Source organism: Apodemus sylvaticus, chromosome 1 (genome assembly GCF_947179515.1).
Source record: "Apodemus sylvaticus chromosome 1, mApoSyl1.1, whole genome shotgun sequence".
Lineage (NCBI taxonomy): Eukaryota > Metazoa > Chordata > Mammalia > Rodentia > Muridae > Apodemus > Apodemus sylvaticus.
Genome location: NC_067472.1, coordinates 61,894,808 through 62,181,343, shown reverse-complemented (window position 1 = coordinate 62,181,343; position 286,536 = coordinate 61,894,808). Strand labels below are relative to the sequence as shown.

General features: G+C 47.6%; 6 protein-coding genes, 1 long non-coding RNA gene and 2 pseudogenes across 14 annotated transcripts; 5 read left to right on the top strand and 4 right to left on the bottom strand.

The window, feature by feature from the left end:
* Positions 1–27,778: 27,778 nt before the first annotated feature.
* Positions 27,779–28,372, top strand: LOC127677221 (ras-related protein Rab-8A-like; annotated as a pseudogene).
* Positions 28,373–68,833: 40,461 nt separating this feature from the next.
* LOC127678572 (ATP synthase subunit O, mitochondrial-like) lies at positions 68,834–69,448 on the top strand (annotated as a pseudogene).
* Positions 69,449–85,204: 15,756 nt separating this feature from the next.
* Th (tyrosine hydroxylase) lies at positions 85,205–125,194 on the bottom strand. Its single transcript, XM_052173601.1, has 13 exons — positions 124,808–125,194; positions 90,354–90,578; positions 89,240–89,414; positions 88,878–88,966; positions 88,714–88,781; positions 88,342–88,392; positions 87,824–87,969; positions 87,617–87,752; positions 87,398–87,467; positions 86,958–87,014; positions 86,741–86,836; positions 86,385–86,518; positions 85,205–85,582 (listed from the first exon to the last, which is right to left on the bottom strand). The coding sequence occupies exons 1-13, from the start codon at positions 124,835–124,837 to the stop codon at positions 85,423–85,425; spliced, it is 1,437 nt and encodes a 478-aa protein (XP_052029561.1). The 5' UTR covers positions 124,838–125,194; the 3' UTR covers positions 85,205–85,422.
* Positions 125,195–162,059: 36,865 nt separating this feature from the next.
* On the bottom strand, positions 162,060–164,484 carry Ascl2 (achaete-scute family bHLH transcription factor 2). Its single transcript, XM_052173586.1, has 3 exons — positions 164,183–164,484; positions 163,121–163,913; positions 162,060–162,557 (listed from the first exon to the last, which is right to left on the bottom strand). The coding sequence occupies exons 1-2, from the start codon at positions 164,190–164,192 to the stop codon at positions 163,138–163,140; spliced, it is 786 nt and encodes a 261-aa protein (XP_052029546.1). The 5' UTR covers positions 164,193–164,484; the 3' UTR covers positions 162,060–162,557; positions 163,121–163,137.
* Positions 164,485–182,174: 17,690 nt separating this feature from the next.
* On the bottom strand, positions 182,175–241,439 carry LOC127693793 (uncharacterized). Its single transcript, XR_007979755.1, has 7 exons — positions 241,126–241,439; positions 236,089–236,250; positions 228,453–228,552; positions 226,231–226,361; positions 223,866–223,988; positions 188,453–188,537; positions 182,175–186,458 (listed from the first exon to the last, which is right to left on the bottom strand). It is a non-coding gene; the product is annotated as an uncharacterized LOC127693793 (long non-coding RNA).
* On the top strand, positions 199,561–218,075 carry Tspan32 (tetraspanin 32). Of its 7 annotated transcripts, none has more exons than XM_052194870.1 (10): positions 199,563–199,892; positions 200,484–200,598; positions 201,514–201,611; positions 205,652–205,726; positions 209,508–209,609; positions 210,103–210,189; positions 211,607–211,690; positions 211,973–212,064; positions 215,314–215,421; positions 216,936–218,006. In XM_052194870.1, the coding sequence occupies exons 1-10, from the start codon at positions 199,827–199,829 to the stop codon at positions 217,033–217,035; spliced, it is 927 nt and encodes a 308-aa protein (XP_052050830.1). In that variant the 5' UTR covers positions 199,563–199,826; the 3' UTR covers positions 217,036–218,006. The 7 variants fall into 7 exon arrangements, with proteins under 7 accessions (XP_052050839.1, XP_052050830.1, XP_052050855.1 ...); XM_052194895.1 differs by having other exon boundaries at positions 199,566–199,892; positions 216,107–217,009; XM_052194887.1 differs by having other exon boundaries at positions 199,830–199,925; positions 216,936–218,018.
* A 3,289-nt stretch (positions 241,440–244,728) lies between the features above and the next one.
* Positions 244,729–260,678, top strand: Cd81 (CD81 molecule). The gene is made up of 8 exons (XM_052194859.1): positions 244,729–245,019; positions 255,047–255,161; positions 257,958–258,055; positions 258,687–258,761; positions 258,994–259,098; positions 259,417–259,518; positions 259,913–259,999; positions 260,090–260,678. Exons 1-8 carry the CDS (start codon positions 244,954–244,956, stop codon positions 260,150–260,152), a joined length of 711 nt encoding a protein of 236 aa, XP_052050819.1. The 5' UTR covers positions 244,729–244,953; the 3' UTR covers positions 260,153–260,678.
* Positions 260,679–260,768: 90 nt separating this feature from the next.
* Tssc4 (tumor suppressing subtransferable candidate 4) lies at positions 260,769–263,847 on the top strand. 2 transcript variants are annotated; one of them, XM_052194847.1, is made up of 3 exons: positions 260,769–262,290; positions 262,517–262,581; positions 262,697–263,847. In XM_052194847.1, the coding sequence occupies exon 3, from the start codon at positions 262,718–262,720 to the stop codon at positions 263,669–263,671; it is 954 nt and encodes a 317-aa protein (XP_052050807.1). In that variant the 5' UTR covers positions 260,769–262,290; positions 262,517–262,581; positions 262,697–262,717; the 3' UTR covers positions 263,672–263,847. The 2 variants fall into 2 exon arrangements, with proteins under 2 accessions (XP_052050807.1, XP_052050799.1); XM_052194839.1 differs by having other exon boundaries at positions 260,769–262,611.
* A 339-nt stretch (positions 263,848–264,186) lies between these two features.
* Positions 264,187–286,006, bottom strand: Trpm5 (transient receptor potential cation channel subfamily M member 5). The gene is made up of 25 exons (XM_052194829.1): positions 285,926–286,006; positions 281,442–281,568; positions 280,857–281,037; positions 279,654–279,820; positions 278,818–279,004; positions 278,063–278,127; positions 277,734–277,925; positions 277,357–277,459; positions 276,022–276,140; positions 275,351–275,689; positions 275,145–275,285; positions 274,909–275,032; positions 274,383–274,528; positions 273,596–273,708; positions 273,351–273,443; positions 272,778–273,036; positions 271,931–272,049; positions 271,616–271,748; positions 270,774–270,948; positions 268,096–268,249; positions 267,017–267,198; positions 266,576–266,708; positions 265,850–265,922; positions 265,350–265,416; positions 264,187–265,094 (listed from the first exon to the last, which is right to left on the bottom strand). The coding sequence occupies exons 2-25, from the start codon at positions 281,556–281,558 to the stop codon at positions 265,006–265,008; spliced, it is 3,471 nt and encodes a 1,156-aa protein (XP_052050789.1). The 5' UTR covers positions 281,559–281,568; positions 285,926–286,006; the 3' UTR covers positions 264,187–265,005.
* Positions 286,007–286,536: the final 530 nt, after the last annotated feature.

Sequence of the window (286,536 nt, the reverse complement as noted above, 5' to 3'; positions counted from 1 at the left end):
TGGTGAAGGCTTTAGGTCTCAGTGAAAACCTGGCAAGGCGTTATGTCTCAGTGATGTACTTGGGAAAACATTGTGCTCATGGTGAATGTGAAAAGGCCCTAGATCACAGTAAAAATTTGAAATGTTTTTCTTGGTTTTCACTTGGGCTCAAGTCTTTCTCCAGTATTTCACTAGGACCTGTTGCCTTTCCATGATTCACTAGGGCCTGAAGCTTTTGTGAAGTATTTTCAGTGGCCTAGTAACTTCCCAGGTCTGCATTGAAATGTAAGGTTGTCTCCAGAAGTTAACTGAGACCTAATGACCTCTCAGTCTCACCGAAGACTAATGACTTCCCAGGTTTGAACTAGATTCTAAGGATTTCCCTGTGTCTCACTGGAGCCTCAGGCCATCCCAGGATCTCCCTGAGACCTAAGGCCTTCCCCTGTTATCCACTGGATATTGTGATTTAGAATGTAGTCATGCACGGTTGGTATAACAAAAGTTGTATGTTCTTATGCTGAGCGTCTTCACATAATTTTTATACCCCTAGTTTCTAACTAAGATCCTAACCCAAGTATTCACCTACATGAGGTGTCTTAGCCAAAGCTTGGGTTCATTCTTTCAGTTGTCTTTCTCTCCATCGGCTTCAGTTCAAGGATCAGGATCTCAGGGGAGACTCTCCAGCTACAGGCCAGATCAACAAGATGCCTACTTGAGTGTCTTCAGCAGTCCTGAAGGGGCAAAGTGATATGGATTGTTCTTGGTCTCTGCTTATTTACTGTCAAGTGGGCAGGGTGACATTGTCTGCTCATGCAGTCACATGTCTAGTTATCTTCAGTAAGTGATGTCATTGGGTTTTGGTTATCAGAAGCAGCCTTGGGCATAGTGGGGTTCCCAATTAAACTTTTCCCCCTCATGATTAGAAGGCATTTTTTTTGAAATTATGCTTGACATACTGAAGAAGTTCTTGGGCTTCAGTGAGAATCATTGGGTAGGTGTAGGCCCTAGGAAAACTTGTGACTATCCCAAAGCTGAAGAGGCAGGCCTATGATTGTGCTTTAGCAACTTAAGAGTGAACTTTCTGTGAAGAACCTCAGAATAGCAAAATATAACTTTTGTTACAAGTTTAAGTACCTACCTTCTTGGTCATAACATGTACTGAGGCTTATGGCTTTCCTAAGATTATAGCTTGAATCTAAGGTTTTTGTAAGATTCTCACAGGGATCTAAGCATTTCCCCAGGATTTCTTGTAGTCTATCATCTTGAAGATACTCTGGAGCCCAAGGTCTTTCCAAGATTCACACTGGGGCCTAAGGCCTTCTCCAGGTTCTTACTGTGCCATAATCCTTTACCCTCTTACTAGTCACTAAGACCATTTTAGAGTTTCACTTAGACCCAGGGCCTTCCCCCAGTGCTCAAGAGTTCTACAGATGCTTTCCTCAGGGTCTAATTGGGGCCTAAGGCCTTCTCGGGGTCTCCCTAAGACCTAAGACCTTCCCCTGTATCTCACTTAGGCCTAAGAACTTTCCCAAGTTCTAATTGGTACCCAAACCCTTGTCTAGTTTATTGCTGGGCATAAGGCCTTCCCATGATCTCAGGAAGGCTGTGTCTTAAGGTTCCCCCACTATCTCACTGGGGTCTAATGTTGTCCAAGGCACTTACTGACTCTAAAGCTTTCTTACTGCCTCACTGGGACCATGGCCTTCCACAGTGCTTACTAGAGCCTAAGGACTTTCCCAAGTTCTAGTATCTAAGGCTGTCCCTCGTGTTAAGATTACAGGTGATTCCACAAAGTCCTTCCAGAATCTAGCAAAGGCTTATCAACTGCCACCTCCACCAGTTATGTCATTTATGAGGTTCATATATGAAAGGACTTTTAGCTCTACAGTTCTTTCTCTCTGTCTCTCTCTGTCTCTCTGTCTCTCTGTCTCTCTCTCCCTCCCTCCCTCCCTCCCTCTTTCCATGTTTTCTCTCTCATTTTCTCTGTTCCCAGGAGGTCTCTTTCTCTTCCTTTCTGTCCTCATCTGTGCCTCCCTCTTTTCTGCCTCTCTACCAGTTAGGTCAGTTATAGGCTTTGTACATAAAAGGTCTACATACCACTACCATGTGCTCTCTTTCTCTCTGTTCCCAGGAGGTCTTCTCCTCCTTTCTGTCTTTCTCTGTGCCTCCCTCTTCTCTGCCCTCATGACTCCTCCCCATCTGTCTATCTACATGTCCACTCATCTGCCTCCACCCCTTCTCCATGTCCTCACTCCTATTTCTCACTGCCCTCATGGCCCCTCCCATGCCCCTACATATCCCCTCATCCTTACTCCTCTCCTCTCCCCTAATAAGTCCCCTTTATGCCAGATCTGTTGTGTGAGTACTCAGGGGCATACCTTGGCATGGGCCCACCAGGTATGCTTTACTGATTAAGGCCTTCTTCAAATGCACACTGTGATCTCAGTTCTTCCCCAATGTCTGTTGAGACCTAAGACTTTTCCCAAGTTCTCACTGGGCCTTAGGCTTTCCCAGGTCTTTACTGGTGTCTTAGGCTTTCTTTAGGTTCCTACTGGGATATAAGACCTCACAAGTTTGTCTCTCTTCTTACAGCCTGCCCAGCGTTTTCACTGTAGCCTAAGGCTAAAATGAAGAATTCACTGAAGCCTAAAAATATTCTCAAGTTCTCATAGCATGCATAAGGCAATTACCAGGTTTTCATGATATCAGAAGACATTTTCCTTCTTACAGTGGCCTAAACCTTTTGAGAGGTTCTCATTGGGCCCCGAGAAGTTCTCCAGTTTCACCTCGGGCTCTAAGGCCTCCTACAAAGTTTCCTTGAGCCCTCCTGTCTTTGTCCAATTCTTACTGTAGGCTAAAACACTCTACAGGTTCTCACTGAAGCTTAAGTTATTCTCCAGGTGCTAACTTGTTATAGGATAACTGTTGATTATATACATAGAAAAACCTAATTTTCAGCAAAATATAAAAGCTTAAATAGTTATTGCATTGTCAAATTTTGGGAGTGCCCCTAAAATTAAAAGCCAGTTGTAGATTAGAATACTAAAATGTAAAGTTCCTGCCTATTTTAAGGCAAGTTGCTTGGGAGAATTCTCTCTTTCTCTCTCTCTCTCTCTCTCTCTCTCTCTCTCTCTCTCTCTCTCTCTCTCTCTCTCTCTCTCTCCAGTGTCTTTTTATTTATTTTAAATTATGAGTATGTATCTATATCTCTGTTTAGAAATGTTCATTGTTTAAATGGCAATTCCTGAAGATTCCAGATAGAATTGGATGCCCTGAAATAATGGTGTATAATGTGTTAGTTTCCTGTAAAAGAGGGCTTGGAGACAAATTCTAGACCTCTGCGAAAGCAATTTAAGTTCTGAACTCCTGGGTTATAACACTTTTTCACACAACTTTATACTTTCCAAAAGAAAACTATACTTCTTTGAAACAGCACAATAGTTCAAAATTTCCCACTTGAAAAGAGGAACTTTTGTAGTTTGTTAGAGAGTGTGACAACAATTCAATACAGAAACTGTGGTTAGTGTAATTAAAGAAAGAATTGTGCTAATATGTTTCTGGTAGCCACAGACACACTGAGTTCCAGCTGCCTAGTTCCATCTGTTTCTTTTTTCACTTAATGAGTTTATTCCAGTCAGCATACAAATAACTTGCAGAATGGCTTTGTACAATCCTAAGCCTGAAGCTCATATTAGAGCAATGCTGGGATGCAAACTTGAGTTACACATTCACAAAATCTAACATTCTTAAGTGCCTTCATAATTAGAACCCTTTCTAAATATAGTTCTCTCAAAGAAACTTTTTCATGATTAATGTGGACAACTGAAGCTTTGATGCAGTGTGGAAGCTCCAGGAGGATACGGAGACATGATCCCAATGGGTTTAATATTTTTATCTTTATTTTTATTTATTTATTATTATTTTATTCAACATATATATTTTTCTATCAATCATAAAAATAATGTACCTGTTATTAAATGAACATAAAAAGATAAAGTCTTTTTGTTTGTTTTGTTTTTAGTAAAGTTTAAAATCTTGGCTCTTCTGTCGTACAAACCCAAGATAAGAACAATTTTTGGACATTGGAGTTCATTGTAATATGGCTGTACTTCAATGTCCCTCACATCACCAAAGGATTTTATCTCCATAGTAGCAAAGCTAAGAGTTGAAAGTTCTGTTGGGTCAAGGAATGAATTGTAGGCACAATTATTTGGACACAGATTTCCTGCTATGATCAAAGCTATTTGACTTGAGTGATTGTCATCATTCTCAGTCCACAGGGAACAGGTTACATTCATTTAAGAAATTGTGTGTGTATTAAGATAGTCTATCCATGAAGTCATTCATCAACTGTTTCAATGAACTACTTGGAGAGTGGCATAGACATTAGGAGAGGGTAAGATTCTGGCTCATTGGCTGTGATGATTTTGAAAAGCATTCATCTCAGAAAAAGAGCAACTTATAAGGTAACTTTCTTCACAGTTGATACAATAATTATAAATATCAAGCAAAACTTTTGGTCTCATTCTTTGTTGTTCTCTTATAAGCTACCTCCCAAATTAATTGTCTGTTTCTTTTAGCTGTATAATTTTGAAATATGTAAGCTTTTCTGAAAACCATAGTATAGTCTAAAAACACCAAATAAACAATCCTACCAATAGAGAAGCTGAGATAGAAGAAGCATGATTTCAAGACCATTATGTGGTACACAGCAAGACACTATCATGTACAAACAAGCAGAGAGTGTATATGCATTGTACAATATTGGACCTATTTCTCTATTTACCAAGTTAGAGAGACCACTGGGTGACAGCCAACAAATTTCTAATTCCTCATATTTTTGAATTTCAATCAATTAGGATATTTTCATATTTTCATATTAAGAGATATTAAGTGGAAGTGATTGTTACTTCCTGTTATTTTTGTTGTTAGAGGTGGAATAATGTTTGTATGGCTATCTTCTTTTGGGTTTATTGAAAGATTACTTTCTTACTTTTCCTAGGGTGTAGTTTCCCTCCTCATGTTGGTGTTTTCCACCTAATATCCTTTGAAGAGCTGGATTTGTGGAAAGATATTGTTTAAATTTGGTTTTATCATGGAATATTTTGTTTTCTCTATGGTAATTGAGAGTTTTGCTTGGTAAAGTAGCCTGGGCTGGCATTTGTGTTCTCTTAGTGTCTGTATGATAGTTCTTCTGATGAGAAGTCTGGTATGGTTCTGATAGGTCTGCCTTTATATATTACTTGACCTTTTTCCCTTACTGCTTTTAGTATTCTTTCTGTGTTTTGTGCATTTGGTGTTTTGACTGTTATGTGACAGGAGGAATTTCTATTCTGGTCTAGTCTATTTGGAGTTCTGTAGGCCTCTTCTATGTTCATGGGCATCTCTTTAGGTTAGGGAAATTTTCTTCTATAATTTTATTGAAGATATTTACTGGCCCTTCAACATGGGAATCTTCACTCTCTTCTATACCTATTATCCTTAGATTTGGTCTTCTTATTGTGTCCTATATTTCCTGGATGTTTGGGGTTAGGAGCTTTTTGTCTTTTGTATTTTCTTTGACTGTTGTGTCAATGTTTTCTATGGTATCTTCTGCACCTGAGATTCTCTCTTCTATCTCTTGTATTCTGATGGTGATGCTTGCATCTATGACTCCTAATCTCTTTTTTAGGTTTTCTAACTCCAGGGTTGTTTCCCTTTGTGATTTCTTTCTTGTTTCTATTTCCATTTTTAGATTCTGGATGGTTTTGTTCATTTCCTTTGCATGTTTTATTGTATTTTCCTGTAATTCTTTAAGGGATTTTTGTGTTTCCTCTTTAAGGGCTTCTACCTGTTTACCTGTGTTCTCCTTTAAGGGAGTTATTTATGACCTTCTTAAGGTCCTCTAGCATAATCATGAGAAGTGATTTTAGTTTTAAATCTTGCATTTCCGATATGATGGTGTATCCAGGACTTTCTATGGTGGGAGAATTGGGTTCTGATAATGCTAAGTAACCTTGGTTTCTGTTGCTTATGTTCTTACGCTTGTCTCTAGCTATCTGATACCTGCCCTTGATAGATCTGACTGGAGCCTGTCCTTCCTGTGATCCTGGTTGTGTCAGAACTCCTGAATCAAGCTGTCTCTGTGATCCTGTGATTCTAGGATCCCTGTGATCCTAAAATCCTGGATGTGTCTGAGCTTCTAGGAGTCAAGCCACCTCTGGGACCCTGAGATTCTGGTGTGACCAAGATCCTGGTGTGATCCTGGGATCCTGTGATTCTATGATCCTGTGATCCTGGGCATGTTAAATCACCTGGGAGTGGAGCTTCCTCTGCATGTTGTAGAACTGGCTTCAGAGTTTGTGCACAAGGTCTGCTCAGATCAAGGGCCCAGACCAGAAAGGACCCGTGCCACTGGTCAGGCAGAGTTCCTGTGTGCTTGGGTCCCATTGGTCCCAGGCAGGCATAGATGTATTTTGCATTGTGCTATGTTTAGGCGTGGCCCCCATAGACTCATGTTAAACAAGTTTATGGGGGCCAGGGAGTAGAATGTGATGGTTTATATATGCTCGTCCCAGAGAGTGGCACTATTAGAAGGTGTGGTCTTGTTGGAGGAAGTGTGTCACTGTGGAGATGGGCTTGGAGTTCTTCCTCCTAGATGCCTGAGCATGCTCAGTCTGTTCCTGGCTTCCTTTGCATAAAGACATAGAACCCTCAGCTCCTCATGCACCATGCCTGCTTGGATGCTGCCATGCTTCTGCCTTGATGACAATGGACTGAACCTCTGAACTTGTAGGCCAGTCCCAATTAAATGTTGTCTTTTATAAAACTTGCATTGGTCATGGTGTCTTCACATGAGTAAAACCCTAACTAAGACAGAAGTTGGTACCTGGAACTGGGGTATCACTATGATAAGCCTGACCATGCTTTTGTTTGGAAGAATGTGGATTTGGGGATTTTGGATTTAGAAAGCCATGGAATGCTTTAAGTGGGGCTTAATAGGCCAGCCTAGTAGGAATATGGAAGATAGTGGCGCTGAGGGTCATTTGAATTGTGTAGGCCTGATGGCCCAAGAGGTTTCAGTGGGGAAGAACTTTAATATGTGGCCAAGAGACTGTTTTTGTGATGTTTTGGTGAAGAACATGGCTGATTTTTGCCATTGTCTGAAGAGACTACCTAAAACTAATGTAAAGAGATTTATATCAATTGCATTGACAAAGGAAGTCTATAAAAAGAAAGCCCAACAGAGACTTTATTCTCTGGTTAAGTATGATAAAGAGCATTTTGAAAAAAAACATAGCATGCTGAGAGTTCTACATCTTTATCTAAAGGAAGCTAGGAACAGACTGAGCATGCTCAGACATCTAGGAGGAAGATCTCCAAGCCCATCCCTATAGTGACACACTTCCTCCAACAAGGCCACACCTTCTAATAGTGCCAATCCCTGGGATGGAGCATATACAAACCATCAGAGTTGCCTAAAATATATCCTGTTTTCATCAGATACATAAGGCCTTAAAGAGGCTTAAAGTGCATCTGCAGGCCATGTCTGTGTTCTCACTGTGGCATACAATGTTATAGCACTTCTGACTGGGACTTAAAGGCTTCTGCAAGTTCATACTTAGACATAAGGCCTTCAACTCAGTCTCATCAAGGACTTTCCTCAGCTTTTATCATTTGCCTAAAATCCTCTCTAGGATCTTGCTGAGGCTTAAAGCCTACTCCAGGTTCTAACTATGACCAAGTCAATTCTCTGAAGTATCATTGAGGCCTATGGAATTCTTCAGCTTCTCACTGGTACCTAAGGTCTTTCCCTGGTTTTCACTGGGGATGAAGACTTTCCCAAGTTGTCACTGGAGCCTAAGAGCTTTATGGAATCTCACTGTCTGCCTTCAGCAGACTCTTATAGGGACCAAAGGCCTAGAGACTAAGACCTTTCCCTTTTGGTAGTTTGAATATGCTTGACTCATAAGAAGTAGCACTATTAGAAGGTGTTTCATTATTTTATGAGGGGGTTTCCTTGTCAGAAAGTATATTACTATGGAAGTGGGGCTTTAATGTCATATATATAGGCCTAAGTCTGGCCCATGTGATCAAGAGTTTTCTGGTGACTTTAGGCTCCTCCCATAAGAGTTCTGCCTTGTCACTGCAATTCTTCCACATTGATAATCGACTGGACCTCTGAGGAACCTATAAGCCATCCCCAATTAAATGTTTTCCTTGCTAAGAGTTGCCTTTGTCATGTTGTCTCTTCAGAGCAACGGAAACCCAAACTAAAACACCCATGTTCTCAATAGGTCTTAAAGCTTTGCTCACATTTTAATTAAAGACTCAAGGAACTACTCCAAGTATAAGTGGAGCCTTAATGTTTTCCCTTTTTCAGACATGTTTTATTTGGTCATTGGTCATTGAAAAACCAATTGGTAAGTTTTTCAGTGGGGCTGAATCCCTTCCTAATGTTCTTATTGTGGCATAAATAATTCTGCAGGTTTTCGCTAGAGCCTAAGGCCTCCTCTAGGTTCTGACTGCAATCTAAGGCCTATGCCTTCTCCAGTTTCTCATTGAGTCCTATGGTATCTCCATATTCTCACTGAGGCCTAAAACCTTCTTCAGGTACTCAGTGGGTCCTAAGGTCTGACCAGGTTGTCATTGGTATCTAAACCCTTCCTGAGGTTCTCACTGGGGTCTGAGCCCACCCTAGAATACCACTGGGGCCTAAGGCCTTTCTTAGGTGTCTCTAGGACCTCATGTGTACTGGCTGGTTTTGTGTGTTAACTTGACACAGGCTGGAGTTATCATAGAGAAAGGAGCTTCAGTTGGGGAAGTGCCTCCATGAGATCCAACTGTGGGGCAATTTTTCAATTAGCGATCAAGGGGTGGGGGAGCCTTGTGGGTGATGCCATCCCTGGGCTGGTAGTCTTGGGTTCTATAAGAGAGCAGATTGAGCAAGTCAGGGGAAGCAAGCCAGTAAGAAACATCCCTCCATGGCCTCTGCATCAGCTCCTGCTTCCTGACCTGCTTGAGTTCCGGTCCTGACTTCCTTTGGTGATGAAAAGCAGTGTGGAAGTGTAAACTGAATAAACCCTTTCCTCACCAACTTGCTTCTTGGTCATGATGTTTGTGCAGGAATAGAAACCCCGACTAAGACATCAGGCCTTCCCAGGTTCTTACTGGGTATTAAGCCTACTCCAGTTTCTCAGGGGAGACTAAAGCTTCTGCACATTCTCACTGGGGTCTTAAGGCTTTCCCCTGTGTTCTTTTTGTATGTTATAGCCTAATTATCTAGAGACTTAGGGCTTCCCTAGGATCTCACTGTACCACAAGACTTTTGCAGGTTCTCACTGGGACCATATACCAGCTATTCGTACTCACAAGGCCCTAAGGTCTTCCAAGGTTTTTACTGTTATCTGAGGCCTTTCAGGTTCACTGGGGCACAAGGCCTTCCCCTGTATATTACTGGGACATAATGTCTTTTCACTGGGTTTTCACTGGGGCCTAAACCTTTCCCCAGTAGGGTCTAAGGGTCTCTGGTACTTAACTAGAACCTAAGGACTTCTCCTGGCTTCACTGGAACCCAAGGCTTTCCCCCAAAACTTACTAGGGTATCCCAGGTCTTTCCAGGTTCTCATGGCAGCCTAAAGCTTTTCCAAGATACTCAAGGAGCCTATGGCTTTGGCCAAATTCTCACTGGGGTGTACAGCCATCTCCAGAATACTACTGGCTCTTAAGGCCTTCTCAGGGTTCAATGGGCCCCAAGGCCTCCCTCTGGTTCTCACTATTCTCTTTCACTGAATCTCATTGGAACCTCAGATCTTTTTAGGTTTTCCCTAGGACCTGTGCCCTTCTCCATATCCTCAATGAGGTGTAGACCTTCCCCAGATTCTCAATGTTTTCTAACGTCATTCTCAGAATATCAATATGGTAAGGCCTTCCATATTATTACTGAAGCCTATATATAACTTTCTGCCTGGGTTTCCAAAGTTCTTAAGCAGGTTTATTTAGGGACTAAAGGCCTTCCAAGTAATCTGGAGCCTTCTCCAGGTTTATAATGGGGCCCCAGGCCTTCCCAACTCTCTCACTGGGACCTAAGTCTTTCTTCTGGGGCCTATGGCTTTCTATAGTATCTCAACAGCACTTAAGCTATTTTTCAGGATCTCATTAGGGTCCAAGGCTTTCTCCAGGTTCTCAATGATGCCTAATGGTTTACCTACATTCTGACTGGGTCATAAAGCCTTTACCACACATAATCTCAGGGGCCCAAGGCCTTCTCCAGCAAGTTATATCAGTTGTAGAGAAAGGTTCTCCAAGTACTCAAGTTTTCCCCTTGTTTCTCAGTCAGGTCTAAGGCTTTCCCCAGGATCACACAGCATCTTGATGCTATCTCCAGTACCTCACTGAGATCTAAGGACTTTCTGGCTTCCTACTGGAACTCAAGACTTTCAAAAGTTATTCACTCAGACCTAAGACCTTCCCCAAATTCTCATTGTGGCTTAAGGCGTTCCCCAGTTTTTCAGTGGCCCTAAGGCTGTCTCCAAATTCTCACTGGGGAATAAATCATTTCCCTTATTCTCATTCATGTCTATGGCTTTCCAGAGATTTCCCTTGGGATCTAAGAGCTATTGAAGTTTCTCACTGTCTTAAAAGTCTTCCTTAGAACCTCCTAAGGGTTTAATGTTTTCCTTGGTTCACTTTTGGGCTCAATCCTTTTCCAGTGTCTCACTGGGACCTGTTGCCTTTCCATGACTTTACTAGAGCCTAAGGCTTTCCTCAGGTATTTACATGGGCCTAGTACCTTCCCCAGGTTCTCACTGAAGTGTCAGGTTATCTCCAGAATGTAACTGGGACATCATGTTCTCTCACAGTCTCACTAGGCCTGATAACATCCCCAGATTTGAACTACTTTCTAAAACATTCCCTGTGTCTCCCTTAAGCCTCAGTTCATCACAGGATCTCACTGGGACCTAAGGCCTTCCCCCATTTTTTACTGGGGGCTAATGTGAGCTAGAAGGAAGGCATGCATAGTTGGTATTACAAACGTATGTTCTTATGCTGAGGGTCTTCACACAAGGATTATACCCCAAGTTCCTAACTAAAGTCCTAAACCTTATCTCCCGAAGCTGCTCACCTGCATGAGGTATCTTAGCCAAACTTCCATTCTCTCATGGTAGGCTTCAGTTCAAAGGTTAGAATTTCCAGGAGAAACTCTCCAGGCACAGGCCAGACCAACATGGTGTCAACTCCAATGTCTTCAGCAGTCCTGAAGGGGCAAAGTGATATGCATTACTCTTGGTCTCTGCTTACATACTGTCAAGTGGACAGGTGGCATTGTCTGCCCATGCAGTTACATGTCTCACATTATCCTTAGTAAGTGATGTCACTGATACTACCTTATCAGGAGCATACTTGAGTAGAGCAAGTTTCCTGACTAAGCTATTTTATTCTCATTTAAAAGGCTTTTAAAAAATGCTTGTCATACTGAGGAAGTTCTTTGGCTTTAATGAGAAACACTGGGTGGCTGTAGGCACTGGTGAAAACTTGGGACTGCCACAAAGCTAACCAGCATTGATGAGGTAGGCCTAGGATTGTGCTTAGCTTGGGTAAAGTACCTCAGCATAACAAAATATAACTTTTGTTAGAAGTACAAATACCTACCTTCTTGCCTATGACACTTACTTGGGCTTATGGCCTTTTTGAGATTCTAACCTGAATATAAGTGTCTTGAGATTCTCACTGGGGTCTAAGCCTTGCCCCAGCATTTCCTTGGGGACTAATGTCTTTTTGAGTACTCACTGGGTCCCAAGGATTTCTCATCTTCTCACCTTGTCATAAGGCTTTTACCCTCTCACTATTCACTAGGAACATTTTAGGGTTTCACTAGGATCCAGAGCCATCCCCAGTACTCAGAGCACTAGAGGCCTTCATACAATTCTAATTCAGTTCTAAGACTTTCTCAGGATCTCACTGGGACCTAAGACCTTCCCCTGTATTTCACTTGAAATACTTGAAAGCCTAAGGATGTTCTCAAGTTCTCGTTGGCCCCTAAAGCCTTTCCTAGTTTATTCCTGGGCATAAGGCCTTCTCAGGTTCTCAGGAAGACTGTGTCTTAAAGATTTCCCTATTATCTCACCGGGGTCTAATGTTGTCCCAGGTACTTACTGGCTCCAAAGCCTTTTTTCTGCCTCACTGGGACCAAGACCTTCCAGAGTACTTACTGGAGCCTAAGGACCTTCCCAGCTTCTAAGATCTAGGGCTGCCTCTGGTATTAATCTTACAGGTGATTGAACCATGTCATTACAGTGACCTAGCTACTGCTTACATCATAACCTGCTGCCACCAACAATTGTGCTAGTTATGGTATGGGCTTTGTATAAAATTACTGCCTACCACTACAGCTCTCTCTCTCTCTTTCTCTCTCTCTCTCTCTCTCTCTCTCTCTCTCCTCATGCCTTCTTTCTCTACTCCCTTCTTTCTCCCTCTTTCTCTCTCACTCTTCCTCTCTATATCTCTGTTTCTATGTTTTCTCTCATTCTCTCTGTTCCCAGTAGGTCTCCCTCTCCTCCTGTCCTCTGTGCCTCCCTCTTCTCTGCCCTCATGACTCCTCCCCTTCTGTCTATCTACATGTCCACTCATCTGCTTCTACCCCTTCTCCATGTCCTCACTCCTATTTCTCATGGCCCTCATGGCCCCTCCTATGCCTCTATCCATCCCCTGGTCTCTTTCTCTCTCTGGCTTAAAAGAGCCCGTACAGAAGGAGCTCCAGGTAAGTGATAGGGAGTTGGTTTATATCTTTCAAACTCTGCTTTAATAAGGGTTCTTAAATATGCTAACCTCCCTTCTAGCCAACCACCCACCAGAGGATTAGAAAAGAATGATTAAGGGGGAAGGACATGAGGGAAGAGGACCTGTTTAGAAATAGTTCTTTGGGGTGATTCCAATCTTTGTTGGTGGGATATCAGCAGTTCAGCCTACTAGCACACCATCAAATATGAATCATCAGCTTCAGTCCAGTCTACCCAGCAGACACCACTCATGAATCAGTAATGGGAGCTTGATACAGAATAAACCTAGTAGTCCTATCACTTACCTCCATCCTCTAGATCGGAGAGAAACCACATGAAGGTTCCAGAATATCACAAGAAGTTCTTTGGTGAGTTACTCTCTATGAAGTCACAACAAGCAAATATCAGTGACTCTATATAAGATGAACCAATACATTAGCATCATCAGTGAAGACTAGTGTGGAAGGCAAAGCAATGCCAGAGCATCCCCCAACTGTCTGTGGGTTCATATTTATACTCTTTCTAAACATCATACATCCTTTTACCTGTGTCTGTTCACCAATAACATTCACCTGTGTCTGCTTCAGCAAAACATTCTTTCACCTGTCTGTTTCAAGATTCTTTCACATGCCCTCTATCAGATGTAGGGTTGGTGAATATCCTTTCCCAATTTGATGGTTGCTGTTTTGTCCTTTTAACAGTGTCCTTTGCCTTACAGAAACTTTGTAATTTTATGAGGTCCCATTTGTCAATTCTTGATCTTAGAGCATAAGCTATTGATCTATTTAGGAACTTCCCCACACACCCCCACATGCCCATGTCCTCTAGGGTCTTCCCCAGTTTCTTTTCTATTAGTTTCAGTGTGTCTGGTTTTACATGGAGGTCCTTGATCCACTTGGAGTGAAGTTTAGTACTTGGAGATAAGAATGGATCAATTCGCATTCTTCTGCTTGCAGACCTCCAATTGAACCAGCACCATTTGTTGAAAAGGCTATCATTTTTCCACTGGATGTTTTTGGCTCCTTTGTCGAAGATCAAGTGACCATAGGTGTGTCGGTTCATTTCTGGATCTTCAATTCTATTCCATTGGTCCACTTGTCTGTCACTGTGCCAATGCCATGCAGTTTTTAATACTATTGCTCTGTAGTATTGCTTGAAGTCAGGGATACTGATTCCCCCAGAATTTCTTTTGTTGTTGAGAATAGTTTTAGCTATCCTGGGTTTTTTGTTATTCCAGATGAATTTGAGAATTGCTTTTTCTAACTCTGTGAAGAACTGAGTTGGGATTTTGATGGGGATTGCATTGAATCTGTAGATTGCTTTTGGCAAGATGGCCATTTTAACTATATTAATCCTGCCGATCCATGAGCATGGCAGATTTTTCCATTTTCTGAGGTCTTCTTCGATTTCCTTCTTCAGAGACCTGAAGTTCTTGTCATATAGATCCTTCACTTGTTTGGTTAGAGTCACACCAAGATACTTTATATTGTTTGTGGCTATTGTGAAGGGTGTCATTTCCCTAACTTCTTTCTCAGCCTGCTAGCCTTTGAGTATAGGAAGGCAACTGATTTGCTTGAGTTGATTTTATAACCAGCCACTTTGCTGAAGTTGTTTATCAGCTATAGGAGTTCTCTGGTGGAGGTTTTCGGGTCACTTAAGTAGACTATCATGTCACCTGCAAATAGTGATAATTTGACTTCTTCCTTTCCAATTTGTATCCCCTTGACCTCCTTATGTAGTCTAATTGCTCTAGCTAGAACTTCAAGTACTATATTGAAAAGATATGGAGAGAGAGGACAGCCTTGTCTAGATCCTGATTTTAGTGGGATTGCTTCAAGTTTCTCTCCATTTAGTTTGATGTTGGCTACCGGTTTGCTGTATATTGCTTTAATGATGTTTAGGTATGGGCCTTGAATCCCTGTTCTTTCCAAGACTTTTAGCATGAAAGGTTGCTGAATTTTGTCAAATGCTTTTTCTGCATCTAATGAGATGATCATATGGTTTTTTTTCTTTGAGTTTGTTTATGTAGTGGATAGCATTGACGGATTTCCTTATATTGAACCATCCCTGCATCCCTGGGATGAAGCCTACTTGATCATGGTGGATGATCATTTTGATGTGTTCTTGGATTCGGTTGGTGAGAATTTTATTAAGTATTTTTGCATCAATATTCATAAGAGAAATTGGCCTGAAGTTCTCTTCCTTTGTTGGATCTTTGTGTGGTTTTGGTATCAGCGTAATTGTGGCTTCAAACCAAAAAAAAAAAAAAGTTGTTTTATTTAGTGTATGTGTGTCTATGTCTGTGTATTCCTTGTGTGCATGCCAGAGCATAGCATGGGTGCAGAAAAGAGAATTCAACTTGCAAGAATCAGTTCTCTCCTCTCTTATGTGCTACCCTGGGGACTAACTCAAGTTCCCAGGCTTGGAGGCACACAGTCTTACCCTATGAGCCATCTCAGCAGTACTACCATACTGTGTGTGTGTGTGTGTGTGTGTGTGTGTGTGTGTGTGAAAAAGATTCTTTCACATGTCTGCTTAAGCAAAATATCCTTTCACCTGTGTCTGCTTCAGCAAAACATCGAGATGACCTAACATAGTCTCCAGAAATTTACACTTTGGTAGAGATTTTCTCTTTGGGCTTGCAGGAACCCCAGGAAGCATCTGACAGGCACAGGTAAAACAGGATCCTGGTAAAGAGAGCTAAGGAACCCTCTTGGGTTTGAAAGAGCTCAAGGGAAAGTTAGATTAGCTAGGTAGAGTTGCAAAGAGAGTTCTATAGAGCTAGTAGTTTAGTTGTAAAATCAGGCTTGTAAAATATTTTGTACATATTTCAGAAAATAAAGTTACATACTGAACCAGCAAGTTTTTATCTCAGTTTATGCCTCCATGTCTTATTGGTAAAAGTACTGGATAATTTAAATGGTTACACTAACTCTTGTTTAAGACCTTTCCCAAAGACATAATGAAGCCTAAGGCTTTCTGCCAGGTTCTCACTAGGGACTCATGTCTCATGTCATCACAGTGGCCAAAGCTTTACAAAGTTATTTCTGGGTCTTAATGCCTGCTGTTGGTTCTCACTAGAACCTATCCACATGGTTTCAATTGGTCCTAAATATTTTCTTAAGAGTTTATGGAATCTAGAAAGGTAAAACACCATATTTTCACTAAGTCTAAAATCATTGATCATGTTCTCATTGTGACCTATAACATTCCACATGTTGGAACATTCCACAATATGGCTAAAGGTCTTCTTCAAAGTCTTAAAGAGACATTTTGCCTTCCTGAGTTAGTTTTGGAATGTAAAGGCCTTTAGATCCTCACTGTACCTTAAAGCTTTTTGCAGGTTCCAGTTGTTATTTGAGGCCTACCTGAGAAAATAAGAAGGCCTAAAGCCTTTTTAGGGTTGTCTTTTGGTCCTAAGACTTTTCACAGGTTGACACTAGAGCATAATACCTTCCATGATTCTTATTGGTTTTTAAGAGCTTCCACAGGTTCTCAGTGGCACCTAAGGACTTTCAGGGGGTCAATGAGGTCTTAACCCTTCCAACTTTCCCCAAGTTCCTCCCAGGTAATAAAATCATGCCAAGGTTCTCATTGAAGCAAAATGTTTCACCAGTTACTCACTGGTGTGTAAAATCTAAGACTTCTCTCTGAATGTAAACCCTTATCCAGGTTCTCACTGGAGACTATGGCGTTATCCTGGGTTTTGCTGTTGCCTAAAAATTTCCTCTTATCTCAGGCTCTATATGTCTTTAGACAGGTTTAAACTGGCTCGGTGGGCCATGTATGTGTTCTCCCTGTGGCCTAAAATTTTATATAGAGTCATACTGGGCCTTAAAGGCCTATACAAGTTCACACTTAGATGTAAGGTCTTCTTCTGGTCTCATTGAAGCCTTAGGCTCTGCTCAGCTTTTAACTTTTGCCTAAAACCCTCTCCTGGTTCTTGCTGAGGCTTAAGGCCTGCTCCAAGTTCTAAAGGTTATTTAATCCTTTCTCCAAAGTATCATTGAGTCCTCAGATCTTCCCCAGGTTCTCACTGGTACCTAATTGTCTCTCCTCATTTTCAATGGGGACTAAGGTCTTCCCTAGTTATCACTGGAGCCTGAGATCTTTACAGAATCTCTCTGGTGTATGCCTTCAGCAGACTCTTACAGGGACCAAAGGCCATGAAACTAAGGCAATATGCCTTTGTGGTAGTTTGAATATGCTTGGCCCATGGAAAGTAGCACTATTAGTAAGTGTGGCCTTATTTCATGAGGGGTAACGTCATTAGAGAAAGTGTGTTACTGTGGAAGTGCGGGCTTTAAGATCTCATATATATGCTTAAATCTGGCTAATGTGACAGGAGCCAGGTATACCAGTCCCCTGAGAGGCTCTGCCAGAGCCTGACCAATATAGATATGGATGCTCTCAGTCAACCATCAGACTGAGCACAGGGACCCCAAAGAAGGAGAGGAAGGGTTGAAGGAGCAGGAAGGGATTAAACCCCATAGGAAGAACAACAATATCAGTTAGCCAGAGCCCCCCCCCCAGAGCTCCTAAGGACTAAACCACCACCTAAATATTACACATGGTGGGACCCCATGGCTCCAGCTGCAGATGTAGCAAAGGATGGCCTTATCTGTCTGGCATCAATGAGAGGGAGGCCCTTGGTCCTCTGAAGGCTCTATGCTCCAGCATAGGGGGATGCTAGAGTGGTGAGGTGGGGGTGGGTGAGTGAGTGGGTTGGGAAGCATCCTCATAGATGAATGGGAGATGGGGTATGGGATTTGCAGAATAGATGGGGTAGGGGAAGGGTAACAACATTTGAAATGTAAACAAATAACATAACAAAAAAAGAGAAAAAAAGACTCTTCTCCTGGTGGCCTTTGGATCTATGTGCACAACTCTCAGCTCTTCCGATTCCATGCCTTCCTGGACACTGCCGTTCTTCCTCATTGAAAATTGACTGAACCTGTAAGCCATCCAATTAAATGTTTCCTTGAAAAGAGTTGCCTTGGCCATGGTGTCTTTTCAAAGCAATGGAAACCCAAACTAAGATACCCATGTTCTTACTAGGTCTTAAAACTTTGCCCATATCATTATTATAGACTCCAGAAACTACTTAGAGTCTCAGTGGAGCCTAAAATTTTACATGTGTTTTCACAGATTTTATGTGGTCATTGATAGGTTGTTCACTGGGTCTGAAGTCTTTTTCCATATTCTTATTGTGGCCTAAAACATTCTTTAGATTCTCTCTGAGGCCTAAGGCCTCCTCTTGGTTCTGAAGGCTTAGGCCTTCTCTAATTGATCATTGGCATTCTCCATGTTCCCACTAAGGCCTAAAACCTTCTATAGAAACTCAATAGGTCCTAAGGACTTAACGAGTTGTCACTGGTATTCAAGTCCTTCCCCATGGTCTTACTGGGTCTTAAAGAAATGCTTAGGTTGTCACTGGGGCCTGAAAATTTAGCCAAGTTTCCACAGGTTTTAAAAGCTTTATACTGTGTCTAAGAACTTTCCCCATGTTCTTCTGTCTCCAACAACCTTCTACAATTATTAGTGTGGCTTAAGTTTTCCTCCTAGCTCACCCTGGCATCTATGATCTTCTCCAATTCTCACTGAGGCCTTTGGCCTTCTCCAGATTCTCACTGTATGATAAAACCTTCTAGTTCTCACATCAATCTAAGGCCTCCTCAAATTCTCATTGTTGGCCTAAGGCCTTCTGGCTCTTAAGTGTGGCCTATGACCTTTGCTATGCTCTCATTATATCTTATAGCTTTGCCCACATTCTCTGTAATGCCTAAGGTATTAGTCAGGATTTAACTAGTGCCCAAAATTTTCCCCCAAATTTCAATGGTTTATAAAGCCTTATATGAGCCAACTGAGGAGACAGAGATTCTAAGCTGAATGAGTTGGAATCGCTCGGCGGCGGCGGCGGCGGCGGCGGCAGCTGCAGCAGTAGCTGGACCAGCTGAAGGGCCATCAGCGGTGGATCCAAGGCGACACAGGGTCCAGTTAGGCCCTGCGCCCACGACCACTGACCTTCGCTGACCAGCCGGGCGGCAAGCAGCTGCGGTTCTGCGGAGCCTTTCGCTGCACGGAAGCCACTTCAGAACTCGGCTTCCCGCCAGTCAGGAGAGACTCACCTCCATCTTGATTCCGGGCTCCAGAGATCGGACAGACTAAGGTACACAAACATAATCCTAGGCCCAATACCGCAGGGGTCTGAGCCTGACAGGCGTTGGCCTGCACCCAGGCCCTGGACTGTTCGAGTGGCCATCGGGGCGCCAACCCAGCCAGGAGTTTTTTTTGCCCTGGCCGGCGCACAAGCCGCCATTTTGCCTACAGGACCCAGAGTGCTCAGGAGGGCAGAGACTGCTGACAGGCGTAGCCTGAGGCTAACAAAACGGGGGTCTGGGCCCCAAAAGGCACAGGACTGACCCCAAGACTGGGCGGCTTGGTGGGCCATCTGTGTGTCAACCCGCCCAGGAGGTTATTAGCACAACAGACTCTCCCGGTGCTTTCGGGGAGTGCGGACGCGCACGCCCGCCATCCGGGTCACCTGGCGGACCCAAATAACAGGCATAGCCCTAGGGGAACTTTGCTCGGACCTTGGCCTCCCAGGCTTTTGCCTGGACTCAGGGCCTGGGTGACAAGGCTAACCTAGTGTGCGCCAGCCCAGTTGGGGAAATCGGCTGCCCAGCGGAGTGAGCTGAACACAGGGGAGGTCACAGCAGCATACACCTTCAGAGCTCCCTGGGGGTGCACACGGGTTCCATCTGGTCCACAGACACAATCTGGGGCAAGGCCTCAGGCAGAAGCCCTCAGGTCAACTCTCTCCGCTTCAAATCAGCCTGGGTGGCCGCACCACATCTCCAGGTCCCTCGAGAGGCTAGTGGGGGCTTCCGGGCGGCCAGCTGGGAGAAGTCGGTGTGCTCCAATAAATCCTGCGGGCCCCAGCGGGAGCCTTCAGGTGCCTGCTTCGGGATCTGAACAGCCTGGACAACAGCACCCTGTCTACAGGCAGTGCAGGGTGTAAGCTGTGCACCAGAGGCCAACGGGGAAGGGGCAGCTTGCACTGGTGAGTCCAGCACTGACAAGACCAAGTAACACCAGTGAGAGCTAGATGGCAAAAGGCAAACGCAGGAACGTCACTAACAGAAATCAAGGCAATATGGCAACATCTGAACCCAATTCTCTTCTACCAGCAAGTCCTGGATACCCCATCACACCAGTAAAACAAGATTTGGATTTAAAATCACTGGTCATGATACTGGTACAGGAACACATGAAGGACATTCAGGAGAAAATGGATCAAAAGTTAGAAGCCCTTGCAAGGGAAACACAAAAATCATTGAAAGAAATCCAGGAGAATACAAAAGCCAACAAGGAGGAAATGCAAAAAACACTTAAAGAAATACAGGAGAACTTTGGCCAACAGGCTGAGGTCATGAAAGACGAAACACAAAAATCTCTTAAAGAAATACAGGAGAACTTTGGTCAACAGGCTGAGGTCATGAAAGAAAAAACACAAAAATCTCTTAAAGAATTACAGGAAAGCACAAACAAGCAAGTGAAGGAGCTAAGCAAAACCAGCCAGGATCTAAAATCAGAAATAGAAACAACTAAGAAAACTCAAAAGGAGACAACTTTGGAGATAGAAAGCCTTGGGAAGAAATCAGGGGACAGAGATGCAAATATCAACAACAGAATACAAGAAATAGAAGAAAGAATCTCAGATGCTGAAGATTCCATAGAAACCATGGACTCAACAGTTAAAGAAAATGCAAAATGCAAAAAGCTTGTAACCCAAAATATCCAGGAAATCCAGGACACAATGAGAAGACCAAACCTAAGGATTATAGGCATAGATGAGAGTGAAGATTTACAACTTAAAGGGCCAGCAAATATCTTCAATAAAATTATGGAAGAAAACTTCCCTAACCTAAAGAGAGAGATGCCCATGAATATACAAGAAGCCTACAGAACTCCAAACAGACTGGACCAGAACAGAAATACTTCCCGTCACATAATAATCAAAACACCAAATGTTCTAAACAAAGAAAGAATATTAAAGGCAGTAAGAGAAAAAGGCCAAGTAACATATAAAGGAAGACCTATCAGAATCACAGCAGACTTTTCACCTGAGACTATGAAGGCTAGAAGGTCCTGGGCAGATCTCATGCAGACTCTAAGAGAACACAAATGCCAACCAAAACTACTATATCCAGCAAAACTCTCAATCACCATAGATGGAGAAACTAAGATATTTCACGACAAAACCAAGTTTACCCAATATCTATCCACAAACCCAGCCCTAAAAAGGATAATAGGAGGACAACACCAATACAAGGAGGGAAACTTCACCCTGAAAAAAGCAAGATAGTAACCTTTCATCAAACCCAAAAGAAGTTAAGCAATCAAATTTAAAAATAACGTCAAAAATGATAGGAAGTAACAATCACTATTCCTTAATATCTCTTAACATCAATGGACTCAATGCCCCAATAAAAAGACACAGACACTGACTGGATACGTAAACAGGACCCTACATTTTGCTGCTTACAGGAAACACACCTCAGGGTCAAAGACAAACACTACCTTAGAGTAAAAGGCTGGAAGACAATTTTACAAGCAAATGGTCTCAGGAAACAAGCTGGAGTAGCCATTTTAATATCAGATAAAATTGACTTTCAACCCAAAGTCATCAAAAGAGACTCTGAGGGACACTTCTTGCTGGTCAAAGGAAAAATACAACAAGAAGAACTCTCAATCCTGAACATCTATGCTCCAAATGCAAGGGCACCCTCTTTCATAAAAGAAACTTTATTAAAACTCAAAGCACACATTGCACCTAACACAATAATTGTGGGTGACTTCAACACTGCACTTTCCTCAATGGACCGATCAGGAAATCAGAAACTAAACAAGGACACAATGAAACTAATTGAAGCTTTGGACCAATTAGATTTAACTGATATATATAGAACATTGTATCCTAAAACAAAAGAATATACCTTTTTTTCAGCACCTCATGGTACCTTCTCCAAAATCGACCATATAATTGGTCACAAGACAGACCTCAATAAATATAAGAAGATAGAACTAATCCCATGCCTCCTATCTGATCACTATGGAATAAAAGTGGTCTTCAATAGCAACAGAAACAACAGAAAACCCACATACACGTGGAAATTGAACAATACTCTACTCAATGATACCTTGGTCAAGGAAGAAATAAAGAAAGAAATTAAAGACTTTTTAGAACACAATGAAAATGAAAACACAACATACCCAAATCTATGGGACACAATGAAAGCAGTGCTAAGAGGAAAACTCATAGCCCTGAGTGCCTCCAAAAAGAAAATGGAGAGAGCATACATTACCAACTTAATGACACACCTGAAAGCCCTAGAACAAAAAGAAGCTATTTCGCCCAGGAGGAGTAGAAGGCAGGAAATCATCAAACTCAGGGCCAAAATCAATCAAGTAGAAACAAAGAGAACCATACAAAAAATCAACAAAACCAGGAGCTGGTTCTTTGAGAAAATCAACAAGATAGATAAACCCTTAGCCAGACTGACCAAAGGGCACAGAGAAAGTATCCAAATTAACAAACTTAGAAATGAAAAGGGAGACATAACAACGGAAACTGAGGAAATCCAAAAAATCATCAGATCCTACTACAAGAGCCTGTACTCAACACAACTGGAGAATCTGGAGGAAATGGACAATTTCCTTGACAGATACCAAATACCAAAATTAAATCAGGACCAACTAGACCATCTGAACAGTCCCATAATGCCTAAAGAAATAGAAGGAGTCATAGAAAGTCTTCCAACGAAAAAAAGCACAGGACCAGATGGTTTCAGTGCAGAATTCTACCAGACCTTCAAAGAAGAGTTAACACCAATACTCTTCAAACTATTCCACAAAATAGAAACAGAAGGAACACTACCCAATTCCTTCTACGAAGCCACAATTACGCTGATACCAAAGCCACACAAAGATCCAACAAAGAAAGAGAACTTCAGACCAATTTCCCTTATGAACATCGATGCAAAAATACTCAATAAAATTCTTGCCAACCGAATCCAAGAACACATCAAAACGATCATCCACCATGATCAAGTAGGCTTCATCCCGGGAATGCAGGGTTGGTTCAATATACGGAAATCCATCAATACAATCCACTACATAAACAAACTCAAAGAACAAAACCACATGGTCATTTCATTGGATGCTGAAAAAGCATTTGACAAAATTCAGCATCCTTTCATGCTTAAAGTCTTGGAGAGAACAGGAATTCAAGGCCCATACCTAAACATAGTAAAAGCAATATACAGCAAACCGGTAGCCAGCATCAAACTAAATGGAGAGAAACTTGAAGCAATCCCACTGAAATCAGGGACCAGACAAGGCTGCCCCCTTTCTCCTTATCTTTTCAATATTGTACTTGAGGTACTAGCTCGGGCAATTCGACAACATAAGGAGGTCAAAGGGATACAAATTGGAAAGGAGGAAGTCAAACTATCATTATTTGCAGACGACATGATAGTCTACCTATGTGACCCAAAAAACTCCACTAGAGAGCTCCTACAGCTGATAAACAACTTCAGCAAAGTGGCAGGTTATAAAATCAACTCAAGCAAATCAGTGGCCTTCCTATACTCAAAGGATAAGCAGGCTGAGAAAGAAATTAGGGAAATGACCCCCTTCACAATAGCCACAAACAGTATAAAGTATCTTGGGGTGACTCTTACCAAACATGTGAAAGATCTGTATGACAAGAACTTCAAGACTCTGAAGAAGGAAATGGAAGAAGACCTCAAAAAATGGGAAAACCTCCCATGCTCATGGATCGGTAGAATCAATATAGTTAAAATGGCCATTTTGCCTAAAGCACTATACAGATTCAATGCAATACCCATCAAAATCCCAACTCAATTCTTCACAGAGTTAGAAAGAGCAATTATCAAATTCATCTGGAACAACAAAAAATCCAGGATAGCTAAAACTATTCTCAGCAACAAAAGAAAATCTGGGGGAATCAGTATCCCTGACCTCAAGCAATACTACAGAGCAATAGTGTTAAAAACTGCATGGTATTGGTACAGTGACAGGCAGGAGGATCAATGGAACAGGATTGAAGATCCAGAAATGAACCCACACACCTATGGCCACTTGATCCTCGACAAAGAGGCTGAAAACATCCAATGGAAAAAAGATAGCCTTTTCAACAAATGGTGCTGGTTCAACTGGAGGTCAGCATGCAGAAGAATGCGAATTGATCCATCCTTGTCTCCTTGTACTAAGCTCAAATCCAAATGGATCAAGGACCTGCACATAAAGCCAGACACTCTGAAGCTAATAGAAAAGAAACTGGGGAAGACCCTTGAGGACATCGGTACAGGGAGAAAGTTTCTGAACAGAACACCAATAGTGTATGCTCTAAGAGCAAGAATTGACAAATGGGACCTCATAAGGTTACAGAGTTTCTGTAAGGCAAAGGACACCATCAAGAGGACAGATCGGCAACCAACAAATTGGGAAAAGATCTTCACCAATCCTACATCAGATAGAGGGCTAATATCCAATATATATAAAGAACTCAAGAAGTTAGACTCCAGAAAACCGAACAACCCTATTAAAAAATGGGGTACAGAGTTAAACAAAGAATTCTCACCTGAAGAACTTCGGATGGCGGAGAAGCATCTTAAAAAATGCTCAACTTCATTAGTCATTAGGGAAATGCAAATCAAAACAACCCTAAGATTTCATCTTACACCAGTCAGAATGGCTAAGATTAAAAATTCAGGAGACAGCAGGTGTTGGAGAGGGTGCAGAGAAAGAGGAACACTCCTCCACTGCTGGTGGGGTTGCAAATGGGTACAACCACTCTGGAAAGCAGTCTGGTGGTTCCTCCGAAAACTGGGCACCTCACTTCCAAAAGATCCTGCTATACCACTCCTGGGCATATATCCAGAGGATTCCCCACCATGTAATAAGGATACATGCTCTACTATGTTCATAGCAGCCCTATTTATAATTGCCAGATGCTGGAAAGAACCCAGGTATCCCTCAACAGAAGAGTGGATGCAAAAAATGTGGTATATCTACACAATGGAGTACTATTCAGCCATTAGAAACAATGAATTCATGAAATTCTTAGGCAAATGGATGGAGCTAGAGAACATCATACTAAGTGAGGTAACCCAGACTCAAAAGGTGAATCATGGTATGCACTCACTAATAAGTGGTTATTAACCTAGAAAACTGGAATACCCAAAACATAGTCCACACATCAAATGAGATACAAGAAGAAAGCTGGAGTGGTCCCTGGTTCTGGAAAGACTCAGTGAAACAGTATTTGGCAAAACCAGAACGGGGAACTGGGAAGGGGTGGGAGGGAGGACAGGGGAAGAGAAGGGGGCTTACGGGACTTTCGGGGAGGGGGGGGGCTAGAAAAGGGGAAATCATTTGAAATGTAAATAAATTATATCGAATAAAAAAAAAGAAAAAAAAATAAAGCCTTATATGGATATTCACTAGGTCTGAAGACATTTCTCATGTACCCACTATGGAAAATATGTACAAGTTCTCACTCATGCTAAAGGTTGTTACTAGGTTTTCACTACATTCTAAGGTTTCCTCCAAAGTCTTTTTGAGGCATTAAGCCTTCTCCAGCTTCTCAATAAAGCCTAAAGCCTTTTATAGGTTTCATTGGTCATAAGAACAGGTCAAGGTTATGACTACTGGACCTTTTTCCAAATTATTTGAGGCCTAAGGCCCTCTCCAATTTCTCATTATGGCCTAAAACCTATTCAGTGGATTAAAGGGCTTCCTACATCACTGTAGTCTAAATCTTCCCCATGTTTTCACTGTGTGTGAAATCTTTGCCCATGTTCTTATTGGTACCTCAAGCATTACTAAGAGTCTCATAGGACCTAAGTGTAGAGAAATGGCATGAGGAGACTGCTCCCAGCTTGCCAGGGTCTTTGTCATTCTTAGCAGAGACTGAGGAAGCATACTTTCTAAAGCAGAGAATTCCAGTGTTTGGCCAAGCAAAAGGGAAACATGAGGAAATGGCCCTCATGAACCTCTTCCCATGAAAAGTAACTTTCTTTACAGTTTAATTAGACATCACACCAAAGAGTTGGACTTCAGACAGATGTCTTAGTCTGCAGGATTTGGTCACCTGATCCAAGATAAGATATTGCTAGGTAAAAAAAAGCACCTGGTGGGAAGGAGAAACCATAGGCAATCTTTATTCTGCTTTCTGTATAAAAGATGCTGAAACTTTAAGTGTGCATTGTCTGACTATGGCTGTGTGCCATCTTTGTCCTAGTTAAGGTAGCTCTACCCTTGGGACCCCAACTAGCTAGGTGTTGACACCTAAGGTCTTCCCAGGTTTCTAATGGGTTCTCAGGCCTCATTGATATTTTCACTTGGACTTAAAATTTTTCCAGGTTTCTACAGGAGTCCAGTTCCTCTACCCAGTTTCACCAAGGCTTAAGCCCTGGCTTAAGCCCTTATATAAGCTCACTCTGGAACTAAAAGCCATATTGCTTTACTCCTGAGGAAGTAGGTCTTCTCTAGGGAGTTGGGGTCTTCAGCCTAACCTAGAATTTTCACAATGGCCTAAAACCTTCAGTAAGTTTTCAATGGAGCTAATGGAATTCCTCAGTGTCACTGTGGGGTGGGGGAAGGCTAGGGTTTTCCCATGTTCTCACAAGGACTTAAAAAAAAAGCTTTAAAAGCTTCACAGGATGTCACTGGGAGGTAAAATCATCCTTATGTTTTCATTGATGCAAAGTCTTGCCCATGTTCTCACCGGAGCCTAAGGCCTTCCTCAGGTTCTCATTGGGGTCTAATACATTCTAAAGCTTCTCCCTGGGGCTTAAGGCCTTTTCTCAGTTTAGACTGAGCCCATAGCCCTTCCTCACATTCTTAATGGCTAAAGCTAGAAAACCATCTCCAAAGTCACATTGAGCCCTAGGCCTTTCCCTGGTTCTCACTGTGCCCCAAAATCTTCTTACATGTTTGCTCTTAAGTCACTCCTCACAGTCTCAATGGAGTCTAAGGCCCTTCCCATGTTCTTACTAGGTCTTAAATTTTCCCAGTTTCTGTGTACTACCACAGATCTTTCTTGGGTTATAACTCAGGTGTGGTCTTCTTTTACTTTCCCTTGGACATATGGCCTTCCCAGATTCTTATTGTGTCTAAGACCTTCCCAGGTAATCACTAGGGTCTGTGGCTTTCCCTTACAGTCTCACTTGGTCTTCAAGAATTTTTTTGGGTTCTCACTGGATCCTAAAGCATTATGAAAGCCCCACAGTGCATCAAAAATTTCCCAAGTACTCATGAGTTCTATAAGGCTTACAGTAGGTTTTCACTAGATCTGAAAATCTTCCCCCTTGTCTTCACTGTGGCCTAAACTTTCTTCAGGTTGTTGGGGCATAAGGCCTTCTCCAGGTTATCACTGTGATTGAAGGCCTTCACTAAATTCTCCCTGAGTCCTAAGGCATTCCCCAGGTTTTCACTGGATACTAGAACATTCTTTAGCTCTCATTTGGGCTTCAGGCATTGTCCAGATTTTCACTGGGATCTCAAGCCTTCTCCAATGTCTCTTTGACGCTGAAGGCATTTCTCAGGGACTCACTATACCTTAGACCTTCCCAGTTTTTTATGACTGTCTAAAGTCTTCTGAAGGTACTCAATTCAGACCTCAGCCCTTGCCATTCTATAACTCAGTCTTGTCTAGGATCTCACTGTAGTCTATGATATTGCTCAAGAATTCACTGGGGCCTGAAAACAGTCCAAATTCACACAGGAACTATTAGGACAGCTCAAGGTCTTCACCGGGTCTGAAAACTTTCCCCGCGTTCTCACTGTGACCTTGAACTTTCAACAACTTCTGTTTGTGTTAATGACCTTTTGACATTCTCACTTGGAACTAAGGTCTCCAGCCACACTGAGGCTTTCCAGTTACCTACAACCATTTATAGGCTCTCACTTAAGATTAAGGCATTTCAAGGGGGCGGGATCTGAGATGATAGATGGGTCCATCAACCAGTGGCAAGCACTGGCTGTACTTCCCGTTGGGGAGAGAGTATAATAAGGCGAAGACCTACGTTTACCTGTTCAAGCTGCTGCTGATCGGGGACTCAGGGGATAGGGAAGACCTGTGTCCTGTTCTGTTTTTCCGAGGATGCCTTCAACTCCGCGTTCATCTCTACCCTAGGAAATGACTTTAAATATAGGACCATAGAGCTTGATGGAAAGATCATTAAACTGCAGACCTGGGACACAGCAAGCTAGGAGCGGTTTCCTACAATCACGACAGCCTATTCCAGGGGTCCCATGGGTATCATGCTAGTCTACAACATTACCAAAGAGAAGTCCTTCGACAACATCCGGAATTGGATTCGGGACATTGAGGAACTGGCACTCAACTATGTGATCAAGTTCATAGAGACCAGTGCGAAGGCCAACATCGACGTGGAGAATGCATTTTTCACTCTTGCCAGGGCTATCAAAGCAAAAATAGACAAAAATTGGAAGGGAACAGCCCGCAGGGGAGCAGCCATGGAGTCAAGATTACAGTGAAGCAGCAGAAGAGGACCAGTTTCTTCCGGTGCAGTCTCCTGTGAGAAGGTCTCTGCCCATCCTGAGCCTGCGCTCAGCCCAGCTGACTGTGCCTGCCCCGGGCGAGTCTCCACTTCCGATGCTTGGACATGGCTGCCCGGACTTGATTGAGAAACTGATTGTTTAAGTAACCATCTGATCTTTCCACCTTCAGAGATGGAACGAGTTAGAATTTTGCTCTTTTTTTCCTGTGTCTTCTGCCAGTCAGGCCTGTCCATCCCCTGCCGCATTGCCATAGACGGAGAGAGGTTGGGTTGGGGGCACAGCAGCCTCCATCTCCACCTTCTGTCCCTCCACCACAGAGGGAGGCAGTGGCAGTGTCCAGCCAGCCTGGTCCCCATACTCCAAGCACCACCACCAGGGCCACTGACAGCCAAGCCTGGCACCTGCCTTCACCTGTTCTCAGTTGTGGACAAGTAACAGCTGTGACACCAGGTGTCAAACCAAAGGGAAGCACAAACTAAGGAAAGCCCACTTAGAGGATTTAGGAAGAAGTGGATGGCTACCATGACCAGAACAGGATGGGAGTCTGCCATCCAGACTGAGGTGACATCACCACCCCTCTCCCATGACCCACTGGCATTGGGCCACCTGCTGCATTGACACCAAAACCGATCTCCTCTGACTGACTCCAATCAGATGTTCCTTTTTTTAAAGATGATTTTTTTCCAGATTCCTAACACCATGAAATAATCCTGTCTTTGATTTTCTAGCAGCATACCTGGGAGGCTGGGAACCAGCGTGACTCCCCTGTGCCCACAGGGCTCCTGGGCCCTGAGACTCAGACAGGCATTCCATGGCACAGTGTTCCCTTGCAGTCTTTATCCAGTTGGGTTGTGATAGCTCTGTCCTCCTGGAGAGACTGATTGGGACCAGATGTCCTGGTGGAAGGGTGTCATCTGGGAGTACCTTTCTTTTTACTCTAACCCTTCCCCCAAGCTGCTGTCAGTCCAAACTGTCAGCATCAAAATCTCTCCCTTTTTTGAAATTAAAACCAACATACCAAAAAAAAAAAAAAAAAGATTAAGGCATTTTTCAGGGTCTTAATGAGACCTAGGGTTTTGTCCATGTTCTCACTTATCCTTACATTGTATCCAGGATTTCACTGTGGCCTAAGGCCTTTCACTTGTTATCATTGGAACTATGGCCTTCCAATATGTCCATCTGACCTGAGGTCGCCCAGATTCTGCCTGCTATGTAAGGCCTCTACGGGTTATCATTGGGGCCTAAGTCCTCCTAGCAGACATTGTATCTCAGGCCTTCTGCATGTTCTCTCTGGGTCTTAAATTCTCACTGGAGCTTAAAGTATTCCCCAGGATCTCACTAGTGCCTAAATTTTTTATAAGTTCTCACAAGTTCTGTGAGGCCTTTAATAAGAGTCTACTGGGTCTGTAGACTTTCCCAATGTCCTCAGGGTAGCCTAAAATTTTCTGCAGGTTCTGACTTGGTCATAAAGCCTTCTCTAGATTCTGACTGCAATCTAAGGTCTTCTCCTATGTTTCATCCGAGGCCTTATGCCTTCCTCTGGTTCCCATTAAAGCCTAAAACTTTCTGTAGGTCTTCACTGATGCTAAAGGCAAAAGGTTCCCACTGCAATCTAAGGTTTTCTTCAAACTCTCATTGACACCTAAGGTTCTCATGTTCTCACTGGGTCCTAGGGTTTCCTAGATACTTCCTGGTGTCTAAGGTCTTCCACAGGTCCTCATTGGCCAAAAGCCCTCCTAGTTTGTCACTAGTAGGTCTTAAAGCCTTTTCTGGATTCTCATTGTAGCCACTATGGGGCCTTGAGTGTTTCCCATGTTGTCACTGGGTCTGAAAGCTTCATCAGGTTCTAACTGGGGTCTAAGGCTTCCCTCAGGTTATCGCTGGGGACTACTGTCTTCCCAGGCTGTCACTGGTGTCTGAGGTCCTCCCAGATTCACACTGGTGTTTAAGGGTTTCTGGAGGTTCTCAATAAGGCCTGTAGCATTCATAAGTTGTCACTGTGGTCTAATGCCTTCCTGATACTTTCACTGTGTCATAAAGACTGTGAGCTAAAATGTTCTACAGTTTCTGACTGGAGCTTAAGGAATTTCTCAGGGTCAATTGGGCCTATAAAATCAGGTATAGCAGGTATAGTAGGTATAGCAAATGGTTTAACTGGTGCCTAAAATATTTCCCAAGTTCTCACAGGTTTATAAGTCCTTCAAAAGGATTTTTATGGAGTGAAAATATGTCCCCAAACCCCATGTTCTTATTGTAGATTACAACTTTCAGAAATTTGTCTTCTGGCTTAAGGCCTTCTACAGGTCCCAGATTACTGGCATCTAAGGACTTCTCCAAAGTCTCACAGAAGCCTTCAGCCTTCCCCAGATGCACTGGCACCTAAAACTTTCATCAGGCTCTGACTTGGTTAAGATCTTTCATAGATTCTCTCTGTGATCTAAGACCTTTCCCAAAGTCTCATTGAAACCTAAGGCCTTCTTGAGATTGTCACTGTGATTCAAGGAGTTTTCTGATATTTCATTGTATCCTGAGGTCTTCAGTTTTTCTAACAGTTTTTTTAAACTTTCTACAGATTCTCACTGTGGCCCAAGACATTGCCCTGTTGCAAATGGAGTCTGTGGCCCTCCCTATGATCTCACAGGGTCTTACACCCTAACCCAGTGTGGTGGTTTGAATTAAAGTGTCTCTCATAGACTCACAGAGTGGAAATATTAGGAGGTATGGCCTTATTAGAAAAGGTGAGGCCTGTTGAAGGACATGTAGCACTGGTGATGGGCTTTGAGGTTTCAGAAACTCACTGTCCCAATGTCACTCTCTCTCTCTTGCTGTTGCCTGCCACTTTAGCTGTAGAACTCTCAGTTTTTTCTCTAGTACCATGTCTGACTTCTTGCCTCCTTGCTTCCTGCCATGATGAGGGACTAAACCTCTGAACCTATAAACCATCCCGACTAAATATTTTCTTGTGTAAGAGTAGTCATGGTTTTAACTGCAATCAAAGTCACTTCCCAATGTCTTAGGGGTGCTTGAGATTCTTACATGGGTTTTTGTGTGTCTTAGGTTGTCACTGGAACCTAAAGCCTTCCCAGGTAACCACTGGGGTCTAAGGACTTCCCATTTTCTCCAGTCTAAAGGCATCTCCAGGTTCTCACAGAAGCTTCTGGGGCATAAACCCTTTTAAGGTTCTCACTGTGCATAACAACAGATGTCCTTCAAGCAAAGAATGGATACAAAATGTGGTTTATTTATATAGTGGAATTCTATTCAGCTACTAAAAACAATGGACATCATGAATTTTGCAGGCAAATAGATGGAACTAGAAAATACTGTCCTGAGTGAGGTAACCCAGACCCAAAAGGACATACATGGTATGTACTAACTGATAAGTGGATATTAGCCGAAAATTACAGAATATCCATGATACAACCCATAGATCCAAAGAAGTTAAACAAGAAGGGAGGCCCAAGTGAGTATGCTTGAATCCCAATTAGAAGGGGGAACAAAGTCGTGATGGGAGACAGAAGGAAGGAAGGGACCTGAGTGGGAGAGGAGAGGAAGAAATATAGGGGAAGAATTGGGGATGGGAAAAGACTAGAGAGAGGCCCAGAAGGTCAGGATAATGGATGAAAATATGCTGATGGTCATGGTAGTAGGAGAGAGGAATTTCTAGAAAGTCCCAGAGACCTGTTATGGGGAGGCTCCCAGGAGTCAATGCTGGTGACATTAGCTGAAATGGCTAACAGTGGTGATATGGACTCTAAAAAGACTATCCACTAGCCAGGCAGGACCCCCCAACACCAACCCACCTACTGAGCTTTTCACCCAAAATTGGTCCTGTTGAAAAGAAATTCAGGAACAAAGATGGAGCAGAGATTAAAGGAATGGCTGACTAGTGACCAGCTCTACATGAGACCCATCCTATGGGAAACCTATCCCTGAAACTATTGCTGATGCTATGTTTGTAGATCGTAACTTAGTAGGGCTGTTTTCTTAGGGTTTTATTGATGTGAACAGACATGATGACCAAGGCAACTTGTAGACAACATTTAATTGAGGCTGGCTTACAGGTTCAGAGGTTCTGTTCATTATAATCAAGGTGGAATCATGGCAGCATCCAGGCAGGCATGGTGAAGACAGAGTGGGAGTTCTATATCTTTATTTGAAGACTTCTAGGAGAAGAATGACTACCATGTGGTTAGGAGGAGGGTATTAAAGCCCATGCCCACAGTGGCACACTTCCTCCAATAAGGCCACACCTCCCAATAGTGCCACTCAGTGGGATAAGCATATTCAAACTACCACAGCTGTCCTCTGAGAATTTATATATAGCAGCTGACTGAAACATATGTAGATACCTGAAGCAAAACATTGGACAGAGGTGGAGACCCCTATGGAAACGTTAGGAGAAGGACTGGGGGTTAAAGGGGATGGCAAACCCACAGGAACATCAACAGGTCAGCTAACTTGCATCTCTTGGAACTCTCAGACACTGAGCCACCAACCAAAGAGCATAACCAGCTTGTCTGAGGCCCCCAGCACATATGTAGTAGAGGGCTGTCTTGTCTGCCCTCAGTGGGAGAAGATGTACCTAATCCTGCAGATATTTGATGCACTGGGTGGGGAAGTATCCAGGGAGTTCATGTTCTCAGAGGCAAAGGTTAGGCAGGATGAGGGGAAGAACTCTGGGAGGGGGCACCTGCAGGGGTGGGCAGAATTTTCAATGTAAAAAGAAAAGCTAATAGCCTTCTCAAGATGCTTAATTAGATCTTAGTCCTTCTCTTCATTCTTACCATGCCTAATATCTTATACAGGTTCTGACTGGAGCTTAAGACATTTCTCAGTCTTAATTGGCCCTAAGGTCTTTCCCATATTCTCACTGCATCTTAAAACTTTTCCAGGTTCTCACTGGGGCCTAAAACCTTTCCAAATTCTTACTAGTGTCTAATACCTTCTACAGTTTCCAGCATCCTAAGACTTTTCTGTGTTGACATTAGAGTTTAAGTCTTCACAGTGTTCTCATTGATTCGTAAAGCCTTGCCTAGATTCTCCTTATAGACTATGGCATCACCAAATGACTCACTGTTGTCTAAAATCTTTCCCAAGTTATAATGGATCTATAAAGCCTCTAACAGGACTTCACTGGGTTTAAGACATTCTCTATGTTCTCACTGTGGTTTAAAAGCTTCTACTGAGTATTATTTGAGCTTAAGGCTCTTCTAGGCCTCGGCTGGGGTGGAAGTTTCCCCCTTGTTCTCACAGGGTTTTCTTTTTAAACCGATGTATTTATTTTATTTATATGAATACACTGATACTGTCTTCAGATACTCCAGAAGAGGGCATCAGATCCCATTACAGATGGTTGTGAGCCACCATGTAGTTCCTGGGAATTGAACTCAGGACCTCTAGAAGAGCAGTCAGTGCTCTTAATCTCTGAGCCATCTCTCCAGCCTCTCATTAGATCTTAATGCTTTCTTAAGTTCAGACTGGAATATAAGGCCTTCTGAAATTGAACCTTGGCCCTAAGATTTTCCAAGATTTTTTTTACTGTGTATGGCCTTCCTGAATTGTCACTTGGGTCTAAAGCCTTATCCATATTCTCATTGGGTCTTAAATCTGGGCCAAGGTTCTTTCTCACTGGAGCCTAAGGCATGTTAGGTCTCATTACTGCCAAAAGTTCTGTCACAGTCTCACAGACTCTGTAAGGCCTTTGGCAGATTTTCATTGATTGAGGAGGCCCACACAATGTTCTTGCCTGAGTTTAATATATTCTTCAGGTTCCCACTAGAAAATAAGGCCTTCCCAAGGTTATCACTGGGTCCTAAATGTTCTGCAGGTTCTCAGTTGGGATAGAGGCCTTCTCCAAATTCTCACTTGGATATAAGTCCTTCTCCAGCCACACTAACATCTTAAGCCTTCCTTAGATTTTGACTCTTACTATGCATTTCCTACAGATACTCACTGGAGCTTAAGACATTCCTCAGGGGCTCTGGCATTGAGGGGTGGTTAAGGTCTTTCCAGTGATCTCAGTAAGGCATAAAGCTTCCCCAGGTTTTCACTGGGGACTAAGGCCTTTCTTAGGTTATGACTGAGGCATAAGGCCTTCCTAGGTTTCACTTGAGCCAAAGGTCTTCTAAGATCCTTTCTGGTCTCTAAAGCCTTCTACAAGTTGTCATTGGAACACAAGACCATCCTAAGTCATTACTGGGCTGTAAGCCTTTCCCCTGTTCTCACTGTATCTGAAGTTCTTGTACAGGTTCTCACTGGAGCCTAAGGCAATATCAGGTATCACTATGTCTAAAATATTTCCTAGTTCTCAGGGATTCTTTAAGATTTGCAATAGTTCCCCCCCCCCCCACCTCCCGGGTGTGAAGGCCTTCTCCATGTTCTCCCCGTGGCCTAAAACTTTTATTAGTTCTCACTGGGTTTTATGGTCTTCTCTGGAGTCACACTTGGATCTTAGGATATCCCAAAATTCACACTGAAGTCTTAGGCCTTCCTCAGGTTCTGATTGGAGCCAAAATCTTCTAAAAGTCCTCATTTAGGGTATTAGATATCCCCCCAGGTTATCAGTGGGTTCAAAAGGGTTCCCTGTGTTCTCACTGGATCTGAAAGCCTTGCTTGGTTTTTCAGTGGAGTCTAAGGCCTAGGATCTCATGGGGCCTAAAACATTACTCTAAATTCTCACAAGGTATACATGGCTTTCACTAGGTGAGAAGGTATTCCCCATCTTCTCACTGTGGTCTTAATCTTTGAGCAAGTTCTCTTTCATGCTAGCAGACTTCTGCAGGTTGAGAATGGATTCTAGAGCCTTATTCCAAATCTTATCGAGACAATAGGCTTAGCAGGTTGTCCCTGGAGCTGAAATTTGCTATTTGTTCTAACTCAGGCTTAAAGCCTACTCTAGGTTCTACCTGTGATGAAAGGCCTCCTCCAAAGTCTCACTGAGGTATAAGCCCTTCCCAGACAGTCAGAGGATCTAACATCTTTTCCATATTCTCGCTGGGTCTTAAAGCCTTGCCCAGGTTCTCCTGGAGCCTCAAGTTTACTCAGGGTTTCACTGGGTTCTAAAATTTTTCCCTAATTATCACACATTCAATAAAGGCTTCAAAAGTTTCTCAGTTGTTCTGAAGGCCTTCCCCTCCTTCTCATGGTGGCTTATGACTTTCTGCATATTCTCCCTCAGGATCACAGCCTTCTATAGGTTTTTCACTATAAACTTCTCCAAGGTGTCATTGTGGCCTTCCTCCTCCAGTGGTTCTTCCTGGAGTCTAAATCATTCTCTAGATTCTCACTGAATCTTAAGACCTTTCCCAGTTTATAATTGGGGCCTAAGGCCTTCCCAGATTATTATTGGTATCCAAGTCCTTCAAAAGTCTCACTGATATCTTAAGGCCTCTGAAAGTTCTCAGTGGGGCCAAAAGCCTACCAGTGTGCCCACTGTGATCTAAAACCTTCTGAGAAGAATCATAGTGGCCTTCGGCTTTTACTGGAGCTCAAAACATTCTGTAGTTTCTGAGGCTTAAGGTCTGTACTAGGTTATCAGAGGAGTGTAAGGCCCTCCAAGGTTATCACTGAAAGCAGAAGACCTTCCAGATTCTCATTAATATCTAAGACTCTCCACAGGTTCTCACTGGGGATACGGCCTTCTTCCCAAAGTGTCACTAGGGTCTAAGAACTTCCCCATGTACTTACAGGCTCTTAAGGTTCTCATTGGAGCCTATGGTATTAATCCATTCTCACTGAGACCTAAATTTTTCACAAGTTTTCACAATACCCATATTAACTTTAACAGATTATTACTGGATCTAAAGCTTTTCCTATGTTCTTACTCTGGCCTAAAACTTTCTACAGGTTCTGACTCTTGCTAAACGTCTTCCTCTGGGTTCACTTGGTTTAAGACTTTTTCTAAAGTCTCATTGTGGCTCAAATTCTTCCACAAATTCTCTGCGAGGCCAAAAAGTTCTTACATGTTCTCATTGGGGTCCAAAGACTTCTCCAATTCTTCTAGGTCCTAAAAACCTTCCCTATGTTCTCACTGGACTTAAAGACTTGTTCATGACCTCACTGGAGTCTAAAGCTTTATCCAGGGTCTCATTGGGGCCTAAAAAAATTTCCCACAGGTTCTTTAAGTTCCTCACCACATTTTCCCTGGCTCTGAAGCTTTTCCCCTATGTTCTTACAGTGGCTTACCACATTCTACAAATTCCCCGTGTGGCTGGAGGCTTTCTCCAAGTTTTTACTTAGATCTAAGTAAAAGATCTAGAGACTTCTTCAGTGTCTCTTTGAGGTGTTGGACCTTTTCCAGGATCTCACTGATGCTTAAACCTTGTACAGGTTCTCACTGGGACTTAAGTGCTTTAGTTTCTCACTGTGTATAAAGATTTCCTCAAAGTTTCAATGAAGTGTAAAGGCTTCCCAAACTTCTCACCATGGCCTAAAACCTGCAAAAATCACAAGGAGCCTGAGGCATTCTTTAACTTCTCTCTGAGGTTAAGGTCTTTCCCATGTTCTCACTGAGACTTAAAGATTTGACAGGTTCTCACTTCAGTCTAAAGCCTTTCATGGATTGTAACTGATGCTTAAAGCCTTCTTCATGTTTCCAATGAGTATTAAAGCTTCTCCAGGTTTTCACTGGTGCTTAAGGTGAAACCCACAGTTTCACTCAGTCCTAAAAATTTTCACAAATTCCCACAGATTCTATGAGAACTTAGACCTGTGTCACTGGGTCTAATGTCTTTCCCACACTCTGTGTGTGGTCTACAATATTCTACAGGTTTCAGGGGCCTAACCGTTCCCCTCTCTGCTCCCATGTGCGCCCCTCCCACCCCTGTTCTCACTGGTTCTGTAAGGCATTCAATAGGTTTTTTGCTATTTCTAAGATCTTCTTTATGTTCTCACTATGGCCTAAAACGTTTTGCAGGTTGTCCCTGATGTACTCTGTCTAAAATCTTTCCCTTTCTCTCTGGGGCCTACATCATTATACAGGTGCTCACTTGGGGTTAAGGACTTCTTCAGGTTCTCACTATTTATACCTCCAAAGTCTCTTTGAAACCTTGGGCCTTTGTTAGCATCTCACTGGAGCCTAAAACCTTTTAAATATTCACACTGATGCTTGAGGCTTAGTTTCTCACTGTGATCCAAGGATTCCTATCAAGTCTCATTGAGGCCTAAGGCCTTCCTGAGAATCTCACCATGACTTAAAACTTGTTTAGGTTCTCACCAAGGACTTCTCCACATACCTCCTATGATCTAAGGCCTTTCTGAAAGTTTCATTTATGCCTGAAAGCCACGCTCAGGTTTTCAATGGTCTAACGTTTTCTACAGATTCTCACTGAGGCTTAAGAGATTCTCCAAGTCTCAGTAGAGTCTAAGGCCTTTCCTCTGTTCTTACTTGGTCTAAAAGCTTCTCCTGGTTCTTATGGGGATCAAGGACTTCCCCATGTGATCACTTGAATCTAAGTCCTTTCTAGATTGTTACAGCAGTCTAAAACCTTTCTCATGGTCTCACAGAATTTTATACTTTTATTTATGTATTCATAGGAGCTAAGATATTACCTTGGGTCTCACTGAGGCCTAAAATATTTACAAAGTTCTCACAACCTGGGAATAGGTATAGAAGTATTGAGCCATGGAGAGGTTTTGGATCATAGAAACCAAGTATAAGTTCTATACCGCCTTTAACAGGTTTTTACTGGGACTGAGGCTTTCTCCATGTTTTCACTGTGGATAAAAGCTATCTATGGGGTCTTGCTGCAGTCTAAGGCTTTCTCCAGTCTCATTGAGAAAGGTTTTAGATTTCCCCCCACATTCTCATAGGAGGCTAAAACTTCCTAGAGGTTTTCATGGTACCTAGGGCCTTCTCCCGGTTTTGATTGCTATCTGAGACCTTTCTTCCTCAAAGTCTCATTGAGGCTTAAGACCTTCCCCAGGTTTTTATTGGGACCTTAAGCCTTCTACAGGTTATCTGTGGAGTATAAGACCTTCTCAGAGTCTTAAAGAAGCTAAAAACCCTTCTAGAGGTTCTCAGTGAGGCTTAAGACCTCCTCTAAGTTCTCACTTGGACTTAAGGCCTTATCCAAAGTCTCAGTGAAGCCCAAGGCCTTTGTCTAAAGGTCTTCCTCAGGTTAATTTTTTTCCTTATTCACTTTACATCCTGCTCATAGCCCCCTCATGGTTACCCCCTCTCACAATCCTTTCCCCATCCCCTTCACCTCTGAATGGTGAGGCCCCCATAGGTATCACTCCACCCTTGCATTTCAAGTCTCTGAGACACTAGGTGCTTCCTCTTCCACTGAGGCCGTATAAGACAGTCCAAGAGACGAACATATCCCTCATACAAGCAACAGTTTGGGTCTTCATTTGGTAAGATCCAATGATAGTGATTTGGTTTTGAAAACAATATCCCTCCATGGTCTTTGGTTCAGCTCCTGCTTCCAAGTTCCTGCCCTGTTTTGAGTTCCTCTCCTGACTTCCTTTGATGATAAAGAGCAATATAGAAGTGTAAGTTTTAAAAAAAACACTTTAATCGACAACTTGCTTTTGATCAGGTTATTTCATTGCAACATAGAAACCCTGAATAAGATGCCAGGTAATCATGGAGCCCTAAAGACTTAGATTTTCTCTGGGGCCTGAGTCCTTCACAGGTTCTCATTAGTATCTAAGGAAGTCCTTCTGCAGCCTCCATTTTCTATTAACCTTTCTTTCCCCCTACCTCTTATGGGTGGTGGGCCAGAAGAGAGATTGAAGTGTTAACAAACCCTTATTAAAGTAAGTTTTCAAAAATCTAATCCTACACAGTATGGCCTAAAATGTTCTGCAGGTTCTCACTGAACCTTAAGGCCTTCTTCCAGTTCACAAAGGGACCTAATGCCTTCTACAAAGCCTCATTCACACCTTAAAGGTTCCCAGGTCTCACTGTTGTTTAAAACTTTCTACATGTTCTCCCTGAACTCGTGGTATTTCTCAGTGTCTCCCTGGGACAGATGCTTTTCTACTCTTCTCACTGGACCTTAAAGCTTCATTAGGGTGTCACTGAGACCCAAAGCCTTCCCAGGTTGTCATTGTGAACTAAAGACTACTTCATGTTCTTGTTGGGTCTAAAATATTTGCCGAGGTTCTCACTGGATCCAAAGGTATTATAAAGGGTCTCATTGGTGCCTAGATATTTCCAACGTTCTCGCCCATTCATAAGGCCAATGTCAGGCTTTCACTTGGTCTGAGATGTCCCCATGTTCTCACTGTGGCCTAAACCTTTCTACAGGTTCTCTCACTCATGCTAAAAAGCCATCTCCAGGTTTTTACTGAGATATAAGGCATTCTCCAAGTTTCACTGAAGCCCAAGAATTTAACTAGTTTTCACTGGGGCTCAGGGCCTTCTCAGATTGTCACTCAATCTTAAAGCCTTACCCGGGTTCTTTGTAAAGCCTATGGCATACCTAGGTTTTCATGAGTGCATTTAAGTACTACCAAATTTTTATGAAGCCTATGTTGCCTTTGCCAGATTTTCACTGGGTCTGAAAACTTTTCCCCAGGTTCTCACTGTAGCCTATAAAGTATCACAGGTCCTCATTGGGGTAAAGGCATCTCCACATTTTCACTGTGATGTAAGGTCTTCAAGTCTCATAAAGGCCGTCTCTCTTCCCCAGGTTCTCAGTGGAGACTAAGACCTTTTCCAGGTTCTCACAGCATGCTGAAGCTCTCCCCCAAAGGTCTCATTGAGTCCTAACACCTTTCCCTATGTTCTCCTTGTGGTAAGAACTTTCCACAGGTTCTTATTTGTATCTAAGGCCTTCTCTGCTGTTTTTATTAAAATCCCAAACATTTAATATTACTAATAAGGACTTGGAAGTCAGATGCTGGTGTGAAAGCCTGCTAGCTTAGAGAGTCAAAGAAACATCCAGCTGACCTTCCTTCCTGGCCAACATCCCAAAAGGAAAGGAAGTTCTTCTCCACACCACCTCAAAACCCCACAAAGTAAATATTATTTGCTTCTGCTTCCTCTGCATCTCTGTCCATCCTTCTTACTTCCCCTTTACTCTCTATAATTTTTTTTTATGTTTACTCCCTGTCAACTGGTTGCTTGCTCCTCCTTTTGACCTCTGATTGATTTTATTTAATCTTGTTTACAATAAACAGAAAGTTCTTGGGTGAACTGTATGTGCCAGAGCTGAGCCACACGAAAACTAGAAACTGGTTTTTCCAGGAAATAAGACAATCTTGGGGTTCACAATGTGAGCAAATATCCTGCAACAGATTCCTGTGACAAACTGTGGAACTCTTAAGGCCCAATAGAAAGACAGAAAAGGCCTTAGATTCAAATAAGGACCTGCAGGAGGTCTTAAGGCCCAGTGACAACATGCAGAAACAGTCAGGCCACATAGAAGTCCTTCTTACCCAGTGAAAACATACCACAAGTCTTACAACATCTGTGAGAAACTGGAAATTTTTTTTAGGCTCCAGTGAGTTCTTTTGTAATGCCTTAAGCTTTATTAAGAACCTAGGCAATAAGATAGCACAGAGAAACACTGTCTCAAAAACAAGCAAAACAAACAAAAAAAAAAAAAAACAAAAAAACAAATGAGCATGAGCAAGGGTTTAAGACCCAGTGAGAAAATGGCAACGCCTTAGACCCCAGTGATAACCCATGACTCCCTTAGACCCCAGTGAGAGCCCAAAGGACGATTTATACAGCTGTAGTATCTTTGGTTTGGTTTGAGGCCCCTGACTTCTACTATGCTATTAATACTGGATCCTTGCCAGGACTCTTCTCAAATATCCTCACATATCCTGTTGTTGCCCTGTGTCATGGAGATATTTGATCCTGCTGTTGCAGGATATTTGATCATGCTGTGAAACCTGAGATTGTGTTATTTTTTATTACATTTTTTTAATACTCCAGTCATTATTCCCCTCCTGATCTGCCCTCCCACAATTCCTCATCCCATTCCTCCTCTCCCCTGTCTCCAAGAAGATGTACCCACCCCCTCCCTATCCCACCACCAGGCCTCCCCACTCCCTGGGGGCCTCAAGCCTCTGGAGGGATAGACAAGTCTTCTCTCACTGAGGCAGACAGTCCTCTGCTGTATATGTGTCAGGGGACTCTAACCAGGTCTTGACTGCTGCCTCAGACTGGTTGGTGGCTCAGGGTCTGAGAGATATCAGAGGTCTGGGTTAATTGAGACTGCTGGTCTTCCTATGGGGTCACCCTCCTCCTCAGCTTCTTTCAGTCTTTCCCTAATTCAACCATAGGGGTCCCCAACATCAGTCCATTGGTTGGGTATAAGATCTGCTTCTGTCTTAATCATCTTCTTGTTGGACCTCTAAGAGGACAACCATGCTAGGCTCCTGTCTTTAAGTACATCAATCATAGCATCAGTAATAGTGTCAGGCCTTGGAGCCTCACCTTGAAGTGGATCTGTGGGATGGCAACCCCATCCCTCTTCTTAATGCCCTCCCTGTCTTTCTACTGGAAGTGGACTCTACAAGTTCCTTCTTCCCACTGTTGGTCATTTCACCTAAGGTCCCTCCCTTTGAGTCCTGAGAGTCTCTCACCTCCCAGGTCTCTGGTACATTCCAGGGGCACCCTCACCTCCCACCCTTCAAGGTTGCCTATTTCCATTCATTCTGCTGGTGCTCAGGGCTTCTCTCCTGCCCTCCTCATTACCTGCTCATGTTCCCCCTTTCCCCTACTCCTCCTCTTTTCCACTCCCTGTGCTTCCCATGATTGCTTTCTTCTTCCTCTCAAGTGGGATCAGGGCATCCTCACTTGGTCCCTTCAACTTGTTTAACCTTCTTCTTGAGTTCTGTGGATTGTACCCTGGGCATTCTGTTTTGTTGTTGTTGTTGTTGTTGTTGTTGTTTTCTAATATCCACTTATTAGTGAGTACATACCATGCCTGTCCTTTTGGGTCTGAGTTACCTCACTCAGGATGACATTTTCTAGTTCCATCATTTGCCTGCAAAACTCATGATGGCCTCATTCTTTATTGTGGAATAGTATTCCATTGTGTAAATGAACCACATTTTCTGTATCCACTCTTCTGTTGTGGACATCTGGGTTATTTCCAGCTCTGGCTATCACAAATAAGGCCACTATGAACATAGTGGAGCATGTACCTATGTGGTATGGTGGGGCATCTTTTGAGTGTGTGCCAAAGAGTGGTATTGCTGGGTCTTCAGGTAGATCTATTTACAGTTTTCTGCAAAACCTCCAGAGTGATTTCCAGAGTGGTTATACCAGTTTACAATCCCACCAGCAATGGAGGAGTGTTTCTCTTTCTCCACATCCTTGCCAGCATGTGCTGTCACCTGAGGTTTTGATCTTAGCCATTCTGATTAATGTAAGGTAAACTCAGGGTCATTTTGATTTGCATTTCCCTGATCACTAAGGACTTTGAATATTTCTTTAAGTGACATTTGAGATTCCTCTGTTGTGAATTCTCTGTTTAGCTCTATACTGTATTTTTTTAAATTTGGTTGTTTGGTTTTTTAGAGGTTGAGTTGTTTATATCTTTTGGGTATTAGCCCTCTATTGGATGTGAGGCTAGTGAAGATATTTTTTCCCAATCTGTAGGTTGCCAATTTGTCTTATTGACAGTGTCCTTTGCCTTAAAGAAGGTTTTCAGTTTCATGAGGTCCCATGTATCAATTCTTGATCTTAAAGCCTGAGCCACTGGAGTTCTGTTTAGGAAATAACACCCCTCCCCCCATGCCAATAAGTTTGAGGCTCTTTCCTACTTTCTCTTCTATTAGATTCTATTAGATTCTCTTTTATTAGATTTCATTTTATGTTGAGGTCCTTGACTCACTTGGATTTGTGCTTTGTGCAAGGTGACAAATATGAACCTATTTTCATTTTTCTACATACCAACTGCTAGTTAGACTAGCATCATTTATTAAAGATGCTTTTTTCTATTTACATTTTTGGCTTTTTTTTTCAAAGACCAATTGTCCATAAGTGTGTGGTTTTATTTCTGGGTCTTCAATTCTATTCCATTGATCAACCTGTCTGTCTCTGTACCAATACCATGCACTTTTTTTAAATCACTTTTGCTCTGTAGTACAGCTTGAGGTCAGGGATGGTGATTCACCCAGAGGTTCTTTTATTTTTAAAATTTTTTCATTATCCTGTTTTGTGTGTGTGTGTGTGTTTTCATGTGAAATTGAGAATTGCTCTTTCCATGTATTTGAAGAATTGTGTTGGAATTTTGATTGGGATTGCTTTGAATCTATATTTACTGGAAAAAAACAACTCTGCTTCTAGTTGTGATATGGCTTGGGTGGAATACAGACATACCTTCAGTATACATCATTAATTCCAAACAATGAGGATGGTTTGCAAAAGGAAACACCATGCTTAAAAATGTCTAATTGAGTTACAGATAAAATAGATGATTTGACAGAATAAGAACCACCCAAGTTTCAGGAGAAAAGAAAGGAACTGGAAGCTACTTAAGACAGAGTTGTGGTGCCAGCCTGGTCTACAGAGTGAGTTCCAGGACAGCCAAGGCTATACAAAGAAATCCTGTCTTGAAAAACAAACAAAAAAGAAAAAGAAAAAAGAAAGAAAGAGTTGTGGAGTGAAGTGGGGAGAAACAGAGAGACAGAGACAGAGAGACAGACATCATCAGTTTGCCCTGCAGTTTTACAGAGATAGTTTAAGGAGAGAACAAGGTAGACATGGTAAAGACAGAACAAGCCAGAGGATGAGGAGCCAGAAGATTAGAACAGATTGCCAAAGTTAGTATGAGGCCAAGCAGGGAAGTTCAGGAGAGGCAGAGAGAGAGAGAGAGAGAGAGAGAGAGAGAGAGAGAGAGAGAGAGAGACAGAGACAGAGACAGAGACAGAGACAGAGAGAGAAGCCAGTTTGAATCAGTCAAATTGGAAGAGTTTAAGCCAGAACAGCTGAGTTAAACCAGCCAGCCAGCCAGAGTTCAGAAAGAACTAGAAAGGACACGCTTATTCAGCAGTAAGTCTCAGAGGCTAAAAACATTCTAGGCCTAGATTAGATTTTATGGAGACTAGAAACTTTTAGGACTAGTCCTAGGTTAGCAGACTGAAGCAGTAAGCCAGACAACAATTACTTCAGGTGAATAAAAGTTACCTTCACATCCTGCAGCTTTGAATATGTGGTTTTGGCTCCTTCACAAGCTTCAGAGGCTCATAGATGGAACAGATGTTGGGGTGGGTCGAATCAGAGCCCTAGATCTAGGCCTTGGTGGAGGATGAGTTGGTCAACTGTACTGTGTCCATACCACCAGGACCTGCTCTTTCACTTTGCCCAGGCAAGGGATGAAGCCAGCTCTTTTGCTCTCACACCCTTGGGCCTGGCTCGCCCATGAGCCCGTGCCACCAGAGCCAGCTCTCTGTCTGCCCAGGTGAGGGGTGTGGGCCTGTTCTCCCAAGTGCGACAGCTGGTGAGGGGAGGGACCAGCTCTCAAGCGCTCATACCCTCTGGGCCAGCTCACCTACCTGCCTCAGGGGCTGAATGACATCCCTCCTGTGTCCACATTATGACACAGCAGCTCAGGGGCACAGTGAGGTCTCCTGCACTCCTGCCACTACAACCAGTTCTTTATGCTTTCCAAGCAAGGGGTAGGGCCAGCCCAGTACTGTGCTTGGACAACATGGCCCCAATGACAGCCCAGAATAAGGACATTACACAGTCTTTGGTGCTGACATAGGCCTCAGACATCAACACAGACCCTAGTTCTGATAGGACCATGGACCCAGACAGCACCCAGTGACAGCAAAAGCCTGGATGTCACCATAGCTTCAGGGGGCAACACAGGCAACTTGACCAGTTTGACACCGCCCTGTGTTAGCACAGCCTCTAGACATCAACATGGTTTCAGGCAGCAGCCCAGATCACTGACACCCAGACAGTCTTCAGTGGCAACACAGAACCCATCTGCAGTAGGGCTGTGGACCCAGACAGCAAGTCACCATGGCTTTAGGTGGTTTCACAGGTGGTTCTTTGCAACATGATTGTTCCTCACCATTCCTCTCTCCAGGGAATACTCTGTCTTTCCCATCTCTCCATCACATATTAGTTCATCATAGTGGCACCTGCCATGGGGTGGTTGCTTGGGTGTCTTGCTTCTGGCTGGACTCCTGAGGAACTTTTAAAACCCAGTGAGTACAAGTGTAATGGCTATTCCAAGTTGTCAACTTGACTATATCTGGAATGAACTACAATCCAGAATTAGAGGGCTCACCTGTGATCCAGATCTTGAAGGTGGAAGACACAAGTTTCTGACCTGGATCTTGGTGTGGAAATCTTGAGGCATAGTGGCATTGGCCTGAGGTAAGGAGATCTCTGAGTTCACGGTTAGCCTGTGACAAAGCAAGTCCCAGATTCAGGTAGGGGTGGGGGTACACACCTTAAATCTGGGCCACACCATCTGCTGGAGACCTACATAAGGACATTGGAAGAAGGAAGATACACTCTTCTTTGCCTGCTTGCACTTACTTGCCAGCACATCTTTTGGATCTACTTCTACAGAAAACCAGCTGAAACAACTAGCCTCTTGGGACTGATCAACTACTAGATTCTTGGACTTTCTATTTACAGCCGACCATTGTTGGGCTAGTTGGACTATAGACTATAAGTCATCCCAATAAATTCTCTCAATATAGAGAGACCTGGAATATCTCTGTGACTCTAGAGAATCCTGACTAATACAACAAGGGAAAATCATAAGGCCCCAGTGAGACACTGAGGAATGCCTTAAACTCCAATGAGAAAAATCTAAAGATTTTAAGCAACAGTGAGAACCTAGGGATGGCCTAATGCCTCACGAGAATTTGAAGAAGACCTCAGAACAGATTGTAAAACTGGAGATTCCCTAAAGCTCCAGTCAGAACCTATTCAAATGTTAGAATTTTTAATTTCCCAATGAGACTATGGATTAATGTTTTAGGCACTGATAAGAACCTAGGCAAAGTTGTATAACCTAGGGAGAACATGAGAAAGGCCTTAAACTCCATTTATGACCTGGGAAATCCTGAGGCCCCAGTGAGTACCTGTAGATGATTTTAGGCCCCAAGAGAACCTGGGAAAGGCTTTAAGGCTCGGTAACAATTTGAAGAAGGCCTTGGATTACAGTGTAAGCCTGGAGGAGGGCTTAAGTCCTAGTGAGAACCAGCAGAAAGTTTTAGACCCCAGTGAGTAGGAAAGACCTATAGTCTCAAAAAGGTCTTAGATCACAGAGAAAGCCTAGAGAAAGCTTTAAGCCTCAGTAAAAGCACTTTAAAATATTTTAAACCCTCGTGAAAACAAGAGGAAGGCTTTCAGATCCAGTGAAACATTTTCAAAGACCTTATAGAGACTGGGAGAACATGGGAAAATTTTTAGGACCCATTGCAACCCTGGGTAATGTCTTAGGCTTCATTGAGAAACAGTGAATACATTAATATCCAGTGAGAACACAGGGAAATCCAAAGACCCTAGTGACAATCCAGAAAAGCCTTAGGACTTAGTGAGAACCTATAGAAGGCCTTAAATAGCAGTGACAGTCTGTAAAGGTCTTAGGCTCCAACGACAAACTTGGGAGAGTTTAGGCTTCAGTGATGACCTGGGAAATGCCATAGTTCCCATTAGTAACCTATACAATGACTTAAAACTAAGTGAGAACCTAAGGAATGTTTTAAGATGAAGCCCTAAGACCACAATGACACTTTGAAGAAAGCCTTAGATCTCAGTAAGAGTCTGGAGAATGCATTTAGCCTTCATGAAAACCTTAGAAAATTTTAGGCCCAAGTAAGAAGCTAGGAAAGGATTAGGCTCTGGTAGGAACATGGGTGAGGATTTAAGACCCAGTTAGAACATAGAGAGGGACTTAGGCTGTAGTGAAAACCTGTGGAAGGCCTTAGAACCAGTGAGAATATCAGACAGTTTAAGGCATGGTGACAACATGGGAAGGCCTTAGGTATCAGTAAAGAGTCTGGGAAGGTCTTAGGACACAGTGGGAACCAGGGAAGCCCTTTAGCTATAATAGACCTTGGGAAAGGCCTTAGCAGTAAGAACTTCTTGAATGTTTTGGCTATAGTTAGAAGATGGGAGAAGGTCTACAGGCCCAATAAAATATATCAAAGGACTTATAAAACATGTGAGAACTTTGAAAATGTTTTAGGTGCCAGTGAGACCCTGGCTAATGTCATAGGCTCTAGTAAGCAATTGGGCAAGACTTTAAGAACCAGTGAGAACATCAGGGAGGCATTTTAACCCAGTGATATAACCTTGGATAGCATTAGGTACCAGTGAGTACCTATAGAAGGTTTTAGGCCACACTGTGAACCTGGGATGGCCATAGGCTTCTGTGATATCCTTGGAACAGCCTTATAAACCAGTGAGAAACTGAGGAATTCTTAAAACCCAATGAGAAAGAGAAAAGTCTTTAGACTCCATTGAGACACTAAGGAATGCCTTAACATCCAATGGGAACCTGAGGAAGGCTTAAGGCTTCAATAAGACTTTTGGAGAAGGCCTTATTTTGCAATGTGTACCTGGGGAAGCCAACAAGTCCAGTTGAAGCCTTTTAAATGTATAAAGCCCTGGGGAGAATATGGGGAAGGCCTTCAGACACAGTGGAAACCTGTTGCAGACCTTATAAAACTGGGAAAAAATTTAGGCACCAGTGAGACTCTTTGTAATGCCTTAGGTTCCAGTGACAACATGGGAAGACCTTATGGCCCAGTGGTAACCTAGGAAGGCTTTAAGTCCCAGTAAGAAACTGAGGAATCCTTAAGACCCAGAAAAGAATAAGGGAAACCCATAGGCTTCACTGAGACACTGAGGACTACCTAAGTTCCAGTGAGATCCTGTAGGAAGTTTTGGGCCACAATAAGAATGTGGGTAAGTTAGTTCTAAGGCTCCAAATGAGACATTGAAGAAGGCATTAGATCCAGTGTGAATGTGGAGGAGGCCCTCAGTCTGAGTAAACATCTCTAGAACAGTGGTTCTCAACCTTCCTAAAGTTGCTACCCTTTAATGCACTTCTTTATGGTGCAGTGACACCCAACCATAAAATTATTTCCATGGCTACTTCAAAACTATAATTTTGCTACTGTTATGAATCATAATATCGACATCTGTGTTTTCAGATGTCTTTTGTGAGTTGCTCCCCACAGGTTGAGAACCACTGCTGTAAAAGGTGTTAGACTCCCGTGATAACATGAAAAAGACTGTCAGACATGGTGAAAAGTTGCCAAAGACCTTACCAAATGTGTGAGAACTTGAGAAAATGTTTAGGCCCCAGTGAGACCTGGGATAATGTTGTAAGCTCCAGCGAGAATCTGATTAAGCCTTCAAAAACAGTGAGAGCTTGGGAGGTCTTAGATTCTACTGACAACCTGAAAAAGCTTCTGCCCCACTCACAACCTATGAAAGGCCTTAGGCCCCAGTGAGACCCTGGGTAATGCCTGAAAACCTGTAGAACATTTTCGGCCATGGTGACAACCTGGGGAAACCTAAGTCCTCAATGATACTTTTTAGAAGGTACTGTATCCCAGTGTGAACCTGGAAAAGACCTTAAAGCATAGTGAGAAGCTGCAGAAGGCATTAGGATCCAGTGGGAACAAGGGGAAGTCCTTCAAAAACAGCAAAAACTAGAGAAAGGCCTTATAGAACCTGTGAGAACTTGAAAATATAATGCCAGGGAAATGTTAGTGATCCCCAAGAAAACAGACAGGAGCTGATCTGATGCACCTCACCACAGGGCCTTTATTCTATTCAGGCTAGCTTGGGCCCTCCCACAACGCACCACCATCACACAGGATGGTTTTGGTGGTGATGGAGCACCAAATGTCTACCGGGACAAGGCTTTATAGTAAGCAACAAGCAGGAAGTATGCGCGCAAGCATTTAATTGGAAAACTGGTATGGCCTTTAACATAATTGGCTGGTGCTGAAAGTCATATCATAAGCTTAATTTCTGTTCCCCTCTGCATTGGTGGTTGTTAGGCAGGAGGCGGGTTTGTAACCTGGGGGTGCAGGTTTGTTGGGGGGAATAACCTGGAGACGCTGGTCTTGTTGAGGGTGTAACCTGGAGATGGTGGTCTTGTTGGAGATTAACCTAGAGATTGGAGCTTGACTCGGGTTTTGTTGGAGAATAGCTTGGAAACTAATGCTAAGATACCAACCTGTTAGTTTACCTGAGTTCAAACTCAGGTCAGGTTCTCTAAAATGGATTCTGAATGTAAAATATTTGGCATCTCAAAAAAAGTTTTAGGTCCCAGTGAGACCTTGAATAATGCATTAGACTGCACCAATTTAAGGTCTGCTGAGAACCTGGGAAAGCCTGAGATCCCAGTGATAGCCTAGGAAGTCCTTAGGGCCCAGTTAGCACCTGTAGAAAGCTTTAGGCACCCTGGAAAACCCGTGGAAGGTTTAAACCTCAGTGAGAATTTGGGGAAGCCATTAGTTCGCTGTCAGAATCTGGAAAAGACCCTATGCTGTAATGGGAACCTGCAGAAAGTTTTAGGATGCAATGAGAACATGGGGGAAGGCTTCAGATATAGTAAAAAAAAAAAAAAAAAAAAAAAAAAAACAAAGGCCTCAAAGAACCTTTGAGTACTTGTGACATGCTTTAGGCCTCAGTAAGACCTCTGTAATGCTTTATATGCTGTTGCAAACATGCAGGATGTTTCAGCCTACAGTAAGACACTGGGGAAGGCCTAAAGCATAAATGTGACTGTGGAGAAGTGTTGTAGGACATTGGATCACACTGTGAACCTGGGAGGTTTGTTATTTACTGGAAAAACATGTCTCTAGTTGTGGCATGGTTCAGACCTGGCATACACCTTTAATCCAAGATCTTTCATTTATTGTAAAAAGAATTAAATAAAATCTACCAAGGTCAAGCAACACAGCAATCAGCCAGTTGGCAGGAACTGAACATATGAAAAGATAATAAACAGTAATAGGCAGTCAGGAGTATGGCTAAAGAGACACAGGAAGTAGAAGGCAGGGACACTCGGTTCCAGGGTTTTTTGAGATGGCCCAGAAGAGAACTTCCTATTCTTTTTGAAACATCAGCTGAGGAGAAAAGCCAGCCAGGAGCTTTCTCGGCCTCTCTGAACAAGCAGGCTTTCACCCAAGCATCTGGCTTCTGAAGCTTTATTGGTAAAATCAAATGTTTGAAATGTTATTTAAAAAAAAAAATACAACTGCCTATAGGTTCTCCCTGGGACTGACCTTCTTCAAGTTCTAAATGAGACATAAGACCTTTCCCAAAATTTCATTGAGGCTGTGAAGGCTTTCTGTAAGTTACTGATGGAGGTTCTAAGGCCTTCAGCTAGTTTTCACATGGGGCATAAGGTTTTCCCAGGTTGTTACTAGTTTTTAGAGCCTTGAAAAGGTTTTCACTGGAACCTAAGGCATTACTCAGGTTTTCACTGAGGCCTCAAATTTTTCCCAACATCTCACATGGCCTATAAATTCTTCACCAGAATTTAGCTTTGACTGGATAATTTGCCAATATTTTCACTGTAGCCTAAATCTTTTTGTAGGTTGACATTGAGGTTAAAGGCATTTACCAGGTTCTCACTGCAGTCTAAGGACTTCGCCTCACATTTATTAAGGAATAAGTCTTCCCCAAGTTCTCTCTGGAGCCCAAGAGCTTTCCCAGGTTATTACTCAGGCCTACAACTTACCAGGAACTTCCCAGTTTCTCACTGGTATCTAAGATCTTCCACAGGTTCTCACTATGGTCTAAGGCTTTCCCATCATTCTAACTGGGACTTAAAACCTTGTCCAGATTCTCACTGTAGACCATCCCAAGGTCACATCGGGAGTCAAACTTTTCCCTAGTTCTCACATGTGCTATATAAACTTCAGTAGGTTTTCACGGAGTCTGAAGGACTTTCAGAACTTCTCACTGGAACTCAAAATCATCTGCATGTTCTCACTTAACCTTAAGGATTTCTGCATGTTCTAACTGCAATATAAGGCCTTCTCTAAAGTCTCCTTGAGGTCTTAGGCCTTCCCTGGGTTCTCACTGTGACCTATCATATTCTACAGGTTCTCAGTCAAACCTAAGGCATTCCTCAATAATTCATTGGGGTCTACAGTCTTTCCCATGTTTTCCTTGGGTCTTAAAGCCTTGCCCAGATCCTTACTGGAAACTGAGGCTACCATGAGACTCAATGGCCTAATATTTTGTGAAATTCTTATAATTTTTATTAGGACTTGACGAGGTTTCTTTGGGTCTGAAGGCTTTCCCCATTTCTCACTGTGGCCTAAAAATTACTGCAGGTTTCACTGGGTCTTGAGGCCTCTTCCAGGTTCTGTCAACTAAGGACTTCTGCAAATTCTCATTGAGGCCTAAGGCTTCCCAATGATGGCAGTGGCATCTAAAATGTTCTACAAGTGTTCACTAGGGAGTAAAGATTTCCCAGTTGCTCCATGATGTTTAAACCTCTCTATGTTCTCACTGGGTCTTAAAGCCTTGCCCAGGTTATTAGTGGAGGTACCGGCATTTATTCAGGGTGTCTTGGGACCTATTCAAGTTCTCATAGGGTATTTTAGGCTATTTGTAGGCTTTCACTGGATTTGAGACTTTCCCCATGATCTTGCTGTGGTCTGAAATATTCTACAAATTCTCTCTGAGCCTAAAGGCCTCACTAAATTCCTAGGAATTCTCACTGAGACCTTAGATTTTTTTCCATAGTCCCCCTGAAGCCTTAAACTTAATATAGGTCTCTCTTAAGCTTAAGGCCTTCTCAGTCTTCTCGAAGATCTAAGCCTTCCTCAAAATCTCATTGAGGCCTGTCACCTTCCCCAGATTTTTTTTTATTGAGTATCTTCTTCATTTACATTGCCAATGATAAAACCTTTCCCAATTTCCCCCCTCCCAAAAACCCCCCTCCCCAAAGATTCCCTACCCTCCTCCTACCCCCTGCCTCCATGTATATGCCCCTATGCCCCTCTACCCAACATACTCCCACCTCTCCCCACCCTCCCACCCCCGCACCTGACCCCCGTCTGTTTCCCTTTGTTGTGGCCTCTATTGAGCCTTTACCTGACCAAAGACCACTCCTCCCACTGATGCCCAACAAGGCATTCCTCTGCCACATTTTTGGTTGGAACCATGTATATCCCTTGGTTGATGGTTCAGCCCCTGGGAGTCTTGGAGTGTCTGGGTGTCCGAAATCATTGTTCTTCCCATGGGGCTGTAAACCCCTTCAGCTCCTCCGGACCACCCTCCAGATCCTTCGTTGGGGACCCCAAGCCCAGTCCAATAGTTGGTTGCTAATTTCTGCCTCTGTATTTGTAAGGCTCTGGCAGGGCCCCTCTGAATCCAGCCATGGCATGCTCCTTTTGGTACATGCTTCTTGTCGTAGTGTCGGGGTTTGGTGACTATTTATAGGATGAATTCCCAGATAGGGCAGTCTCTGGGTGGCCTTTACTTCAGACTCTGCTCCACATGATGCCTCTCTTATTGTTCCTGTGAATATTATGTTCCCTTTCTCAGAGGAACCATAGCACCCTCATTTAAGTCCTCCTTCTTCTTGAGCTTCCTGTGCTGGGTGGATTGTAAATTGTGTATTTTGAGCTTTTGGACGAGTATCTGCTTATTAGTGAGTGCATACCATGTGCGTTCTTTTGTGACTGGGTTACTTGATATTTGACAAAGGAGCTAAAAACATCCAATGGAAAAAAAGGACAGCATTTTTAACAAATGATGCTGGATCAACTGGAGATCTGCATGCAGAAAAATGCAAATCGACTCATTCTTATCTCCTTGTACAAAGCTTAAGTCCAAGTGGATCAAAGATCTACACATAAAATCAGACACACTGAAGCTTATAGAAGAGAAAGTGGGGACAAACCTTGAACACATGGGCACAGGGGAAAAGTTTCTGAACAGAACACCAATGGCTTATGCTTTAAGAACAAGAATCGACAAATGGGGCCTCATAAAACTGCAAAGCTTCTGTAAGGCAAAGGACATAGTCAATAGGGCAAAATGGCAACCAACAATTTGGGAAAAGGTCTTTACTAACCCTACATCTGATAGAGGGCTAATATCCAATGTATACAAAGAACTCAAGAAGTTCGTCTCTAGAGAATGAAATAACCCTATTAAAAATGGGGTACAGAGCTAAACAGGGAATTCTCAACTGAGGAAACTCAAATGGCTCTAAAGCACCTAAAGAAATGTTCAGCATCCTTAGTTATCAGGGAAATGCAAATCAAAACAACACTGAGATTCCACCTTACACCAGTCAGAATGGCTAAGATGAAAAACTCAGGGAACAGCAGATGCTGGAGAGGATGTGGGTAAAGAGGAACACTTCTCCATTGTTGGTGGGATTGCTAACTCTGGAAATCAGTTTGGCGACTCCTAAGAAAATTAGACATAGTACTACCTGTGGACCCAGCTATACCACTCCTGGGCATATACCCAGAAGGTGCTCCTACATGTAATAAGGACACATGCTCCACTATGTTCATAGCTGCCTTATTTAAAATAGCCAGAAGCTGGAAAGAACCCAGATGTTCCTCAACAGAGGAATGGATACAGAAAATGTGGTATATATATATATATACACACACACACACACACACACACACACACACACACACACACAATGGAGTACTATTCAGATATTAAAATGTATGGAACTAGAAAGTGTCGTCCTGAGTGAGGTAACCCAGATTTTTACTAGGTACTATGGCCTTTCCCAGGAATCACTGAAGCTGTAGGGCTTCACTGGACCTGCACCTTCTTAGATTAGAACTGGTATCTAGGGCCTCTTCAGTTTGCCACTGGGGTCTAAGGCCTTCTCCATCTTTTCAGTGCTTCTTGAATCATTGCCCAGGTTTTCTGAGAAACCTTAGGATAACCCTGGGTCTCCTTGGGGCCTAAAACAGTTCCTGTGTTCTCACAGTGGCCTAAAATATTCTACAGATTTTCACCAGGTATAAAGGTCTTTTGGAAGTTTTCATAGGATTCTAGGACCTTATTCCAAAGTCTTATTGAGGCTTCCCCCAAGGTCTCATGTGGCCCTAAATCTACAGCTATTCAATGTGGCCTAAATTCTGCTAAGGTTTGTAGAAAGGCATAAAACCTTCCCAGAGTCTAATTAGTGTACAAGGCCTTCAGAAGTTTCCCAATGTGCCCTAAGCCCTTCCTACATTGTCTCTGGGACTTAAAGCCTTCCCCCATTTCTCACTGGAGAACAAAGCTCCAAAATTTTCCCAATTCACATAGGTTCTATAAGACCTTCAACAGGGGTTCACCAGGTCTAAAGACTTTCCCCATGTTCTCATTATGGCATAGAAGTTTCTGAGGGCGCTCTCTCACACTAAAGGCCTTTTCCAGGTTCTCACTGGGATCTAAGGACTTGTCCAAAGGCTAATTGTGGTCTTCTGTCCTCCCGAGGTTCTCATAGTACAATAAAACTTTCTACAAATTCTCACTATGGCTTAAGGTCTTCTCCATGTTCTAACTACAATCTGGAGCCATCCCTAAAAACTCATGTGGGCATTTCCCCATGTTCTCAACAATCTTCTGTAGGTTCTCACTGGAATTTAAAGCCTTCCATGAGTCCTCTTGAGGCCTTCCCCAAGGAAGGCCTTGGGGCTGAACCGCCCCCCCCATGAGTACTTGTCAGGAACTATCTAAGAAAGGATAAAGGCATGCAAGTAAGCTTTCTGGTAATGTCCCACTGCTTTGCATGACGGTGATAGGTAAAGTTGGAATCATGGGGCCTTCAGAGATTTCATCCCAGGGTTGTTTCTTGCTACTGATATATTCTATTACATCATCTAATTATTCCTGGGAATCATCCCACCTTATTGGGCAGATTTTTTGCAGATCAAGGAAGATATACTCTCATGTAGCAATGATGTGATGATTTCATAATTTCTAATGATTTAATTGAATTACTGATTTGATTCAAATTATTTTATGAGGAAAGTTTTAACTGATGGTTTTACTTGTTTTACCAGAAAGATATAATACAATCAAGAATAGAATGTCCCCACTGATCATAGAATGGTAATTAAAGCTGCAAAATAAGGAATACAATGAGCTTTCACAAGTACACTAAAAAGAGAAATAGGCTTGGGACAAATTTGCAGTCAAGGCAAAACATTCATTCTAGGGCAGATGCAAGGATGAAGCCGGGGGTGTGCACCATGATAAACGGATGCCATGTGAAAATGTTGCCTTGAACTTACGAGCTTATAGAATGAAACTTTGAACTTGACTATTAGCATCCTTCTGTAACTCCACTTTTGTGTAACATTTTACCTATGAGATCATTTTCTAAATAACTTTTGTCTTAAAAGGTATAAGAAGGCCAGAGAGAAGGAATAAAATGTGGCATTTGGGGCTCAGTCCCATCTATCAAATACATATGTATATGACTATTCATCTATATTTATGTCTATATGTACCTGTTTAGGTTTATGGCTATGTGTATAAATATGCATAACATTTTTGGCTGAGAGAGGGAGGGAGAGAGAGAGAGAGAGAGAGAGAGAGAGAGAGAATATTGCCTTACAGAGGATTTAAATTCTTTAACTTTCTTCTCTCTAGTTCACAAATAGTTAATAAATTTTAAGCCTCTTACCTGGCCACTGAGAGGAACTCCAGCAAAAGAGAAAAGAACCCAGTGCTTATTAAAGCACAAAACATTAAGAGAAAGAAAGCCAGAGACTTTTAAAGCTTATAAGGCCAGTAATCTTACGTCTTTGGCCTTTGTCCAGTGCTTCATCCCACCCACCAGGGTTCAACCTGTGCCCCATCCAGTACCATTCAAACCTAAAGGCCAGGGCAGGCCTTTGGCAAGTACTCACTGGGGCCTATAGACCTCCAGTGTTGTCACTAGTATCTAAGGCCTATCCTGTGCTCTCTTGGGTCTTAACATCTTGCACAGTTTCTCACTGAAGACTAAGAGTAATAACCGAGGGTCTCCCTGGAACCTATAGTTTTTCTCATGTTCTTCCAGTTCGACAAGGCTTTCAGGAGGTTTTCACTGGGTCTTAAGGTTTTCACTGTATTAAGGGCAGCATGGCTTGTCTTAGAGGGCTCAGACAGGGAAGATGGGTGGGGGGAAGGAGTCTTATGGAGGTTGCCAGGAGCCATCTAGGAGAAGCTAAAAACTAGCCAGTGACATTCCTGCAATGATTCTGCCATGGACTGTAAAACTATGACAAATTTGCTTCCTTAGGTAAGGTCGGGGAGATTACATTAGCAGAAAGATTCCTGCTATTCATGTGCTTTTCCTGTTATTAAATAACAGGAATAATAATACCACTCACTAGGCATTGACCCACACTTGAGCAGCTTTCTGCAGACCTAGGAAGATGTACTATCTTGTAGTGATGTTTTATAGGCAAATAGATAATAATTCTAAAGATCCCTGATTTGATTCAAATAATTTTAGGGAGAAAGTTTTTAAAAATGGTCTTAGTTGCTTTACAAGCAAGATGTAATGAAGTTAGAATAAAGAATAGAATGTGACCACTCCTCATAATAGTATGTAAAGACTACATAAAAAGAAATGCAATGAGCTTTCATAATTACACTAAAAAGTGAAATAGACTTGGAACAAATTTGTGTTCAAGGAATAAGATTTAGGTCCAAGGATAAAGTCACAGGTGTGCTCTATGATAAGGCAAGGTCATGAAAAAAACTTGCTTTGAATTTATAATGAGCATATTATAATAAAGCACTGCTTTGAATTTAATATCAATATCCTCTGTAACCCCCATTCTGTGTAATATTTTATCTCTGAGGTAATTTTCTAAAGAACTTTTTGTCTAAGAAGATATAAAAAAAGAGCAGAGAAAAGAAAGTTGTTGGTTGAATGTTTTGGCTTGGGGAGCTTTGTCCTAGTCAACCAACCATCCAACCATCCATCCATCCATCCAACCATCCATCCATCCATCCATCCAAACATATATGTCCGTTTGTCTATATGTGTGTGTAGGTAAATGTATATATCTAAGCATGCATGAATACTTGAGTTGATTGTGAGAGTCAGGTCCCACCAGAATGTGGGTGTATGAATATATATGTGTCTGTGCATTTTTACCTATATAAGGCATCTTAATTCTTTTCCTTTCCTTCCTCTCTGGTACACAAAGAGTTAACCACCTTAGCCAGAAAGGCTTCTTGCTGATTCACCAGGGAAAGAAGCTCTAGCAATAAATCCTTTCGCTTAATCCCCCCACCCCCACTGTTTTACTATGCGGTGCTAAATGCCAGAGGCTGAGGTTTCTGGCCTCAGGAGAATTCAGGCAGCTCAGCTACCACTGCAAAGAAATGTGTAAACGTTTTGTTGTAGAAAATGCAGCCATCTAGCTTCTCCATTGGGGACCCTGTGCTCAGTTCAATGGCTGACTGAGAGTGTCCCTCTCTGTATTTCTCATGCACTAGCAGAGCCTCCCAGGTGACAGTTATATCCGGCTCTGGTCAGCACAGAGGGAGGAGAGGCCCCTGGTCCTGGGTAGGCTAGATGCTGCAGTGTAGGGGAATACCAGGACTGGGAAGCAGGGGGAGGGTTGATTGGGGAAGGGGAAGGAAAGAGGAGAAGGCTTACGGGATTTGGGGGGAGGGAGGCAGGAAAGGATACACTTGAAATGTAAATAAAGAATATATCTAATAAAAAATCTAAAAAGAAAAAAGAAAATGCAACCCTAAATATCTTGTAAGACCAAGTCTTGTCCTGCCTATGTTCTTCCCCATAGACTAATTTCAAGAAAGAACCAAAAAGAAGAGTAGCCAGGGTTGGCCCCTGGCAGAGGTGGAGGAGAGGCAGCAGAATGGAGATGCTGGGGTTGTAGGCTGCTTCAGGCAGCTTGGCTCGGCCCAGAGGGCTCAACCAGCAGGGAAGATTGGTGGGGGACAGAAACTGGGTTGGATGGATTGTCCTGGAGTCTGATGGAGGTGGAGGAGAGGCAGAGGAAAAGTGGAAGTCTCTCGGCATGGCAGGCTGCAGGACCAACAAACTTATTCTATGATCAGTACAAGAAGAATGTAAAATATCACAAACCAAAATATTTCAACCATTCAAACAAATTATATACAGGGTAACACACAAAATCAAACTGAGCAAATCTAGCCAATTGGTCCCATATGGCACATTTTTCATTTCCTTATTCCAGTCCTTAGAAATGTAGGTGTTTGCTCTGCGTAGGCCTACCATAGTGTGTAATCCTCCTGTCTTATGCACTAATAATTTTCCTTGTTTCAGGGGTGTTTGATGTATGTTCATAGTTTTTTCTCATTGATTTCTCTAAGGTTTTAACAAATTTATCCACATGGTTTTTCTCCACTTTGAAATTAAATTGTGCGACAGACAAGAAGTACTGTTTTTGTTGGTAGTGTACTGTGGTTATTCTTGTCTGATTGTGTACTACCATCTGTGAACAACTATGTATGAGATAGCATCATCTAGATATATTTCATTCTACATGAGTATCATCCATGGTGGTTTCATTTAAAGAATTGCATCTAGCTATGGTTTTATTAATCACCCAGAGTTAATACAGTCTGTGCATAGTGGAATATGCCAACACTGTTTCTTCCATCTTTCTTATTGGGTACATGTGCATATTAATATGTGCTGGGTCCTAGTCTGTAAATTTATTCCATAGTGATGTGTGCTGGCTTATTGTTAACACTTATCCATATGAATTGGTCAATTGGTGTTACCCAGACTTCCTCCTGTGTATACAGTATCTTATACAATTTATATGACTGGTATATTTTTTTACCCATGTATCCATTCTGTGTGTTTTCTAAGAATATTTGTGCTAAGTTAAGTCAGCACAGTAAGACAGTCTTTCAGTGTCAAGAATAGTTTCAAAACCTGAGGATTGTCTGCCCATTCCTGTTGTAGACAATATATTTAATTCTACAGTAATCCTTACTACATGAGATTTCTAAATTTTATACAAAACTAGATTAAGATTAGTGGTAATGAGATTTACCTTTTGTTTTTCTGACTGTATGTTTCTTCAAATACATGTTTTTTCTGTTTCCATGATATTAACTATAGCATTTAATGCATCAATTGATTGTGATACTGAATATAATACTTTGGCAGTGTCTCCATTAATTGCTTTTGCATATGATAGAGTTCTGCTTTTTATAGGTTAAAAAATGGCTGCTGCTACTCCTCTGCCCATAATAAGTTCAAGGATTGTTCCAGCCACAAAAGCTTCTACATTTAATGCTTCTGTGGGTCTTATTGCTTATTTATTTGGTGAGGAATATTGTAGCTCATCAGAAAAATCCATCTGAGAAATATATTTTGGGTGATCATTGCCAAGAAATTAATTTTTAAATGGATGGGTCTAATTGTTGGCAAGAGAATGACTTGTGCTGGTAATGTGTCTGGTTCAATAAATAAAGCTGTTACTACGTTTGGTTTACCTGGATAATCTATCCTTTAGGATAGTGGGCTGTTTTAAATTTAATCTACATAGTATCATTATATTTTCTCTTACCTCTGTCTACTATACATGATGTACTTGAGTGCTCTGAATTGTCCTGTAACTTACTGATCATAGGCAAATAATTAATTATATCCCATGATTCCCCAATCATGCTTTGCATATTTGCTTTAGGTTTGCTGGTGTCCAGTCTGACATCTTCTGTTCTTTATGTTGTGGATTGGGTAGTAAATAATAAAAATAATATGGTAAGTTGTATATGTCTAATTTTTTAGACACCCTTCATTTCCAAATCCCAAGTTTTCTACCCTTGTACTGTCTGATTCTGTATTGCATCTATGGAACAAAATTCTCTTAACTTGTGGTTTGCTTTCTTGTCTTTTTGTTTGTTTGTTTTTTAATTAAATATCGTCTTCATTTATATTGCCATTGGGAAAACCTTTCCCGATATCCCCTTCCCCTAAGATCCCCAGCCCCTCCCCCCTCCTCTTTCCCCCTGCCTCCACTTATATGCCTCTCCACCCAACACACTCCCTCCTCCCCATCCCCTCGGTTTCCCTTTGTTGGGGCCTCTGTTGAGCCTTTACCTGACCAAGGACCATTCCTCCCACTGATGCCCAACAAGGCCTTCCTCTGCCACATTTTTGACTGGAACCATGTGTGCTCCTTGGTTGATGGTTCAGACTCTGGGAGTCTTGGGGCGTCTTGGTGGCCGAAATCATTGACCTTCCCATGGAGCTGTAAACCCCTTCAGCTCCTCTGGACCATCCTCCAGCTCCTCCATTGGGGACCCCTTGCCCAGTCCAATAGTTCGTTGCTAGCTTCTGCCTCTGTATTTGTAAGGCTCTAGCAGGGCCCCACCAGAGACAAGCATGGCATGCTCCTTTTGGTATGCACTTCTTGTTGTCCATAGTAGTGTTGTGGTTTGTTGACTGTTTATAGGATGAATCTCCAGGTAGGGAAGTCTCTGGGTGGCCTTTACTTCAGTTTCTGCTCCACACATTGTCTCCCTTATTGCTCCTGTGAGTATTATGTTCTCTTTCTCAGAGGAACCATAGCATCCTCACTTAAGTCCTCCTTCTTCTTGAGCTTCATGTGCTGGGTGAAGTGTAACTTGTTTATTTTGAGCTTTTGGGCTAACATCCGATGGTGGGATTGCAAACTGGTAAAACCACTCAGGAAATCAATTTGGTGAGTCCTCAGAAAATTAGACATAGTACTTACTACCTGCGGACCCAGCTATACCACTCCTGGGCACATACCCAGAAGATGCTCCTACATGTAATAAGGACACATGCTCCAATATGTTCATAGCTGCCTTATTTATAATAGCCAGAAGCTGGAAAGAACCAAGATGTCCCTCAACAGAGGAATGGATACAGAAACTATGGTATATATATACAATGGAGTACTATTCAGCTATTAAAAACAATGAATTCATGAAATTCTTAGGCAAATGGATGGAACTAGAAAGTGTCATCCTGAGCAAGGCAACCCAATCACAAAAGAACACACATGGTATGCACTCACTAATAAGCTTACCTGTCTTATAGGGCAACGTGTCGTTTAATATATTCTACCTGTGTCCACCCTGAAAAATTGAAGGCTAGTATTAGTTGTGTCTTTTTAAATATAGTAACATTTTTGGCTGGTTTTGTTCTCATAGTGTGGTTTACATTAATGTACTATGGTTTTGGGAAAACCAACATTTGTGTGTCTAGTACTGAATCAGAGATTGATTTCTACTGAGTGTAGGACTTCCTCCTATTACTTTGGTCCTTCTCACCAAGTATAAGGACTATGTAACTGCCTATTTAGTTCTCCTTTAGAAAGGTTATGTTTTGCCAGGGTCCTGAAATGTTTGCTATTCTTGATATGTCAGTTTTATAAGTATCATTTTTAAATGGTATCACTTTCATTGGGTATCCAAATAGTAATGGGATATTCCATTTACTGAAATATGGCATTGCTGATACCCTTATTTTGTTCTTAATGTTCTGTCCAAACTTTGTTGTGCTCATGATTTTAAAGGTTAAAGAGGTATCACTCAAATTTTTGTAACATGGGCCTATAACATTCTGGCCTACAAAGCTTGTTATTACATTTGGTATTGCTGTTTTACTAAGACAATTATAAGCTATATTGGGGATCTGTGTCCTTGCAATGTTGGCTTCTACTCCTACTGAGTAGCCCATATGTGTTGCAGTGCTATACGTGCAAGATTGTGGCTTTCTCCATGGTGTCACTGTTGTTGTCCATAGTTGGGGAATCAGGTCAGTAAGCACTCATAGCTGTCTGTAATGTTGTATACCCAATACCATTGTTTTCAAGTCATTCACTTTCCATTTTCCTGACTATATCGCTGTCTCATTGACTATGCACCATGGGTAGGTGAAAAAATGCAGAACCTTTTGTTTTCCTTTGAGGTTTTGCCTTGCTGCTAGCTTGACTGATACTACTTCTGAGTGTTGTGCAGGTTTAGCTGTTTGTTTGGTGATCACCTTTCCATCCCCTGGTCTGTAGGCTGCTGCCTTTCACAAGATCATATTCTGTTTACTGGTTGCAGAGCCATCCATAAATCAGGCATTATCCAGGGAAGACTGGTACTCTCCTGTCCCCCAATGCCCTAGTGGTACCTTTTTTGGGGAGGAGTGGCATTTAGGATGATTCATAATCCCTTTGTAGTCATAGGGCAGTTGGTCTGAAGTATCTACTCCATTTCCTTTGGCACTGACCCCTTTGCAGACAGGGTACCAGAGTGAAGGAGCTCCACTAAGCACCATTTCCATTGTAGTACTTTCCTTTCCATGAGTAGACTGACCCATGTGCTTCCTCTGGTGCCTTGATCCAATCTTGAATTGGGATGGTGGTTCTGAGTATTACTTGTTTGTTCTGCAGCATACTGTGGCAAGTTCTTAAGGCCTCATATCCTGTACAAAGTGTTTTCTCAAATAGAATTTGTTTTCTGATCATAAGAAGCATTTACAATAGAAGCCTACTGGCCATTCTCTACCATGTCTAAATATACAGTATCATCTGGTTGGATGATAGCTTAGAATATTCTAGCACTGTTTTCATAGCTTGTTCTTGGGTTTATCCCATAAGAAATCATTTGCTTTCCTTATAATATTATGAAAGGGTTCAGAATGACTTGTAAATATGTTATGTATTGTCTCCAATATCCAAATAATCCTATAAACTGTTGTACTTCTATTTTATTAGTTCGTGTTTTAAGCTGTTCTAGATAATGACTTCTGTAGGTATTTCTGGTCTTAGAGTAGACCACATTACACCTAAGAACTTGATCTTTGTATCTGTTCCTGATGCCTTATCATTATTGATGGTCCAGCCATCATCTTTCAATACTTGTATGGAAATACTTGTATTACATACTTACACAATACTTATTTGGTCTATTGGTTTCTGTGTATTTCATTTTCTTGTCCTATTTCAAAAGACCACCAACATATGACAGAATTAGGTACTGGACTAATTCTTAGTGATAATTCTAATTATCAGTGACCATTTAAGAATGTTGTGGGCAATGATTGGACTGTTTATGTATCCTTGTGGTAGTCTTGGTACTGTCTTCTTTGCCATGTGAATGTAATGTATTGGGTGCAGTGGCATGCCAAAGAACATGTCTGGCAAACCTACAGTTGCCAGCCAATTTGATCCTGCTTTCTTAATTCTCATGAAAATATCTTTTACATCTGGTAATTGCCCTTTTACATCTGGTAATTTACATCTGGTAATTTTACATCTGGTAATTCTAATTGCTGTTTAGGAGACAACTCAGTCTCCTATAATCTACTGTAATTTGCCATTTACTATTTGGTTTTTAAAACTGACCAATTGGACTGCTGGAATGGAAACTTTGTGTTAGTTCAATTACTCCTTCCTTAGTAAGGTTTAATGGTTTCAGATATCTCCTCACTTCCTCCTTTAATTGGGTATTGTGGCATAAATGAGAGTTTAGTTATTGGTAGTCCTCTAGGTTCTATTTTTACTTCTGCTAAAATAGATTTTACTTTAGCAATCTTTTTTAAATTTAGAAAATTTGGGAAAAAATTTAAGATTGTTAGGAAGTCTAAAATATTTTCTAGTGCTCTACAACATGCAATATCCCAGCGAATTATTTTATCATGTACCATTATTTTTCATTTACATGCGAGTACTATGAATTCTCTTGCCACTCCCTGTACAATTACTTTTTCCTTATTTGGTCTGGTATAGTGTCTGGTAGTCCTATGTATATATTAACATCACTGCCTGTGTCAATTAGCCATTTAACATTTATCTTCTTATTCTTAATTTTTAGGGGCAACATGGTTATATAGGCACTTAGCCTGATTCCTGTTGAAAGATATATGTGTTTACCTTCTTATAGTTGGGAGCTGATTGTTTCTTCATACTGGTGGCCTGGTGGCCTTCTGTTCCCTAAAAAAAGGATCACATTTATTTCTCCAAATCCTAATTGGTGTATTCCTCTGTGGGGTTCTGTGGGGTTCTATTTACAAATAGCATTTTAGGATTTCTGTCAAAGGGTCTAATGTTTGTGAATGGTCTGAAAATCTGGGTGTTCTCCTTAATTTAAATGGATTCTTTCTCAGAGTTAATGTTAATGCTTTTTCTTGGTTTAACTCTTTGTATCCTTTAAAGAAATCAATTACCTCAGAAACTGTTCTGCAGTTTTGAAGTAGTCTTGCCAACTTAATTCTCATGTGTGGTGGTATCCTCTGGAGCATCCTGTGGTGTAGCTACTTTGTTATATATAAACCACAGTACTCCTAATTTTCTCAGAAGCTGAATGGACTCCTGGAAACAGTTACATTTTGTAGCTGCTTCAAATTGTGTAATGTCTTAAATGGAAATGCCTATCTTCAGGGGTGGTTATCCAGTCCACAACACGGTGTACATTACCTCAAGCATTGTCTAGGATTTGCTCAAAAGCTTCATACACTACTATGTTTTCTACTATATTCTTAATTTTCCTTACCTCTAATTCTGACAGTATTGCTGTGTCTGCCCCCTTTCCCCAGAACTTTATCATATGGGATGCATCCTCCATTCCAGTCTGGGTACATTCTTGTCTCAACTGACTTATTTCTTGAGGAGTGTATGGTCTAATATCTATTTGTTGCTCGAGCTTCTCCTCCTCATTATTACCAACTATTGAGAATCTTCTAGGTGTAGTAACCTTGGAAGATGTCCCTGGAAGGGATATGGCTGTCTTGCTGGGGCCCTGGGTCTCAACATCACTTTTAGAGGGATTCTTTCTCCCTTCCCCCATTTCTTACTTATATTAGTGGCTAGCCTTTTTCACATTAGCCTGCCTTTATGGCCAGTGCGGGTTTTCATCAGTATTGCTGGAACTTCTTTACTAGCTGTGTGCTCTCACAGAGGCTCTGCTGCTTGTGGGTTTGTCAGAGACCTCAATCCCACACCCTTATGCCCAGCTTTCCTTTTGGCATTATTCTTTGTTCCAAGCCATTTCCTCTCGGTTCTATTTGTGACACCTGGACTCACTAGACTCACTGTCATGACATTAAAGCTACTATTTAGCTTCTTCATTCTGGTGATATCATATATGTTAGGGAGTATAGAGCTTCAATAGTTCTGACTGGGTTTTTAAGGCCTTTTCCAGGTGCATACAGGAGCTAAAGGCCTTTCAAGGTTTTCACTGTACTCTGAGGCCTTCTCCAGATTTCACTGTTCTCTGAGGCCCAAGGACTTCCCAACTATCTCACTGGATCCTAAGGATTTCTCCAGGGTTCTATGACTTTCTACAGTATCTCAACAGCACCTAAGGCTTTTTCCAGGTTCACATTAGAGTCTAAGGCTCTCTCCATTTCTCAGTGGTGCCTAAGGATTTACTGACATTCTGAGACATAAAGCCTTTATTGCATACTCACAGAGGCACAAGACCTTTTCCAGTATCTCAGTTGTATAAAAAGTTTTGCAAGGTTCACACTGGGCCCCCAGAGTTTTCCCAAGTATTCACTGGGCCTAGGTTGTCCCTATATTCTCAGTCAAGTCTAAAGCTTTCCCAGAGATTTCACTGTATCTTAAAGCCTTCTCCACTACCTCCCTGGGTAGGGAGATCCTAAGGTCTTTCCAGATTCTTAAAGGCACCCAAGGCTTTCCTAAACTACCCACTGACTCCTAAGACCTTTTCCAAGTTCTCACTGTTGCTTAAGGCCTTCCCCAGTTTTTCACTGGCCCTAAGGCTGTCTCCATATTTTCACTGGGGCCTGAGGCCTTCCCCTGATTCTCACACATGGCCATGGCTTTCCTGAGGATTTCCCTGGGACCTAGGACTTTCCACAAGTTCTTACCAAGACTTAAATCCTTCTTTGGGATCTGCCAGGAATATAATGTTTCCTCTTTTCTCACCTGGGCTCAGAGCCTTCTCCAGTGTCTCACAGGAACCTGTTGCATTTCCAGGATTTAACTATGTCCCAAAGCTTTCCTCAAGTACTTCTCCCAGTTCTCTTTGTGGTATAATGTGGCCCCCAGAATGTAACCTGGACCTAATGACCTCTCACAGTCTCATTGAGGCCTAATGACTTCCCCAGGTTCAAACTAGGTTTTAACGACTTCCCTGTGTCTCATTGGAGACTCAGACCTTCCCAGGTCTCACTGAGACTTAAGGCCTTCCCTGGTTATTCACTGGGGTTTTGAGCTAGAAGATAGGTATGTACAGTTGTTATAAGTTGTATTTTCTTATGCTGAGGCTCTACGCATAAGATTTATAATCCAAGTTCCTAACTAAGGTCCTAACTCTATTTCCCCAAGCATCACCCCTGTATTAGGTTTCTTAGACAAAGCTCTACTCAAGTCTCTCATGGTAGACTCCAGTTCAAGGGTCAGGATCCCAGGAGAGACTCTTCAGGCAGAGAGCAGATCAATAAGCTGCCTCTCAAATGTCTTCAGCAGTCCTCACAAGTGCTATGCATTGCTCTTGTTCTCTGCTTATATACTGTCAAGTGGCCAGGGTGGCATCGTCTGCTTACTCAGTCACATGTCAGGCTATCTATAATAAATGATATCACTGGTTTTTGGTTATCAGAAGCAGCCTTTGGGAGAGTTGGGTTTCTGACTAAGCTTTTTTCGCTCTCTCATGTTTATACAGAACTATTTTATTATGCTTTTCAGGCTGATGAAATTCTTTGGCTTCAGTAAGAATCAGTGGGTGACTGGAGGCCCCAGGGAAACCTTGGGACTGCCACAAAACTGACAATCTTGAAGAGGTATACTAGGACAATAGATAGGAATATAAGAGTCTGAAGTTTCTGTGAAGAACCTAAACATCACAAAATATACCTTTCATTACAAGTACAAGTACCTACCTTCTTGCTCATCAGACTTACTGGGGCTTACTGCTTTCCTAAGATTCTAACGGATCTAAGGTTTTCTTGAGATTCTCACTTGGGTATAAGCCTTTCCCCCATGTTCTCACTGTATCATAAGTCCTTTATCCTCTCACTAGTCACTAAGATCTTTTCACAAAGTCATTCACTAGAACCCAGGGCCTTCCCCAGGTACTCAGAGCTCTACAGAAGCTCCCTAAGATTCTAACTGGGGCCTAACACCTTCTCAGGGTCTCACTGGAACCTAAGCCCTTCCCCTTGCATCTTCATGGGCCTAAGGATTTTCTCAAGTTCTCATTGGCATGCAAAACCTTACCTAGTTTATTCCTGGGCATAAGGACCTCATAGGTTCTCACGGGAAGGCTGTCTCTTAAAGCTTTCCCCCATTATCTCAGTGGGGTTTAATATTCTCCCAGGTACTTATGGGGCCCAAAGTCTGGGGCCCAAAGTCTTCCTTAGTTCCTCACTGGGACCAAGGCCTTCCAGAGTGCTTACTAGAGCCTAACTACTTTTCCGGGTTCTTGATCAAAGGCTGTCCCTGGTGTTAAGCTTATAGGCAATTACACTATGTCATTCTAGGGATCTAGCACAGGCTTATATCATGAACCACCACCTCTACCAGGTGTGTCAGGTATGGGCTTTGCACAAAAGGACTGCTTGCCACTACAGCTCTCTCTGTCTGTTCCCATGTGGTCTTTGTTCTCACTCCCCACCTTTTACTCTTCCTACCTTTTCTTTCTTTCTGTTCCCAGTGGCTCTCTCTCTCTCTCTCTGTCCTCTCTCTCTCTCTCTCTCTCTCTCTCTCTCTCTCTCTCTCTCTCTCTCTCTCTCTCTCTCTTCTCTCTCATTCTCTCTGTTCCGAGGAGGTCCCCCTCTTCTCTGCTCTCATGACTCTGCTCCCATCTGTCTGTCTATCTACATGTCACTCATCTGCCTCCACCCCTCCTCCATGTCCTCACTCCTCTCCCTTCCTCTCCCTACCCTCATGGCTCACTCCTCTGCCTCTACACATCCCCAGGTCCTTCTCCTTCTCCATTCCCCCAGTAAATCACCTTTATACCAGATCTTCTGCATGGCATAAGTACTCAGGGGCATACCTTGGCATTAGCCCATGAAGTATGCCTTCCTGATTAACGCCTTCTTCAAGTGCACATTGTAATCTTGGTTCATCCCCATAGTTTATTGAGGACTAAGACCTTTCCAAAGCTATCCCGGGGCCTTCCTTAGGCTGTCTTAGATTGTAATCGTGTCCAAGACCTTCTGTAGGTTCTTACTGGGACCTAAGGCCTTTTAAGTTTGTCATTCATCTTAGAGCCTGTCCAAGCTTTTCACTGTAGCCTAAGACTAAACGGTGGGATTCATTAAAGCCTAAAAATATTCCCAACCCCTCACAGCATCTATAAGGCCATTACCAGTTTTTCATGAACTCTGAAGACTTTCCCTTCTTGTGGACTAAAACTTTTGACAGGTTCTCTCACTCAGATCAGAGACCTTCTCTAGGTTCTCACTGGGCTCTAAGGCGTGGCCTTGAGCACTTCTGTCTTTTCCCAATTCTTACTGTAGCTTAAAACCTACTAAAGGTGTTCACTGAAGCTTAAGGGTTTTTCAGGGTAATATCTTGTTACAGAATATTTGACTACTGTGCATAAAAAATCCAATTTTCCCACTTGGGTTTGACCTATAGCCACCTGAGAAAAGATGGCTGCCCCAGCTGCATCCAGGCTGTTCTGATAGGTTCGGAGCTTCAGTACGTCTGTGGTCAGGCCCTTTGACAAGCTTGTAAGGCCTCCTGTTCAGGTCTATGACATCGAAGGCCACTATGCAACTGCCCTGTACTCTGCTGCTTCTAAAGAGAATAAGTTGCACCAGATGGAGAAGGAGTTGCTGCGAGTGGGGCAACTCCTAAAGGACCACTGGCTGTTCTGAATCCATATGCCAAGCGTTCTATCAAAGTGAAAAGCCTGAGTGACATCACCACAAAGGAAAAGTTCTCTCCGCTGATGGCCAACCTCATGAATTTACTTGCTGAAAACTGTCACCTAGGCAACACCCAGGTTGTCATCTCTGCCTTTTCTACCATCATGAGTGTCCACCGTGGAGAAGCGCCATGCACAGTGAACACAGCATTGCCTCTAGATGAAGCTGTTCTCTCTGAGGTAAAGATAGTGCTGAAGAGCTTCCTGAGTCAAGGCCAAAAACTGAAACTGGAGGTCAATCATGGGTGGGATGATTGTCCGAATTGGGGAGTACATTGATTTGTCTACAAAGAGCAAGATACTGAAACTCAGCAAGGCCATGAGGGAGCTACTCTGAGAGACTGTCACCTGTGTGAACGCTTATCCTTGGAGCAACAATAAAATGATTCCTGAACAGAAAGAAAGAAAGAAAGAAAGAAAGAAAGAAAGAAAGAAAGAAAGAAAGAAAGAAAGAAAGAAAGAAAGAAAGAAAGAGAAAGAAAGAAAGAAAGAAAGAAAGAAAGAAAGAAAGAAAGAAAGAAAGAGGAAAGAAAGAAAGAAGAAAAGAAAAAAGAAAGAAAACCTAATTGTCAAGAAAATATAAAAGCTTAATTAGATATTGCATTTGTCAGATGTAGTTTGGGTACCCCTAAAGCCTCTGTAGAATAGAATGCTTCAGAATGGAAAGTTCCTGCTTCTTTTAAGGCAATTTGTTTTGGAGAAGTCATCATGTCTTTGTTTTAGGAACAGAGGCAAAGTCAGCAGAGTGGCTTCAAAGTACCCAAAGGAAAAGATGACTTGGTTTGGGCCCGACTGACGTGGCTTGGAAACCCACACCCAACCATGATGGTGACATGACTCAGCCTGCCAAGTGTGTAGCAGAGGAATTTAAGGCTTCTTCTATAGCAATTGGATCTCTGATCAATCTATGTCTCTCTGTGTCTCACTCTTTCTCTGTCTATGTCTCTCTCTGTATCTGCCTCTGTATCACTCTGTTTCTGTCTCTGTCTTTGTCTTCTTCTCTGTCTCTATCTCTTTCTATCTCTGGCTTGGAAGAGCCTTTATAAAAGGGGCTCCATGTAAGAGATAGGGTGTTGGCTTATATTTTTCTAAACCTACTTTAATAAGGCTTCTTAAATGCTTTAACCTCCCTTCTAGCTCACTACCCACCATATATAGTCGAAAAGAAAGGTTATAAGGACATGGAAGATGTGGGCCTGATTAGAAATAGTTCTTTGGGGCAATTCTAATCTTTGTTGTCAGAATGTCAGTAGTTCAGTCTACTAGCAAACTACCACATTCAAACCAGCAGCTTCATTCCAGTCTATTCTGCATACAGCATACATAAATCAGCCTTGGTAGCTCTATCTACAATAAACTGCAATGGTGCAGCTAGTTAGAGTAAACTGCATGAAGGTTCTGGAATAGCATAAGTTCTTTGTCAAGTTACTTGAAGTCTCTATGAAGCCATGACAACCAACTATCAGCAATTCAACATAAGGTGACCCAATACATGAGCATCACCAGGAAAGACTATTGAACTGAAGCAAGGCAAGCCAATGCCAGAGCCTCCTCCCACTGTTTGTAGGTTCATATTTATATTCTTTATAAATATCATGTGTCCTCTCACCTGTGTCTCCTTCACCAAAACATCCTCTTAACTGTGTCTGCTTCTGCAAAAAAAAAATATTATGACCAAATTGAGTCTCCAGAAATTTCCCTTCAATAGGAATTTTTTGTTTGGGTTTTCAAGAACCATGGAGAAGTATATGGCAGGCACAGTTAAAACAAGATTCTGGGAAAGAGAGTTAATGAATCTACTTGGGAAGAGTTCAAGGGAAAGGTAGACTACCTAGGCAGAATGACACAGAGATTTCTACAGAGCTAACAGTTTAGAATCAGACTTTTGAAAGTATTTCCTATGTAGCTTGGGAAACTACAGTTACCTGACTGACCTAGCAGGATTTTACCTCAGTTTATGCCTTCCAAGTCTTTATTGGTATAAATACTGAGTCATTTAAGTAGTTACACTAACTATGTTTTTAAACCTTCCCCCCAAAACACAGTGAAGCCTAAGGCTCTCCCCAAGTTCTCACTGGGGCTTCAGGGCTTCGCATGTTATCACTGGGGCCTACAGCTTTCCAAGTTGTTTCTGTACCTTAATGTCCGACCCATGTTCTCATTAAAGCCTATACCCGGGATTTCAACAGGGCCAGAAATTTTCTTGTGTTCATGGAATATAGAAAACCATAATCATATTTTCGCTAAGTATAAAGAGTTTCCTTATGTTCTCATTGTGACCTATACATTCCACAGGTTCTCATGGTGGCTAAAGGCCTTCTTCAAAGTCTTGTTGAGACTTTCTTCCTTCCCTAAGTTCTTTTGGACCATAAAGGCTTTTACATATTTCACTGTGCCTTAAGGCTTTTGCAGAATCTTATTGTTATCTAAGGCCATCCTGAGAAACTTCACAAGGCCCAAAGCCTTTACAGGGCACTATATGGGTCCTAGGCCTTTCACAGGTTGACCCTGGAGCCTAAAACCTTTCATGATTTTTACTGTTGTTTAAGAGCTTCCACGGGTTCTCATTGGCACCTCGGGAGGACTTCCCAGGTGGTCAGTAGGGTCTAAGGCCTTCTAGCATTCCCCAAGTTCTCACTGGGTCATAAAGCCTTACCAAGGTTCTCATTGAAGTCAAATGCTTCCTCAGTTCCTCAGTGGTGCCTAAAATTTAAGCTCTGTCTCTGGGTCTTAGTTAGCCTTGCCCAGATTCTCATAGGGAGCCAGGTATTATTCTGCATTTCACTATTCTCTAAAATATTTCCTGTTGTCAAGGAATCTATCAGATTTTAGACAGGTTTAAACTTGGTCTGTAGGCCATCTCTGTGTTCTCCCTGTGCCCTACAAGAGCATACAGGTTCTGACTGGGGCATAATGACCTCAACAAGCTCACACTTAGATATAAGGCCCTCTACACAGTGTCATTGAGACCTTAGGCTTTCTTCAGCACTTAACCCCCTCTACATGTTTTTTGTTGACATTTTGGGCTTTCTCCAGGTTCTAATTGTGATACAATCCCCTTTTCAAATTATCATTGAGTCCTAAGGACTTCTCTAGAATCTCACTGGTACATAAGGTCTTTCCATGATTTTCACTGGAACCTGAAGCCTTCTCCAGTAAGATTTAAGATTGTTCCAGCATGTAACTGGTGCTTAAGGCCTTCTCATGGCTTCACTGGGACTTAAGGCTTTCCCCAAATTCTCACTAGGATCTAAGGTCTTCCCCGTGTTTCACTGGAGTTTCTATCCTTCCCACAGTGACTTAAAGCTTTCTGAAGATACTCATGGGCCTATGGCCATCCCCAAATTCTCACTGGGGTCTAAGACCATTTTCAGAATACCACTTGGTCTTAAGGCCTTCTTGAGTTTCACTGGACCCTAAGACCTCCCTCTATGTCTCACTATTCTAAGCCTTTCCCTGGATCTCATTGGAGCCTCAGATCTTTGCAGGTAATTACTGGGGCCTGTGCCCTTCCCCAGATTATCAATGAAGCCTAGATTTACTCCAGATTTTCAATGATGTGTAAGATCATTCTCAGAATATCACTACGGTAAGGCCTTCCCTCAGGTTATCACTGAGACTAAGGCTTTATTTCACTCAGGTTCTGACTAAGCCTTAAGGCCTTCCCCAGGTTCATATAGAAACTAAGGGCCTTCCATGGTTTCCACTGTATTCTGAAGCATTCTGTAGGTTAATACTGGGGCCCAAAACCTTCTTCAGTATCTCACTAGAACCTAAGGCTTCCTCATGGGGACTAAGGCTTTCTAAAGTTTCCCAATGGTGCCTAAGGATTTATCTATGTTCTGACTGGGTCATAAAGCCTTTACTACACACTCACAGTGGTCCAAGGCCTTCTGTACTATCTCAGTTATACAAAAAAAAATTTGCTAGAATCACACTGGGCCCCAAGGGCTTTCCACAAGTATTCTGGGCCTAAGGTTTTCCTTAGATACTCAGTGAGATCTAAAGTTTTCCCCAGGATCACACTGAATCTTAAACCTTCTCCAGTATCTCCATGAGATATAACCCCTTTCCAGATTCTTACTGACACTCAAGGCTTTCCTAGGTTACTCACTAAAATATAAGGCATTTCCCAAGTTCTCATTGGGGTTTAATGGCTTCCCAGTTTTTCAATGGCTGTCTCTATATTCTCACTGGGAACTAAGGTCTTCTTCTGATTCTGACTCATGTTCATGTCTTTCCTGAGGTTCTCTCTGGGATCTGATGGCTTTCTACAGGTTCTCACCAAAACTTAAAGCCTTCCTTAGGATCTCTCAAAGGTATAATGTTTTTCTTGTTTCTCACCTGGGCTGAAGTCCTCTGGTATCTTACTGAGACCTGTTGCCTATCCAAGATTTTATTAGGGTGGAAAACTTTCCCCAGGTATGTACAGCGGCCTAATACCTTACCCAGGTTCTCATTGCAGAGTAAGGTGGTCTCTAGAATTAACTGGGAACTAATGGTCTCTCACAGTCTCACTATGGCCTAATGACTTCCCCATGTTTGAAGTAGGTTCTAAGGACCTCTCTGTGACTCACTGTAGCCTCAGGCCATCCAAGGATCTCGATGAGACCTAAGGCCTTCCCCAGTTATTCATTGTGTATTGTGATCTAGAAGGTAGTCATGCACAGTTGGTATAACAAAAGTTACATCTTCTTCTGCTGAGGGTCTTCACAGAAGGATTGTATGACAAGTTTCTAACTAAGGTCCTAACCCTATCTTCCCAAACTGCTCACCTGCATGAAGTATCTTAGCCAATGCTCAGGTCCATTCTCTCATGGTAGACTCCAGTTCAAGGGTCAGGATCACAAGAGAGACTTTCCAGTCAAAGGTAAGATCAACATGGTGTCTATTCCAATGTCTTCAGCAGGCCTGGAGAGGCAAAGTATTATGCATTGCTCTTGGTCTCTACTTATGTACTGTCATGTGGGCAGGGTGGCATTGTCTGATCATGCAGTCACATGTCTAGTTATTTTCAGTAAGTGATATCACTTGTTTTTTGGTTATCAGGAGCAGCTTTCCTAACTAAGCCATTTATCTCATGTTTAAAGAAATTCTTTTTATTATACTGAGGAAGGCCTTAGGCTTTAGTAAGAATCAGTGTGTGGCTATAGACCACAGTGAAAACTTGGGACTGCCCCACAAAGCTGATCAGCCTTGAAGAGGTAGGCTTAGGACTGTGGTTAGGAACTTAAGAGTAAATCTAAAAGTGTGAAAAATAACAAAACATAATTTTCATTATAAGCACAAATATCTACCTCTTGCTCATGACACTTACTGGGTCTAATGTCCTTCCTAAGATTCTAACTTGAGTCTAAGGTTTTCTTGATATTTTCACTGGTATATAAGCATTCCCCCAGGATTTCCTTGGGGCATAATATCTTCTTGAGTACTCACTGGGCCCAAGGTCTTTCCCAGATTCACACTGGGGCCTAAGGCTTTCCCCTGGTTCTGTCTCATAAGGCCTTTTTACCCTCTCTGTTGTCCATCCTCTGTGTGATCAATCATTAGGGCTAGCTCTTATGAAGTTGTTTTGCATGATTATTTCAGAAAAATCACTAACTGAGACAGTCTGCGAGTGTGAATCACCTGGGCTATTTGCTTTATGAAGACATTCATGTCTCAGTGATAAGAGGTTTTCCCTGGTCAGATCTAATCTTTATAAGTTTTGTTGGTAACCATATTTTTTATTCCCTATAGATACATAGACATAACCACATCCCCATCTTAAAACTATTACAGGTTTTCATTCTAATGTCAATACATTTTTATGGTATATTGGTTGACGCAGTTCCTCAGTTTTGTGGGTTTTTTTTTCTTTTTTTGTTTTTGATAACCCAGTGTCTCTCAGCTGCTTTTGTTCCTTTTTTACCAACATTAAGAAAAATTTAGAGTTAACAAAGCATTATTTGGTCTGTCCCTCTGTGTTTTTACTTTCTCTTTTTGTTTGATAAGCATCTCTTTTAAGGTTCAATTGACTTTTTCTGTAACTGCTTGTCTAGTGAGATTGTGTAGTATACCAATAACATGCTTTGTATTGTAATACGCAAAGAATTGAAGAATTGCTTCATCTTATTAGATACCTATGCAGGAGCATTATCAGTTTTAACTTGTGCATGCTAAGAACTAATGCTGTTAATGCAAGATTAAGCTTTACTTAAGCTCCTATTTTGTTTTCAAGGTACAGTTTAGAACAGATAACTAAAAACAGACAAGAATTGTTTAACTCAGATATGCTTGGTAGGTGCTAACTAGCTCTCAAGCCTGTCAGAGACCTGGTGAATATGTCATTTAATATGCTTAAACTTACCATGACAGAGACGCCATAATCGTAGCAGTGACCTCCCCCAAGGTCTCTAAGAAAATATGGGCACAATGACAAAGCTACACAGATTGTGGTATACTAACCACTGGGAAAGACTGCCCCATTGCCTCCCCCCAACCCCCAGGGTCTGGCCTGAAAAGTGAACAAACAGGACACTTGGAGAGTTAATTGTCCACATTGCTTAAGACAAGGTGAAGTCAGTCTTTCCCATGTTCCTTCACAGGAAAAAACCTCTTCATCTCTTCATCTTCTGGGCCTGATGGCCAAAGGCAGCCTCAGCCTGTAGTGCCATAGAGACCACAGGATCCTGGGACAACTGGTTAGGTAATGGATATTTTACCTTTAATTGTTTTAATTAATAATTTTAATTAAAATTTAATTAATACATAGGTCATTTAGATTATATCTTATCTTTCTCAAGTCTCTGGTCACATTGACAGCTCAGCTGACTATAACTTGACAGCTAGAGAACAGGAAACTACCCCAAGGTAATCCACCACTGTGCTAGTTCATTAGTCAATTCATTAGTTAGTTGAAACTACTAGGTCTCTTGTTTTAAAAAGACAAACAGGTTTGCCTTGCTCGTGGGCTTCATGTTAAAAGATAAACAGATTTCAGATGTAACTTTTTACTATTCCTTCATCTAAAGGAACTCACTTTACAGTGACTATTCCCAAACATCAACCACCCGTGTCTTATGGTAAGCAATTGGATATGAAAACAACGTAAAGGTTATGTAGGCTTAAGTTATGAGGATCTAAGGAACTGTTTTAGGATAGAAGACGCTGTCTTAAGATTCATAAATGCAAGTGAAAGCCTAAGTGATGATAAGGAAATGATTTAAGGTTTATAAAAAGAATAAAAAATCTCTTCAGATTTTCCCCTCATTGTCTGACTGTTGTATTAGGGCTTGAATATCCCAGAGAATTAACATTAATCAATGAAATTCTCATAAGTTATTAGTCCAATCTGATAAAGCCTTCCACTACTATATGATCCACTATCAAAATCACAAGTTCAAGATTTTAAATTTCCTCTGGTTGTCTTTGAAGAATAGACTTAAAAGTGTTTCTCATTGTGCTAAATTTATAAACATCCAATCTTCTGGATGGAGGGAAGAAGCCCCCCTTTCACAATCTGTAGTCATACTGAAAGTCAAGATCTACTGAGCTTTTGCCCCTTCTGCTCACGAAAGGGTTCTGTCTTCACTGAGCTCACCTTAGAGTGTTCATGCTTTTAACCCAAAATTGTTTCCAAAGCCTCTACTATGACACAGAGATGTATGTCTACTGCCTTTTCTACAATGTGGATTTCAGTATAGATTACAAATAGTGTCACACCTAAAACTTATCTCTTTTCGTAAACTTAAAAAGGATTCGTGTAAGCTTCAGGAAATCTACTCAGATCCACCTCTCATGGGTCAAATGGACTCCAGATAAGTACCCTGTCATCCAAGAGCCTATTTCTCACCTATTACTTCTTCCGGGGGGTGGGATTCCTTCCCCTTTCCCTGGTTTTGGGACACAAGTTTCAAATGTATACCCAAGAGAAAAAATTCTCCCTAACCTACTTAACTATCTTCTGCTCCTAATATATATTATATATAATATGCACCATGCACATGCTCACAGACATGTTCCAGAATCCTGCCAAGTCCAGGTATTTTCTCAAAATCTTCATCTAGAACAACTCCAAAGCAGTTACCCACAGGTGCTCCAGCCCAACCTCACAGAATGCTTTAGCTTGACCTGCATTCCTACTCCAAGAAGCCCTGCTGCAACTCCAGATCCTGGACAACAGTGAATCAACCAGCTCTCCCAGGACTTGAGTAGCATCCCAGTTTTCTTAGCATCCCCAAAGACGACATCACCCCTAGTCAGCAGAACACAATGCCCTCGCTCTGGCCCTACTAGCACCCATCTTAGTTTTTAATTAAACAAAAGTGGAGTAGATCACAGGTGATTCCACTAGGCTTCCTCCAGGGACCTAGCAATGGCTTAAGTCATCATCTGCGGCCATTACCAGGTGCACCAGGTGTGGGCTGCATTTAAAAGGACTGTCTGCCACTACAGCTTTCTTTCTCTGTGTTCCCAGCTGGTCTCTCCCCTACCCCTCTCTGTCCTTCTTTGCCCACCCCCACATTTTCTGCTCTCATGACACTGTTCCCATCTGTCTGCCTGTCTATATGTCCACTCCTCTACCCCTTCCCAGATCCTCACTCTTCTACCCTGCCCCCAGTAAGCTCCCTTCATACCAGATCTGTTCCCTGGCATAATTACTCAGGGGCACACACACCTTGGCATAGGCCCTCTAGGTACCTACTCACAGCACTCTATTTCATAACACCTAGGATGCCACTGGGGCCTAAGTTCTTCTCAGGGTCACACTGGGATCCAAGACCTCAAGGTTTTAGGCCCTTCCTTCTAGGTTCTAAGGCCTCTCCTGGTTTTCACTGGTGTCTTAATACCTTCCCAGGGACTTCCTGGAAGTCAAAGTCTTCCCAGATTTTTCACTGGGGCCATGTGGGGAGAGTGGATCGTGCCACCAGACAGAACTGGTAAGGTTGAAGCAGGTTCAAAACCCTGGGGAATCTCAGAATTGAGAAAGGTAGGTATGAAACCTGCTCCCTGCCACGCTCTACTTGTCCTGGAACATGTAACCATGGTAACCCACTAAGAGGGCCATGACAACCAGTCACATAGGAACAATAACTGAAGCTCTTCCTCATGGAAATAAAGCATCCCTAACATCTCAGACTGAGCCAATGGGAAGCATCTATCCCCAAATTCCACCCTACTCCCAAAATGTTTATAAGGTCCCTGTCCACATAAAATAAAGTGCAGGAATTATTTCACAGAGAATTGTCTGAAGGTGGCTGTTTTACTGAGCTGTAACACTCTGGGGAAGAGTTTTCTCTTTTGAAGCATTCATCATTGGACCTTGGATCTGCCCAGCAGGCCAGGCTTGTGCACTCTCTGGCTTGCCACTACATGTTTGCTGCCGCTCATAGGAATACCCCACCACTTGCTTAGTGGCTCTGGCTCTGGCTTTTGGCCACCCACCATGGCTGCTGTCACTGCTGCCATTAACATAGGTGCTGTGACAGTTATAGGAGAGACTCTAGTTATCTTCCCTTCACAGGTTTCCCTTCAGAGAGCTGGAACACTTTGGCCATTCTGCCCAGACCAAAGCCCTGAGTAATTATGCCAGGGAACAGATCTGGTATGAAGGGAGCTTACTGGGGGCAGAGGGCTTTTTTGTTCTGGCTGGGCCAGAGATTGCATCTGTCTCCCCCAAGAAGCTTACTGGTGGCATACATACAGCCAGACAGGGCCTAAGGCCTTCCTCCAGATTCTTACTGAACTCTAGGCCTTTCTCAGATTCTCAATGGGGCCTACAGCCTTCCCCTGGTACTCAGTGGTGTCTATGGCCTTCCAATTATCTAACTAGGGATTAAAGACCTCCAAATTCTCACTGGGGTCTAAGGTATTCCCTAAGTTCTCACTAGAGCCCAATATTAGCCCCCCACCCCAGTTTCTCACCTGTAAGCAAGGATTTCCCTGGGTCTTACTGGGACCTAAGGTGGTCCCCTAAATCTCATTCATTCTTTAAATTGTATCTACCTTCTCACTGGGGCCTTAGACCTTACCTGGGTCTCACTGGGCCATAAGCCTTGCCAAGGATCTCGTTGAGATGTAAATACTTCTCCAAACTTCTTCGGAGCCCAAAGTCTCCCACAGGTTCTCATTGGGTTTTCCCAAGGTTGTCACTGTATCTTAAGTCCTTTTCCATATTCTCCCTAAGACCTAAGATCCTCTACAGTTTCTCACTGGGTCTTGAGGCTTTCCCTGGATTATCACTGGGGCCTAAGATTCTTCTCTGGGCATTTGATGTGAAAATGAGAATGTTATCACATTTTAAAGGTGTCCAGGGAGATTATAGCATGGGGTATATATACATCACATACATAACCATAGAGCCTGCCTTAGTTAGAGTTCTATTGCTGTGAATAAATGCAATGACCACAGCCATTATCAGAAAGGAAACTATTTAATTGGGGTTTGCTTACAGTTTCAGAGGGTTAGACCATTCTCATCATGGCAGGGAACATGGCAGCACGCAGGCAGACATGGCGCTAGAGAGGCAGCTGAGAGTTCTGCATCTGGATCCACTGGCAGAAAGAAGAGTGACACTGGGCCTAGCTTGAGCTTTGGAAAACCTCAAAGTCCACCTCCAGCAATACACTTCCTTTCAAATAATACTACTCTCTGTGACCAAGCATTCAAATCTATGAGCCTTTTGTGCCATTCCTATTCAAACCATCACAAAAGCTAGAGCTTTCTTACATTCTCACTGAAGTCTAGGGTCTTCCCCAGACTCTCAGTTCGACATAATGATAAACCCAGGGTTTCATTGGAGCCTAATGCATTCCTCAGGTTCTAACTGTGGCCTAAGGCTTTTCTATGTTCCCACAGCCATACAACCTCTATAGTGTCTAAGGCCTTCCACAGGTTCTTGCAGGGGTATATGGCTTTGCCCATGTTCATTGGTTTTTTTGGATTTGTTTTTTTTTTTCAAGACGAGGTTTCTCTGTATAGCCCTGACTGTTCTGGAACTCACTCTGTAGACCAGGCTGGCCTCGAACTCAGAAATCCGCCTGCCTCTGCCTCCCAGAGTGTTGGGATTACAGGTGTGCGCCACCACTGCCCGGCTTTACCCATGTTCTTACTGAGGCATAAGGGCTTTTAAGATTTTCATGGTGCCTAAGATTTTCCCAGGATCTCACTGGTCTAAAGTGTTCTTATGGTCTCATGGGGGCCTAAGATTTTTGCCAAGTTCTAACTAGATCATAAGGCCTTACCACATTCTCGTTGTGGTCTAAGGCATTTCCCAGATTCTCACTTGGGCCTAAGATATTTCCAGGTTCTCATTTGGTTTTATGATTTTCCACTGGGTCTTAATATGTCTTAAGGCCTGTCACAGGTTCTCACTGGGGCATAGGGCCTTCCTTGGCTTTTCATTGGGGCTGAAGGCTTTCCCCCATATTCTCACTGTGGCCAAAGGCCTTCACTAGATTCTCATTGAGGCCTCAGGGCTTCCACAGAGTCTCAATTGGTCTTAAGGTCTTGCCAAGAATGTCACTGGAGCCCAAGAACTTCCTCAGTTCTTACTGTGGCAGAAAACCTTTCACAGATTCTGATTGAGACCCAAGGTATTTTTCCCAGGATCTCTCTGGAGACTGGGACTTTCCCCCATGTTTCACTAGGGTCTAGGAACTTTCCCAGGTTCTCACTGATGCCCAAGGCTTTCCTTAGGTTGTTGCTGGGTTTTAAATTATTTTCTAAATTCTCCCTGGGGCCTAAAGTTTTCTGTAGCTTATCATTGGTGCCTAATGCATTTCCCAAATTCTCATGAGGCTTAAGACTTTCTTGGTTCTCACTGGAGCCTACAGCATTCCACAGGTTCCCGCTGAGTCAAAGGCTTTTTCAAGTTTTCACTGTGTCTAAAACTACCCAGGTTCTCAATGGGGTCTAAGGTTTTCCCACGATCTCACTGGGGTTAAAGCCATGTGAATTCCTAAATTCTCACAGGGATATGAGGCATGATTTCAGGTTCTCACTGGGTTTTAAGGCCTTCCCCAGTTTCTCACTAGTTAAGTGAGACTTTCCCTGGGATTCATTGGGACCTAAGGTTCCCTGAGTCTCACACATGCCTAAGATATTTTCTACATCTTTACTGCAGCCTAAGGACTTCTTTAGGTTCTCACTAGGACCTAAAGCCTTTTGTATGTCTTCCTTGGGCCCAAGGGCTTACCAGGTTCTCACTGAAACCTAAAGTTTCCCCCCTGATTCTCAGTAAGGCTAAGATTTTCCCAAGGTCTCACTAGGATCTAAGGCCTTCCCGAGGTTTCCACTTGGTCTTAAGGCTTTCCCTGATATTTCACTGCATCCCAAGTCCTTTCCATGTCTTCTTATAGCCCAAGGCCTTTCCCATGTCCTCAAGGTGTCTTAAGGCCTTCCTAAGCCTCTCATTGAAGCCTAAGGCTTCAGGTTCCCACTGGCACTTTTCCTAGGTTCTCGCTGTAGTCTAAGGCCTATCCAGCTTCTCCCTAGGACTTATAGCTTCCAGAGTTTCTCATGGGCCCTAAGGCCCTTCCCAGATGCTCTCTGGGCCCTGAGGACTTCCCTTAGGTTCTCCCTGGGGCCTAAGGCTTTTTTTTTTCTCACTGGGTCCTACCATGTTCCCTGGGTTCTCACTAGGTCTTAAGACTTTCTTTAAAATTTTACTTGGTATTCAGGTCTTATCCAGTGTCTGATTGAGGCTTGTGGTTTTCCTTATGAGTGAAATTTTTTCAGGGTTTCACTAGGCCTGAAACTATCTACAGTGTTTCTCTGTGGCCTATGTCTTTTCCAATGACCCGCTGTGGCTTCAGTCCTCTTTTAGATTCCACTCTGGCTTAAAGATTTGCACCCCACCCCATCCTACTGAGTCCAGTGGCCTTCTTCAGCATCTCTCTGGGGCTTCTAAAATGGATATGTTCTAAAATGGAAGTAAGGCTGTATTGGTTACTTTTCCTGTGCTATATATAATAAAACACCTATGACCAAATTTTTTATTATAGAAAAAATTTATTTGGGCTTTAGCTTTGTACTGGCTGATTTTGTGTGTCAACTTGACACAGGCTGGAGTTATCACAGAGAAAGGAGCCTCCCTTGAGTAAATGCCTCCATGAGATCCAGCTGTAAGGCATTTTCTCAATTAGTGATCAAGAGTGGGAGGGCCCCTTGTGAGTGGTGCCATTCCTGGGCTGGTAGGCTTGGGTTGAGCAAGCCAGGGGAAGCTAGCCAGTAAGTAACATCCCTCCATGGCCTCTGCATCAGCTCCTGCCTCCTGACCTGCTTGAGCTCTAGTCCTGACTTCCTTTGGTAATAAACAGCAATGTGGAAGTGTAACCTGAATAAGTCCTTTCCTCCCCAACTTACTTCCTGGCCATGATGTTTTATGCAGGAATAGAAACCCTAAGACAGGCTCCAAAGAGATGAGTCCATCACCATCACACTGGGAAGGCATGGTAGCAGACAAGAATGGTGGGTGGAGCAGGGAGCTGAGAGCTCACATCCTCAACCAGAAGCAAGTGTAGAGAGCATGAACTGGAAGTAGGAAAGTTTTTGGTTTTTGTTTGTTTGTTTAATACTTTCAGAGCCAGTCTCCAGAAGCATACTTTCTTTAACAAGGCCAACCTCCTAAACCTTCCCAAATAGCATGACCAACTAGGTACCAAGTATTCAAATTCCTCATTTATGGAAAACATTTCTCATTTAAACCACCACACACCCAAGTCCAAAGATCATTCTTGGGGTATCACTGGGGTCTCAAGTCTTCCATGGGGTTTGTGATCTAAAGCCTTCCTCCTTGTGGCCTGAGGCACTTCCTAGATCTTCTAGAGCCTGAGGCCTTTCCCAGACTTTCACTGTGGCCTAAAATCTTCATAGGCTCTGACGGTGGACCTAATCTCTTCCCATCCTCATTCTCACTCAGTCCTAAGGGCTTCTTCCCTGGATACCTGAATCCTCCTCCAGGGTATCACAGGGCCTAAGATCCTCCTTGGATCTCAGCAGAGTACATGGCCTTCCCTGGGTCTCACTGTGACCTGAGGCTTCACAGGATCTCTCTAGTGCCTAAGGCCTTCCCCAGAGTCTTTTGGGGGCCTAAGGTTTCCCCAGGGTCTCACAGAGGTCTACTATCTTCCTTAGCATCTTACTACAGCCTAAGGCCTTCCATTTGGTTTCACTTGTACCTGTTCCAGGGTCATACTAAGGCTTTAGGTCTGTCTTAGGCTTTCATGAAGGCCAAAAATCTTCAAGTTCTCACTGGGGCCTGATACTTTCCTCAGGTTCTAACTAGGACCTAAGGCCTACCCAAGGGTCTCAATAGGGCCTAGGGCTTCCCAGGGTCCCACTGTGACCTAAGGATATCTTTAGAGTTCCATTGAGGCCTAGCATCTTCCCCAGTGACCCACTGTTGCCTAAGGCCTTCTCCAGGTTTCCACTGGGGCCTAAGGCTTTCTCCAGGGTCTCACTGTGGGCTAAGGCCTTCTCCTAATGCAATGGTTCTCAACCTTCCTAATGCTGTGACCCTTTAATACAGTTCCTCATTTGTGGTGAACCCAACCATAAAATTATTTTCATCTCTACCTCATAACTAATGTTACTACTGTTATGAATCATAATCTAAATATCTATGTTTTCCAATGGTCTTAGGTGACCCCCTATGAAAGGGTCATTTGACCAAAAAAGGGGTTGCAACCCACAGGTTGAAAACAGCTGCCCTATGGTTTGAGTCAAAAGGCTTTACAGATGTTCTCAATGTAGCTAAAAGCCTTCCAAGGATTTCACCAGAACATGAAACCTTCAATGTCTCATTGGAGCCTAAAGTCTTCTCTGGGGATTAATAAAGGCCTCAGACCATCCTTTGTTCTCAGTGGGACAAAGACATTTCTCAGAGTCTCAATGGAGCCTAGGTCATTCTCTAGATGTCACAGAAGCCTAAGTCTTTCCTCAGGGTCTCACTGTGGATAAGGGCTTTCTAGGGGTTTCCTGAATTCTAAAGCCTTCCATGGTCTTGCTAAGGTCAAAGGTCTTCTACAGTATCTAGTCTTAAGGCCTTCCTAGGTTCTCATTGAACCCTTAAGGTCTCACTGGATTCTTAAGTCTTCCTTGGAGCCTGGCATAAGCTAATAACCTTACTCAGGATCTCACTGGGACCTAATGTCTTCCAAGGATCTCACTGGAGCCTAAGGCCTTTCGATTGTCTCACTGGGGTATGAAGCTTCCCTAAGACCCTACTCTGCCCTACAACCTATCCTACATCTTTGACAAGGCAAAAGGCCTTCCACAGTATCTCACTGTGGATTATGGCCTGACCCTGGACCTCACTGGAAACTAAAACCTTGACAGGGTTTCAATGGTACAAAAGCCCTCCCTACTGTAACAAATTGAGGTCTTCTCTGGGTTTCAATATGACCTAAGACCTTCCCCATCTTTTTATTGTGACCTAAGTTACTCCAAAGGTCTCTTTGGTGACCAAGGCCTTCCCCAGGATCTCTTTGGAGTTTTAGGCCTTCCCAAGGTCTGAAGCCCATGGCCTTCCTTGGGGTCTCACTTAAGTCAAAAATCTTCATCAATTCCCAAGGCATAAGACATTTCGTGGCATTCCACCGGGACATAAGCCTTCCCCTGGGACTCATTAGGTGCAATGTAGGTGGGGCACAGCTCTGGGGTTTTGCCAGCCTTCTTCATCCCTCTGCCTACTTGCTAGGTGCCTAAGACACCTGAGCACAGGGAGGGGGCCTGGTCTACAAGCCTTGTCAGAGGCTGTACCCTAGTTAGCACAGCTGTGGCTGTCACTCCTTGCCCTGGTCTCCACCTCTGTGTTGTTAGTCCATGCCTCTGGGATGGCTCATCCAGGGCCTTGTTCAACCCCCTCCCCTCCAGCACTGTTTGAGAGCTCAGAAACGGCAGGGAAATAAGACCAGTACCTTCTGTCTGGTCTGGAGTGTCTGGGATGCTGAATTGGAAGAAAGAGGTGGGGGGAGAAGCAAATACTCTAAACCTCCAAATGAAGCCAGGGCAGATATGAGTGCTAGAAGCTATCTTTGTGGTGACACAGAGGTCAGGGGCACTCGTGGAGACCTTTCCTTCCTTTATTGAGATAATAATCAGGGTGGTGGTATACAGTATGGGGGACAGGAGGAATGCAGGACCACCTTTGAGCGCATGCAGTAGTAAGATATGGTTGAGAAGCAGTGGGGGAAGGGGGGGTCCAAGAGCAGTCCATCAAAGGGCCCAGACGCACACATGGGAAAGCCTCTGGGCCAGGAAAGGTTAGAGAAGGGGCTTGGAGCTTTGGGAAAGGCCCCTGGCATCTGCAGGTGGTACCCTGTGCATTTAGCTAATGGCACTCAGTGCTTGGGCCAGGGTGTGCAGCTCATCCTGGACTCCCTCCAAGGAGCGCTGGATGGTGTGAGGACTGTCCAGGACATCGATGGCCAGTGTGTACGGGTCAAACTTCACGGAGAATGGGCGCTGGATACGAGAGGCATAGTTCCTGTAGGGGAAGCCAGTATGGATCCTTCAGTCACGGGAGATTGGATATGGGGATGAGAGAGCAGGCTAGCGTCAGGTGACTCAGGATAGGATCTTCAACCTCCAGGGGCAACAGGGAAATGGCTTTTCTGAGTTTCCCAAACCCCTAAAGCCCATTCTAGACACTTGGGAGACTAAAGCCCTAGCAACTCTTGTGGGCAGGCCTCTGCAAAGCACTCTGTTTCTCATCTGGGCTTCTTCCTTCAGGAAACTCTCCTTGACTGTGTGCCCTAGAGAGTCCCTAAACTGGAGTAGACATGCCGGGTGAGCACAGCAGGCCAGGAGACATGATAGGGACCCACCGACCAGTCTCCTCTGGGGACACCCTGTATAATGGTGTCCCCTGCCTTTGAACTGCCCACTCCCTCTGTCTTTACCCTCATGGTAGTTCTTACCTACCACTCTGCCTTTCTTTCTCCCTTCTTGGTCCCCATCCCGCTCCAGCCTGTGCTACTCAGAGGATGAGAGACTCAGGCTCTGCTGAGGCACAGACAGCTGGCCTGGACCTGACTTTAATCTTGCCTTGACCCCCTGCTGCTGGACTCTCTCCTCTCAGACTTTCTGATGGGAGCAGGGCCCTCCACACCCTGATCCCCCAGCCATGGTCTCCTTTGCTGAGAGGTCTGGGAGCAGGGTAATCTCCAACATGTACTCTTGGTACAAGGGGGTGTTGCTGAGTGTACTAAATGGGCTCTCAAGTGGAGACAAGGCCTGGCTTGCACAGGTGAGGCTGGGTGGGGCTGACTCCTGAAGGCTTCACGTACCTGAGCTTGTCCTTGGCATCACTGAAGCTCTCCGACACAAAGTAGACCGGCTGGTAAGTTTGATCTTGGTAGGGCTGCACGGCCGCTGTGTCTGGGTCAAAGGCCCGGACCTCAGGCTCCTCTGACAGGGAGTGCTAGAAAGAGGTCACAGGCATCACACCCAAGCGCTCAAGGCAAATGGGTGCTGTGGGGGTGGGGCTCCCCCCTCCTGCAGGGGACATACATTCTCACACTCTAGAACAGCCTGAATCTCAGACCTGAACCAAGGACCCTTCTGACAAGAACAGGGCCCTCCACACCCTGATCCCCCAGCCCTGATTCGCCTTTGCTGGGGACTGGGAGCAGGGTAATCTCACCAGGAGCTCTCCATAGGAAGACAGCAGCCCTGCACCATAAGCCTTCAGCTCCCCGTTCTGTTTACACAGCCCAAACTCCACAGTGAACCAGTACACCTGCCAGACAGCCATAAGAATCACCTAAAATGCCTGGGTCAAGCGCAGCACCTAACAGGTAAGGCTGTTCTTGGGGACAGAAAGAGAGGTCTGAACTCCCCCTAGGGCCCTGAAAACAAACCGTGGAGAGTTTCTCAATTTCTTCATCTGAGGCTCCCAGAGATGCAAGTCCAATGTCCTGTGGGTAGAGAAAGGGGCTAGAGTATGAAAAGACTCTGCTCTGGCATTGTGCTTGAGGCAAGGGCATTGGATGCTACCTCTCCAGGGAACCCTACCACATACCCTTCCCCACACGCCCAAGCAGCCAAGAGCCCAGGGACTGTAGTTCCCACAATTACCAGCAGGTGGCAGAAAAGCCCACAAAATCCCTTCCCCCTGGGACTTGCGTTCTTAGCCAGTCCCTCCCTGTTAGGGAAACCCGCCAGTATTTGGCTACCTGAAAGTCTCACGGATCCATAAGGGCACACTGTCTAGCTGGAGGAGTACCCCAACAAGAAAAACTTTGGAGTCTCTGGCTCAACCAAATAACCGCTGGTTTCTGCGTTGAGGCCCTAAACATACCTGGGAGAACTGGGCAAATGTGCGGTCAGCCAACATGGGTACATGTCCCAGCAGCTCGTGACAGCAGTCCCTGTGAGAGGCCGTGAGAGAAGGAAAATGGAATGGGCAGGCTCTCTGTCGTCCGGGGAGGCTTTAGCTCCTCCACACCTCTGTGATCATTGTGCATAGCTATTACTGGGCAACAAGTTCTGGGTCCCTTGGCCCAGGTAGCATACTCACGGCTCAGGTGAATGCATAGGTGAGGAGGCATGGCGGACGTACTGTGTGCATTGAAACACACGGAAGGCCAGACTGGCCAGAAAATCACGGGCGGACAGTAGACCGGCCACGGGTCGCAGCTGGAAGCCAGTCCGCTCTGTAAGGGACCACGCATCAGAGTGGGCAGAGGGGATGCCCCTCCCTGCCCTACTTCCTCTGTATCCGCACCCTTCAAGAAGCGGGACACGTCCTCCAGCTGTGGGATGCTGTCCTCCCGGTAGCCACAGTGCTGTTCCAGAAGCTGGAAAGCCTCCAGGTGCTCCCGGCAGGCGTGGGTAGCATAGAGGCCCTTCAGCGTGGCGTATACCTCCTTCCTGTTGGCCACAGGGGCTTAGGGAATTGCCAGCTGTTGGGGTTCTCCCGTGACCACCCCCACCTGCTCACAGCCCCCACGGACACTCTGCCTGCTTCCACCAATCTCCTGAACTGTGAGCCTCTATCAATTCATAGGGCATTTCTGTGATTTGAGAGAACCCAGAGGCTGGGAAAGGCCCAGTAGGGACATCTCTGAATGACTTGATATTTTGGGCCACTGGAAGCCCCTCCTCTAACTGCCTTGAGTCTCTTGTGTTGTACCAAAGTTTCCAGGGGTGACCCTCACAGACAGGGATTCTGAGAGCGGTCTCCCTGGCTCTTCTCGTGCCCAGCCCTACCCTGCTCCAACCCAGCCGTCAGCGGGGTCTTACCAGGTAGCGACTTCCTCCGCGGTATACTCCACATGGGGAATTGGTTCACCCCTGTGGAGGGGATCAGTGGTCAATAGGGCCCCCCTCCATCTCAGAGAGTAGGAAAGATGGGGTGAGGCACTTCATCTGAAGCTATATCAGCTGTTCAGTGACCTTTGGACTGTGGCGTACACGGCCCCAAACCAGCTGCTTTAGCCTCTCTGTGCCTCAGTCTCCTCATCATTCTGTGACTAAGAATAATGCCAACCACAGAGCAGACAAGAGGCAGACAAGCTGACACTGGAAGTCTGCGGCAGCTAACCAGTCCCCTCCTCCCTTCTCCCCTCCTCTCCTTGCAGTCTGGGGGCTCTGCTCCCCACGCAGGCTCCTTACTGCTTGTACTGGAAGGCAATCTCTGCGATCTGCTTCCGGCGCTGGCGATACACCTGGTCAGAGAAGCCCTGGTGGCCAAGGAACACACGCATCAGGAGGAAAGACCAGGGTCAGTCCCTACTTGTGCCCACCCCACAGGCCTCGGCTATGGGACACAGGCTCACCGGATGGTCCAGGTCCAGGTCAGGGTCAAACTTGGTAACCAGGTGGTGACACTTGTCCAATTCTGACACTTTTCTTGGGAACCAGGGAACTTCACATTCAACAGAGGCAAAGAGCCCAGGTAAGCATGGACCCATAATAAGGTTTGGCCATCCTGGGTCCAGCCTCCCCTGGGGACCTCCTAGAGGGCAGAGTTTACTAGGAAGCATGAAAAAAAAAAAAGCAGAAGGTGGAGCCAGTATGGTGGGCCAACTCTGTGGACACTTCAGGGTCCCCCCTGACAGGACACTCTGCTACTCGCTCTCCCCCCACCCCAGGCCACGAGATTATTTGATTGCACTCAGGGACAGAAATCCATCCTCACCCTTGTCCTCTCTGGCACTGCGTACATTGTCAGACACCCGACGTACAGAACTGAGGAGGGCAGCCAGGTCTCCACTGGGCACCTCGAAGCGCACAAAGTACTCCAGGTGGGGGCTTCCCGGCAGTGGCCTCTGGGCAGGCCGGGTCTCTAAGTGGTGGATTTTGGCTTCAAATGTCTTCAGTAGAAAAAGCAGGAAGAGAGAGGAAGAGGAGGAGAGACAGATGGGAGAGGAGCAATGGAGAGAGGTGGAGAAGATGGGGGGTGAGGGAGGGAGGGAGGGAGGGAGGGAGGGAGGGAGGGACGACAGGTAGGGAGAGATGGAGAGACATAATAGTGGGAAAAGGGAGGAGGAAGGGCCCTGGCAGGCCTGGTCAGTTGTTTACTTGTTTTGTGTTATTGTTTTTGGTTGTGGGTTTTGTTTATTTTTACCCTTGCCTATGAATTTTGAAAGGTGTCACCAATAGATTGGGGTTTGTCTTGCGTATCCATCCAGGAATCATCACAGCCGTGTCTTTGGCCCCCTTTCTGGACAGTTCTGTCTATCTAGAGATCATACCAGACAGCCTGATTCCCCAGCTGACAGAAAGCCCTATCCCCTAATGGTCTCATTTGACTTACTGGCCACGCCCAAAGGCGTGGATCCCACCCCACCATATCAAGGACACAAGTCTCAGGCCACGACAGGGTAAATAGGGAACTCAGGACTGGTTAACAAGGGTCAACTTCATCTTCACCTTCTGTTGCCCAGCAACAAAACACTCAGGCCAGGCTGTCAATTCTGGGAGCTCACAGGGTTCTGGCTTTAATGTCATTTGAGAGTTTTTCTGGAGGGCAGGTTATTAGCCAAAGCAACAATGTAATCAGCTGCTTCATAGACCCTTGGGCAGGTGGGTAAGAGTGTGTGTGTGTGTGTGTGTGTGTGTGTGTGTGTGTGTGTGTGTTAGTGGGTGTCAGGGAGCTGAGGTGAACTGGAGGAGCTGAAGGGTAGTCCCTGAGACCCAGCCCCTGTTGATCTGAGCAGCCATATTTCAGCCCTGGGGGTGAGGGAACACAGTCATTCTTACATATCTTATGCATGCTGCCCTGGCGCAGCAAGCCAACCCACAGGCCTCACCTCAAACACTTTTACAGCCCGAGACAGTGAGGAGGGTTTTGTACCCCTCAGGGAGAAGAGCAGGTTGAGAACAGCATTCCCATCCCGCTCCTCAAATACCACAGCCTCCAGTGGGTTTCCAGGTTCAGACGAGGCTACCGCCGCCGCTGCCGCCGCCGCTGCCGCCTCCCGCTCCTTGCGAGCATCTTCGATGAGACTCTGCCGCCGACCGATGAACCTTGGGGACTGAGAGTCAGAGATATGCCTGTACCTCCATGCTGCTGCCTCCGCTGATCCTGCCTCCAGGGCCCTGGTCAAACCACCGGATGCCATGCAGGGTGGAGGACAGAACATGCCCGTCGGTGTTCTGACAGGGCATGGTGGGCCCCGAGGGCTGGACGCCACGGCAGAACTGGAAGGAAGGGCTCCTAGTCGCCATCTCCCAAGGTAGAGGTGCCCTGTCACCGACCTCCCAGGCTTAGACCTAACTCAATTAGTGATGGAGGACCGTGACTCGGTTGTTTTTGCTGGTCTATATGGGCAGCACCCAGAGACTGGAGTAGCGCAAAGCCTCAGACATCATGGGAAGTGAACAGCTTGGGTGGTCTGTTCAGGTAGAGAGTACGTTCGCAGCTTAAACAAGCATCCTTCCTTTCCCGATTCTCTGAGCAAGACATGAGGCTGAGCCCCGTGGACACATCATCATTGGAAAAAGTGGTTCTTAGCCAGGTGTCCTGCCCAGGCTGTCTTCCTGCCTAGAAACAGCCCACTCAAAATGCCTCCCTGTCCTGGCTACCTTATCCTCCCCTGTCTCAGCACAGGCCTCCACAGGCTCTGTGTCTGCCACACTGTAAACCAGTCAGTACTCCCACTCCCCCAACACTCACAACTACCTGGACTTCAGGGAGGAGGAACCTGAACTCATCTGGGAGCTGAACACCCCAAAAGGTTCTGGGTCCTGGGCTTTAGGGGTGTCATAGTCATGGGGAAAAGCATGCCCTCTGGAGCACCCCACCTAGACTTCCAGCAGGACACTGTGAATGCAGCCAGAGCCCCAGACTCCCGGGGAGAACACGAGGCAGGGTGGTTCCCAGGGAGCTGAGGGGAGAGCCGTGCAGCTAAGAAGTGTGAAGGGGCACTTTTGACCCCACAGTTGTCCCCTGAGAAGTGCCTGCAAATTAAATTTCTAAAGGCCACACCAGTCTCATTAAGGTCTCTGTCAACCCAGGGCAATAGTTAGGTGGGGCCCCAAGGATAATCTGAAAGCCCTTCTTATGAGCGATTCCCCTCTCACCCTGACAAAGGGGACTGTTTAATGTCTTGGCAGCACCTCCTCTTGGTCCCTGTGGCTCCCTAAGCCCTGCACACAGGGAACACAGAAGCAGGCCAGTAGAAGGTAAGAAGGACGAAAGGAGGAAGCACAGGGATTGTCCCAGAGTTGGGGGCCTCTTCCGGCCTGGTAAAACCTGGGTCCTGTTTGCACAGGACAGCAACAGGCAGACCAGTCATTTGCTGACCAGGTCTCCTCAGAAGTGTACATTGCAGGAACACCACACTCCCAAAACCACCCAGGAGAGATTTCCCCTTACTTCACAAAGTATTATCCACAGAAGGCCCCAGGAAGGCTGGCACAGTGAGACAGGCATTGGCTGTCTCTCTCAGAGTCCAGCAGGACACAGCAGAGGCATTTATCCAAGCACAGGACTATCTACCAGAGCTAGGACCCAAACTAGCCCTGAGACAGGATGGAACTGAGACCCACTCCAACCCTGGGTACCAGACACTGGGTAGACTCCCAGCCTGGGGTAGCCACCCATCTACAGGTGCAGAAGCTGCTCCAGATACCCCTGGGTGACAGCATGTCCTTCTCACCGTGACAGCCTCGGCCTGCTTGGCATCCTGCTCTGAGACGGCCCTTCTGAAGCCCTTGGGCTGTGGCGAGGAGGCGCTGGGGGTGGGCATAGTGCAAGCTGGTGGTCCCGAGTTCTGTCTCCACAGCCCTTGCCAGGCAGGCAGCCTCTTAAAGGCCAGGCTGACGTCAAAACCCCTCTGGGTCCCCCACCTCCTACCTCCTGCGCATCCTCTCCACGCCTGCTGTGCCTGAGGGAGGCGGGGGTGGGCACAGAGCGAGGGCGACAAGAGAGGCCTCTGTCCCATTAGATCTAATTGCATCCACTGTCACAGGCACCTGCCGCTGAATCACCCTCAGCCCTAGGCACAAAATGAAGACGGGCTGGCTGGTGTTCTGCGGGACAGGAGACAGCTAGAGCTCTCTAACTAAAACCAGGGCATAAGGGAGGAACCATGCTGGATTTCCCAAAGGCTCATGTTAGGAAAACTATAGCCCTTGGAGACAAATAAATCTAGATGCCCTCTCACTGGCTTTTTGGATGTCTTCAAGTCTCCTCCAGGGCACAGGCCATGTCCCCCCAGACCATGTAACAAAGTGTACTGTCTATTCACTGCCCCAGTGTATGTGCTGGCACTGGGGTTGGATCCTCAGGCAGGTCTGATGAGACACAGAATGTTCCAGAAGACTATTCCTCTATAGTGTTTCCAAGAATGGCCCACTTTTGCAAGGTTCTATCCCTCTGATTATCATCTTGAAGACACAGCCTGGGAGATAGTGCCAACCCTAGCCCCTGGCACCTCCCCAGGCCCTTCTGATCTCACCATCCTGGGGGAGCAGACCTCTGCTTTAGTTAAGAGTATTCTGAACTCCCCCACTCACTCACTGAATCATGGTTTAGAGCTACAGGTAACCCCATTCTCAGCTGGACCCCATGTAAGGGCACACTTGGTGATCATCTCTCCCATGGCACCCTGAGGTCTAACATTAAGGGACCTTTTGTTTTCCCTAGGCATGTGTGAGCATCCAGACCCGCTAACACAAAGATCCACCCTAGCTCCCTCAGCTGAAAAAACAGGATCTCTAACGAGACTAGAGAGGGGACCTTTCTCTACAGCAGGTGAGCTATGCTGAGCCTATCCTGTGTCCCTGGAATCATGTCCTTCCTTCAGGTAATGGCTCAGGACAACTGTCCAAGTCCTTCAGAGAAAGGTGTCCTCTCACTAAGGGAGCTGAGGAAGAGTACCATTATTCCTCTGGATATTGGAGTCTGCAGAAATGCCAAAAGGACAGACCCTGAAGAGGTTCTGAGGACCCAGCATACTGGATATTAGCAAGAGCCAGAAGCCTGGACTCCCCAGCCCCTACCCTGCTTAGCTCCCCCTCTGGCTGATAATGGAAGTCTCACTCCACCTCCTAGACAGCACTTGGACTTTCAGGAACCAACCGCCCACTGTACTTACCAGACCCAGCCCTCTCCCTTCCCACCTCTTTCACACCAGGAACCAGGAGCTCCCCCCAGACTGCCTGCCACATCACTGCGTCCCTCTGCATCCCTCACTGGCCCCCCTTTCCCCCTCTAGAAGCAGGATAAATGCTGAATCCATACAAAAGGAACTCTCCCCAACCTCCCCTGCTGACCTTCTGGTCCCAACAATTCCTGTTCCAGGAAGAGTCTGAGGCTCTGTGGTGCCCAGATTGGCCTGGCATCTCTCATCCGCCTTCCCCGAGCAAGCTCCTGCAAATCCCATAAAGCCCAGCTCAGTGACTATTTACTCTGCATTGCCTGCTCTCTCTTACCGTGGACCCTCCCCATGTCCCATGCCCTTCTCTGAAGTCTTCCTGGGTCAGCAGCATTGCTGGTTTAACCTACTCCTGTCTCAACATGCCCAGCACAGCCCTGGCCTGCCAGGGTCCCAATATCTGGGTGTTCTTCACAGCCCAGAAAAGGGTCACATGGAGGCATTCCTACCACAAAGGCAGAGCTGGCTGTACCTTATCCTTCAATCCTGAGGAGTGGGGGCTGTGGCCCAAACCCAAAGGGCATCTGCGCCCAGTGCCCAGGTCTGCATGCCCACCCCTCAGGGTCCTCCTTTGGAGGGTGCTCGGGATTCCAGGGTGAGGCAAGCCCAGGCTGGTTTCTGCCCCACCCAACCGGGCGTTTGCTCAGGTGGCACAGGGTAGGAGGGAGCTGTATCTAACAAATCCTGCACAGGAGCTGCGCGGCACCGCGAATGTGGATTTAACCTTTCGGCAAATGTCTTACACTGACACAAATATTGCTTTTTAATTCGTTTTCTTGTCTCGGCTGGAGGTGCTTGCACAGAAGCTAGGTGGGGGTGGAGGATATGTGCTCTCCAGACCTTTGTCTGTGTCTGAGCTCACTCCAGTAGCACCTGGTCTAAACTTGAAAACATGATGTCTTTGGACTCTCTTGGGAGATAACTGCTGCCCTGGACTCTCGCCTCTGTCCATATCCAACCTGATAGCACACCCAGCCCACTGTGCACTGTCTGTGAGATACATACAAACACATGCACAGCCGGCAGACCACACTGTGCCAAGATCTAAAGCATCTGTGGGCACAGAGGAGCCCTGGACACTTTAGCTGTGCCCCATCCCCTATTTGATGGGAAGGACTCCAAGAGGCTACTCGAGTCTGCCCTTGGTGAGGCTTCCAGAACTCAGCCCTGTTTCGTGCTAGAGGCCCTACCTCCTCTCAAAGCCCACCCAAAGACAAGCTGGATCTTTCAACCACTCATGGTGATTCACACTAGGCCCTGCAGAGGAGCACCAGCCTCTCCATTTCAGACAAACCCATTCTACAGAGGGGAGATCTGAGGCCAAGAAGCACAACACTACTTCTCTGGGTCATAGAGTCAGTCTCTAGCTCCCAGCACTTCTGTCTTCAAGGAAGACAGCATGGGGTGAGGCTCAGGCCCCTCAGCTGCAGCTGCTAAACCACACTTTGAAAAGGCACCCTTAAGGTCAGGGCAGGGCTGGGGAAAGGCTTCTAGTTGGTCAAAGTGGGGCTTTGAAGGCTCTCTGGACAGCACACAGGCTGGAAGCCAAGCCGCAGAACCCAGAAACACAGTTGGGAAGCAGCCCTAGCAGTAAAAAGGAGGTGGGGCTGAAGCACAAGGCCAGAGCAGCGGGCCCTTGCCTGCTCGGGGCTCAGATGGGTGCTGGGGGCATAGCAGGCCCTCCCTCCTCCCTGAGCCCTTTGCACTCCTGTAATGCCTGTGCCATTCACAGTCGTCCTGATAATTACCCTCTTCTGTCACCACAGCGATTAGGCCTGCAGAGCCGGGCAACAGAAGGGGCCTTTCTCCTTCCACAGCCTCTTCAGCCCGGTGTTTAATTGTCCATAATGACAGCACACCCACTCCCTGGCATCGGTGCAGCTGGTGTGGGGGCTGCTGCTGTATCCTATATGCACCCTGCTGATGTAGGCCTCCCTGCCCAGGATATCAGGGAACTAAAGAGGTAGAGGACTAGTGGGGGGGTGTCCTGAGCGAAGACCTGGAGTGGGGACCCCACCCACACCAAACACCCCAGATGTACCCCATAGCTTTGGGCACTATGGAAACCTGTGTGCATTTTGGAGCACATGCCCCCACAACCTAGGGTCAAAGGTCACCTTCAACCACCATCATGGCCTTCTACCATAGACACACAGAAGCAGGCACACACAGAGACACATGAGCACACACACATCTATATGAGGACATGCGTAGGCATACACACATGTATAAAGACATACATGTATACATATGGACATATACAGATACATTCAGAGAGAGATGGGCACATACAAATGTGGTATATACATAGAGACACATAGCCTGGCATACATTCACGCACACAAACATATGCATGCACAAATATACACTGTTAAACACAGAGACACATAGACACACAAATACACTTAGATGCAGAGAAACAGGCACATATACACATGCATACACAGGAGCAGCCAGCTGCACACACAAACACACATGAACACAGATACATACATGTGAAGAGAGACAGGCATACACAAGTCCACACATATAAACAGGATCACATAGGCATACATTGATAATATTATGTTCATGAATTCACACACATGCTATCCACATAGAACCCCCTGCCACACACACGCACATACCACATCCACTTTGACAAGTCCACCCAAATCACTCTCTACAGAAATATATGTCAGGGTCTCAAGAAGCCTGTCACCTGATGGGCTCTGGGGCCAGTGGTCCTGCTCACAAAGATGCAGGACCATGGAATCACCCACTGACACGCCCTGAAAGGCAGTAGGACCCTCTCTGGGATTTAAGTTGATCAGGATATCATGACAGGCTGAGTGCTGTGCAGAGTGAGCCCAAGACCAAAGGGAGAGTGAGGTTGCATTTCCCTGCCACCCAGGAGACTGAGATGGGTTGTTAAGCCTGGGTTTTGTGATCTCGAGACTGCAGGTCCCTTTGTGAAGGTCTGAAGAGGTGTCCCTGACACCACTCACTGACCTGACTGGAAAGAGAATGAAGCTCCCTGACATCTCACAGGATCCAGCCGTTCTTGTCCTCATCAGACCCAAATGCCAGAGCAATTAGCCCTAACGAGGCCATCAGATGGAGCTGCCGCCTCGGGGCCGTAGGCACAGAATATGTGCTGGACAGCACCGGCTGTGGTCGATAGGAGACACTTAGGGATAATTGGGCAGCTGAGAGTCAGACCAGAGGCAAGAGCTGCTAGATCAGCCCCCATGTCTCAACCCTGGCTCTGGGCCCTCAAGTCTCACCCCAAGGAGCCCCCACCTGTCTGCTCCCACCACCCTGGCTTCCCACTTCCACCAGGCCTTCAGATCCAGAGTATCTTCCAGGCAGCCCACCCTCCTGCTTTCTGGAAGCCACTTCTAGTAAGAACACTATTTCTCTGCCTGCCTTATTCCTGGAGATCCACTGTCTACAGGTAAGAGAGCCCCAGCTAGCCCAGCCTCTCGTACCTTGGGCCTCGGTTTCCCTGTCTTCATGGTGGATTCCTGGGAGCGACCCATGGCAGCTCTCAGGAGCTCTGGTCCTTCCAAAGAACCTTGCATCTGCTGAGAGATGGATGGCCCTTCACACAGCTTCCAGTGGGAGATGGCTTTAGTCACATGTCTGTAGGCCAAGGGGCCTAGGTCAGAGTGAGGGAGGACCAGTATCCAGAGTGCAATTAAGGCAGGAACGGAGAGGAATGAACAGAGGGCAGGTTACAGAGCCAAGTGTCCATCTGCTAGTCCTAGCCAACAGGAAGTCACCATTAGAACCAGACCTTCTCTGAAGAGTCACACACTAGCCTCACATTAGCAGAGGCTTGGGCTGCACCTGTGTCACTTGGCAACCCACACCAACCTAGTAACCCATATACCAACCCTGAGACTATAGAGGGGTATCATGCCAAAGTCACTGGTGGCTGGCTACATGAGTGTCCACGCCAGGGACCCACAATCTATATCTAACCGCATTTGGTCTGCATACAATATGCATGTATGTGCACATGTGCGTGCACGTGTGTGCACATGCCATTGTGTCTATATGCACATTGTGTCTATATGCACATGTGTGTTCTATATCCCCAAGCCTTCATGTAAGCATGAATGTACACAGTAGGGCCTGAGGAACTCAGCAGCCATGGATATGTGATGGGTGGGGTGACCTCAGCTCCCATGCCCCTCAGTCTTTCAGAAAATGTCATGAGTCAGACTCCTAGTCCTTCCAGGTATTCCTGGTTCCCTTTCATCCCCCTCTAAAGCCCTTGCCTCCCCCAACCTGTGCACCAGTGAGTCACGTAACACCCTCCACACCACCTCCCAGCTTATTTGACAGTCTGACAAATTAGCCAGTAAAAGCAATAAGAGTGACATTCAGTTCCCATTAGTCACTCACAAGGACCACGGTGGTGATGTGACAGCAATCATGTCTAATTGCAAGAAGGCTGCCTGCCCACCCCAGCCCCACGGAAGCATTGGAGCCTGTGGGTGATGGTCACCCTCCCATCCCATGATAGGGAGGCAGGGGTTCCTGCTCTGAATGGAGTGATCTCTTTCTTGCAGTTTGTGGTGCTGTGTATTCCTCTCTTCTCATCTACAAGGTGGCTTCTGCACACCCCCCACCCCAGCACAGCCCTGGGCTGTGTTAGCAGAGTTACAGTGGCACCAGCATTCAGCAGGGAAAGCCTTACAGACTCATGTGTCTTACATGTGCCCAAGCCACAGTAGAAAAACTTTCTAGGACCCTGGCTCCCTGAAGGATGCCTATGGGAAGTGACAGGAGATGGGACAGCAGCAGACTCTGGAGCTTTGTCCCCTGGACAGATGTCCAGAGGAGGTGTAGCTTCTGCATGTGTGGAGGGCATTGGCAGGGGAGGCCCACGGGCAGCTTGGCTGGGGAGAAAACAGAGACTTGGATGAGTTTGGGGTCCAGGGAAGTCAGCAGAAATAACCCTATCACCTCTGTCATTGTGGTAGGCTCCTCCGGGTGGAGAGGGCTCCCATCCCATGGTTTTGCAGTGTGGCTGGTGTATTTGAAGACTTAGTCACCAAGGAGTGGCACAATTTGAGAAGTGTTAGGAACTGTGGCCTTGTCAGAGTGGGTGTGGCCTGGTTGGAATGGGCGTGTTATTTGAGGTTTCAAAAGTCCATGCCAGGCTCAGTCTCTGTTTGTCTTTCTGCCTGCAGATCAGGATGAAGCTCTGTTTCTGCTCCAAGGTCTGCCTGCATGCTGCTATGCTCCCCGCGGTGATGATAATGGACTAAGCCTCTGAAACTATAATCCAGCCCCCAGTTTAATACTTGCTTTTATAAGAGTTGCCTTGATCATGGTAACTCTTCACAGCAATAGCAATAGCCCAAGACAGAAGTTAGTACCAGACTTTCTGTCTACAAGGTCTCTTATGCCAGCTACCCTAGAGTAGTCAGTTTGAATGTGGGAGCCTCCTGGAACTGGAAAGTCTCTCCCTGGGTTCTGTCCCTGAACCTGGGCTTTCTTTCTAACACCTGCCACCCTTGGAGCTAAACCCCTTTTAGGAAGCTGCACCTCAGGATGGCCCCACATCCCACTCTGGAATTCTATGACAGTGATTCCCACTCCTGCTTGAAGCCAAAGCCCCAATGACTTCAGTGCAACTCTCTGCAGGACTTAGCCTGTGCCTGCTCTCAACACAGTCACTTTCCCCCACGTGTGTCCCTAAGAATTCCTAGACTAGGGGCCAGAACTAAAGTGGAACCTCAAAGGAGAAGAAATTGAGGTAGTGCCACAGGTAATTTGGTCCGCAGAGTTGTTACACAGCATATGGGCCTAGGCTGATTCCTAGAAGACATGTAAAAAGCAAGATATGGTGGTGCATGCCCAGCAGTGAGGAGGCAGAGACAGGAGGATTCCCTAGGACTCAACTAAAATGTAGCCTACGTCGCAAGCTCCAGGCCAGTGTGAGATATGGTCTCAAGGAACAAGGTGAATTCAGCTGTTATGTAGCACTATTCTCCAAGCCAAACAACTGATATCTTCATGAGTTCACTTGAGTGAAGCCTGCAGAAGATTTCACAGCTGGGCTTGTTGACTGATGACTGCCCAGCATAGACAGAGGGGGTAGAGAGAGTCATGGTACCCCACCAGAGCACTCAGTTCCTCATCCCCACAAGCTGTATGTGAGTCTTCCATAATTACACTTGGCCTTGGTGTCTTAGGGAAAGGCTACATTTCATAGGCTGAGATGTTGCCCAGTTCCTGCCCCTCCATACTCCTCCCAGCCCCAAGGAAGAAAATTCTCCCAATGCATCAAAGAACCAATACTCTAGGCTGACCTCTGGCTTCCACACTGCTATTCACATACAGATACACATGACCATGCACATGTACAAGAGAAAAAGAAAAGCGGTGTCCTATTTTTTTATTTCTATTGCTGCAATAAACACCAGGACCAAAAGCAACTCGGGGAGGAGAGGGTTTGTTTGGCTTACTTGTCCTGATCACAGTCCAGCATTGGGGAAAGTCAGGGTAGGAACCTGGAGGCAGGAACTGAAGCTGAGACCACGAAGGATCGCTGCAGAGTGGCTTGTTGTCCATGACTTATCCCGCTTGCCTTTTCATACACCCCAGAACCACCTGCCCATGGACGGGACCACCCACAGTGGGCTGGGTCCTCCCATATCAACCATTAACCAGGAAAATGCTTACAGACCTGCTTCCAGGTAAATCTGATGAAGTGGCCAGCGCTCTTAACTATTGAACCACCATCCCAGGTCTGGAGATGGCACTTTATCAACTAAGGTTCCCTCTTCCAAGAAGACTCCAGTTTGTGTCCAGGTTGATAAAAAATCAAAACAACTAATACAATGGAGAGGGACATCCAGTGGCTGAGCCAAACACAGCTCCAAAGATCCTGACTACTGTGAAGGCACAGTGATACCACCAAAGGAGACCACTTTTCTAGACGACCTGGGTTCGATTCCCAGTCCCTACATGGTACCTCACAACCAGTTCCAGTGGATCCAGCTCCCTCTCTGGCCTCTGAGGACACCAGACATACAACTGGCACACAGACACATGCAAGCAAAACATTCATATAGATTAAAAATGAAAAGCCTGTTAGAAAATGCCTTCATGAGTAGAAAGAAAGGCTTATTGGAGATCAACCTGCCAAGGCTGTCTCAGAAGTGGAGGGGAGATGGTGGAAGACCAATCGGCTTTATATGACAGTCAGTAGGGTGGGGTCTTTGAATTGACATAGGCTGTTTGAACTGATCTAGAACTAGATGTCCTTACCCGAGAGGGTTGACCTTTGGGGCTGATTAAGGGCAATTTCTGGTGGTTTAAGAAAGGTTCCTGGTAAATGAAATGTCCACCTTTAGGACTCTTATTTACCCAATAATAATCCTCCTATTTAGCAAAGTCTTTTTGTTCTTTTTAGGACAATGTCACCAGCACTGCTATGGGGTAGGGGAGGCACTTTGTGTCTAACAGCCATGACAGCTGCTGCTATGGCCACCTCATCCCCACACCTATCCGCACGGCAGCAGGAGTTCCACCCAGCAGCCTCTCACTCCCACTTGAGCAAGTGGTCAGATTTTGCAAAAGTAAGGAGAGAGAACAAGGGAGGACACAGGGTGAGTGATGTCACAGTGAGGAGCCTGGGACAGCCAGGTTTTCTCCGTGGGGCTGCCCCTACTCTTAGTGAGAACATGGAGGTGTGTCATTGCACTGGCTATAGCCACTTAAGGCTCAATCTGACCCCACAGGCAACAAACATCCATCCCCCAGGAGCTACAACCCCATGATCTGGCTGTGGGAACACACCTGAGGCCTCTCCGGGTTCTCAGAGTAGCCCAAGTACAGGGCCAGGCAGAAGGCAAGCACACGTGGCTCAGGGGCCTGGGCTAATCCTGGAGCTCCGAGGAGGCCCCCACCACTGACATTTCCAGGCTGCGGTGTGTCTGACCCATACACTGTGATATTTAGACAGTGCTTGTTTGTCAGACGATTACTTTGGAGTTGAAATGAAGGCGCCTGACACTGGAGCTGGCCTGTGTTCTCCCAGACCTTTTAAAATCACCTCTTACCCTGCTTCACTCAGTCTGGCCAACTGCAGACTCAGAGTCCTACCTGGAAATGAAGAACTAAAGGACAGAAGATGACTGGGATCTCACTGAGAGGTTGTGAATGAAGTCATTCATTCATTCATTCATTCAAAACATGTCTTTCCTTCCCCCTTCTCTACCTCCCTATTTCCCAGAATGCCTCCCTGGAGTACTTCTTTGAGAAACTACCAAGGAGAGCCTTTGTAGCTCTAGCATCTAGGGGAACAGTAGCTCATGGGAAGGGCTCCTTCTCTGTGCAGGTATCATCTTTGGGAATTGAATCCCTTATTCTTTGCAGAGATGGCTGAAACCCAACCTAGTGGTGCCCCACTACTGTCACCCAGTAGGTCTTTGGGGTCCCAAACAATACATTACTCTTTGAGGAGTGGCCAGTAGTCAGTGGTGCTAGATGATAGGGTGGAGAAAGAGGGTCACAGTTTGGGTCTGACTTCCTATTGAAAGACGGTTCCAGTTTCTTGGCAGACCCCAAGTCTCACCCTGCCACAGCTGTTTCCAAGGGATGGTCAACAGCCCAAAGCTTGAGGCCACAAGAAAACTGAGTCCCAGAGATGTCTCCAAGCCCATCATGGCAGGTGAAGGCCACGCCTGGTCCCACAGTACCCCCAAGATCCAGGAGAAATAAGGAAGACCTCTGGGACGGAAGGATATGTCATCTGCTGGGCAACTAAAACAGACATGTGTCATGAAGTCAGCATGTGATGGCCACAGGTTTGGAGATACATCTTGTTCACTGTGGCCTCCTGGGAACTCGTGTGGCTCTCTTGGGCTTTCTATAGGTGGCATGCTGAGCCATATATGCCTGAGGATCTAGTAGGAGGGCCAGACAGGGCAAGGGCAAGGGCTGTGGCTGGGTTTGGTTGCCTCTGCTGAGTTAACCTGTCAGCAAGGACTAAGAGAAGTTATAGGCTACCTGCAGCAGGGTTTCCCAGTGCCAGGCTCACTGGTCAGATATGGGTAGACAGGTACTGCAGAAGCATGGTCTCCCTCCTACCTCAGGGCCTTGGCTTCACCCTTCCTGGGGCTCCCCATGTTGGGGGTCTCACGCATCTGCACCCACCCTGCTTCACACACAATTGGGTGAGAAATTTGCCTCAGAGGTGGCAAGATTGGAAATAGGGACCAGCAATCTCTATGCCCCCCTTCTGCCCAGAGCCAAGGAGGGTGTCCAGGAACCTGGTACCCCACTTCCCGGATGACCCAGGGGAGTGGAGGCATGACAAGTATCCTTCATGCTTCCAATTATGTCCCTTTCCCACCCTGGATGCTTTCTCAGCGTCTCGAGGCATCTAAGAGACAGAAGTGTGTCTCAGCTCTTACCCAGCCCTACCCTTTCTTCTCAAATGCTCCTTGTATTTGGGGGTTATGACGGTTAGGATTAACTGTCAGTTTGACACAACCTGGAGACACTTGCAAAGACAGTCTTAATGAGGGGCTCTCTGGATCGGGGTGGCCTGTGAGCAGGTTTGTAGGTGACTGATTATCCTGATTAGCTTGATTGAGGCACAACGTCTTTCCCTACTGTGGGTGGCGTCATTCCCTGGGTTTGGATCCCGGACCCTACAGAGTAGAGAAAGTAAACTGAGCATTTAGTCTGCTCTTCACTCGATAGGACCAGACACCTCACCTCTACTCTCCCCACAAAGGCCATCTTCCCAGACTGAACCTCTGTCCCGGTGAAGCACTGACTGTCACCCCCTTCCCAGCCAGCCATTTCCCATCCTGTTTTCACTCTCTGTGGAACTAAATCGAGGAACTTTCTGTGGTGGGATTCTACAATGTGTGTTCTCTTGTGACTGGCTTGTCTTGTTCAGCGTAGTGACCTCAAGGTTGGCTCATGCCACCAAGGACACTCTTCTTTTTCGAAACTGAGTAATATTTCACCATGTCTGCTACAGGAACTTGTGTGTTTCTCTCTTTTGGCTGCATGGATGAGGTGTGCAGACACCTGTTCAAGACCTGCTTTCTGTCCTTTAGGGAAATAAGTGGGAGTGACTGGGTTGTAGATGTTGTTTGCAGAACTCTGAAGGGCTGCTTTTCTGTTTTCCTCAGGGCTGGGCCATTTTATATTTAAGCCACACTGTAAGAACCCATTCTGCCTCTACATTATTAAACTTATTTATGAGAGGTTCCCCTTGGAACACACATATTCACACACGGGAACAAGATGCCTGTGCTCCGCCTGCTAGCCTGAATCCAGGACAAGGAACTGAAATATGTCTCAGGCATGCATCGGCATTCTCCCCTCCAGTGTCACCCAAACTCTGATACAAGTGACAGACAGACTTTAAGCTTCTCTGCTTGGGTCCCCAGGCTCGGCACCTGCGACGCTCTGCCTCCCCTCATCACATATAAGAAAGTAATGTTAGAATCCAGCTCTGCCCAGGCCATAGTATCTGCAGCAGCCACCTGTTGCCTCTGACAGGTGCCTGCTGAGACATTGTCTGGAGCTCCTAGCTAACAGGCTGTCAAGGCCAGGATCTCTCCCATGCAAGGTGAATTTACACTACAGGTGACATACTTCTTGCTGTGAGCCTGCCCCATCCTCAGAAACCATCACAAGAGATTCTCATTTACAGACTCTGATTTCTCTCTTCAGAGACCCACCATGCTGTCTGCCTCTGATTCTGGCTCTGATGTAGATGCCTCTCTGTCTGTCTGTCCAAGACATTAAGAACTGTTCTAATGACTCTTACCAATAATATATCCATGTTCTTTTGAACGCCTAGTCTAAACCTAACATCTGGGTGATCTAGTTTTACACAGATGAGAGAAACTTCATCTGCTTTTTGTGGGGACCCTCTTCCATAATAAACCTTTCTCCTGGCTCCCTTGGAGTCTTTTGACACTGAATACAGTTGGCTTTGTGTGACCTCAGGGGTGTGGGGTAGAGTCAGAAAGAGGAGCTTGGGAACCTTCCTTTATGGTTCTGTTATCTGGCTCTTGTCCAAGAAGCAGTCAAATCAAGCTTCAAGGTGAGAGGTGGTGCCAGGCCCTAGGAGAGCCAGTCCCTGGAAGCCATGGGAGTTTATCACTCTGTTTGCTTTTGTTCACAGCAGTGAACACATGAACATAAATCCTCTTTTACACCCTGCAGATGAGCTAGCGGGACAAACCACTTCTGTGCAGACCAATATGTCAGTGAGGTCAGGGTGGTGGGCAGGGCCATTCCAAGAGAGTGACCTCCTAGTAGATGCAGAGAGCTCCTGATTATCAGAGTCTCCCATGACACGTGGCTGAGTGTGGCTGTCTGGCAGGGGTTGAGATACATCGGGGGAAACCCTGCAAGAGGTGGCCCTCCCAGACACCTTCGAAACAAACACGAGGAAGACAGACACTGTCCTCTGTCCAGGTAGCTTCCACTTGGACCTAGGAAGGACACTAGGAGCTCAGGCCATTAAGGATATCTCTGATGCTCTGGGAACTCTTGCCCAGCTTAACGGAAGGAAGTGTGAATACTCCAGCCACCTCTGCTATCACCAGAGGGATCAGAGACTCCAGGTACGAGGAGAATTGGCCTGAGGTACATGTGGAATAGGGCTTGGGGGTTCCCAAGGCCAGATTCAGCCATGGGTGGAAACACCCGTCACACATCAGGTAGCATAGAACAGACATATCGTTAGGAGGCATCACCCATAGTCCTGGTTCAAGGAATTGCCCCAGCTCTTCATGCTGCACTCATGTTGCGCAGCCCAAGTAGAGCTCCCTGTAGTTTAAGGCTAGTCTCTCTTTCCTCTTTCTGGCCTCTGCTGGACCCCTCTGCAGTGTCAACCTAGCAGCAGATCATCTGCCACATCGTCACTGATAATCTATAAGGCTTTGCAGTCCCCTGGATCCTGCGGGCTAGCCTAACTCTCCAGGCCATCATCTCCAGGGACTAACACTTCCGTGAACTCACCAAGCCCGTGCACCCTTGGTCACTCATTCCGGGACCTTTGCTGGCTCCTGCGGCCTGACAGTGACAGCAAGGGCTCGGAGGCCCGTTGATACAGAGACCCTGCCTTGCCAGCTGCATCCACTTCCTTGTGTCAACCACAGAGCCCACACTGGGGACTCTCTTCAGTCCCTTAAGCCAAGCTATCAGACATATGTAGACATTGGGTGTGTGACAGTATTGATCCTACCCTGATTTAGATGCAGGGAGCTTACTTTACAAACAGCCAGAGCAAAAGCCTTTGCAGACAGGTGAGACTTTAGGATCATCACCAGGAAGCTCATGGGAGAGCCTCTGGCATTACTCACCCAAAGCCCGCACATGCACACCCTAGGCTAGAGAGCACACCTGCATCCCCTCCACGCAAAATGTCAACTCAAAAGGTTATGGTGACAGCCCCAGGCAGGTAGGTCACTTTAGACAGGAAGCGGCACTGGAAAGGGTGGGAGCCGGGGGAGCTCACATGGCCCTTGTGAGACTGGAGTGACATAGAGGTTATCAAACCTAGCCAACATTTGCTTGGGTGAATTCTGGGGATCTGAACTCAAATCCTCATGCTTGATGTGCAGACGTTTTATCCTGGAGACAGGGTCAACAGAACAAGCTGTCTAGTGAGACTAGCCAGATCAGGATAGAGGGCAGGAATCTTTTGTAGTCAGAGTTCATGAAAACAGCTGTCTAATTGGACTTTAGGTCCCATCAGCAGGAGGGAATCAATGTCTATGACATGTTCCACAGACACGTTGGCTGGGGTAACTAGGTAAATCTAGCTAACTACTCATAGCTGGTTAAGCCATGGACTCTAGAGGAGAACCTACCACTGCCACTTTTCTCAAGCCAATATAAGTTCTAATTGCATCCTAAATACTCCTTATACACACAGATAGGTGAAGCTCTCACACCTTGTCTTAATGTTCTATTGCTACAAAGAGATGTCATCATGGAAACTCTTATAAAAGAAAGCATTTCATTGGGGCTTGCTTACATTCAGAGGTTTAGGGTTTAGTACACTACCAACATGGCAGGACATGCAGGCAGATGTGAGGCTGGTGAGGTAACTGGGAGTTCTGCATCCAGATCAACAGGCAGAAGAGAGACAGACTCTGGGCCTGGCTTTGGTTTCTGAAACCTTAAAGGCCACTTCCAGTGACACATCTTTTCCAACAAGGCCACGCCTCCTAATCCCTGTCAAATATTGCCATTCCCAGATGACCAAGATTCAACTATATGAGCCTAGGGAGCTGGCTATTTCTTATCACCACACCCCTCATCAAATAAGTTCCCTTTTTGCAGCAAGAAGACTATCACAGAAAGCCACAACATGCACAAAATGCAGATGATAATTCACCGTGGGGTGCTCAGTCTCAAGACATCCACAACACGACTCATATGCCTAAGGCTCAGGGAACGTCAAGGGAAAGGGCACAGAAAGACTACAAGCGCCAGAAGACCAAGGAGGCTGCTGCGAGATTGTGTCTTCCAGATGTGGTGCAGAAGTTGCAGCCACAAGCCCAAAACAATACAGTTGCCTAAACAAGCCCTAAAGATGACATGGCAGCATGGCCAGGGAAAATGTCACAAAGTTCCACCCCTAGATGAAGAGATACAGGCAATTAATGGCTGCAGAGAGAAGAAGAATCAGCCTTCCCCAGAGACAGGGCCTCTGATAGGTTATCCATTTCAAAGTGGCCAGCCCTGAACACTGAGCATACATCTGAGCATACATCTATCTGAGTATATATCTGGGTATACATCTGAGCAACACTAAATGGATTCAGCAGACTGTGTTCATGTGGTTATTTGCCTGCCTCTCTTTCTTCTCCTCCTCCTCCTCCCAATCTCTCTATCCCTCCATCTCTCTCTCTCTCTCTCTCTCTCTCTCTCTCTCTCTCTCTCTCTCTCTCTGTGTGTGTGTGTGTGTGTGTGTGTGTGTGTATGTGTATCAATAGTAATTAAAGAAAAAGAGACATGAGATGAGAGGTAGTGGAGGGAGGAGAGATAAGGAAATCATGTAAATACAGTACATGTATCTAAAACCACTGCATTAGGGCAGATCAGCACTCTCGAGGTTCTAGGCCAAAGCTCCATTTTGCAAAGTCATAAGACAAACAACTTTGCCTTCCCAATGCAGAGTCCCCAGCACTCTTTTTTTATAAAGTGAGAGTCTTTGTTTCTCACCCAGGATAAGGAAAGAGTATTTTCAAATCCCATAACTGATACTGCATTGGGAAATAACGCTAAAGAAATTAAAGCCTTTTGTTGGGAGTGATTCTAAAATGGACAAAGGACTTGAATAGACCAAGAACTTCCAGACAGCCAACATGTGAGGGGCCATCAGAGGAAGTACCATCAGAAGACCATCATCCAAAAGGCAGGGAAAAATGAATGTGAGCCAGGACACAGAGAACCGAAGTCTTCTTGGTGGGAACTATTTGGAAATGAGTTTCTAGAGGTATAGCAGTGCTTGCCTGTCAACCCAGCACTCAGAAGACCAAGGTGTGGGTGGTACAGTTAAAAGCCAGCCTGGTCTACATAGAGAGTGTCTATTTCAATCAAAACCCCAAAATATAGCCCATAAAACAAACCAGTCTGGTCAGTTAAACCTAGTATTTCTACATGGTGGACCCAAAGATAGTAATTTAACCTCCCCAAAACAGGCATACTATTGCTCAAAATGTTCCAGTTGTGCTCTGTAGCCCTCAAACAGCAATGCAAGTGTCTACTGACCAATGAATGAACCGAACAAGCTGTGGCCACCCACACAGTGGGTTATTATTCAGCCTTGAGGAGGAAATGCATTCTGACACTTGCTACAAGAATTGATCCTGAAGACATGGCATTAAGTGAAAGAAGCCAGACTCAAAAGGACACAAACGGAAGGATTCTACTCACAGGAGGTCCCTGGAGTCACCAAATCCAGACACAGAAAGCCAGCCTGGGGGTGGGGTGGAGAGTCAGTGTTTCATGGGAACAGAGTTCCAGTGAGGAAGATGTAACTTTCTAGAGGTGGGTGATGGGGAGGTCTGCATGACACCATGATCGTGTTCTGTGTGACTGAGCTGTCACTGAGACATGGGCAAGATGAGAAATTAATGTATTCATATGTAGCTCAAGGATATGTTGCTTGAACAGCATGCATGAGGTCCTAGGTTCAATCTCTGGTCACTACAATCTTTATTTCAAGAGACTCCAGGGTTGGGGATAGCTCAAATGTGTAAAGTGCTTGTCATGTGAGTGTGAAGACTTGAGTTCAAATCCCCAGGACCCACATAGGTGTGGTAGCACACATCTATAAAGCAGTAGCAAACAATAAGAATGTTCTCTTAAACAAGACAGAAGGCCAGGGACAATTGCCGAGGCTTTTTTCTGCCCTCCACACATGCACCGTGGCACACATGTGCCTGTCTTCACAAACACAATAATTTGTAAAGAAGAAAAATTTTAAAAAAGGAGGCTGCAGAATGAATGTTCTGGCAGAGAAGGGAATTGGATTGCCCTTTCTTTTCCTTAACAGTTTTCATGTGTGGTCCATATTGTACCAGGGACTGGGCTGGAGGAAGCCCATGGAGGGCCAAGGCTGTCTCAGTGACATGAAGCAGAGAAAGCAGCCTTAACCCTGGCAGCCAGGGAAGGATACTAGACAGAACCACCAGCCAGGCAGGGTAGCAGGAGACAGTAGCTCATGCACTTGGGGACCCCCTCTTCACTGTAACCATGAGAAGTAGAGAAACTAAGCCCAGAATCAGGCACTCATGGGTACCCTTGGTCTCCTCACAACCTGGAGTTACATCTAGGCCAGCAAGCCTTGCAGAGCCTGAGGCTGGAGGCCAGCCCATAACTACTCTGGTAGGCCCCATCTTACAGGCAAGGGAGTGGCTGTTCACCCTCACCCCATGTCGCTTCAAGAAACTCCACAACAGATGCAAAAATTACAAAAGATCGGTCCTGACACACAGGCTGCTCCCCTCAGCTATCCAGCCTCTAGGCTTGGAGCCCTCTAGGGTGGCCATAACCTGGACAGTGTGGTGAGGTGGACAGCAACGGCTCCACCCTACAGCCAGGCTCAGTTGCTATTTATTTCTTCTCCTTTAAAGGCCTCCGAACCATTTATTGATTTTCATATTAAGACTTGTTATCTCCCATTACATAGCAAAGTGGAGAAAACAGAGGTGCGGGCAGCAGCTACCTGGTCTCCCTGCCAATGACGACCATCTTGCCTCTCCATTCTCCTTGCTTAGTCTCCGCTGCAGACATGCTGCTCTGTGGTACAAAGGTGCCTTAGAAAGCTTCTCTCAGCCATCTTTCTATCGACTCCTCAGTGAGGAGTCCAGGCCCTGCAAGTCTGGAAGGCGCCTGCCTGTCTCACTGTGAACCTCATCTGATAGCTGCAGGAACAGCAAGCATTAATGCTCAGACACCACCTTTGCTGGGTCCTTTATCTGTCCACCATCGGCACAGGGCCACGTGGAACTAAAGCCTGCTGACTCCTTGCACGCATGAGAGGACTAATTGCTGGAACACAGAATCCAGAGCCCCATGTGACAGCTGTGTGGCGCAGCTCGCCCTGGCTGCCAGTGCCTCGGGACAGGAAGGACAGGAGCAAGAAGGGAAGGGAAGTGGATGGACGGATAGATGGGGAGAGGATGAGAGGAAAGATGGGTGGAGAGATAGATGGAGAGAAGAGGTAGAGGCAGCCATAGAGGGAAAATAAAAGGGAGGGTGGAAGGATGGAGGGAGGGGGAATGAAAGGGGAAATGGATGGGTGAATGGATGGAGCAATGGGTAGAAAAAAGTACGGAGAGAGATAGAAGACATGGTGGATATATGTGGGAAGGGAGGGAGGGATGTGTGCAGGGGGAAAACACTGGGATGGAAGGATGGATAAGGAAGAGGATGGGGAGGGGGCAACGAGAGAAGGAGGGAAGGAGGGGAGAGGATGGAGAGGGAAGATGAAAGGATAGATAAGGGAGAAGACAGGGGAAGGAGAGAGGGGGAGGGAAAAGAGAATGGGGGAGGGAAGGAGAGGGGGAGGAAAAGGGAGAGGATGGAGGAGGGAGGGAGGAGTTGGTAGAGGAATGGATGAAGGGGGCTGGAGGAATGGAGGAAATGATTGAGGGAGAGAGGAAAGGATAAAAGAAGTGATATAGGGATGAGTGGAAAGGGTAGGGATGGATGGAGGAGAGGGATAGCAAAGGGGGTGGGTGGAGGGGGATAGCAAAAGGGGTGGGTGGAGGGGGGATAGCAAAGGGGGTGGGTGGAGGGGGGATAGCAAAGGGGGTGGGTGGAGGGGGGATAGCAAAGGGGGTGGGTGGAGGGGGGATAGCAAAAGGGGTGGGTGGAGGGGGGATAGCAAAAGGGGTGGGTGGAGGGGGGATAGCAAAAGGGGTGGGTGGAGGGGGGATAGCAAAAGGGATGGGTGGAGGGGGGATAGCAAAGGGGGTGGGTGGAGGGGGGATAGCAAAAGGGGTGGGTGGAGGGGGGATAGCAAAAGGGGTGGGTGGAGGGGGGGATAGCAAAAGGGGTGAGTGGAGGGGGGGATAGCAAAAGGGGTGGGTGGAGGGGGGATAGCAAAAGGGGTGGGTGGAGGGGGGATAGCAAAAGGGGGTGGGTGGAGGGGGGGATAGCAAAAGGGGTGGGTGGAGGGGGGATAGCAAAGGGGGTGGGTGGAGGGGGGATAGCAAAGGGGGTGGGTGGAGGGGGGATAGCAAAAGGGGTGGGTGGAGGGGGGATAGCAAAAGGGGTGGGTGGAGGGGGGATAGCAAAAGGGGTGGGTGGAGGGGGGGATAGCAAAAGGGGTGGGTGGAGGGGGGATAGCAAAGGGGGTGGGTGGAGGGGGGATAGCAAAGGGGGTGGGTGGAGGGGGGATAGCAAAGGGGGTGGGTGGAGGGGGGATAGCAAAGGGGGTGGGTGGAGGGGGGATAGCAAAGGGGGTGGGTGGAGGGGGGATAGCAAAAGGGGTGGGTGGAGGGGGGATAGCAAAAGGGGTGGGTGGAGGGGGGATAGCAAAAGGGGTGGGTGGAGGGGGGGATAGCAAAAGGGGTGGGTGGAGGGGGGATAGCAAAAGGGGTGGGTGAAGGGGGATAGCAAAAGAGGTGGGTGGAGGGGTGAAAGAATGGGGGAGGAATGGAAGTGGGAAAGAAGGGACCAAAGGAAAGAGGAGCGGGAGGTACTGTGCTGTGCCCTGCCCGTTAGTAAAGAGGTCTCTACACTCTTTGCGGTGACACATAGGCTCTGTGTGTCTGGGGAGAAGTTCAGGGCACACAGAGGATAGGGACTTAACTTCCCCACTTCTTCTTTGACTGTTGACTTTGTCACCAGGCACAGGATGACCTTTTGGAATCAGTGGATGGAATGTCTATGGCTTTGTACTTATTATTGAAGTAACAGCTTTGTAGCTAGGAAAAAATAATCTGATTATAAAAGTGACCTTTGCTCATCTGAACGCAGAAAGCTCAGAAAGCACAGAGGGGAGAAAATGGTCTCTAAGCATCCCACAGCTAGCACACAGCTCAGAGGCCCCAGAAAACAAGCCAGCGATACCAGCGGGCACCCCAGATTCAAGGTGGAGGCCCCTGGGCCAGGGACACGGCTCCTATGTTCTGATCCTCCAAGGCAAGGGAGGCCAGGCTGAATGGTAATGAGACATGGCTGCTGCATCCAGGCTGCAGTCTCTACACCCGTGCCCCTGGAACACACACTGAAGGCCTTTCTCACAGAGCAGGGATGCGCTTCATAAACGACCCTTTAGATTGAGCAGATGCCATCAACTGGGACTGAGTTTCAGGACGCACCAAGCCCCAGTGTGGCCAAGGTTTTACATGCACATGCATGTGTACACACACACACACACACACACACACACGGTGTGTCTGTGTCCAGCTTTACGTGGGTTCTGGGAGTTCACATGCAGGTCCTCATGCTCATGTGACAGGAAGGAGCAGCTTCTAGAAGGGAATGTCAGTAAAACTTCAGAATGCCTGAAGTCCTCAGCTTCCCTCCAGCACACAGGCATCCTTAGCTGACTGTGCATTTATGTAAGACAGCAGCCTGTATGCCCCCCCAGACCCATATAGGTGGTAATGAGTCCCCTACCCAGGCCCCCTCTCTATCCTGCTGGGAATTCTGCCTCCTAGAGGGGTAAAGGTCCCAGAGAATCAAACAAAGCCAAGTGTGAGGCTAAGAAGCTCATGTCTGGGACAAGAAAGTTATCCTGAAGGTGGTGTCAACCTTCAGAGCCCCAGAGAGCAGAGCCCAGAGCCTGTTGATTCTGCCCAGAAGGGGCTTGGGAACCACTGCTGCCTGTCCTCTCTTCCTAGAGAATGATGGTTAGTACCCTTTCCACTCTGGGCCAAGTGCTGCCAGCCTCTGTGGGGCCAGCACGGGGTCCCACAAAGGATCAGCAGAAACTTGGTTCTGCCCCTCAGGCCCATGAGCCATGCTGAAGTCCAGGGTTCACATGATCACTTCTCAATGAACTGGTGTCCCAACCTGTGCAGTAGCTAATCTGGGATCAAACCTGCAGGCAATGAGGAGAACTGGCAGGGTGCCCAGGATGGGGTGAGTGATGGGCCTGGCATAGTCTGGTACTTGTTGGGCCTTAGGCTATACCAAGGCCACAGCACACAGTGTTCTCCCCAGGGCACCACAGAGGCACCGGGCTCAGCCTCCTGCCTGGTGGTCTGGTCTGTGTCACTCTGACAGGAGGAAGAAGCTGCTCTACTGGGGATAGGCAGAGGATCAGCTGGGTTGGGAGACTAGAGTATGGGACAGTAGTGGTTAATCAGCTTGGGGGCCTGTGGGAGGGACAAATGTCTGGGTAGAATGAGGGTCCAGCAGGGGCTCAGGTGAAGGCAAGAGTGAAGGATAGGGGTGGAGAGACAGAATGGGGACACAGAGGGTCCACCAAGCAGAGACACTGCACGGCCTGCTCCACCCTGAAGATAGAGCTCTGTTGGGACCCCTGTCACTTAGGTCTTAGTACTTAGTGCCTTTGCATCAGACCACGGAGAAGCGTGAGTTCACAGCCCTCAGGCCTCCAGGCAAGATCAACGTTTGGAGCAGGCCGTGCAGTGTCTCTGCTTGCTGGACCCCTTTCCCAGTACGGGCTAAATTGCCTCTTGCCGTGCAGTGGCTCTTCTTTGCCTAGGGCCTGGAGAGATCCTACATTTTCCTGTTGGTTGGCTCCCTCACGTGGCCGACTTAGGTATAACATCTGCCCCACAAGTGCCCCCATGTGGCCAACTGTAATACAACCTTCACTAGGTGAGGGCTGTCAGTAAGGAGGCTGTGAGGCTCACTCGATAATCCGCTAGGTGTTGGGAGGGTGTACCACTAAGGAACTCGGGGTGACTGATATTTAATAGGCCGAGGCAAACACCAAAGATTCCAATATCCCAAACTTCAGGGTTCACTCAGGTCCAGAGGTCCTTCTGGGTCCTCAAAGGCCCCCCAACCTTGTTAGCAAGGAAGTGTGTGTGGGGGGGTGCATTTCTAGGGTCATCTAAGTCAGAACTTCAAAGAAGCCATTGACAATAAATTCCAAGTAGTGGAAGGATTACCATCCTTCGGGTCTCTGGAGACCAGCCACTCACACGTGCACACAAACAGAGAGAGGAGGGGGGGGGGGGAGAGGAGAGAGAGGAGAGAGGGAGGGAGGGAGGGACAGAGGGACAGAGGGAGAGAGGGAGAGAGGGAGAGGGAGGAGGGGGGCGAGTGAGCTGCCTAGAAAGGCTATGTGCCTGCCCAGGCTCCGTTCCTGCCTTGTCCCACAGAGGCAGGCCAGGCAACTCTGGTCTGTTATGATGGCCATCCCAGCAGTTCATATGTGCGGTGACCCCAGCATTTTGGGGACTCTGTCAGCACTCCCATTTGACTGAAGAGGAGACAGGACAGGAGCTTAGGAAGCAGTGGGTGGAGGACGGAGGCTTTAGGTCCTGGCTGCCTCTGCACCTTAGGAGAAGGACTTTTATTTTTAACATATTTACTTTACATCCTGTTCACTGCCCTCTTCCTGGTCACCCCCTCACAGTCCTTCCTCCAACCCCCCATCCCATTCTCCACTGAGCAGGTGGGATCCTCTGGTTCCTCCCACGCCCTGTCATCTTAAGTCTCTAGGCGTTTCCTCTCCCACTGAGGCCAGAAAGGCAGCTCAGCTAGAAGAAATTATCCCAAGTATAGGCAACAGCTTTTTAAGTAGTCTCTGCCCCAGTTGTTCAAGATCCACATGCCCCAGTTGTTCAAGATCCACATGAAGACCAAGCTGCACATCTACGTCGGGGGAGGCCTAGGTTCAGCCGGTTCTTGGTTCAGTCTCTGAGAGCCCTAGGGGTCCAGGTTAATTGATTCTGTCGGTATTCCTGCAGAGTTCCTATCCCCTTAGGGGCTGCAATCTAGATAAGGATTTCTTAAACAGGGAGGTAGAGGTGCCACCCACACAGCCTCCAAGCCCCAGTCATTAGAGCTGTATCCTCAGGGCTTCCCTGATCCAGGTGGAGTGGGGATGAACTGATTGAGAGTCTTAAGGCCTGGAGTCTGCTCTGGCAATGGGGTGCTCGGGTCTAGCCTAGTGATAAAGCCCCGTGGACCACATGGCCAAGATTGCCACCATTGTCCCATAACATACGGTAGCTAAGGACATGGCAGGGCAGGAAGACCTGGGCTTTAGACCTATGCCCCCAAACTGCATTCAGGAATGTATTATATACAGGCTTGTATGACATCCCAGGGCAGCACGGCCAGTCTGTTTCACCTGTGTCTCCACCTCTCTCGTTATTTGTCTGTCTTCCTCTCTGTCTCTATAATTCTGCCTCTCTTGATTGCTGTCAGTACGCTGCTGTCTCTCCATCTCTGTACCTGTCTGCATCTGTCTGTGTTTGTGCCTATTAGGCCTTTTTCTATCTCTGTCTCAAGCACACAGTAAGAGGTGGAGTATAACCATGTGGCCACATGATGGTACCCTGCCCCCAATTTGATGTGATAGATCCCAGAAAAGGAGGTCTTAAGAGGTAAAGCACCAGGGAAGCCAGCTACAGTGGGAAACCTGGTTCCATCAGGATGCCCTTGGGGAGCCCATACTGGTCCATAGGACTGCAGAGAGAGGAACAGAGTATTCTAGAAGGTCCTATGCTAATGCTATGGTTATCTAGCTAGAATAGGTATAAGGGAGCCAGGACAAACTTAGGGTCAAGGCAGTGGTCCCTAGAAACGAAAAAAAAAATGCCCAAAAGGAAGGTGTCTTCTGGGGTGTCAAGAGCAGTGTATCACAGTGTCTCCAGTATTCCTCTGAAGTTCTAACTTGCGTATGGCAGATGGATGAAGCATGGCCTAGGACAAGGTGTATCAGACACATGCACAGGCCAGCACCCCCATATACATTCCCTCCCTCACTAGATACATGTGAAGTCCTCAGCACCAGTGCCTCAACTGTGGCAAATGGCCACAAGTACACACTTTCCAGTTCACATGTGTGTATATATACACAGCAATACCCATGTTCCCGCAGACGGTAAGACAAAGACTAACACAGCCTTTCTGTCACACATGGGGGAGGGATTGATTGCTCCTGGGCCCAGAACTGGATGGAGTAGGACAGGGTGCCTCACCCCCTGGGTCTGTGCAGTTGGACTCTGTCTCCAGGGATGGAGACAGTACTCGCATCGCACACTCCTCTAAGCCCCAGCTCCATGCAGCCCTACTCAGAGCCCTTGCTTCCTCCTTTCTCCCAAAGCAAAGCCAGAACAAGAGAGAGTATGGAAGACAGCAGGGCCTCTGCTGTTCTATGGCGGCTGGCCTCTGAAGACCAACATTTCTCTGCTGTGATAGCCACCCACTCAAGGAGCTGACCTCTGATCTCAGGGACCCAATGGCAGTAGATAGGGATACCTGGAGTGCCAAGGGACTGAATCTGGCCAAAGTTCACATCTGGAATCAGGAGACCTACCTCCTGAAGCTTGCATAAGCACAGATGCTCCCCATCTGGTGTGTGATGCCCCAGGGCCTTACTCTTTACCGTTGGAGATCCTAAGACCACCTTTCCCTTCTTTGACCAGGTCTTTGTATGGAAGGGACCCTTTTGTTAGAGCCTCTGGTTTCCGGGCCCTTAGCAGGGGTCTCCAGGACTGACTGTGGAAACTGTACTTTCCAGACCCCAGGGACTCCTCACTGAGGTACTGATGCAAACAGGGACCACCAGACCTTTAGGTACCAGGCTTTTTCCTGCATGAGCCTTCCTGTAACTTTGAGGGTAGCAGAGCCAGCACTGGTCAGCACATCCTAAAGTTTTCAGCCACAAATAGACTACCTACTTCCTTGACTACTCCTGGATTGTCCAGTCAATGTCTTGGAGCCCTGAAGATGTGTCAGGGTCCCCTTCGTCCCCAACTGCTTTTCCTTACTGAACCAAGCAGGCTCTGGGATCCTCAAAACAATCTAGAAGTCAGAGAGACCCCTCTCAGCCCCTCATTCCAGCCCATAATTGTCCCCAGCACCTGATGAGGAACAGAAAATAGACAGTGAGGTGACCATTTTGTTTAGAAAGAGTGAAGAGCAAAGCCCCTCCAATATTGCCCCACCACAAGCTACCACCCACCTGCCACCCTCCCCTCAGTGACGCCAGAACCATGAAGAGAGGAAAACAGGTGTGGAGGTGAAGAGCACCACCTGTGCAAAAGGGATAAGGGATGAGGTGACAATGGAGGGAGAGATGCAGATTGTGGGAAGGGGGAGACACTGGACAACAGTCATGACTCAACTCAATACTGTTGCTGCCTCTGGGAATGAAGCACCTGTCCTGCTTGCCTTTGGATGCAGAACAGAAAAACACACCCCTCTCCTGCTCCCATACCCTGCAAAGGCTGTAGGAACACACTCATCTCTTAGTTCTGGGACAAGGTTTCCATGATCAAGGGGTTACCTTCTGCCACGGACTCATCTCCGTGTACCCACAGAGAAGACACTGCCTGTCATGTCCTCTGACAAAGACAGTAATTGTATGGGACCACAGACCCACCATAACCCTCACCTAACGTCCAAGGCTCCCTCAGTGACATCCTTCAAGCTCGCTGCCCTTCTGTAGCCTTTAACATCCCACATCGTTCCCACAGAGCAGGGGTTCACATGGTTGGGAAAAGATCCCAAATCTGGGCTCTCTGCATCCTGCTCCAGAGGATGCTTAGAACTTCTCTCCCTGTTCTCAGCATAAACTGTCTGTTCCCTCTTCTTTAGTTGAGTACTTGTGCACACACATGCAGCACTTCAGTAGAGTATGGAGAGCACACAAACGCAACACAACTGTGAGTTCCCCCAAATTAGTGCCCCAGAAAGATAAAAATGAAGCATTTTCAAAGAAGCTGAATGAATAAGACACTCCAATAGCCTTAGAGTGTTTTCATGTTCAGAGCAGAGAGCTCCTGGAAGCATCTTAGTGATACACCCCTCACCAGCTGCAGAGTCTATGGACCAGACCCCAAATATCATAGCTGACAAGAATGTTATGGCCTCACTTAATAGTGAGAGTGAAGAGATCAGATACCGGTGCTTAAATAAGTCCCACAGACACCTGTGATCATGGGAGAACTGGTGGAGAGAGAGAAAAATAGGGATAGATGGAGGTGGATGCATGGATGGATGATGGATTATGGATGAATGGAAGGTTGGCATGGATGGTAGGTAGATGAATGGGTGGATGATGGATGGATTATGGGTGATGAATGCATGGTGGATGGGTAAAAGGTTGGGATGGATCATTGGGGAGATGAGTGAACAGATGGAGTATAAATGGCTGGGGATGGAAGGGTAAATAAGTAGGTAAAGTGGAATAGGAAAGTAGGTAGGAAAGTTCTATTTTCTTTGGAAAGTCAATTATGTCAAATGATGTTTTGCTGGGGTACACAGGAGAAAGGAGATCTTGCTAAAGCAGACAGACACAGGAAAGAATGTTTTGCTGAAGCAGACACAGATGAAAGGATGTTTTTGATATAGCAAACACGTGAAAGGACCTGTGATGAAGGAGTATAAATTTGACCCCACAGACAGTGGGAGATGAGCACTGAGTATTGGTTTGGTTTGCGCTGTCTTGCTAGTCTTCCCTAATGACACATATGTATTGGTTTGCCCTACATAGCGTTGTTGAGCTCCACTTGTAGTAATGCCACCACTGAGAGAAACTTGCCCAAGAACTGTTTGGGAGGTTCCTGCAGCAACTTGCCACATCAGAGGCCTAGCCTCAGGCCCGCTGGCATTTGTGCCTCGTGTCTGCCTGCTTAAAGGACTAGACTGTAGTTGCCGAGTTTTATTTGGTGTTTGCTATGGGACTAAACTGCTGCCAGAAGAAGGTCAAGCTTGCCCCCAAAGAACCATTGCTAAACAGGTCCCTCTCCTCCATATCCTAATAACCTTTCTCTTCTACTATCCTCTGCTGGGCGGGGGGCTAGAAGAGAAGTTGATCCTTATTAAAAGTAGACTGCAAAAAATGTATGCCTACAGGTACGTGAGTAGATGGATTGGTGAGTGGATGGGTGGATGGATGGAGGATGAGAAGGATCAATAGGTGGATAGAAAAGATGAATATATGGATTAAGATACACGGATGGGCTGACAAATGAGAGAATAGGTGGCTGGCTGGATGGATGGATGGAAGGATGGATGGGTGGATGGATGGATGGGTGGATGGATGGATGGATGGATGGATGGATGGGTGGAAGGATGGATGGGTGGAAGGATGGATGGAAGGATGGGTGGAAGGATGGATGGATGGATGGGTGGATGGATGGATGGATGAATAGATGGATGGAAGGATGGGTGGATGGATGGATGGATGGATGGATGGATGGATGGATGGATGGATGGATAGATGGATGGATGGGTGGGTGGAAGGATGGATGGATGGGTGGGTGGATGGATGGGTGGGTGGGTGGGTGGGTGGAAGGATGGATGGATGGATGGATGTGGATGGATGGATGGATGAGGGATAGATGAGTGGAGAGATAGAAGAATGGTGGATTCAAAGGTGAGTGGAAGGATAGATTGGTGGGTAGAGGAGTAAACAGTGGGAGACACAGATCTTCACAATGTACCCATGAAACTGTGTCTCTACTTTCAGATGTTGGGAATCCTCTACTTGTCCATGGCCCCATCTCTTGGGTCTGGCTGAACAATCATCATTCTAGGAAACTTCTCAGAAATGGAAGGCCTTCTTACCCCTGCTACTGGCAGAAAAAGTCTGGACCACACCTTTGCCTAGTACCTGGTCTGTACTGTTCCCATATCCCACTAGCACAGGGGAGGGGATGAGGGGTGTAGGAGATGAGAGATGCTGGTAAGACTTCTAGGGCGAGGACATCCAGGGACAGGGATGGAGATCTTACCCTCAGCCCTCTGTGTGAAACTTCATTTTTTTTAGGGGGGGGGGGAGCAGTCAGCTATGCTAACAAGCTCGGACATGGGCTAGAGTGGAATGGAGTATGCATAAGAAACATGGAGTGGCTGCCTGCATGTGTCTACGTCCAGGATCACCTGGACATTTGGGGAAAGGCACATGGTTGGGGTCCTGCATAAAGTTCTGAGCCCCAAGTACTTGCTCATGTCCCTCATGTATACATGTGTGAGCAGATGAGGTGCTCTTAGGTACAAGCTCCCATACTTCTGGTCAAGTACCTCTGATGTAAACCCCAGGACTTCAAGACTGGCCAGAAATGGAATTGTTTCCATCCATCAGCAATGGGTACCTGCTAGAGCCTGAGCAGCAAGAGGAAGGAGACTGGCTAGAAGGGGGAGCACCCAAATCAACCTCTGGAGACTGGCTAGAAGGGGGAGCACCCAAATCAACCTCATGGAGACTTGCTAGAAGGGGGAGCACCCAAATCAACCTCATGGAACCCACACAGAGGTGGTTGTGGGTTCTCCAGGCCCATGTTCCAGAGAGATCAAAGAATTCTAGGGACTCAGAAGTGAGGGTTATCTACAGAGTTTAGAGGGTATTGCTGTAGGTCAGTAGACCTCCACAGTTCTGGGGGACATCACTCTACCTGGGACAATTCAGGAGGCCATGGGACCTATAGTCAGCCTCATTCTGTCTCTCAAGGCTCTTCTGTGATCCTGTCCACTCCCTAGAGAACATCAGAGCACATGGCCAGTAAATGGCTTTGGACAAATCACCTCCAGGCTCCCTACAACTTTGTCTAGGTTTGTACTGCTGTGTGGGCAGTAGGTTGGTGGGGCCACCCTGGCCAGGAAGCCCTGAGCCACATAAGGAAGCTGCCTTTTTTTTTTATTCTGTAATTTTATAGCAAAAAGAAAAGATAAGTCAGCTTTGATCAGCAATAATTTTATTGGCATAAGCTTTTATCCCTCTCTGTTCAGGGGAACAGAGAGTTTATGGCCATATCCCCATCTCAGCCAGAACGGGTGGGGTGACAGGCTGCAGCTCTGATTAGGGGGGGGCTCTCTCTTGGGCCTGGCTTCCCACACCCTTGAGGGGCTGGGGAATGAAGCAGCCTGTGATGGGGACAGCCTCCTGATCCCCATTTCTCCCTCCCTACCCTTGGCCTGGATGGCTCCACTAGTAGAGGCTCTGGCCCTACTGGCCTGCAAGTTGGTTTCTTCACCTAAAAGTCTGGTATCAGTGAGTCAGTGAGACTCTTGGCAGCTCCCCCATGATAGATACTGCCTGCTATACTACAGTATCAGAAATAGTCCCACTGTGTCCTCTATCCCTCCCCCCAAGTAACATCCTCCCACACACATAGGCTCTGCCTAGCATAGGGAAAGATATCAAGGTTGGGGAGGGGAGCTGCCCAGTGCTCACAACCTCAAACTACCTACTATATTCTAGGGTGGACGTCAGCTCTTGTTGGCTGTGAATGAACCAAAGGCTAGTACCGGCTTCAAAGGGCCGAGAAAGCTGCAGAGCCACTCCTGAAGAGTCGGGGACATTAAAGGGCCCCACCCCAAGTGGCGGGTAGCCCAGACAAGCAAGGGGATGCCCAGAACTCTGACCCAGAGGGAGTGGCCAGGGTGGGCCCAGGGGCCAACCCCACCCATGAGGCCAGCAGAGGCCCCCACAGTGCTAATCCCACCCATGAGTTCCATAGAGGCCCCCATAGGGTCAACCCCACCCATGAGGCCACTAGAGGCCTCCACAATGCCTGAGTCTCTGGCCTGAGGCTACACCCTTGGGGTTCTTGGGAACTCCTTAAATGGGTTCTACCTGCCTCTTGAGTTGAGGGCCTTGTTTCCTATGGGAAGTCTGGAGTTAAGGGCACTGTATAGGGGGGCCTCCTTGGGCCAAGCCAAACTTACTTCAAGACCACCAGTTAGGATTAGGGTTGAGTCAATCTGGGATCCCTGGAGAAGACTCTTGCCATCTAGCACATCCTCCATAGGCCTCTTTCCCAGGTTTTACAGTGCCCACAAGGGTCCCCAGCAAACCCTTGGTACAGTAGCAGCAGCAGCAGCAACAGCAGGCTGAGCTGTTAGCTTTACTTCCACCATTACAAGGCCATATACTCTAAGGTGAATACCCCGAAAAATCAGCTGCCTTAACTGGTCTCCCCTGGTTAGCATGAAATAGGCTCCCAAGGCATGAGGCCCAGGTGCCTTTACCCACAGCAGCACAGGAGCTCCATGGGAAGCACCTTAGAGGAGCCCCTTGATGGGCTCTCCTGTGGACCAGACCAGGGACTGACCCATTATGGAGTTCTTCTCTCCATAGCCCTAGAGCAGGGTACTTCCCATTTAACTCTAGAGCGTGAGGTCGGGGGGCTAATGATATCCACAGGGTCAAACGGAGAAGGCCCAGGCGGTAGGTCCACACCCACCTACCCAGTGGAAACTCCTGCTTCAGTTCTGCCTTGGCACAAGAGGTCCATCTCCTCCAAGCTCATTCCTAGTGTATCTGATGGATGGACTGCTTCAGGCCTTCCAGATGCTTCCAAGCAATGGTTAGGCCTAAGGGGCCGGGGTCCAGATGTGAGGCCTTCGTACAGCCATGAAAGCAGACGATTACCCTCTTACTCCCACCAGGAACAAGGCCAGGTTGGAAGTTGTAGCCAGGAGCAGGAACCCTCTGGCCACCTGCTTTCTGGTTTTCGAGGGCAGAGAGCGAGGAATCACTAACTGGCTTCTTGGACAGTACTGCACCTGACCTCACTATCCTGGGGGAGGGGGCCAGTGACTCAAGGAAAAGCCCACGCCTTTCAAGCTGCTCTGCCTCCTGCCTCAGCTCCCAACATCCTACATGCCAGCCTCGCTCTACCTACAGGCCTCTACTTCCTAGCCTCCCCTCCAGTTCTCAGGCCCTTCTAGTACCCACACTTTCAGTCAGCTCAAACTCCCAGCTCTCCGAGACTTTCAGCTGTTCAGCCCCCTCCCCCTCCCCACACACACCAAGGATACTCTCTCCTTAGGATCAGACTACACCAGGTGTCTCCCGACACAGGGTGGAGCTGTCAAAGACCCTGAGGCAGCAGTAAAGTGTGTTCGTGACTGACGGGGTAGGAAGAAAGGCAGAGAGACAGGTGAGAGGAGAGTTTCTGGACTTCGGGGAAAGAGACCCACACTTGCTCCAACCTGGTTCTCATCCACATAGGAAATAAGATAGGGACACCAGGGCCTCAGACCCCAATAACAGTTCTCAGCAATGCTTACAGCCGCTACTCGTGTAGGTTATGGGCCCCAGCATGCCTTGCAGTCAGTGAGCCAGCCAGCCTGAGGAGGCACAAGGTATTCTCCCAGGAACCCCAGAAACAGCAGACTGACTGAGCCATAGCCTGGAACCCAGGAAAGTCTGGGGACAGTCCTTCAAGTGAGAATTCTGGGAGGAGAGGCTTAGAAGTAATAAGATTGGTACTCCAACCCAGAGGATACAGGTACCCTAAGCCCAGTGGAGGTTCCTATTTCCCAAGCCCATTGGGCTCCACCATTTCCCAAGCAGCCCTATGGTGGCCTAGTTCTGCCAGCAGGGCCTTCCCTTCAGGAAGCTGGTTGCTAAGCAGAAACTGTGGTCACCCCCACCTCTACCTACCAAGGATGCTGAGGGCATTGGCTCACATTCCAGAAATAACCCATCCCAGGATGGGATGCCCTGTGGGTTGCATAAAGGCTGCCAGCGGCTGCAGGTCTCTGCTTGTCCACAGATCGTGGCAGCAGGGCTCCTTCTGACCTCATCTCTTCCCAGGGGAGGTCATCAGTTACCCACAGACGTAAGAAGCAGAGAGAGTAGTGAGAAGTAAGAGGATGGGGAGACGACCTAGAGGTTACAAGCAGCCCGAGGCCGGGAGAGTAGCCACAGCAGCGAGATGAAGGCACAGCAAGCAGGGCTTAGAGACCTGAAGGAATGGAGACAGGCTGGCGAGAAGTTGACAGAGCATCACTGGGGTCCAGAAGCGGCTGCGATGAGAACAGGGTATGCTAAAACAAGATAGGAGCAGAGGCTGCGTGGATGGGCCCCAGTACATGGCTTACTGGGTTCCAGAGGGAGGACAGCAGGCAAGGCTGAGCATTTGAGCTGGGACACAGATGGCGATGGGATGGAGAAGGACTAGCAGAGCTGGAGCAGCTGCCAGCTACTGAAGCACCAAGATTCTCCTGTCAGAGCAAAGGGAGAAGTGAGAGCTAGACCCCATTCAGGAAAGAGGTGATGAGGGACCCTTCGGCTCCAAGCACATGCCCTTCACTCTGCAGTTCTCATAGCTCATGAAGTCTAAGGCCTGGCCACGGCTTAGAGTGAGCATGTCCGTACCACGGAAGGCAGGGAGGAATTAAGGCACTCCAGATTACTCAGCCCTAGACCACTGGATAATAGACTCACACTCACTCACTCTCACACACACTCACTCACTCTCTCACACACACACTCACTCTCTCTCACACATACATACACACACACACACACTCTCTCTCTCACTCTCTCTCTCTCTCTCTCTCTCTCTCTCTCTCTCTCTCTCTCGGTTCTTTTCTGTATCCCCCCAATATGGGCGTCCTTCTTCTCAAAGGCCAACCTCTGATGCCAAGAATGAAATTCAAGTCACACTAGTCCCATCCCAGAGGTAGTCTCCAGATTGGCATCTACTCACCCCAGGAACCAGATGTTCACCTGTAGGCATACATTTTTTTGCAACTGACTTTGAATAAGTCTTCAACCTCTCTTCTAACCCACCACCCAGCAGAGGTTGTAGAAAAGTTATTAGGCTACGGGGAAGTGGACCTGTTCAGCAATAGTTCTTCCGGGGGTGAGAGTGATCTTCTTTCTCAACAGTTCTCAGTCCCGTAGCAAACACAAAACACTATTCAGCTGCTGCAGACACCTCTAGGCAGGCAGACACCAGGGATAATCCAGAAGCTACAGTCCAGTCTTTTCAGCAAGCAGACAATAGGCTTGAACCAGCAACTGTAGCCCAGTCCTTCCAGCAAGCAGACACCAGGCAGCTGCAGTTCAATCCTGAAGAAACCTCCAAGCTCGCCAGCTGGCCTAAGGCAAGACCACAGAAGCAATGAACTACCACAGGAACTTCACAAGCAGTTCTTGGGTGAGTTTCTCTCAGTGTCAGCATTATCACAAGTTGAGCTCAACAACACTGTGTAAGGCCAACCAATACATACATGTCTTTAGTGAAGAATAGCGAGACAGAGCAAACCAAACCACGGCTCAGTGCTCAGCCCCCACTGTCTGTAGGGTCATATTTATACTCCTTCCTCCTGGGTCCTTTCACGTGTTTGCTTTAGCAAGACATCCTTTCACCTGTGTCTGCTTCAGGAAAACATTCTTTCACATGATTGCTTTAGCAAGATATCCTTTCATCTGTGCTACACAGCAAAACATCGTTTGACATAACTTTCCAAAGAAACTGGAACTTGTTTCCACTTCATTCACCCTTTCCCAAGGCCACACTGATCAGGTCAGGCCTATGATTGGAGTCCAAGCCTACATCTCCCCTGTGTCCCTGTGTGACAAGGAAGACCCCCCCCCCATGTCTCCATTCTATCTCATCTCTAAGACCTCAGGGCAGAGTGGGCATGGGATGGATGTTGGATTCCATGTGACAAATTATCTCCAGGGCCAAAGGAGTAAATAAACAAGCAGGGAGAGGGGTACTGAACTTGGCCCAAAGTGGAGGCCTCTACAAGCTTTAGCATCTCGTGGCCTGCCTGGACAGATGACATCATCAGTTCTCTGGGGAGCAGTTGCTACCTGCTGAAGATAAGGGGCTACATTCTGGTCCCTTGTTTCTGCAAGCATGCCAGATTCACCTAACCTTCCAGCAGCAGCCTTTGACATCAGCTGGTGGGCCGCCTTGCACTGGGAACTTTCCACATTTGCTCTCCATCTAGTTCCAAGGACACTACCAACATTCTGATGTTGAAAGCAGCAGAATGTATTGCTACCTTCTAGCCAATAGGATGCAGCAGAAATGATGACATCATCTCTGAGTTAGGATATAAAAGGACTGTCACTGTCCCCTACTTTCATTCACAGCCCAGCACCGAGACCAGCCCTGCCCACATGGGCTGGTCTGGAAAGTGAATTCCTGGTTCATCTGTCTGCTCAGGTCCATTGCTCTGCATTTGCACATAGCCCAAAAGCAATTTGTCGCATCAAGGCTCTCAAGAGCTGCCAGTACCAAGTTTGCCTGAGGTGCCTCCACATGGGTTAGACCAGGCTATGTACCTGTCAGAGTAGCCACCCACCCACAGGTCCACACAGTATTCTACTCTACCTGACATCTGAATTTGGTACAGGGCTGAGGGCTCAGAAATTCCCAGGACTGAAGGATGAGGCACCTGCAAACCTCCTGGGGTTAGGACCAGGTTACAGGTCCAAGAGGCTTCATGAAGGCACCCCTTGTTAGCTGAGGCTCCAGTGCTTCCCTCAAGGATCCCTTCTAAACAAAGCTGGCCTGGAGGATGGCCATCAAGTGCCCTGTTCCCAGCCCTACTCCTGGGGCTGCTTCTCTGGTCTGTCCATGCCCCAGGCAGGTCAGGTGAATGGGTGTGAGTAGGCAGTTCCCTAGCTTGGGACACCCACTCCTCACATCTGTGCTCAGAAATGACTGATGTTGGCCATCTTTGGTGAGCAGGCTCGGCTAAGCAAGGGCGGTTTGTAGCCTAGCAGCTGGCCTGGCCCCTGCACCTGTCTCTGTTTGCACAAATCCTGTCTCTAATAGACTTAATCATGGAGCTTTGATGCCTGTGCCAGGGCCCTACAAGTCCTTGGGCCTCCCAACAAACAGGCCATTGTCTGCAACCCAGTGGTAGACCTGCCTGTTAATGGTTAATCCAGGGAAGAAAGCTCTCTCTGAGACCAGAATAAGGAGCCAGAAAAGGCCTAGGCATGGCAGCCCCCATCTCTCAGGGTACTGCGCTGGGGCCCCCAAGGCTAGCCACATGGCTATGGGGATTTACCTGTGTTCTAAAAACAGGGGATACTGATCCCCACCTAGTACCCCTGATCCCCAAAGCAGGTTGCCAGACTGTGTGAGCCTGGGGCAGCGGAAGATGCTCTAACCCTAGAGACCCAGCCACTTGCTCTGCTACCCTAACCCAAAAGACAGTAGCAGATATGTAAAGAGCTACAGACATGGCTTCCTGGCTTAGAGCACTGGCCGCTCTTCCATAAGAACTACATTTCTTGCACCTACATGCTAGCTTACAGACATCTGTGTAACTACAGTTCCAGGATACCTGTACTCTCTTCTGGTCTCCATGGGCAGTAGGCATGCATGTGGTGTGCATAAATGCATGCAGAGAAAACACTATAGATATAGATATAGATATAGATATAGATATAGATATAGATATAGATATAGATATAGATATAGATATAGATATAGATATAGAGATATAGAGTAAAATAAAATATCAGCAAGAAGACCTCATACACAGTGAGAACTCAAGATCATGCAAGCTTCCATGGTAGGCAACACAGGGTTACCATATAACAGGACCATTCTAGATGTGCAGTCACAGGAAGCAAAACCAGGGAGGCTGCTACACCTGCTGCGATGCTCAAAGCATTAAACAGAAGAGAAAAGCTCCTGAGTGTTCATGAACCAATGAGAGGCAGAACCACACAGTGAAAAATTACTCAGTTCAGCAAAAGATGGAGCTACACACTAAAACTATTACTCAAAAATCAAAAACACAGAAAGGCTAAAGCTCTGACATATACTACAATGGGGCTGAGCCTCTGACTCATGATGGTTCAGTGAAAACAGCCAGATGCAAAAGGCCACACACTGTCAATGGCACTAATGCCAAAGAGGCAAGTCCTCAGAGGCAGGAAAAAGAGCAGGAGTTACCAGGAGGTTGAAGGGCAGGTGAAGGAATGAGGGAGGATCCTTCTGGGATGAGCATGTTCTAGGAGCAGATGGCTATGCTCCCTGTACACACTAACTGCCTGCCAGTGGGTTGTGCACTTTGAAAAAGAGATGATCTTATGTAGTGAGAATTCCCCTTAATATAAAACACCAATGGCCCACTCAGATGGGGAAGCTGTGGGTGGGGGCTGTGGCACAGATCCCAAGTTGTACCTGACTGTGACTTTGGCTGTGACTTTGGTTGTGACTTGCTGCTTAGCTCAGTGATAGCATCAAGAGTCCCAAACACTGGCGGCTTAGCTTAGCACACATATTGGCTGCCTAGATCTGGAATGGCATAGAAGGTCCCCATATGCTGGCTTCCTAGCTCAAGCAATGACATTGAAGGTCCACACATACGCACTGGCTAGCTCAGCAATGGAATCAAGGGTCCCTATTCTTTCTGAATCTCAACAGTTTCTTTACTCAAATACCTTAGGTACCACACATGGACCAAGCCACCCTCCTTTACCCTAACATTCTGAGGGCATGAAGAGTTACCTCTGAATCCCTGTCACTTCATCATGGTGCCAATCACCAACCATCCCTCCAACACTTCTAGAGTGGCCCTGCCAAGACCTGGTGACTGGCACAGCCATTGTGACCATTTATTTCCTCTTCTCTCCTTTCCTTCCCTCCTCCAGCTGTGCCTCCCCAGGTCCCTGAGAAGATGCAGCCTCATCTGCTGCACAGAGCTCCTGACCACAACTTCCTACTGTGGTCCCAGCTGTGTTCCCTCTGAATACCCAGGACCCTGACCCCAAAGGCTAGCTTCCCCAGTTGTGGACCCTGCCTGGTCCTCCCTTACTGGAGTTTCCAGAGCTTGGAGCGACACTGTGGTTTTCCAACTACCCACCAACAGGTGCCCCCTACTACCTCTGTAGGCTTGCTGCCAGCTGCTCCCTGGGGATCTGGCCCAAATTCACCATGAAAAAAGCCATGAACATGGACTTTGGGCTTTTCCATCCCCCTGGAAGTTTAAGTTCAAGTGACTGCAGCAGACATTTATGTCCATGTATGCCTCCTCCATCCTTAGAGACTCTACCAGCCTTGAATAAAGACAGAAAAATCTCCTCACTAGGCCTATCTTCTGGATTTGAAGGGTTACATCCAAGTCCAGCCCCTCTGTCTCTGAGGAGCCCCAGCACTGATCAGCAGCCCACAGGACTTTAGCACAGGTTAAATCCAGCCTGAGTTAGTCCTAGCTGATCCTTATTTACATAGCTCCTCCCTCACCAATCCGTAGGGAAGCCCTCTTCAGATGTCCCAGCCAGACTCTGGATCTGCTCTTCACACTAATCCTCCACAATCACAAGTCACACACTGCCCTGCATCAGGTGGAAAGGGGCAGGGGCCTTGGGTTAGTTTGAGGTTATATAGGCCCTACATCTGATGGGCTCTTGGGTTATGAGCCACCTAGGGACCCTATTCACCCCTGGCCACATCTGTGTCCCAGCCACAGACAAGGTACGCAAGTAAATATCAGTGGAGTAGGGGGTAGCAACAGACAAGCAGCTATCTGGCCTCTGAAGGGGAACATGCTGAGTTTAGGAAATGTTCAGGGTGGTGGCCTACTGGTACCCTACTCACAGGTAAAACCCTGAGCCAGACAGAGAATGGAGGAAGCCAACAGATGCTTCCTCCATCCTGGGCCAGATAGCATCACAGACCACCGTGGCCTCTTTTCATAGCCCCTTGAGTGGGCAGTCCAGGGCAGGAGGGGATCTGCAGCAGACATTTATGTCCATGTATGCCATGGCCATTGTGAACACCAAGGTTCTCTGGGATCCCGAGCTGTGTCTCCTTCCTCGTTCTTTGCTATAAATGTCTGCCACTTGCTAACAAGCAGGGACTTGGACATAGACTTCTAAGTGCTTAGCATAGCTTGTCACTCACTGTGACCACAGGGAGACATTGCCTAACCTGGGACCAGGAACTCAGTGCCAGTCATATACAGCCACGCATAGATACGCATGGCCACACAGAGACAAATATAGTCACACACAAGTATGCATTGCCTCATGCGGCCACACGCAGGCATGTACAAGCATGGAGACACGTGCCCAGCCCTTCTAGCCACACGCAGGCTCACATCCCCACAGCCACGCCCACAGATCCAGCAACACCTAGCCACTCCTGCAGTGGGTACCCTCAGGCAATGACAACCCCACAGCCGCCGAGGCGTACGTCCTCAGCCGTGTCCACCCAGGCCTGCAGGTTCAGACAGACACCACCCCGGGCAGCAAGTGTGCCTAGAGCCTGCCAGACTAGGAGACTGTGGGTGTGAGGATGCCCCACCTGAACCTACCTGCCGTGGCCAGGGAGGTGGAGCCCTGCTGAGCCACTGTCCTACTTCATAGCTTAGGAGGGAAGAGCCAGAAGAGCTGCCTAGTCTAGTCAAGGGCCTCAGAGCCTCCTCCTTCAGTACTGGCCTTAGAACCTCAAGGAAACTCACACTCAAGGGGTATGTGGTGCAGGGAGTCTCCAGGGATGCCTTGGTAGGTACCACTGGCACCCTACCCATTCCAGGTGTTCAGCAAGCAGCTCTGAGGTTGGCTGCTAACTTCCCACACTGCCCTTTGTGGCACCGTGTTCTAGGCAAATAAGAGGCCATGCTGGCCAGGGTACAATGGCCAGCCCCTCACCTGCAAGTAGGACCACATGTGGGATAGTGTGTGTCCTAGTCCGTGTGTCTTGCCCACCTGACACATCCTCCTTTTCTTATATGCCCCTCCCCTCTCCTGAGGTCACTGGTCCCTACCAACAAAACCCATCTCCATTTCGGGTCCTACTTTGGAGGTGGGTGACAAGAGCTCCAGATTGGGGGACTTGGGGGTGGACCGCTGCAGGTGACACTTTGCAGTTGCTGTTCTGCCTTATACCGATGGGAGTGGGGGTCAGCACATACCTGTCTCTGCTCTGGAGAGCGAGGGCAGAGGGGCTGTGTGGTAGGTTACACATGCAGAGGGTGGCTGAGAACCCACAGAAAGAAGATGCAATAAAAATGTAGGATTGAAAAATCACACTTGGGCTAGGCATGGTGAGTCAGTTCCTTAACCTTAGCACTCGGGAGGCTGAAGCAGGAGGATCCTTATGTCTCTCTTCATCCCCGAAAGGGGAAAGCTCTGGAAACATTTGGAAATGTGATGAGAGGTATGTGTGTCACATATCTGCAATATCCATGGAGGCTAAAAGAGACCATCAGATTTCTTGGAGCTGGAGTTACAGACAGTTGTGAGCTACCTGCTGTGTGTGGGTGCTGGGAACCAAACTCAGTTTTTCTGCAAGAACAGCAAGTGTTCTGAACTGCCAGGCCATCTCTCCAGCCCACCCCACTGGCCACCTGGCATCACATAAACCCCCACTTTTTCTGTTTAGGGCTCAGTTCTGCTCCCATTGTGTTGGTGGCATTGGCTGGTCTGTCTCACCTTTGACAAGTGTCCCTAGTGTAGTGTCCCTAATGTAATACATAGTCCTTTTTTGGTGGTAGTGCACATAAATCACCAGGGTAGCACTGATTCAAATCCCACTGTTCTTGGTTTCTGGCTTTATACTCATCAGGAGCTCCTCTGGGCATGCCAATGGAATCATTAAGGTCACGTGACTCTCCTGATGTCATCAGGTCCCTTTTTCTAGGAGACAATTGGGCTGGTCTTGGGATAGCTTGGCAGTGTGCAGTAATGAAAGGGACGGCCAACTGGACCAAGGCACAGGTTTCATAGAATGGTTCAGCACAATTAGAGCAGACACCTGCCCTGGCAATATTCAGGCTAGAACAGTGAATCTTCTTAAAGACACAGAGGCCCTGGCATCCAGACACATTTCCCAAGAATTCCAATCCTCCTCTGACCTTTCTCATTAGGAGATATCACTGTTCTACTACTGTGAAGAGACACCATGGCCACAGCAACTCTTATAAAAGAAAGCATTTCATTGGGGTTGGCTTACTTTCGTCCATTATCATCATGGTGGGGAGCATGGTGGCATGCAGGCAGACATGCTGCTGGAGGAGTAGCTGAGAGTTCCCTGTTCAAATCCACGGGCAGCAGGAAGAGAGCAACGCTGGACCTGGGGAGAAGTGAGGTAATTTAGGGGATCCTTGCCTTAGTTCCTTGGTGGATAGGAACAGAAGGGACAAGGACAGCCGGGCTGTGGTGGCACATGCCTGTAATCCTAGCACTCTGGGAGGCAGAGGCAGGCGGATTTCTGAGTTTGAGGCCAGCCTGGTCTACAAGAGTGAGTTCCAGGACAGCCGGGGCTATACAGAGAAACTCTGTCTTGGAAAAAAAACAAATTCCCCCCCCCCAAAAAAAAAGAAGAAGAAGGGACAAGGACTTGCAATATGGCCATCTTGTCCTGCAAGAGGAAGAACATGTAAGTACATCCCTGTAATACCTTCAAGCAGAATGAACCCACTTCGACTGCTGGCCTTCCTGCCATACAAGTGTAGCGATTGGGTTGTCAGTATCCTTTTCTATCTGGGTGTAGTGTGTCCAGCTTCTTTCAGCCCTCTGAACCATTGTCTCATTAATCAACAGCACTCAAAATCATCCCCCCAGGGTGGGAAAGAGCCACTCCAGTGCCTCTTTTCCAGCATTTGGGCCCTCACTGTAAAGCTGGAAAATCATGTAAGGGAATCCAGATAGATGAGAAAGCTTTGTAACCTATAAGAAAGAAAAGTAGAAGGAAACCCAGTACACATTTTCTGAGGAATTGATATTTAATCTCCATGGTGAGAGAGGTCATCCGTCAGCCCTCCCCACTGCTCATCAATCCATATAGTGTTTCATAAAGAGACAGTCCTGAGTCCTTTGGAGGGCTATATGGACTCTAAAAAAAGCTATAGACAAATACTTGGTCTACCTGTCCTCTATCTTTTATCAATCTGTGTATCATTTGTCTGTCTATCACCTCTCTACCTATGCATCATTTATCTTCATGTATCTCACTATCTATCTATCATCTGTCATCACATATCTACCATCTATTGTCTATCTCTCTGTCATTCATCCATCCTCTATCATTGTCTATCTGACTATCATCTATCCATCTTCCATTTCTTCTCCTCGTATCTATCAGTCTATCTCTTTTCAGTTCTATTTCTCTGGAGACTGCTAACTAATACAGACGTGCAGAACAATAGAAAACACTGGCTCAAACACAGCAAAGAAGCACCAGTATTTAGTCCTTCCCAATCTTAACAAAGAACTAAAAAGAACAGACACCTCAGACCATAGTCAAAAAGTGAACTTAAAATAAGGTAGCCACACAACATAAACCTAAAACTAGGAGAATTATAGAAGAAGATGTGGGAGAAAGATCTTTTGATCAAGAACCAAAAGGAAATTACAGAAAGAGCTCAATTCATAAAAAATTAAATTAATTAAACCTTACAAAAATTAAAAGCCCCCACTATTCCAAATGAAACTATGAAGCTGGAGAGAAGGCTCAGCAGTTAAGAGCAGTAACTGTTCTTGCAGAGACCAGGGTTAAGTTCCCAGCACCATGGCAGCTCACAACTATCCCTAAATCCAGAGGTTCTAACACCTGCTCTGGACTCCTGAACACCTGAACTCATATGCATATACCCACACATAGACACATATAGATAAATGAAAACTAATTAAAATAAATCTATTTTTAAAAAGTTAATCCCAGTGCTCACTAAAAGCTCTGACTGATCACACTAAAATATTTACTACAAAGAGAGATGAGATCATGCATTTTACAGTAAATGAATGGAACTAAAACAGATCATATTGAATAAGGTAATCCAAGACTGAAAAAGAAAGATGAATGCTGCATGCTCTCTTATAGCTCCAAATCTTCAGATGTAGGAGCATAGCCTGAAGTAGCCACAGAAACCAGGAAAGAAAAATGGACACAGGGTCAGGATAGAGAGTTTGGGGAGCAATAGAGATGGAAATACCAAGGCACAGGTGATTTGATCAGAGAAATGGGGAAGAGGGGACTCTTCAGGGAGGAGGAAGAGGACAAATACAGAAGAAGGGGGTAAATGTGAATAATGGTACAAGTGATTTGATGGGGAAACAGGGAAAATGGGGGCTCTCTAGGGAGGGGCAGAGGGAGGCAAATACAAAGAAAGAATGCAAGTAAAAATAACAATAAGGATGTCTGGAAAAGCCACAGGGAATCACACTATTAACTATTTACCTAAGAAAATCTATAATACACATAATTCTGTTAATAAATATACATACATAGTTTTAATGAACTTTTCCCATGGAGGCTTATGGTGCTAGAAAGCCAAATTTCCAAGAGCCAACGACTATCAAACAAAAACTCAATACCAGAAATGAGAAGCCCTCTTTTGAATTGTTGACCAGGACTGTCCAAAAGACTCCCAAAACATACAGCCAATTGCTGTTGCCCTTGGTTACCTGCCAGAGGTAGAAGATAAGTGTCTACTGCTAAAAACACCAGGTACTTCAGAAACAGAGCCCAGAGACCCCTCAGCTGGAACTGGTCTCAGTGCCCCCTCTCTGAGGATTAGCTTTCATGGAACCAAAAGACTCTATGCAAGCTTCCAAAAGGAGTAGGCAACCAATAGTCCTATGATGCTAATGAACCACATCAACAACCAGCAACAGGCAATAACCCTAAGGGCGCGCTAGTGGCAAGCATACTTTGGTGGTAAGCAATGGCTCTCTAATTGGACCTAAGACCTGCTCAAAAAAGAGAAAGCATGTCTGGTACTGGAAACCTAGATAATTACTCAATGCTAGTGAATTCATGGTTATTGGAGGAGACTCTACAACCTCTAATTTACTAAACCAACATAATTCTTAAGAAAATCTATAAACATTTGTCCTTATATCCACAGATAAGTAGTCTTCATCCTTCATCAAAGAAACTTCTCCTTGTAAAAGACAACAACCACTGCAGAAAACTACAATGAGAATACAAAGTTGTGAACTCTATGATCCCAAAGGCTATATCTGCACCCATGCCCAAACCTAAGGTTCAGGGAACATTGCAGAAAAGGTGGCAAAAGATCATAAGAGCCAGAGGATCAAGGAGTTTGCTGTGAGAGTGTGTCTCCTAGTAGCATTAGAAACTATAGCCATAAAGCCTCACCAAAATGTCCAGACCTGAACTAAACAGGATGACACCAATGGACATGCCAAACTAGATGGGGAAATGTCCATAAGTCTTCAGCTCTACACAAAGAACAATAGGAAACTATGTCTCTATATCGTGTCCTGGAACTCAATATGTAGACAAGGCTGGTATCACACTCACAGAGATCTGCCTGCCTCTGCCTACTGAATGCTGAGATTAATCTCCAGTTAATTTTAATTATGAAATCTTTAGGCCCAATAATAGTAGACCCAGTGTTTTAAGAAAAAATATAAAAAATGTTAGCCACTGCTTTAAGGGTGAAAACATATATTTATGGTTTACAAGTGAAGTGAAACCTACGAGTTAAAAAAAAAAAGTTAACCACAGCACCCACCATATGCTCTAACTGACCACATTAAGATATTTACTTAAGAAACGTGAGCACAGTTGTCCCCATAAAGACTGTGCATGTGAAGGCTCACAACGCGGCCCGCAGCCCTCTGGGTTCGACTAACAGGACCTGTAAGATGCCAGTGAAGAACAAATGCCTTCATTATACAACTCAGCAAAGGGGAGTGAGCTTGCAGAAGTTCAGCTACACTAAGGAAGCTCAAAACACAGGATGAAAGAAGCCAGTGGAGGCCTGGTGAGATGCCTAGGTCCATAAAGTGTTTGCCTTACGAGCAGAAGGAGATTTAATTGTGGCTTTGCTTACAGTTTGGAAGGTTTAGTACATTATCATGATGATGGGAAACATGCTCACATACATTCCATTCTGAGAACAGATGCCCAGGAAATGTTTTCTAAAGCCATATGTGGGGGCACATGCTTATATTTCCAGTGCTGGGTGGGCACAGAGATAAATATAGGGTACCTGGACTAATCAGTAAGTCTCTGCCCAGTAAGAGACCCTATGGTGGTTTGAATAAGAATGTCCCCATAGACTCATATACCTGAATTCTTAGTCACCAGGAGTGGCACTGTTTGAAAGGGGTAGAAGGATTAAGAGGTGTGAACTGTTAAAGGAAGTATGTCACTAGGGGTGGGCTTTGAGATTTCAAAAGTCCATCCCAAGCCCAGAGTCTCTCTCTCTCTCTCTCTCTCTCTCTCTCTCTCTAGATCAGGATGTAGCTCCCAGCTACTGTTCCAGTGCCATGCATGCTACCATGCTCCCCATCATGATGAGATAATGGACTAAACCTCTGAAACCATAAACAAGGTCCCATTTGAATGTTTTCTTTTATAAGGGTTGCCTTGGTCATGGAGTCTCTTCACAGCAATTGAACAGTGACTAAGACAGATCCTGTCTCAAAAACTAAGGTAGACACAATTGAGGAGCAACACTCAAGATTGTCCTTTGGCTTTCACACATGTGCCTGCATACACCTGAACCAACACCCACACAAACACATGTATATATGTGTTTCCATACACCAAAAAGAAAGGTGGAAGAGGAAATGGAAGAAGGAAAGAAAGAAGGAATGGAGGGAGGGAGGGAGGAAGGAAGGAAGGAAGGAAGGAAGGAAGGAAGGAAGGAAGGAAGGAAGGAAGGAGAGAAGGACAAAGGAGAGAAATGGAAGGAAGAAAGTGAAGGAGCAAGGGAGGAAGGTGGGAAGAGAAAAAAGAAAGAAAGAAAGAAAGAAAGAAAGAAAGAAAGAAAGAAAGAAAGAAAGAAAGAAAGAAAGAAAGAAAGAAAGAAAGAAAGAAAGAAAGAAAGACAGGCAGAGAAAGAGAGAGACAGAGAAAGAAAGAGAGACAGAGAGAGAGAAAGAAAGGAAGGAAGGAAAGAAAGAAAGAAAGAAAGAAAGAAAGAAAGAAAGAAAGAAAGAAAGAAAAAGAGAAAGAAGGAAAGAAAAAAGAAAGAAAGAAAGAAAGAGAGAGAGAGAAAGAAAGAAAGAGAGAAAGACAGAACAGAGGAGGAGGAGGAGGAGGAAGAAGAAGAAGAGGAAGAAGAAGAAGAAGAAGAAGAAGAAGAAGAAGAAGAGAGAGAGAGAGAGAGAGAGAGAGAGAGAGAGAGAGAGAGAGAGAGAGAGAGAGAGAGAGAGAGAGAGAGAACCAGACAAAAAGAATGCCTATGGTGTAAGTCTACTTATAGGAAATTCTAGAAAGTAAAAATTGATCTGTCATGGCAGAAAGGTTGATAAGGGTTGAGTGTAAAGTCCAAATTCTTGACAGATGATAATTTCACTCTTGGACTGACATAAAAACCTCTCAAACTCTACACTCACAACGATACAGATTCACTTCCCAGGAAGATGGCATAGGCTGTCACCCCCTACATAAAACGAAACACAAAGAAACTGATCTCCATTGTATCTACTGGTCCATTGTACTACCTGTGCACTACCTCACTTAGAAAAGTCATAGCTCCCATTGCAGCTGCTGATCCAGACATGGCGCCTCCATTAAAGTATATGAACTGCCCACAGTGGGGAGGAAGGACACTGGATGTTGCCTCCCTGAATGAGTTCTTTACTATTTTCCTCTGGAAGGCAGTTGAACAACACTTTACAGTTATGCAGGGCAGACAACAGTGTACAAGGCCCCCTCCACTCAGCCTATGCTAGGTAAGTAAATAGCAAGAAGAGGGAAAGCCACCCAAATACCCCAAGTAAGGCACACGATCTCTTCAAAGGAGAGACAAATTGCTCAAAGGCTTTCAGAGATGACACATAATGAAGTCACTACTGTCTTGCTGAGCGAAGGCTTGGTCCCCAGAGCAGCACTCTTGGAATAGGGAGGATCCTTTTGGAGGTGGATCCTAGTAGTGCTATTCCTTTGACCATGGCGCCCTGCCTCTTCTTCCTTTCTGTACTAGCTCTGAGGTGAATATTTCCGTTCTGCCACCTGCCCCTGTGGTAATGTGCAGCCTCATCACAGGTCCAAAACAACAGGACTCTCTAGAGAAACAGAACTAGTAGAAGAAATACATAGTAAAAAGGAACTTGTTAGATTGGTTTTCATGATACAGCTTAGGTAGCCCAACAATAGCTAATTCATACCCAAGAGCCTGAGAAGGCTGGATGCCTCTGTAGTTCCAGTCTGCTACCGAAGGCCTGGAGGATGGTTGGTCTGCGGTCTACATTGGAACACTGAAGAAGTTGGTTCAAACATCAATGGAGAAATGTAGAGGTGACAGCAACAGAATAGAAGAACTTTCTAGCAAGAATGAAGACAAGCAGGCAAACAGCAACATTTCCTTCTTCTCCCTTCTATCTGGGCTGTCACCAAAAGCTAATGCTCATAGAGTGGCTCTTTCTACAATTATCCTTCAATAATCTGATGAAGAAAAATTCCAATACACAAGTGCCCAGTGACTTGCCTTTAAGTCGATTCCATATCCAGTTAAGTTGACAATCAAGATTAACCATCACAGTGGACAAAGGTCACAGGCTGGAACCTCCAAACCTGGGAGCCAAACCCAACCCTTCCCTGGATACATGATTGGCTCATATGCTTGCTCTGTGATGAAAAGCTGACTCACATACCATGAAACCGGGTAAATCCCAAGGGAAGGGAGGTGACTACAAAGAGAAAAGACATTGCACACCCAGAGTCCATGGAAAACCCAACAGATAAGTCAAGGTCCAGGTACTGATGTTTAGGAATGGGGCCATGCAGAGAACTTCCACATCCTGCATGGCTTGGGTATGGAAATGTGACTGAGGTAAGGGAATGACATTGGTGAGGCAGAGGGGGTATATTAAGAAAGGACAGACACTTAAAACACAGCAGACACTTACACAGAAATACTGGGGTCAGGTGGACTGTGAGTACTCTGATGGAGCCCCACCAACTATTGCATACCAACAAGGAGCCTCGATGTGCATATTATGTGCAGCAAAGGGGCAGGGACTTAGCTACTTATAGTGGAAGTTTCTGTAGGTGAGCAGTCTCAGGCTGTGAACATTTTGGAGGAGGAAGCTACAGCTGCTAGTTTTTGTACACACTGATCGATCATTCATAAACATTGTACTTGGACCAGAGAAAGGCTTTGTAATTTCCCATGGGTCTGAGGCATTGGTCTTTGGCATGGCTGTACCCCTGTCAATGGTACACATTCACTCAAGGCTTCCTTGGCTTCTTACAGAGAAATTCTCTATTCTCCAGGAGGTTTCTGCTATACTGTGGGGCCCTAGGGGATTATAGCATATCTGAGAAATTCTGAATGTGTCAAAATTTGTGTGCTGGAAACTTAACTCCCAAATCTTTGTGTGGTTATTATTTAGAAGCAGGGGCCTTTGGGAAGTGACTAAGGTTTGGAAGGTTATAAAGGTGGGATCTCCCAAGATGTAATTGATGTCTTTATAAGAGAAAGACACTGTGCCTAAAGCCTCCCTCTGTCTTGTCACTTATTGTCATGCTCACATTACTGTGAAACACAAATCGGGTTCCAAGCAGGTACAGAGTTATGCTCTTCGACTCCCTGGCCTCCAGGACAATGAGTTGGAGATAAGACAACAGAGCAACAACCAATGACATGGCACCAGGAGGTCCCTTTCTTCTGTGTCATTTTGTGTGTGTGTGTGTCTTCTTGTACCCAATTCTAGATGTATTCTATCTCTTCTGGTATAGGATGAATAATTTCTGGGCTTGGGTGATCTCTTAAATTGGCAGGTCTGACAACGCTGAGCCCACAGTGGATGTCTCAGACCACAGATTCCCCTGGATTCTGAGACCATATCTTAACGGATTAAAAAGACAGCGGGACATGTCCCTCTTGAGACTCCATCCATGTGTTCTCTGCAGATGCTCTGGGTGTGCAGGGCAGGTCTGCAGAGGGGCAGGCAGCCAGGTGAATGTTGTGCCTGCTGCTCTGTTGATGTTTCCATGAAGAAAGGGCTACATGAACCTTCCCAGGAAGGCTCTAGGATGCTCTGCTCCTCATGGAGCTGCCTCTCTTCACCCAGAGCATTAGGAGGCTGGTACAGAAGAGAGATGGAGACAAAGCCAGGCTGCAGGGGTCCAAACTAACCCCTGTGGTAGGTCCTAATCTCCTCTGAAATACACTGTAGAGCCAGCCTGGCCTGCCTCACCTCCATTCTAAACCCCAGAAAGGCCTCCAGTAACTTCATGGATATTCTAGGCTGCTTCAACTGCTAGAACAAATCCTGATCAAACGATCCCAGACCTAGGTTCACAGAGACAAACCTAAGAAAGGACCTAGGGAAGGACCAGGCTAATGAGTCACAGAGAACCCACCCCAACCCTTAGGCAGATCCAGCACCTCAGTGTTAGAGAAACATCTTAACAACAATTTGGCAGAGAAACCAGGCCAACCCTTGGTCCCTGAGGCCTTGTCCATGCCTCCCTTCTCCCCACACAGAAGGCAGTGATGCCTGCATGGTTGCTTAGGATGATAGCAAGAACTAAGCGTCAAGCTCATGAGGATCCCTAGAAGTGACAGAAGCTGCTTCAGTGTCCACAGGGACTCAGAAAGCCACTCCCATCCAGTCACCAACCCAAGCAGAAGCCAAACTCTCCTCTCCCATTCCCAGGCATGTAGCTCTCCTTGAAATAGTAAAAGTTGAGCTCATAGGCCAATTCACCAAAGCTGGAATTGAAGTGAAGGGAGCAGCGACTGCTGTGAGAATACCAGCATGAGAGAACCCAGGGCCAGGGAGACAGAGCATCCACAGAAGAATTCAGCTTTGCATCTGTGAAAGTCAAATGGGTATCAAGATGACTTAGAATCCCTGGGGTGTGAATGTGAGTGAGCTTCCCTGGGGCAGGAGATGTGAGCAAACTTCTACTCACTCAGAGAGGCCACCAATTACAGATCAGAGAAAGGATTCCTCGGGAATCCTTCCAAGTTTATTGCAGTTACACACACAGGTGGACAGGGGACTCAAAGGCACTGAAAAGCCCAACCAAGCATGGGCGATAACTCACAAAATCTGTGCTTCTGGAGCTCCCTGCCCAGCCTGTAGGCAGCTCCTCTAGTCAGCTACTCTTTGCTGCTTCTGCGCTCCCAAACTTCCCCACCTTCCTGGATCTTACATCACTCCTGCTCTAGGATCCATTGCTATGATAAAACACTGGCTCAAAGCAACTTGGAGAGGAAAGGGTTTATTTCACCTTGCAGTCTATTGAGAAGGGAAGTTGCAGCAGTAACTCAAGGCAGGCACTGAAGGAGAGGCCTTGGAAGAACACTGCTTCCTGGCTTGCCCCTCATGGCTTGCTCCTTATGTCTTGCTCAGCCAGCTTTCATACACACCCCGGGACCACTTGTCCACACACCTCCCACAGGGAGCTGGGCTTTTCCACATAAATCATTAGTCAAGAAAAGGCGCCATGGACTTGCCTACAAAAAAAAAAAAAAAAAAAAAAAAAAAGAAGTCATTTTCTCAGTTGAGATTTCTTCTTCCCAAATGACTCTAGCTTGTGTCAAGTTGACAAAAACCTAAGCAGCTTAGGTTTGCTTCAATTTGGAGTGAATTGATACACGCCACCACCCACTGAGAGTGTCTATGCATATCTTTGGATACTTACAAAGGGGATTAGTGGGTATCTTGGGATTCTCCCATGCTGTGTATCAGGTTGCAGACCCTCTAAAGATCTCTCTCTCTCTCTCTCTCTCTCTCTCTCTCTCTCTCTCTCTCTCTCTCTCTCTCTCTCTCTCTCTCTCTCTCTCTCTCTGCCAGAAATCAGGCCACACTCTGCAGCTCTCTGGACAGAGTTGATCAGCAGCCTGTCTCTTGTGGTCTTGTCCTGCAGCTTGATGTCCAGGAAACCCTGGTATCCAGACCCAAGGCAACTTTGAATTATAGCTACTTTAAATTCTTTGAGAAGTTCATACAATGCATTTTGATCATATTCACCTCCCCAAGTCTTCCCTCTAATTCCTCAGATCCACTCCACCTTCCCAACCCACACCCATCAACTTCCTGTCTATTTTTCTTTTTCTTTTTATAGACAAGGTCTTTCTATGTAGCCGTGACTGTTCTAGAATATTCTGTGTAGACCAGACTGGCCTCCAACTCAGAGATCTGCCTGACTCTACCTTCCAAGTATTGGGATTAAAGTCCACCATGATTTCTGGTTGTTGTTGTTGCTGTTGTTAATAACCCATTGACTCCAAATGCATATATGGAGAGAGAGAGAGAGAGACAGAGAGAGAGAGAGCTGACTCTCCTTCTCCCAGGAGACATCAAGTGTCCATAGCTCTTCAGTTAAATATGGGGCTTTCCCCCCAACAAAGACCTAGGGGTTACACACTTGGCCCCAAGCTAATGACACTACCGAGAGGTGATTGGCTCACTAGTTCACTATATTCAAGGGTGAATCCGGCTGGCTGGGCTCTTAGGGGGAGGGGCCTGGATGGGGAAGTAGGTCACTGGGAAGTGTGACTTTAAAGAGTATACTTAGCTTCAGCAATGTCCTCACTCTGCTTCCTGCTTCCCCACCACCTTGACAAGAGCAGGTCTCCTCTGCCACACCCTTCTGTCACGAGGTTGTCTCCCCACAGGTCCAGAAACAATGCAGCTAGCCTACCCCACCAGGAGACTTAACCCACCAGCCAAACTAAATCTTTTCTCTTCTCAGTTTTTTTTCTCAAGTATTTTGTCGGAGCAAAATCACAGAAAGGTGACTAACACACCGCCCAGGGCGCAAACTCAGCCAGTTAGTTTATTTGCTCCTGTGGGGAAAGGCTGCTTACTACTGCAGAGAGAAGGCTCTCCTGTGGGGGAGGAAGAAGACCATCCAGCTTAGGGTACCAGCAAAGAACAACCAATCTGGGGAATCGTAGAAGCCCACAAACCTGTGGTGAGGAGTGAGCTGTGCAGCCCAGAACCACAGCTGGAGGGGAGGAGGAACTCTGAGGAGGCTGGGTCCACAGGACATGGAAATACAGGGATAGCCATAAAAATAGAACGGCACCCCCCACCCTCCTGCACTAACAAACGTCAACCCCGTAAGTATCACATGCATAACCTGTGACACTGGGAAGTGGCCGGGAAGGCACCTGAGAGTGTAGAGAAACTTCTCTGAGGTGCCACTCAGCTGAAGGAGAACCGTGGCAGCACACAGCTTCACAGCAAACCCCAAGTAGTAGGAAACTCATTGCTCTGAAGACAATTAAAGGAAAGCATCCCTGTTTGGTACCAGAATGAAACACCAAAGAAGTCCTGGCTGTGCCCAGGTGTACAGCTGCTTACTTCTATCCCCACAAAATTTCCCCATTTCAACAAAAACACAGCCTGCACACACTTATATACGCACATCTATGTGTATACAGATAGCATTGTATGCTGCAGCTGTACATGCTGGCATCACATTCATGTACACATCACATGTATGCAGATAATGGTGGCAAGAAAAAGCAATCAGAACATCGAGATCAGGTGTGACACACATTGGCACTTAAAGAGCCACAGTGATCATAACAAAAGATGGGAAAGGAGCCCAGCATACAAGAGGAGACAGCCTCCCCAAGGAGACGAAAGCAACGAGGAAATTCTGGAAAACTGGATGGATAGGGAGATGAGAGGCCGCTGTGGGCTTCTCAATGACCTGGGACAGTGAAATCGTCAGCCAACAAGAAGATGGGTCAGTGGCGATGCCAGGCTGAACGGCAAAGACAGGAAAAGGAAAGGCTGGGGCTGAGCATGGTAACAGAGTCCCAGCACTCAGGAGGCAGAAGCAGGTAGATCTCTGTAAGGTCTACAGAGTGAGACAACTTTTAAAGGGGGGAGGGGCTGCAAAGATGGAGATCTGGGAACTGCTCAGTGGGTGAGAGAGCTTGCTACACAAACCTGAGAGCCTGAGTTCAGACTTCTGGCACCAACATAAAAAGCTAAGTGTGGCTCTGCATGCCTGAAACCCAAGTGTTTGATGTGAGGTAGAGAGGAGGACCAGTCAGACCTAGCCAGGTTCAGTGAGAAACACTCAAGAGGACAAGATAGAGAGATGAAGACCCAGTGTCCTCCTCTGGCCTTTGTACACACACACACACACACACACACACACACACACACATTTTCACACTCATGTGTACACTCACATGTACATCTGCACACACTCATGTGCACACACATTTTCACACACTTATGTGTACACACATATACATCTGCACATACTCATGTATACACTCACATGTGCATCTGCACGCACGCATGTGCACACACATTTTCACAACTCATGTGCACACACATATACATCTGCACACACTCATGTGCACACACACATATACACACACACCATACATACATGAAAGACAGAAAAGAAAGGGGAGGAAAACTATATCAATCCAGAGCTGTTGACATTAAACTCTAACGCATGTTTGAGACCTCAGAAGGGAAGCCTAGAAGAAGAATGCGGACAAACATCTGCAACTCCAGGTCTAGGGGATTTAATACCATCTATTGGATTCTGCAGTTACCTACACACACACACACACACACACACACACACACACACACACACACACACGCACATACACACACACACAGAGAGAGAGAGAGAGAGAGAGAGACAGAGACAGAGACAGAGACAGAGACAGAGAAACAGAGACAGAGAGACAGAGACAGAAACAGAGAGACAGATACATAAGAATTATATTCCTACCATGATACATAAAACAGTGTGATATTATCTGGTTTTTTGATTAAATAACTAAGTTTGTGTTTGCACATGTGCACATGCATGTGTGTGTGTGTGGTACAGCATAATGTTATGGTATGAAATGAAATCTAAGCCAATGTTTCTATAAAGGAGGTATAAACAAACCTGAGGTGGGAATATAGTTCCATGATAGAGTACTTGCCCACTCTGCACAAGGTCCTAGGTTCAAATCTCAAAACAAAACAAAACAGAAAGATTGATTTTAATAAGCCAAAAATGGAAACAAAATGGTACGATAAAAAAAAAATCCATGGGGTCAAGGAGATGTCTCAGTGGTCAAGAATTCCCAGCACCCACATGGAAGCTCAGAACTGTCTATGACTCCAGTTTGAGGGATTTGACACTATTTTCTGACCACTATGGGTACTATACACACACACACACACACACACACACACACACACACACAAATGAATAAATATTTTTTTCAAGTGGTAAAAAAAACTGCAATTACGGTCAGTAATGTGTGGCAAACTTACTTAGCATGTACAAGAGCCTTGGGTTAAGCCCCTAACACTGAGAATAATAACTAGGATCTCAAAAGGAAGTTAACATGTTAAATGGTGAACGACCACAGTGGTGTTCTCCTTATGATTAGGATTAGGGAAGGCATGGGCTTCTCTCTTGCCACTCTGACTTTACATTTTTCACTGGAAGGCTCAACCAGTATATTTTTTAGAGTATGTATATTTTAAGGAAAGAAATAAAATTATCTCTATTCCCAGTGACATAGATATTATGGATGTTAAGTAGTACCCCCCTCCACCACAAACAAAAACCCACTGGGAAACTAAGTATATATTAATGTTGAAATATGAACTGTGTTCTCAAATATATGTAATGAGCTATTAGAATTCGTTTTTCCAAAAGCTTATCTTATAGTAGCAAAATAATTAAAACATGTAGCATCTATGAAGATTAAAATTATGAAACCCTGGGACTGAGGAAATGGCTCGGCGATTAAAGCACTTGCCACTCAAGTGTGAGGGCCAGAGTCCTGGTCCTCATGATCCACGTGGTAATCCATCAATAATTCCAGATTTGGAAGGCAGAGGCAGGGCATCTCCAGAGTAAGACTAGCCATATCAGTGCGCTCTGGGTTTGATTGAAAGTACCTGTTTTGACAAATAAATTGAAAAGGCAATGGAAGATGAATCCCCACAGCAGCCTCTGGCCTCCAAATGCATACATACATGTATATGCTCACACACATATACACATATACAAAGGCACAGGCACACACAAACATAACCATGTTCACAGACACATGCACTTGCACATGCAAATGCACATATATGCAAACATGCACAAACACATGTATGCATACATGCAAACACTCTCACACACATATGCAAGTGGAAAAAGGGAAAAAATTACAACCAATGATGATAGAAATCAAATAGCAGTCAGAATAAAACAGACAACACCCATGGGTGTAGTTTTAAGATATCAGTCCTTCTCAAGATCAAAACATTCTCAAATTGATTCTAAAAAATCTCAACTTAAGTATGTGTGTGTGTGTGTGTGTGTGTGTGTACCATGAGCTGTTGATAGCAAAGACAACTCAGCTCAGCACTCACTAAAGATTCCACAGTCACCACATGATGATTACTCCACTTGACTTTCCTTAAAGTTTAGACCAAATGGTAAGATAGAATTATAGATCCCAGAAGTAGAACCCCTGTAAATGTGCTCAGTGAGTCTGGTCAAGATGCCAAAGTGAAAAGATGGAAAAGAATGCTACTGTGAGATGTTCCTGTGAGGCATGAACATTTGATGATGATGATAAAAATGAGGGTGCCCATTTACCCCAGATAGGGCACCAACAATAGACCACCAAGTTTCATCTAGCAAGTCAGTGAATTTATTTTCCTGTTTGCCTTCTGTTGCTTGATAAACACCATGACCAAAAGCAGCTTGGGTAAGAAAGGGTTTACTTCACCTTAAAGCTTGTGGTCAATCTTGGAGCGAAATTAGGGCAGGAACTCAAGGCAGGAACCTGGAGGCAGGAACTGGAGCAGAGGCCATAAAGGCATGCTGCTCGCTGGCTTGCTCCTCGTGGCTTGTTCAGTCTGCTTTCTTAAAGAACTCAGGACAGCCTGCACAGGGGTGCCACCGCCCACGTGGATGGGATTCTCCCACATAAATCATTAACCAAGAAAATGCACCACAGACTTGCCTACAGGCCAATCTGCTGGGAGAGTTTTCTCAGTGTGGATTCTCTCTGCCCACATAACCCTAATTTGTGTCAAGTTGAAAGTAAAATAAAACTTCCCAGCTCAGATGACTGATAGAAGCGGGAACCAGGGATGCTGTGAAGATGAATGAAGGATTACCTATGAATATATGGCTGACTCACAGGCAGTTGCATCAGAAAAAAACACTAACTTTAGGGTAGTTATAAGTTCCCATCCTCTCCCTTCCCCTTTAGAGACTCATTCATATCTTTCTGCTATGGGGTTGATTTGGTCTGTGCCATAATAAATGTGACAACCACAAAGTTCTCCAGACACTGCCAAACATCTACTGGAGAAGCAGCAACCCAGAGCTGCAAACAACGAAGCTAGCGAAGTCTTCCTGCCAGAACACCTATAAAAGAGAAAACTTACATGCTGGATTCCATTACATTTAAAATGTAGATGGCAATGCTAAAAAGAAGGCAGTCTGGAAGAAAATGTTCGAAAAGCACACAGCTGGGCCAAGGGCTCCAGCTGGCAAACAGAACAACTCTGAAAACAGCAACAGACAGCCAACATCACAGGCTGCAGAATGTATTGCTATGTGCTGTAATGCTAAATTCTGTACCTGAAGGTACATCTCCCCAGCCCAGAAAATAAGTTTTAAAGGTGGATCTCACACACACACACACACACACACACACACACACACACACACACACACACCTGCAAAGCAACCATCGGGATGGCTCAGCCAGTAAAGGTAGTTTTGCACAGTTTTGCACAGGCTTAGCCACCTGAGTTTGATCCCTGGAACTCATGTAATGGTGGTAAGAGAAATTTGACTCTACAGAGTAATACTCTAACCACTGCACACAAGCATACACACCCACATACATCATGCACACCCACATACATCATGCACACCCACATACATCATACACACCCACAATAATAATCATAAGAATAATCATAACAACAACAAATTACAAAGGGCTTCAACAAACATCCCACCAAAGAAGAGATATGTATGGCAAAGTAATGGCTGCAACGATATTCCATTTCATCAGATGTTAAAGAAGTGAGTTTGACTCTTGTTCCTCAGCTGCCTGTAGGCTTATGTTGATGATGAAATTAGAGGAAATGACGGCAGCTAACACCAGCAGCTCTAGACATATGCCATCCTTTCTCATCCAATTGTTTTCACATCTTGCCCAAGCTTAGCTGGCCAATTTTACCCCTTGGATCTGCTCTGCTCCATTGATCTGAAAACCTGCCCTTTCATCCAACCCTATATGGACAGATGGAGAGGAAATGGGAAGGGGTAGGTATGGGGGTATCGGTGCCACCAGGCAGGATGCCATCCATACAAGGCATAGGTCAATTTGTGTGATAGAGTTGGCTCTGCTTTATGGGGTGTCAGGAGTAAGGGAAATGAAAGGAGTAAAGAAAATGAGGGGGAATAGGGAACAAATATCGTGGACGTTTGTGATCAGCATGGAGCCACCCATACCTGTATCTATACTGCTCAAGGCTACAGTCCAACCTGTTTCATGACTGTGCAAGTGTGTGTGCTTGTGTGTCTACCTACACACACATGTTTAGTCTGTGCATCTATATGCTGTGTATCTATGGGTATATGTTTCAGCTTGTCTTGTAACTGTGTATCTGTCTCAATGTGTCTGTGTACATTTATGTATCCATTTGTCTCTCAGACTGTGCGTGTGTGGGTGTGTGTATTAGAGTGTGTCTGTGTTTCAGGATGCCTTTACATAATGCTGTGTGTGTATGTGTGTGTGTGTGTGTGCATGTGTTGGGGTGTCTCTGAATTTATCTGGGTGTCTAAGCTACTTTTCTATTGCTGTGATAAAACACCATGACCAAGTCAACTTATAAAAGGAAGTGTTTAATTTATGACTTAGGGTATCATAGAGTTAGAATCCATGACCATCATGTGAGAAGTGTCGTAGCAGACAGACAATAGCACCAAAATGAAAGCTCACCTATTAATCTATAAGAACAAGGCAGACATGGCTGGAGAAATGGCTTAGTTGTTAAGAGCACTGGCTGATCTTCTAGAGGACCTGAGTTCAATTCCCAGCACCCACACGACAGCTTACAACTGTCTGTAACTCCTATTCCAGGGGATCTGACTCCCTCATACATGCAAGCAAAACACCAATGTACACAAAATAGAAATAAATTAATTTTAAAGAAAGAACAGGCAGAGAGAGCTGTTCTTGGGAATGGTGTGGAGTTTTGAGACCTCCTCCAAGGCGACACCTCTTAGTCCTCCCCAAACAGTTCCACCAACAGGTAACAAAGCATTCAAACATATGAGCCAATAGGAACTATTCTTATTCAAACCACCACACTGGATGTGTGCATGTATGTATGTTTTGGAGTATCTCAGCATGAATCTCCCACTCTCTCTGTCTCTGTCTCTCTCTGTCTCTCTGTCTCTCTGTCTCCGTCTCTGTCTCTCTCTGTCTCTCTCTCTGTCTCTCTCTCTCTCTCTCTCTCTCTGTGTGTGTGTGTGTGTGTGTGTGTGTGTGTGTGTGTGTTTCAGCTGGTAATGATAGGGGAGGCCAGTTGATGACCCACCTCTTTTAAAAGTGGAAGATCTGTTAAGCTGGATGGTTTGTCTGTCTGATGTTGGTTGGTTGGTTGGTTGGTTGGTTGGTTGGTTGGTTGGCTGGTTGAAAGAAGGCTAGCTGGTTGCCCAGACTAGTCTCCTATGTATCTGGAGTATTTTGGAGTGCCTAGCATGTATCTGGGTATATGCATGTAGGTGTGTGTTTGGGGTGTCTGCATGTATCTGGGTGTGTGCATATAGGTGTGTGTTTGGGGTGTCTGCATGTATCTGGGTGTGTGTAGGTATGTGTGTGTTTGGGGTATTTGCATGTCTCTGGGTGTGTGTATGTCTGTGTGTTTTGGAGTGTCTCTATATATCTGAGCATATGTGTTTTGTGATGTCTGGCATGTCTCTGGGTGTGTGTTTGTAAAGTGTCTGGGTGTATCTGGGTGTGTACATGTACATATGTTTGCTTCAGGATATCTCTGCATGTATCTGGGTATGTGGACATGTATGTGTTGGTATGTCTCTGCCAACCACACAGCACCCACACGACATATGTATGTGTATGTGTGCATGGTGCACCACCACCACAGGGTCTTTGTGCCTGTGCCATTCTCCTGTTTGTGAAGAAGGGAGGGGCAGCACTTGGCTGCCTGGTGTCTTGTGAGCAGAGCCCTGGGGCTGAGGGCTGGGCTTGAGTGGCCAGGGCTGAGCCAGGCGTTTCCAGCCTCGGATGAAGCAGAGCAGAAACAGAAGCTGGAATCCACCCCCAGTGGCGGCCCTGCCCAGAACAGGTTCAACCTGAAACAGCCTGGTGCTGCTTGGGGGTTGGGGTGGCTGCCACCACAAGGGAAGGGGAGGCCAGGCCTTAGGGGTGGTGCTGGGCCTGGCTGCCATCCTGTGCCAGGCCTGCTGCCTACTGCCTGCCATCTCTCTGCTCTGTCTTGCTGACCCACCTGCCCTCAAGTCCCTAAACCAGCTGAATCCCTGGAACTCCCTGACTCTCCCTGTCAGCTCTACACCATTCCAAGTTTCCTATGGGCAATTCAATATGCCCAGGACAGGTCAACTAGCCTCCCCTGCCATCACCAGCTGCTCAAGTTCTATACCCCACCTACAGGTACCCTATGTCTACTTCTGATGTGTCCTGTCTCCAGGTTGTCCTTGGCTGAGATACTAGGTCATTAACAACTCATGAGGGCTCATAGGAACGTTAGAAAGACCATTGATCCCCAATATCCCAGTCCATAGCCACCATGTTGGGTAGGAGGTGCCCTGCTAATCTGTGTATCCCAACCTACTCCAGCCATTAAAGCTCTAGAGAATAAATGACCTGACCTCTTCTTTTAAAAGTGGAAGATCTGTTAAGGTGGCTGATTTGTCTATCTGATGTTGGTTTGCTGACTGGTTGGTTGGTTGGTTGGTTGAAAGAAGGCTAGTTGGTTTCCCAAACTAGGCTTGAACTTCCCATTTTTGTGCCACAGCCTCGTAAGCACTAGTACCACTATGCAAGTGAATCTGCCTCAGAGGTTAATCAAGCAGGAAGGACCTCTTTGACAGTTAGGAATGAGGAGCCTCAACCAGATGCCTCTTCCCAGGCTGCAATGAGAAGCTAACAGCATAGGTCGGTTCCTACCACAGGACTTCCCAGCAGCCCAGGCTGGGTAATAAGAACCAAAATGAAGCCCACCCATCAGCCAGTGTCTCTCAACTCATACTTTCTGGCCATCACTCTAATGCCCCAATATCTCAGATAGAAGTCAAGCCCAGTAACCACCTACAGCTCTGCTCTGGGGCCCTCAGTGACCATCCTTGGTAGAAACTCAAGATATCAATCTAGCCTTATCCCTTTGTGGTACCAACATAGAACACAACAGGTTGATTTGCACTAGCCTCAAAAAGGCCTGTATACAGCATTGTCTATAGCAGTTGAACCAAGAACCATTGTCAGAAGCAGGGAAGAGGGTAGAACTTCATGAGGTCACCAGTGGCCATCTTCAGAGACCACAGCAGTCAATGTCTTGAAGGATCATGTGTGTGCTTTGTTCATGTGAAGTTCAAGAACAGCCCCTAGGTGTGGTAGCAGATTCCAGGACATGGCAGGAATGGGACCAAGTCTCAGAGAAACCCTGGGCTTTGGAAGCATTTTGGTGTGGTGACTGAGGGACTGTCCAAACATAGATGAACGAAGAATTCAGATTCCTGCTCAGAAGGACACCTCAAATGAATGATGTCAGCCACTTCCTGGCCTCCCCAAGACTTACAGATCCAGAGTACTTTGGAAGAGGGATAATGGTATTGGCAGGCTTGTGTCCCTGGTACAGCTGACTGATGGCACACTCAAGGGGGCGGGGGATGTAACACTGTCCCCAAAGAGGCCCTTGCTTTAGAGTTTGGGAGCCCAAAATAGGTTGTCATGTGTCTTGGGTGCCCCCTAGATTAAGCCCAAGGATCATGCCTCAGTCCAACCCAATCTCCAGTCTTCATAACCCCTAGGGAATCCTCTACTGTCCCCCACTTCCTTTATACCAGAGAGGCAGCCAGAATGTAATGACTTTAGGGAGGCTGGGAGGGCTCCAGGTAACCCTGATCTCAACAACAGGGTAGATATAGATGGCTAGGGAAAGGACATTGGCACAGGCCTGAAACTTGGTCCTCTCCATTCCACTGGGTCTCCTTCTACTAGACCTTCTTCATCGCAGGCCCAAGCTGACCGTAGCCTCTAGGGTTCCTCCTGTCCAGCTACCCAGATGACCAAAGCTCTATCTGCTGCTCCCTCTGCACCTGGTATCCCCAGAAGGAAGGCAGGGTAAGCACATTAGAGAAAGAGGAATAAAAGGACAGGTGAGGAGTGCGCAGAGACCCACCAGACCCTGCCTTTGGGTGGATGGAAAGGTGTGCCCACACCCACACACATCTAGCCTCTCTTCTATAGTGCTCTCTACAGAGTACATCCTAGGGGCTGGGGTGGAATGGAAGGGTATCTCTTGGAAGGCTGGGAGGAGGAGCCCCCAGCAAGGTGAATGCAGAGTTGGCCCTGCCAGGGTTAAACTGGGACATGCTGGAGATACAGAACAAAGGAGAGATGACTGTCAGGAAAATGCCAAGATGACCCCAGCACTCATTCATCCCTTAACCCACGGCCTTCCCTAACCGCTACAGCAGTGGTTCTCAACCTGTGTGTCGAGACCCCTTTGAGAGTCATATGACCTTTCCACAGGGGTTTCCTAAGGCCATCAGAAAATAGATATTTACATTACAATTTGTAACAGTAGCAAAATTATAGTAATAAAGTAGCTGCTGCTTTATAAATTATTTATAAAAATAATTTTGTGGGGTTGGCAAGATGGTCCTGAGTTCAAATCCCAGCAACCACATGGTGGCTTACAATCATCCATAATGAGATCTGACGCCCTCTTCTGGTGTGTCTGAAGACAGCTACAGTGTACTTACATATAATACATAAATAAGTCTTAAATAATTTTGTGGTTGGAGATTACCACAACATGAGAAACTGTGTTAAAGTGTTGTAGCATTAGGTAGGTTAAGAACCACAGCTCTTGCCCAATCCTAGGAACTCAGTTCTACCAAGCTACAGGCCAGCTATAGAAATCACAATGGTATTCAAGAGGAAGAAGGTGACAACCAGAATGACCTTAGGGAAGAGGACCAAGACTCAGCCTCCACACCTGTAAAATGTGCACAGGCCTCAAGTCTGGCACCCCAGCAGGGTAAAGCTCTCCACTCTGAAGACTGGCCTCTAAGTACCCTACTAGTTCTAAGTGTGTACAGAGAAAAATTGACTAGAGAAGTAACCAGGATCCCAACCAAGTCCCAGAGATGGTCAAGGTGTTACCTCCAGGGGGAAGTCAGACTAGCTATACACAGAGTGGGCTCAAAATAGGAGGAAGAACTGAAGAGCCATCAGACACATGTGTTGTGCACCCAGATGTCTGGGTCAGTCCTGAGAAAGCTGCCTGCTTGCCTGGCTGCCATGATCTCTTCCATGAAGACCTGGCTCCTGACTAGGATAAGAAATAACCCCAGAAACTAGTCTCACTTGGCCCTCCACAGCTACATTTTTATACAAAGCTGTCTACCCTCAAGCCTCAGTCCTACTGTCTGACAAATGGGTCTCTACTTTCTGTGCCCACCTTGTAGGAGGGTGTGGTTTATAGAGTAGCCAGCCTATGAGCACAATGGGATGCAGTTAGGGAGGAGCTAGGCTGTGGGTGTAGTTGGATATTTAAAATCCAGCACAGATCTCCCCAAACCTAGCTTATAAGACAGCTGTTGTCTGAGTTGAAGGCCCCACCTGCCAGCCTACAAAACGCATTCAAATAAGAGACAAATATTTGATGCTCTCAGATGCAGCCCAGTCCAGCCTCTACCACTCCGCAACTGCTCCCTGGCTCTCATTTGGGTATTAATTGAATTCATTTGGAGATTTGCATATTATCAATGCAGCCAGCCTCCTCAGACTGGACAAAGCCTGGGACTCCCAGTTAAGCACCAGGTGCAAGGAAGGCAGGGTAATTAGGAGCCTAGGGCTGCCCTCACCTCCCAGATAATATCACAGCACAATCAGCACCTTGAGCCACATCATCTAGAGGAACAGGCCCAAGGGACAAGCTAGGAGGAAAACTGCAATCTACCAACAGGTGTGGAAGGCCAACATACCTATCTTATTGGCTCCCAACACCCCATAGCTGGAGCCAGGGGTACTGTCCGCTCCTCAGACTGTCTGGAGCCACTGTCACATGACGTCACAGCTAGAAAGGGATCCTCTTAGCTATGCAACACCTGGAGGAAGAGGGAGTCCATCCCATCCTCCTAGGTTCCATCTTGCTGGGCTGGGATTTTAGAGGGTAGCTTTTACTCTCTGGTCTGGTCATAGACAACCTAGTCTCATGAGAGATATCTCTCCCATGGCCACATTAAAACGCAGATGTCTCTGTCCTCAGTTCTAGACTAGTTACCATCCACCAGACTTGCCCAAAGAAGGACCTGCTTCTCCAGAGTAGGCTAGCAGTGAAGGAGAGGTGTGGTCTTGGATGTATCTCTGTAGGAGGCCCCGCCCTTCCTGTCTGATGGGGCTACACTGATCCCTATACACACTCTTGTCAGCTGAAGCCACAACCATCCAGTCATCCAGAGTACTAGTCTTTTAAAGAGGTAAGTTAAAAGGAGGTCACTAGGGTGCCCTTGCTCCATATGACTTGGGTCCTTTGAAAAAGGGATCAGGACACAGACACACAGGCAATGATCACATGAGGACACAAAAGAAGACACCATCTGCCATGTAATACCTTGTAACACCTCTACCTCAGACTTCTAGCCTCAGAGAAATATCCCTTAGGAGATGCTAAGGTACTGTCCCCGGACCCGGACCCAGCTGACTCACCTCTACCTCTGCAGCTGTCATACTACTGGGTCCTTCTGCTGCTCTACAACATTAGTAAATGGGCCAGCTTTTTTCTGGTCCTGGAGGTACGGGCAAGCAGCACCCAGCTGAATGCCCACAACCCTCCCTGATCTGCCACAACAGAGTGTAGGTGCCTGGGAGGGGTGGGACAGTGGGTAGAGAGACTGGGGCTGGCAAGCATATCCTACCCTGCTTCCTATTGCTGAGTGGCCTTGGACAGAGTCACTCTGGGGGAGTGACAGATGGTCCCTGCCCTCTGGTGGCTGGGACTGCACATCTGGGAGCCACCTGAGCACCCGGCAGCTCAGAGCTCTGTGAACTATCCCAATATGTAAAATGGAAAGAGTTGGGGAAGGGAGCAGGAGCTCATAATCTCAGCAGGGGTCCTGCTAAGTACTTGGTGGTGGGAAGCAGGAGATGGGGTTCTCTGCCTCCAGGCCTCTGGCCAATCACCTCACTCCACTAGCCCAACTTGGAGCCAGGGAGGTAAAAAGCCACATCAATAGGAGCAGGAGCCTAAACCCGGAACAGGAATCAGCCCTGGGAGGACCCTACCTACTTTTCGCACATCTCTTTCGTCTTCATCCTTTCTTCACTCTCAGTAAGGAGATGTGAGGTGAAGCAGAGCCTGGTGGTCAAGGCAGAGTTACCTCCTCCAGTCAGCCTTTTAGGGAGTTCCTTCTGAGCCCCGGACACGTGTCTCTTGTCTCCAGGCTCAGGACATAGGTCTTCTTCTCACGGGCTTGGAAGGCTTAGAGTGTCTAGAGGTCTGAGCTAGGTACTGGCTCCTCTCTAACTGTCAGACCAGCCCCTCCATGTAAGCAGCAAACAGCAAGCATCCAGTCTCCTGCCTCAGGCAGGCATGAGAGAGCTGTGGCCTGCTCACGTGGACACCTTCTCAGGGTACCTATCTATGGCTATTGGGTAGGGTAAAACCCCTTAAAGAGGCCAGGAGGATGTGCCCCTCTTGGGAGATTGGAACTTTCCATGTCATTGTGCTGTGTCTTCTCCGACAGCAGCCTCTACCCTCCACTAGACACCTGTCCTCACAGCCTAGACCCCCTACAATCAACTTCTGGTTCCTTTCTTCCTCTCTCTCAACTCCTCTAGGATCCAGAACAGACAAGCCATTCTCCAAGACCCCAGAACTCAGAGCCAAGCCAAACCAACCACTCAGACCGAATCTGAGAAGCCACTTACCAGACCAGGCCCCTCTTTCAGGAGAGCAGAGGCTGATGATGGCATACACCCATCCAAGGGCCTACCTGTGCTGTGAAGCCTCCAGAGCCCTCCCTGTCCTACATCCCTTACCTCCGCTCCTTCACAGCCCTAGATCAGGTCCCTTCAGCCTTACTCTACACTGGGGTTTGCCCACCCTACCTACAATCTGGCCAGGTGCTTCTGGACACAGATGTGCTGCTGTGGTCCCCAGGGCTTTGAAGGTCACCAATCTTGTGAGAAGGGAAGATGTAAGAGTAACAGGGCCCTGTTGACAAAAGTGATCCCTGTCATAGCCCTTCTGCCATTGGACATGCCTGAGTGTGACTATCTATAAGGGGCTGTGGTCTCAAGAGGGGCAGGAAGCAAATGATCTATGGGGCCTCTTCCCACAGCAGTTCTGTGGGTGGCTTGAGGGCCAGTTTCCTAGGCATGAGACCTCTGTAGTTCCATGGGCCCCACAGTATCCCTGTCTTGAAATTCCTGCTATGCTTACCTTTGAACCGGAGTGGATGGGTGAGTGAATAGGAGAGTCTGGAGCATAGTTGTTTGGTAAGGAGACATTGTACCCTGTTCATGTGTTGCCACACACACCCCTCCATCAAGTCTCCCAGTTAAAGCCACAGCTGAGCAAGCTAGGTGTCCAGAGACCACATTTCCCATTCAAACCAGAACTTGGCTTCAAAGGCAAGAAAGAGACAAAGAAAGCAGGAAGGGATGAAGGACAGGAGACAACGTCTGTCTCTAGCAAAGAGGCTTACAAACAATCTCTTACGCTGAAGATGTTGACAGGAGAGTAGGGTCATCCCAAGTCTCTCTTTGTTGTGGCTGTTGTTTGAGACACAGTCTTACTGTGAAGCCTTGGTTGACCTGGAACTTACTATGTACATCAGGATGACCTTACATTCATAGAGATCTGCCGTGCCTCTCCCTTATCCCGCTCCAGTGCTGGGTTTAAAGGCATGTACCACCAAGCCCGTCCTGTCCTTCTCTTTCCCACCAGTAAGCAAGGATAGACAGTACTGGCACACTACGAAAACCACTGAACTTTGGCTATGTGGTATCTCTGGAGTACTGGGAACTATGTCCTGTCAGAGTTTCTGTATGCCAGCTAAATGTCCTGGCATTTGCATGTCTAAATGGCATTATGTGACACAAAGATAGATGGCCGCAGCATGCATGCATGTATTCTAGTTAGCCTTGTATATTTGAGGGTGACTGGTTTGGGAAACTACCACCTCTGAGATACTGAGAAGGGCTGCTCAAAACTCCTCTATAGAACCCCGTAGTATGTTACAGAACCAACACGGCCTTCCCGTGCTTTAATCCTTCACCAGGGACTGGCAGTGCCACAGCAACAGAACACTGCGTGTGACAAGGAAAGGTCTCCACATGTTTACCATGGGTAAAATTATTTCTCAAAACATTTTGTCTTGTTTTGTTTTGTTTTTTAGAGATCGTTTTGTTTTCTTCATAGCCCTGGTTGCCCTGGAACTAGCTCTGTAAATCAGGCTGACCTGAAACTCAGAGATTCCCCTGCCTCTGCCTTCTAGTGCTGAAATTAAAGATTTGCACCACCATACCCAACATCTCAAAATATTTTCAATGGGCTGGAAAGATAGCCCAAACATTTAAGTACTGCAAAAACATGAAGACATGAGTTTTACCTCTACACCCATTTTAAAAAACAAAAAACAAACAACAACAACAACAAAAAACACCAGGAATAGTGGCATTTGGCTATATGTAATCCCAGCACTGGAGAGGCAGGGAGTCCACTGAGGCTTTCCAGGCAATCAATATAGCCTATAGCCTATAAATGAGCTTCAGGCCCAGTGAGAGCCTGTCTTGAAAGCTACGGTGCAGAATAATTGAAGATACCCAATATCAGCCTCTGACCTCTACACATACACACACATTGCACACACACACACACATGCATATGTACACATGAACATTTTCAAACTACAGTTGGAAGACCCTTGGATACAGAGAACCAACTACCATTAAATGACTCCTTTCCTCACAATGGCATTAAAACAGTGCATGCAGGACAGAAAGACTGAAGAAGGAGAAGTGTTGCACTTTAAATCCTTTCATGCTGCTCTTTTGCCCTTTTAGAGTAAGATGTGGGCCTCAGCCGGCTTCCTGTCACTACAATATAAAGGCTTGAAATAATCAGTCCGTGAGCTCTGATGTTTCAGGCCACACAACACCATGGGAACACATGGCAGGAGAAGGCTGCTCAAAATCAAAGAAAGATGACGGACAGGAACCTCCTGAAACTCTACTTGCTTTGCTCTGTGACTCAGACATTTCTCAGCCTGACCTGGACATCCTGTAACCTACAGCACGAGGGTTGTTTCTGGGTCCCTGTAGAGCTCAGGGTTCAGGGACTCCAAAGGCTGGTTGATAGCTGGGCTGCAAGGGCTGCCTGGACCCCTTTGAGAAGACAGTATCTGGGAAGTACTGTGTCTTCAATGGTGTGTCCCTGGAATGAAAGACACCTGAGCAACATGGCCTTGATTGACAGACTAGTCTAGAAACTCAGCTGAATCCAGGAGCATCACAGGACCTGTGGCTACCCCATGAGGTCAGCGCTGTATAGGTAGATGGATACAATCCCCAGACTTCTGCTGCAGTCTGGGACCCAGTGCATGCTCCCTAGACTGCTATACAAAGGTCACATTATCTGTCTGGTAGATGGCATCCACCCAAGATTGGTCTCCTAGATGGTGGGGGGGGGGTATCTGTGCTACATGTGGCATGTGGTACACCCCATTCCTAATGCAGAGGGTGGTGCCAATGAAGATCTCTGGAATGTGTGGTTGGAGACCTGAATTCATAGGATATTCAAACTTGGCAACTTCTCTGTCCTATTTTAGGGTTCTTGTGTGTCAGTGACTATTTCTTCCCTTTACCTGACACACACATGTGAAGAGAAATTCTTGGAAGAACGTGATTTTTGAGTCAGAGTCTGTAGAAATCCTCTCTGTGATTAAAAGACAAGAACATTTATCGATCACAAGCAAAAGCAGTTCATCCCCAAAGCTTCCCAGAGCCCAGGTCGTTTGATTGCCTTCCACCTCCTCACTTACCCATGCCAGGCACACTGAGTATGACTCTGTGAAGGGTCTCCATTCTGAGGCAGAACTCCATCCTGTCCCATGGCTGAGAGCTCAAGAGGCTATCCCTGCCTCCGTTTCTCAAACTGATTCAGATCATTTCCTACCTGGAATGGGTGTCTCTCCTTCCAGCAGAGGGCTGCTGCTCCCCACACCGACTCCAGCAGAGCCTCAGGAGGAGAGTCAGCTCTGGGCCACCAGGGGTCTCGTCCAGGAGGACTCCACCTCGTTCATCCAGAAGACCAAATGTTAGGAGCTGTCCTCTCTTGGACAGCTGCAGGGGCCACCTTCCTGACTATTCAGGGAAGAGATGAGAATCCAAGGTCAGAACCCCACTTCACAATCAAGTTCTATGGGGATTGGTATTAACAGCTAATGGGACTTTCTGATCAGAGGAGCAGCAGCCAAAGGCTCGCTGAGGTGACTCCCTGGTTGTCTGGCTGCTTGTAAACAGTTCTTCTACTCTCTACAGTGGCCCCATTAGGATAAGTTTGGAAAAGGCGCTATATGGTGATCACAACTTGCACCTTGAAGCAGGATACAAGCACAGGATAGTACACGGCTGAAGAGCTTCACTCTTGTCCCTCAGGCCACCATCTGCAGGAAACACAGGGTCAGGGGCTCCAAACGTGATTCCTGGGACAAATTGCTTCCAAGAGGCTTAAGAGATCTATCTAGCAAGTTTAGTGTTTAGACATGGGATGGACCCTGGTTATATCTGAGAAAGAATGGTGCAACTGGCTGGCAAGCTGCACTTTCATCACTGTGGATGATAAAGGGTTTCCTTAGGCAAGGAAATCATACAGTCTGGAGATGCTTCAGAACCACGTGGAGGAAGGGAGGAGGGTGGAGTTGCAGAAGCCTCCTGAAGCCATAACCTGGCTGTGGGCTAAAGCAGTTTCTTTCACTTGATTACCCGTGAGCTGGTACACCCCTCCTGCCAACAGGCTCGTCTCCAGCAGAAGGTAAGTTCTGTGAGGTTGGAGTTCCTGTCTGACACACCAATCCGCCTTCAGTTCATGAAGCAGAAGAGTTACTTTGTGCCTGTGTTGTGTATGCACCTACTCATGCGTGAAGGTCAGGGGACAACATTAAGAGTTGTTCCTTGCCTTCCACCTTGTTTGACATATGAGGGCTCTTGTTTCTCCGCTGTGTGTGCCAGCCTGGCTGGTTTGCACACTTCCTGACATCCCCCTGCCCTGCCTCCCTTCTTTCCATAGGAGAATCGGGATAACAGATAAACTGCTATCTGGGTTCTTAGGAGTTAAACTCAGGCCTTTAGACTTGCACAGCAAGCACTTTCACCTACTGAGCCATCCACCCTTCCTCCTCCCTGCCCCCCATCCTCACCCCTACCCTTTGAGCTTGGACTAGCCTGAAACTCTGAACAATCCTCCTATCTCAGTCTCCTAAGTGTTCAAACTACAGGTTTGAGCAAGTAAAGTTGCTTAATGAAGACTTCAGAGATATCCCATAATACAACAGGGGACACCATTGACACCACTGGCAATTTATGGACACAAGGAAGCTCAGGCTCCCAGCAGCCCCTCACCTCCCCCATAAGCCACTTTGGGAAACAGGAAAGAAATCAGGAGACAATTCGGGTCTCTTAATTCGGTGGCCACACTAGCTGGCAACAGGCTCCTGGGAAGAGAGTGGCCCTCCCTCAATGGCCTTGCCATGTCCCATATTGTCCTCTAAGGCAGATCCACTCAGTTTTGTGGTTCCAAGCTGTGGTTGGGCTGACCCCAACTGAGCCTGATCTTCATCAGAGAAGCTGACAACCTTTGACCGAAGTTACAGACTCAGCTTCAACCCTAGCGTTAGGGTTCTGGGTCCTGCAGGGAAGGAACCCAGCTGTCAGGAGACAGATGAGCTTCTTGTATACTGTCTTCTGTATAGCCACCATGGGTCCATGGAAGGCATCTGCTCCACTGCACAGCACTTCCTGATTCCCATAGCTCCAACGGTTGTGCCCCAACCACTCCCTTCTGAAGGGATGCCTGAAGCACCCTAAAACCACCTGGGGATCCCCTCAGCCCCTCCCAAACCCCTGCAATAAAAGGGAGCTTTGGACACACGGAGACTTCAAAGCTTCGAAGGCTCAGGGGTCAAAGGTGGAGCTAGGTAATATCTTAGCAGTCACAGCTTGGCTTGGGAATGTGGGTGGGGAATACTGTGGAAGCTTCCAGGTCTTCCCTGCTCTCTAGAGAATCCTAGAGATCTATCTGCAGGACCTCACTATGGCCACTGACCCTAGCAGTCAGCATGGGAGCCCAGCACACGCTGGCTACAAGCTCATGGGTAGGTTGCCCAAAACCTGGAAGGTAGGCTTAGGCTCAATACCACTTGCGAATAAGGCAATTTGCCAAGGGTCACCCAGGTGGTAAGGAAGAGAGACCCGGACCTAGAGATGCCCACAATCCAGAGAGCTGCCTTCAGCCTAGCATCCTGCACTTACCCCTCTCACATAGATCCTTCCCAGGGAGAGCCGCCCTGGAGGGCAGACACTGTTCACAGACACCTGCAGGAAAGCCCTTGCCCTCCAAGGTGTCTGAATTGCTTTTCCATCAGTGGAGAGATGGTTAGAGTAGGCACCCAATACCTTTGTAGCCACCCATGCAATATGAGTCTCAGGAGAAGTCTGGGCCAGTACTATCCCCATCCACCCGGGCCTAGACCACACCTGGGGAACAAGGGTGGGACACGAGGGTGAGACGCTAGAAGGCACTGCAAACACCAATGAAAACCAACTTTTATAGAATAATACACTTTGCAACAGCGGGGTTCCCACACTGGCCAAACATCGGTGTCAGTATAGGCTTCAGAAGAGGAAGAAGGGTGCAGCCAGGCATCTTGCCCTCAGGGCCCAACCGCTCCACACTGTGGCCAGGTTGGAAAGTTCTAGACAGTAGGGGTGAGGGACAGAGGTCATCTTTATTGTGCTCCAAGCTTAAGGATCCTTTGTATAAAAATAATTCTTCATATTTTCGGTAGAGTCCTCCAGCAGTTCAAGTTAATTGATAAAAAGTAGATTGTCACTGTAAAATTCTTTATCCTGAGAAATTTCCAAGTCCTGGTGCCGGCAAAGACTGGGAGATGAAAGATGTCCTTCCGCGGCGTGGAGGCCGAGCAGAGGTCAGCACTTGGCATTTGGTCAGGCTGCACTAGACAGCATGGGTAAGGCATAGGCCCAGGTTTCCTGGGCAAGAAGCGCAGGTAGGTCCACCCAGGGATGCAGCTGTGAAGAAGATAAAAGGTGTTAACGTGTGCGGACACCGCCCCACCTCCCAAGGCGCAGTAGGCAGTTTCGTTTGCTTGGTTAGTTTTGGAGTCTCAGCTCGTCGTGGGTGCCTCGATCCGCTCGGAGGCGCCGACGGGGGCGGGGCGCACTCTCAGAGCCGGCCCGCGGTGACTCAGGGGCCCGCTCCAGCCGACTCACTCGGCACCCCGGCCCAGGACGCGATTTGCAATGCAAACTCACCCCGCCTCCAGCACCCGACTCGGCCCGGCTCTGACAGCACAGGGACCTCGCCGGGCCGGCCCTGAGGCCGCTCCCCTCCCCTGGCCTCCCCCTCCCCCACCCACAGCAGAGCTCGGAGAGGAAGTTTTGCAATCCCGGACAAACAAACGCCAGTCTTGCTCAGGCTTGAAAAAGGTTGAGGAAAAATGAAGCGTGCGCGAAATCCAAGTGATCGTGCCGGCAGAGCCCTGGCTACACTGGGTCCCCGTGGCGCTAAGTGTCAGGCCCGCCCACCACGTGTCTCCCTTACTGCTTCTCCTCCCTGCAGTCCTGAAACTTACCTTAGGGGGTGGGGTGCTCAGAAACCCCCTAACCAGCTGGAAAAGTCAAGCAGCTCCTGCTCCATCGGGCTTAGCTCTCCCTCGCAGTGGCTGTCCTCCGACGAGTAGGCGGAGCGCGGGGAGGTAGGCTCAGAGCAGCCCAGACGGTCCGGAGACGTAGAAGCGCAGGATACGGACGCGCTGGCGGGAGAGGCGGAGGGCTGCGCGCATGCATCGGACGGCTGAGTAGCGGGTGTTAACAGCCCCTCAGAGAGGGCGGCACGCACCTCGTCGTGCTCTGCAAGCAGCCGCTGCAGCGCACGGATGTACTCTACCGCGGAGCGCAGCGTCTCCACCTTACTCAGCTTCTTGTTGGCGCCGCCGTGCGGCACGTGCTGCCGCAGCGCCTGGAAGCCCAAGTTTACCAGCTTGACGCGGTTGCGCTCGCGCTCATTGCGGCGTGCCACGGCCGCTGAGCTGCTGCTGGCCTCGGTCGCTCCAGATCGCCGCCGCCGGCTGCAGCGCAACAATTCCGGGGACGCGGGTCTCCGCCGAGCAGCGCAGGCTCCAGAGACTCCAGACGAGGTGGGCATGAGTCTGGGCAGCGCGCCGCCGTCCATCAAGCTTGCATTCAGTCCCTGGGCTCCTGTTACGAGTTCTGGTGCGGCACAGGAAAAGTGCTCGCGAGGAACCGGGTGCGGTGGGAAGTGGACGTTCGCACCTTCACCGGCCGCAGGCAGGGCACTACTGCAGGACTCCCTAGGGCACGCGTCGCTGGCCTCCTGGAGCCCTGGGACCCCGTACCAGTCAAGGTCTGAAAGAGTAGGGAAGCGTGGTACGCTCGTGTCCCGCGCGTGCGGTCAGGCGCTCCCCAAGTCTCCCTTTACGCGGCTCAAGCGGCTCGTTTTTTAAAGTATAGATAACTCTCCTCCGCCCGCCACCGCCTCCTTTCTCACGCCCTCCTTCCTTCGCCTCGCCCTCCCGCCACGCTTCACCCTCCCCTTGGCGTACACATTCTGCAAAGCTGACACCGCGCGCGCTTCCACCCCCACTCCTCCCGGGTGCAGTTCGTGGCCTACTGACGTGCTTCCATGCTCCGGGCAGATGCTTAGCGTAGTGCGTCTTCGACAAATCCTCGAGTGCAGATCCCGAACTGCGCTCCGTACGTCCCGCACACTCGGAGGCTGTGAGAGGGTCCGAATGTACTCTGCAGTCACCTCCACCTGTCCTGGTGCTCAGCCCTTAAGCTCCAAGAGCTGCCAGTTGTCCGCACACCTAGCGCTTGCAGCCGGGTGAAGAATCGGACCAGGCTTTGCAGTGGCCAAGAGGTAGGAGGTAGGAGAGCGCGACCCCCTAGGGCTGCACGAGCCACAAACCCGCACCCACGTCCCTCCCCCTGGCGAGGAGGCGGGAGCCGGGGTCTCAGCCAATCTGGGATCACCCGTTTGGCCAATGACAATTGGCGCGGTCCTATGCCGGGGCCAGAAGGAAGCGTACGCCTGGCGCGTGGCTCCAGAGATGGGGGAGTGTCTCGTACAAGGCTCCACGCCCACTCCGCCCCACCCTGCTCCTCCAGAACCCGGTGTCGGTGCATTGCACGAGCACACCTGTGTCCCCTTGAGTGTGAGGAGGGCTTGAGGAGTGGTCCAGACGTGTAATGGGAAATGTCATGTTCCCTGGCACCTGTACCCATTTAGTTCTTCATGCACACCCCATGCTTCTGTGGTTTCAAGGATCCCCAGAACCGGGTCCCCTGACCTGAGAGAATACAGTCAAGTCCACTCTGCCCCCTCCTTTCTCACGCTGTCACCCATCTGCACCTTACAGCCAGTCTGGGTCTCTTTTCCCGATGGTGAATCCACCCAGAGTAGTTCTTGTCCACTTCTCGGGCTTTTTGTTTAGTAGCACTTAGGATTCCAGCAGGCCTCTCAGTCCCATCCTTCCCCTGAGGCCGGTGGAGCTCCGGAGAGTTGAAGGGGAAGGGAAATGCCCTGACCTCCTAAAAGTCTCAGTTTTGTCCCGCTGTCCCGGAATTGTGCTCTCAAGGCTGTAGCAAGCCAGTTTTTTCCTCAAAGGACTAGGTGTTCGGTAGCCGAGCAAGACTATAGGTTCAAGTGGTCTATTCCGTGGGTAGTAACCAGAAGTTACTTTCCTTGTAAATAAGCAGAAGGGTTACCAAACCGGGCCTTCTCTCTGCTTTCCCGCTGCCTTGTAGCTTTTACTGCCAGTGTGGGGCTGCCTGCTGGCTCCATGAAGCTCCAGGATTCATCAAGACTGTATCTTCCTAAAGGAGCCTTTTGACAACCTTGCTGTGAGAAGCGGGCTGTGAATCGAAACTTCCTGGATGTCTGCTCAGAGCACTTGGATGAGTAAAGTCTCTTCTCTGCCTTTTGGAGCAATCCAGCTGGTCTGGGGAGAATGTTTAGTAAAGCGCTTGCTGTGCAATGAGTACCTGAGTTCAAATCCTCAGAACCCATATAAACCCAAGATGGGAAGAAGAGAACAAGAGAATCCCTTCAAACTCCCAGGCCAGCTAGCCCCGGGACTGCTGTAATGAACAGGCTGGAAGGGGAGGACCAACATCCGAGATATCCCAACCTCCGGACACACTGCTGTGCTTATCCTTAACGCATAAGCGTGCACACTTACACAACAGAAATGCAAGCAGTTTGTATCCTGGCACCCTGAGGAGGTTTGATCTGCAGCCCTTCCTGTTCAGAGACCACTGGTGCTCTGCTTCCTCCCTGCCTTTCCTTAAGTAGTTGTGTGTGTGTGTGTGTGTGTGTGTGTGTGTGTGTGTTTTCCTCCATTTAAGAGTGGTGGTAGGAGAGTCTCCTGTAGCTTAGGCTAGCCTTTAATTCACTGTGTAGCTAAGGATGATGGTGGACTTCAGAACATCTTTTTCTTCTATTTCCAGATAGATTATAGGCATGCACCACCATATCCATTGAATGTGATGCTTGAGATTAAACCCAGGGCTCCATATATGATACATGCTAGACAGCATGGTACATTCTAGACAATCTAGTAACTGAGCCACACCACCAGACCCCTTCTCAGACTATCTGTGTGTGTGTGTGTGTGTGTGCGCGCGTGTGCGTGTGTGTGTGTGTGTGTGTGTGAGAGAGAGAGAGAGAGAGAGAGAGAGAGAGAGAGAGAGAGGAGGGGAGAGTTTGCCTGCAAGTGTGTCTATGCAACATGTGTTTGTGCCTGCAGAGGTCAGACGAAAGTGTCAGATCTCCTAGAACTGGAGTTACAGATGGCTGTGAACCACCATGATGCGTGTACTGGGAATACCTCCCAGCTGCTCTTAACTACTAAGTCATTTCTCCACATACCTCCTCCCTGATTTTTTTTTCTTGTCAAGCTCACAATGGAGAGAAATGTCCTTCACCGCATAGTAAGGGCAGTGACAGTCCCAGGACCCTTCCTTAGTGAAGGTCCAGAGAGATGATTATTTCTTGAGACTCTGTGAGACTGTGACCATCACTCTGCTGGGAATGTTCAAGTTTTGTTCATCTGGACTGGAAAGCAGCCACTGGTCCTGCTCATCTACTTGGCCTTCAACCAGTGTTTTTTAATTAATTTTTTTGAGAATTTCATACACGAGAGCTGTATTTATATCATCTCACCACACCCTCTCCCCACTCTATCCACTTGGAGTTGGATAACCTATCAGGGAGCTCATCCCTGGAGAAAACAGATTCTCCCACTGACAGCAACTTTACTTGCCTACTGTTCTTCAGCTAGGGGTGGAGCCGTGTTCCCCACCCACATGGTGTTTATCAATTGGTGATGTCATTTTTCAGATCTTGTTTAGGCAAGCACATTGCTGAGATTTCATAGGGCTAACTCTCCTGGTCACATACATTGAGGACACTATGTAGACTATCGCAGACTTCCTGATCCTCTGACTCTTCGTGCTTCTGCCCCTTCTTCCTCCATGTTTCCGGAGTCGCTTGTGTAGAGATGGCCTTAGAAATATATGTGATGGGGTAGGTGAGCCTCAGCTAGCTCTTCTCTACCTTTTGACCATCTGTGGATTTCTATAACAGTCTCCATCTGCTGTAAAAGGAGGCTCCTTTGATGATGACTTAGAGCTACATTTCTTAACTTCCTTTGTCCACACCCTCTGACCTCCGACTGTTGCCAGCCTTCAACAAGGTGGCAGTTCTCTTGTTCCAGAAGCAATTCTCTCCTGATCATGAGAGTTTCATACATCTCTTTCATGGGACTTGGGCTCTGGCTCTCTCCTTATCCATGTGGTCTTCATGTAGATGTTTTGAAGCAGCCAGATGTCCATCAACAGACAAATGGATGAATAAAGCACGAGCTGATTCAGAAGGAAATATTATTCAGCCAAGAGAAGAGATAAAACACTGGTTGTCATCATGATGTTGGTAGACATGAGTGAGTGAAAGAAGGAAAAACCAAGACCACATATTACATGGCATCATTTACAAGAACTGTCCAGAATAGGCCGATCCACAGAGACAGAAATAGACATGGGGACAAGAATGAGGGGGAGGTACTGGCTACAGGGTATGAATTTCCTTTTAATCACAATGTTCTAAGGAGCTTGGGGAAATGGCTCAGCAGATAAAGTGCTTGCCATGCAAGCACAGTGGCCTGAAGTTGAATCCCCAGAACCCATGTAAAGCCTGGCATGGGAGCACATTGCCGTAACAGCATTGCTATGACGAGATGGGAGATGGAGAGGACACTCACTGTAAGCTCAAGGGCTAGCTAGTGTAGAATACACAACAACAACAAAGAGACCTTGTCTCAGAAAGGTAGAAGTCAAGAACTGGGAATTCTCTCTGGAGAATCCGATCTCCACACAATCTGGAGAATCAACTATGGCACATACATGCACACAGACTGACTCTGCTGAAGTTTACATGGCTGTGGCTGAGTGGTTCAATGAAGGGTGTGGAGTATGATTATGTCTCAAAAAACAGCTGGAAGATTTTGACATGGCATGTGCCCTGCCTGCTCCTTGGTACCTCTCCATTTAGCCCTGGCTGTGTGGCTCCGTCCTTGAGCTCTCAAGCATGGGCCAAAACAGCTTTTTTCTGAGAACCTGTTAGCAAATCTATCCTGATTTGCAGGCTATACAGTCAGCGTCACATGCTCTGGATTGCTAGGGAGCAAACGCTGCCACAGACATGACAAAAACATCAAGAAAAAATGTTTCCCAGCAAAAGAAGTACAGACGCTGTCCGGAGCTTCCAGTCCTGTTTATGCACTACAAAATGTGATTTTAATTTTGATATGTGTGTGTGTGTGTGTGTGTGTGTGTGTGTGTGTGTGTACATATCTATGTGGATGTGGGTGCATGGGTGCATTGTGTGCACAAGAGTGTGTGTGTGTGTGTATACATGTCTATGTGGATGTGGGTGCATAGGTGCATTGTGTGGACAAGAGTGTGTGTATGAGGGTGTGTGGGTGCATATGTGCATCATGTGCACAAGAGTGTGTATGAGGGGGTATGGGTGTATATGTGCACTGTGTGCACAAGAGTATGTATGAGGGTGTGTGGGTGCATATGTGCACTGTGTGTAGAAGAATATATGCCAGAGGACAACCTGGGGTGTTGTGCCATCTATTCTTTTGTTATTGTTTGGGGTTTTTGCTTGTTTGTCTTTGTTTTAAAGCAGGTTTTCTCACTGGCTTGTATCAGGTGCTGACTAGCAAGTGTCAAGGATCCTTTTGACTCTGTCTTCCCAGTGCTGGGATTACAAGTTAGCCTAGCTTTTTAAACTAGATTCTGGAGTTCAAACCCAAGTCCTCATGCACAGTCAGCACTTTACCAGCTTAGCTATCTCAGCCCAAATTTTGACCTTTTTAAAACTGCTTTGATAGTTTATACTTTTAAAATACAATGTTTATTTTATGGTATGGTATATGGTATGGTATGGTATGTATGTATGTGCAGTACCCACAGAGGGAAGAAGAGAGCCTCAGATTCCCTGGAACTGGAGTGGCTTTGATTTCCTACATGGGTACTGGGAGCTGAATGTGGGTCCACTGGAAGAGCAACAAGTGGAACTGGGTCCTCTGGAAGAGCCGTTAAGAACTAGTGTTCTTTAACTAGTATTCGTAACCACTGAGCCATCTTCCCCACCTCTCTAGCTTTGAGACAGTACTAAAGCACCTGATACAAGCCACAATTTTTATCCATGTGACATGTGGACTGAACATCAATGCCCCACAGCCTCCCAAACGTAATTCATGGCAGGCTGATCTTGTCCTTCTTTTCCTTCAGCCCATGTTCCTGCCCCTAGGTTTCCTTCACAGGGAAGTCTCCATACTCATGACAGGTCAGCCACATCAGTACCATCTGTCCTCTTTCCCTCTAGTCTTCCATCTGTGACCAGACCTCTTCTCCAGCTAGATTTCTACTCTGCCCTCGAAGGCTGCCCCATGTCTATTTGGTTTCCTGAGTGTGGAGTTTGCTTCCCACTCTCTGAACTCCACGTCCAAGAAGGGACAACCTGGACAAATCCAGTCAGATCAGACCCAGCCCTTGGGATCCAGTCTCAGCTTTCCACGTGCTGTACTGAGAGCCGTCTACCTGTGAGGCTCCCTTGCCTCCATTCCATCCCCTTGGCAATGGTGCAGACAGCCATCTTTCCACAACTGGCATCACGTCATCAGGTGGCTCTGAGGCACTCGGCAATGGAGCCTATATTCTGTACCACCCGTGTATCTCATGGAACAAAAGGGGAAACTCCCCAAGCTTGCTGGTGAATGGCAGGCAGAGATCAGCTGGCTCAGCAAAGATAGCCTACCATTATGACACCCTGAGACCCTCAAGCCTTGGAGAGACAGCTTGGTTCCAAGTCATGCCCTGGAAGTAGACAGTGCCACTGGGAAGAAACCCCTCAGCCTGCTAATAGAGGACACCTCTACTAAATCACCAGACATTGGACCAAGCTGCCATATATACAACAGCAAATATTCTAGGATGTCCTTACCTATGGCAAGACAATCCGGAAAGCAGGTGTTCCAAGCACAGGGTAGATACAATAAAGGCAGAAAGGATGAACTGGGTGACATGTAGTTCTCTCTAAAGTCAAAGAGAAACCAGGAGGAAGGACTGGAAGGAGGGCTTAGTCAATAAAGTACATGCCATGCAGGCATGATCCCCAGAACCCTCACAAAAAGCCAGAGTGGTGGTGTGCATGTACTCTCAGTGCTGGGGAAGCAGAGACAGGTGGATCCCTGGAGCTTGCTGGCCCTGGGTCCCAGAGACACCAAGCTCAAAAGCCCCACCTTCAGAGAAATACACTTGAGTTTGATTTCTGCTCTCTGTGCACGTGCATGTGCACACACACACATACACACAAACATGTGTGTACAAACAAATATATCCATACAAACATGCATACACATATACCTACATGCAAGCATATATACACATATACACACAAACATGCCCAGGCTTCTTTGTGCACATGCACACACAAACATACATATATACACACATATACATGCTACAAACACCCATGTGTGCATCCACATATACATACAAATATGCACACACATATACAAAGATCTACATATATATACATACACACAAACATATACACACATAGAGATACAAACATACTTTCCCAAACACAAACATGCATACATACACACACACACAGAGGGAGGGGAAATAAGGGAAACAAAATCAAAGGTAAAAAGAAAAAGATAGGGGCTAGGAGGATAGCTTAGTGGTTAAGACCAGCTACTGGTCTTGCAAGAGGACCAGAGGTCGGTTCCCCACACTCATGTCAAGTGGCTTACAACTTCCTAACACTCCAGCTCTAGGGGATTCAATGCCTTCTTCTGCACTCTGTGTGCATCCATATGTACATGTGCACACACACACACACACACACCCTATAAATCTTTTAAAAATATGTTTTTAAGATTTAAGTTGCAGTGTCTAATACTGAACTGTCCCAGTAACTTTTCTCATTTCTGTAATAAAAGGAACTATGTGGGGTGAACAGTATCACCAGTCACAGACAAGGTCAGCAAAATATTACTATGACTGGGTTTCACAGGCTGAATGTTAAGTGGAGGCACAGGGGTATTTACATGAGCGAAGACATACACTGAAGTTCTGGAGATGAACAAGAACACTAGCATCTAGAATGGAAAATGCACCAGAGGCAAACTGGATTCTGTGAAAAGAAAGGTTAATGAATTTGAAGGCATAGAAGTGGGTGGCATCCAAAGGTCAGCGCAGACAGGCCCAGTGAGGAGAAGTGCAGTGTCGAACATGCACGGAAGCTCCTGAATGAGAAGAAGAAGTAAGACAGAAAATACAACTGGAGAGGAAAAGAGCTGAAAAATTTCCAAATTAGATAAAAATCATAAGCCCACAGATCCAGAGAGCTCAGCAGAATCTGAGAACAAAGAAGATACCTCACAATCGTATTGTGTGAAACCAAGAAAGGAAAAACCATTCTTAGTCAGAGGAAAATGGTGCATATGCATACATGCAGAAAAGATCATCTGTATGCAGAGACACCAAAGGGAGATGACACAGTACTCGCACATCTGTTCACAGCAGCGCTTCTCAAAATAGTCAAAGGCAAAGGAAGCCTACGCACACTGGTGGGTGGGTGAATGGATAAGCAGAATGTAGTTTGGCCCATTCTTCAAAATGAAGAAGAGGATGGGACTGGAAAAATGGCTCAGTGACTGCTTCTCTTGCAGAGGACCTAAGTTAGGTTCCTAACCTCCACATGATGGATCCCAACTATCTGTAATTCAAGTTACAGGAGATCCTATGCCCTCTTCTGGCCTCTATAGGCACTTCGTGGGCATGGTGCACAGACATACATAGAGGCAAAACACCCATACATATAGGACGAAATAACCCCCGTTTTGAATGGTGTAGGGCCAGTGAGATGGCTTAGTAGGTAAATGGTGCTTGCCACCAAGTCTGACATTCTAAGTTAGATACCAGGGACCCACACAGTGGAAGAAGAGAAGCAACAGGTTGTCCTCCAACCTTGACATATGTGTTATGGTACACATATGCACACATACCTAATCAACCAAGCAATCAATTGGTATAATTTTTAAAGGTCAAGAAGATCTGGGGATGTGGTTGGGTTTGATAGTATGTTTACCTAGTATGTTCTAAGTCCTGGGTCTGGCCCTTGACACCTCAGAACCAGGACAAAGCACTCAGAAGTTGGAGGCAGAAGGTCATCCTTGGTTACTTAGTGAGTTCAAGGCCAGCCTGAACTTGTTCTTGTTGCGAAAGAAAGAAAGAAAGAAAGAAAGAAAGAAAGAAAGAAAGAAAGAAAGAAAGAAAGAAAGAAAGAAAGAAAGAAAGAAAGACAGACGGGGGAAGGAGGAAGGGAGGGAGGAAGGGAGGGAAGAAGGAAGGAAAGGAGGGAGAGCAGGCATTCTAGCCAAATGTGGTGATGAATACCTAAAATCCAGCACATAGGAGGCCAGGCCATAGATTGAGACCAGCGTGGTCTACAGAGTAAGGCAGAAGAAAGAAGAGAAAGGAAGAATGTGGGAAATTCATAGGCTTTTAGGATACAATACTAAATTCAATAAGCTAACCAAAAAAGGATGAATGCTGCTGAGATGACTCAGTGGTTAAGAGCACTTGCTTTTCCAAAGAACCCAGGATTGACCCCCCCCCCCAGCCAGCACTTACTCAAATAGCCCACAACCATGTGGAAGTCTAGCTCCATGGGGACTGACATCCTCTTCTGGCCTCTGCAGGCCCAAGTAAAGATAGATAGATGATAGATAGATAGATAGATAGATAGATAGATAGATAGATAGACAGAACACACACAAAAAATAGTTTATTTACTTATTTTTATTTTGTAAGTGTTTTTTCCACAAAAATAAACTTTACAAAAATAAAAGGGGAAGGTGCCATGTGACTCAGTCTCTATGAAGTCCCTAAAGTCATCATGTTCAAGGGCACATAAGATAGGATAATGAATATCAGATACTTGTCTTAGTGCTATGCCCAAGTGTCTGACAAGAAGCAACTTAAGGAAGGAAGTGTTTGTCTGGCTTACAGTCCATCCCAGTGGCAAAGACTTAGCAATCAGGAGTGTGAGGCAGCTGGTTACGGTGTATCTAAGTCAAGAAGCAGAAGGACAGATCCCTTTCTTCTTTTTAGCCTATGTGGAACTCCAGACACAGGATGGAGCCACCACATTCAGAAGGATTTTTCTTCCTCAGTTAGACATCTCTAGACACATCATGGACCCACAGACACATAGGGGAGTGTTTCCTAGGTGATTCTATACCCTGTCAAGTTGACAGCCAAGATTAACCATCACAATGGATATGGTGGGACAGGGGTTGGGAGAAGGAATTGTACCTCAGGCTTAATCGAACATTTTGGAAGGTGAGGACACTCTGGCGTCAGATGGCAGTGGTAATAACTGTACAGCAACGTGAATTTGTTTATTTGTTTGGTTTTCCCCTGAACTCTGCACCTTAAAATGGTTAAGGGCTATGTTTTGAATGTGAAATGTATTGAACATTTGATTCCCCAGAGAGTGTTTTTTGGGGATGTTTTGTGTCCCCTGAGAGATGAAGTCAGTCCAATGGGCAGAAGTAGGTCACCTGAGGGCAAGTCTTGAGTTGTATATTCTAGCTCTGTTCACTTCTGTCCTATCTCTGCTTCCTGACTTCCTGAAGTAATAGACCACCACATACCCCTCCCTCTGAAAGCCTTTCCTCTTATGATGGAATATAGCTCCATCATAATGAATTATAACTCCAAATAAACAATCATCCTTTAAGTTGTTTCTATTAAGTATTCTGTCACAGCAACGAAAAGTAACCAATGCAGAATACTGGTACCAGAAGTGGGGCAGTTTCTGTGATAAACCATGTACTGCACAGGCCTTTGGGATTGGGTTTGGGGGCAAGTTTGTAGTTGTGAGCTATCAAAGTTCTAGAATACTGTAAGAAGAACTTACTGGGCAACTCCAAGTGGGAGCCCTGAAGACCTGAATGACCATAATAATTTAGACACTGAAGATGATGGGCACATGGTTTCAGAGAATACGGACTCCATTAAGAACTGCGCTAATGACCATTTGTGTTACATTTTGACAAAGACTGTGGCTGTATTCTGTCTTTATTCTGAGTACTTGAATGTAGCTAAATTAAAAAATAATAGACTAGCCGGACGATGGTGCTGCATGCCTTTAATCCCAGTACCCAGAGGCAGAGGCAAGTGGATCTCTGTGAGTGTGGAGCCAGTCTGGTCTACAGAAGGGGTTCCAGGACAGGCAGGGTTACATGGAGAAACCTCTTCTTGAAAAAAAATGAAAAAACAAATAGACTAAGCTGTCTGGCAGTGGACATTTAAAGATAACATAGTGGTTATTTTTTGCTGCATTTACTAAGATTTACAGTGAAAGTAAAAAGTAGGGTAGAAAGGTATGAAAAATGTGTAGCCTCCAATGAATGGAACAAGAATGAATTTGTGGCTGCAGATAAGGCAGCCACGGACAAAGCAGCACTAATTACTAAAGAAGTTAATGCAATGAAAGAGAAGCCAGAACTCTGCACTTGGACAATAGAAAAGATATGTGGAAAGCAAGACCGCACCCATCGACTTACCACTACAATGTATAAAATGCAAATTTCCTGCAAAGAGAATGCCTGGATAGAAAGGTGGCCTCAGGTGTTCCCTCTTTGCTTTAAGTACCTAAGAAGTATTTTCCCAGGAACATGCTGGACAGACACACAGAGGTCACAGCAGGTCTGGTCCAAGACTATCAAGCAGCATACAGAGCTGGCAGCAGAACTTGGCAGTTGTGATCTCATAGAGCTGATTTTGCAAACATGCAGATTAGGAAAATTATTGGGTCATGGACATTTACCCCAAGGTTCAAGAAAGCCATCAACTATGTGTGACAGGGTTGGATTCTCTTCAGGAAGTACTTTAGAGACTATTATGTGAAGCTGTAAAGAGGAAGCCTGGATTGCACTAGAGGCTTCAGGAGGTTACATATACCAGAACCATGGGGCAGCTGCCAAGGAAAGCTTCAAGCTGAATGGAGTCAGGCAAAGTGAGAGGGACTGGGAAAGCAGGACAGTATGGCTGCTGGACCCCGAATGGCTTCACCATTAGTCCTAGACGCTGGACTTGGAACTATGTGGGCTGGTGTTTTTCACTTTGGACTTGAGTTTCTTCTTGCTGGGTCCCTATCCCTCCCTTTGGAATTCAAAGGTTTACTCTGTGCCATTGTGTATTGAAAGTATATATGAGAAATAGTGATCCTTATTTTATAATAAGAGCACTCTCATTTCATAATACAAACACTGGACACTTAGAATAAAGTCAAGGCTGTTTATTTTGCCCAGCCTTGGACATCGACATGGTCCCAGGAAGCAACCCGGACTAGGGATGTCTGCATGGTCATTAGTAGTAATATGAACCATGGACATAGACATAGACCCATACTGCCTCACAGCCATGGACCCAGACATGGCCCTCAGCAGCAGCACAGGCTGGGACTTTACCAAGACCCCAGGTGGCAGGGCAGGCTACTTACAACAGGCTGTTCCTCTTAACCCTCTTGTCTCCAGTTCCATCTCTCTTCATCATGCTCAAGTGGTCTGGCTTCTCTTTCTCTCCCATTGTCCCCCACATACTTGTACATTGTAGTGTCCTCTCGGTGTCCTCTGCCCACCTCTGCCATATGGCTTCAAGATATTACTTTTTTAACAGTGTGTAACTTATTTTTTATCTTATTGTATAGGGCTTCACAGTTATTACCTTGTACGTCAGAGGAGATGTTATACTTTGGACAACAAAACTGCAGAGACTTTAGAAACAGTTCATTTTATATTGTGAGATGGCCATGAATGAGTCTTGGAGACCAGAGGTAGAATGCATGACTTAGAGGTAAAATGTCCCTTCACAGACTCACGTATGGATACCCTTGCTCTCCAGCTGTTGGCACGGTTTAGGAAGGTTGTAGAACCTCTGAGATACAGGGACTAACTGGAGGGAGTGGGCTTTGGGGAGGTAAGTCTTGAAATTGATGACTTAGCCCTTCTTTCTTTCTGCTTGCTCATTATAAAAGAGATGGAACCCTACCCATCACACCCCAGGGAAACAGCTGGAGCCACTCCTGCTGATACTTCTTCTATACCACGACAGGCTGCACCCTCCGAACTTGTAGCTAGGAAAGCCAAGCACTGACTTCGAGAAGTTAAATAAAATTTACAAAAGCCAGATTGATCAAGGGAAAAAAGGAAAGGAAAGGAAAGGGAAGGGAAGGGAAGGGAAGGGAAGGGAAGGGAAGGGAAGGGAAGGGAAAAGGGAAGGGAAGGGGAAAGGAAAGGAAAAGGGAAGGGAAGGGGAAAGGAAAGGAAAGGAAAGGAAAGGAAAGGAAAGGAAAGGAAAGGAAAGGAAAGGAAAGGAAAGGAAAGGAAAGGAAAGGAAAGGCAAGGAAAATTCACTAGGTCTCAACAGCAGGGAGTGAGTGAGAACAGAACCACAGGCTGGTGTATTAGAAACACACACCTAACTTTGTGTCATTAATGCATCAACTTAGCAGGGACAGATATATTTCCTGAAAGACACAAACTAGCAGAATTTGCATAAGAAACAGATAAACATAATAGTCCCATATCTACTCAGTAAATTAAATTTGTGGGCATGCAGTTAGTTTTTTTTTTTTTTTTTTTTAATCAACTTGACACAAGTTAGAGTCACCTGGGAAGAGAGAACCTTAACTGAGAAAACATCCCACCAGGCTGCCTGCTGGCACATTTGTGGGATCTCTCTCTCTCTCCCTCTCTCTCTCTCTCTCTCTCTCTCTCTCTCTCTCTCTCTCTCCAACCCCCCCTCTCTCCCCCTCCCTTTCCCTCTCTCCCTCCCTCTCCCTCTCCCTGTCTCCCTTCATCCCTCCCTTCCTTCCTCCCTTCCTCCATCCCTCCCTCCTTTCCTTTTTTGCTTGTTTTGCTTTTTGAAACAGGGTCTCACTATGTAGTTCTAGCTGTCCTGAACTCACTATGTAGACCAGGCTGGCCTTGAGCTCACAGAGATTAGCCTTCCTCTGCTTCCCCAGTACTGGGAATAAAAGTGTGCTCTACCACACCTGGCAGTGGGGCATTTGTTTAATTAGTGATTGATGCGGGAGGGCCCAGTCCTCTGTATGAGGTGCCATTCCTGAGCTGGTGTTTGTGTTGTATAAAGAAGCAGGTTGAAGGACAGACCTTAAAACAAACAAACAAACAAACAAAAACAATGGCACCAATAATTATTTCAGTCTCAGATACTGACAACACCAAATTTTAGACATCCTATGTCTTAGTTACTTTTCTGTTACCATATGATAAAATACCTCGACAAATGCGACCTAAAGAAGAAAGTGTTTATTTGGGCCCACAGTTCAAGGAAGGATCATCTTGATGAGGAAGACAGAAGCAGGCAGGAAAGGTGTGGTGGCCGGAGAGGAGGCTGGTTGGTAGCATTGCATCCAGGTTGGGCTTTAAAGCCTCAAGGTCCATCTCCAGGGATGCACTAACTCCCGCAAAGCTCCCTCTCCTAAAAGCCTTATATCCTTCCCAGCTGGGGGCCAAATGTTAAAAACATATGAGCCTGTGGGGGACATTTTACACTCACACCCCTAGACTTTGTTTACATAACATCATTGTTTAAAGCCCAACCCTTTGCCTGGGACAATCAACTATGGCAGGAGTTTGAAGGCCAAGAGAAACAAAGGCATAATCTTCATAAAGAAGCTCTTCTAGACAATATCTGCCCTTCCTACTTGGCTAAAAGTTAGTATGTTCACTCCTCTCTCTGTTTCTTTTTTACTTTTTATTGTGAAAATCCCCATGCATCCGCAAAATGAAATCCACCATGCAACTTAAAAAAAAGGAAAAAAGAAAAGAACAAGAGCAAGAACAAGAACAAGAAAAAGATAAAGAAAAAGAAAAAGAAGGCAGTTTGAGCCAACTATATGGAGCAAGCCAGTTAGTAGCATTCTTCCATGGTCTCTGCTCCAGTCCCTGCTTCCAGGTTCCTACCTTGAGTTCCGGCCTGTCTTCTCCATGATGGATTGTAAACTATAAAATGAAATAAACCCTCTCCTTGGGCTAAGAGCATTGACTGCTCTCCCAAAGGTTCTGAGTTCAAATCCCAGCAACCACATGATGGCTCACAACCATCCGTAATGAGATCTGACTCCCTCTTCTGGAGTATCTGAAGACAGCTACAGTGTACTTACATATAATAAATAAATAAATCTTTTTAAAAAACAAAAAAAAAAGCAAACAAACAAAAAAATCCCTGTCCTCCCCAAGTTGCTTTTGGTCATGATATTTATCACAGCAACAGAATGCAAGAAATAAAGCCAATCTATACAAACTTATCCAGAAAACCTTGAAAAGGATGCTATAGTGAGGATTTTGGTTTCTTAAAAAACCTAGTTATGTTATATGAATATGTCTTTTTAATTCCAGGTGTGAGATATGGTACTGCTTCAGATTGCCCCCAGCTGCTAACTATGATTGACCTCATGCTCTAGAAGGGGTGCAATTTTTTGCCAGTTGCACATAGTTTATGATTAAAATTCTGGGGACTCTTGAGAGGGTATAAATTCGAGAGCCCTGAGAGGGTCAGGGGCAGCTGCCCCCATGCTGTTGGATTAGTTGTCACATGGTCATGAACAAAAAGACAAGAAAAAAATAGGATATCCTGACAATGAAGACTGAACTTGCCCAAAGGAACTCAGTGCCCTAATCAGCAGGAAGTAGTCAAAAGAGGTCTATGCCCCCTTCCCCTATAACCTTTCTCTTCTACCTAGTGTTGGAGGGTTGGAAGGGATGAGGGTAGAATAAGGGTTGGAAGGATGATAGAGGTATAAGAACCCAATAAAGAAGCCCCCAGAAGTGCACCTACAGATGCAACCATCCTGATTGTCTTTATAATGCCATCATGGCTCAGATTCCAAAACCAGATAAACCACAGTTTTTGTTCCTCATGGATGTGGATGTAAGAATTTTAAAAGAAAACTTACCCAATCCAAACCAACCTATAGAGTGAGGTTTGTCCTTGGAATGTAATGTCTACTTAACATTTAAAAATGAAATTGATTGGGACTCTAGAGGCAGCTCAGTAGCTAAGAGTACTGGCTCCTCTGACAGAGAACCTACATGGTGGCTCACCACCAGCTGTAATTCCAGTCTCAGGAGATCAAACCCCTCTTCTGGCCTCCCAGGGCGCTGCACATACATGACATACATATATACATGCAGGCAAAACACTCATCAACGTAACATAAATAATATATGCATGCAGGCAAAGCACTCATTAACATAAAAGAAATATTTTTTTAAAGAAAACAAATCCTTTATTTCTAGAAACTTCCAGGTTCTTTATACTGCGAACAGCATCTTCTTCAGGTTCCCTGCTTCTAGATGCTTGCTTCTCTGGTTGCTTGAATACATCTTTTAAAGGATTGGTAGAGTGGCTCTTTCTCAAACAGGTCTCCATAGCATGTCCTAGCTAAGTGTAGGACATGTTTTTTACCCTATCTGCATTTAAATCATAGTTACAGCTTATAAAACCTCATGTATGGACTGGGGAGAGTGCCTAGTCAGCAAAGTGCATACACAAGCATGATGATCTGAGTTTGATGTCCAGTACCCATGGAAAAGCCAGGTGTGGTGGTGTATACCTGCAGTCCCCATGCTGGAGAGGCTGAAACAGGAGAACCTAGAGGGCTTGCTGGCTAGCCAGGCTAGCCTTATTGGTGAACTTCAAGTTCACCCACCATTTCAAAACAATGAAGAGGAAAGCCATCAAAGAGACACTCATGGACCTCAGCTTTCACATGTACAGTTATACACACACATACATGGACACCAGCACACACACACATGTATGCATGCACATACACCATGTCCAAAGTTAATATTTTCAGAGTTATACAGCTTATTTTTCCCACATCTAGCACTGTGTGTGTGTGTGTGTGTGTGTGTGTGTGTGTATTTGTATGATGAGCGGTACATGCCCAAACCCATGCTCAAGTGCTACAATATCAGAGATTACAGAGAGATCAGAGGACAACTTGCAGAAGTTGGTTCTCTCTGCCCATCATATGGGTCCCAAGGATCAATGCCGGCTATCAGGTTCAGCAAAAGCACCTTAACCCACTGAACCTTCTCGCTGGCCCCAGCATTATCCTTAAGGTGTAGAGTGTGTTTGCTGGGACCAATTTAGAACTCTGACAATGTAGCACTCTAGCATGTGTGTCCTCTCTTGTCCTCCCAATGATGCTTTCCCGAGCTGCCTGAATCCTAGGGTGTCTGATTTCCCCAGGTATCTCCTTCTTGCTGTTTTTCCCTTTTCCTTTCATGACCCCCTGCACCTGGCCTGCTTTTCTCACCTACAAGCCAGCTGCTCCAGCCCCCACCCCGCAGCCCTCCAGAGCTCAACCTGTGTCATGACCACCACAGGGGTTGCATATCAGATGTTCACATGACGATTCCTAACAGTAGCAAACTTACAGTTATGAAGTATCAATGACATCATTTTGTGGTTGGGGGTCTCCACAGCATTAGGAACTATATTAAAGGGTCATAGGGTTAGGGAGGTTGAGAAGCACTGCTCTGGAGCACCACCATCTGACACCTCCTCCTCCCACACTCTTCACAGTCCCCACACTGTCTGTCCAGCTCATCAGGCTGTCAGTGGGCTATCTTCTCTATGACTAGATCCCCCTGGTTTCTCTCATGGCCATCTTGATGTTACTTTCTATTGCTGATGATGGCCTTCCGTGATGAGTCTCCACTGGGGCCACCATGCGGCTCCGGCCCTCTCAGCTGGGAGCTCCGGTCCCTGGTGAATTTGGAGCACTCTGCCTGGCCATGTGCTTTGGAACAAGCCAAGATGCAGGCCCTTCTGACTGGGGAGTGGAATTGGGGTTCATCTTCCCTGACTTCCTCCTCCCCACCCCCCACCCCCCCCCTGCCCCATCCCTACCCCACCCCTGCCCCACCCCCCCCCACCCCTCACCCCACCCCACCCCCATAATTACAACTTACTGCTTTTCTCTGTTTCACTTTCTTTAAAGTTGTCTGAATACTGGAGAGCTGGGGACACAGGGAACAGGGCTGGGGGGTAGGGCTGAGAAGAAGCTAGAGTCTGCTGGGACAAGTACCCACAGCATGGTCAGGAAAGTGGAGCCATGGTTGGGCACGTTGGGGATGAGGGAGCCCCACGTCTTGTCACAGAGATAAATGTTAGGCAATGTCAGGGGAAAGCTTACAACACTCACCAGCAATTGGGCCAGAATCACAGAACTCAGAATTAGCTTGCAGTTTTTCGTTATCTTAGGATCAGTCAGCGCTTAGCTGGATACAGATGCAAGTGTGAAAATGAGGATGTGCACAGGTTACCAGTCCTCTGTGGAAAAACCTAGATGATTGATATTCAAACACTACACTTAAACTCTCTGTTTCTGTCTCTCTCTGTCTGTCTCTCTCAGTGAGTGTGTGTGTATGTGTGTGTGTGTGTGTGTGCGCGCGCGCGCACTCGTGCACACACATATGCACATGTGCACATGTATACATATGCATCTGGAGACTGGAAGTTGGTTAGAGGAATTATCCTCAATTGCTCTGCCATTCTTTGAGGCGGGGTCACTCATTCAAACCAGAGCTCACAGATAAAGCTAGTCTTGTTAGCCATCTTGCCCCCACCTTCCTCAGCTAAAATTACTGGTCCCCACCCCACCCCCCAGTATCCCTGCAAGACAGGATATCTGAACTTGCAGTTCCCAAGCTTGCCAGGCAAGGGTGTTAACTGCTAAGCCAGCTCCCTTCTTTAAAATTGCCTTTTTATCTATTTGTGCGTGTGTGCATGCGTGAGTGTGTGTGATGTGTATTTGGGAGAGGTCAGAGAACCACTTTCCGGATGTACTTCTCTTTTTCCATTTATGAGTTCCAGGTGTTGAACTCGGGTCACCAGGACTGGTGGTAGGCCCCTTTACATGCTGAGTCATCTCACGGGCCCCCTAAAATCACTGTTTTTCTGATAAAAGGAAGAATTTCTTAGATGGTAATTCCACCAGCAAGTAAGAAATACCTGAGATGACATCTCAGAAAGTGAGTGAGTCAGGTGCAGGTCGGGCACTGTCAGCAAGACAAAGGAGCCAGCTCCAAGAGACAGCGCCTGCTGGCCACACTGGGGACAGGCTTTGTCCTTAGCTTCAGGGTAAATGACGGATCACAGCAGTTGGCAGTGGATCCATTCTAAAGGTAGTTTATTGCTTACTTAGTCATGGAGAGGAAAAGCCTGGGTGGTTTTTTCTGCTTTTGTTTTGCAGCAGAATGTCGGCTAGTAAACACACAGGGAGGGATAGGATTAGAAAGCCATTACTTAGCAATACCAATAATAATGAAGTCGCCCAAGTAGATGAAAATGCTGTTGTACTGGGGTCCTCAGGTGGCTCCAGCTTCCCGGTGGGTGGATGTCCAGGGAAAAGGCAGCAGCATTACAGTAAAGGAAGCCCCGGCTACAACTTTTATCCAGCACTCAGTCCAGCCTGTGCTTCCTTTCTGGAGAGTGATGGAACGGGCAGACCACACGTGCCTGTCCACTTTCAAGACCTAGAAGCCCAACGGAACGGACGTGATCTCACCCAGGTGGAACAATAGCCTCCCGGCGGGCCGGCTGGCCAACCGCAGCAGCAGGAAGCCAACAAGGCCCGAAGCAACCAGGGACCTGAGCGGCTCCCTTGAGAGGACTCCTGAGTTGGGAGATACCTGGGGGAAGGGAGGAGGCTGGAATGGAAGAGAGGAGGAAAGGGGAGGAGGAGGGGGAGAGGAGGAAGGGGGAAGAGGGAGGAAGAGGAGGGAAAAGAAAAGGAGAGGATAGCAGAGACAAGAAGGGAGGGGAGAAGGCGAGTGCGGAGGCAGGGGGTGGGTGTGGGGAGGTGAGGAGGAGGAAGGAGAGAGATGAGAGGAGAAGGGGGAGAGAAAAAGGAGGAGAAAAGAGGATGGGCAGAGAGAGACATGAGGAGAGAAGAGAGGGAGCGAGGGAAGGGAAGGAGAGTAAGGAAAGCAGAGGCGGCGTGCTGTGCGGCAACAGCAGAGGCCTTGGAGACATTGACAGAATGTTGGTCCTCACAGGTACATATGGCCTGGAAATTGTGCCGTCACAAAACTAACATTTATCATAATGCAGCAAAAGTCCTCAGGAGTCTCTCAAGTCAAATGCTGCCTTCACGGCTCTGCTGACTCCTTGATCCCCAGTAAGAGCCTCTTAGAGGAGGAAGGGATTGGGGTTCTGTGGTTTGGGTATAGCTTGAATTCCCCTCAAAAGGTTCTGTGTCTGGGCCTTGGTCCTCACTGTGGAAGAAGATTGCTATGGGAAGGTGAGCAGAAGTGACGGCCTGCACAGGCATGGGGAGAGGTGTGGAGGGAGCACAGAACATTCTAGACACTGCCCAGGGAAAGAAGCCTACCACAGATACACGTTATAGAATTCCTCTCCTGAGAGGTCCCTGGAGACTACACATCTACAGAGATAGAAAGCAGGGTGGAGTGATGGGGGCTGGGAAGAGATGGAGAATCCGTGTTTCACAGAGACAGTTTCTGCTTGGAGGATGGGCAGCAGATAGTCAATCCATCATTTAGTCACGGCAAAGATGAACAATTCTGCTATGTGTGCTTTATCACGGGGCACAGAGTGTACAGGTTGCTGGGGACTGGATGAGGTCTCTGCTGATCTCAGGCCTCTACTGTAGTCTGTACTTGAGGAAAGGAAAGAAGAGAGCAGGCTTAAAACGGAGAATGGTCATGTACTAGTAACCAGAGCTGGGGACAAATGCCCCCCTAGGCCCTCCCTAGGGAGGACTAGGGCAAAGACAGAAGAACCCTGCTTGACTGGGGGGAGGGGGAGCTCCTGGAACATATCCTGGCTGGTACAGGAGCCAGTAGCCAGCTGGAGTCCCAGTGGTTGGGAAGTGGGAAACAGGAGGTCCTCTATATTGCTGGGCTCCCAGAAAATCTGTGACAGACAGTGCACAACACCAACCTGCGAATAGCACGGGAGGAGGCCGGCGGCACCCAAGACTTCAGGGAGAAAGAAGCTCTAGGAAGCCAGGCAGAAACCAGCGTGAGGCATAAAGAGGGTCCCTGCTTCACTTCCACACCTGTGGCTGCCACCCTCAGTTCAGTGACAGTGACATCATGCAGCTGCCCCTTCCCCCTGGCAACCACAGATAACTTCCCTTTGAAAACAAGAAACTCCATTGCATCTGCTTGGCATGGGATCTGATTTGCTCTGAGTAAGCACACCGATCTGTGATTTTCAGTAACTCCACCAGACCACCACCATTATCTGGCGTTTGAATGTTCCTAGCATACCAGATCTTATCTCCCTGCTGCCATTAGCACCTAATCATCCCGGTATTTCCTCCCTAACACCAGGAAGACAGCTGTTTTCTCTCTCTAAGGATCTGCCTGTTTTGATCCTCTTACAAAAATGAAAGCCTTTGGTGAGATTTCTGAACTAAGTAAGGTTCCACTTTCGCCTAACTGACAGCTGGGACTGCACCGTCAGATGCATGTCCCCACCCCCCATAGAGACGGGAGGTTCTGTGTCCTTATCCATTCCCCTTCTAGCTGAGCTGCAGCCAATCCAAAGACAGAAAACTAGCAGCTCTAGGAACTCATAATCCTAGGTGCAGGAGTCCGGAGGAGGGGAAGGGAGAATCCCAGTCATATTTGGTCACCGCATAGGGAAGAATTCTGTAACTCTCCTAGGCTCGGGGCCGCAGCTGGTCACATGGCCTGGTTGGTATTTATCACCATCTTCCTGCACGTCTTTTTGCTTCAGCGAGTGCTTTAGCTGATTGTGGCCCTTTACCTGGTGGGTGACCTAAGTTTCATTCCTGAAAGGTCTGCGCCCTCGGCAGTCCTGCTTGGATTGGGCAGTGGAGTTCTTCCATTGATGTTAATCACGGTGAGACCAGAGCTGCAGGGCATCGTTTACAGTCTAGGTTTTCTGTTGTGAAACCGCAGCCTGTTTTCACTGGCCAGGGCAGCTGTACCAGCCTGCAGTCTTCCCCTTGCATCTATCTTGGTGATTCTCTCACAAGAACACCTCAAAGTGCACCCATGGTCTCCTCAACCTCTAGGGTCCTGGGAGTCAGTATTGTGCCTACTGTGGAAGTCTTGACCAAGAGAACCTAGAGCAGTGGGGACAGGAAGATAATTGTTATTCGAATAGAGATGGGATATAACTTTGGTAATAGGGTGCTTGCCTAGTGTATGCAAAAGCCCTGGGTCCTATCTGCCAGTCACTGGTGGATTTCCCCTGAACAACAACAACAAAATCATTGATGGCTTAACCTCTGTGTTTCCAGGACCATGAGCAGTGGCTACAAGAACATGGCTGCATGGATGGGTTCAGAAGACATTGTTCTAGCTCCTTAGGGTGCAGAAAATGCAGTCATCTGTCCTCAAGCCCGGGTGATAGAGAGGATTAAGGCAGTGATTCTCTGAGCTTGTACTCTCTGCCTGTGTTGAGTCCCTGTTCAGAAGAAAACCATGAGATACACAGCAGGGTGTCAAGTATACTAAGAAGGCACCCTGGACCCGAAAAGCCAGCTCACATTCAGGTATGTCTTGGTGTCAGTGACAGCAGAGGGGTCTCTCCCATAGTGGCAGTACCCATCTGAGTGCCAAGCAGCAGCCTTAGTAGATGAACCTCAATGAATGGACACCCACGTACCGTCCGGTCCACACACGCTCTCCAGGTCATACCTTCCTCAAGCCCTTTTGGCAATGACAGTGATATCTGGGGAGAAGGCTAGCTGGTGGCCACTGATTAGGTCATTTCATCCACCATGGAGCTCCCTTCAGCCCAGGGGTTTATTTCTGTGCCCAACATTCTTATGGGATACAAGTCTCTTCATACCCTGTGCTGTGCCACCAAAGCGTGGAACCTGTAAACCTTATCTCTCCTTCTAGGTCAAGTAGAATAACCAGAATGACTGTTCCACATCCCATCTGCTTGGGTGTTTCCCTTCTTCTGTTCCTCCTAGGAGGCTACAGGTTACCTGCATGACAAGCAAAGCAATTAGAAGCGGATCCAAAACAATTGGAAGCTGATCCAAGACTTGTTCTCTCTCGATGACCAAGTAATAGGAAATTACTTATGAAGAGCAGGTGCTGCCTGGAGGCACTGGGAAAGAAGCAGAAACAGCTACCAGCATCACAGGAGCACTTCAAAAAGCTGTTGGAGCTTTGTAGTATGCTGCAGTCAATCTCCATTATCAACCTACTGGGATTCAGAATCACTACGTCGACAAACACCAGGGCATGTCTGAAAGGTATTTTTTTAGATTAGGTTAACAGACTCACCTTAAATTCGGGTAACACCATCCTGTGGGTGAATATTGAAGTGAAAAAGGCAAGCAAGTGAGGTGAACACTGGAATCCTCTTGCTCTGCTTCCTAGCTGGGAATGCAGGGTTGCTAGCTGCCTTGTTACTCCCACCACACTGCCATCCTCATCACGATGGACTGTACTCCCAAACGGTGAGTCACAATAAACCCTCCCTTAAGTTATTTTTGCCAAATGTCTTGTCCCAGGAATGAGTGCAGTAACTAATATGGGATTGCTAGTTATTAGGCTTGCCCTGCATCCACTGCCTCTACAAAATGGTGACACACACCTGTGTTTCCCCAGCCCCATTGGATCCCGGGTCACCAAATGGCTCTTTTATAATGGATAGTTCAGGTCATGTAGTCAGTTGGTGTCACATGGCCACATGCTCTGTGGAGTCTAGAAGTAATCCAAGATTTGAAGAAGTATCCATAGAGGATGGCAGGGTTCAGCCTTACAGACCAAGGGTGGTAGGCTGAGAAGTCCCTTCAGGAGCCTGAGCAGGCCCAAGAGAACTTCCTACCTAAGCACCTTGGATACCATAGGATCTGCTGCTCTGAGCCGCTCATGCTGCTAAGAAGGTTGCACAGCAGCCTGGGCCTATTACAGAGCCTCTTCTTATTTGGGCCTCACTGAAAAGTGATGACCCTCTGGGTTACTAACTATGTATCTGCTAACTGCAAAACCCAAAGAGACCCACTGGACACTGTGCTGTACCTTACACAGTAGGAAGGACCATCCACTTGACCCAGTCCAATGCACACTAACAATATCATCAATGCAGAAGCCTCCCCGAGATCCTATGGGACTTGATCACCTGATCTTCAAACGCATACCATGTGACCAAGTCATCTTAAGATATCATGAAATTCGGGTTTAAATGTCAACTTGATACTACCTAGAGTTGTCACCTAGAGAGTCTCAGTGAGGACTTTGGACTGGCATGTCTGTGGGGGGATGTCTTAATTAATTGTGGGAAGACCCAGCCCACCATGGGCAGCACCATTCCCTGCAACAGGGGCTTCGTATGGTAACAGAGCCGTACAGCTGGGCACAAGGAAGCGAGCATGCATGCTTTCATTTTTCTCTGCTCTTGCCTGTGAGATGTGGCTAGCTGTCAAAGTTCCTGCCTTGACTTCCCCCACTATGACAGACTGTAACCTGGAACTGTAAGCTAAAATAAACTCTCTCCTCCCTGCTTTTTTTGTCAGACTTTTCTATCACAGCCGCATAACTAAAGCCAGGACAGATGTCTACAGTGTCCTGCTTGGAAGGCCAGGGAAGCAGAGCTTTGTCTATGGAGCATTAGAGCAGTATGGTGCCTCCAGGAAGAGAAGTCGATCGAGATCCCTAGGGCTGCAGCATAGTGAGGTATTTCCAAGCCTGGGGTCGGACGGGATGGTGCATTCCTTCTTAGTTGAAAATAGCAGCTTTAAATGTCCTAGTCAGTTTTATCAAGATGTACACAGAAATCCAGTGTACTCAACCAAGAGATTGGACTTTAGTAAAATTGAAGACTTCTGTTGTATTAGTCACCTTATCTGTTGCTTTGACAAATTACCTGATAGAAACAACTGTAAGAAAGTATGAATCGTGTTGGCTCCCACTCTATCATAGTGTATCTATCACAGTGGGAGCAGCTCATAACTGTAGCAGAAGGAATGTGATCACATCTCTACGGATCAGGAAGCAGAGACAGGTTAGGAAGTGAGGCCATGCTATGACATTCTATGTCCACCCCACTATGCCCTACTTCTTCCAGTGAGGACTTACCTCCTAAAGGTTCTGGAACCTCCCAAAACAAAACCCCCAGATGGGAACTAGGTGTTCAAATACATGAGCCAGCAGGAGGCATTTCACACCCAAACCATGTATCTGTTTTGCAGAAATGCTGCTAAAAGAATGACAGGAATTAAAGATGATAACGTATACCTGAATTGGAAGATGATGTCAGGAGATGCTCAAGGTCATTCTCAGGGATGCAGGGAACTCAAGGCTAGCCTACTATGCACGAGACCTGTATCAAAGAGAGAGGGTCGGAGTTGTGGGAAGCATGAGAAGATGGCCCAGTCATTAAGAGGATTTGCTGAACAACCTTAAAGACCAGAGTTCGGATTGCAGCATCCACATAGTAATCTGGGAGTTCTGTGTACACCTGTGACCTCAGCTCTGAGGGGGATCAGACAGAAGGAGCACTGGGACTTGTTGGTTTCCAATCTAGCAGAGAAAGCCTGCTTCAAAGGCATGGGTGAAGAGTAATATATAATGACACCTAATGCTCTCCTCTGGCCTCTGCATGTATGTATTGATGTGTGTACCTACACATAAGTGTGCATACACTCACATAGACATATACACAAATAAATAAATAAATAAATAAATAAATAAATAAATAAATAAATAAATAAATTCTATTAAAGAAAAGAGGAAGAGCACTGGAGGGAAAAAAGACAAGCCCACAGACTGGGAAAATATCTTTGCAAAAAAATTTAAAACGATTTATTTATTTTTATATATGAGTGCTTTATGTGCATGTATATATGTATACCATGTGTGTGCCTGATGCCTGCAGAAGCCGAAAGATGGCATTGGATTCCCTGGAGTTGGAGTACTAATGACTATGAGCCACCAGATGGGTGCTGGAAACTAAGGCTGGGTCTTCTGCAAGAGCAGTAAGTATTCTTAACCATGGACACATCTGTCTAGTACCATCAAAAATATTTTAGATAATAAAGGACCACTATCCAAATAGACACCTCACCAAGGAAGACCTGTGGGTATCAGACAAGCAGACTTTCAACATCTCACGGAATTGGAGAACTGCAGTTCAAACAATAAAGAGACATCACTGCCCATGAGAATGGTCAGAGTCAGGGACACTGGCAACACCTGATGCTATGGGAGACCTGGAACACAACACACACACACACACACACACACACACACACACAGAGGGAGAGAGAGACAGAGACAGAGACAGATTGATTGATTGATTGATTGATTGATTCTACCAGCCAAGCACTTGGGCCAACATCTACCATCATAGCTGAAGTTACCTACAACCCTGAGGTTGGTTACCCACCACCCTGAGGTTGGTTACCCACTTCAAGCCTTTGATGGTAGACTCACTACCCTAAAATCTTTCTTTGTGGTTTTGGTTTATGTGCTCTCAATAGAGGTGGTTCTAGTGGCTTCCCCATGGTCTCTCCCACCATAAAAGCCCAAGTTAGAGAACCAACCTGAGGCTCCAAGAGTTGCCATGCTTTCTGTTCTACTGCTGGACCTGGGACTGAGAAATGGCCAAAAATGGTCTAGAGACTCCACTGGCCACTAAAAGTCAGATCCAAACTAAAATTCCATGGGTCACTTGACCCTGCCAGCCCCTACCACAGTCACAGAGATGCTTCTGTCTCCAGAGGCAGTGAGTACCAAGAAATGGTCCATAAATACTCCCAAAGTCAAATGTTTCTCTTTCCCAAAGCAAAGGCGCGGGGTGAATGGCTGCAGGTTCCTTTGGGAGGCTGGAAGAAAGAGGAACAATGTTTGATTGGATAGTACAGCAGTATGTTTCCTCAGTCTGATGGTGAGCTGGATGGACCTTGAGTCAGGCCTTCTGTGAGTGCTGCCCATAGGCTGGGCTGAAGCTCCTCACTGGCGCTGACTGCTGAGACTTCAGTGCCAGTCCTTCAGTCTTGGAGATGGCATGACTACCTGGCCAAGCCCAGGTATGTACAGGCTAGGCCACTCTAACGACTGCCCTGTAAATGTTGCCTTTATTCTCCTGATGTAATTTTCATCTCCAAGGCTTACTGCATCCATCTTCCAACCTAGGCCTAGTCCTGGAAACTTCTAGTTTCCTTACAGTAAAGAATGGGACAGCATGGAGGTAGAGAGGCGAGCCTCCAGGTGTTCCTGGAGCCTGGGAGATGTTATGGACCCTGGACACCCCCAGGGAGGGCAGCTGCAGCCTGCAGAGCAAGCTGGGCCCCGCTGATAGGGAGGGAGGGCCTCGCTCCTAGAAGGGACAGGGATGGGTGGGGCAGGATAAGTCTTAATGTCCTCTACTGGAGCAGCTGTGAGTGCGGGCTGAGAATAGGTTCAGCTGCCACATACCAGCGCTGGAGAACAAGTGACACCTGGGCTCAGGTGGGGGTAGAAGGCAGCTAACAGCTCCTCTCACTTGCTCTGCTGCGGACAATTGCAGAGTCAGAACACCCGGCAAAAGTCAGGCCACTCCCAGTTCAGATTCCCAAAGAGTAGCCTCGGGCTTGGAGCCCCAGTCTCAAGACAGTGACAGTTCAGGAAGAGAACTGGATGCAGGTATGAGCCCAGGTAACAGACAGGCTGGCCTTCCTGGTGGGAAGAGCTGTGTGTCATCCAGCCTGCCTAACCAAGCCCTCAGATGTCAGGGGCCATTTGGGCTGGTCCCACTCTGCCTGTCCTCCATCCAGGTGGCTCTTAAAAGGACAGAAGAGGAGGGTAAATGCTTCCAAACTGCGGGAGCCTGCTCCTATGCCAAAGTCCCTCTACCTCCACCAGAGTTCCTGGAGGCAATTGTGTAGGTAAACTGAGGCATCAGTGAAGTGAAAGCTACGCAAGAACAGATGAACAACTGCATGAGGGAGGGTGAGGACAAGCAGGTGGACAGGTGGCAGGTGTTGCCCTCTCCCCTCTAAGATGAAGAGCGAGCATGGGGAAGGAAAGGGGGTGGGGTAAGGCGGAGAGGGTGTGGCTCAGCGAAACAACCTGGGGAGTGACAAAAACATGCTTTGAAACAAAATCTCTTTGGAATTTATGGACATGTTGAGGTTGTGCTGGAGTTCACAAAGACCCCCTCAGAGCATCTATTGCAGCTGGGATCATAAAGAAAGTACTATGTCCTCCCTATACTCTTAGCATGGGACCCAGCAGTGACCCCACACACCAAGCATGTCCCACACAAGCTAGCAGGGTTCCCTAATTCCATCCAATTCTACACAGAGCCTTCCCAGAGATGGCAGCAGATCCTGAAGCAGAAAGCTCCGCCCAGTAAGAGTGCACACCCCAGTCCTCTGCAGGTGCCAATCACAGCTTCAGGTTGTCACCTATGTGTTAGGGTTTCTGCAGGACCCTCCTCAGGTCTGCCTCACTTGCTGGAGAAATCCATAGAACTCTGGGGAGCGCTGGCTTACATCTGCCCACTACTTTATTATAAAGGCCATGATGAAGGGTGACCACAGCTACGACACCAGTGTGCCTCAAGAACAAGGCACGTGGGAGAAGGTGCTTCCATACCCACCTCAGGCCCACTGTCCTCAGCACCTCCCACGGTCAGCTGTTTGGATATTCCCACACTGTCCTTTTAACTGGTTTAATGCATAGTCAGGCCGATGCCATCACTGGCCTCCAGTTGCTCTCCCCTCCCTAGAAGCTGGGGAAGGGGTAGGATTGACATTCTCAAACCTTCCAACCTATCTTGAACTTCAAGGTGTACTGCCACAGCCTGAGGCAACCTGGATGCCCAGGGGAACCACTAGCCAATCCGTGAAGGAGATCCCTGCCTCTCTGGAGGGTCAAAGGGATTTTAGGTATATTCAGCCTTTTTAGACATCATGACACAATATTGTCACCATCTGTGTGGCAGCCTCACAATTGAATTATAAAACAAATAGACAAAAAGCCCCCCATGGGGCTGGAAGGATGGTTCAATTAGTAAAGTGAGTTATGCAGGACCTGAGTTTGAACCAGCACTCATCTTAAAAGTTAGGTGTGAGGGGCTGGAGAGGTGGTTCAGCAGTAAAGAGCACTGGCTGCTTATCCCAAGGGCCCAGGCTTGGATCCTGGGATGCTCATGAAGGCACATTGATGACTGTTGCTCCAGCTTCAGAAGAGTTCTTCAGGCATTTATATGTGGTGTTCAGAGAAACCCATACACATAAAATAAAAATAAATCTAAAAAAGAGAAAAGAGGGTGCAGAGTGATCAAGGAAGACAGCTGACATTGACCTTTGACCTTCTCACACACACATAAAAGTGAAAAAGTCTCAATGTATTAAGCATACTCACAATTTTATGTTCAGCCATATGTATAGCTAGCTGTCCTCAGCCACATGCAGATCACAGGTTGGACACATGTGGTAGGAACTTGGGCCAGGAAACTACGTTTCACAGTAACATGCGACATTGGTGAGGGGAAGCTGTCACCCAGTATTAATGTATTGCTGTCAACTGAACCCATCTCTGGTGTCCCTGACTATCCTTGTCTGGTCCCAAGGCCAATCTAGGATCCTACATGACCTTTATCTTCTGGACTAGAATGACTTGATGTGACCATGAGTTCTGAGGGAGCTGCTCAGGTGTCCTGCAGAGACATGAGCTGGCAGATGTCCCAATTTTTTAGTGTTAAATGAGGGTTATAGGTTACAGAAGACACTTCTCTCCTTACTTCCCACCTCAGGTCCCCACCATCTTCATGATTTATCGCTGAGTGTCATGACTGGGCTGCCTACAAAGTATTCATAACACAAAGAGCCCCTCTCCTCAGCAAGGAAGAGGCTCTGCCTATGAGTGCTGAGATCTGCCCTAATTCTTGGAGAGTGGAGCCCTAGCATGGTTTCTCTGGGGTTTCTCTGGATGGGACATTTGCTCTTTTCTTCCTCACTCACTGACATAGCCTATCATTTACCTGTACTGGCATGGATCCACCAGTGGGGTGGGCTGGGCCACAGCACATGTATGGAGGTGCTCCTTCTACCGTGTAGCTCCAAGAATTGAGCTCAGGTCATCTGGCTCGATGGCAGCCGCCTTTGCCACTGAGTCATCTCTCAGTCCATTGATTTTTTTTTTAATATGGTGAATTGAAATCTAACACTATTCATTCATAAAACATTCCGCTTTAGCCATTGGATCTCTTTTGGATAAAACCATTTTTAGTCAACTAACTCATTATTAGATGAAGGAAGAAGAAAGTAGGAAGTAGTACTCCAGCAGTAAGTACACTGTCGTGGGTGCAGTGCACACACACACACACACACATACAAACACACATACACAGACAGATATGCACAAATACATACATAAACTGGACACATACACACATAAACAAATACACACAGAGATGCACAAATAAACACATAAACAAATATACACACAATGGCACACATACACACAACACACAGACACATACAAATACTCATAACACACACAAATACATAACATACAAACACAATACATAGATAGAAACACAGAAAGAAACACAAACATGATATACAAAACTACACACAGATATACACAAACATACACCACACATACAAATACACACAAATCTACACACACAATAACACACAAACACACAAATAAACACATATTCATTGATATACACAAGCACACATATATACATAGAAAGAAAAAGTACAATACATACAAATATGTACACACATAAACCTATACACACAAATACATATATATACAAACACAGAAACAGATACACACACATACATGAACATGATACAGATAAATACACATGCATAGGTGTATGTGCACACACACACACACACACACACAATCTTCCACCCTTCTCCAGCCCTTTTCCACCCCTTCAACCCCTGACACTAGGTAAGAGAGAAAAAAGGATAGAAAGGGAAGGGAACAACATCATTATTAGACTACTTCTTGCTTATTAGAGGGATCTAGTTCCTTGGAGCAAGTTTGATCTTTGCCATCAGAATATCTTCTTTCTTCATTGTGCATCACTACTTAAACCTTGACCAAGAACAACCAACCAACAACCCATCCTGCCTCTCAAGCCTTAGTTAACATTTATATACCTTCTGAAACATTCTCAGAATTCCAACATCATAGGATCACAAAAACTATCTGCCACTGGCAAAATCACACCCCTGCTAGAGCACTAGGCAAATCATAGTTGCTGTGGACAATCTGAAGCAGTCCCACATCCCACATCTGGGATTAAAACAAAAAAATTCTTATAATATTTCTGTGTTTTATAAAAATACAGCTCCAAAATTGTCACTACATCCCCCCCCCCATTTTACACCATGAATTATGCTGGATGTAGCTGGAAATTATAAACAGACATTTTCAATTAAATAAGTGCTTTTCTGATCAGTGGCTAAGGTGTTCTGGAAACCTAATCTGCTCAATTCTAATCTTTATCAGTTTGAATGATATCCACAGCTTTTCATTTCCATGGAAATGTAAACAAACCTGCAATCCCAAAGAAAAGTTTTTCAATCTTCCATTCTGATGTTAACATGTCCTTAAAGTACATATGCTGATTTAAAACCGCAGTTTTTTTCTATAACCCAGTGTCTTTCAGCTCCTGTTGGAAACAGCTTGAACCTTTTGCTGTGGGGGCCTCAAGATAGTGCCCCCATTTCATTTCCCAATGGCAAGAAATTGCCTTGACTGTCTCTCTTGGACCTACACTCATTGGTCCAATGGCAGCCCTTGCCACGTTGCTTACACACTCCTGGAAGCCTAGGCCTTCTTTCTTGTTTATATTTAGGAAAATCATTACCCTTAGAGACACCTTATTCACAATTTTGTTACAAATGACCACAATTCCCAAAATTAAAGCGCTGAGCACTTTGAGATCTGAGCTCTTTAGTGGCTTGGTCACAGTCTCTTTGGAAATGACTATATTTCCTACAACTAAAGACTAAGAATTTTGAAATCAGAGACCTCTAGCTATAGTTTGACCTATGATGTTACATGATACATGTTAGAACTGATATCAGTTGTATCCCTTATCCACTCATCCACTTATCCACTGTTTGTGCTTTTAATGGTCTGATAGCATTTTACATTTAGTATTTCCATTTTCAAATACCAAGGTCTCTATCAATACCTGTCTTGCATCGGGATCTGATACAGCTTTGTTCACAGCTGAGACTAATCTTTGTTTAAAAAAAAAATCAGTGAATGCTTGTATATCTTTGTAAATAAGGTGAGCCTTTTCCCAGGCTCTCCAGCTTTGTCCCAAGCTCTTAAAGTCACTAAGTGACATTGTTTATTGTAGTATTATCAAATTGAATCTGTTCTTGCATATCCAAGCATGACCCTTTGGCTAGCAACTGTCCTTTTACTATATTCCTTCCCCTCACTGTATTTCCCTGTTTAATATTCAAAGCTTCTTCCTTCCACCATATTATCTATTGCAATTGCAGTCTGGCCACTAGTAGGCTGTAACCAATCCCTTTCAGTCTTAGGGGATAATTTTGAGTGGCCCAGTTATTTAGAATTTGTTTCACGTAAGGCTTGTGCCTCCCATATGAGACCACGACCTCTTTGAACCACCTTAGATCTATTATTTGTACAGGATGCCATCCTATCTCATCATAACCCTGTTCCACACCATTAGCAGGCATATACTGGTGACTATTGGAGAGGCTGATGGTGGTTCCCTAACCCTAAGCCACTTCTCCTCCTACTCTGGCAATGCAGTTAGTTTGAGATTAACCCTTTCATTTGAATGGGCTGTTTCACCAGCCTGCCCTCCCTCCTTCTCAGCTTGTCTCTGACCCAACTGCCCTCTGACACAGTTTCTATCCCTCTTTCCTCCTGCAGGAAACTCCTGCTTTCTTGCTCAGTCACCAGGACTGAGCCTTATTATTCTCCCTTTTCTGGTGCTCCTCGCCTTCCCAGCGCTTTCGCCTGCAATTTTTCCAGTTGCAGCCAACTCTGCAACCCTTGCAGACACCAGAGAGCAGAGTGACACCTTTCATTTTCCCTTTCCTGCCATTTTTTTGTTTCTCAGACCCTCTACTTCTACCCAAAAATTTTCCAACCACTTAGCCAATCTCCCAACCTTTTCTGAAACAGAACACACGAAGAAGAAAAACCAGAAACCCCTCTCTGGGAGCAAAGGGGGATATATCCCAGTGGTAGCAGCCACAATACAATTTTTGTTGGTCTCTTGAATAAAATACCCATTCCTTTGTCCCCTGCCATGAAATCAAATTTCTCATTCTGCCTAGGCCCACATCCAGATGTCAATTGTCGCTGGACTTTAGCTGCTTTGTGGGTTCTTCCTTCTTCCACTCTTCTCCACCCCTTTTCTTTCTCTCTTCCAAACCCCTAACACTAGGTAGGAGAGGGAAAAAAAGGATAGAAAAGAAAGGGGGTAGTGTTACCATTAGACTACTTCCTGCTGGATAGGGGCATCTAGTTCCTTGGGGCAAGTTTGATCTTTGCTTCAGAATATATAATAATAATAATACCAGCAACAACAATAATAATGCCTGCTCTTCCCTCTCCTTCTCCTTCCCATCCTCCTCCTCCTTCTTTTCCTTCTCCTCCAACCCTTCCTCCCCCTTCTTCCTCCTTCCTCCTTCCCTCTTCCCTCTTCCCTCTTCCTTCTTCCTTCTTTCTACACAGCTACTCAGCAAACCATGGCCAACAGCAAACAACCAACAGCCCACCTCGCCTCTCGGGGACCTAGCATTCATATACCCTTTGAATTGAAAAGTCCCCAGAATTCCAAACATCACACAGTCACAGAAACTATCTGCTGCTGGCAAAATAATGTCCCTGCTAGGGCATGAGGCAAATCATAGTCAGCTGCTGTGGACAATCTGAATTAGTCCCATATTTCACACCTGGGATCTTGAAAAATACCGTATTCTTATAATATTTCCATGTTTTTTTTAAAGAAACCAAAACTCCAAAATTGTCACTGCATCACACACAGAGAGACACACAGACACAGACACACACAGACACAGACACACAGAGACACACACACACACACACACACACACACAGACACACACTCAGACACACACACACACAGACATACACACACACACACACACTCATACAAAGTACTTTGGAGATTTGGGGAGCAGGCAGCTTCAGGACAGGATCTATGGCAGGGCCAAAGCTGATCCCTGAGCTATTTCTTTGGGGCTGAACACGAGGCTTTGGGCCCCTCCCTGACTTCAGAGGGCCAATGCTGCCCTCTACTGGGAATGAACCATAGCCCAGCGTGCCCTGAGGAAGGCAGGAGGCAGGCCATAGATCCTCTGACATACCACTTCCTCCTACAGAGAGTGTCAGAAGGCAAAGATAGCCAAAAGGGTGCATTGCTATGTGTTCCTGCAACACATGGCTTCCTGGCTCTTCTGGTGGCCTCAGGGAAGAGAGGGTGGATTGACCTAGTGTTGGAGGGACAGGTCTGGGGTCCTTACTACTCTGAGAAGACAAAGTGGGGCCACCCGAGGAAAGCACCTGACTCCACTCTTTTCCTAGGCACAAAGTAATCGAGGAGGGGGATTCTAGGTGGTTCCAGACTCATCTTGAGCCCTGGAGAGACTGACTCTCTCTTCCACACAGGTAGAGAAAGGCGGTTGAGGAGTGAGCAAGACCAGGTGGTGACAAGCAGGAGGCTCTGCTGCAGGTGGCCTGGCACGCTGGATGCTTAGATCACTCCCTGAAACGTCCCTTGGGCTGCACCTAGGCAGGTCTGCATCCTGGCTGGGTCCGAGACTCTTCCCTGAGTGATATAGTGGTCCCCCCTCACCTACCCTATAGTCTTAGGACTGAAACTCTGGGAGATGGGAGCTGCAGAGGAACCACCTGGGGTTTTGGAAGAGACCTTTGGGAAGAAGGAGAAAAGAGGGGATGACAGCAGTAGGTTCCAATGTCAGCCATCCTGAATGGGTGGCCACTTGGTATCTTCCCAGCACCAACGCCGACAGCCAGTACACAGCCTTATTTCATTGGCTTCTAGAAAGACCCAATGGTCACTTCTACAGTTACCTCTTTTTCCTACCAAGATGCCCCCTGGTTAGGAGGACCCTTCATTACAGTGTGTCAAAAGAGAGTCATGCACCCTTTGCTGGGTACCCAGAAACAGTCTCAGATATCTGGACAGGCCCAGACATAACCAGGTTTTAAGGCGAGCACTCACGGTACGGCCTCTGAAGCCCACCGAGCATGGCCCACATATTTGAATCCGCAGTACTGCCTGTCCATAGCTTACATCATCCTGTTATTGCAGATGTACATTTTAACAGAGAGCTATGGGAGTGAGGCACAAACCCTCTTGTGGGCCCCTAATACTTGAAGTAAGCAAATGTCAGCCCTTTTGAAGGAATAGCTGACAGCATTCTGGGTGGTTCTTTATTGTGTATTGATGAACGTGTGTGTTCCTGGGGCAAGGTGTGGGTAGAGGCATGTGGCGGCCAGAGGTCAGCCTCAGGTGTCCTTCCTCAGGAGCCATCCAACTTACTTACTGGCGTGGCTATTCTGCACTGCTAAGCTGGCTGGCTGTGAGTCCAGGCATCCCCATCGTGTCTCAGCCTCCACGGCACTGGAATTATAAGCATGCACTGCCATGCCTGGTTCTTCAACATGGGTTCTGGATAGTACCTCAGGTCCTCATGCTTGCAGGGCAAACACTTCAACTGAGCCTTCTCCCAAGCCTGTGTATTTTGAGGTGGGGGTCTTGCTACTTGTGTTAGGTTAGCCTCTAACTTGTTAATGTCCTCCTGCCTCAGCCTCCCAGATGCTGGCTGTGAGATGTGTGGTTTGTTTTTGTTTTTATTTTTCTATGAGATATGGATGGATAGCTCACCAAGGGCGGATACCCACAGACCCCCTCCATCTTGAAACTCCTATGTATGTATGTATGTATGTATATGTATGTATCGAGTCTGTTTGCCCAACCCCTGGACATTTCCTGAGATTTGACTCTATCACACTCTTCCCCTCTGTGCTGGTTATAAATTGGTTAATGCCATCAGGTCATGAGACACAGTTGCAAGTTGCAGAAGTCCTGTTTGGGGATTAATCCCAGGAGGACTTTGGGACACAGGGTCTAACCCAAACACTAAAGGTTTATATGTAGCTGGACAGTTACAGGTTATACAGTACGCCCTTATGACCAATGTCGGGCATTGGCACCTTCTCTTTCTGTTCCCCTCAAAACTCCACCCCCTCTCTACCCCCACCCCCTGCTGCAGCATGGCCAAGCCCACCCAAAGGGAGGCCTCATATGCCTATAAAAGCCCAGTTGTCTTGGGCCAGGCCAGAGCAACAGCAGGTATAGAAACTGCCGCCCTTCCGGCCTGCCCTTCTTCCTTCCCCCAACCCAGCCACTTGCTTACAAGGGTTGTTGCCAGATGGGAGAACACAGCGATACCTACTGTGTCCGCTGTGGTCTGAGGTCCCCACCCACTGGGGAACCACAGAAGGGAGGAGGGTAAAGAGGAAGGGAGGAGAGGGGAGGTGAAGGGAGGGGAGAAGAGAGGAGAAGAGAAGAGAAGAGAAGAGAGAAAAGCAGAGAAGAGAGGAGCTGAGCACCATGGGGCACTGGAATCGAATCAAGATTGCCAAATGCCAGATACTGATCGCCAACTTCTTTGTCTTGGTAACATGCATGTGGGGCAGAAGAAGCGGATAGGTAGGTGGGCAGTAGAGGAGTTCACCATGCCTGGGCCTCCAGCACTGTAGTCGCCCCTCCTGCCACACCACAGTCCCACAGACTGGTTCTGGATCCCAGGTGGCTACCCTTAGAGGACTGTGAACATCTGTATATAATGTCTTGTAGACATAGCTATCACCCCAAGGGCCTAGGGAAGAGCCTGGGAGAACCTAGGTTGTCTGGTGACTTAGAGTGTGCAAGGACTACCTGGGAGGGGTGCTGCCTGGGACCCAGGGACTGGGACTGCCAGCACAGGGACTACAGAGTCCCTGAAGACAATTTGATGTGAGCTCCTGGGTCCTCAGAGAAAGTGGGCATAAGTTGGTGTGTTTTCTACTTATCTGTGTGTGTAGTGCGGTATCTGTGGATGCCTGCCCACAGAAATATGTTGGTCTCCTGTAGCCGCCTTGCCCCTATGCACTCAGGAAGCTGGAGGGAGCCAGGCTGGGGGTCCCAGACGCCCAGGCCCTACATTCTGTCAGTGTGAGGAGCCTCCGCACCTCTCCAGCCGCTGATGGTGGCCCACTTCCCTCTCAGCTGCTGGGCCTCTCTGTGGCCACCATGGCAGTCGTCACCCACTTTGGAGACCACTTTACTGTGATTGGCCGTGCATCCTTGGAGAGGAACCCCTATGAAACACTGAGCTACTGGGGTAAGTAACGCCAGAAATGGCTGCAGAGTGAAAGTGGTGGGAGGGCTCCAGGGCCAAACGCATCTGGGAGGAACTGACCTTACTCCCAAGCTCTAGGCTGCCCAGGAGAGCTGGCTTTGGGCAAAGGCCAGAGGTCAGGGGTCGGGAGAGGACACCCCAGTGTCCTGGTTGGACTAACAAAGATGGGGAGCTTTAGGCAACAGCAGGCACTCCTGCCCTGATTCACCTGCCCCATCGCAGTGGTCAAGCTGTGGCGAGCCCCAGATCTATGCTTTCAGGGTAGGAATCCCCTGAGTCCCACTCAGGCAGGCCTGTGCGACTTGGCAGGGAATACCATATACAGAGGGCAGAAAATGCCCAGCTAGGACCAAACCTGCCAGGGCGTCTCACTTCCAGAAGAGCAAGGTCACTTTAATGAGAGCGTTTTTTTCTTGGTAGGAATGCAAGGAATCTAGGAAGGTAACCACCCAGGTAGGAAAAAGTGGGAAATTTTGAGGCCCCTGAATGGGGGATGGGTAACCACAGTTCCTGCCTTCCAAGGCACTAGGCCTCCGGCAGGCAGGAAGCCTGGGGCCTGGGCCTGGGCTGATAAGGTACAGCCCCACACTGCCACCTGTCATTAGAGTATGGGGATGTCCTTAAAGATAGTCTGTGAGGCAGGGAGGGCCGGAAAAATGAGGGAAAGAGTACGGCCTCCTAGCTTGCTCCCTTCCCTTTCCCCTTCCTTCTCAGCCTCAGGAGAACAGAGGGTATTGGGCTATGGGACGTCCCTTCTTTTGGGCCAGAGATTTTTGGGAAACCCCCACCCCCGAAGGTCAGTTCTAGCTCTGTGACTCACAAAGTAGATTTCAGATCCAACCTCTATGCCCAGTCCCCATGCTGGATTCCATACCCTCTGTCTTTCTCTTCCCACAGTCTTCTATGTGGGGATCAGCCTAGCAGGACTCCTGAGCCTAGGAGCTGCGCTGAGTACTATAGCCACTGTGAGGGAGGCCCATGGCCTCATGGCTGCGGTAAGTTCTGTGTGCTGCCAGATGACCCTGGATCCCAGGGAAAAAAGCTGGAGAGAAATAGAACCAGGGAGCTGTCTGACCCCAGCAGAAGTATCCAGAAAGAAGCAAAGGTCAGGGGATATAGACCAGCAAGTCCCTCCACCTATACAGTCAAGACTTTCCCCTTGCCTGGTCAGGACCCTCCTACCTGAACCAGTCAAAAAAAAAAAAAAAAAAAAAAAAACCTCCACCTAGGTGCTGCAGGGCCCCTGAAAGAGAATTAGTCCTCTCTACCCTGAGGTTATCTCTAAAAGCCCCAGCAGGGCTTGGTTCTGATACCTAGCCAGGTCTGGAGACAGGATTGGATGAATTCCACTTCTCATTAGAAGACCAACAGGAACCAGGCAGTCCCTATGACTGTTTCTGTAACCCGGGCTTCCTTGTCAGAGGTCCACTGTCCTTGCCTTGCAATTGAAGAGAGGTTTCACAACCCCAAAGAAGAAAGCCCTTGTTGCTGCAATATCTATCTCCATATGGGTGTCTCAGTGTGCCCCCACAACCCTCAATGGTTAATCCAGATTCTACCTCTCAGGGCCCTCCCCATGGCCACCCCTCCCCTGTTTCAGCCAGGCTTTTCCTAGTCTTCTGAATGTGGGCAGTTCCTTCCTGATACCCTGCTCTCTTACCTGCCCCTCCATTTCGGGCATTTCCTCCCCACTCCATCCATCCCAGTGCCCCTGCTTGCAGACCTCCCAGAGTCTGCCTGTGAGAGACTGGGGGAATCCAGGAACCTGAGCTGAGAGCTTTGCTTCCAACCTTGTCTAAGTGCTCAGTACATTTGCTGATGACCCTTGGTCTCCAGAACCAGGGGCAGAGTTACATCCTAGAGCTGCTACAGGGACCAGCCAGTCCTGGGTGGGCCTGGGTGATGGAATAGGTAGAACCTGGCAAGTCAGGCCTCACCAGGCAGGGAAGGAACAATGCTAGCCGTGAATACGCACTAAACAAAGACAACCGAGATTTAGAGCCCAGACGGAGGCCCTAGTGAAAAGGTCATTGTGGGCTGGTGGCTGTGATCCCATAGGATTTGTACCTTGCTAGAGGGAAGCATGAAGGACAAACAAAATGGAGGCAGGGGTGTGCAGAAGGCAGCGTGTGAGGCCTGCGCCCAAATATAACATCAGGCCACCAGGGGGCACCAAAGTCAGCGAGGAGACGGTAATGCTGAAGGGGGTGAGCAGGTGGGCCAGGAGGCCCAGCTCCGGCTCAGCCGAGCCCAAGTTGGCATTCCCAAGCTCCTCCCATGTCCTGCTTGATACCTGATTTGTGGGCAAAGGAGTTCGGGAGCATTAGAACCCACCTAGGCCTTTCAAAGCTTCAATTCCACAGCTCTAACAGGACTCAGAGCCTGGTGCAGTACTGTCATATCGCTTAGGCTAAAAGGCTATCCAGACTCCTGTACAGAGCTGCGCTCCCAAGGTTACTCCTGGCAGTGCAGGCCCTGCACTTTACTGAAGCCCATCATCCTCTACCCCAGCAGGGATAGTAAGCCCGGCTCAGTCCCCACAGGGTCACTGGGAGCTCCCCTGGTGGTTACAGTCTCTTTGTGGCACGTTTATGCTTGTGCCTGTGGGCACGGTGGGCGCAGTCTGCATCTGCCTGCCCCGCGCCAAGGATCTGTGACTGCCTGTGTGTTGGAATACGTATAAAACGGGAGTGGAAACAACCCCCAACGCCACTCTGTGCCCATTCCCCCCCCCCCCCCCCCCCCGCTCTTTCCTGCCCCGCCTTCTACAACACCGGAAATGAAAGAGCTAGCTGGCTGCAGGAAGCCAAATCAAGTTGTTTACGAGTTTATTCATTTATTTTCGTTTAGAATGAGGAGAGAGAAAATGGTCACAGTTAAGTCTGGCCTAACCTCTCCCTGCACTATGCAGGTCTTAAGACCCTTTCTACACACACACACACACACACACACACACACACACACACACACAGAAGGGGGCTTACAGATGAGACAGACAGAGACACAGAGAGAGATAGAGGGGGGAGGACCTCACTCTTGAACGATGAAATGGTTTCTGGAAAGGGCTGGACTGGGCTGGCTCACAGCCTCAGCTGGGAGGCAGAGTTGAGGAATGGCTTCCAGATGGGGAAAGGAACCCTCAACTGCCAGCAAGAGGGAAGATGAGGGAGGAGGAAGAGGACGAGGAGGAGGAGGAGGAGGAGGAGGAGGAGGAGGAGGAGGAGGAGGAGGAGGAGAGAAAAGAAAGCCAGAAGAGGGAGGGGGTGAAGAGGAGGGGGAAGAGGAGGAGGGGGGAAGAAGAGCAGGGAGAAGAGGAGGAGGGAGGAGAGGAGGGGGAAGAGGAGGAGGGGGAAGAAGAGGAGGAGATAAAAGCAAAAGAGAAGCAGAGCAGCAGGCAGCCCCAAGGCCAGCTCTAAGACAGGCTCTGGAACCGGCAGGAAGAAACTGGGAAGGGGATTTTCCCCATTCCTCCAGAGCACATACCCACCCCACGTTTGAGGGCCAGTGCAGCTGACTCCAGTTCTTTCCACACACTTGTAGAGCTAAGCTAGCCCTGGCATGGGCTGTTTGTTCCTAGGCCACTCTGCATACTGGGCTCTTTTCCTCATGGAGGTTACCCCTGAGTGGGGCTGGGTTGACAGTGTCAGGCCACAGCTGCCCATATTTATTGAGCAACACACCAGTGACACTTTAGAGTGGGGAAGTGGTTAAAATGGGGGGCTCGATGGTCACACACGTAGTGGGTGAATCTATGTGCATGGCCCTGGAGCTGACCGACAATCGAGAGCGCCAGGGAGAGGCTCTAGGGTACCCAGATCCGAGGTCACTAGGTCAGACTTTGCTGGGCACTACTGAGGAACAGGATTTCTAGTCAAGAATGACCCTCTGAAACTACCCAAAAGTGTAGGGACTTGTATTGATCAGAACATGGTCAGGGGAGACATCTGCATTATCCTCTAGCTTCTGTAAAGAAGTCAGAAGTCTGTACCCCAACTAAAGGAAAGAAGAAAAGGCTGAGTGTGTGAAGATGGCCTTTTTTGCATTTTGGGTGAGGGTTGGGAGTTGAGTAACCACAGAGATCCATGCAGTGGTCTAGGGGAAGGGTAGGAAACTCACAAGAAAGAGGAGGAAGGCAGTCTCTGGGGTGTCAAACCTATGTCTGGCATTGTGGGCTGTGGTTCTGGATGAGTCAGGCTGTAGAGGTTAGGCTTTCCTTGGAAACATGTTTCAGAAACAAAACAAAGAACTAACAGAAGGCACCCTGCATGAAGTGGCTATTCCCTGCCTTCAAGAGAGACATTTACGGCTGGGGATGTGGGCCAGTTGATAGAGTGTTCACCTAGCATGTATGACATCCTTTTTTCAGTCACAAGCACTGAATAAAATGTAGTGGTTGTGCACACCTATAATTGTAGCACTGGGAAGACGAAGGTGAGAGGCTCATGAGTTCAAGGCCAGCCTGGGCTACATAGACCCTACCTCAAAGGATGGGTAGTTAGGTATATGAGAAATTCTGGAGAAACAGCTCAGCAGTTATGAGGGATGCCTGCTCTTCCAGAGGACCCAAGTTTAGTTCCCAGGATCCATTGAGAACAACCTGTGGCTTGGTCCAACATCTTTCTTCCGGCCTCCCCAGGCCTCCCTATACGTGACCATAGAATACATGTAATTTAAAAATAAAATAAAACATGAATGTTGTCCCATTTACCTTTAGAGGGTAACAGGTTCTGCTGCCAGAGTTTCAGATATGGGGAGTTGCAGCCTGGCCTTTCTGGGACACTGTTTCTTCCATGGGCAGGGGTCTCCACCACACTGGAAAAGCCTGCCATTCTCAGGGATGCAGTGAAGCACCGTAGGCCACAGGTCCTCAGAAGCACACAAAGCCTGGGAAAGGAATTCCCAGAAAGAGCCTCCCCCACCGTAGGGAATGGGGCTCAAACCTGCACCTCAGCCCAGCCCAGCTGGGGAAGCTATCCATCTGCCTCTCCAGGCCACCTACCTGGCTATGCGGTGACCAGAACATCTTTGTCCCCAGGGTTTCCTGTGCTTCGCCCTGTCATTCTGCATCCTGGTGCAGGTAGCCTTCTGGAGATTCCACAACCCCACCCAGGTGAGTGCAGCTGGGACCCTCTACCTGGACCAGTCAGACACTTTGCTCAGAGTTTCTGCTTGTCTTCCCTGCCCAAGAAGATCCCCCAAGGCTCATATCAACCCTGAAATTAGAGGGGCAAAATATTATCTATGCTCCAGAGGATCTGGAAGGGGGTTGAACCTTCGCTATAGCTTGAGGGCATAGGTGTTCAGAAGCTCTGGAGAACATTCCCTGCCCACTGAGGGGTGGTCTGGATGGCTGGAGGATTGGGTCACAGCGTGGGTGGCCTCAGCCGAGACAGCTGCCAGGTATCAGGGGCTAGCTTCGGGTTGGCCTGCAGCAGCTGCAGCCCATCTCCCTGTTCTAAAGCTATGTTTACATTCTGAGCCCTAAACGTAGGGTCCAGAATGGGCAGGGGCCTCACAGGGACAAGAGAACAGACAGCAACAACCAGGGCTTAGTCTACAGAAAGAAAGGGGCCCAATACTCCAACCCTCATAAAACTGGCTACTAGGGCAATTCTCTAAGCCCTGCCTGGCCCTAGGTGGGATAGGGCTTCCTTCTGGATTCTGGTTTGCTGGCCCATCTTGGCGTTCTGAATTCCAGCAGGGCCCATGCGAGCCCTGGTGAGCTCCCTGGAGGTAGTCTGGGTCAAGACATCTTGGGTTTGAAATCAAGGGTAGAAGGACAGACTTGAGCATGCCCTTTATCCTCCATGGGCCTCTGTGCTTCTGTGAACAGAGAGTAGAAGGCCCTGCTGGAGGGCTACTGCATGGTAGAGATGAGCCAGCAGTGGGGGGCAGTGGTGGGCAGTGGGGGGCAGTCAGGCTCCACTCCACTCCCAGGTGGGCTGGAATGTGGACCTAGTTCTGGGTTGTCCTGGGCTGGAATGAGGTAGTATGTGACACCAAGCACGGTCTGCCCAGAATCACCAAAACATCCTCCCACCATCCACATTCTTCGTACCGGTCGCCAGTCCAGGCCAAACAGGTCAGGGTCTTGAACTTCGTCATCTCAGCTACCTCCAGTCCCATGGGTAAAAAAGGATACAGGGGTCAGCCGGTAATACTTGAACGTCCCCCTAGTCCCCCTCAACCTCCCTGGAGAGATCCACAAGACATCTTGAAACAAGGGTCTGACAAGAGGATGAAGGACAGAGGAGGAAGAGACTTGACTGATCTGTACACACGGGCTCCAGCATGAAGTGAGGATGGGGTGCTCCTTCCTCATCCCCCTCCCAGGACTCAGGCCTTGGCAGGCATCCAAGATTGGTGAGGATGGCAGTGTGGCTTAGCCTGCTATGTGATGAATGCAGAGTGATGGGGCTATTCATTACACCCTCATGGTGGCTGCAGAGCCACTTGGCCACAATCTCCCAGTGTCCCCTAGGAGGGGAAAATGAATTGTTTGGCTTTCCTTAATAATTCATGTCAAGACCAAGCACAAAACAGGCATGTCTCTGTAGCCTCAGGACCCAGTGCTGGTCCACAAGCCACCTGCAGCTCCGCATGGGGTCCTCCTAACCTTGGCTGTACAGCCCATCTGTATCACCCTGAGGTGACAAGTGTGGGGGAGGGGAGTCACCAAGCCTAGGCAGATAGAAAGATAGGGTGGTACCCTGGACACAAGGTCTCAATCTACAATAACTTGGGCTTCAGGGATTAGCTTGATGGAGGTGGGGGGTGAGGGGTGGGGCCACTAGAGATGACAAAAGACAGGTGCATGCTTGTGCAAACAGAGAGAGAGAGAGAGAGAGAGAGAGAGAGAGAGAGAGAGAGAGAGAGAGAGAGGAGAGGGGGGAGAGAGATCTGGGATCATGTGGCTTGAGCTCTCTGGTGGAAAACTGCAGTCTCCTTTCCCCAGCAGCTCAGTGTGTTTATTATATACAGATGAATAAGGAGGCAGGGTTATTACATACAGATAAACAAGAAGACAGGGTTTACTGTATTCAGCTGGACAGAGGCAGCTTTAGCTAATCTTAGTGAGACTCACACAGTGGGTGGCTTTGCCAACTTCTCATGAGGCTGTAGTCCTTGACAACAAATACCCACTCAGGACTTCATACACTCATGGCTTCCTCCACCCTCCACACTGGACAAAACACTTACAAGGGAGAGCTTGTAACCCAGAAGCTGCTTGCCAGTTCTGCAGCCCGTATTCTTATTGGCAGGGACCCCTAGACAAATGGTATGGAGGCTTGTGGCGCTGGTTCAGGAAGTCTCTGGTCCACCCTCCCTATTCCCATGAAAACCTCCAGCATCCGTCTCTTACAGAGCACTCTGGGTGCCAAATGCCCAGATGGCTATGCACTACCCCCTGCCGCAGTGCTTGGGCTCTGCAGAGAGAGTTCAGCTTCATCTGCAAGGTTCCAGGATCAGTTCTAAGGTCTAGGCTGGGCTCTGTTGTTCTGCACGTTGGGGGTGGGATGCTGGGCAGAACCAAGCTGAGCTGAGCTCTACAGCTGATGTCATCCCTATTGTCCTGTAGGAATGACAGTGGACAGAGGGCCCCGGGGCACTGGGACATCCTTGAAAAGTGGTAGAACTCATGAGGGAAATAAAGTCAATTGTGTTAGGGAGCGACACAAAAAGGGCTAGTTCGAGCGGGCCTGCTCGGTTCTGTACCTGCCCCACCCATTCCAGAATAGCTCCAGACATTCACAGCCTTCCCCAGGATTTGCTCCCTTAAGGACACAGTAGCCCCATAAGCTCAAAGAAGCTGAGCCCAAGAGAGGGTTCTGGGCTCAACTGACCAGCAACCAAGGCCAGCTTGGCACCTGCCCCCAGTGGGGGAGGGCTGGGGCACGCTGAGCTGGGATGACTCATGGGGATGTCTGGCTCTGTGGCATGGATGGAGAGGGAGGAATTGGTGCCAGGATCAGCAGTTAGCAAGGAGTTCCCCTGGCTCCTGCGGGGCCTTGGGCCTGAACTGGATTAACTAAGCACCTCTAACTGACCACCTGTCCACTGTGACCTGCAGACAGCCGGTGAGTGAGGCCCGTAGGGGACACCAAGCCATGGCACAGACGCCCTGCCATTCTGAAAAGCATGAGGGACCAGAGGACACATAAGGCTTCAACACCACCCCACCCACTTAAGACAACCACTTGTGTGACCTGGCTGCTGCCCTGGCATGAGGCTGGGCGTGGGGAGGACTCAGGGTCTTCAAGGCAATAAGATGTAGGAGGACTTGCCCTGGGTCAGGAGGCCAGTGAGCCCCACATAGCCAGGATGCATTCCTGGAAGAGATTAAATTCCAGCTTGTCTCTGAAAACATATTTGGCCTGGAGGAGGGCATCTTAGGGTAGGGACTGAGCAGAATGGAGAAACAGTCTAGGCTTTCTGTGTGCAGAGCAAAGGCAGGACCAGCAAGCATCCTTACTCCTCTACCTCGTCTCCCTGTACCTGATGCTAGATACCTTTACCTTCCCTGCTCCAAGACTTAGAGCTTATCTTCCCAGTATACTGGGTATTTCTGGAGAAAGACCCTCAAGCACCTTAGGGAAACAGGCAACTAGGGTCCAGGCCTCTGCCCACACTTCTCAGCAGTCTGAGCCTATTGCCTATATCCAGGCCAGCAGTAGCACCAGGATGCTACTCTATGCTACCCAAAAGCTACCATTGAGGAGGCTAGGTAGCTGAGCTCTGCTGGTCTTTTCTTTAACCTTTGGGAGCCCCAAGGGCAAGAGGCAAGCCACAGGATTGCCATGGTAGGAGGAAAGTCTTTGGAGAAGGAGGTCCAGGATGTGGACTTCTCTGGGTCTCTCTCAGGCATTGCCTCTTATGATGCTCTGGCGCAGGTGGAGGATGCGGTGTTGGACACCTACGACCTTGTGTATGACCAGGCAATGAAGAACCCATCTAGCAGCTGGTGGCAGGAGCTGGCCATCATCCAGGACACGGTAAGCTAAGGACAGGGCAGTCACACTTGCTGTGCTCCAGAGAATGGATGCCAGAAATCCTGTAGAGTCAGCCATCCTGGTCAGGCTTCAAGAGAAGGTCTCAGAACACAGGTCCCATTTTGGGTAGATGACTGCGCTCCCACCCATCCCCCTCTACCCCAAATAGAACTGGCTACCCAATGTATGGCCAATGCAAAATAAAAGGGTGATGCTCCTGTTCAACAGGAACTGAGAATTCCACGAAGGAATTAGGTATTCTTCAAGGAAGTAAGCATTCAGCCACCAGGCAAGCAGCAGGGCCCTGCTATAAGGGGACATGGTCCTAAGAAAGCCAGGTCAAGCCACTGGTGGCTATTTTCCCAGGAGCAGCTTTGGTCCTAAGCTCTGGGGAGCCCAGGTTGAAGAATCACCCAAATCACTTGTGCTTTGTCACCTTAGTTTTCCCATCAATTAGACCTGCCCACTTTATGTTCCTCCCTGGTCTGCCTTGCAGTTTCTATGTTGTGGGAAGAAATCTCCATTTGGGCTTCTGGCAAGCATGGGAGCCATCATGTGTCAGGGCCAGGAGGCCATGAGAGAGGTGAGGAGGGGGGGAACAAAGGCTTCTGGACTCAGGTCAGGTAAGGGTTGGGCACCTCAGGTTCTCCTATGAAGAGACATCTTCATTCTTTCTGCCCCTTCAGCCCCTCCCACCTTGGGACCTACCCTAGAGTCTCAGGAATGTAGCCCCTAGGAAACTAATGGGATGGCCACCTTAACTTTAACCTAGGCCCAACTCTCTTCTGCAGGCTGGCAGCAGGCCTGTGCCCCCATCCACTCTTTGCTCCTTTATGAGGCTTCCCCAGGCCATCAAAAACCTTCCCTCCCTCCCCTCCTCTCCCCTCTAAAGCTTCTAGAAGCTGTAAGGCTCTAACAGGGTGATCAGGTATTTAGAGAGAGTAGGAAGGGGTCCCCAGGGGCCCCAAAAGAGCAGAAAGTACTAGAGTAAGGGCATGGACTGGCTCTCCTACCCCGAGGACTAGGCTTCGCTTCACTCTCCCCTCCTGGCTCTCTCCCTACCCAGCCCCCTCTTTGTCCCATCCCCCTGCTGCTCTGGAAACAAACCAGCCCTATCTCATGGGGAGAGATGTCTGGCTACCCTCCAAGAAACAAGAGGGTGGGGAATGGCTCAAGGCCCAGAAAGGAAGGGAGCTGGCCTGCTGGGATGGGGCTGAGAGTCAGGGAGCCCCACTGCAGCCCCATTCACCCAAGAACAGTCCTCAGGTCCCAAATACAAAATAGTTCAGCGCCTGCCTCCTACCCTCAGGGTGGCAAGGTACCACAGCTGGTTGGAAAGGATCCTTGGGGAGAGTGAAGCAAAGGCCAGCTCAGGCTAGTAAGAGCCAAAAGGACCACTTGCTTGCCAGAATGTAAGAGGACCCTGTGTGGCTCCACATGGTCCAGCCCATCCTCACCCTCCCCAAACGTCTCTGCCTGTCCCCAACAAAATACCAACATATGAATGTCCCAGATGCCAATGGTCACCTCCCTGGTTCTAGAGAGAAAAACTGTTCATGTCAGGCCCACAGTGAAGAAACCTGCAGCATCAAATTTTCTGCCCCCCACTAACAGCGGTCTCTGGGGGACTGTGGTACATGCCCCCCACCCCACACCCTGATGGACTGCCTAGGGACAAACAGTGGCCCACTAGAGGAGCACAGGGAAGCTAAAACAAAAGACGAAGGTCCTATCTGACCCCCAGGCAGTAGGCAGGCCACTGTACCCACAGACAGGCTCCAGGCCCTCAGTCTCAAGGTTCATGAAACCTCTTTCCCAGAGTGCTTGATAGTTCTGCTCGGGAAGAACTGTGAGAAGTGACTGTCCTGGCCTCAGCACTGGTTGAGCAAACCATGCAGCTCCAGGGGCTTCTGGGAGGAAAGGGGAACTGGGGGAAGCTGAGCACACGGTGCAGGGAGGGCCAGCCAGGGTGGGCAACCATGCATGCTGCCTTTGTCCAGGACTGCCTCCAGAGCATCAGGAACTTTGTGTGGACACACTGCAGTATTGCTTCCACCCTGACCTGCACCAGCCTGGCCTTCACGGTAGCCTCCACTTCCTTCCTGGCCCTCCCTCTATCCTGCCCTGCCTCACTCCTTCCCAGGTAGCCGCGGTCCCTGTAAGCCAATGCTCTAGTTGTGGTAACTACCCGGATCTTCCAGGCCCAGTAAGTAGGGAGGAGCCAGCCCCGACCCAGGGAGGAGGCCCAGTGTCTAGCTTATGCCCTCCATCTCCCAATCCTAGAAACGTCCCTGGAAGTGGTAAAAATCTTCCTCCATGGTTGTTGGTGGCTATTGACTCCCAGGCATCTCTCCTGACTGTTCCAGGTATATGCTATGACGCTCTGTGCCTTCCTCTGGTTTGCCATTCACTCCTACTGTGGCTTGGATCGGAAAGGCAGATACTCCCTGACCCCACGGTAGGCCCCTCTCTTTCTGAAGGGTCTTACAGCGCCACAGGGTCCTGGGGTATCTTTGTCTCCCAGCACAGACAGATGTGTTACCTCTGCCCTGGAGGACAGGGGTGGCTTCCACATGCACACTTCTCTTCTGCCCACTTCCAGTCTCTGATGAGACCTGATGTCACCCTGCCACCAACACAGAGATATAAAGATGCCAGCCCCCTCCCAACCCACCCCCCAAACTGCCCAGCAGAACTCCTGGACCAGTATATCTGGACTCTTCATGCACAAAGTCAGGAAGGACCCAGTGCCAGCAGCCAGGAAATTTCTGTTCCCAGAGCACTTGGACCTTCCTTGGTTGGGGGTAGGCCAGATTCACTCACCCCACCCACACCCTCAACCCCAATGCCCTAGCATCTGGATTCCTATGTCCAGCATTTTCATCGCCCCTCTATGTTCTGAAAACAGCCTCTCCATTCCCTTTAGAGCATTCTGGGACATATTTTTAAATGTCCATATTGTACACACACATATGTGTGTAAAGGTTGGGGGACAATACTGATTGTCATCCTCAAGAATGCTGTTCTGCTTTAAAATAGAGTCTTTCACTGGCCTGGAGCTTGCCAGTTAAACTAGACTGACAGGTTAGAGAGCTCCAGGAGAGCTTTCTGTCTCTACCTCCCCAATACTGGGATTACAAGCATGCACCACCATGTTTGGCATTTTTATGGCTTTAGTAATCAAACTTAGAACCTTATGCTGGCAAGGCAAGCATTTTCTACATTTGTTCATTTATTATTTATTTGATTGGCAGGAAGAGGGGCATGTGTGCATGCCTCTGAATAAATTATACCCCAGTCCCTCTTTCAGTACCTTCTAGACCATTCTTAAGCAGCCCCATCATCCCCTCTCATCCATTCTGGGATGGATTTGCAGTCCCTCCCAAATGTTCTACAACAGCCTCATAATCCCTACAGAACTCTCAGGAACAGATCCCCAGTTCTTTCTAGAACATAGAGAACAATCTCCCTGTCTCCCTTTGCTTCTCAGATCCCATGGCTGCCAGCCCCAGGAACCCAGCCTCTTCAGATGAACCCAGGGTGGACTGGTGCCTCAACGCCCCTGTGAAGCACACACATTTGCTAACTATTCAACAACCCTCTGAAACATGAGTATTAGGGATGATTGAGTCTAGCAGGATGCTTGCTGCCTGCTTGCCCAGAGATATAGTCTTTGGTCCTGAGCCCTCACGTGATCCTCAAAGGAATAGATAAACTCTGTCTTGCATATGGTGGGGCAAGGGAGGGGGAGAATATCCCACCAGGTGTGTTAGTTAGTCTTACATTGTTGTGGCCAGATACCTACTGGAAACAGGAAAGATTTATTCTGGCTCATGATTTCAGAAACACTCTGGTCCATCACAACAGGGAAGGCATGGAGGAGTGGCTATGTCTATGGTAACGGGAACATAAGGTAGGTGTTGAGGTCAACTACTTTCCTCTGGATCATCATGGAGAAAATCATGACTTTGGCTCTGCAGAACCACATGGTGACAGTCATGTTTTGGTAATGGCCATGGGGCTGCTAATGCTCCGTAGTTTAGGGAGGAGAGGTCACTAGCTCTTCACCTGGGATTCCAGCTACCTCCACCTCCTGCCCAGTGACAGTTAGGGTCTTGGGAGATGCTGGATTGTGCTGAGTTAAGTGAAGCCAGGACTCCATGATCCAGAATCCATGAGGTGGGGTGTTTAGGTGATGACAGTGTTTGGGATTACCCACACTCCTCTTACAGTAACTCCTCTTCGCCCTAATAAACTCATTGATTCAAATTGAAACTTGGGTAGAATCCTTTCTTTGGTCCATCTGGGGTGACCAGGTCTTGCTCATGTTTCCCAGAAAAAAGTAGTACAGAGAACAGGCAGAATGGAACCAGGGTCAGGTCAGCCTTCAAAAGCCCACCATACTCATCTACTCCTGTCAACCAGACCCACTTCCCACAGGCTCCACAATAGCACCATAAGCAGGGAGAAGGGCCAGGGGAGAACGGTATCCCCCTCTCAAGGGCACAGCTCAGTGACCTCTTCTTCAAAGTTGGCCTCTCCTAGTTTCCTTTTTAAAATATCATTGAATTATGACCCCACCATGGATTAATCCTCTGATTAGGTCACAATTCTCACAATCTAATCACTTCCCAGAAACCCAGCCCCTGAACACTTTCCTAGGGGGCATGCTTATAGCAATGAGTATCTCTGTGTGTGTGTGGGGGGGTGTATATGTATGCATGTGTGTACATGTGGTATGTGTGTTTGTATGTGTATGTATGTGTATGTGGGAGTGTGGATGCTTATATATGTATGTCTGTGTGTATATGTGGTGTGTTTGTGTGTGTGTGTTTGTGTGATGTGTATATGTGTGGTATGTGTGGTGTGTATGTATGTGCGGTGTGTCTGGGTACATGTGTGGTGGTGTAGTGTGTGTGGTGTCAGTATCTGTGTGGTGTGTGTATTCATAGTGTATAAGTAGGTATGTGATGTATGTGGTATATTCTGTATGTATGTATGGGTATGTGTATATGTGGTATGTAGTGTATATATAGTATTTATATGTATAGTGTATATGTATATGTATTGTCTGTGTGTTGTATAATATATATGGTGTGTATGTGTGTGTATGTGTGTGCATGCATGTGTCCTCATAACAGCAACTTAAAGTAGCAACCATTCACTAGGCTATGATTGTGGGTCAGAGTCCAGATGGAGGGCGGGTTGTCCATTCAGCCTCTCATGAGGCCAAGAGGCCATGAGGCAAGAGGGCATGTTAGCTGGCTGGGCCTTACTTGGAGGCTTCTAGAAGGTCTCCCATCTGGGCTCACTCTGGCTGCTGGAAGAAGCTAACTTATTGCAGCCATGAAATTGTGGTCCCTTTCTCCTTGGTGGCTGCCAGCTAGGGTAGCTTTCTGCTCTGTGACCCTGGCTCACTCTGCTCCATGCCCACAGGGCTGGCTGAGCCTTCCTGTATGCTACTCATTCTCTGGCTTCCACCAGCTGGCTTCTTTAAGGGCCACATGATGATCTCCTTGTCTGAACAAGAATTCTTTCTTCGAATGCTGGTAAAATGCACTGTGCCTGACACTGACCATTTGACTACATTCAAGTGCACAGCTCAGCAGAATTAACATCCACCCCCACCATCCGCCTCCAGAACGTTCCATCTTCCCATACTGAAACTTTGTCCCCTTTCAGCACTGACTTCCCGCTCCCTCCACAGCTCCTGGCTCCCAATCCTGCTTTCTATCTCTGAAGATTTGCTGGGTTCAAGGATCTCCTGGGGGTGGCTATCTCAGCATAGGGTCCACACATTCATCTGTGTTGCAAGGTAAGAGAGAAATCTTAGCATATTCACAATAGCCTCATGATCACGCACTGAGGGTATGTCACAGAACATGGTGGGGGTAGAACCTTTTAAAACTTCTGCCTCCTGTAGCCACTGTCACATGACAGTTCAGCCACCCCTATGTAGAACTGTCACCTGTTCTTGAAAACTGCTAAGTCCCAAGGAGATACATCAACTTAGTCAAGACTGAGGCCCCAAATGCATCCTGTAAGAGAACTTCCCCTGAGGAAGGAACCTACCTCATACCCAGACCCAGCAAGAGAGGGTCCCCCAAATCAGGACCATCCTTCAATTTGTCGCCAACATGTGGGAAAGGCCTGTAAACCTACCTTGTGTTTATGATTCACACGCCTCCTCCTTCCCACATATTCACTTCCCCAAATAAGAGGATTCTCTCTTTGAATAAGGCACTACACATCTGCAAGCACACAGGGTTTCTCCCTATGAAGATTCTCCAATGTCACAAGTATTCGGTTCCCCATATAGAAGCTCAGGGTCTCTGCTGGCAAGCACTTTGGTTCTAGTACTTCCTATAATATCACTACACTTTGCCCTATGAAATCTACAAGAAAGAAAGTACAAATATACAGAGTATCCTAGTCTGGTGATTAGATACTGACTGAAACCAATTCAGGGAGGATAGGATTTATTTGGCTTATACTTTCAGGTAACAGTCCACCATCAATGAAAGCCAATGCAAGAATTCAAGCAGAACAAGAACCTGGAGGTAGGAACTCAAACTGAAACCACATAGGAGCACTGCTCGTGTGTGCTTCGTGGCTTACTCAGCCTAATTTCTTATACAACCGAGAGGCAGCAACACCCACAGGAGGCTGAGCCCTCCCTACATCATCACTAATCAAGAAAATACCCCATAGACTTGCCTACAGGACAGTCTGATGCAAGCAACTCCTTGACTGAAATTCCTTCTTCCCAGATATGTCTAGGTTTGTGTAAAGTCGGCAAAAACTAACAAATACTCAGGACAAGGGAGACAGAGAGAGAGAAAGAGAGAGAGAGAGAGAGAGAGAGAGAGAGAGAGAGAGAGAGAGAGACAGAGACAGAGACAGAGACAGAGACAGAGACAGACAGAGACAGACAGAGACAGAGACAGACAGAGAGACAGAGACTGAGAGACAGAGACAGAGTGTAATCCAAACACTCAAAGAGGCAAAGGCAAGAGGATTATGAGTTCGAGGCCAACCCGAACTAAAAAGAAAGACTCCACTTCAAAAACGAATGAACAAAGAAACAACAATAACAAAACAAAACCACAAACAGAGAGAGAGCAAAGGAGGGAAGGAGAAAGGAATATAGGATCCCAAACACAACGGTGGTGGGACAGGAAAGAAGAAAGAAGAAAAGATTGTAAAATGTACACAATACAGTGCGAGAAAATACCTGCTGGATGCTTTAAGAGAATGCACACCTTTGCAGCTCCGATACCAAGTCAGTCTGCATGGCTTTAACCATCTATGGTTTGTCTTGTGTTCCAGTTCTTCATTCCTGGGAGAATCTCTTCCTGACTCTTGTTACTATTTCTTTTATCACTGCTGTGGAGGGCCAACAGAGCCCAGACTACCTGAACCTGCCTAGAATGAGCAGCAGCACCCTTCTTCATCTTAGCACTACTCAGCCAGCACCCTTGTGGGTCTCTTAACCCAGCATGGAGGAGCCCAAACCCTCCAGGAGCCACCAGGCTTCCAGCTCTGCTGTACATTCTGCTCTCTGACCAGGATGTTCCTTTGTTGGTTACTAGGAGCTCCAACACAGGGAAATATCTTTGAAGGCATGAAGCAGAACTCCTAGGATGACTCATTAGCTCTCATTGTAAGAAGTGATGCCCCCTCAGGCTTCCAACTGGGGGATTCTGATTTGGAGAAAAGCATCTCCACACATTGGCTACACATGTGTGCTACAGGACACCATGTAATTTTGCAATGCAATCTCCCAATGTGATCTTAAATGATTCCTAAGAAGCTACATTCAGCAGAGTGCCCCTGATCACTAGCTGTTTGAAAGACAACTTCAGTGAATCCCAGGGTAGCCTCCCCATGCTCTTCTGCCTTTGGATTTAAGGCTGGTCCCTTAGCAATTATATGGTTTGGATGCAGTTGAATTGAAGTTTAATGTTGTGTCCAAGTTTGATCTCTGTTGTGAGGATTAAAAGGATACAAACTTAATCTGACTGTGGTGTTTAGAAACAGGGCCTCTGGAAACAGAAATAAATGTATGCAAGTCTACTTGCTTGGTTGCTCTCAGGACCTTGTCCTTCCTGTAACTGTTCTGGACCACCTGCCTAGGAAATGGTACTGCCCATAGTGGGCTAGGTCTTCCCACATAAACCCTTAACAGTCATACCCACAGGCCAAGATGATGTGATAATAGGGTATGAAAGGTAAAGCCCCTTAAGTTTCCTGACTGATTGACACTCATCCTGTCTCTTGTCATGGGAATGCCCTCTGGTGCTCCAAGACTCTGAAGTAAGGAGGCCATCACCAGAGGAAAGCCCCTTAACCTTGCCCTTTCAAAATCATGAGCAAAATAAATTCCCTCAAAAGCATAGGTATTTCATCATTGTGATGTAATACCAACCAATAGAGAAAACTGGTACTAACAAATAGTTCTCATTTAAAATGGGAAACAGAAAAGGTAGTTATGAATGGATGGGGAGGAGCTGAAACAAAAGGATCAAGTGAGGAGGGGGAGGAGAGAAGGGGATGATGGAGGAAATATGAAAGCAATCTAAATGAAATATCAAACAATAGGGAAGACAGAGTCTCAATTGGCCATCTCTTGTTACCAAATGACGCTTCCAATAACAGGACTGGGTTACATCTAATTGAGTTGTTGGCCAAAGGAGTCCCATGGGAACCCCCAAACAACCCAAGTTGTTGCCAAGACAATAGGTTGCTCCCCACAAACCTGGGACGGCAAAGCCCCATTGCTGAAGCCAACACCTACAGAACTCATTGACCATGGAGAAGTCAAGTTGGTGTCTACAAGAGCCTTCATCTCCACATCCTAGAACCTTCAGTACAGGAGGTACTCTATGCTACCAAAAGAGAAACATGAACACCATCCCAGATACAACCCTTTGATCTGCAATGGTGTCCTTACTGCAAGATATGCTAGGGCAATTGTGGCACAGAGCTTGCGGGAGTAACCAACCAATATCCAATTTGACTTAAGGCCCTTCCTTTCCAGGTAATGGAACCCATTTGCAACATTGCTTGAGTGACCAAGAACCAAAGATTAGATATCTCAGGGATCTAGGGTAAAACCAAATACTTCTGTTCTTTAAAAACAAAACAAACAACAGAAAAATGTAGAAATAAAATGTTTCCCAGTGATGTTCCACTACACTCAGGGGTCTTGCTCAGCCTTTGTCTTGAGAAGCTTCAGCCTGCAGCATAACAAACCCACAGACAGACATCATGTAGTGAGTGCAAAACATTGAAATACTCAGCCCTAAATGGAATGTCTCTATCAAGTCCCTCCCCTCAGGTCTCAGGGAACCCCACAGAGGAGGAGGTGGGAAGACTGTAAGAGCCAGAGGGGACAGAGGTCAGGGACACCAAGAAAAGAAAGCCGGCTAAACCAACATGGCGGTCCTGGGTCGGATAAGAAAGCAGGCTATGGTGCTCGCTTCGGCAGCACATATACTAAAATTGGAATGATACAGAGAAGAAATTCGTGAAGCGTTCCATATTTTTGCTCTACTATGTTCATAGCAGCCCTATTTATAATTGCCAGATGCTGGAAAGAACCCAGGTATCCCTCAACAGAAGAGTGGATGCAAAAAATGTGGTATATCTACACAATGGAGTACTATTCAGCCATTAGAAACAATGAATTCATGAAATTCTTAGGCAAATGGATGGAGCTAGAGAACATCATACTAAGTGAGGTAACCCAGACTCAAAAGGTGAATCATGGTATGCACTCACTAATAAGTGGATATTAACCTAGAAAATTGGAATATCCAAAACATAATCCACACATCAAATGAGGTATAAGAAGAAAGGAGGAGTGACCCCTTGTTCTGGAAAGACTCAGTGAAGCAGTATTTGGCAAAACCAGAACAGGGAAGTGGGAAGGAGTGGGTGGGAGGACAGGGGGAGAGAAGGGGGCTTATGGGACTTTCGGGAAGTGGGGGGCTAGAAAAGGGGAAATCATTTGAAATGTAAATAAAAAATATATCGAATAAAAAAAAAGAAAGAAAAAAGAAAGCAGGCTATGCAAACCATGAGGAGCAAGCCACTAAACACTGTTCCTCTATGGACTCCTCTTCACTTCCTGCCTTGAGTTTCTTGCCTGGCTTCCCTCACTGATAGTCTTGGAAGCTGTAAGGTGAAATAAATCTTTTGTTCCCTAGGTTAGAGTGTTTTTGGTTATAATGTTTGTCACACTAATAGAAATCAAACTGGGACATCAAGGGATCCCCATAGAGTCTTGTCCAGTATGTGGTGGCCTGAAGAGCAGACACTTCCTCTTCCCAGAGAAGCAATTTGGAGTCAGACTGAGCCATGAAAACCCCACTTGAGTTTCCAGTCTGCTGGCCTAATATGCAGGGGTTGAATTTGCCAGCTCACTGTGATGGGTGCCAAGCCCTTCAAGAAAGCATGTGTGTGTTTCTCTTTGTGTGTGTATATGTGTATGTGTGTATGTAAGTGTACGTGTGGGTCTGTGTTTGTCTGTGTCTCTGCCTGTGTCTGTCTTTGCCTTTCTGTTTCTCTCTGTCTCTTTGTCTCACTCTTTCTCTCTGTGTATGTCTGTGTTCCTAAATGTAATGGCAACTAAGCATTTAGAATTAAATAAATTGTAAACACACATATGTTAGTTTAGCAAATTCAGCAGTCACCTCCAAATATGGAGGGCGTACTCCCATGGAGCTGCGATCCATCATCACTGTCACATCTGTTATGTTCATAATAACTCTCTAGTCACATTGAAAACATAGCCCAAATTCAGTTTTCCCATGTCCCCAGATGGCTCTTGCTGCTGATTTCCTCAAGCCCAGACCCAACCCAGCTGCACCGGGAGCACACCTCCTCTAACATCTCTCACCCACCCTCAAAACTACCGGTCAACACTACCCTGCTGCAGGAGGCCGGCTCAGCAGCTGGGTCCTGGGTGCTCTCCTCAGTACTCCCTTCTTTCTGCTTCCTTGTCACAGGGTGAGATTGTGGGCTCCCCCCATGAGGCTCCATGCTCCTCACAGCTCACCAGGTATCTGATGAAGTCACCAGGTGTCAGTTACATTTCTCTTTCCTGTGTGAATGTTCATTCTTTTCACCTCTGTTAGATATTTTTTTTTCTTAGTGCCGTGACTATGTGCTTGAGAAAAAGCAAGAAGAAAATAAGGGTTTGTTCTGGCTCATGGATTTAGATGGCAGAGTCTGTCAAGGTGGAGGATGGGTGGTGTTGGGGAAGGTGTCACACTGGCTTCACTTAAGTGGGCAAGTAGCAGCCACTCTCTCTATCTTCATGGACCAGAATGCAGGGACAACACAGGAAGCAGCAGCCTATAAACCTCACAATCTGCCCCCTCCAAAGGTGGCCCTAGGCGTTAGATCTCCCAGAGCTGGAATTGTGGGTGGTTATGAGATGCCCCACCTGGGTGCTGGGAGCAGAACTCAGATCTTCTGTAGGAGCTGCAAGTGCTCTTAACCACTGAGCCATCTCTCCAGCCCCGTTTTATCTATTCTGAGTCAACTTTGTCCATTACATTTTTTTTTAGCAATACTTTGATTTGGTTGACATTTTCAACTTTTATGGCTTGAAATCTGGCTTGAACACTATATTTTGAGACAATTATAGATTCCCACACAGGAAGGCTTGGTTCATTATTCCTTCAGTCCTCTTCCTAGGCAGACATCTTGCATAAATACCATGATAACAAGCAGAATCGGCACTTGTTCAATGCATACAAATGACTCAGAGTTCAGCAGGTTCACCTGCACTCATGGGTATATATGTATGCATGTGTGTGCTGTGTGTATATGGATGTGTATATATATGTGTGTGTGTATGTATGTATGTATGTATATATGTATGTATGTATATGTGTATGTGTATTGCTATGTGTATGCATGGATGCGTATATGCATGCTGTGTGTGTATGCATGGATGTGTATGTGTATGTGTGTGTGTTCTGTGTGTGTATCCATGAATGTGTATATGTGTGTGCTGTGTGTGCATTTATGTGTATGTATATGCTGTGTATATGCATGCATGTATGTATGTATGTGTATGTATACATGTATGTGTGTATGCACATGTGCACATGTGTTTATCCCTGATGCTTCCAAAATAAAGCCACAGTTGCCACCTTTCATACACAAGCTCTGATCTGCTCCTCATCTCTACATTCTCCATCTTCCTTTGGGAAGGACTGACACAGGGTCTCCTGTAGCCCAGGCTGGCCTTGAACTCCCTCTGTAGCTGAGGATGACTTTGAACTGATCCTCCTGCCTCTACCCACAAAGTTCTGGGATAGCAGCTGTACCCAATATACTTAGCCAACCCTTAATCTTTTAAAGCACATTTTCATCTATTACACATGGGGTTATAATGAAAAAAGAGAATTTTTTAAAGGTAATGAAGAAATATATTATTTTGTTTACTTAAAAATACATGTATACTTATACACATACATATAAAACAATAATTAAAGAAGAGGACATTTGAGGGGGAGTGGAATAGGGTGCAGGAGGAGATGGAGATGAAGAAGTAAAAATGGTATAGATACAGTAGCCATGTATGGCACTGTCAACAAAGTTTTAAACCAAAACATAGATAATGCTATGTTAATCCTGTAAGATAATCACATTTATAATCCTAGCACCCATGAAGCTGAGGCCTAAGTGTTTCCATGAGTTGAAGACCAACATGACTATGTACTAGGTCCAAGGGAAATCTGGGCTACAGGGTAAGCCTCTGGCTGGCAGAGAGGGTGCAGAGAGTGTGAGAGAGAGCCTGCACATGCATGAATGTGCATCTGAGAGTGCATACAGAGTTGCATTTCTTTGAGAAAAATGTCAAGACTCCATTTGCTAGCTGTGGGAAGCTGCGTATTTAGAGTCATTCCTAAGAAACCGCTAGTTCTATTCAACCTGGCATCGCTCTGTCCCCTTGTCCCTTCCCAGCACTGTTTGGGGGTTTGCGATCTACTTTCCTAGACTTTTCATCTTTTCAAAGAAGCCCTTGGCTGGGCCTCTCGCAGTTCCCACCATCCATGCAACCTCTGCTCAGACCTTTGTGCCCTTCCCTCAACACTGTCTTGGTTTTCAGTACTGCAGCTGCTTCTTTAGGCCAATGCTCAGCTCATTAACCTCCAGCTCACCAATGATACAACAGCAACCAACCAACCAACCAACCAACCAACCAACCAAATAAACAACAACAAAAACCACCACAGCAAAACAATTACAGAGTCTGATTTGGGTTGGCCAACTACTCCTGGGCGTGGAGCCTCCCCTGAAGTGTGGCTGATAGATCTAGTGACACTCCATTGGAGAAAACTAATTTTCTCTTTCTCAGCCCTATCAATTGTTAATAGCTTCTTGGTTAGGTATGATACTTTGGTCCACTTCCCCTCCTCAGTGCTGGGATAATGTCTAATTCAAACCTGTGTAGATCTTGTGTGTGCTGTCACACAGTGTCTGTGAGTTCAAATCTTCTGTCTGGAAAACTCTGTTTCTACCACCTCTGGATCTTAAAATCTTTCAGTCACCTCTTATATAACCCTAGCCTTGGGTGGTGAGGATTAAGGACATCCCGTTTAGGGTTGAAAGACTATGACATAAATACAGGCCTTGACATCCTATTGTTAAATGTTAAGTTTCCACTAAGGCCCAATAGCAAGCCGAGAGTTATCCCTCAAAGGGAGGATGGTTGTCTATAGATGATCTTAGGGCCTACTCTAAAATCCCAAAATCACCTCTAAGGACCTGCCAAAGACTCCAAACAGCATCCCTATCTGCCATTGCCACCTTAAGTAACCATCAAATGGGCTGCATCATATGATGCCAGTGACAGAGCAACTGGCACCGCAGCTGGATCCCACTCAAAACTAGCAACTTTCCAAGTTTATTTGGTGTACAGGCTGGAGTAACACCAAAGCCCAAGTATGCATCTTTCTGCCACCAAAATCCAAAATGCTTTACTAATTAGTCCAAAGTGCCTGTCATTTCCCTGTCACTTAGTCCTATCAATATAATGTCATCGATGTAACGGACCAATGTGAATACCTTGTATATCAGGCTCCCTGCAAACTAAACTATGACACAGGGATGGAGAATTAATATACCCTTGAGGTAAAGGTATACTGCTAGCCTTGCCAGTTGAAAGCAAATTGTTTCTGGTTGCCCTTGTGGACAAGTTTCAAGGAAAAAGAACTTGACAGACCAATAGCTGCATACCAGGTGCCAGGAGATATGTTAATCTGCTCAAATAAGGAAGCTGCATCTGTGATTGGAGTCACTGCTTGATTAAGTTTGCCATAGTCAACTGTCATTCTTCATGATCCATCTGTCTTCTGTAGACTAAAAGGGAGAATTAAAGGGACATGTAGGTGTAACCAACACCCCTGCATCTTTCTAATTTTTTCAGATTTATTTACATATTGTATCACTTTGTTTATGAGTGTTTTGCCTATATGTATGACTGTGCACCACATGTGTGCCTGGTACCCATGAGGAGAGGGCATTAGATCTCCTGGAACTGGAGCTACAGCAGTTGTGAGCTGCTGCCCTATGGCTGCTGGGAACTGAACCAGGGTCCTCTGGAAGAGCAGCCAGTGCTCTTAACCTCCAAGTCACCTCTCCAGTACATCTCCTTTTAAAAAATGTGTATGGTGTTTTGCCTACAAGTGTGTCTATGAACCATATGTGTGTAGTGCCCTTGGAATTATGGATACCCGTAAGTCACCTAGTGGGTGCTGTGACTCAAACCTGAGTCCTATGCCAGAGCAACTAAGGGCCATTAACCCCTGAACCTTTCTCCCACCCCACTCTTTCCCCAGCATCTTGCAAGGCCTTAGTGGTGGTACTAATTTCTACAATCCTTCCAGGGGATTTTCTTATTTGGTTCACTATTTTCCCTGGTAGAGGCAACTAATGGTTTCCATTTGGCCTTTCAGACCATAATAGCTTTCATTCCACACATCTGACAACCAGTGTTGGAATTCTGCCAACCTCTAAGTATATCTGTCCCAACAATGATACACTCTAGGATCAGGGTGAGTTGCTGGGCCCAATGGACCCACTATGAGTCAGACATCAGCTGAAACTCCATTGATCACCTGACCTCTCTAAGCCCCTACTTAACTGGAGGGCCACAATGCTCCAGAGAGGGTCTCCCAGAATCAGGGTCAATCCAGAGCCAGTGTCTAGTAGGCCATAACAATTCTGGTTTTTTGTTTCATTTTGTTTTTCCTCTTCCTGGATCTACAGTTACCCCAATCAAACCTCATAAGTTCTTTTGGAGAAATATCGGTTAGCTTGATTGACTGTAAAACTTCTCTTTGTTTGTTTGGTTGGTTTTTAAGAAAAGGTTTCTTTGTGTAGCCCTGGATGTCCTGAAACTCACTCTGTAGACCAGGCTGACTTTGAACTCATAGAGATCCACCTGCCTCTGCTTCTGAGTACTGGGATTAAAGGTCTGTACCACTCCCACTTGGCATAAAACTTTTTGGGCCTGTGACACGGCTGTCAGGGGGTTCTGCGTCTATAAGCTGACTTGTGTGGGAACTGGTTGAGGAATTGTGATTCTCTGTTGCTACAATTCAAAGTAAATTTTAAAAATCTTTTTATTTATTGTATGTGTATGGGTATTATGCCTGCATGCATGTCTCTGCGCCACTTGCATGCCTGGTGCCTGCAGAAGTCAAAAGAGGACATTGGAACCCGTAGGACTACAGCCATTACAGACTGTTGTGAGCTGCCATGTGGGTGGGAGGAATTGAACCCCAGGGCCTCTGGAAGAGTATCCAGTGCTCTTAAACACTGAGCTGCCTGTCCAGTCTCTCAAGGTTAATGTTTCATTTGCTCTGGAATTTGTTTACACAGATGGAGCAGTGTTTGGTAAGCTCCCCCTACCATCTATTGCACTTTTGGGGACACACACCACTGAGCTACCCAAGTTGGACCATTTATGGACACTACTTGATCCATTAGCATAGCATGTTGGGAGATAAGAGGGTGAAAATTAACATATAGAATGCTAATGGAAGACTGGAAACATATCAAGAGACAGATAGCAGGGAGAGAGCACATCTGAGTAAAGCTACTGCCCTTTATGCTCCAAATGTGGAACATGTGGGAACTATATAAGTGACCACAGAGGCTCATGACTGTTCTGTCTCAGCGCCATCAGAGCTTCTAGCCTTTCCCAGCTCAGCTCTCGCCCACATCCATCCTTGGAAGGAAGGGCCATTCTCTTCCCTTTTATTTTAATTTTTAAGTTACATTTATTTATTTATACATGTGTAAGTATGTATGTGTATGTATATGTGAACTCACTGTACAGTTCTTGAACTCATAAGATGGATTGGTAATGCTCTCTCTACACTACCAGAGTAGTATAGAGTCTTTAGCAATTTCACGTGTAGATGAATTAGAGAGCCAGGTCAGACACCATCAAGCCCACTAGAGAAATTCATCCTCAGAGTTCTGCCTCTCTAGAACCTGCTATTGGTACCTCAATCTGGATGAAATAGGGTTCTTTAGAGACAGAAATAATAGAAGAAATGTGGGTAATAAAGGAGGGTTTATTAGATTGACTTACACACTAGAGAGGCTGTTTAGTCCAAAAAGCTGATCACTTCAGCAGTCTCAGTCTGGTGCTGAAGGCCTGGAAAATTCCTGAAGAGTCACTGGTGTTCCATTCACGTCAGAGAAGGCTGAAGAAACTTCAGTCTGATGACAGAAGAAAACAATGACAGCAGACAGACACACTGGCTCGAGACCCAGGGACAGCAGGCAGCCAACACTGCTTTTTCTTTAGACTGTGCTTGCTACCTTTTAGTACTCGGACACCTGCTGGAAGGTGCTCACTCCTGCCCAGGTTAGAGCGCTCTGGAAACACTTGTTAAAAATAAAATCTGGTAGTTCATTTCCAAATGAGCCCTGAGCAAAATTAAGTCCAGTTACCAATGAACAGAAAACACTAGACCCTTTCTAACACTTGCTGGCCTGGCTAATCTCTCCTCAGGACCCAATATATCCAAACTCTCCTAAGGTAACCCATACACACAATCTAAGAATTTAAAGTAGACAACCGCTAACCACCAAGTTTCCCTGCAAGATGTTTCATCTGATAAGCATTCAAATAAACAGGATGTAAGGCATAGAAAGAGCCCATGGAAGGTTTTAATCTGCTAGGGTGTGTGAGGGCTGATCCTGCAGATCCTAAGTTGCAGGATCTCCATGACACGTCAACAACCGGATATCCAAGAAGAGTTCCCATGAGGATACAGTATTGATTAGTGTAGCAGAAGTCAGAAACCTTGAACTGGACAGATGACTCATTGCAGTGAATATTTGGAAGTAAAGCTGTGTAGACAATAGGGTATATTGTGGGACACACTGTGACACACTACAGCTTCCACAAGATTTTATTATTATTATTATTATTATTATTATTATTATTATTATTATTATTATATCTTCTTTTCTTTTTGCAGGGAGGCTGCAAGGGCAGAGGGTGGATATGAAGGGACAGGGAGATGAGTGGGGCTGGGGTGCATGATGTGACATTCACAAAGAATCACTAGTTAAAAAAATAAGTAGCAACTACTAACTTCTTGGTAAGACACTGGTGTGTCAGGATGGAAAGTCAATTCAAATGAATTTCAACATAAGTTATCTAGGCATGTCAAAACATCTCTTCCAGGGAAAGATAAGTCATTGAACATGACCCATATTCCTCAAGAAAAAAAAGCACAGCCTCTATTCATGTTGCTTTTGAGCATTTACTAAGCTATGCTAATGGCTCCTAGATTTGTGTGGGGGCACAAAACAGGGAGGCTTCCCAAAAGGTTTAGGGTTTAGATGTTCTCCTATGAGGGTTTGTTATGGATGCTGAGATTGCAGTGCCAGAGGCTTTGGCTTGACCCCACAAGGAAATAGCCACAGACTACCTTGCCAGACTGTGGAGTGAGGCCCTTCCCTTATTTGCAGACACTGCTTCCCTAATGAGAGTCTGATCTTGACTGCTACTGGGTATTCATAGGAACATATCTCACAAGTTACGGTGTATCCTGAGCTGCCCATCATGAACAGATTTTATGTCAACTTGACACATTTTGGAAAAGGGAACATCAGTTAAGAAAATACCACCAACAGATTGGCCCATGAAAAAGCCTGTGGTGCATTCTCTTGACTGACGATTGATGTAAGTGGATCCCTCCCACAGGCGACAGTGCCACCCTTGGGTGTATGGTCCTGGATGGTGTAAGAGAGAAGGATGTGAGCAGCATTCCTCCATGGCTTATGCCTCAAGGTCCCTGCCCTGATTCCTCTCAGTGATGAGCTGTAACACGGAAACAGATGCAAGATGAAATAAGCCTCTTTCCCCCCACCCCCAGGTTGTTTTGGTCTTGGCGTTCTATTGAAATAGAAATCCTAAGTAAGACAGCAGAGTTGTGCAGGCATACCCCAGAAGTGACAGGTGAACTGTCGCTCCTTTTTGAACAACACTCTGGGACAGTGGGACCCTCTCAGAGGGCAGAGCCTTGGCCAGTGAATGTGGCTATGCCCCTGGCTTGGGAAGAGAAATGGCCAGAGCTGGATTATAAGCCAGTTCTAGGACTATGTCTAGTGGTTTCGTTGAACGGTTAGGAACTTAGAATAAACCTGATTAGAAAATGAATGACAAAGAACTTTGGGAGAGAGATGCAAGCAAGGAGCTGAGATGCAGCTCAGCTGCTGTTGTAGTGCACTTTCTGTTGCTGTGATAAATACCATGACCAAAAGCAACTTAGGAAGAGAGAGTTTATTTTGGCTTACGGTTCCAGAGGGGTAGGAGTCCATCCTAGCAGGGAGGCATAGCAACAAGTGGAAGGCACGGAGAGCTCACGTCTAAACCACGGAGAGATCAGATCTTTAACTGTAAGCACAGTGAAGAGAGAGTGAGTTGGAAGTGCAGCAAGGCTATAAACCCTCAAAGACTATCTGTCCCCTCCAGCAAGGCTGCATTTCCTGAACCTCCCCAAACAGCACCACCAACTGAGGACAAAGTGTTCAAATACCAGTGTGTATAAAGGACATTTCTCATTCAAACTACTACAGCTAATCTAGCTGGCCAGTGAGCCCCAAGGACACCCCCACTTCCATTTCTGCTTCTTCGGCACTGGGGTTAGACACAGGCACCAGCATGCCAGGCTTTATATATATGAGTTTTGGGGGTTGAATTCAAGACTTCATGCTTTAAAAGCAAATACTACCAACTGGGCTTTCTCCCCAGCCCTAGACTGATTACTCAAAAACAACAGAAATTTGTCTCTTGGGCTTCTAAAGGATGAGAAGTTGAAGATCAACTTGTCTGAGGAAGACCAGTTCTCCTAGATGGTACCTCCCTGCCTTGCCCTAGCAAGGCAGAGTGGATACATCCCTCACTCCTTCTATAACAACATGGATCCCATTTGTTGGGACTCTGCCCTCCTAAATGAGTCACCTCCCCAAAGCCCATCTTTATACCATCGTGTTTGTGTTCAGACACTTCAACCTCAGTGATACTTCATAGTCTCTGAGAGAAGAATATGCTTGCCAACAAATAAAGTTTGGCATAAAGCCACATCCATGTGACTCACAAATCTGTGTCTCCATCACTCTGAAGCAGCCGGCTTGAAGATAAGGTACATCACCAACTGGGTGGCTAATAGAGCTGAAGCAGAATTCTCCAGAAGGCTGAATGTTCTCTGCCACAGTGTTCACTGTCCAGCACTGTTTCTCCCATAGTCACGAATCATGGGTCCAGAAATCAAGAGGTGGGCACAGGAATGGAACTACTACCCACAACCCCTAGAGACCCACTAGCAAAATTTCTGCTTCCTGTTTGCACAATGTTATGCTCTGCTGGTCTAGAAACCTTGGTTCCAGAATGAGGAGCACTTCTACAAGGAGGTACAACAAACACTACATTGAACTGGATGTAAAGAAATCTGCACCCCCCACCCTACCCCCCAGACAATCTGAGCTTCTTAGGCTGAGGAGGAGTTAGGGGTTGGTGGAATGCCTGACTCTGACTACCAGGAGACATCTGTAGTTCATGGCTCCTTTATGGTATCCATAGTGTCACCAGACCCACAGGTTAAAGTCAATGGGACCATAAGGCCTCTCAGGCCAGGGAAAGTTGTGGGTTACCTATCAGATAAGAGCCAAGACTAGCTGAGGTGCTGAGGGAAAATGGGCTGTAGAATGGGGGATGGAAAAAGACATTTCTGACTGCTAGCTAAGATCATGTGAGCAGAGAAAGATTTCGGTGGCCACAGCACTTCCTCTTTTAAGAATGTGTCTGGAGCCATGTCTCAGTAGTTAAAAGCACTGACTGCTCTTGCAGAGGTCCTGGGTTTGGTTCACAGTACTTCATGGCCCCTCACAATTGTCTGTAACTCCAGTTCTAGGGGATCCAACACACTCTTCTGGTTTCCATGGGTATTTCACACATGTAGTGCACATACATATATGCAGGCAAAACATGCATACACAAAAAATGAAAAGTTTTAAAACTCTCAGACTGTTTCTCACTGTATAGCTCTGTATGGCCCAGAAGTTTCTATGAGACCCAGCTAGCCTTGAATTCACAAAGCTCTACCTGGGATTAAAACTATGTACCCCACACCCAGCAAATTAATCTTTTTGTTTTGAAAACAAAAAAGGTATCTGTGGGTATGTAGTCACATATGAGGACACAGTACCTGTTTTCTTCATGTTTCTTCCCTAGCTTATTCCTCAGTCACATGTCCCATAGTCTTTGAGTTATAGATGTCAGGGGGACAGCAAATATCACCAAGAACCACATAGTCTCCTTTGGAGAAGGGTTCAGGGGATACTTGGAATACACCACATGGTTAGCTTGTGTTGTGTAGAACCATGGCCTTGTAGTCTTTACTGGGAGATAAAGGGAGATTTAGGGAGATGTTGCTAGTTATGTTGGCATGCCACCATGTTGACATGGGTGGACCTGGAAGTTTAGGGTGTCAGCCTGACTCCAGTTATGGGCTGCCTAGATAGCTGAAAAAGCACTGCTGTTGAATAGGTTTCTGGGGGGTTTTCTGGGAGATACTGAAACTTGAATCAGTGGTTGTGGGGAAGGCCCACCTCGCCCAATGTGGGCAGCTGCATCTGAACTGAGCTGATGGAAAATAGTGAAGTTCTCCCCTCCCCCAAGCCCCTCCTCCAGGCATATTTCCTTTGCCAATGGACATCAGACCTCTCTGATGACCTCAGGCTGTCTGAGAGAGCCCTCGATCCAGGACCTTCATTGACAGACCTGACCCATGGCTGTAGGCCCTTTGTCCTGGGTTGTGTATTCCTGCATTGGTTCCCCTGGTTCTAAGCAGACTGAACCTAAGTAGCTGTTCCCCTGGTCTTCAGACCACACTTGGGACTCATCATCAGACTTCTTTGTGTCCACAACCATATATGCCAATCTCCCTAATAAGTCCCTGTCATCTGTCTCTGTGTCTTGGGGTGGAGATTTGGTCAAATGCAGAAGGCTGCTATGCTCTCTTGACTCTCCTCACTAGAGACGCTCCAGTTCATAGGAGTTGTCTTCTTGTTCCTTCTAGGGCCACCTGTGTGTGTTCTTGCAGTGAGTGATGGAGGGACAAAAGGATACCACCTTCATCTCAGTTCCCAGTGTCTCTAAAGGGATGAATCAGCTACAAAGATGGCCTCAGGACATTGAAGCTATCTTGAAAGGCTGATCCACTCCTTCTCCCAACAGTGGGATGGGACAGAGAGCTGTCCCTGGCCCTTGGGCATTCATGGTCTACAAAGAGCCTGCCCTAGGCAGATGCTCTAGGCCTGCCAGACTAGGATCCCAAAGCCTAGGGTTAAAACTTGGACACTATTGTAGGTAGGAGCCTCTTTGCAGGTCAGGAAAACATAAACCCTAGATTTCCTAGATGGAACAAGAGGAGTCAGAGGCCTCTAATCTGACTAGAAAGACAGATGCCCACAGAGACTTGCAGGCCTGTATTTCCATCCACACCATATCTTCCTATCTCAATATATGTGCAATCTGGGCACTGAGTCAGAGACAGATATAGAGAATGGTCTACCCCACCAGGTGCTGTGTCTGCACCCTGCACCTCCACTCGGCCTCCACCAGGACTCAGAAGTGCATGCGTCCTGCAGACACTGATCCACAGCACTGCCTGGCCTTACTATGATCAGCCTAGTGCACAGTGGGTCATGGCTTAAACTTGGGACAGCAAGCATTCCCAGACCCCTGGCAGGCTAGTGGAGGTGGATAAGGTCAGAGGTGGGCTCCTTGCTGGAGCCCTATCCTACCCTTACCTGGAGCTCATCCCCTGCCCCTGGCCTCTCTCTAAGTGGCCTCTGAACTTGCACATCTTCCTCCCCTCCCTCTCCGAGCAGTGCCCTGTCAGGAGACCCTCAACCTGTTCAGCCTCCTCTTTGCCCACCTGGACCCCAAACAGCTTCACTCAGACCCATCTTCATCACTGCTCCCCAGTCCCCATCCTGTGGGGTCATGTCTTTTGTGGACTCTTCTGACTCTCTTATCTGCCAAAAATTTCGAACCTCTGAGTCTTATTTAATAATTTTCCTCTCTTAATTACATAGTATTGATCTGGAAACCGGAGCCCAGTTCCACAGCAAAGGATTAGTAACAGGCAGTGCTTATGACCATTCACTTTCCATAATGCTGCGTCCTGACCCCAGTCGAACCCCACCCACTCGCCCCGCCCACTGGTCCTGAGGCCTAGCCCTATCCTCCCAGCCACTCACTCCCCCAGCCTTACACAAGCTGGCTTGGTCATCCACTCATGCTTGAGGAAATAGGAAGCAGAAATTGTTAAAGATTCCAGAACTTTCTCCCACCACATCCACCCTTCCTGGCTTTCCCCTGAGTATATTCCCAGCTACTTCCTTGCTTTGAAAGACTTGCCTTCAATCTGAACTTTAGGTTCTCTGTTAAAAAGACCCACCTTCCTTCTCTCTACAATCTACTCCATCCTGCAGTGGTCTCCCCTCCCAGGCCCAGTGACCCCCTTGACCTATCAGGGTCTAGGCTAGAGGTGAATAGGGGATACACTTGACCACCCACACCTTCTTTTCCTAAGCACTGCCTACTTCTTCAGGTCTCATCTAGCAGCCTCTCTGTGGGAACTTCAGAGTCCCCTTCAGAGAAGTTGGCCTCTTCTGTGTAGCCGTGTCACATGGAATTCGGCAGACAATGCTGTCAACAGCAGGTAGCCCCTGGTAGAGTCTACATAGTAAGAGAAATCGATGCTGAAGAGTCCCTGTGACAAAGCAAAGACCATGAAGTCTCAATGTGCTCTTTGCGCTCTCAAGAATATAGTCTAGGGAAAGAGGAACTTAAGGCTGTGCTTGGGGCAGCCTGACTCTGACTAGAAGAGGCTGGACTAGGTGGGCATCAGCCCCGTGTGAGCCTGGTCACTGCAGAGGCTGGAGATGATTTCTCCAGGCTGCTCCTTTCAGCCCCTCTAGCCCCTCCATGGCGATGGGACCGAGGTGGGAGTCAGACAGAGGTGGCTGGGCCTCCCTAGGTTTATATTCCACAGGAATGAAGACACCAAGATCATCACAGCCAGCCCTGGTCACTCCCCAGAGCCCCTCTCTCTTCAGTGGATGAGTCTTAACAGGGTGAGGCTTAACAGCTCAGTGCTGAGCAAGCACTCCTGGGAAGATGGTGAAGGCGGCTCTGGCCTCACATTAGCAGGCAGCACTGCTGGGGTCTTTGCACAGAGTGACACAGAGACCATGAAGACAGGATTAGCCTTGTAGGCTGAAGCTCCACCCCTGAGCCCAGACAGGGAACCATCTGACCCTCTCCTCAGGGACAGGCCCTCCTCTTTCTGGCTCAGCCCAGATTTCCGGATTCTGTTGCCTGCCAGGAGTCCTGAAGTGGAAATAATATAAAGCTCTAGCCAGCCCTCTCTGACCCAGAGAACTGTGTGCACTTGGCCAACCTTGGGACTGCACCATTCAAGGGGCAAGGGTCCCACAGTAGGGGCAGCTGCAATGTCCTGCCAGTTACAGTCAGGGTCACAGTTCTCCAGAGGCCAGCCAGGCCTTTTTATTCCCCACAGCTGCAGTATTCACCCCACCCCCAAGGTATCCAGAATTGTTGCTGCCCTCTTCCTCCAATAGCTGGACTAAAGGGGGGCTGGGTTCCTGCAGATCCTGGAAAGACTCATCCTGGCTCACATGTGACCTCCACAAGCTCCTGAGAGTTGAACAGATCTGACATCACAAGGATTTCAGAAGATGCCAAGGAGCTCTCCTGGGCACAGCGAGTCTAGGCCTCCCTGTACCAGGCCAGCACTTCACTGCAAACAATTCCGTAGACAACTGCAAGCCACAGGCAAGTTCTGAAGCTCTTGGTACTCACAGCCTGTCATACATGGGCCTGTTTTGAGTTGCCTTTTCTTCCTTGACTCTGAAGACTTGAGTCTTTTGGAAACCTCACAAGTTAGGGCTGGTTATTGTCCCTGAAGCAGGAAGGTCTCCCTTCCTGGTGACCTTTTGACCTTCTCTGTGCCAGTCACTGTGGTGGCTCTTCCTAGACCTGTATTCATGCCCTTGTGGGTTTCCCTGGCTCCCCGCTGGTTCCCCTTTCACCAGAGAGAACACTTGAATGTACAGTCCAGAGCTTGACCCTCTGAGTCCCCAAAGCCAGGCTCAGACTCTAGCCTTAACTCTCTCTCACTTCCTATGCTGTCTGGTTTGGGGTTTTGTCCACATGCTGAACAAGTGTCAGACATAGGCTTCACCTCAGTTATGTCTCCATTTAGCCACTCAGTCAACCACTGATGGGTAGTGATCACTTTTTCCTCATCCCCTTTGGCTCCTCCCGAATTCTCTAACTTGCTGACAGGTCCTCTTATTTCCTGTCCACTCCCTCTGAGCCCAGAGCTCTCCTGGTTTGCTGAATGTAATGTTCAGAAATAACAAAGGACTCCCTGTTCTAGTTTGTTTTCTGTTGTTGTGATAAAACACTACGATCAACAGGCAAACTTAGAGCAAGAAATGATTTACTTGGCTTATACTTCCAGGTCACAGTCTATCATTGAGGCAGAGACCATGTGTAATGTTGCTTCTTGGTTTGTTTGCAGACTCATGCTTAGCTAACTTTCTTATATGCCAAGACAACCTGCCTAGGGAATGGTGTTGCCTACAGTGGGATGGGCCCTCCTATATCAATTAACAATCAAGAGACTCCTTCATATACATGCCCACAGACTAATCTGATCTAGAAAATCCCTTAATTGAGACATCTTTCTCAGGTGACTCTAGGCTGTGCCGAGTTGACAGTTAAAGATAAATAGGACATTCCCCCAAACAGACAATGTCCATTCAGGACACTGGGATTCAGACCCCTCGGAGGAAGGACAGCCTAATGGTGAATGCAGGGGCAATCAGCCCTAAGCATCAGGCACAGTATAGAAAGTCTGGGTCCCTGTGGCACCCAGATCAACTAGAGAACTCAAGTATGCTTGTCTATTAACCCCAAGGCACATGCCTAAGTCTACTCTTCTTTTCCCTGACCATCCATCTGCTGTGGGGGACCACTGAGCTGTGTTTTACATTCATATATATTATGTGTGTGTATATATATTATATCTTTTATGCAACCATAATTCATCTATCATAAAATCATCCCCAAAGGCAGATTAGGGTCTATGTTGTCTGTAATCAGATGTATGCAGCCAAAACCCCAAAGATGTGATAAGACCTCTCAGGTAGCATTAGCACCACCTTCCCAGCTCCAGGCAAGGGCAAGACTCCTTTCTACCTCTATTATTCTACTACTATTTGTTTACGTACTTTCAGCCCCCTTCTTCTTTTGAGATAGGGTCCCTCTCTATGAAGTCTTGCTCTTCTGAAACTCTCTGTGTAGACAATGCTGGCTGGCCTTGAACTCACAGAAACCTGTCTGTCTCTGCCTCCTGAGTACTGGAAACAAAAGAATCCATATGGCTGACTTTTCTCGGCACTTTAAAGGGAAGCATCAAATGCAAGGTCTTTTACACCTGGCCTTTTTCATCAACAAAACATTTAAGGATTTTGTTTTGTCTTTGTTTTGAGACAGGGTCTTACTTTATAGACCTGGCTGGCCTGGAACCTGTAGAGATCCTCCTGTCTCTGCCTTCCAGGTTACATGCACATGTCACAATACCTGACTCAGCATTTTCAAGGTCCATCTGAGTTATAACATGTATCATGGCTTCCTTCATTTTAGTGGCTGCATTACACTCTGTGGTCTGGACTATGTCATGTGAACACACTTGTCACTTAAGGGGCATTTTTGGTTTTTGTACTTAAAAATATATTATTTTACTTTTATGTGTGCCTTAGGTCATCTATAGGAACAGAACTGATAGAATGAATATATATTAATGTATATTAAAAGAGTGTTAGAATGACTTACAGGCTGTGGTCTGGTAATCCAACAATAGCAGTATCCCAATGGAAAAGCCAAGAATCTGGTAGTTGTTCAGTTCACAAGACTAGGTGTCTCAGCAGTACCATCTAGTGCAGGAGTTCTGGAGGATTCCTGAAGAGATGCTGGTCTTTGTTCTATGTTGAAATCCTGAATAAAGTAAGTTCCAACATCAGCAAATGAATGACTCACCAACAGAACAGATGAACAAGCTAGCAAGAGTGAGGGGAAAATGGGGAGAAAAAAGCAAGTTTCCTTCTTTCATGTCCTTTTATATGGGCTGCCACCAGGAGGTGTGGCCCAGAGTTAGGTCTCCCCTCTGAAACGAAGCAATTCAGTAAATCCCACAAAGGAATGCTCAGCTGCTTGAGTTTTAGTTGAATCCAGATATAGTCAAGTTAACAGCCCAAGTTAGCCATTACAAAGTGTATGGATGCCGTGCCTGCATGTATGTGCATCATGTGCCTGCCAAGGCCAGAAGAGGGCATTAGATCCCTCTGAGCTGGAACTACAGGCCATTCCTGTATCCGCAGGATCCACACTCAGGTCCCTGTGATTTAGCAGCAAGCCCTCTTAACTGCTGGGCCATCTCACCAGCCCTGGTTCTACTTTTTGGCTATGATAACAAATGCACATACAAAAAGTATGTGGATCCATTCTTGCATGAATGTGTTTTCATTGCTCTTGGTTGTACATACACACATTTCTACATATGGGTAAATCCATGGACCAAATGTCTTGATTATCAACTCCCCTCAAGACAAATTCAAATTTCCCTTGGGGGGAATTTAGAAGTTTTATGACTATAGAGACTTTCCTCTTGTGACAGTGCAAGAGGAAAGTCTCTATAGTCATAAAAGACTTTGTTGTCACAGGAGCCTTTTAGAAGGAGTATTTTCCTGAAAGTATACCATCCTCTTCCTATCACACACATACAGAATTACAGGGAGCATGGGAACCATGGTTACTGAAAATTCAGCTCATATTTTGGTCTCTACTGTTCAAGTAGAGAAGAAAAACACTTTGGGTATGTGGGTACTTACATGCCTAGAGATTATTACTGAATTTAGAGTCACTACCTAAGTCCAATGAGCCAGATTTGGCTGCTCATCCTTCATAAACTCATTAAAAGTGCCAAGTTAAGGGGCTAGAGATATGGCTCAGTGGTTAAGAGAACTGCTGCTCTTGTAGAAGACCCATGTGAGACAGCTCATAACAACTTGTAATTCCAATGTCAGAGGCTCCTACACCCCTCATGGGTCTCTATAGGCACCCACACATGCACTCCACGCCACACCCCCCCCCCACACACACACAGAGAGAGAGAGAGTCAGACAGACAGACAAAGACAGAGACAGACAGACAGCACACACTCACAGAGACACATTTATACATAAATGAAATGCAAACAAACCTTTTAAAAAAGAAACAAACTAATAAAGAGAAAGAGGCGATTTATCCACCATGGCTACACTGGGAAGAGGGATAGTGGGGTCCAGCAATCTCTGCCCCCAAGTCCATCTACTGGGCGCTGACATGGGGTTAAGGTTAGAGAGCTCAGGTATGCATAACTGAGCAGCCCTGATCAAAACATGGCTCCTTGGCCCACCATTATTTCAGCTCCCAAATCTTTCAATGTCCTTACAATGTCCTTTGACAAGTTGTAAATCTTTCTTCAGGAGACAAAATTTATCTCCCGAGAAATCTGCTGGGAGAAGAAACAGCACACCCACTTTTTCTTCTCCCAGCAGATTTCTCGGGAAATTCTAATTTCTTGGGGTCTGTTGTCTCAACAGTCTGATAAGCAAAGACAGGGGCAGGGATGTTCATTCATCCCAGGCATCCTTGGGGCTGGTGCTTGACCATGTTCTGATAGTGTGACATATTTAAAATAGGGCTTTCAATTCCCTTTTTCTCAACAAATCATAGCCCATCTCTTGCTAATACAATGTTGGGACTTCCTGTTTTAGTACAAATATTGAGTTAGTTTTCTCACTGTGACAAAATAGTTGTCAAAACTAACTTCAGGAAGGGGTAGTTTTGGCTCTTGGTTGCAGAGAAGGCAAGGCATCAAGGAAGTGAGGCGGTGTGTGTGTGTGTGTGTGTGTGTGTGTGTGAGTGTGTGTGTTCACATCACCTCAGTCAGCACACAGATGAACGCTGCTGCTCTGTGATCTCTCTCTTTTATGTAGCCCGGATCCAAGTCCATGGAATGGAACCTTTGCTTTTTCTTTTGCTGCTTGTGTGCTTAGTATTATAGATAGGACATTGCTATTTAGCACATAGTCACCAATGCCTATTTCCTTCCTTCCTTCCTTCCTTCCTTCCTTCCTTCCTTCCTTCCTTCCTTCCTTCCTTCCTTCCTTCCTATCTTTATTTATTTCTTAAGAATTTCATCTTGGCTGTCCTGAAACTTGCTCTGTAGACAATACTGGCCTCAAACTCGAGATCTGCCTGCATCTGCCTCCCAAGCGCTGGGATCAAAGGCGTGTGTCACCATGCCCAGCTCTTTAGCCCTTACCTTCAGATCTAGGACTTATTCTTTAAGATTTATTTTTATCTAATTAGTTTATAACTATTGTATGTGTATAGGTGTTTTGTCTGCATACCATATGTGTGCCCAGTGCCAATGGAAGCCAGATGAGAGCTTCAGATGCCCTGGAACTGGAGTTACAGGTGGTTGTGAGCTGCCATGTGAGTGCTGGGTACTGAATACAGGTCCCCTAGAAAGGCAGCCAGTGCTCTCAATCATTGAGTCGTGGCTCTATCCCCTAGGTCTCATTTTGATCATAATGTTGGCAGGTATGACACTGGGTAGATTTGTCTTCGTTTTCTGTGTACAAGGATAGCTATACCAGAACTGTGTTTAAAAACAAAAAAAGACCACTCTTTCCCCCACTGAACTGTCTTGTCCTCTCATTTAAAATCAAAGATCTGGTTCTTGAATTTCAATTCTATTTATTCCATTGATCTCCATTGTTATTGTGTTGGTTAGTTTTGTTTGTTTGTTTGGTGGTGGTGGTTTTGCTTTTTTTGTCAACCTGACACAAGATAGAGTCACCTGGGAAGAGAGAACCTATTGTCCTGTAGGCAAGTCTATGGACCATTTTCTTTATTAATTGTGGATATTGGGGGAGGGCTCATATAGTGGTTGGTGCCACCTCTGAGCGAGTGGTCCTGGGTTGTATAAAATAGCAAAGTAAGGAAGCTATGAGGAGCAAGTCCTAAGCAGCATCCCTCCGTGGCCTCTGCTTCAGTTCCTGCCTTGCCTTTCCACAATGATGGACTATGACTGCCATGCATAAGCCAAATAAATTCTTTCCTCCATGTGCTGGACAGTTTTATGTCACTTGACATAAGCTAAAGTCATCTGAGAGAGGGGAACCTCAATTTTTAAAATGCCTCCAAAAAAAGAAAAAGAAAAAAGAAAATACCTCCATAAGATTAGGTTTCCATAAGATAAGCAAGCCCACGAGGCATTTTCTTAGTGATTGACGCGGGAGGGCCCAGCCCATTGTGGGTGATGCCAGCCCTGGGTTTCAATAAGAAGGCAGGCTGAGCAAACTATGAGGAGCAAGGCAGTGAGCAGCACCCCTCCATGGCCTCTGTATCAGCTCCTGCCTCCTCGCTCCTGCCCTGTTTTGATTCCTGTCCTAACCCCATTTGGTGATTAACATTTATATGGAAGTATAAGCCAAATAAACACCTTCCTTCTTAAGTTGCTTTGGTCACTGTGTTTAACCACAGCAATAGTAACCCTAACCAAAACACTCCCCAAATTGCTTTTGGTGCTGTTATTTATCACAGCAGTAGAAAGCAGAGGAAAATACCTATCCTTATGCTGTTTCTCTGTCTCCCCCACCTCTGCCTTTGGAGACAAGGTTTCATATAGCCAAGGCTGGCTTTGAACTCTCCACTCTGCTGCCTTCACCCTTTAAATGATGAGTGCAGCCATGTTCTACCACACCCCACTTTAGAACTATATTGACTACTCTAGCTTTGTAGTGTGAATCAAAAAGTATAAACTCTACATCTTTGCTGTTTTTCAAAAATCATTTTGGCTACCCTTGGTCCTTTGCCTTTCCCTGTGAATTTAGGATCAGGTCTTGCAACATAGTTGAGTGGGTAGAGGAGCTTGCTGCCAGGCTTAATGACTTAAGTTCGATCCCTAGAATCACATGGTGGAAGCAGAGGATCTAATTGTCCTCTGACATCCACACACATGCTATAGCATGCACATGTGCATTCGCACCCATACACACACACACACACACACACACACACACACACACAGTGAGAGAGAGAGATTAAATAAATAAATAAATAAAATGTATTTTTTAATTAAAAAAAAAGCCTTAAATTTAGAATCAGCATAAAAAGCCAGACAACTTCTGAAGTGTTATGACCTGAATGATAATTTTGTCTTTGACCTGTGAAGGTCACATCTTCTCAAATATGGTTAGATACTTGGTTTCTTCCAAGTCTGCAGGTCTCACACATCAAGACTTTATCCATTGATATTTTGTTCTTTTTGCTGCTATTCTAAATGAGGTCATCATTTAGACTCCATTTTGGATTATTTACTACTAGTCTATAGAAATACGTTTGTCTTTTGCATGTTGATTTTATATCTGCCACATTGTTAAAAACATATTTACTCATGCAACTGTTCATTGCCTTGTCTTGTTCTTGCATCAAAAATACCTGACAAAACGACATAAAAAACAACAACAACAACAACAACAAATTTATTTAGGCTCACGGTTCAAGGGTATAGCTTAGAATGACAAAGAAGGCATGGTCATAGCAATGTGAGGCAGCTTGTCACATAACACCCACAATCAGGAAGCAGAGATACACACTGGTGCTCTGCTCACTTTCCGATTTTCATTCTGTTTAGAATCCAAGTCTAGGCATGGTGCGGCTCCCCCTTAGGGTGGGCTTTCCCTCTGAAATCAACCCAGTCTAGAAACTCCCTCACGACATGCCTGTAGGAATGTCTCCTAGGAGATTTTAAACACTTACCAGCACCCTGTCCTGAATGGCACCTTTTCTATCTTGCTGGATCATCCTTCCCAGAACCCTGGGAGAGATGCAGAGACTGTCTTGTTTGCTTCATCTTGTTTTGTTTCTGACCTTTGTGGGTCCTTCAGACTTCCTTGAGATGACATAGCCTCAGGACTTATGAATCTTCAGTCCTTCCTCAGGTCTGGAGGACAGACCCCCTTCTATTGCTGTTGAAAGAGTTTTTTATCAGGAGAGTTGTGGCACTTGGAGAGTAAAGGACTGCATTTCCTGTGACTATGGAGATGCTCACAAGAGTTTTGTCTGGCACTGCCTGGCTGTCTTTTGGTGCTGAGCTCTTTCAATACACAGCTGTCTTGCTCCCTGACCTGCATATGAATTTCTAGCAAGCAGAAGTGATGGTGGCAGCCAACTTCCTTGCTTGAGAGCAAGTCCTACATAAACAGCCTAGTTTGGGTAGTCTTCAAAAATTTTAGGAAACTGAAAAACAAAAGTGATTCTGCAACAAACTCCCCCTACCTCCTGCCAAATGCACACAGCAGGACTCCTCTGTGGAGTGAGTCACAAGACTCTGGGACTGGGCCAAAAAGGGCTTGACCTTGACATTCCCACAGGCCAGGCCCTGCTCCAAGTGACAAGGACACATTGCCCTTATGCACAGAGACTCTCTGCAGCACCCCTGTCACACTTGGGGAAACTGAGAAGCCAGTACAAAGTCATACAGACAGGAGAATTGGGAGGCAAGCCCTGGCTATGAAGGCCTGTTCTCCCCACCTTCCCATACCTGCTGGACAAGGGAAAGCAAAGAGAAACCTCCCATCCTGGGCTTGGACTTCCTCCCTCGTTCCCTAACACAGCACATCTGCCTTCATCACTGGTTTCTTGGAACCCAGAAAAGAGATATTGTCAGGCTGAGCTAACCACAGGAGACATTTTCTGATGCACTCTCTGGGTACCTACCTGACCCATGTCCTACCAAGTGGTCCCTTTGGTTCCCCCAAGTCCTCATAAGGCCAGGCTGGCAGGATGTTAGGCAAGGCATTTAAGATGTGCTCACAGGTGCAGGCCCTGCAAGGCATCCCCATGCACTCTTGCAACCAACCAGTCATCTCAGCAAGTCTCCTGGAACCTTTGAGATTGTTTCCTACCCCAACCCCTTCAATGGGAATAGAATGCAGCCTAAGTCTGCCTTCCACCTAACTCAGACCTGTCTGGCCTTCTTCTGCCTATATCTGTTCCTGGACCAAGAACTTCCTTTTCTGTACCTCGCCCTGGAGTGGTTCTCCCAGCTCACAAGGCTTTTCAGGTGTGCAAGTCTGGATCCAGCTTAACTCTTCTAAGATACATAGTGCAGGTATACTAATATTGTGTGGCATTTCCCTGGGAAGATGCAACATGAACATCCATGCACTCCAGAAAGGGAATTGACAATAGACCAAAGAAAGATTCCACCAAAGTCCAGCTTGGTAAACCAATCAGTTGATTTGGACTACTTACAGAAGTATGGATGAGGAGTTACAGCATCAGAAACAGCTCAAAGGGAGCTGTATCACCAAAACCCCAGCATAGGTGATGGCTCACAGAAGCTGGAACCCTGGAGAATGGCACTTGAATAGGTCACAGCAGGACCTGTCTTCCTAATTATACATCTACAGGGAGAAAGGGCCCTGTACGTTTCAGGAACATCTAAAACTTCTTAGTTGTTCATTTCCTGAGTCGTAATACCTTCCTTCCAGAATGGGATGTTTTAATTTGGAGGAAAACTGCTTTTCAAAAAAAGTCCCCACCATGATTGGTCAAACATCCTGGAAACTCTCTCCTTGGCATATATGTGACCAGAGCCTAATGTCCCTAAAGAGAGTAGCCTTGATTCCTAGGCTGTCCATAGCACGTGGAGCAGTTCTGGGAACACAATGGCATCCACTAAAACCTGGATGTGTCACACAGTACATAGACAAAATAGCTGGCCCTGCATGACCTTCAATGTATAACCCCACTTTCGGTGTGCGGTGTCCCCATCATTGAAGACAGTGGAGAGCTGATGAGAAAGCAGGTGCCCATCTCTGCACATGCAAGAACTATTCTTGCCCTCCTTTTAATAAAAAGAATCCTCAGAGACTCCCTCCTGAGGACTCAAATGGCTTTTATTGTGGTATCACTCCAGCATTGGTGGCTTGTGACACTACTTCAGCCTCCAGGAACTATAAATGTGGGCACAAACCTTTACTGGAGCAGCTATACCAGCCTGAAGCCTAAACACAAATCAGCCCTCAAGAAACCTGCTAGCCCAGCAGAGTAGAGAGTAGCTCCACCCACACAGCTACTGGCCAATCATCAGCTTTACATGTAAATTATACACAGTTCAAATTTCATCCTGGGCATGGTGTCCGAAGCCTATAGCCTCAGCACTTGGGAAGCAGAGGTAGGCAGAGCTCTGTGAGGTGAGTTCCAGGAGACAGGACTAAATATTCTCTCATATTCTCTCTCTTATATTCTCTCTCTCTCTCTCTCTCTCTCTCTCTCTCTCTCTCTCTCTCTCCCCTCTCCATATATATTATAGATATTCCTTTGATTTACATATATATGTACATGTATTCCTTTTCAAACATATTTCCAGTGTTCTGTAGCCAGAGGGGTGCCAGCTGTGATCCCCATAGGGAACATGTCCTTAACTGCTCAAAGATTTAAGAATATGGAATGAACTGGAAAAGGCTGAATCTTGGGAACTGGCCCTTCCATGGTTCCCAGAGAGTCCTTGCTAATAAAACAACCCTCAAGTTTGGAGGGAATTGCTGCCCTCCAGTTTCGGTAAGGGAGTGCCAATACTTCACAGGAATATCAGCTATGGTGACAGCAGCCATTCCTTACCTGGGAAGGGAGCATCTCCCACCCTCTGAATCTTTCCTCACTTCCTTATAATCCCAGCTTTCAGGAATGGAGGATGGAGGATGGAGGATGGACTCTTGGAAGGCACAGCCAGGATGGCATGAATATTTGAAGGTGCCCCTGATGGTTCTCTAGCCACAAGACTGTCTAAAGACATTGGATACGCTATAGACCTTCCCAAATGCAGCCTCCAGAATTGCAGCCAGGGACTCTTATCTGTGAGATAGGGGATTAGCAAGGCTACAAAGAATTCCATTCTAGACCTTCAGGCCCACGGAGTTGCTGCCTGGGAGATCAATATACACAAACATGCTAACTTTTAAGACTCTTTACTGTTGAGACACCTCCCCTAGAAAACCCTCTGGGAAAGTTCAAGGCGTCCGATACAGGAGGAAGTTAGTGGGGCCTCTTTGGGGGCGGGGGGGGGGGGAGCATATTTTGTGACCAGTTCTCAGTTGCGACCCAAATGCCTGTCCCGAGAGTTGGGAACCCTTAGGAAACTTGGAGATTTATCCTGCGCAAGCACAGTGCACCGAGGCCCCGAGAACCAGCTGCACCAAGTTCCAGAACACTTACTCTGGGACTGAGGTGGCAGCACCCACCCAAGCACCCCTGGTCCGGGCACCCCGCCGGCGGGAGGCGGGGCCATGGGCGGAGTGTCCTCAGGGCGGGGCCTCAGAGGGGCGGGACCTAGCGGTCTATAAAGAGTGAGGAGCTCGGCGCGCGCCCGGTCCGAGCGAGCGCGCCCTTGGTTCAAAGCGGTAGCGACTCTCGCGCCTCCGGCTAGGCCTCTAGCCCTTCTCTACCTTACGTCTCGTTCTCCTCACCGCATTTCTCCGGCCCGTAAGCGCCCCAGGCTATTTGCCAGTCCCGGACTCCGGTACTGCGTCCCCAGACCGCCCGCTCCAGGATCAACCTAAGCTCCGCAGGCCGCGCGCCGCCATGGGGGTGGAGGGCTGCACCAAATGCATCAAATACCTGCTCTTCGTCTTCAATTTCATCTTCTGGGTGAGCAGCCACTGGGGACGGGGCTCACCCCACGGCAGCCAGGCTGGGCAGCGCGCTAGGCCCAGCTGAGAAGGTGCAGCGCAACCGCGAAGTTGCGGCGCCACCTGTGGGCTCCGTGCGCCGGTTGGGGTCCTGGCGCCCCTCGCCAGAAGGGTTGGGGTGGAGAGCTGAGCTTCCGGGCCTCCGCTCGAGGGACTTCTGGGGCCGGGAAATCTGGGGATCGCTGGCCTGGCCCCTCTGAGCGTTGGGAACTGGTGCAAGAGTCTGCGGGCTAGAGCCAGGTCATCAAGAGCCCTCAGCTGTGAAGGGGGTACTCGCACCTTCCTGAACGTTGTTTTGGGGACCATCCTGCTTCACCAGCAGTGAGGGGGCTCGAGAAGGGCGGGATCTTGGCGCCCCGCCCCCATGAGCTCATCGTAGCCACCGCCCCTGGATAGGCGGCCTCGAAGAGGTGGGGGCACGCTCCATACTTGCCTTGGAGACGTCAACCCCACTATTACTCCACCCTTGCTTACCCTCCAGCTTGGTATTGCCACCCTGGGAGGCTCGAGCTCCAAGCCTAGAGGGCAGGGTGGCCCGGGCCTCGTGCTGCTGCGCAACGTGCCCCAGTTCCTGACCACCCCCACCCCCATTCCCCCAGCTGCCCCTCCTCCTTGTCTGTCTCCTGCACAGATTACAGCCCCGACCTGGCCCTTAAGATGCTGTGGAGTCTTTTGAGAGGACGAGGGCATGCAATTCTGAGTTGGTGCAGGCCAGGGTGATGCAAAGATCTGGGGTCTGTACAAACCAGGAGCTTAGGATCTTTTCATATATACAGAATCTAAGCTGGGCTCTCCACTTTGAAAAGAAGTGCACACCCGTTTGATCATCTTGGAATGGAAACATGGGTATAGGAGGGTTTCCAAGTGTCCCTGGGTCCTGACTGTCTTCACTGCTGGGGAGTAGTCATTGGTGGTGTGGGCTTCTTCCCATTTCCTGACTGGGTTGGGAATGGGGAGTCTTAAACAGACCTGCCTGCGGGCAGTGCTGGCCACTCCTCTGGACAGTGGTGCCACCCTCCCCACTGCAGTGCACAGACTGCTGTTCCCGCCACCCTCCTTCCCAGGAAAAAGTGAGGTTATGCCAAGACAGTGTCTCTTTAAAGTTGAAGCTGGGAGGGCAAACTTGTAAGACGGCCCCCAGAGTGAGTGTGTAAGACAGGGGACACCTGTTTTCCATCATGGACTGCTGAGGATCCCAGGGTGGGGTAGAGGGGAATAAGATGTTGGGGATGGGCAGGAACTGGACTGAACTCAGCTAGGGTTATGTATGCTGCACGCTGTGCTGCAGGGACCATGATTGTCAGTCACAGTGACTCCAGAGAACACACTCGGGGGCAGCATGGGCGATGGGGTTAAGCTTGGTCTGCCCGGGCATGCCTTGGGGTCTTAACTGGGTAGCCATGTTGGACAGTGCCTACTCTGAACCATGCAAGGAGTTAAATGCACCCCCAAGAAGTGTCTTATTCCACCCCACCCGCCATTATACCTCAGATGTGGGATGCCAGGACCCTGCAGGGTATTTCTTTTTTTACTTTTTTCTTTTCTTTTTTTCTATTACTTTCTTTTTTTTTTTTTTTTTTTTTTTTGCCCACCAACCTGACCCAAATGGTAGACCCCAGGCTCCCTGGAGTGCTGGGGCTGGGTGAGGCTGCTTGTTTCCCAGGCAGCAGGGGTGGAGTCCCAGCATGTCCTTGGGGGACTGTTTAGTGAGGCTCCAGGAAACAGTTTCGAAGCTTCTTCGTGCTCCCAGGAGCCTGCCTACTGACTGCAGAACAGTGAAAACCATATCCTTTCACAATCCCATGGGTGGTGGGTAGGGATATGGAGCAGAGCCAGGCCACAGGTGGTGACCACCACCCTGGCAGAGGGGCTCCTTCTGTGCCTCACGTGGCAAGGTTTGTCCTATGGCTGATAGTTCCCTGGTGTCATGAAATTGAACCTTTGGGGAGCCCCACTCCACTGTTCTGGTCCTCAGTCTTCCCTTCCTCCCTCTAAAGTTGGAGTTCTTGGGGTCTCTGTCTCCCGGGATTCTGGGTAGACTAGCTAATGCACTCTAGAGTGGAGCAAGGGATTTGGCACAGAGAAGGCTCAGGAAATGGATCCTGGGCACAGTGTCTGAGAGGGAGTGGGGCCAAAGGAAGCTGAGCAGTGACGTCAGACGTGCCTGGGGAGGGGGCTGAGAGGTCCCATGGGCTGTGGCCAGTGTGGGGGCCAAGAGCTCTGAGAAGGGAGATGTGGTTGACGGTAAACAACAAGTGTTTCGATGGACACTTTTTAAAATTTCCAGTTTGAAGATTAAGTGGTTTCTTTGTGGGAGGGGACATTCCAGGCATGCTGTCCTGTCTGCTCTCACGCCCCACCAGTCCTCCGTGAGCTTGAGTTCAGAACCTACTTTGGGATAAGCAGAGTTCTGGACTCCCAAGACATGGGGCAGGACATGAACCTGAAAGAGGAGCAGTGAGCAGCAGAGACCACGTAAGATGCTCTTAGAAGCAGGGTAGTTAGTTACTCGTCCCCTGAGACAGGTCTGGGATAAAGGGACTGATCTCCTGACTCTGGCTGGGAATAAGGCAGGAGAGCAGGGCATGGTTTATCACCCTGCCAGCCTATGGTCTGGGGTGGGTCTGTAGGAGCTTTGTGTGATAATGTCTCCATAGGAGTAGTCAGTTAAGGGGAGGAGGCTGCCACCAATCTTCACTGTGCTCCCCCACAGAACTGGCTGCTCCTCCAGCCTAAGGCTGCTGGTGGCCCCCTTCCAGTAGCCCAGGCAGCCAGACCCACCACAAAAGGCTGATTACAGCCTCTTAACTGGCATTTAATTCTCCAAACTGAACATGACCGTCTGTTGTGCTCGCTTCGGCAGACATACATGACTGTCTGTCACCTAGTGGTCTGCTGCCTTCCTTCCGGCAGAGGGACTCCAATCCTGTGGGCTAGGATAGAATGAGAACTTCCTGTGCCTGGTCCTACCGGTGGTGGGAGAGCAGACTTCCCCTTGTTCCCCCAGGCTATCTGGCTTTGGGAAAGTCAATCTTTGGGCTGGGCTGCCTGAAAAGGAGAAGTCTGTGGTTCATCCCTGGCCTGGCTTCAAAAGAAGACATCCTAACATTGGGGGAGAAGGGGCACAGAGCTGGAATAAAGAAGTGGGAACCCCCCCATGCCCCCCCCCGCAGCCTCTGCTCTGGTTCCCACATACTGCCACCTCATAATTAGAGGCCCCACCCCATTCTTTCTGATCCCTTTAGGCTTTCTCTCGGCACTTGCCTTCTAGCTCAGTCCTACTTCAAACGAGCTTCTGTGATGCTCTAGGAGTGTACCAACAACTGCCAACTTGATTCCAGCACCCAGAGTTCTGCCAAGGGAATTGGAACCACAGTTCTAAAATCTCTAGGCCTAGAGTCCAGCTGCCCTAGGGAGAGAGCAGGCAATCACCCTTGTACACAAGAGGGGACTGGTGGGGGTAAGGTGGGGCAGGGTTGTGGAGAAGTCCAGGTACCCATGGCTCTGGCCCTGACACCAGGGAACCAGGTAGGGCACAGTGTTGAGTGTTGGGTGGCCCTGAGGCCTATAGGTCCCCATTTCGTTCCTAGGACTGTTGCTAGAGAACCAGCTGTCCTGAGCGCTGGCCTTTGGTAGCTTTCCACTGTTTAGTACTCTGACCTGGTATGCGGTGACTGACTGTGACCCCTAGTACCTCCCCCACAAATACAAACACACACACACACACACACACACACACACACACACAGAGAGAGAGAGAGAGAGAGAGAGAGAGAGACAGAGAGAGAGAGAGACAGAGAGAGAGAGACAGAGAGCGAGAGAAAGAGAGAGACAGAGAGAGATAGAGAGAGAGAGAGAGAGAGAGAGAGAGAGAGAGAGAGAGAGAGAGAGAGAGAACACTTCCAGGTCCAGTCTAAGCTACCCTCCATGGCTAGCTGCAGGGCATACATAGGCTATGCCATTCGAAACTCTTTGGGGTCTTCTGAGTGGGCTCTACCTTTGAGGGAACTGTTCACAAGGTGTTAGCCAGTGGGCTCCTGCTGGTGGGCATCCTGGAGTAGCTGCCAATGTAATTGCAGGGGTTGTTGGGAGAGGGCACCTGCCTTCCTTCCTGTGGAGCCTGGGGAGGGCTTCAGGGCTAGGAGTATAGGCAGTGCTTTAGAACCAGGGCGCCTGTAGTTTTATAGCCCCAAAGCACTGAGTCGGTCACCCAGGCCAAGAACCTGGGGGCCAGGCAGTTCGGGCAGAAGACGACGCTGGGCAATAGGGCCCCTGAGTGTCCCGTGTTTCCCTGCACTACCACTCCATGCATGATGTCAGCTTGGGTCGTCCGCACTTTCTCAGGGTGGGTCTGTGGCATCCTATGACTTGTTTAACTTGTTGACCAGTGGTCACTCATCAATGTTGGCTCTGGACTGCAGCTAAACAGTAAGGTTCCGATGGGATTTAAAGATGTCTAGTCTGACGGGGTGCAGGAATGAGGAAGCCCAGGCCACCTGTTCTCCTGAAGCCCATTCCTGAACTCCGGAGTGGGACCTTGTGTTGCAAGGGCCTGTGGAGTGTGACAGGCACATACTGTCACCGCCACCCACTCGCTAGTGTTAATTCATCATCTTACAACTTTGTTTTCAAGGCAGAGCTTTTCTGGCTATCCTTGAACTCACTCTGTAGACCAGGCTGGCCTAAAACCCAGAGATCCTCTTGCCTCTGCCTCCCAAGTGCTGGGATTAAAGACCGATGCCACCATCTCCTAGACTCTCATTACTTTTCATGGCCAAAAGTCCTAATCGCAGTGGCATGGCATGGCCTTTGACCCTGGAAACAGTCCTCTCCTGTACTCTGGAGACTATGATAACAGCTCATTCAGCTCACCCAAAGTAACATTCTGCTGGGCTGTTATCAGACCCATTGTGGGTGATAAGGGCACCGAGGTTTCACTAGCTGTCACATGAGGAAGTAGTAGGATTGGGTAGAGCTGCACTCCGCTCTGCCGCCATGTTCCACAGTCAAAGTTGCCTGTAAGGCCATGCCAGCCCCACAGCCTGGCCTTGGGACAGAGAGCCATGCCTAACCTGGAACAGATGGAAGCCTCTTGGTGATGCTGGTGGCAATGCCAGAGCTACATAGAGCTCTTCTACCTACTCTCAATCCCCTGTCTCCCTTTGTTCTTTTTTCTGGGTGCCAGGCCTCCCTGCAGCCTCTGCAGTACTCATCTCTGGCAGACTGCTGAGGCAGGCTGGGTCCACACAGTCTCCCTTTGAGGTCTCATGAGACACTGGCCTTCCCAGAGGAGGGCAGGTGCGGGATAGGTGGGAAAGTGCCTGAGAAGGAACCATGTAGTCTGGCCCTGGAAGGGGCCAGCTGAGTGGCCCAGCCCAGTCTCCTCAAGCAGTGTATTCGTCCATGGCCGTGCCTTGGTCCTTTATGCCACCGCCCCTAGCCTGTCAGCTGGGCCCCAGAGCTAGACTTTTGCTTTGCTGCCTATTTTTAGAGGCTAAGACAGTGGCTTCCTGAGGCGAGGGGCCTTGTGAAAGGAGCCCCGCTTCCTGGCCAAGGCAAGGATTCCTGCCCCTCTCTCCAGTTTCCTTCCTGAGCTTCGTTTGGTAGACTGCAAGTCTTTACCTCTCCTAGGAAGGCCTGAGCAAAATCCATTGTCTCTCAGAGAGGAATCTGGCCTTGTCCCCATCCTCCATGCCTCAGACCAGGCCCCCCTGTAGTGCCCTGAACATATGAGATCAACCTGCCAGGACCCCTGCTGGAAAGGTGGCACCTGAGTCAGCCTCTGCCTAACCAATGCCCTACAACAGTCTGAACCTCTTTACTCTGACTTATCCCAGCTGCCCAGGGAAGGCTTCTTGAGCCCACTGTCTTTGGTCTTCACAGCCGCTGCCATCACAGGAGAGGTTCTTGGACCCCTGAGCACCTCTGAACTGCTTGGGTGGGCGGGCACTTTGTAGTGCATCTTCCAGTTTGCATCATGTACCCAGGAGGCTTTGAGTAAGCCCCAACCCTGTCTGCTTCTGCCTTTGGTTCTCCTCATGCGGCACAAAGGGTCACTTAAAGGAACAAGCCGTTGTTACAGTCAGACTCCTGGAGCATTTTGGGGTATCTGGGGTGACCATTCATACCTACCAAGCTGGTGTCAGGAGCCCTGTCCCTTCCTAGAGGACTTTGTACGGGTAGCAATAGGAGAGCTCCAGAGAAGCCCCTCTCTGAGGTTTGGCCAAGGCTGGGCAGTGGGCAGCTAGCACAGAGTAGAATGGTGTCCCAAGCCAGTTCCCTTTCAGTCACTTCTGGGAAACCACAAGAGCAGCTGGGCAGGGACACGGCATGCTTGGCAGCTCCACGTCTTGTTAAAGTTTGAGTCTGTTATGGATTAGTCCTTAAGAAGGAGGAAGCAACATAATCCTGTATAGAGTCATGAATGCATCCTTTTGTGCCAGGGAAGGAGCTCCAGGAACCTGGACATGCCACCTGGGTGCTTCCCATTCCGCCTCTAAACAAGGTCTTTTAGGCTGCAGGGACAGGTGGCAGAGCCACCTGGGGAAAGGAAACTTCGGGCAGAGGTATCAGAGAGCCCGAGTGGATCTGTGAAGAAAGCCCAGGTTCCGATGTGTGGATCACTGCCTCAGCTCTGTCAAGAGCCAAATGCAGTGACATCATATTTAGCAGTCTGTGTGTATTACTTCCCCTATTACAAATGACGATGAGGGTGGAGGAGATTGAGATGGATTTGTGATACCCTAGCTCAGATATGACACAGTTAGAGGTTCAGGGCATCCTTACCCTTACCTGGGCCTCTAATGGCACCACTGTTCCTGTGGATACTGGACTCTTCTTTTCCTTTCCTTTTCTTCCTTCCTTCCTTCCTTTCTTCCTTTCTCCTTTTCTTTTTTTTTTAATAGGTGTGAGTGCTGCCCAGATTTTGCAGATCATTCTGAACCTATGGTTCTGTAGACAAGATGAATACCTAATTGCTGCTAATCACTAGAACACCCCTATACCCTTCTTGGGCCTGGGGAGTATACTTTAGCAGAGCCACTGGTCCAGGACTGGGGTGCAGTGAGGGTGGGGTAAGTGGCTTTCTGTAGCTGTGCTTGACATACAGCAGACTCAACATGTACACCCCATGAAACTCAGCACCATCAGGCGAGTATCCTGGGCTCTTGTGGCCCCCTTTATTCCATCTCACCTCAGAACTTCTGTTGGAGTCTCGCTGAACTGTCTTAGACAAACTCTGAATTCTGCTTCCAGCTGAGCCGGTCAGAGGCGCCAGCCGCTTCATCTTCTGTGTGCTCCTCTTGCTCTGTGTGACTGAACTGTCCTCTGTGCTGGCTCACGGGTCTGTCTTTTCCCTGGAGATTCTGCCATGTGATGGGCCCAGGGCCTGTCCTTTCACTGATCTTGGGGGACTTATGGACTGCTTTAGGGTGGACTGTAACAGGAAATGTTTGGGGAACATGCTCACACGAGCATAAAGCCTGAGGTGCGAGGCTGGCTTTGGTAAGTGGAGGTGCTAGCTAACTTTCTCAGAAACAGACTTCAGAACTGCTCGCCAGCACAGAAGCACCACGCCTTACCACACCCTGCAGTGCCGGGTGGCAATTTGGGGTCAGTGGGTAGATTTCGTAATCGCCCTGTTGCCTCATGATGTCAGGAGAGTACCCCCAGCCAGTGCTTGCCTGCCCTCTTCCTGTGTGTGTATTATCTTATGAAACATAGGTGGTTTAGCTCTCCTACGGTAGAGTCTTGGAAGCTCCTCGTCTGTTTTGGTTATGTTAGTTACCTTTTGAAGCTGATGTTCCTTTCCAGCCTCCGACTCCTTAAAGACCCTGTCCCACCTTCCTGGGCCCCTTACTTCCCCATCACTCCCTCTAGGTCTCCCTAGAGCAGCAGGGTGGAGGGCCACAGTGCTGGAGGAAGCCATCCCATTGCCTGGCACTCCTGCACACTCAGCTCTGATTGCCCCCGGGACAATGGGGTGAGTGGCCAAGTACACATTCCCAGGTGCTTTGCCTATCCTATCCCCACCCCAGTTTGGCCTCTCTTCTGATTGACAGTCACAGATCCTTAGCACTTTTTTGTTTTGTTGTTGTTGTTGTTGTTGTTTTTATTCAAGCCTGTCAGTTAAGAAATAAAGCCCAGAGACTTTTCTCAACTTGACTTCCTGATCCCACCTCTTTCATAAAACCCAGCTGTAAGTGGTGGCCTGGCCTTTGGGGCTCGGCTGAACAGCGTCTCTCACCCCTCTTCCCCCGCCCCCAACTCACAGACAATATCTCCTTACCATTAGAGAAGCCAGAGTCAAGCATGGTTGTATGCTCAACCAAGCACACAGGTAAGCACACAGACTGAGGAAGACAAGGTGACCCACCAGCTGCCCCTCTGCCTCTGTGACCACAGGGTCATGTTACCACCGAGCAAAGGATGGGGAACAGGTACGCCACCTGGTTCTCCTGCCCTGGGACATCTCACAGTGACCTCTGGGCCAGTTCTTAAACAAAATACAGGATGTTTCAAAGCTGCAGAGGAAGCCTGGTTACCAGGGCAACTCAGACCGTCACCTCCTCCTCTCAAGTCAGGTCCAGAGGAGTCTGGCACAGTACTGCCTGTTGGAGCCTAGGCTGTGCTCTACTCTCCTGCTTCTGTTGCCCAAGTCATGGCTAGGCTCTTAAGGGTATATAGACAAAGAACATGCTGGAAGTTCTGGGGATCTCCAGCTTCACTAGGGCCGTTACACATGAAGGCACCCTCAGAGTCTCAGCCTTTTTTTTTTTTTTTTTTTTTTTTTTTGTGGTCTGGCAACAGGTGCCTGGTGTGACTTTGCTGTATCACACACCCTCTTCTCTCAGGCCCTGGTGGAGGTTAGGGGCTCATCCCTCCGGGTGAAAAGGGAATTAAGCACTTAAAGAGGAGGCTGAGAAAGAAGGGTTGGGAATAGAGGGAGATGGTGATTGGGAGAAAGTACTCCTCACCCCCCACTCCGATTCCTCTCTGAGGATTAAATAGAGGACAAGATCCTACAGTAAAAGAAGGTGGGTGGTTCTTTCCTGAACCAACCTGCTTGCGAATTTCCCCAGAACTTTCTTGAGCTTATGTTCTGGCCTGCATCCCCAGAGTCAAGCCCAGGTTTTCGTTCCTACTTGCTGTCTCTACTGACTCTTCAAGAAGAGGAGGCCTAGAGGTGGGGAGGAGACTGCCTCCCTTGGTCTGTTCTGAGGCCCGGCTCCTGCTTCCAGACACCTGCTTCTCCCTGTGGGGCCTGGTGACATCACATGGTCACCCCTCTCCTCCTGGAAGGGAGAACTTGGTTCTCCTCTCCTCTACAGAGTTCCCAATATCCTGCCTGAAGCAGTCTGTAAACAGTCTCGGGACTATTGGGACAGGGTTCCAGAAGAGAGCCCACCAGCATCCTGAGTGACTGGGGCTCATTGTGGCCACTTCTTAGATAAAAATGTTGCATGGCTGGTCAGTCTGAAACAGTAGGGGGGAAATGTTTCCTGTTGATTTTGGAGACAAGGTTTCATATAGCCCAGGCTAGTCTCAAAGTCACATGACCTTGAATTCCTGATCCTCCTGCCTCTAACTGGCAAGTGCTGGGATGACAAACAATTGCCACCAAACCCAGTTTATGTGGTGCTAGGAATTGAACCCAGGGCTCCCTACATGCCAGAGCACTCTTACCAGCTGAGCCATGTTTTCAGCCCAAACCTTGTATGCATCTTGCACTATTGGAGGGGACACTTGAACTCTGTTCCAGAGTTACAACGAAGAGGAGCTGGTGGGACCGAGGGCTCAGTGGCAGTAGCTCAGACAGTGAGCAGACCCATGGGCCTGGTTGGCATCTGGCTCCACACCTGGAAGTAAGGGCTCTACATAATAAGCATTAAACATTGTAGGGTCCCATTGTCGTCGTCGTCCCCCCCCCCCCCAGTGCTCTGGCCTCTATGTGACATTGTTCCTGTTTTGTTGCTTTGTTTTTCTAGCTGGCTGGAGGCGTGATCCTAGGTGTAGCTCTGTGGTTGCGCCATGATCCACAGACCACCAGCCTGCTCTACCTGGAACTGGGAAACAAACCAGCACCCAGCACCTTCTATGTGGGTAAGTAACAAGGAGACAGGGTCTAGTCACAAGTGCAGAGGCTTCTCCCAAGAAGAGGCTGATGGTCTAAATCTGGTGGGTGGGGCATTAGAACTGGGAGTGGCCTAGGCCAAGTATGAGCTGGGTAGGGAGGCTGCCTGTAAGAGGAGAATGGATTGGGTGTGGTGCTGTTGTGGACCCCACAGGTCTGAGACTAGGCAGAAAGGAAGCAACTGGGTGGAGCAGGAGCCTTGTAGGACCTTGGAGCCTTGTAGGACCTTACTTATTTTAACTGTGCATTTCTAGTGACCCTCCCTGGCAGGGTGGGGCTGGATGCCTGGGCTAGCAACAGCTGAGGCTCCAGGAGTCCTGAGTTGGGGAGGGCTGGAGACTGGGCCGACAGTGGATGACTCAGACACCCCATCACACCCCACCCCACCCCAACCAGCACACAGGCCAGACCGCTACACCTGCCTTATTTGGCTGCCTGTGGGGGACTGAGCACCCTCCCTCCCAAGCAGGAAGATTAATGCTGCACTGTGCTGTCTTATGCTCTGGTCCACTTCACTGTGCTGAAGGAGGAAACTTTCCTCTTTCCTCTCTGGAGGAGGGACCTGGTGTCCTGAAGAAGTATTTGGAGATGTTTTTATCCTTCCAAAGCTCCTGCCCTCATCAGGGGTCTAATGTGGATCCTCCTCCTCCTGTGGAGCCTAGAAGGGGCTTGGGAGGCATGCTTGAGGCTGAGTGGGGAACCAGGAGGTTTGAAATGTTCTCCCTTTCTGCCCAAGTGCCCCAGAGCAGACAGGGGTTTGGTCATCCCATGCTCTGTTTCCTTTCTCCCTATACTCTGCCCACAGCCTTAGCATGGGTAAAATGGACAGCAGTGGAGTCCAGGCAATATGGACAGGGGAAGAACCTGGTCTCCTTTGAGGAAGCCATGAGTAGTATATGGTAGCGGTTTTCAGGTGTGGTTGTTAGTAGGGAAGGGCCCACACTAGCTGTCCCTCCTTCAGAGGAGGGGAGGATGCCCGCCAGCTCATCTAGAAACTGGATTGCATAACAACTGGTAAGGGCATCTTCACAAGGGAAATCTGGGAATCAGAGATAGACAGGAGTAGAACTGGCCCATGGGCCTTCCACAAGGGAAGGCTGTGCTCCCACTCTGCGCTGGAGTGGCTGGAGAGGCTGGGCACCCTGCAGAGCCCAGATAGGGTGGTTAGGAAGCAGGTCCCTATCCTCATGTTCTCATAATAGTCTATACCAGGCTCCAGTTCCAGAACTGCTCAGCCACCTGCCTATCTGGCTATGGCTTCCTGGGTACTGGGGAAATAGTCTTAGGGACTGGACTGTGTAGCAGGTTGGGTGCTGGACAGCAAGGCCCATGCCTTATGGGTAGGAGCTGCTCTAACTGCCATGTCCCTGACCAGTCCAAATTGGCTTTCTGAAATCCCATGCTTCCCCTGAACTGAGTCCCGCTAGGAGCAGATGTGGCCCTGAAAAAGGCATCTTGTCTAGAGTTAGTTCAGGGCTTGCTTAACACCCCAGACAACACCATGGGTTTCAGATAAGACATGTGCTAGATGTAGGCGGGTGCCTAGGCCTAGGAAGTCCTGGGACAGTGCCTGTGTGTTGGGTGCCCTGTATTCATCCTCCTGTTGAGACATTGTGAGGCTGGGGTTTCAGGGCCTGACAACAGAGGCCTGGTGGAGGGTGCTCTGCCTTCGGAAGGCAAAGGGGAAAACAGTTTCTAGGCATCCCCGATGGGAGGCTTTCCCTGGACCAGACGTGTTTAGAGAGGCCAAAGGATTTGACCTATTTTTAAGTCTGGCAGCAGGTCCAGGCCATGGTGCCTTTTCCTCTGGTCTGGCCAGGCAGGGGACAATGGGCCTGACTTTGTGTAAGGAAGCTTGAACTGCCCTACAGTGTTGCCATGGAGACTGGGGGATGGGCTGCTTCTACTGAGGGACCAAGAGGTGGAGGGCTCATCAGAGATACAGTGGACTTTCCCAGGGGATGAGGGATACTGTGGGCACTGAGGCAGGGACATGGCCCATCTGGTGCCTCATGGGCTACAGTGCTCCCCTGTAAACTCACACACAGTCCAGCCAGTAGCAGATGTTGCGTGTTCTGCTCAAGCTACCCCTATCATTTTGTTAGCCACCCACCCACCCACAGGTTCTATTCTGTAGAGCTAGGTGAGCAGAACGATTATACACCAGTGCTCCTGAGACGAAGTGCCTGGAGTTGGTTGCTGGCATAGCTTACTCTTTTTTTTGTTTGTTTGTTTAATCAAGACAGGGTTTCTCTGTATAGCCCTGGCTGTCCTGGAACTCACTCTGTAGACCAGGCTGGCCTCGAACTCAGAAATCCACCTGCCTCTGCCTCCCTGAGTGCTGGGTTATAGGTGTGCGCCACCACCGCCTGGCTAGTTCCCCATAGCTTACTCTTGACTTCACACTCACCGAGTACTGGGAGTCCTGCGCATCTGCCCTGACACCCAAGCCACTTCCCCATTTCATGCACTGAAATGGGTCATCCGTCTCAGCCCTCTGCAGTGAGTCCTGTTCTCAGGTGCAACTGCTAGGAGACTGGCTCCAGAGCAGGGCATGCCTGCCTGTGAGATGGAGATCACCCATGCTCTCTGGGTGGCACTGAATTGCTGTTTTGTCCCCTGTGGCAGTGGCAGCTCCTCCAACAGGACACAGAGGCACAAACAGTGCACACTGCTAACCTCTGCCTGTTGTGGTTGCGAGTCAGGTCTTCCTGTCTCAGGCCGTGATGTGTGCGGCCCGCTCACTCAGCTCTTCCCTTCCCCAGGCATCTACATTCTCATTGCTGTGGGAGCTGTGATGATGTTTGTGGGCTTCCTGGGGTGCTATGGGGCCATCCAGGAGTCCCAGTGCCTGCTGGGGACGGTGAGTAGAAGGACTGGGGAGCAGGGTTTCTGGCGACTTATGTGTCTTCCCCAAGGTTTTGGGTTTCCTATTTGCTTGATTTCCATTGAATCTGAGTACGAATATAAATGTTGGAAAAAGGGGTTTCTGTTTAAAAAAGCATAAACTCCAGAAGGGTCTCTCACCCCTAGAGCCAGCTCCTGGCCGTACTAGCTATTGGTGAAGCTGAGCCCCAGATATGCCTTCTAGACTTTGGCCGGCCTAGGAGGGAGGCCTTGCCAGTATCAAAAGTTGGGGAAACGAAGCACACCTCATAGTTTAACCTTCCCATGGGTGAAGGATAAAGGAGGTGAGGAAACTGAGGTCAGGGTTGGGGAGTGTATTGCTGCATGTGCCTCGGTAAAGGCTGTGGACACTTGGATTTGTCAGCTGCCGTTCTCTACCAGCCACATCCTGCAGAATAGGAAGCAAGGTGAGGCCGGGAGAACTTGGACATCTCAGTGCAGGGCTCTTGTCTCAGTGGCTCTATGTGGCCCATTCTTAATCAGGACATGGTTAGTGGATATGGCCAACTCCTGTGGCATATGGTTGTTAGTCTTGTGGGCCAGGTCTAGGCTTACTGGTCAAGGCTCTGATCTCTTGTTTCCCCTAGTTCTTCACCTGCCTTGTGATCCTGTTTGCCTGTGAGGTGGCTGCAGGCATCTGGGGCTTCGTAAATAAAGACCAGGTAAGCCCAGGTTTACTGGGGAGGGAGATATGCTCTCTGCCCGCCAACAGGTGTGGGTTACTCTGAGCCCATATGGTAAAGGGTGCTTTTTTAATTTCTGGGGCCTAGTGGTGGGGGCAGGGTCTTGGGAGCTCAGTGGAAGAGGTGGTGGCATCAGGTTGAGCCCATCAGGGGAAGCTGAGTGCTCTTGGTAGTAGCCCCTACACTGCACGTGACCATGATTCTCCCCCAGATTGCCAAGGATGTGAAGCAGTTCTACGACCAAGCCCTTCAGCAGGCTGTGATGGATGATGATGCCAACAATGCCAAGGCTGTGGTGAAGACCTTCCATGAGACGGTACAGCTAGGCTGGAGCAGGAGGGCAGGTTGTGGGGTTCCTGGTGTGTGGGGGCATGAGTCCCCTTTCTTCCCAGACCTCTGTAACAAGATAGGACCTGGGAAAGGGTCTCCTCTGTGATTTGTGGGTCCCCAGGTAGGAATCTAATGGGCATCATTTTCCCAGGGGTTTGGAGGAACAGAGCTACTGTGCAGGGTGACAAACAGGGCAGAAGGACAGCTCCCAGGTGTATTTTGGAGTGACAGTATGCTGTGTCCTTGATCTTTCCCTTGTCTCCTGAAGCTCCAAAGTTGACAGTGTTGTTCTTGGTCTCTGCAGCTCAACTGTTGTGGCTCCAACACACTGACCGCACTGACCACCACCGTGCTGAGGAACAGCCTGTGTCCCACAGGCAGCAACATACTCACCCCCTTACTGGAGGTAACATGGAGTGGGGGTGGGCATCATATCCTAGGTGGTAGGTAGGGGAATGTGGCCCATCAGGAAGATCAGCACTTTGAGCAGGACTTCAGAAAGGCCCATAGACCATCTCAATTGGGGTGGGGGGTACGGGGCCCTGACAGCCTGGGTTAGCCCCTGCAACATCCTGGAAAACTGTTCTCTTGAATGGTCCCTCATATACTGGTCACCCTAGGGTGCTAGTGAAGTCAAAAACATTACCCCGTGACAGAGAAGGCCATAGGCAGCAGGTCCGTGTGTTTTAAATTTATTTTGGGGTGGAAGATAAGCTGTGATACATAGACGCTGTCACTGAGTAAGGTGGTGGCTGTGACTTAGCCACTGACTATTAACCACCCTCTTGCCATCCCCACAGGCTGATTGCCATCAGAAAATTGATGAGCTCTTTTCTGGGAAGCTGTACCTCATAGGAATTGCGGCCATTGTGGTAGCTGTCATTATGGTAAGCACAGGGCCTCTGGTGGATGGGTGGGTGGGTGGGCAGGATCCTTCCCAGGGTCTTAGATGCTGACTGTGCCCCTCCCTCCTGCAGATCTTCGAGATGATTCTAAGCATGGTGCTCTGCTGTGGCATCCGGAACAGCTCCGTGTACTGAGGCCCTTTGCTTTGCACCAGAGCGTCCCTGGAGTGACCAGAGGCCACCTTGGGGGTCATGGCCTGTGTATATAATATTTCTGTATTACTCTGCTACACTTAGCCTTTTTACTTTTGAGGGTTTTTTTTGTTTTTCTGAACTTTTCCTGTTACCTTTTGGGAGCTGACTGACATCACACATAGGTGGCATATGTGGGGATGTAGGGGTGGAGCTGGCCCTGGCTTGTAGCGCCCTACTTCTGGGACCCCTGGAGAGTTCTGCCTGCTGAGCCAAACCTCCTCCACAGCTACTTGCCCAGAGGCTATGCAGCTAGCTAGAGGGCCATGTCCACCCACTCTGCCCACTGTGGGCACATTGCTCACATCTCTTTAAGCCTCGCCCCTTTCCTGCCTCCATTTCAAGAGCTGGGTTTGTAAGCACTCTTATGCCTTCCATGCACTTATTCTCTCTAACGTGTCACCTTCAACTGTAATTAAATCTTGAAACAGTCATTTAATAAAGGAGGAAAAAAAATCAGGCATGCTAATGGGACTGGCAGACCTCTTCCTGTGCCAGTGGTGTCAGAGACCTGGCTCATCAGCTCTGAACTTTTCCAGGCACAGGGTGAGCAGGTCCAATAGAGGCTGTGGAACACAGTGGGTGGGGAGGGCTGGAACCCTGGGAGCACTCCACATGGGTACTCCCTCATTTGTACTTCCCTGAACTGGGAGCTCAATGCTGACCTTACACCAGCCTTGACCTCATTTCCACTCATCTGCTGGACAGGGCAGTCTAGGCTGAGTCGGGGTAGGAGGAGCCACATAGCAGGGAAATTCAGCACAGAATGTTGGAGATAAACTGCAACATTAAACTAAAAATACTGCAATAACTAAACAATAAAGGTTAGACCATTACCCCATCCCAAGTATCTATGTGCTTGGAAATATTCCACTGAGCTGGGTGACTCTGGCTTGTGTTCGAGAAATAAAAGGCCAGCCCTTTTGAACTGAGGCAAAAGGCAGCCCTGTGAACTGAGGATCAGGCTAAGCAACTTCTTGGACGCCAGGGCAACCACCACTGTCTCTTTCCCCTTGACTCCTGTCAGCACCCCTCCCCCAGGCTGCTGGCATATTTAATTAGCTACTAGAGGGGAGAAGTCCTAGCTAAGATTCAGGTCTCAGCTCTAGCAGCCTCCAGTAAGCTGATTTGTTGGTGAACCCCAAGCTTGTACTAGGGCATTCTAGGTCTCAGCCACTTCATCTCACACGCCTGTGCAACGTGTTCTGTGCTTGGTTGGTTTCTGGTCTGGGGAACCCTTTATAGCCTATGATGTGAGGTCCATGGGCACCAGGCCAAGGCTGCTGGAGGCCTGCTGCACAGCTTCAGGAATGTAGGAAAGGAGGGGAGCATGGAACAGCCCAGTGGATCCTCAGACTGGTCCCTAAGGAAGCAAGAAAACAGCGCCTGGCCTGGAGAAAGATTATGTGTGGCCTTGAATAGTAGGGTCAGCGTCCAGCAGCTAAAGCGTCGGTGCCTGCGTCAGGAAGCACAGACATGCAGAGCCCAGGGTAGCGGCCTCGAATCTCTGAAGCCCAAACAAACCTACCCAAGGGACCACTACGTCTGTATATGCCAAGAGCCAACCAGGACCTAGGCCCCGCCTCACTCCAGAAAGCCAACAAAGCACAAGACCTGCACCACTTCCCTCCAGGGCCGGAAGTGTCTAGGAAACTGGTTGGCGCTCACAGTGCGTGGTGACGCACTTCCTCCTTGTGTCAGACCGGGCCCAAGGGGATTCCGACAGACGACGCTGCAGGCCTCAACCCTTTGCGATTGGCAGTTAGCCCTGGAGTATTGTGGGAATTGTGGCTCCGCCTTTTCCCCTTTCGTCATTTCTGGGTGTATTTCCGTGTGCGCTCCGGTCTGGTCTTCGGGATGGCACACGTGTTAAGGTTACAAATCCCGGCAAGCTTTAGGCAATGACCCATTGCATTCTGGGAGTTGTAGTTTCTCTGGTGCTGAAGCCACGATATTCTGATAACCCGAGACTCGGTTTCCCAGGAACCCAAGCGGTATTGAACAGGCCCGAATCCTGGGGAACTGGCGGGACGCTGCGGGGAAGGCGGCAGCGTATTGAAGCGTGTACGGTCACTGGAACGGTGAGCACTGGCCATTCCCGTGCCTGTTTCTGCCAGCCCTCCGTCCGGACCCGAGTGGTGCCTACAGTGTGTACCCAGAGAGGCTGCGCTTTACTGAGAGCCCGTGATGGGAGGAGTCGCTGATGGAGATCCCCTGTCATCAGCATCTCCCAGCGCTCATTTGTTGTATCTCCACACTGTTATGATCTCGTGGTTGACTCTCTCCTTAACCCCACCTAACCTGCAGCTCCACATCTGTGCGCGCTAGGATACCCTTTAGCTACGCAGCTTCGCGAGGCCTCCCGTCCGGCTGTGAGTAAAGGCGCTTGACACACAGTGGAGGTGAAAGACGGGAGCCTGGGAGGACGGGGAGGGGTGCGGCCTTAAGTACACCCCTCACGGCGGAACTGGGACTGCTTTGCTACAGGTGGGACGGGTGTCAGGTCTCATGGCGGAGACAGAGGCTGGCCTGGAGGCTGAGGAACCCACCGAGGATGACACCCTGCCTTCTGACACCGTCTCCCTCAGCGACTCGGACTCGGACCTTAGTTTACCTAGTGGTGTGGAGGTCCAAGTGTTGTCCCCAGAGAGGCTTTCCGGGGAGGACCAGGAGGACTCCGGCCCTGATGACCCTCCCTCGCCCCCCATGGGCACCCTCACCCATGAGGCCGTGCAGCCGTTCCACCTCCGAGGCATGAGCTCCACCTTCTCCCAGCGCAGCCACAGCATCTTTGATTGTCTGGAGAGTGCAGCCCGGCAGGCACCGTGCTCTGCTCCCCAAACTAGTGTGAGTGACAGTGGCAGCTTCAAGCGGCCATTGGCTCCCCCAAGTCAAACTCCAGCAAGGAGCCTGAGCAGAGTGCATGGGAGCACTGGCCCAACCAGGGTCCTCCCTGTCCCTGATTATGTGTCACACCCTGAGCGTTGGACCAAATACAGTCTGGAAGATGTGTCTGAAGCCAGTGAGCAGAGCAATCGTGATGCTGCCCTGGCCTTTCTGAGCTCTCGAACCCAGGCATCCCCCACAGACTATGTGCCCTCTTTCAACCAGGACCCCTCTAGCTGTGGGGAGGGAAGAGTGGTCTTCACCAAACCAGTGCGGGGCAGTGAGGCTAGGGCTGAGAGGAAGAGAGTCCTAAAGAAGGGGGTGCTGTCAGGTGCTGCGGGTGAGGCCTCTGTGGAGCTAGCCCATCTTGCCGGGCCTGAGGCTGAGGAATGGAGTGGCCACCAGGGACAGCCAGAGGCGGTACCTTCAGAAGCTGCTCATCCTGAGCCCTCATCAGGCCCCATAGGTGTGAAGGCTGTTGGTTTCCATGGCAGCAAGAAGCGGAGCAGAGACCACTTCAGGAACAGGGACAGTAACCCTGAGGTGCCAGGGTCTGAGAGAGGACCCTCAGTTTGACTGCAGTGCCATCACTCACCCCCTCACCTGCCAGTCCAGGTGGGAAGGTGTGGGCTATCAGCAGTGGGGGTATGTGAGCAGCAGCTCTGGCAGAGACTGGGTATTGTGGGTAAGGGGACCTTGAAGGCTTTTGCCCCAGTGTTTTGGGATGAATAAAATTTGGAATATTTCTAGAATTTTGTGGATTTTTCTGGGCCCCACTCAAGAGTTCTGCCCAAAGAGTCCTGGGCAGCCAACTACAGGACTGCATCTCAACCAGCCTCACCTTGCCTTCCCCACTCCAGTGAGGACCGCTATGAAGGTTTGCTATGGTCATTTACATTTGTCAATAGGGAACCTACCCAGTGGGCTCATAGCTGTGTTCAGCCTTGTGCCCTGATGGTATCTGCCCAACCCCACCCCCAGAAACCAATGCAGTCCCAGCACTGGGCCTGTATAGACCACAGGTTATAGGAGGAAAATAAGTTGTGGGTCAGCACATGGTTGGTGCCCAAGTGTGTGTCTCCAGGACTTGTGACCTTTGTTAAGACACAGCTGATGCTAGGTCATCCCCCTGAGGCTGTGCCAGGGAGAAGGATGCAGGGAGGATACATGAGTGAATATTCCTTGTGGAGGCCAGAGACTTGGACCAGCTTAGCTAGCCTGTTCTGCTAAGCACCAGGTCTGCCTCAGCCTCTAGTCCCCATTCTCCAAGTTCCTCTAAAAAGGACCTGGGTGGTCATTTAATTTGAGGAGCAATAGAAGGATGGAGAGGCCATATTCATTGGGTCAGACAACCTTCCAGGTGTTTGAAATGTTGGTTTAGCCACCCCTGTTGTCCAGTTTAACTACTTGAGGTGGTCTACAGGCTTTATAGAAAGTAAAATAGCATTGGGTACCCTTGAGCAATATCTTGGGGTTTTTGCCAGAACAATCAAAGAGTGCTGTGGGGGCTGAAAGATGGGAGCTGATTACAGCAGATCGAGTCCTGCCCTCTAGAAGCTGGTCGACTGATGAGTGGATCAGAGAACAGAAAGAAACCTCTAGTGTTTAAGAGGTCGGCTTCTTAGGAACTCAGGGTAAGACAGGGACTAGACCTAAGTAACTCCATCCAGGCAGATGGTGTCATGTGTGGGGCTTGGAAAACTTTGCCTGCTGGAGAGGATACCTCCGGGGCTCCCGGATAGATGCCAAGGACATGAGTTTCTTTTTCATAGGAAGGGATGTCCAAGAAGTGGTCTGTGGCAAGGTCTTGAAGACCATTTCTTGGGGCTGCTGGGAGTAGGGGAAGGTTGATCTGACGCAAAAGCTCAGTTTGGCCAGGTCTGTGGTCTAGGGCAAGTGGTTTCTCCGTTTCAGGTGTCTGAGGGTGGCAAGCCAGCCTCTAGGTACTCCCTGTCTCTAGCAGAGGCTGGCTGACTCCTGCGACCACAGTTCTGAGAGCCTGGGAGCAAGAAAGGGAGAAAGGACCCTCAGCTGGAGAGCCCCAGCTGGGGCAGGGCAGGAGTGAGGCAAGGGCCAGGACATGGGAAGTGGTAAGGCTAGCAAGGCCAGTGCTAGGCAGAGCCTTGGGACACTAAGGTAGCAGGGACCTCTAGCACAGGTGGAGGAGGCAGCACCGGTTATGCAGCCCACAGCTTTCTGGTGACTGAAGGGAGGAGCCCATACCCATCTCATTCCCATGGCCTGGACCACTCACTTGAGTAGGTGCCTCCTGGAGCCAGTGCATCAGTCGTGGAGGACAAGAGGAGCATACAGTAGTTGGCCTGGAGAGAGCCAAGGGAGGTGCTGGGACTTCGGCAAGGCGGGTGGGCGGGGGTGGGGTGGGGGGCTTGGTTTCCTCCCAGTGATTGCCCTCCTGCCAGGGCTACTACTGCCCTGGGACTCCACACTCTGGACCAGGTCCTCCCATAGGTACATGATAAGGGATGGTGACCGGATGTGGCACTGAACCTAGGTTTTGTTGGACCCGCTCTAGAAGAACAATGGGTCTCTAAAGTGAATTGGGGCAGGGACAGACCTAGGCCTACAAATGCCTGTGCCCTTAGGCCTCGCCTGCCCTGTCCATAATCCTTCCACTCTGTGGAAGGCCCTAATGCTACCCATTAGGATGCTGGTACAGGGCTGTGGTAGTTCCCACAGAACCAGAAGGATCTTCCCACCCCAGGAAGAACAATGAACAGTGGGTTGCTAGCTTGCCTGTGATTCCAGACACTTGATCCTCTTTTCTTGCTCTCTCAGCCCCACGATGTATTTGGCAATCAAGTCCACTCTGGAAAGCAGGGCCAGTTGTGACACTTCCATGTCACTCCACAAGGGGGAGCCTGCGTGTGTCCTAACTGCTTTCTCAGGGCCTCAGTTGGCTGTTGCCTCTTGCACCTACTGCCTTTCCAATCTTTATCTGGGGCCTGTCTATGGATGTGGAGCACATCTGTACCCTCCAAGAGATTGAGATCCTGTCCCTGCTTGGCCACCAAGCAATATGATAACCAGCAGGTCATCCCTATAAGTGTTTAGGAACAGCCCCTCCACCATCTAGCACTGACTAGGGAGAGGAGGAAGAGTCCCATTGCAGAAAGATGTCTAGTTATGGGCTTATGCTCTCGACCCACACACATACACCCTCCTCCTAGAGCAAGAGGGTATGTTTCCCCATCTCAGAGGTCCTATCACTAGCACTAGATGGTCTCACCCAGCCTTAAGGCAGTTCAGAAAACCCCACCCATTACTGACAAGGGTTCTACATGTTCACAATGGGGAGCCCCTCTAAGACTTACTGCCCCTCATAACACCAGGGTCAGCCCAGCCCTACTGCATCTACCTGCCTCCTGCAGGGTCCTAGCTGCACCTCTCAGCAACTCATGAACAGAAATGACACCTGCCAGCCTGAGCCTCATCTGTCTGCTGTCCCACGGGCTGCCCTACCTGTGTGCTGTTTTCCTCAGCACCTCCCCTTCGCTGTCCCTCCTTCGTTTCTCCATGGTACTCAGGAAGTTCTCCTTTTGAACTGTTTCCCAGGTAATGATCTTCTGGTCCAAGGGGTCAGGCAAGTCTCTCTCTGGCAATGTGGAAGACAGCAACAAGCTTTGGAGAGCTGTGTGGGCCCCTGGGGAGAGCCCAGGCCCAGGCTGATGCGAGGGAGATCAAGGGCGGACACCACCAGGCAGAGCGCAAGGTAGATGACAGAAATAAACCCCATGCAGAGGTTTCAGGCTGCAAGGAGATAGGCTGGCCTTGTGGCTGTCTAGTCTGTACCTGAACTTTGGTTTACCAGACAGGACCTAGATGAGGAACCTCAGCCCCTTCTATGATCTCCTCTGTCCGTTGGCACCCTTAGGAGCAGTGGCATCCAGCCTGGGGCCTCACCCAAGTGCTGCCGCTTTCGCTGGGCTTCCTTCCTGAAGACCTGCTTGAGCACCAGGCTCAGGTGGCTGAGCAGGATGAAGGGCGGGGCCAGAGCTGGTCGCCCGTGGTATTCAACAATGAGGTGGTAGCGTTGAAACTTCCAGAACATGTCTGCATTGCCTTGCACCACCTGGAATGTGTAGCTACAGGACACATAGCCAAGCCCTTGCCTTATAAGCAGCTCTCCCTGCTATGAAAGCCCCCCTCATCTACCTCCCAGCCCACGTGTAACCCCCTGTACCCCATTTTCCATCCTTCATCTCACCCCTTCACCTCCCACTCCTTATATGTCATCCCCCATTACAGCCAGTGGGTAGCCAGGCTGTGCTGGGAGCCCTTTCAGAAAGATAGAGGCTAACAGTTAGTTTTAACTGTCAACTGGACACAGCTTAGAGTCGCCTGAGAAGGGAACCACAATAGCGGGACTGTAGCGATCATACTGACCTGTGGGTGTGTCTGTGGGGGATTAGATTAATGTAGGAGGGACCAGCCCACTGGGGGCTGCACTATTCCCTGTGCAAGAGGTCTTGAGCTGTATAAGAGGTCTAGCTAAGCATGAGCCTGCGGAACTAGCAAGCAGCCCTCCTCTGTGCTTCCTGCCTTGAGCTCCTGCCCTGAATTCCCTCTGTGACAGACTGTGATCTGGGAGTATAAGATGAAATAAGTCCTTTCTTCTCCTAAGTTGCTTTCAGTCAATTTTATCAAAGCAACAGAAATGAGGCTAGGATGGGGGTCCAGCACCCCTCAGACATATTCTCAGGTACACTACAGCAGAGCTTACTCAGTCGGGTATTTACACAGCTCTGAGTCCCCAACCCTTTAGACTCACCGTCCTTCCTAACAGGACAGACACCAGGAGTGTGTCCATAGTGTGTCCATACCTGGAGTGTTGGCTCTCTACTGTAGGTTCAGCCCAGGGGACAGAGCAGTTAAATACCAGGACATGGGTCCTGTCTCTCTCAGCACCCTGAAACCAGCCCTACTAAGAGGCAGCATGGATTAGCGAGGGCAGGTGGCCAGAAGTGGAGGCAGGAGGGTACCTGAACATGGCGATCAGAAGGTTCATAAGTAGCACATTAGTGACGAGCAGGAAGGTAACCAGCAGGAGAATGACCAGCCAGTTGGCATAGAGATTAGGGCAGGAAGCCGAGCTTTCCAGCAGCAGAGGGTGAAGAGAACAGTTCACACGAGCCTCTGCAAGGCAAACAGGCACCTTCAGATTGGGAGTGTGGTTCCGAGCTGAGGCCGACCGTGTGGGTGCTGGGTAGGTGGCCAGGGGCCGGTTCACATGAGGGTAGCTAGTTTAAGCACCAAAAGTCCCATTGTGAGAAGCCAGCCCTAGTTGCACCAAACCAACAGGTGGTCTGTTCATCAGCTGCCTCCTCTACTGGGATTCCATGGAGGCAAGCCCAGGCCATGTGAGGAAGTGAGAACAAAAGTCATAGAACCCTTTCCTGTCTGTCATTGCATGAAACAACTCCTCCATCTGCCCCAGAAAGGCCTCCTGCCCGGGCCTTTCCCACCCAGGGCTCCCAGATGGACTCGAACCTGCAGCTTTCTAGGTATCTCTGCCTATAATGGGAACACCCAAAGCCCTGGGCATCCCCCAAGGACTCTAAGTCACAACACCTGCCCCTTATAAATGCCATCCCCTTTATTTATGCCCTTCCCCTGCAGGGTCCCACCCTGGCCAAGCCTGCAGGGCAGCATAGACTGAGACTGCCCTCCCTCCCCTGACTCCATCCTGTCTTCTCCATGCTGTGTGCTGATGCATAACTGTTTGTGTACATAGGTATGGGCACACATGCATGTGTGCATGCAGGTGTACCACCTGCACACTTCAGAGAGTTATTACTGCTTCTTTTCTTCCAGATGTCAGTATCACAGGTGATTCTGTAGGGGAGGCTGCCTTGAGGTACAGTTTTGGGATATTTGACTTTTCAAGGTCTGGCATATGTACTGGCATTCCTCTGACCTTGTCTCCCTTTCTGGGACAAATCCCTGCCTTGTTTACCCAGTGAGTTATCATGACAGGCAACCCAGGTGAGTTGTGGAATGTTCTATCATATGGAGGGGTGCATTCAGTCATCTGAGAGTACCAGATCCCCCTCCAAGGCTGCCTTAACAGTCACTCCATCCCCCCAACCTATGAATCTGCTCCAGGTTCTGTGTCCCAGGCTCTCTTCCCTTCCCTAGGTGACCCAGAGGGGTGGTCAAGCCCTCAGAAGCAAGGAGGTTTTGAAAAGTCGTAAATCCTGCCTGAGGCCTGAGAAGGCCTGCCTGGCCTGGCTGAACACAAGTTTGGCCCTGAAGCCCAGAGCCTGGTGGAAAAGGAGGAAGTGGAAGAGAGGTAAGGACTTCCCAGGTCTCCATACCCTGCAGACTGGGCCAGAACTACCGAGGCCTCAGTTTCCCTCTGAGCACAGGCATGTTAGAGAATACCAGCCCACTCCCAGCATAGTAGACACGGTGTATGGGGGACTGGCAAGGCTGCTTCACGGCTCACTCCGCCTGCCACATCTATAGTGGTTCTGCGAACCCTGCAGTGGCCTCCACGCCTAGACTAAAGACCACCCTGCTACCTTGATCTCCAATGCCTGTGGAGGAGAAACCAGAGTTACAGTTACTACGGAACTGAGACCCCAGAGCTGCCCTGGCTGTGGGGTACTCACCTTCCTCTTCCTGGCCCCAGGAACTGAGGCGGTGAGGCCATATGGCTCAGGGGAAGGGAGAAACAGGCAATGTCTGCTTAAGCTAATGGCCTAGAAAAGTGATGGCTCAGTTGAGCAAACACCAAAGGCAGTGTGATGGGAGAAGAAAACAGCCCAGGGTATGGCTTGGGAACACCCCAATTAGAAGTTAATTTCCAGCCCTTCTGTCCATGGAGGCCTGGGCTTGCTCCAGTCTCACTGTCATCTGTTGACAAATATGCATCAAGTGTTGTAATTGCTGACCTGGCTTCATTAATGGCCTCCCCCAGGATAGCTGGGGTCAGGTCTCTGTTGACCATCCAAACTGCATGGCCTCATGGTTAGATAACACTAAGTCCCTTGACACTGGCTAGAACACTGACACCTCCCCCAGTGCCTGAATCTGCACCCTATCTCTAAGTCTGCACATGTCCAGTAGTGACATATGGAGCCTCTGTCCTGATCCCCCACTCTCTAGGCCTCTTTCCAGCCTAATGAACTGAATCCCTATGTTTGCCCAATCTTAGCCACCTTTGGTCCTCCTAGGTCCCCATTCCAGATCCAGGGTTTTTCTTCCTCCACCATCCACAAGACCCCTGCAGTAAGTACATAGCTGTGTCCACTTGTCATGAAGTCCCCAGAATCTCCATTAGCCCTAACTAGGTGTAAGGCCTAGCTTGAGGGGACACTCATGACTATAGACAAGCCTCATACCGCTGACACACTGGATAGGCAACATGCACAAGTTGAAGCCCATTACATCACTTGACTTCCCCAGGAAGAAATCCAGCCCTGTGTATTCAGAATCTACATGGCTCACTTCTCAGCCAGGGAAAGGTTGGGGCTCCATGGCTGGCTGTGTCTTACCCTACTCTGGGTCTCAGCCTAGAAAGTATGCAAGGCCTGTGGCCTAGACTTAGGATGCCATTGTCTCAGCCATTTTCAGCCAGGGACCTGGTGACCCAGAGGTCCCAGTGGAGCCTAGAACCCACCCACCATCAGCCCACCCATCCTGGCTCAGCACAAACCATCGATTTCATCCAGAGGGATTTGCCCAAAGATCTGCAGGTAAGGCCTGTAGAGCACCCGTCGGAAAATCCACTCCAGACGGCCATCGTGGGGGTGCAGCAGGGCCTGAGTGGTCACACCATAGGCCACGAGCCACACACTCAGGAAGAAGAGGAAGAAGAAGACATCCTTCATCTGCAGGGGGAAGGTCATAGGGCATGGATGGCCTGGATGGGAACTTGCCCTCAGGGGTCACAGAGGGGGCTCACTCTACCCCAGGGTGGAGTTCAGAGAGCTTACCCTCACCTAGGGTTGGAGTTCCAGGGTTTTCACCTCAACCTAGGGTTAGAGGCCCAGGGGAGTCATCCCTTCCCAGGCCTGTGGTGTTAGGGTTCTCACCATTACCTTGGTTGGGGTTTCAATACTTACTCCCATCCACAGTCAGAGGTTCCAGGATTCTCACTGCTCCCCGGGGTTGGAATACCAGGGGTTCACTACCACCCAAGGTCAAGGTTCGAGAGGGCTCACCCCTGACCCAAGTTAGGGTTCTGGGGAGCTCATCTCACCCAGGGCTAGGGTCCCATTGGCTGCCATCTACCCAAAGCTGGAGTTATAAGGGTCACCCCTCTAAGTGGATGCAATTGGTACCTCATCCCCATCCAGAGTCAAAGCTCCGCGCCCTTCCCATCTATGAGTCAGTGTTCCTTTGGGCTCTTCAGCTATCCAGGGCTGAGATCCCAAGGGACTTACCCCCCAACAGGTTTAGGGTCGCCATCCACTGAATAATCTAGGTTCCCCATCCATCCAGGGCGGGATTCCCGGTACCTCACCCCCCTCAAGGCTCGGGGTCCCAACGACCCACCATCCGCTCCACAATGATGATCTTAGGACCCAGCTGCTTGTGAATAGCAAAGATGTGGATGAGCCGAAGTGTGAACACCATGAAGTCAATGGCCAGAACGGTCCGGCCAGCCTCGAACACCGAGGGCACCATTCTGGAGAGGGACCAAGGCTGGATAAGACTGCTGGCACCATGGAGGGCAAGAGGTTTCCCCCAAGACACAAAGTATGCTTGTCAATTGACCAAAAACCAGGTTCCAGAACCACACTGGGGTTCCAGAACCACACTAGGTAGGACCCCTGGAGCCTGCCCACCAGCCCACTTGAGGCTACAGACCTACAGGTGACACCAACAATGAACAGGAAGATGGCCACCATGTCACACTTGTTCCAGTTGTCTTCTACGTACAGAGTGAACTTCTTCACCAGGTGTGTGTCCTCGTCTGTGAAGAAGCCCTGGCAGAGAGAGAGGACCTGATTGCAGCACCAGGTCTCTCTTGCTGAGACCATGATGAAATCTGCATGAATCAGAGCTCAGTTTCCAAGTTAATCAGAATCAATTGATGACTAGCACCCACTGTATGGCTAGGACTGGACGTATCAATGGAAGAGATTTCAGGGTTGTCTGGAGACAAAAAAAAAATGAGGTCAATCTAAACTTAGGGTCAGGACTGTCTGTGACTAAAACTCAGGGTCAGTTTACTTTGAGAGTCTGGAATTAGTCAGTGACTCAGGTCAGGGTTCAGGGTCAGTTTACACTGAGTGTCTGGACTTAGCCAGTGACTCAGGTCAGGGTTCAGACTCTGACTAGGGAATCATGATCATAATCAATCTGGAGCAGAGATCAGGGCTTAGGATGGAGCTGAAATCAGCTCAGGTTGGCTCTAGGACTGGAACTCAGTTTGTGACCAGGGTCAGGGGTCAAACTGTGATGACTAAGACTTAGTCTGTGACTAGGATTAGGGCTTAGTCTGATTAAGATTGGGTCTTGGTCTGGATATGGAATTGGGGCTCTCTCTGTGACCAGGACCAGGACTCGGTAGAGTGGGTTGACAGAAAGGCCACACAGTGGTCTTGTTCTATACATTAAAAAGTCCTACCTCCCCCAGATCAGGTCCCACCTGAGGCACATATAACACAGCCTGAGTTGCAAAGTCCGGGAGCAGGCCATGCCGGCCACTGACCTGTCGGATTTCCTCCAGCACCAGTGTGAACACCCAGAAATAGAGGGTAACCTCAGACCCCGATGGCCCCTGGGGTGGTGGCCTGAAATCCACCAGCAGGACATAGGTGAACAGGAAGAGGAATGCGAAGTACATGACCACATTCCCCAGGAACACAGTCACAGGAGCGCCCCAGAACTTCCTCCACCGCGTGAGAAGGAAGGCAGCTTGTGGGCCTAGATCGCCTGGAGCCCTTGGCGCCTCTGTTAGCTTCTCCAATCTGTGTGAGTGCAGAGGTCACCATAGCGAGGAGGTACCAAACCACAGTACCCTGTGGGAGCCTGATTCTGTCTACCATGTGTCTAGCAGCTGGCCAGTGCCTAGTGGCCTTACTCTCTCCATCCTTCCCAGCATTCTCCATCCTTCTTAGCCCCCACCCTCCCCTACCTTCTAGCTCACAGTCTCCTTCATTTTTTCTGCCCTCTATCTTTCCAGGCCCACTCTCTCTTTCTGTTTTCTAGCTCCTTCCCTCTTTCCCCACTCCCTGCATCCTTCTTGCCCCCTTTATCCCCTTCACCCCCTGCTACCCCTTACTGGCCGCCCTGGCTGCATAGGAAGCTCTTTTCCATATCCAAGCTGTCTGGCTCCTGCAGATCTTCGAGATCCATCCTCTGCGGGGCATCCTCACTGCAACACAGAGAAGAATATCCCAAGCACATAGACAGAAGAAAGTACTGGACCAACGGGGGTGGAGGTGGGGCTCACTAGCCAATCTGACGTAAGGCTGTGAGACCCGAGAACAAGAAGACTGGCACCTGCTGATGCCTGCATCAGCCTACCTGAAGGAGATGAGGTTTGTGTAAATGAGGGCTGGGCAGGTGAAGGCACCCAGAAGCCGCAGGATGGGTGTGCCTGTGGCCATGTCTCCCCACCAGATCTTGGTCAGGAACGCCTAGAATAAAGTCACATGTTCTGGCTGCCTGTCACTACACTTTCACTCATGTAGGGCTGTGTGCCTGAGATACCCTACCCAGACCCCTCTCAAGCCCCCTCCTGGAGCACTGGCTCTGGCAGAAGGGCAGACTCTTTATAGGAGGATGTGTTTGATTGTTTTGCAGCCTGCCTGCTTTTCTTCTTTTTTCTCTGAGGAAGTCTTCCATAACCCAGGATAACTATCACTGTCAACTACATACCCCAAGATGGCCTGGAACTCCTGAGCCTTCTGTTTTTGCCTCCGTAGTGATAAGATTGCAGGCATGCGCCACTACACCTGGCTTATTGAGTGCTGGGAATTGAACCCAGGTCTTCAAACATGCTGGACACACTATTAAATGAACCACACCCCCAGCCCTGTTGTAACCTTTCAATAACAGAATTATGGATTGGAGTTACAGACAACCGAACTGAGAACAGGTATTGCTGGGCCCAAGAACCAAGCTAGGAAAGTATCCTTGATGGAGGAAGCTGAAATTCAGCCACTCTCCCGGTCCCTCCCCTATGTAGCTCAGACATGGGCTAAGAGCTTCAGGCTGGGACATTCAGTTACCTCAGTGTCCTATGCGGGTAACCTGGGCCCTGCCAACCCTCCTTGCCCTCTGGCCATCCTTAGGCTGGTCAGCCACTTACTTGCACACCATCATGGGCAAAGAAGGCCTTGGCATCGGCTTCAGTGGCCAGGTGCAGGCAAGTGGTCCTGCTCCAGCTGTGGTTCCTGCGCACCAGCAGGGCAAAGGCACGGTCCTCACTGTTGCTGTAGCACTCTGAGAAAAGATCTGTGCCCCAAACCAGCTGCTGGGATGGAGTACTGATGTCCAGTCCCTGGGACCCCCCCATTACCCCTGTCCTCTGCAGCGTATGCCCTGAATCTACTTCCTGGGGCTTAGCCAGACCTCCCATGCTACAAGGCCACCGAGAGTCCCACTGACCTCAGGGCCCTTTTTAACCTCTGACCTTCTCTGGTCCTTCCCCTTCACCCTCAGGATTGAGAGGGCCTCCACCTCCTGGTCAGGACTTCCTGACCAATTTCCATCTCTAGGAGGAAATGCTCTGTGCTCTGCTCTACACAGGAGGCCATGGGGGTTACCCTGGGCCACGTGGCTATCAGAGACATCTGCAGGGGACCAGAGGCAGAGGCCTTCTGCCTGTGACTCACCCAAAGCCAGCTGCTCATACTTGGCCTCACGCATGGTGCGGGCCACCTCTGCCTCTTTCTCCAGGTGGGACATTTCCTTTATGATCTTGCAGGCAGCCAGAGCAGCAGCCACACCCTCCCGGCCCTGGAAGATAGAGAGACAGGTTTTTAGGAGGTGGCCCAACCATCCCAACATCCCCCAGCCTGCCTCTTGAGATGTCCAAGGGAGTCAGCTGTGGACTGAGGGGGCTGCTCACCATGGCCCAGAAGTATGTGGCCATCTCATAACGATTCTGAAGCACAGCCCAGAGGAACAGGTCCCTCCAAGGGTCTTCACTCTTCCGACTGAGGTCTGGCAGCCACTTTTGGCCTGCGGGTCGCTTGGGTGGCCCTCTCTCCTGCAGAACAGGACATCAACATTCAGCCTACCCAGCATGCCCTAGCCCAACCTGACTCTACTCACCTCCATCCTGCGCCCGTCCTGGTAGAAGCCACGGCAGGCGTCATGCAGGAAATCTTTGAGTACACGGGAGACCTCATGGAGTGAGAAGGCAGGCAGGCCAATGGGCAGCTCCCGGGCCTGTTGGGCACCCAGGCCAGCCAGTGTCAGCCGACCCTCCTCATGCTTACGCTGCAGCAGCTCAAAGAGGAGGCTCTTGGGGGACACAGAGTGGTAGAGCTGCTGCAGCCGCCCATAAGTCAAGAACTCAGCCATGTCAGCACCGCTGTCCACAAAGAGGCGTACGAAGTCAGGCTTGTTGCTGACTAGGGCATCCGTCATCACCTCTTCCAAGTCACAGGACTGCAGTCACCCAGTAGAGGAGATCACGACAGTAAGATGGAGGGATAGAAGCTGAACATCCTCCCCTGGACACCCCCAACATGTTCCCTGAAGCTGGGGCAGGCATGGGTCAGCAGAACATGCTGGCCTCAGGCGCCAGGGAGAGGAAAGGTCTAGTGAGTTAACATGAAGAGCGTTAGGGCCCCCTCAGTTGGGACTTTGAGTGTTCCCTAGCATCACCTTGACTCCCTCCAGGGCTATATCTGAGACAGAATGGGCCCAGATGATACTCCTGACATCCCACTACTTCAGACTTCAGTGTACAAGTCAGGCCAGGGCAGTGGGGAAAGCACCTTCCATTCCACGTCCCCATTGAAGATTTCACTCTTGGCAATGTCCACGCGATCCCAGGCCACTGCTAACTTGAGCTCATCTAGGTAGTCTTGGGCTTCTTGACTGTGGCTCTTGCAGGCTGTAGGTAGAGGTGAGTCCCACAGAGCTGGGAGGGACTAGAACTCTGTAAGGACTTGATGGGGGTTGAGCTGCCTCTAAACAGCAACAAGAGGCATAGGGCTGAGCATTCAGGGGCAACATCCCAAAAGCCCCCTGGACACGGCCTGGTGAGGCAGAAGCATGCTGTCAGTAATGTAGCACTTCAGCCAGCATCTTCTTGCCTGAGAGCAGGACAGGGCTGTACATTCTCATGCAAGCACATTTCTTCCATGGGGATGCCTGACACTTTCACTAGAGGCCACACTTACCCACAAGCCCCAGAGTTAAGAGCAGCAGGCTTTTGCCTCCTTGGGAGTGTGACTCACTGAAAACCACAAGTGGTCCTGTATGTGTCTTTCTGGACCTCACTGGCTGGGGAAGGGAAATGACTAAATCCAGAGCTGCCCCTTTGTAGTCTGAGCAGACTGCGAGTTTGCCATGTAGCTGATTTGCTGTCATCAGCTTGAGCAGCTGATCCTCCTATCTACCAAGCAGAAGCTACCACATCTGGTTTAGGTGCTGCTGACATTGAACCCAGGGCTTTGTATATGATATTCAATCCTTCCACCAAATGAGATATATCCACAGCCCCAGATGCCCCAGGCCCTCTTAGAGTGGCCTCTTCCTCAGGTGTGTCCCCATCCCTTCCCCAGCAAGGGCACTCCCAGCTTCCAGCCTGTGCACACCTGCTCCAGGTCTGCCCTGCTACATGGACAAGCCTGGGTGGTAATCCAACATATCCATCAGTAGCTGAGTGGACAGACCTGTCCACTACACAGTAGACTTTAGAATTCAGCCATAGAAAGGAAGGACTTCTGGGCATAGGCTGCCCTGGGGACAGAACTGAGGACATTGTGCTTCAAGAAGGAGGCTGGGTACAAATAACACGGACTGTGATTCCATTCATGTAAATTGGCCCCAAAGCTCACATTCTTAGACAGAGAGCAGGGACTAGGACCTGGGGACAAAATGAAGTTATTGCCAAGACTGTTGGAGGTGGGGTGGGGGGGGGGAGGTAATAGAAAATTCCAAGAACTGGAGATGGTTGCAATGCCCTGGGGCTAGATCATAAGCTACTGAACTGAACACTTCAGAAATGCTTCATGAATTTGTGAGTCATCTTTCCTACCTGGGAAGGGCTGGCAGGGATCCACTGTGAACATTGCTAAGTCTGTAGCCTCTGAGGGCAGGCTTACCTTTCACGAGTGCCTTGAGGATGACGGTGTCGAGGTCTTCAGAACCCTCCTGCTCGAAGTCGTATACTGTGAGCAGGTGGGGGTGTGCAGCAATGTTCTGTAGCTAATACCAGGAAGAAGGCTCGAGGTCTGAATGTGTCCTGGAAGGGTCCTCAGATGGACCACTTTGTACCTGCTAACCCACAAGCCTATCTCAGGACGGCCCACAGATTGACCAGGCTAGCTGTCTGGACTGGGAGAATTCCGAGGGATATAGGAAGAGAGCGCATAGGCTAGGCCTGCAGGACTTTCAGGAAGAGCATCCCCACCCAGGGGAGGCTGGGAAAACAGAGGCAGAGGTTGGCCCTAGCAGCCCCAGCAGCCCCAGCAGCACGCACCAGCTCTGTCCAGTGTACAATGGCTTCCCAAGAGAAACACTCGCTGGGGAATTTCTCTCTCAACTGCTTCTCAGCTACCTGGGGCACCAGGAGATGAGGCTGGCTCACCAGGGCAGCGAGGACATCAGCAATGCCCCCAGAACCTGCCAGGATCAGCCATGGGGCAGCCTGCTCCACGGCCCTAGAAATCCTCTGGGGAAGCAGAGAAGGTGACACGCAGATAAATGCTTAGGGGGTGTCTCAAGCCTCCATCCCACCCCATAGGTGCCCTGAGAAACTACCATATTCTCAGGGCTCCAGCCAGGGAATTGTTTTCTTCCCACCCTTACCTCTAGGGTGCTGGGGTCACCATTGACCAGCAGGCAAAGGACAGGTATCTGGATGCTGCTGGCGCCTGTGAGCAGAGCATCTGTGAGGCCATTTGATGCTCAGAACGTGAGAACTCAGGGTCATCCTCAACTTCAGACATCCCCACGTACCATGTTTCACACACCCTGGCCTAGCCTGGCCTGGCAAAAGCTTCTTTCCTTCCTTCCCCGCACCTCCCCCCCCCCTTTTAAAAATAAAACCTCAGAATCTGATAAAGCCCAGTCTAGTCTTGATTTCTAAATGTAGTTTATGGTGATCCCCTGCTTTCATTTCCAGAGTGCTAGTAACTTATAAATATTGCTGTCCTTTAATATTTTCCTAGTCTTCCTCATACCCTCCTTTAGCCACAGATGTACCCATTCCCTCAGGCAATTCTGCTCCCTGGTGGCAGTGGCGGGGACTGCACCTCTGGGAAGACTTGATTAGCAGAGTCTGCAGCCAGAGCAGGGACAATTAAAACAGCAGCAACTGCCCTGTAGTCTGGCCAGGAGGTGGCTGCTGTCTAGCCAGGGCCACACTGCCCAGCTGTGTCATTCTCCCATCCCACACCGATGGCTCTTCTTCCCAGGCCTTGTATGCTCAGGCGTGCAGGGGCCCTTCCCCGCTTCCTGGAAGGCCCTTTCCCAGTCTCTCCATGAAGTTCTTACTGGTGTGTGCCATGTCTCCATATCTGCATCCCCAAGATGCTGCTCTGGGCAGCTAGAGCGGGCCTTACCCCCATAGCCTGTCCTCTGCTGAGAGATGTGCTTCTCCAGGCTCAGCTGCAGCTCGGCCAGTCCGTCGTTCCCACTCCCAAGGGCGCCTGACTCCACGAGGATGAAGTGGGAGAGATTGCTGTCCAGGGGGCAGAGGGGTCCCTGCATGCTGCCCTCATCTGCTGGGTAGCGGATGGGAGTATCCTCCTGTGCCAAGGAGACACGGGGAGGCAGAGACTTTAGGAGCAGCTTGGGCTGGGCCTTTCTGTGCTGTGCACGCCATGCTGGGGCCCTGGGCAAGGCTTCAGCAAGGCCTCAGAGTCCCCACCCCTCAGGCAGAGGGAGGCTGGACTGCTGGGCCAGGGGCCTCCCTGGATTGAGTGAACCATGGAAACAGCTGGGGCCAGGGCTGTGCAAGCTCCACCTTCTAGACTCTTCTGGGCTGGGGTCCAGACTTTACCTCAGTGGGGCCTCCTGGGCCTCTCATTAGTTCTGCCTTACACAGTCCACAGGGTGGGGGATGTGTATGAATACCAGAGAGCAGAAGCCACCTGGCCAGGGTTTTCTGGACTTGAGGACAACTGTCCAGCCAGACTGGGCCCAGAGTGTTATCAGCCTGGCTTTCTGTAGGGAGTACAGCAGGTTGCCCTTATTCCTGAGAGATGCTGCCACCTGGTGGGAAGTGCTGGGCCCATGGAATCTATGTCTTCCCACCGCAGACCATCCTCACCTCCTACTTCTCAATACGTTCAGGGCCTCTGGGAGTGGCATAGTTCTTCAGCCTACCTATTGCTTCCTCTACCCACCCAAGCTCACTAAACTCTATCAGCCGTGGTCCCGTGAACCTGTCACTAACCTGGACACCATCTAGAAGTTGACGGTGAAGGATTCGATCCAGAGAGGCCATTCCGATGGCCACCACACGGACCTTGGAGGATGTGCTGGCCAGAGAATGATCGCGTACAGCCTGTCCAACATGGCGAGCCAGGCCCACATGGAGGGCGCTGGTCAGGATCCAGGCACCTATGGGAGGGGAAGAGAAGGGTCCTGGAGTCCTCACAGCTGGCTGACCAGGGAACCAAGTAGTGGGAAATACTTTTTTTTTTTTCTTTCCTCCAGATAGGTTTCTACAATGCACGCTATTCTGAAACTCAAGTGATTCCATGTGTTCATGTACTGGAAATCCAGTATGTACCACCGCGCCCAGCTCCAGGGTACACTTTGAGACTGATGGGAATACTAAGGCTCAGGGAGGATATGTGTGTGGCAGTGACCTTTTCCCAGATTTGTCCTAGATGCTGCCCCACAGCATCAGTTCTGGGCAAGGATCTGAAGGACAAAGTTCCTATCTGCATCTGACTGCAAACTGTTCCTTTATTATAATAACCACTTCTGCAATGAGAGAGACTCAGAACTTCTGGCCCCTTTGCTGGGTATATGTTCATGTGTGCAGGACACCTGTATCAGGGGACAGATGTATGTGGAGGCCAGAGGTGCCATTCACCTTGTCTCTGTAAGATGGTCTCTGATGAACTTGGAACTCACTGATTGGGCAAGTCTGGCAGGCCACTGTCACAAGCTACAGGGACTTGTCTGTTTGCCCTAGCATTGGGACTAAAAGCACATGCCTCCATGCCCAACTTTCTGTTTGGGTGCTGGGGATGGGATTCTCGTCTTTAGCCATTGAGTTATCTCACTATGTTGGTTAGTTTTAGCTTCTTATTAAAATTATGTATGTGTATGTCAGTATACGCATGAGCGAAGCTTCCTGAGGAGACCAGGGGTGTTGAGTCTCTCTGGAGCAGGAGTTACAGGCAGCTTCAAGCTGCCTGCCATGGGTGCTGGGAACAGAACTGCAGACCCCTGCAAGAGCAGCACATCCTCACTGCTGAGCCTCTCTGACCCCTGCCATCATCAACCTGACACGACCCAGCATCACCAGGAAAGAGAATCAGCCTGGATCAGATTGGCCAGTAGGCTTGTCTGTGGTGGATGGTCTTGGTTGTAAAGTGATGCAGGCAGACCTCGCCCACTGAGGGCGGGGCAGGGGGAGCCTTACCTGTACTCTGAGCCGCTTTCACCAGCCCCTTGCGCAGGACATCCCGAAGCCAAGACTTCATAACAAAAGGCCGTTCTTCACCCACCAGGGACACCACCAGGTTGGGGGCTGGCAGGTGCCACTCGGTGAGCAGGAGTTCAAAGAGCATGGAGGGGGGCACATTGCTTGGCACCTTCACAAACTGCAGGGTAAGGGGCTGGTGGGTTCCAGGTGGTAGACAGCGCTGGGCGGTGGGATTCTGATCATGGGGGAGGAGGCTGGGCTTATGGAACAGGGCAGGCCACAGGAGGGCAGGTTTAGACCGTCCCTCCTTGGGTCAAGGCTTCTGTGTGGTATGGCCATTGAAATATATCCTCCCCCTGTGAGTGGAAAGCGAGGCAGGAATCCAGAACCTCAAGGTTCTCGTTATCACCAGGGCAGAAAGCTACACTCAGCTTTTGCCCATCTGATCAGGGTCTCTGCACTCAGCTCACAAGGAATGAACACAGGGTGGGTGAGTCGACCCCAGTACTGGGCTTTAAGGAAAAAGTAAGACTTGGGGATTCCAGGCATGGTGGATTTCACTCAGGGGTGTGTTGCCCCTACCTTGCCTCGCTTCTTCCCAGACCCTCCGAAGTTGATCTCTCCCCTGCACAGGACTGGCTCCCAGCCATCCCCAGTATCTGGGGTGCTGCCAGGGCAGGAGCTCTGGGCTGTCTGCATGGTGGCTTTTCTGTGAAACATATGATGGAACCCATAGGATGGACTAGCCACCCTCTTCTCCTCTTCATAAGGAAGACCATCCCCCCGCCCCCAGCATGTGAGGCAACTGTTCATCTGCTGGTCCCACCTGGGCTCTACCTCCCTCTCAGTAGTTGTAACTAAAGTCAGGCTCATTCTTCACTGGGGATGGGGGCACAGCAAATTTACTGAACTCCGGGCATCTGGATTCCAACACACTTGTCACTGTCACCGTTCTCCAGAGGCTTTTTCGGGGGGGAGGGGGGGAGAGGATCGCTTGAAAACCTCCAAAGACAGCAGGGAATTCATTCTCCCAACCCCTGGGAGCCACACCCTAGACTGCTCCAGACAAAGTCCCAGGCTTTTGCCCGGGTAGCTAGGTGAGAAGGCAGGTGATCTAGCTCAGATGCGAGGAGGCTGGGAGGACAGAGTGGAGGAGAGGAGGGGCCTCGGTGGAACTGGAAGTCCAGGGAAGGGAAGCAGAGATGAAGTTAGAAAGGGGAGCAGGAACAGAAGGCGGAAAGAAAAACCAGGAAGGGAAGTCCATGGAGGGGGCAGGTGAAGAGGGCAATGGGAAGAACAGGAAGCAGGGAGAGAAAGACCCCACCCGACTCTTCCCTGCCAGTTCCCACCTTGGTAATTAGAGGGTGAAGAGGCTGCCGGCAGCATCCCTCACCCAGGCTGGGCTCTGGTCCTCTCCCACACGCCCAGCCAGCCCTCAGCCCTACCCTTCACTTTAGTAACTTGAGTGGACTAGCCTTGTGGTATGCAGCTGGGTTCCCTACAGATCCCCTGTGTCTCTTTAATGAATGTCAAAAACCTCTACTGCACGTTGTGGCCCTGCCTCACCATGCCTTGGCTCCTGAAAGCCAGTGTCCATCCAGGGAGGAAGAACATACTGGAAGGACCTCCCTTGGCTCCACTGTAGGTAGAGATCCTGTCTCACATGAGACAGCACTTTCCATACCGCTTCCCAGGTCTGCATGGCTGTTTCGTGTGCAAAGCTTTGGGGTACCCGCGTGATAGCACTTCAGAACCTGCACTTTTTACAGAGGAATACCTGTGCATATAGGGGGCTGAGAAGGATGGGTATAGGGTAGTATAAGTTATGAGGGGGCTTATTCTCTGCCTTTTGTAACTAACCTGGACTGGAGCTGAGCCAAGGTTCTCCCTGCATACCGCTGGAGCCAGCATGGTCATGGTGTTACTCCAAAAGAAAGTGTATCTCAAAAGATACATCTGACCCCTAATTCCTGGGTACTGTGCTAGAGCACTATAGAAGTTCAGTCTTTGCAGATGTGAACTGATGTTTACCTCTGATGAAGGTTCTGCACATGACTGACTCGTTAGAATGTGCTAGCTGTGGAAGTTGAAATGTTACAGATTCCTAGCTAACTTATCTCAGGCTGTCTTCAGCAACCATTTATCACCCACTTCTACTGTCAGACCTAATGTTCATCTTCCAGGGAAAGACCTTCAGCCTGTATTCTCAGCAAACCTCAAGCTTCCACCAACCCAAATGCCAAAAAATGTCATCAGACAGCATCTGAGGCCTATAGCAGAGATTCCCCGCTTAACTGAAACCTACCTGCCTGGTTATCCCACCAATGTATTTGATAAATGCCTTGACTTACTGTTGTCATTTGTTCTGTGACTACAAAGGTTATTTTAACCATGGCCACAGTGGAACATGTCCCTTGGGGTCTCATTAGCCATAGTCACTAAGTCTTGTTGTGTTTGGTGCAAGAGCACCGTTTCATGTTGCCGTAGGTGTAACTGGGATATGCTAAGCCATTGTGCTCTTCACCCTAGGCAGGTGTGGGAACAGAAAGGGAGAATCGGAGGTAGGACCCTCGGAAGCAGAAGAGGTAGAAAGGCTCCTCTTTGTGGCTGGTCTGGCTTGGGAAGACGCAGGGTTTCTTGGCGTCTGCTCTAGGTGCTATGACCGGGTTTTGGTTTGGTTGGGTTTTAGTTTTTTTGTGGCTTCCCTTACCTGGTGTACTGCTTAGTTTTGTCAACTTAACATAAACTAAGGTCATTTGGGAGGAGGGAACTTCAATTAAGAAAATGCCTACATCAGATGTCCTATAGGGACGCCTGTGGAGGCATTTTATTGATTAATGATGGATATGGGAAGATGCAGCCCACTGGGGACAGTACCACCCCTGGGCAGGTGGTCCTGAGTTCTCTAAGAAAATCAACTGAGGAAACCATGAAGAACAAGCTAGTAAGCAACATGTCTTCACAAACTTTGCTTCAGTTCCTGCCTCCACATTCCTGCCTCAAGTTCCTGCCCTGGATTCCCTTCCTGATGAACTGCATGGTGCAAATGGAAATTAACCCTTTGATCTCCAAGTCGCTTTTGGTCATGGTGTTTATCACAGCAGCAGAAAGCAGACCTAAGACATCTGGGCTTCATCTTGGCCTCCAGACCAAGAGAGTCATGTCACCCTGATTTTCCAATGTATGGCCCTACATGAAGGTAGCCACCATGGGTTACTGTATGGCCACAGGCAAGTCCTCTCCCATATATCTGCTTCCTGTAACCAGACCCAGCTCCTTGGTTTCTTGGGTTCCCTGCAGCCCATCCTGCCCCAGTTGTGGGAGATGTAAATTCACCCTACCCACACCAGGAGTTCACACCCAGGGCCTGTGGAGAGCAAAATTTGAATAAGGTCTTCCAGCCACAGGGGGAAAAAAAAACAGCTGATGGTTTTCCTGTAGGAATCTAGATAGGGTCACAGGCATGGCCCTGTGTGCTGGAACAAGGACCACAGGCTGGAGGCCTGACCTAGCTGAGGTGCACTCCTGAAGTGTTAGGGACAAAAAACCAAAATCCAGGAATGGATAGATATGCTATGGGGCCTTTCCTAGGGCTCTGAGGACATCTTTGAATTCCCAGGGGTTCCAGGCATCCCTTTGTTTATAGCCATGTGGGCCCAGTTCCTACCTTTGTGGTCAGGGACTTGTATCTGTGCTTGTCTGCACGCTCTTCTTCCTCTAGGGACCTCATCACTAGGACAGGACCCCCACCTTCCCTTCATCTATCTACAAACACCTTGTTTCCAAACGAAGCTACAGTCTTAGGGTCCATGTGAAAATCATGCTGCTCACACTAAATCTCACTATTGGAAAGAGAGTTCCCAGTCACATCTGGACTTGTGCTCTGCAATAAGAGAGGTAACTCAAGCTGTGTGTCTGGTTTAGAGTATGGAAGCCATGCTGTTTGCCCTCAGTCTTTGGACTGGGGATGGGACCACCTACTCTTCTTCCCACTTAGTTCCCAGTGGGAAAGTCATGGACAGCCTCATTTTGGCTGAGGGAGGAGTCCTCTGGGGCTCCTGAGTCTCTGGAGGCTCCTGAGTCTCCAAGGTTTAGGTCTTAGAGAGTGCCTTTCAAGATGGGGTTCAGCAATGCACCCCCACTCATGGACAATAGATTAGACCCTGCAGACCAGGTCACCTTGCCTTGCTTTAGCATAGACCGGATGGATGGTCCAGACTCCTGGATGCCATGGAAGATGGATGCGACACCCAAGAACTGCCAGGCCTTGCTATCCCCACCAAGCTGAGGTGGAGGGGCATCTGCGCAGGTGCCAAGTACCAGGCAAATGTTGCCACAAAGAGGGAAGGCATGCAAATAGGATTTGCATGTGCAGGTGTCTAGGTCTAAAATGCCCTCCTTTGTTGGTGTTTTTTCTGGGGGGAGAGGGGTTGAGCTACATGACCCTGATCATTCTCCTATGCCAGAACTTTGAAAGACAAAAACCAGATACTTAATCCCAAGGCAACTAAATGTACTTCTCAGACCCTAGTATGGGAAGATCCCAGAGCACCACAGATCTGGCACCCAAACCCTGGGGTCCTGAACTTATTTGTCCCCAAACTCTCTGTGCCAGCTTACAGTGATATGTGGGTAAAACCACAATGATAAGAAGGTCACTACATGGCACCCCACATCCCGTCAGTGGGGAGACCTAACATTCCTGACAGAGCAGGACACAGTTACAACTGTGAGGAGCTCAGTTCCTACCCCTAAACCCTTCCCCCAACCCCTGAGCTCAGGCTGACTTTCCAAGGTGCTGTGACAGATGTAATCTCCAAGTCTGAGGCTCACAGTTTGGATTGCCCTCCACCCAGACCCTCCCAAACAATGGGGTAGCCCTTTCCCTTGCCCATTGTAGACCTGTCCCCCTGATGCCACCCCTGATAGAACTGAGGAAAGAAAAGCATGAGGTAGGAATGTGGCTAGAACGTGGGCTCCTGCTTGCCCTTCCCACCTGCCCAGCAGAGGACTGGGCAATTTTCTGGCCCCACTCCCTATGCAAGCTGACCCTGGTGTGAGCTTACCTGTCTGTTCCTTCCAAATTCCTGGCATGTAGCTGCTGGTGCTGAATGTTGGAGCCACTCACCTACTGCAGGCTGTGTTCCTCCCTCGCTCCCCCCACATACCACACCCTGCACCTGGCAACCAATGATGTCTTAGAAAGCTGGGCCTGAGTGAACATAGGGTACCACCCAGCCACCAAGGACCAGATTGGTGCCATTGGTCTGAGACCACATCCAGGCTGGCCAGGAAGCTGTACGCATGGTTAAGAGGGGTTAGATGAAGTATGAGTCCTCTGTCCTTCCCTCCATGGGCTCCGCCTGGCACCGACAATGAGTGCAGCCTGGGAGTCTGCACTCTAACATGAGGTCATAGGTCAGAGGTCAGATGGGAATTCTGCTTCATTTCTCACCAGGCCTCAGTTTCTCTAGTTGAGGAGACAAGGACTGCCTTAAGACCACATGATCCATGAAAGGATGTCTGTCAAGTTGTCCCAAGGAGGATAGGCAAGCAGATGAAGTGAGGTCTCAGGAGATCTGCCCTGATCTGTGGTGTGTCATTCCTGTGGAATCCTACGGTGTGGGTGAGCTGAGTACTGTTTACTTACCTGTCAGGCAGTCAGTGCCTTGGGGAC

Excerpts from the sequence above, each read along its gene's own strand:
- Tssc4 (XM_052194847.1), top strand. The coding sequence starts at position 262,718 with ATGGCGGAGACAGAGGCTGGCCTGGAGGCTGAGGAACCCACCGAGGAT.
- Cd81 (XM_052194859.1), top strand. The coding sequence starts at position 244,954 with ATGGGGGTGGAGGGCTGCACCAAATGCATCAAATACCTGCTCTTCGTC. Across the intron at positions 258,056-258,686 it reads CCCAGTGCCTGCTGGGGACG|TTCTTCACCTGCCTTGTGAT; the intron begins GTGAGTAGAAGG and ends TGTTTCCCCTAG. Across the intron at positions 258,762-258,993 it reads GCTTCGTAAATAAAGACCAG|ATTGCCAAGGATGTGAAGCA; the intron begins GTAAGCCCAGGT and ends ATTCTCCCCCAG.
- Tspan32 (XM_052194870.1), top strand. The coding sequence starts at position 199,827 with ATGGGGCACTGGAATCGAATCAAGATTGCCAAATGCCAGATACTGATC. Across the intron at positions 200,599-201,513 it reads TGAAACACTGAGCTACTGGG|TCTTCTATGTGGGGATCAGC; the intron begins GTAAGTAACGCC and ends CTCTTCCCACAG. Across the intron at positions 210,190-211,606 it reads GCCAGGAGGCCATGAGAGAG|GACTGCCTCCAGAGCATCAG; the intron begins GTGAGGAGGGGG and ends GCCTTTGTCCAG.
- Trpm5 (XM_052194829.1), bottom strand. The coding sequence starts at position 281,558 with ATGCAGACAGCCCAGAGCTCCTGCCCTGGCAGCACCCCAGATACTGGG. Across the intron at positions 281,038-281,441 it reads CTGGGAAGAAGCGAGGCAAG|TTTGTGAAGGTGCCAAGCAA; the intron begins GTAGGGGCAACA and ends CTTACCCTGCAG. Across the intron at positions 268,250-270,773 it reads CCCTCTGGATGAAATCGATG|AGGCTCGTGTGAACTGTTCT; the intron begins GTTTGTGCTGAG and ends TTTGCCTTGCAG.
- Th (XM_052173601.1), bottom strand. The coding sequence starts at position 124,837 with ATGCCTACAGGTGAACATCTGGTTCCTGGG. Across the intron at positions 88,967-89,239 it reads CAGTGCCAGAGAGGACAAGG|TTCCCTGGTTCCCAAGAAAA; the intron begins GTGAGGATGGAT and ends TTGAATGTGAAG. Across the intron at positions 87,753-87,823 it reads CGTGTCCCGCTTCTTGAAGG|AGCGGACTGGCTTCCAGCTG; the intron begins GTGCGGATACAG and ends GGTCCCTTACAG.